The sequence below is a fragment of the Parambassis ranga genome, chromosome 15 (genome assembly GCF_900634625.1).
Source record: "Parambassis ranga chromosome 15, fParRan2.1, whole genome shotgun sequence".
NCBI lineage: Eukaryota > Metazoa > Chordata > Actinopteri > Ambassidae > Parambassis > Parambassis ranga.
Genome location: NC_041035.1, coordinates 16296696 through 16570466, shown reverse-complemented (window position 1 = coordinate 16570466; position 273771 = coordinate 16296696). Strand labels below are relative to the sequence as shown.

Here is a 273771-nt window from a genome sequence, read left to right as displayed (position 1 = left end):
CGTCGATGAAATCATTTTTTTTTAATCTAAATACCTTTTGCAACATCACACATTCAAGTGTTCTCACCCATTTTCAATGGGAAAATACACAAAGTGAACCAAGTGGTGACAATACAAGGTGGTGAAAGGGTGTGGCCATGCCTACAAAAGCACTTGCACCTTATACACCGCCTCTCTGTCTCTCTGTCTCCTTCCATATCTCCAGCACACACCACCATGCATTCAGACACTCAAATAGGTATTGTGTGGTCAGATCCCTGCTGTGTGTCACACAGTTTATGGGCTTGCTTGCCTTTTAGTGGCCTTTTAAGTTGTTCTGCTGAGCCATTAGTAGCACTTCACCATCAAACTACATCGTTTAGGGGGCTGACTCGTTGAGTTGTGCCTGTGCCCTTAAAGACTAATGGTAGGACTTAAACTAGGTCTGTCCTTTCGTAAGTCAGTTTGAACAAAGTTGTTTCTCCAATCATGCATAATGTGCAGTACGTCTATGTTTGTCACTGAGCATGTCTGTGTATCGGAGACAGTGGACTCAATTTTATTTATTTATTTATTTATTTAACGGCAGACAATGTGAACAAAAGGCCTTCCCTGGCCTTTGCCTGAGGTAACTATGGACCTCCATATGTAGCAAGTCCATCTCTTGGCCCTCAGTCCCCGCATCATCTCCACCAGGGGCCCCTGGGGTCCACCTGACCCACCTCCATCCTCCGTCCTCCGTCCCTCCATCTCTGTCCACAGCCACGCTACGCATAGCACACTCCCGCCCGAGGCCACGGCTGACTTTCTCTGCGTTTTGCCATGATGTAGCACGCAGTGTAGACAAGCCCTCTCCTCCGTCCCCTCAGAGAGGGGAGTGTGCTAAGGTTGACCGATTTAACAGCTGCTGGGTAATACACAGAAAGTCATTTGTTAAAATCTAATTGATCGCTCCATTTCCACCTCTACACTTGGTGGATGTTCTATCCGCTGTGTGAGTGTGGTTGAACAACAGATGCTGTCTGTCCTATAGAAGCAGGAAAAAGGAGCAGAGATGCGGAAGAGAAGCTAGTGATGAGACAATGTATGCAGTAATCCTGTGGATCAGCCAGAATGGGGGGGGGAAACGGCATGTTACAATGATGGCACTAATTTCTGCAGCTGCAGTTTTATCTGTGCTATTTCTTAGCTCAGTTAATCCGTAGTCTCAAATCTTTCTTTCATCCTATTCTCTGACATTGAGGATTTCCCTCAGGAATCAAGGCTGTGCCCTTCCTAACCCATGCTAGGGAGACCTATTCTCCCCGTTTCATTTTCACCTCCTTGCCAGGGACTGGTCCTTTCATCTGCAGACATTACCTTGGGGTGCATCCAGCAGCTGGGTTCTCGCCCCCAATGACACGCATACAAACAGCTACATGTGCCCCCAGCCCTTTGGACTCTCTGGGAGCCAGTATGTGATGCAGTATGGGCAAACCTGAGCCTTGCTTGACCATGTGACAATAAAAAACCAGGGCCCTGCCTGTGGTCCAGGCACCTCGGAGCCACTTAAACCGCAATCATTTTACATCAAAGTAATCAGCCACAACCCCCAGGCATGATTCTCACCCGCTGCGCAGCGAGACGGCGAGCACGAATCTACACATGTTCGTCACCCTGCCCGCCTCCCTCTCTCAGCTTGCTCCAGCATGTTACTGTGACCTCAGTCAACATATTCCACCATGCACCCACATATTATCATCAACACTGGCTTGCACATGGTGAGTGCCTGCTTGCCATACAAACTTAGAAGGAGCCTCTTGCTCCCTGTACATTAGTGGCAGAGAGCAAGCAGCTAATTATAAAACCACTCTGGGTGCTTGGTTGTTCCTCGGCATTGCTGCTGTGCTGCTTCATGCAGAGTGGGGAAAATGAGCCTGTCAGCCCAGTCCCATGTTGCTGTGATGAGTGCAAATGAGGTAAGGCCCTGGAATCCTCCTGGGGAGCTCCATGAGGGAAGGTGGCGCTGGAGGGTGTGTAACTACACAAAGACACGGTCGCATTCACACACAGAGAGCGCGTAGACTGATGGCTCTGATTTGTGAGCCGTCAGGCAAAGTGGGTCAATATGTGACAAACAAGAGGGACTTTTAGATCCTCATGCCAGCCAGAACAGTGTGGATCGACCAGCAGGTCTGTGGCACACCAGGGCCAAACACCCAAATGCCTGCAGAACATCAAGCAGTTGTAAGCAGTAATGAGCTATTGTCCGCTCTTTATATAGAATGTGTGATATTAACCTCCCTGCTGAATGCTGCCTTTGTGCCACTGTTGATAAAAAAAGAAAAAAATATCTGAAGGCGCCTGATTAAAACAAAATGAAGCACTTTGTCTGAGCTCCTGTGTGAACAGTGTCAACTAATGACGGTCAGGTGCAGCTTCTGATTACAGAAACGCTGCACTATCCTGAGGAGGCGAACAAGTGACGAGACGGTAACATACCACTGATGACGAGGAGTGTCCTGGCACCCCAGCCCTTTCTGTCATTAATTCCCATCAGTGTCTGAACTAATTTCATACAGACTGCCTGAACGCCTGCCATGATCACAGCCTCACATGTGCACTGGTCCAGCCGGCTTTGATTCTGCGCTGCTTTCATTTATCCTTCTTCCCTGTCTCTCTCTATCATCTACATTCCTCCACTCCTTCCCTCTAGCAAGGTATTATTAGCGGCCATACAGAATTTTTTATTTAATTTTGGTGATTGACAGCCATGGCGATACCTTCCCTTCATTTGCATATTATGCCGTTTACTCTCTATACCTGCCACTAATGGTGGTGATTCCCAGACTGCTGTTCCTGAATTAGTATGCTCCAGCCTGGGAGTTAGGGCTGCTAATCAGAGGCTGTGGTGAGAGGAGAAGGATGGCTTCAAATTACATCCTTCACAGTCAACAGGAGGTGCACATGAAAGTGCGACATCCCGTCGCTTTTCTCCGAGCTGAGGAAGTTTGCAGATCGACAGTGACAGCACCCCGCTTACCTCTGAGACACCCACTAGAGCATCTCCAATTAAAAGCCTCCTATGATTTCCTCTATTAATAATAAATGCTTCTGAGCTTGACAGAGCTGTGATTGGTACGTGTCTGAGGCTTTTAGGTGCACGCATGCATTCATGTGAGCATGTTTGGCCGCTGCTTTGGCTTGAGGTGTGTGTGTGTGTGTGCTTTTTTTTGTTGTGTTTTGTTTTGAGAGTGTCCATGTGCTGTGCCTTTTTCATGTGCATTCGCTGTGGTGTTTCGTTTCATGCGGTCTCCACCTCCTGTCTGTGGTGATGGTTACCTTATAATCACAACTGAAAAGCCATAACGCGCCTCTCTGGAAACTGAAGATGCCACATTGAATTTCAGCAGGAAATCTGAAGAGGTGCCTCTCTCTTCACTGCAGATGTAGATGCCGGGAAGCCAGAGACAGTTTTCCAGGAAAAATGTGTTGCTGCAAACACCGTCTGGCCTTGTGACTTCTGCACAAATATTGATCAGGTTCCAGAACACCTGGAGTCCTAAAGCTCTTTATTAAAGCCATGACTGCTTCATTGTTACCATGATTACAGATTATGGGCTTCATAACCTTAGACTTATATAAAAAGAGCATCGTGCAGTAAGTAGCTTGAAGTGCTCTGGTTTCTGCAGCACACCACTTCTCTTCTTTATATAATTGAAGAGACACTGACATCTACGCAGAGGGCAAGTCATTTTAAGGGTAATTGGCAAAAATGAAGCAAGTCAATGTAGTGGATAAAAACTTCCCCATAAATAAGTCTGGAAAATGTTTTCACAGAGGACAATGAGGCTGTTTGGCTGTTTGGCGAGGGTGAGCCTTCAAAATGACACATGCACCTGGCTGCACTGTTTCTCATTTAACAATCACAGTCCATCACAGTGGTGTATCGTGGCTGCTCAGGCTGAAGCTAATGCATCCAGATTGCTGGTTTATTTACATCTCCTATCACTACAGCACAGCCCTTTTGTATTAAAATGTCTTTAAATGCCTTTCAGTCACTGTTGCAGCAGCATTCACTCCGCCTCTGCTTTCTGCAGATTCAACCGATTTTGCTAATGCCTCCAGGACTTAATCAATATGCATGTCTTAAGGTGTCAGTTATCAACACACACGTGGTTATTCAGGAAACATTAGCCTTCCTTGGTTCCTGATTTGTACCTGAATGATGTCGTCTGGTTCAGTTGGGGGTGGGGGGGCATGTGGTGGGTAATCAACCGACTTTCACTGTGGCTGTCAAGCTAACGAAGAAATTCACACCAGCAGAGCTCAGGGGGCAAGCCTGCTCTTTCATGACCACAGCGTACTATAGAGCATGAGAACAACAGTGACACACACACATGATGAATGGAGGGGGTATGACCTTGGAGGAAGGCATTCCTGTTTTTGCCCTCCTCTTCACATCCTCCATTTGACTAACCCTTTCTTTTTTCTGTCTCTAACCTGTCACTAAATGTAGCTTATCCTGCTGCCATTACCATGCTTTTGCTTGCTGACATTCTTTTGCTTTAAATTAAATGAATACCTTACAAGGTGCATAGTTGGCTGGTTATTCTATAAAGAAATGTGACATCTGAAGCTTAATTAAAGGCAGATGCTTTGAGAGGAGGACATAAGCAGAGAAGTGAATGATATGCAGATTAGGATGCTGGTGCTTGTGTTTATTTCTACTCATTGTTTATACAGAAAGACAAATCTAATCCTGAGTGTCACTGTTGATCTGTGTTAACAGGAAAACACTCTTAGCAGTGTGATGCCACAGTTAGTTGGAGTCTGAGTGCAGGCTGGTCAATCTGTGGTATGTGGACAAAGTGTAGATGAACTGCAGAGGTAACTGAAGCACTGTTATATTGAAGTGAAGCTGTGAGGAACCTAAAATGACAGTGTTGTCTGTTTATTTGATGGATGAAGCCAGAAAAATTACTGATAGGGGTTTCAAACATGATTAGCATTCTGTGAAAGATTTCCTGGGATTCTTATAAATTTCGGATTAAGGTAGCATTATTCATTAATGCCACTGCTTAACAATTCTTTTTCATTTGTGACAAGTGTCCTGCAGCAGTTACTAATCACCCTGTAGAAAAGCTTAGATAGGCAACGAAGGTTTACTCTCTAGTTATGTTATAGCAGTGATTGTGATGCAAATACACACACATCGAACAAGCCCAAGATTTTCTGAGGTCACATGTTGTGTTGGTCCTAGGGATGTCCCGATCCGATCACATGATTGGAAATCGGGACCGATTACGTGATTTCAGACTCGATCGGATCGCCTGATCAGGACTCGGATAGGGCTGTCAAAGTTAACGCCTTCTGTGCAGGGTGGCTCTATGTCTTGTAGTGTAGGGGTATGACAGTTGCCTTTGGTGCGAGCGGTCCTGGGTTCGAGACCTCGATGAGCTGCTGTGTGCGTTGCGGGCAGTTTGGCGAAGGAGCGCACGTGGAAATCCACAGTTGATGCGACAGCGATAAACAGTCAGCGCGAAGCGCTCTGCACACACAGTGACTTGCTATTTGCCTTTGTAGGGAACCCTAAAGGTATTGGATCGGGACTCGGTATCAGCAGATACTCAAAATCAAATGATTTGGACGGATTTGATGGCAAAAAAACTTGATCGGGACATCCCTAGTTGGTACTACTGCTATTTTAATGCTATTTAAATACATTTTTACAAGGGAATAGATTTTTGTGTATTTTCATGATTTTATTGTGCAGTATCATAACACATCCACAGTTGTGGATACTCATACAAACTTTGAAGCTTCATTTCCTAAACTTCTATTTAGCATGAGGTTTCTGGTTTTAGGTGACTATGAATAACAAAACCATTGCAAGGCTTTTTCTGACCTGACAGAATCTCAGCAGACCTGACAGTGCAGCCTCACAGGACATGATCGGGCCACGGCTCTCACTGCTGCTCTTACAATGAGAATTTTTTCTCTTTTCAGCTACAGCAGTCACGCTGAATGCAGCAAGCTCCTACTTCCTTTTCAGGGATTACTGCATTTACTTTGTCCACCAGAGGTGTGAGGAGAAGGAGGACACTCCACTGAAGGAAATTACAACACTTAAAAAAAAAAAAAAAAAAAAAAAAACTCCTGTAGTGCACATATTTAGGACATTTTCTCCCCTAAGCCTAAGCCGTTCCTAAACCTCCATGAGCTTGTTGATTGAACTCTTATTAAAAGGTATCAATCAAAGAGTTACACAGCTTTAACTTTTTCTTCCATAGCAAAATAAAACATAAAAGGTCAGTTGGAAGTGTTAAACCACATAAATACATCACCACACGGCTGTATTTGGTTGACTGAGCTTTCAAAATCATTCGCCAGAAGGCACAACAGTTTAATTATATCCATTTCATTGCTTAATTGGCTTCATTTGTCTCTTTGTTCTGATACAATACAAAGTAAATGTCAAAAATCAAAGGGTTCATATTAATCTGATATTGTTCTACATCATTCACTAAAATGTGTTTCCATTAACGTCATGTCAACTTTTCATTCATACACTCAGCACTGACAGTAAACAACATTATAGCTAATTGATCAACGGTTCACACATGCACAAATATCATGTTGTATGTTGTATGGGATTCACATTTACTAAAGGTAGTTTGTCTATAATACTAACAGGTATTCTGATTTGATGCTAATTAGCCAACCGCTGCACAGCCACTCTTGTTGTACTTTGTTTACATTAGGAGGCAAATTTGAGCCACTGTAGTGTCCAGTGCTTCTCCTGTGGAGGCTCTCTCCATTCTTCTTTGCTTCTCCACATTTGGAGTTGGATTAGTTAGTTGGATTTAAGTTTTGTGCAGATCAGTCAATACCATTCACTTTGCTCTCCTGCAGATAGTGTTTCAGGCTACTGGTTGTTGTAATGTTGGAGAAAAAGAGAAACCAACGACCAAGACCCAGTTTTGCTGCTGAATGCAGCTTTTTTTATCACATATTCAGCCTTGTTTTTTCATGAATCTTTCTACCCAGACAAGATTCTAGACACACTCAAGTATTATATGTGATCTTTCTTTAGGTCCTAGCATGCTTCAGTCTGGCTTGGAGGTGTCACTTCTGCAAAAGAAAGCGTTTATCTCTTTTTGTGACCTCACAGTCATTTCTGTGCAGAACTCTTGTGACTGTCTTCGCTGACTCCTAATTACCAGACTTGGCTCCAACTATATGTTTGCTAAGTTATAAGTAGATACAATGAGCCATGTTTTTTGTTTGTATTGAGGAAAACTTTATTAAAAGATGCTGTCACTCACAGCAGTTACACAATAAGACAAAATAAAATCCAACTTGTAACATGTTGTGCATGGAGTACTTGTTATCTTGCATTTGGCGTATTCGTAGAATCAAAAACGGCATCGTTTATGTTCATTATAGCTGATGTCATTTACTTTATGTTTAAAAACACAGCTGCACATTCTGATCATTTCTGGAGACTTTGATCAGCACATTGCCCTTAGAACAACCCTTTTATATCTGTGGAGGCTTTGTTGAAAGAGCTCGCTGTGCATTTGGTGCGACAGCATGTAGTATAATAGAAGTGCCCGTCCTCATGGTCCTTGTTAGATGAAGAATGGTCCCCTCCACTCGGAGCCCTTTGCCATCTTTTTGTCTGCAGGAGAGTTGTATGATGTGACCTTTAATGGCTGGCAGGCCAGAGGAGAGCACAGGACTTATAAGAAATGGCAGATCTGCAGCTGACCTTTAAAAAAACCTCATATTGCATTAAGACCCTTTGATCACTTGGATTATCCACTGCTGTCTGGGACCTCACTGGATCATTTTGACCAGCCAGTCTGTGTCGAGGTGCTAAGAAAAAGAAAACACCCATCGTAAACAACGTCTGACTAAAATCAAAGGATGTGCTGGATTTTACATGTATGCCTGCTAGGGCCATAGATTACACACCCTTTTAATCATAACAGAATCAGTAGGACAGGCGTTAAGACAGACGTCATCAGCAGTAATTTACAGCCATTTCTAGAAAGGTGGACCATTCTCATGATTAAAGTTGTATATTTCAGGATGCTTTTTGTGTGTCTTTTTGTCCAATGAGTGAGTTGAATTTGTGACAAGCGGCAGATGATCCAGTCTGATCATACTAGAAAAACACCTGTACAAGCCTTGTCAGAGCAGCGGAGAAGATAATAGACTATTATAAAAAACAAAGTTAAAGGTCATTCTCAATGACGTTCATGCCAACCACTCAGCCTTCATGTAACTGAATCGATTAACGTGAAATGTGTCCAGTCTCCTTTCATTAGGAGAAAATATGTCAACCTTGTCAATGGGCTCCATTTGGCATACAGAGAGCACAGACGTATACAAGCTCTTCTTCATTCACAGAAAAATATAATAATCTTAGTACTGTAGAAGGGGGGAAAACATGTAATTACCTTCACAATTCTAGGACTATGTGTTATTAGTGTAGTGATCAAACACAATATGAAGTGTGTGATGTTTTCAACAGCTAAAAAGGAAAAAAATGTCCTCATAGGGCTGGGTGATATGGCTTAAAAAAAAAATCTGTGATTTTTGTTTTTACATGAAATGAATGAATGAAATTGTTTTTTATTTTAATCATTTTTTTCTTCTGTTTTTGGAAATGTGTAGTTAATTAAATGTTCAGCATACCCATAACTAGTTATGGATAACTAGTCGAGTGTGTGTCATGGGGCATGCTGTGGGCATCAAGCGAAGAGAAAAGGGTGGTAAATGGATGATAAAACGCAATAAAAAATAGGAAATTCCTACTTTTACTGTGTATTTTAACTGATAAAACTGACATGCAGTCTAAACTCTCAGTCCGGCTACAGTCCTCTGTCTCTCGGCCTGCAGCATTCAGCTGTCTGTCCAGTTTCTGGACATAGCATAAAACCTTGTATTTGTTCAGACGTGTCTCCTATAATAGTGTCAGTAAGGTTTTTAATTAACCTAGTATGGATGTATTACAAAGCAATGTAGCCAGACATTTGTCGCTGCTCCTTTTGTCCTTTTATGGCTTACAGCATGTTTTGATGGAAGCTTTTGATTATTTAGATGATAATACCTCCACTACAGTCTCGTCAGTTGGTTCTAAACCTGTGAGAACTAACAACACAAAGACAAAACAATGAGCTGGAAGATGCCAAACAGCTGCAGAGATTTGCTAAAACATTCTGTGCCATTGTTTAGTTTTAATCTTCGTAGTTCTGTTAACATACTCTCACATGTTTTTTTTCTATGTTACATTTATTGTCTCATTATGTCTCCAACTTTAAAAGACACTATAATGTAATGTTATAATCACACTGCAGCATATGAAAATAAAAACACTGAGCTGCCAGACACAACTGTGTTTTCTGAGGCGTTAGGATGTGAATCTGACGCTAATTATGGAAATCCCTGAAGAGATGTTAGCAGTTGTTTTTGGACCAGGTGCGTCATCTCCCATCTCATCTCATCTTGTGCCAAAGCTATCACAACCAGCACACCCCTGAATCAGAGTCAGTCAGGTGTTCATAAGTATGGCCTTAAGGGATGCAAGATAGCTGGTGAGTCCCCCCTTTGATACAGCCCCTTCACACCCAACTCCACCCTCCTTTAACACCCAAATCGCTGCTGTCCCATATGGACGAGGTAATTGACTTGGTGGTTTAAAGGCAACCTGACCACCTCCATTCTCCGCGTGCATCTTAGAGATTAAATGTGAAAGATTGTTCTGTTAATCGGTTCACAGACCTCCTCCTTTTCGCTGTAAAAAAATCCAGTGACCCGTCAGCAATTCTAGATTACATTAATGTGAAAATCTTTCCATCTGCCATAATTACCATGTTACAAAGGGCTGTCTTAAATTACACAAGAAAATAATGGCTTTATACAAGTGTGTTCCTCTGTGCCAGAGCCATATAATGACGAGATGAGTGTGTTTGAGAAAGGAATAGCTGTTTTGAGGGTTGTTTATTCAAACAATTCATGGAAGGAATCAAAAAGTAAAAAAGTAATTAACTGACACAATAAGCACACTTATGATGCTGGTGCAAACATGACTGTGTCACAGCTAGTAAAGGCAATTTACTGAAAACGCCACTTTTCTCAGACTTGCCCGAGTCCAGTTAATGGCATCCAGACAAGTCATTGTTTGTGACCGACAGATGGAGAGATGATCAGACGGTGGGCTGATTTACAGTCGTCCATTTCATTACAAGAGGGACAATGAGGAGTTATGATGTGCCTGCAGCATGGGAAATGTTGAAAACACAAAGTTACGAAAACCCTGCCTCATTAATAAGAACGCCTTTTTACTGCAGAGGAATGTCATCTGCCACTCACGTCTGTCTAATTTTAATAAAAATCGATTCTTCTCCAGCTGAATGCCCGCGATTAGAAAGTCACCGTCTGTCGCTCAAGCACCTCCACTGATTTATGTGCTCCCTGTTTAATTGCAGGTTTGGGAAATGCCCACTGCTTGTGGCAGTTAGCATATTCTGACCTGGACAGAAATTACAGCCGTTCAAAAGCAATGAATTTCAATCACCTTTCTTGTCCGTTCTCTAGATTGGCTTCGCGTCAAACTGTCATTAGGCTCACCCAAATATTTCACAAAATGTGGGGTGGTGGCATCATTCATGCGGACTCAATTAATCAATCATCTGATACAAGTTTAAATGGAATAGGAACAAAGATACAAATTCTGACACAATTTACTTGCTAGACAAAGGAACTAATAATAAAGCAAATTGATTTTGGACTGTATGACTCATTTGCAAGTGTGTCAACTAAGGCTATTGTATAAAAAAACTGAAATAAAACAGGAATATGCAGTGAAGGTCTTCAGCCTTAGTCAGTTTGGTCAAATTGGTCAGCACAACAAGCAAGCAAAGCATCTCTGAGGGTAAATGCAGGAGGCTTCACTCCTTCTGGTAGCTGAAAATAAACTCTGTTCCTAGTAAAATCAGTTTGTTTGTATGTTTGTGTTTTAAGATTCTCTTTTCCTAACCCCTTACCCCCCTTTTATGCCTAACCTTAAAAACACTGGTTGAAAACAAAACGGCTTTTGGTGTCAGGGGTCCACCTTCCCTCACCTTCCTCATCACAGAGACTTTTGTATCTGTCCCATGTTTGGATGACATTGGGAAATATGATGTTTAGGGCTGCAACAAATGACTGTTTTGATAATCGAATAGTCGCCGATTATTTTTGCGATTATTCGGGTAATCGGATCACATGTAAATGTCATAATTTTAAAAACTACGGCTGCAGCTAATGACTATTTCAATAGTGGACGCCTACTTTGGACCGCTGCTTTGTGATTGCTCCATCCGCGACTGCCTCCATGCCTGGAGTGGTGTGGGTCCGTGTGGGTGTGTCCGCTCATCCATTCCCACATCTGCCCGAAACACATTGATGACAAATCTACACTTACTCCACACAGACCTACAAACGGCTCACCCGGGTTTTGAACCCAGGGCCTCTTGCACCCAAAACGCCAATCATCCTGTCTGGCAATACTTCCATATGTTCTCTTAGCATAAACATATCCATGTGTCATAACTGGCAGATGTATTATTGACCAAATATGATGGGTTGTTTTGAACAAGCATGATTTCCTAACTTTTCATAATGATTGCTTGGGCTTGATAATACACAATATATCAGGCAATGTGATTTTTGGTGTATGTTGTCTCATTTTAAAGTAATAACTATTTTCAGAAAAGTGGCAGAATATATATTCGACTTCACCTTTTCTTTTTTTTTTCCCTTGTTGTTGTTAGTTTTATGATATGCTTCATCTTGCAGGTAAAATATACACTTTCATTGAGCTGTAGCTTTGCCCCTCTGGTCATCATCTACACAGACATGCAGAACAAGCATCTGGAGCCTGAGCAGAGGTGTCTGTTCATTCAAACTTGTGTCCATTGTTTACCAGCCAGTGGAGCATCTCAAGAGTCCAGCCGTGTTTTGTTTAGGCGTTCTTTAAGATTCTGCAAAACATGAATAAATAAAGAAGATATCTCCCTGCTCTCAGATACCAGCAGTGCACAGTGGATATCTGCATTTTTCTTCATTCTGTCCCTGTCCTACCTTTTCTCCCCCTTTTCTCCCCCCCTCACCCTCATTCTTGGTCTAACTGCAATGCATTCCGACTGAAAATGTACTGTTGACCCACGCTGTCCTTTTCGCTGTTTTCAGTTCCTTACAATTACACCGGCTGTGTCTGCAGACAAATCGAATGGACCAGCTTGTCTCTTTGACTGTGTGCAGTGCTAAACCAATCAATGGACTTCACAGTTAATGCCCTCTCTTGTTTTTGTTGAGTTGTGGAATGTTTGTTGCCGATGGACACCGCCATCAGCTGCGCTCCTTTCCGTCAGATCAAGGCTTTTCCCTGCCTGGGGACAGGTTGTCGATCCCAGGCTGTTCAAAGTCATCAGAGTCACTGACCACACAATCAGTAGCCCCCCCCCCTTTTGTTTTTGCTGTTTACTACTTCCTTACAAGACTGGGCAAAGTTTACAGGTACATCAATAAATTAAATAATCAATGGGCTCATGGGAAGCTTAGTAGAACTCACAGTTTAGGTTCTTTGTTTGGAATGGCTGGCAAATCATTAGAGATGAGAACATTTTTAGTTGTCCTACTGTTGCAAACTACTGAAAAATAAAACGACAACAATCTGGATACACACAATTACACACACAGGTTACATAAGAGGCTCACGTAAGCTGGTGTAAGTTACAATTATGACCAGTTAAACAATTAAAGGAACGACTTGGCAGTACTAAGTTTGTATAAATGTTGAAAAACAATCTTTTCAGTCTTTTAATTCATTTATTGAAAATATGACCCACATACACAAAAACACAGTAAGGTTGTCTGTATCAGACGAAAACACTATAATCTGATTTTTTTTGCTGTTCCTGGGTGTCCGTGATCATCAGTAAAATTACAGCAGTGGCCACATTCAGTAGTGATTAAAATGACCTCTCTTTATATTCTAGGTTGGTAATTAACCTGTTCTGTATTCTGTACATTTGATATATGTGTGTGTGTTGCACAAGCTGCAAACTAGACCCATTCTCTAACAAATCTGATGTGAATAATAAGGTTTTAAATAAATGGTGAGTCTTTAAGTATGGATCTTCTATAAAATGTATTTTTATTGGCTTGCTGTGTCTGTTTAGAAAAGGCAATCAGGCACCTGTGGCCACTGTCACTGTGTCCAAGGATTAACTAGGTGACCTTTCCAGTGTAAGCACCTTTAATAAAGCACTAATAAAGAGGCCCATTAGGAACTGAAAGCTTCCCAATCAATAGGTCCACACATTTAGGTCTTTGGTGGAGCACTCAGTAGTCATCATGGGGGGCCTCGACAGCACAGCAGAGGAGGAGGAAAAGCTATTTTTACTCTGAGGAGAGAAAGTATTGTTTTACAGAGAAACTGCCAACAGACATGTTTGAATGCTGTGGCTTAGACTGCCAAACAGATACCTGGAAAGTGGATCAGACAAGGTCTTATAGACCTGCTAAACAACAGTGGAGCAGGCTGCAGTATAAAAAAATACAAAGTTTGACCTTAAAAGGTTACAAAACATAAGTTAGTGATGAGTTCAGGATGTTTTTGAAGGGGCTGTGTGTATCCATTTGGCTCGATGTCAGAGGAAAGATACAGAAAGAATAATCATTTTGTTTTAATTAACAGTAACAGTAAAGTTCTCTTCAGGCTGCACCAGACAAAAACCCATTGATAATTATAGGAACAGTTGTAAAGCAAATATACAGGATGTCTGCTGAATGGGCCTCATTAAAGTAATCGATATCTCAGCCATTTCCATATGCCATAAAATAGGCGGCCCTAAAAAAAAAAAAAAAAACTTCACTTATTGCGATGGCCTTCTGTCTACAGCCTGCCCCTGCTCTCTGCCTCTGTTATGTAACTGTGAGGGCACCGAAACCTGCTTAAATGAAGTCTGGCAGTTGATAATCAAACAGCAGCAGGTGGTGGAAATGCTGTGAACTTCATTTTCTTGCAGCTTCGCAGAGAACCTTTTTTTTTTCCTCTTTGGATGCAGTCCCATTAGCTCGAGATAGTATGTCTGTTATTTTTTTTTTTTAAAGCACAAAATGTTTTCCTTTAACAAAGATGTTCGACACTCTCACATTTAAACACATTTTGTATGCAAGTGATACACAATAGCTGCCAATAATATTTGAGTTGTGTTGCCGAGAACCTTATTTTTTTTTAAAGTCAGGTTGATTTTTTATCCAGATGGTGGGAGGAGTTAGGACGAGGTGTTGTCACTTACCTTCTGGATTTTTGGAGCCTCAGAGTACTGAATTGTGGATGGATGCTGTGCATCCAACATGGGACACTGTATTCTTTACAGCGCTTGTGGTTCGTGTGGTATTTTGATTGACATCTTCCTGTTACAAATCACATGTGTTCTCATCTTTGACATTGCGTTAATGGTCCTGACAGGGAAACTGATATGTCACCAGATGTATGAGTTAATTATTAATCAGCACGCATGTACCGCAGGGTCTGGTGCAGCCTCATGTGGAGTACACACTATTTATCCTGTTTTTGTTTACTGTTTATTTCAGAGTACATTAAGAGAATTGAGGCCCTGTGATGTAAAGAAGTGGATTTAAAAAGTCTTATAAGTCTGAGAGGGTTGACAACAACACAAGACCTCCGCGTCCTTATTAGAATGAAACAAGGATCACTAATGCATCAGATTAAAGAAGCCAGTGAAGCCTGCAAATGCTCAGGGATTTAGGGCACACACTGAACTTCACTATGCAAAAAAACACATGCAAATTAACATCGTCCACATCCGTCTTCACAGGATTTTCTTTCGTCTCTACAATTGGACTTTTACATCTCAGCAACTTCGCACTGCATTAAAAAGCGAGAGAGAGAGAGAGAGAGAGTGGTGTTTTTCACATGAAAAGCAATATGGCTCATGCTCATCCAGCTTACCTTGCTGCTACCTTTTTCCACAATAAAACATTACTCACGCTAAAAGCAGCTTAGAGAAATTGAATCACCATGTGTCCTGACAGCTCAATAGATTTGCGTCTCCACTTGGATACACAAGAAGACACGATTAATCCTCCGGTGTTGGGGCGCAGCGCAAAACTCTAAATCACAGTAATTACTACGATTCATGCCAATTTACACCACATGATGATAGAAGTTTAAAAAACTAAACAAGTCTAATAATCACACCGCCCCAACAAATATCTTGTATTACTATTTAGTGTGGCAGCAGCTTGTGTTTAGGTTGATGTGTTTGTGTACTTGTCTCTGTTCCTGGTGTGTGCGGTCAGTGGCCCTCCCTTAGTGGCGTTCTCAGTGTCACTGCTGTAGTCATTCTGGCTACAGGCATCCTGTCGCTGCGGTGCATTTACTGGCAACATGCCCCCCTCCCTCCCTCCCTCCCTGGCCAGCTCTTTAATTACCCTGGCCTATTGATCCTCCCAGGGACACGGCACTCTGGAGCTGAAGCTGGGACTGCACCAGTTAATGACTGATTATTCCTCCGTGGGCCCTTGGGAGCACAAGCAGGCAGCATGGGGGACAGAAGGAGCCTGAGAGCAGCGGGCCTGCTCTGTGCTGCTCCCCTTTGGAGCAGCATTCACACTTCACCAGCTCACCTGATTGCAAAAGTGGCTCAAAATAGCCTTTTGTACTTCTTTCTCGGCCAGCTTGCAAATTTAGCCAAAGAGGACAACGACTTCAACAAAGTTTAAATAATCATAGGAATTTATATTTTAGGAGCACCTTCTCCTTGTCCAAATATCCTTGTATCCATTAAACAAGTGCGTATATTTCTGTGGCTGCAACCCTGCAGGGAATCAAGTGAGACACAGTGACATGGAAGCTAATGTTGACTCATCGGCATGTGAAAGGGTGTGGATGCGGATGTATAGAGCCCCTCACTTCTTTTTCCTCTGTAATGATTGCACATTGTGTTCACACCCCCAGCACCCTCAGCCTCATCCTGAGCTGCACTTGAACACATGGAGACAGCATTTGGTGGCAGCCAAAGTACTAATTATTGGTGACTCTAATGCTCAGTCTGTTAAAGCGCTTCACTTCACAAGTTCGCTTACTTGCTCATTTTCTGCTCTTAGCATGTCATATTAGCTTGATTTGTCCAGAAACGGTGAATACAATGAAAGGACCAGAGAGTTTGTGGCTTTTTTTAATAAGAGTTAATGTAGAGTCATTGGCGGGGCTCTGTGTCAATTAAAACCAAAGCAGGGAGTGGTGTCTGTCAGACAGACTGGATGAGCAATTCTCTTCCTTCATCTCTTTTCCCTATCTGGTCAACAGAGATCTGTTTGGCAACCTTCCTTCTGAGAGAACACCTGAGGGGAAAAAGGAGGTGATCATGAGGACTGATCTTTACTTCTTGCTCCTCTGGGACTGACACATGAGTCAGAAAAATGAAGGGGTGAATATTTCAGAGAATATGAAAGAAAAAGTGACATGTCTGAGTTATAAATGGGTGTAAAGCAGCAGGATGTGGCCCTAGGCTCACCACAACAACTATTACAATGTTTTTGCAATTATAAAAAGGACTGATCGTAGTTATACACATTTTAAAAGGACTGTCACATAGATTATGATAAATACACTCATATTATTTCACTGGTATCACTATGCTAGACTCATGTATTGTGCTTTTAGTTGGATTTTCTACAGTCACTGTGTGATACAGAGCTGTGGTGGTATGTACACATACTCACCGTTCTGGTGTTAAATCCATAGATCTTTGACCTGTCTCAGAACCTTTGTATATATTTTTTTCAACAGAGCGGTGATCACACAAAGAAAATGTCTTTAAATGATAAGTATGGTTTGGTTAAAAAAAAGTTTTCCTCCAGCTCTCCTTGTTGTTTTCATTCTGAATAATCACAGATCCATGTTGAAACTACCTCTATGCCACAACCTTAACAATATTAAAGAGCCGGGCCCAGGATTAATAAACCCTTCCTGCAGACACATAAAACATGCTCAGTGTACAGATCACTAAGATTCAGGATTACCTGCTGCTGTGACAGTCATTAGCCATCACAGTGTGCAGGAGCTGGCGAGAAGTCTAAACAAGTCTTGTTTTGACAAAGACTGTCTTCCACTACAACACAAACAACAGCATGATTTTCTAGCTCGTCATGTGAATACAAGCTACACATAGTTATAAACAATATGTTTATAATCTATAAGATGAAAACATCTACACACACTCATTATCTTCAGCCAGTCTTTCCAGTTCACCTGCATGTCCTCAGTCAGAGAGGAAACCAGAGACACCAGCAAGACATCATCAATGTATTGATCATGGGTTCTTCTTGCTGAGAAGCAACCGGACTACTATATGTAAGAGACATCAGTTAGAGACCACAATCATGGTCTCCTGGGGTTTAGAATCCCTGAAGATATTATCCCAGGTCAGCAGGAGCCTGAAGCTGTTCACAGCATGGCGCAGAGCAGAAAAGGAAAACTCGACGAAATCATAACATCTCAGAAAATAGTTAATCTATAATGTTTTTTCAGCGATGTCTTGCTATTGTTAAATCACAGTAGTTTAATATTAGTAAAATATTAAATCTTACTTGTTTATTGAATAGATTTTGTGTTAATTAGCCTAACTAGTTAACTAGGTCAAGATTTATTGATACATCCTTTTTATTGAAGGGGGCACACAGCAGGAGCTGTCATTGTTGTGCTTCATACGGATTGATCGTTCCGTCCATTTCGTGCCATGGAATCATGCAACCGCTGAACGAATGTGAGCGTTAACATGTGAATTTTCATCTGGCTTTGGATTTGTAGTTGCTGACTTCGTGCGACGGTGCCCTTGTTTTGTTGCACCTCTGCTTGTCTGTGACTAAAAAGCAAAAAAGAAAAAGCAAAGCAGGCACAGCAGCCCGGCGGCACAGGAACATTTTGCAAACACATGAATATGATTAATGCTCCCACACACATCATCCATCCCTGCCTCCCACCGCCGTATGCTATATTACCAAAAACACCAAGGCCTCACAAGATGGAGCGTTCTGTAGAGGAAATACATCTTTGAGTCCAATACACTCTGAGGGAATATCATTAGAGCAAAGAATTAATATGCTTTAATAATTACTTAACAAAGATTCACAACTTTTGATATAGTCATAAGCACAAGGCTGTTTTCATCAGGCGGCACAGTTTGTTACCAGAGCGTTGGGTAGCATTGTAAATTATGTGATAAGCAAACAGTTTGCTGTGCTGGTAATTGTTGATTACAAGATATACACTGCTGTGTTAATGCAGTTTGTTTGCGCCCATGTCTATGAATTTGTAATTATTGCTCGCTATTCCTAATTATCATTAGTCACTACAACAATAGAGATTAAATAATTGGCTGTCTAATCTCTCTTTTTTTTGTCTCTATCTCCTGCTTTTAATACGTCTCGTTTATACTCTGACATTCTTTTCCTCTGCTTTGCTTCCTCATTGTATAAAATATTCATCAAAACAATTTATCTATTATCAGTTCAGCCAGCTAATTTAGATGTTTATTCTTACAACTCTGTTAATATGGTAACTGCTTCATTTAGCTGCGAGAGCAATGTGGGGAAAAAAAAAAGTTGCAGAATTAAAGAGCTGTGGATCAACCTGTCATGACATGTTAGGCTAAATGAATCATGAAATCTATCTAAGCACAGAGAGGTGTCATGCAGTTTAATTTCTCTTCTTGTATCCATTTGACACATGCATAATCAAAGAAAATAATACACATATTTTATGTGTGTCATACAACGTTTGGTGTAATTGTCATCAGAATAATTAAATTATGACATATAACCATCCGAAACACACTGGTGCAACTTTAATTACAAGTTTAACCACCCCAGTTACACAAGCATATACTGTATGTTGGCAGTATTTTATTTCTCTGTCCTTCATAGTGAGGAGAGCGATGCACAGTCTGTGCAGAGCGATGGACTTTTAACAGTGCTTGGTTGTCTGAAAGCAGCGATGTACAACTTGACAGTGTGTGCACACAACCTTACTGAGGCTAACTTGACTGCCGTGGGACACATTGAATGTTACTGCTCACTGACAGCTGTCGGCCTGTTGTTGTGAGACCAAAGGTGTAGAATGACAGAAATACAGCAACACCTAATTAGTTTGCTGCAGTTGTTTCCTGTAATTGAGCATTTTCATTTGTCACTTTTCACATCCTCACTTCTTTTTAACACTTCTCCTTCACAGTTTTTTCCCTCTAATTAAAGACAAGAGATTGTCTTTATTTTTTTAATTAAAGAAACTTTCTTCATTTACAGCAGGCTTGCATTAGAGTCACTTTAATCCTCGGATTGTGTGACAAACTTGTCCTCAGTGGAATCACACTTTTTCTGTCCTAACAAACGACCACAGACAACTGGACAAGTGTTAATAATCAAGATTTTGTCCTGTTAAATGGGCAATTTGTACAATAAAAAGTTTGTACAAATAACAAAGCAAAAGTGCCACAAGAAGCTGACTCTATGTTAGGCTGGACTGCTCTTCAACGTCCAACCAGAGACACCAGCAAGACATCATCAATGTATTGATCATAGGTTCTTCTTGCTGAGAGGCAACCGGACTGCTATATGTAAGAGACATCAGTTAGAGACCACAAGCATGGTCTCCTGAGGTTAAGAATCCCTAAAAATATAATCCCAGGTCAGCGCACAGCAGAAAATGGAAAGGGAAGGGAAACAAAATCATAACATCTCGGAAAATACTTAATCTATAATCTATTTTCAGCAGGAACAAGCGATATCTGCCTATTGTTAAACCACAGTAGTTTGATGATATTAAATCTCACTTGTGTATTGAATAGATTTTGTGTTAATTAGCCTAACTAGCGAACTAGGTCAAGATTTATTGATACATCCTTTTTATTGAAGGGGCACACAGCAGGAGCTGTCATTGTGCTTCATACGGATTGATCGTTCCGTCCATTTCATGCCGTGAAATCACGCAACTGGTGAAGGATTGTGAGCGTTGTGAATTTTCATCTGGCTATTTGTAGTTGCTGACTTCGTACGACGGTGCCCTTCTATAACTCTTCCTGCATCTTCTTTGGTTTTATACCGACACTAGAAATAGTGAAAAACATAGCTGCCATTGTCAGTCATGTTTTATTATATAAAACGACATCTATGATTTTCCTGCTGTGACGTAAAACATCTATTCCAGAACCTTTAGTTAGGATCCTTTCAAACAAATGTGAAATTCAATTTCCATATATGGTACGCACAATTTGGTAAGAGTTCACCCTTTATTACTATAATCAGTGAGGAGTACAGAACAGGAAGGATGTAATTTTCTATAACATGAAAGGCACTGAAGAAAATGAGAAAAGAGATTACACAAAAACTGTTAGACATACTTTGATGACTTTCAGTTTTTCTTTAAGAGTGCTACCTTTTATTAAAATGTTTTTGAGTGTTGTGACACACAGTCTCAAAGATTATACTTCAGGAACTGCAGCATTTACATAGCTGGGTCAAACAAATTAACATTAAATAGATAAAATGTGGTTGCAGTAGTGGTGAGTAGATGTCTTAACTTACAGTAAGATCACAGTAGGACCACATTGCATGAATAAATACAAAGATACTGGACAATGGAAATACAGCATGAATAATATAAAATGAAAATTTCGAGGTCAAACTGTAGTTTGTGAATGCCAGTCAGCAGCTTCAAAGCAGCGTCAGTATTAGCATTACTGAGCATACAGTAAAAAGCACTGGTAATAGGATGAATAATCAGTTAATGAGAAGATCTGAAACAGCACAGCAATGGTGTCAAGGAAACATTTGGCCACATTATGCCAAATACAGTTAAACTCTGCATCTTCAGCACTCACTAACAAGATACATACTGTGCCACAAACACTGCTGACACTTGTATTTTTGGCACTAGAGAGACAGACTGTATCTAAGGCCAACAAATAAATGTACATAACCTATTGTAACCTTGGACCCTGACCAGCACTGGGAGACAGCGACATCTAATGAGTCGTCTTTTTTTTTTTTGCTTCTGAAGAAAGCTAAAAGATGCTTTCAACCCACGGTGTCCGCTGCTGACTGTTAAACATGGCAGCCGAGCAGTAATAGGTAGGGGCAGCTATCTACTGGGGATCATTAGGTCTGATGATTGCTCTGCATGATTGCATAACAGCCAAGGAATATGAGGCTATTTTACACAAGCAAGTGCACCCTGTGGCACAAATGCTGCTTCCTTCTGATGTTCTCATATACCAAGATGATTACACCGTGATGTATGCTGCTATTAAGGATTTAGTTTCACGAACAGCAGAAAGACATTCCACATGTTCTGACTTTTGGGAATATTGAAGGGCAGCATGTGCAGTAGAAGTTTGCTCACATTGTACTATTTATTCTTTTTCTACTTCATGTGTAAGAAGCATGTTATGTGTTGGTCTTCTTTAAAGTGATGGTAGCTGATTCCAAAAACAGACTTTTCAGCTACTGTCCCACAGTCTATGTCTGCCTCCAGAGTCTAAATATGAGTAGGTATAGCTGTCTGCTATAGGTGCATGATTTATGATAGCAAAGTCTCATTTGTGCTCTCTATGCAGAACAGGTGCATTTTTGTTTGTAGCGCTCTACTCCCTGAACTTGTCATTTGGCAGTTCTACTCTTTCTCACATTTTCCATTAAGCTGCCAGTCTGCCTTTGGAAAGCTGCTATTCACCGAAGCTTTTCATATTTCTCTTCACATCTCTCTGGGCCAAGACTTTGGCTAACATAAAGCCAAAACTCTTGGTTTCATCTCGAAGTCTTTGACATTTCTCACTCAACCTTGCATCAAGCAATATTTATAGATAAATGTTTTAAAGTGATTAAAATTGCTACGTTTGAAGGGTAAATATGAGTCTCAGTAGCACTTTAGCGCTCCTGCCGTTTCCATTTGAGGGAGTCGTTGTGGGGAGGAGAGTGAAGCTCGAACCAGAATGTGAGCTGCATCATTACTTGTCTCCGAATTTTCAGAAAATTACAAAAAGTGAAATCAAAAATCATGTTATTTTGGATAGCTGTTGCTTAAAGGTAGGGTAGGAGATTTTGAAAACTCAGTGAGAGTCAGCCAGATTTCAAAAGTAAACACACGCCTCTTTCTCTCTGAGCTCACCCTGAAGCCACGCCTCCCAATCACATGGACGCGCATTACCTGTAGACGAGCTGCGGTCTGTGACTTCGGCCATCATACACGTACCTCTCTGGTGCGCACAGAGCAGGAAGAGAGTGACAACCAGCCAATACTCCATGCAGGGTCCACCCGGAGGATTGGCTGATGTTTTTAGCATTTTATAGCTTCCACAGATTATTAATATTCTTCGTTTTAATGTGAAACTGCCGAACTAATTGGTTGCTATTGGATTGTAAAGAGAAGTTACACTAATTTAACAAAAAGTGCATCAGAATGAAATCTCCTACCCTACCTTTAATACATTTAATTAATAAATTAATCAATAAATTTCAATTTAGTATACATCAATACCTATTGCATACAATGCACATGTTGCTATAGCAGAGTGGTGTGTGAGTGTGTTTTTTATAACATTAATTATTAAGAGTAATAAAGTATAGTAATAAAACCCTACCTGTTATTCGAGTTTTGGACTCAGTTTGTGAGGTAGTTTTTCATGATATTTGTGAGATTTTAAGCTCAATCCACCTTGAAGCCAGTAAACAACCATGACACTGGTCCATGGACATGATTTGGCCCAAGGCAGTGATGATTCATCCTATCCTTAGTACAACAATTATGTGTATTTTTATACAAATGTTTGCCCAAACAGCTTCCACAAGGGTTTACTTTGGTAAACCAAGAAAAAAACTTGACTAATTTAATAATTCAACTTTAGATGTCTATGTCCTCTATGCTTGAAAGTATTGAAAGTAGTTCAGTCTGATTGGATATCCTTCCGTGTACCAACCAGTTCCAAGGTAATATATACATTCACCTTTATGGTCACATGTTAAGTGATAACCGTATCTTTTTCAGTCAGCCTTGTGTTAATTGTAACTGAACAGTGAATGCCATCACAGCTATGTAATCCAGACACCTGTGACAGCTCTGAGAAATAGGGCTGTTTTTTTAGAGGTCTTTGCAGCTGTACGTTGCAGGGGGTGTGGGCCTGTGCCATAGCAGCACTGCCTCTTAACAGGAACATATCATGTTCAGACAAAGTGCTGCTGACAAGCAGTTCAAGGTTTAGCAGCAGCCTTGCTGTGCCAGGTCTCCCGTGGGGTATTTCATCAATGCCTCCCATAGAGACACCCAGCGCCATGCATCCAATCCCATACTCTAATGATTCCTCACACGGCTCTCTGATTGGCTGCGAGGAGGCTGAGGTGAGATTGCCAAGGTTCAAGATAGAGCTAGTGTGGGCACGGTATGGGGTTTGGAAGGAAAGGTGGAGGAAGGAAGGTGATGTTGGGGTGGGCATAATTAGACAGTTGGGAGCCATGGTGATAATGGCCACGCTCAGAGCAAGGGAGCTCAGGGAAAGCACTTTAATTGAGATATAAAAGACTTGGTTCCAAGGGCACTTCACAGGAAGAGACACACCAGCTATAAATGCTTGCTCAGTGTAAACACAAAACAATGATGCACACCTCTTTGGTCCGCATTTAGAACACTGTTTAAAGGACACTGTGTAATTAAGTCCTAATTGATGTTAACGCACAAATGCTAGCTTTCTTAATGTTTCAAGGGGCGAAGGCAGCAAACAAACAAGTTTCCTTAGAGGTTGTTTGCCCGTTCGCCTCTTTTCTAAATTTAATAAAACAGCTGCTCTCACTGTGGAGTTGACTCAGAAAAAAAACAGTCAACAAAAATGCTGCTTTGTTTTCTACTCTAGGGGTGGAGGTGGCAGCTGGACTGAGCCGGGGGCGGCAGGAAAGGGGCGGGATGACGTGTGTACTTTCCATTATTCTTTCTTCAGACACACGGCTAAAGTCAGTGACAATGAGCCATGACATGCCAAAGGAGTCTAAAACAACCTTAGGCCGGTTTATCTGCAGGTTCAGTTAATCTGAAATTCAAAATACATTCAAATCAAATTATTTTGCAAATAATAATGACACATATTTGACTGTTTAGTTTGAGATTTTTTGCATTTGTCTTTAGGCTAAGGAAGACGGATCATTATTTTGTCCCTGCTTAGCATTTTCAGCCAGTGCGCTTTTGTTTTTCTGCATTTGCATACAAATGTTGTCTTGTCCTGCCTGGGCACGCTTTTTGTTAATCAAAATCTAATATTACTTAATTCCTGAAATAAATGTGTGTAGTCTAATGTATTCCAGCTGACTTCATTTGGATATCAAAACACAGCAGACAAACACAGCTGAATATAGAGTTAGCCGACATCAATTTACATAGAGCGCACATGTTGCTTAGATACAAACATTGAGGTTTGGTACATTTCCAAGCTGGTATTACAAGATCAAATCCCAAAGGCATTCTCTGTTTCTCTCTGTCTGTACACACTCTGCCCTTTTCTACATATACAATAATGCTTACATTCACACGCTCTCTCTTCTCTCCCTTTTTCCACACACATACGCTTACCCTCACTTTCCTCAGAGTCACTTTGGTTCAGGACTTGGTTATTTCATTGATTGAACAAGGCCATCAATAGCTTTCAAATACAGCCACCTGTCTGAAGAGGAGCTCTGGAGCATGAACAGCGGCACCTCAAAAGATTTCCTGCTAATACTCTCCTTCCCTGGGTACCGAAGGCGCTCTGCTATTATTTCCAGCCTTTTGCCTTCAGCGATTTCTCTCTGTTCTGAGGTGAGAGGGCTTTGTCACCCACACGAACGCAGAACCACCGAGACACCTTGCAAAGTCAAGAAAGAAATGTTTCCATGGCACCCGGCTCAAGGTCATCTGGACAACAATATAAAATTAGCCCTCCTGGGACTGAACCTCCTTTGACACCTGCGCTTACGAGTCCCATTTTGCCACCAGTGCTCTTTCACATCTCTGTCCCACTCCCCCACACATGCACACAAATGGGGTTGACTGGATAGATTTTTTTTTTTCCAGTGTGCTCCGGTGGGATCTGGCTGAGCAGAAGAGCTGGCACCTGCAGGGGTAAGAGAGCAGGGGAGGTGGTGGCTGAGGTAGGCAGAGTAGTCTGAAGCTTGAAGGAGAGTGGAGCAACTTGGCAGTGGTGGCTGCATGGGTCTCCCAGGTTTGGTCTGATGGCCCCAAATGGCCCAACCTACTGCTTGTGGTCAGATGGCCCGCTCTACTAAGAGGCGACGAGGCCAGGGGCACGCTTTCACATTCACTTCAGCCTGTCTTTTTCAAAGACTCTCAATGACTTTCCAAAAATAGGCAAGTGGGAATTGAACAGAGGGGGGCCAAAGTGTGCAATACAGGGAAAAGGGTGAAATAAAAGCCAGTCTTAAGTGCAGAGGTGTAAAGGAGTAGCATATGTTGTTTTAATGTTCTCATTACAAACTCCCTTTTCTCCACTCAGTCTCCTCAGACAGGCCCTTTAGTTTACAACAGCTTCCAAAATGACAAAGAGACAGGCTGGAAAACAGAGCATTTACCAACAGCATCACTGGCCGATGACGCCAAGGATGCAGATTGAAAACAAAAGGAGATAAGCAGCAGGGTATTCTTAAGCCAGTCACATGAAACAAAATAGTCAGTGCTGTGGTTCAAACTGTGCATTTGAGACATCTGATGTTTTGTAATATATTTGCCTGGCAGGCAACTGTTTATCTCAATGTGGCAGACCGGTGTTCAAGATGGAGACATTATCCATGTGTCAACCAATGCCTGGCTGCCCCCCTCCCCTGCCTCAAAGACCCTGAGTCCACCATCAGTCCCACATCCCTGGAGTTTAAAGCTGATAATTGTTAGGACTCCCAGCAGGCAATGGTGGTGGTTTAATCTAGTCTGTGTGTAATCCTCATGCCCTATCTGTTACCGAAAGGCCCTCATGATACCTGCAGCACCCCAGAGCTTTTGCAAAAACCTCAGGAGGAAAAAAAAGTGGAGTGTGATGCACTTTGTAGAATGTGTGTCTTAGTTACAGGAGGAAAAAAAAGTGGTGATAATAACAGAAAAGGAGAAAACAAGACTCTAGTGATATGTGAAATTGCTGGAAATGAGGATGCATGTTTTGGGAGAGGGGATATAACCCGTATTAACTCCATATAGCAGGCGGCTCGGAGCCAAGGCCCCCCCAGGCTCTGCCCTGAGGGGTTGGATAAATGTTGGCTTTTGTGGGCTCAGTGGATAGAATTATCTTGGGTATCACCAGGCTGTGAATGGCTTGTTAGAATAGCTGCACTTTTTTCCTAATCTATACCAAATATTCTGCCCTCTGTGTGTGTGTATGTTGCAGTTCAGGGCCTCTCCACTGTGTGGATAAATTGACTGCGCTGGCATGGAAACCACACATGCTTCACTTGGATCCACATGCATACACAATCACCTCTATCAGCATGTCCGTTTCCGTCTGCAGTCAAATTCAGTTAGTTTTAACAAGCATGAGGGAACACATCTCCACTCCCCTCAGTCTCATTCTACAACAGCTCTACAGTACTCCATCTAAATGGCTGGGTTTTCTCTGGCACCGATTTTCTATCCGTTACAACCTGTTTTTCTTGTTGACCTTCAAATCTCCTGTGGAGACCCAGCACCATCATTGTGACAGTGTGGGCCGGCATTAGTTGGACTCTTTCCTGGATCCTGCTTTTCTAATGAGGGATATCAGCACTTTGGCACAGCTTACTGGCAGTATGCATAAAAATGGATGGGAATGGGGTGCAGCTCGGCAGAACTGTCCCACAGTCTTTAGTCAAAAAAAGAAAAAAAAAAGAAGTAGCCTAGAAGGATTGGGTTGCTTATCAAATTTTAAAATATGCTTATTATTTTTGCAGTTATATTTAATCCAAAAGCACCTTCAGGATTCTGGTTATTTGTAGATAATAAGAGCCACATTGTTTGCAGAGAAGTATTTTCCCAATGTCATGGAATGCTGTAGGTATCATTTTCTCTTCATTTTTCTCCGCCTGTGTTTGGTACAGCATATCCACAAATAGCCTCTCTTGGTTTTGGACATCATCACGTCTAAAATAGAGGTGCCTTTGAATGGACTTCTGGTGACACTGTTCATGGTGAATCTTCTGAAAGAATACAGTAACACTCCTCCACAGAAAAGGATAATACACCCTTGGGGGATATTTTCAGGGGTGCTACAGACTCATTATCTTGTCATGTATTATAAAAAAGACAGCGAAGGCTGACGTCAAGGTGGGGGGGGGGCTTCTCTGAATGTGTGTCCATATACTCCCATGGCTTTTCCTCAGCAGCAGCCTCCCCTGAGGTGCATAACGAGAGAGGGTTGTAGCCGCACACCTTGGTGAGCAGTATTGATTGTCTCCCCAGCACCTTCTGCTGAGAGGTCTCATTCTGTCTGTCACACTCCCACACAGGCAAGGTGCACACGCACACGCACAAACAAACCCATACATATACATAGACACACACGGTCAAACACACACACACATAACTTAGACAACATATGCCACCCTTGAGAGCCCTGCTGTTTGACATCTCGCTCGCTGGGCGCTCAATTAAAGTGCAAAAGTGTGACGTTAATGCGTTAAAGCATTAATAACACAAGATTCTGTCAGTGAAGAATCACTTCACAAATCTCCCACTCTCCGTCCTCCATGACTTTGTGACTTTCTAGCAAGCCTCTCAGGTGCCCAATCTTTGTCAACACTGAGCCGGAAGGCCGTAAAACACCGTGGCTTTACTAGTCTCTGCCACTCAGAGCGAGTGCAAAATATCCCCCTGTTAAATAGAAAAGAATGGAGATGATGGAAAGTTTACCACCCATTTTCTTTCACTCTTATTTCATTGGTCATGGATCTGTGCATATGCATAGGGGTGCTCTCAACTGATGACAACTGAATCACTGGGAATATTTTTTTATTAAATCCTCATTTCACCATTGAGCTTTCTTATAGCTTTCAGTCGGAGACAGTGTAACCTCTCAAATTAAGCTTTTACTGCCTTTGTGGCCTCATAATTCTGAACGGTGTCAGGCTGAATAAGTATGACACACACAGCTCCCTTTTGTCTGATATACTGATATGTCATTTGCATTTCTCTAATGCACACTGACTAAATCATAAGAAGGAACGAAATTAACACCTTTCTGAACGACCGTGCAAAAAGGTACAACATAAACATGTGCAAGCAGATCCAAACACGTGTGGCGGAAAAGTGTTAATTGACCAACCTGCAAGCCAATTATTGTCGGTTGACCTCATAACCAAAATGTGTTCCTGATTATCATGCTTCAGGAGGTCTGTTGTCAAGGAAGCCATGTTTTAAACTGTTTAGACAGCACCTTCCACAGTCCACGGGGGACTGTTCTCAATCAGGCGAAAATGTAATTTAAGCTGCAAACTAATGAAAAATGAATATTTTTTATGTTTTTTTTTTAGTATTTGAATTTGATTACCATATACTAATTACATAAAGCTCAGGAAATGAAAAGATGATTTGCATGTAACCGAATCATCTGCCTCGTGGACCACAGACGTCTTCAGGATGCTGAGATATCATATCCAGATTCTTATGCAGCCCCAACTGTGAAGTGATTATTGAATTTTTCACAGGTCTGTGTAAATGTCTAAATAACTTGGTGGTAAAAGTGAATGAGGTACGACTCAATCAAGAAAAAAATTCGATTTATGTTAAGATTTTCTGAGGTAATTTATTGCCAGTGTAAAAAGGAGGTTTTTTGGAAGGGTGTGGTGGCTCCCCAGCATGAGCAGAAATGTGGACGGCCAGACAGGCAGGGGCTGAGCCTTGTGAGATGAAGATAGCGCCGGCAGGGTGGAGGGGGGTGAGGTTACAGTGTGTTTGTCCAGAAGATTATTATCCACACACACACACACACACACTCCCCAGGGATAAACACAGCGGTGACAGCGTTCTAATAATATTTCACTTTTATCAGGACACACAAATGTGCACTTTGTGTCCGTTTGCTTTCCAAAGCACAAGTCATGCCACAAACGAAGACAAACATCAAGTGGTGCAGTAAATTAGAATTTCTTTTTTTTTCTTCTTCCGTATCTAAATCCTTTGAATTCTCCAGGTCCCCAAAGTAATTAGAGTCTCAGGCGAGTGGGGCTCACAGGGGCACCCACAGTCCCTCTACTCAAATAGAGGGAGTGCCCTATGCCTGGTCATAAGAAAATGATGTCCCAGCCCTCCTCCATCAATTACCCCCTCACAACTCAAATTTACATTAGATGCTACTTACTGCAGGGAAATTCTGCAGTCCTGCACTTGCCTCCAGGCTTTCTATCAACTCAACAAACTGGCATGGCTGTATATTTTAAGATCAACATCAGATATTACCTATAAGCAATTTTATCGTCTCGTGTGTACATACACCAATGATAAGCCTGAAATATACAAGCGGGTGATCTGTCCAAACCAGGATACCTGCAGGATAGGTGTTATCAGCTGGACAGTATAGACGCTGTTTAACAGGACCCCGATAGCCTGGCCTCACCTGGCCTCAGGCATAGTATCACACTTCTTGTCAAAGAAAGATGAAGTTAACACAGGCTGGCCGCCTTGGGTTAATAGCACTAAAAGGAAGGGTCAGGACTCCTATTATGGACTACCGCCTTATCAAACTCATACCAGTCACCTGTCAATCACCTGACTTACCTGCTATCCATGTGACTGTGTCTTCAATTAAGAATGAGACATGTAGGAACACTATATCTGTAAAGTGCAGCTGTGCAGTCATTAAAAAAAACCAGAGCAACGCTGACAGATGTGTAGAAAGCACACACACACAAATCATTTTGTGTCCCTTTTCGACACTATTTTTCTCATTTCGAGCTGCTGTTCCGCACTCAGGCCTCAGCCACTTCACCTCTTTTTTTAGCCTCTCATTTCTCCATAGATCTGTTGGTTAACCATTGTTACTTCCTTTTGGTCTCTTGCACCCTCATGCGTCTTATTATCCCCAGCTGCTCCTCTTTCTATAAGAAAAAAGCTCAATGTACACTCAAGTGCACTATGAGTGTATTTGCTTTTTTCGGTCACCTCTTATCCATCCTCCAATCTCCAAAACCAAGCCCTCACTCCTTTGCCTCTTTGTTCTTGTTTTCAATTCTTTCCTGACCTCATCCCTCTTTTCCCATTTTTTCTGCCAATGGACTGATTTCTTTTTATCCAGGAGCACAGCAGATTAACAGATATTGTATCATGGCCAAGACAGGCAAAGCCCCTCTCTGTCCCTGACATCTAATTAATGGTAATCCTTTAATCTGCTGCTTGTAGTGCAGACCCCTTGGTCGTTGTCCCATTTGCAGCAACAGAAGCGAGTTTGAAGAAGAGAAATAGATAGAGTGGGCAGAGTGCGGGTTTGCTCACTCAGCAGGTCGAACTGGGCTGCTTTGGACAAAGACGCACGAAGCACAATGAGAGATAATGTCTTTTTCATTTCTAGGGATTACACATATTTCATTTGTACTGTATAGCTCTGTCTGAAGCAGCTGCTGTTGTGTAAAGCGAGAAGTCTTAAAGAGACATTTTGCACCATTTTCCAGGGTAAGAATAGGCAAAGTCTTAACACATGCATACAAATATGTGCATGCACACAGATGTGGAGCTTGATCTCTAACAGTGGCTGTGACATCTGTGTTTATATCATCAGCCCTGTTCTGCAGACTAGATGTAATTAACAACAAGGGAGAGGGAAGCAAATCCTGTCATCTTAATTAACTTAATTAATAGATATAAATAATCACCTTCAGACTGTCTTCATTTGTTAAGCAATAAAACCGGGTATTAAAACCTCATCTTGGTTCTGTCATAAACAATATGCAGCCTCTCTCTCTGACGGTGACACCACAGATGGTGTTTGGTTGTCATCTAACGAATTTTGTAGTGCAGCCGTAATGCGGCAGTGCCATCTTGGACTTCCACAAAAGAGAGGAAATGCTGGAGAGTTCCCTGACAGCCAAGTTCGTGTGACAAACTTATGCATCGGCAGACTGCGATGAGTAATCAGCTGCACAAAAAGTCTTACCAAAGCAAATACATCACATTTCTACCATCTGCATTGTATTATACATTTGCTGAGCAGACAGGGGCCAAGATAGAACACAGCTTCTGTTTTTTTTTTGCTCATTAACAGCTTTATTAATCAATGGACACCAAAATTTAATGATCAGTAGGAGAGCAGCTTCTTGTATTTGTGCCAGGTTTGAAAACAGTCTTTTACTGGCAGAGCCACAAAGGTCGCAGAGCGTACTGTGAAGGGCAAACACACAAAGGACACCTCCTCCCTGCCGCCAAGGCTCCTTCTCTGACAAAACAGACACATGTATCCAGATGTAAAAAAAACAACAGTCTGGAGGATTGTCTGTATAAACACACTTCCAGTTTGTGTACAGCGGGCATGTTTGCACACATACACACACAGACACAACAACAGAGAGGGGGTCAGATACCCGCAGACAGAGGCTGTGATTAATGCACCAAGCGTGCGTCCCTGCTGTAGTAGGTGCCTGTGTCTTAATCACTCTCTCAGTGTGTTTCATTAGCTCCCGATGATCTCTGATGAATGGACAGGCCCTGAGTGTCCCAGCATCTCTGGTGGTGCTGTCACCCAACAGGCTCTGCTTCTGAGGTGCTAATCAATCCCGCCTCCTCCCTCCCAACTTCCCCTACAGAGAGCCCCCACCACAGATTGGCAGGTGTGTCTGTCAGGTTGTTAAAGATATGATGCTCATGAGCGCAGTCTGCTCCTGAATTCATTAACCTACATTTGAAGGATAATTCAAGCGCCGGTCGCTGGCCATATGTGCTTTGATTGCTGGATTCTTTCCCACTGTTGGGATTTGGTGCCAGGCAATGGGCAGTTTAATAACACATACAGATGGCCTGTGGTGTTTCTTCATTCTTACTACTAGTCTCTTATCCTCATCTCCTCTGGGAATGCTGAACTCCTGTTGCACTCTTAAGATGCTGCACTTTACTCATAAGATACTGTAAATCCCCAGAAATATGGCACTAGTTATTATAATGAAGCTGCACATCCAATTATACAGCAGCTCTCAGATTCTTCCACAGTTCCTGCCCATTATGTTGTTATGCAATAAGAGTTAAATTGAATTGCTAATCGGCTTGATGTGCATAATGTGCAAAGATAGAAGAAGATAGAACAGTTTTTGAGGGGTGAAACACATTCTTGTCACATGTCATTCCACCTGAGAGGGCTGCACGCTACAGTATAATGTTATTTGCCTAATTGTAACATATGCACCTGAGGCATTTAAACCACACATAGAGAAGCAGAGATTGTTTGGATATAGCTGAGGGCTATTTGGAAATTTGGTGAAACTAATGTTGATCTGTTGCATTCAAATGTGCCTACATTATTGGAATAAATGCAGTGTCAGGGTATGTTGTGGGCTATTACCTCCTGTTCTAAATGCTGTTGCAGAGAGACAGGCATTGCAGTGTCAGGGCTTGGTGTTGGCACATGGGCCACAGAGTTTGCCAACTAGTTCTCTCTTGCCACTCTCTCTCTCTCTCTCAGTGCTTAGTGGAGATGCGGGAGCAGCCAGAGCCGCGAGGCAGCCGCCAGCCGTGGTTCCTGGATGCTGCCTGCACTCAGATGGTTCCAGCATGTGTCAAATTAACCCCACACTGCATCCAACTCTGCCTCCATCCTCTCCAGCCAGTGCAGAACATGCCACCATCCTTAATCACTACAAGCTAAATTTTGACTATTAGTAAACACTCCACTTGTGTGGTGTTTCTATGTCAATACCCCTTTGGAAGTTTATTCATTTATGTATTCATGAAAAATGAGTCTCCGACACAGTTACATTACATCAGACATTTTGCTGTCAGCATTCATACTTTAGCTTGTTTTTCTGCAGTTTTACTCTTTGTTCACTGTTGTTTTGTTTCCAACGGTTGTTTTATGTGAAAGGTTAAATGGCAGACAGATGAAGTTAGCCACTGTTTGAACATAATGGCGCATTTAGCATCAATGGAGCCACATACTTCTCTTTAGGTAAACAGCACGGACATAATTTGAGGGTTTTTGTATCATGTTGCCCTGCTATTTTCCCCTATAGGTCTGTAGTCGTATAGCTTGCCTTCTACAGCAATAACTGGCCATGCTTGTTCTCTGTAATGTTTGTTCTTCTTTCTCTGTCCTATATACTCCCTCTTCTCCTCCTCTACCCAACAGGCCATCAGCAGGAGGGTCCAGGGTCTCTTATGACCTGGTCCTGCTCAAGGTATCTTCCTGTTAAAGGGGAGTTTTGTTTGCCTTCAAGTGCCTAGAGGCAATTTCAATTGCAAAAGACCATATAAATATAATTGAATTGATTGTGGTGCAGCTTTATTGTAGAAGTGATTTTGTTTTTTTTACCCCAAGTATAAAGATTTTTCTTAAACCTAGCCTTGTAGTTTTACTTCCTAGAAGTATAGGATACATTTTAAAAAATGCTCTTTATAGCATTCTAGAGCAGCCACCTTACCAGTGTGTTGTTTGGTGGTCCATTTTGGAGCCACTGATAATCGGTACTGCACATGTTTCTTTATGTATTTCAGCTTTAAAGGTAAGGTAGGAGATTTTGAAAACTCAGGAAGAGTCAACCAGATTTCAAAAGTAAACACACGCCCCTTTCTCTCGGAGCTCACCCCAAAGCCACGCCTCCCAACCAGTCTGTGACTTCTGCCATCATGCACGTACCTCTCTGGTGCGCGCAGAGCAGGAAGAGAGCAGCCAACCAGCCAACTCTACGCGCAGGTGCGCCTCATAGGATTGGCTGATGTTTTTAGCGTTTTATAGCTTCCACAGATGATTAATATTCTTCGTTTTAAAGCAAACTGCCGAACTAACTGCCGAACTTGCTATCGGATTGTGAAGAGAAGTTACACTAATTTAACAAAAAGTGCATCAGAATGAAATCTCCTACCCTACCTTTAAATCTCCAGAGGTCCTCTCACAGACTCAAGGCTTTTTTTTGTGAATGAAAATTTAAATAGAATATCAAATGGCTTTCATTTTAAAATATTTTCTCTTGACCACTGGCCCTGTTCATTTTTTTTATCTTCTGAAATTATGCTAGAAGGCCGCTGAAAGTCCTTGATTTCATTGCCATTTATGTCTAGAAGGATCCATAAATGAAAGAACAAAAGACAAAGTGAGGAAGAGAGAGAACAATTATACCTCAGAGCACAGCAGTGCAGAGGGAGGACAGACTGATTAAACAGAGTTTTGTAAATTCTCTACCATGTGTCTCCTCCATCTTCTTGCTTCCTCTGATGCATTTCATGTTCTCCCTTGCTCTTTCGGCCCATCACTCCTCCTCTGTGCTCATTTACTTCCCCTCCCTCCCCTTCACAGTCTGTGCGCTCTCTGCTTCTTGGAGTCTCACCAATCCCTCGTGTTGTTTCACACCAGACTGTGTAGAAAATACTAAAAATATATGTGTTTGGTCCTGGCAATCCCAGAAGGCAACTTTATTGAGAACAAAGGAGATAGCAGGGCAGCTCAAATAACTCATGGAGAGCATGAGGATGCTGCTCCTGGGGCTCTGTTGCTCCCACTGAAGAACATTATTACTGGATTATTGATTTACAGCGCAAAATGGATGGAACTTAAGTAGGGTTAAGCTCATTAATCCCTCTCTCGTCTCTTTTATGAAAATGGACGTGTTATCAGTGATTATTCTAATGGATTGTTATGATTGAACACTTACTGTACTGTGTGCACCGGCTGCTCCACCCAAAACACAGAGAGTAGGACAGCAGAGGTGAGGTTTTTTTTTTTTTTTTTTTTGGGGGGGGGGATGAAAGAGGCAGGGCCGAGAGGTATCTGCTAAAATGAATGCGCCAAAATAAAAGCTCAAAACACAGATGGTGGTATTGCTGACATTCTAGTGACATTTGGTGCATCAGTGGCATTTCACAAGACATATGAGCAGGTAGCTCAGCTCATATCGTTCCTCGCACGAGATGGGACCTCACAGCTACAGCAGAGGAGTCCTTGATGGATACTATTTCTAAATTAAAATGGTCTTTATCCATTGTTTTGTTAAGGCATTTTCTCTTAATCAGTCTCTTAATAAAAACTATATGTCATTCCAACCACAATCTTCCTGACTCTCCCCCTCTCTTGTCTCTCCTCTCCTAGCTCCATGTACATCCATCAGGGGAGTGCTCCATCGGAGCGCGGCGGGTCTGACGATTGTCCTCATAAATTGTGTGTGTGTCGGGGTGCAGAGGGGCTAAGTGAGCAGTAAATAACAAAGGGTCCTGCCGCCATCCGTTCACCATCACCACGTTTCCGGCCACGCAAGATTACCCAGGATGCCCCTGGTGAGGTGTCTTCTTCCTCTGTGTGATGAATGGACAAGAGGAGGGAGGAACACACCTTCACCACCCACCGTCTGACAGAGAAAAGGTGAGGTCCAGGAACCCCCGCTGATTTAAATTGATGAGTGTCTTTATTTTGCTTTGGAAAAAAAAAAAAAACGAAAGAAGCTGTTTGTCTCCCTCTTTCTGTAATAACAGATCGCTTGGCAGATATCTTTAACTGCCTCCATTCTTCACTGTCAGTCCCTTTTCTCTCTGTCCCACTCACTTTCTCTTGCTCTCTTGTGCCCTTTTTCGATTTTTTTCTCTCCTGCCTATTCTCTGCCTCTATTGACTGTGCATCCATAACCGCCTCTGGTCACTTATTTCTACTCTCTGTCCCTGTCCCTCTCTGCATCCTTTCACACTATTTTCTGTTCCTGGTCCATGTTCTTCTCAACTTGTCCTGCTACAATGGCCCAAAAACTGCCAAAAAACATGCAATTACACCCAAGAATGCAACCTTTGGTTTACTTATTTGTCACTCAAGCATCCATAGATAAAACTAGTCTTTTTCACCTTTGAGTGATTGAATTATTTCTCAGATGTTCTCATCCATTTGTCCTACAATCTGCTGCTTTATTCGGAAACATCTGTAACCAATGACCAGCTGACGTTTTCCTGGCACCTGACTATTTGCTTCACCTTGCGGTTTTCTCTGTGCCTGATGCACTGTTCACCTTGATGCTCACTATCCCTACATCCATCTTTCTTGGTTGTGCTCACCTTTATCATGCACTTGTCAGATTTATACCTGGTAAACTAAAATCCTTAGACAACACAGCTTTGTTTTGTTTTTGGGTGTTTTTTAATATCCCAGGAAAAAAAACAGATTGTGACAGGTTTATTGTGCATCCTGTGGTTTTGTCACAGCTGCTCCATTTAGCTAAAAGACATGCAGCCGGCTTGTGAGAAAGGAGTTAATGTTAGGTTTTGATGTAGTTAGATTTGATGAGAGATGTTCTCTCTCTCTCTCTCTCTCTCTCTCTCTCTCTCGCTCTCTCTGCTAGAGGAGTTTTCTCTTCTAAACGTTGACAACCGTAAGAAAGAAGATGAATGTCTTAAAATGGGATGTTCAGCCTGTTTTCTGAGATATTCTTAACATCACTTATGTAAGAGCTGAGTTATAGGTAGCCCCTGTTAAATGTTGCCTTGCCTCCCTCTGTTTTTGTATGGGAGAGAACATCGTGTCAAGCTGCTTGCCGCAAACATTAAACTGTCATATTCTGGCACTGAGTTTGACAGGATGTTGTCAAAAGGAAGAGCATCATGTGGCGTGTGGCCAACTGAATGAGAATTATTTGCCTCTTTCCTACACCTACTATGCTATGTGACACATAGAAGTCAAAATAATGAAGAGATATTTCTTGCTTCTGTGCCACAGGACACGGATAACTGTATAGATTTCTATATAAGCTCTGCATATTGCATATGGATCGATAAAGTATTTAATAGTTTGACGTGTAACCTTTTTAAGAATATCGATTCGGGCAGTGTTCTGCATGAGGGCTCAATTTGGAGTGTATTGACTGTGTTGTTGTTGTGATATGGTGTGAGAGGGCCTCGGGCTCCGGGCAGGCGCTGTCAACGCCACAGATATTGACCCTTTTGACCTTCTCCCTACAAAGACAATAAATACGTGTCTGCGTGTTCCCACTACATTATATCAACCTTATATTGATATGAAAAGAACCAGTGAGTCTACTCCTATTAGAATCAAGGATGTAGCATTGCATATTGAGCTTTAATACTTTACAACTGCATTGAGTGCTTAATTCTTTCTTTATTGTAAACATATTCTGATTTATGTAAATCACAGTATTGTTGTTTGGACTTCTTCTTGGACAAGAAGGGTAGGATTAAGTGGCCTTTAACATACCCTTTATGTTATGTAAGTGGAAGTATAAAAGCATGGTTATCATGGATTATAGGTATGCATAATAACAATGGCAAGTCATCTGGCAAAAAATCAATCTTAAGTGTGTGTATTATTTCATAATAGGCCAGACAAATATCTTCTGTATTCCTGTAGTAGCTGTGGGACGCAGTGAGGTTAGCTTTTTGGGTGTTTCTGCCACAAGAGTGGTATTGATCTTCTCTTTCTCTGAGCAAGAATATGAGTAGATGTATTTTAATTTGAAATAAAGCCCTGTAATGCTTGACCATACAGCATACTGTAAGTTCATAATAATGATCCCACTAAGAGGCAAATTTCTACATTCATTTATCCAGAATAACCTGTTTAAACTGTTACAGCTGTGAAACCACATAGCAATTACTTTAAAGAGATGACCAGCTGGACAAGCTGGGATGGGTGAGCAATATTATCTCCCCTCAGCTCTCTCATCCTCCTCTTTTTTTTGTGTGCCTGTCCGTCAGCCTTCATCTTCTCTCTCTTCCCTCTCACTGCTGACTTGGGCATCAGTGCAGAAGTAAGCAGCCTCCCTTGGTTGGAGGTGACCCCCCGGACCCTATTAACATCACACACGCTCTGAGTGGCCAAAACACACTCCCTAAATGAACTCTCCTCTCCCCCTCAGCCACCATCATTGCCAGAGCCCACCGCTGGGTGAATTAGATTGCAGGTTTTTAATATGGCTCTTAATGGTTTATAAATTGCACGTAATGATTTCTCCTTTCCTCTCTCTCTTGCAGAGCTTTTTATGGCCCCTCAACTTTCTAAAGGAGTGGGTGGGATTTAATATATGGTGGAGGAGGCAGAATGAGAAGGGGAAACTAGACCTGTGTGGCTTTCTGCCTGCTCTTTAATGCTTCCCCTGGCAGTGGTGAGAGGGAGTGCTGGTCACTGATACTGTCTGACTTTAGCATGTAACTACTGGGACATGACAATATTACTTGATGAAATGGACACCAGAGATGTGCGAATAATCAGCAGTTGTGTTTGGTGGAAGGCAGCAAGTGTGATGAGAGGGGCGATTTGTGGATGACGCCACACCTCGGGGAAAAGACAAAAAATATGCACATCCCAAGCAGGTGCAGGACCAAATATATGAAAAAGGGGAAGAGATACACTAAGCATATCACACCAGTGTAAATGTTTACACACCTTGCCATTGCAGTGTACAGATTGTACATTAAGCCTAAATTAAGTCATGGAATGGCACAAAGTCATCTTTCTCTGTGTACCTTCAAACTTGAACTTGTTCTTGTGCTGACATGGGTCAGCAAACACACCAGCACTCATATTCTCCCCTCAACATTTGCTTTGTGGTTCAGTCTCTTTCTATTACAGCACTGGAAATGTCACTGTGCACTGTGGGCATCGCTGTAACTCCAGAGGAGTGATAGAATATGCATCTAAAACCTCACCAAGAGAAAAGGACTCAAAAAAGCAAAACAGAGTGATCACACTGCACAAATACATTATGATACATTTCAATAAATGAAATAATTGCTGTGTTTATTAAATCAGAGGGCTTCTTCTAATTGTTAAATTCAAGCAGACACTTCTTTTCTTTGCAAGCCAACATGTTCCACCCAAACTGTCTAGAGACTGGTAATTAGAGCGAGAGTGGGAGGTTTTCAATTCCTAATGCAACACAATATGAACAGCGGCCAGCACAAACCCAGCGCCTAACTTGATGGTTCGTTGGCGCTAAGTGTAATTCCAATTAACTGACCCAAATGTCTGCAGGGAGTGTTTGTCTGAGAGTGTGGTGAGAATGCAATTATTTTCCATCTTGTGCTTGGATGTCATCTGTGTAGTGAGCAGCAGCAACATCCACATTTTTTTTTGTAAACCTGGTTTTGTAAAGCTTTAAGTTCTCCTCCTCGCTACTGTGCGAGTGGGAAAATGTGATTCATTATTTGTTCCCAATGGTCCGCTGGACAGCAGAACTGACGGAGCACAAGAGAGAAATCATTTACATTGTGTGCAGTGAAGCCTCTTAAAGTAGCAAAGCTCTGCTAGACTTCCTGTTACAGACCATTGTCATGTAGTGAGGTGTAATGTTCGGAAAAAATGACTTCCACACAACTAAGAGTCTCTTAGAAACGTGGCGCCATGGGTAGTGATGAAAAAAATACCTGCTACCAAACTGCTCCATACAACTGAGAACAGGTGGAGAAGCAGGGCTCTGTAACTGCCCCTGCTGTGCTTTAAAGAACAGTTCAAACAATTTAGTTTGTCAAAGAGGGACTCCTGCCCTACTTTTTCCTGCTTTCTCTGAATCTTTAGCTATTCCCTGTACTGCCTCCAGACCTTTGCTGAGATGAGAGCAGCTCCAGGGACAGAAATTTGTCTATATAAATAAATACCTAGGTGTTTAAATACCCTGTTGGATGACTGAGTAGGTTAAAAAAAAATATAAATTGGATATCAGCCTCACTTCTGGTGCCACGGCAGCGGCAGAAGAGAGAGGAAGCAAGAAAGGATGAAAAAAAAGAGGATGTGGTCTCCTAAGGGCCGACAGAGTTGGGAAAGGTTAAAGAAAATAAGAAATAAGCAAACACACAGGTACACACACACACAGGCACAAAGAGATAAGGAGTAGTGAAAGAAACTGCTGATTCCAGTCCCTGTCTGGGAAGGCAAAAACACAGCATTGATTCTGCAACATCCACAAATGAAAAATCCATGGGTGTAAGGAGCTCTTTGGCCCTGCGGCAGAGACAGGGCACCGGCGGTCAGGCTCTCGTATCGCAAGTGACACAGAACCCAGGCCTCACACTGGGTGGCAGTGGGCAGTGCAGGCTCAGCTGGACAGGGGCCAAAACCAACCTAACCAGCAGGAGCTTCCCGCAGAAGACAGAGAGGAGAACATTTAGTTTTTGACTAGAAAGAAATACAGAGGAAAAGAAAGGACAACTATAAAATGGAGTTTCAATGGAGGAGACAAAATTATACCGATATAAATAGTGTATAAATCACAAAGAAAGTTTCAGCTTGTTATTTTCAGTATCTTTCTTCTTTTTTTTGGTTGGTTGGTTTTTTAATCCTATTAATCACTAACTCTTCATCTGTGCTTTGTGCCTAAAATTGAAGCAAACATGGTCACTCCCTCTACCTGTAAAGAGGAGATAAAGAGCTCCCGCGTCTCTATCTGCAGTTCCATTTGAACTCCCTCTGTTAAACCAGTGGTTGGGATTCAGACTGGGGGAGGGAGGTCCTTTTTTTCTCATTACCACCCTCTGTCAGAACATGTACACACCACAGAGGCACTAATCTGTACCCCTGATATGCTAATCTCTCAAACTACCCCCACCTTCTTTTTTTTTTTGATGACAGCAACACCTAAATGTGCAAAGAGAGGAAATGCAGAGGAAGTCATTAAAGAATGCCCTGCAGGAGCCTGCCTGGGCCCAGCCTGGATGAGATGGGACAGCGGCAGCACTTTGGGTGTGTGCGCATTGTCGGAAAAGGGAAAAGGGGTCCCTGGGGAGAGGCAGATCGGTTTAGTCACTGGCTCTCTACTCTGGTCCCCCCCCCCCATGGTGTAGTCCCAGTCCCCAGTAGACAGGATAGCAATCAGACAGGCAGGGTGTGGAGCAGAAAAAAATATTGTAGTGCACAGTGGTTGTATTTGTTTGTATGCATGCATGCGGTTTTGGGAGATTAAAGGTGACAGTCATCACTTTGCTTAGACCTGCTCACCTGTCACAATCTGTCAGTAACCAAAGCTGCTCAGTGAAGCGTACTGCACCTGTCATCTGTGAGTGTGTATCGCAGCGTGTGTGTGCACACATTGTGTGTGCATGTCATCTCGTCTGCATTTTTATTGATAGATACATACATTCTCAAAAAAAGGTAGTGGCATTGATGGTGTTCCTACGCTGCTTTTGAGCACAATAACCTTCCATCAGATGCGCTGATTGTTCACATTACAGCACAAGAAATTAGGTGCGTGCCTGATTGTCGGCGTTATCATTCAGTTGATGCAGTGTTTTGTGGCACTTCCAAACCTACAGATTAACTTACTTTTTGATCGGGTTTTTGCTGTGTGCTTTTGTGTTTGTGCAGACACAGGAAGTGGAGCACACACATTTGTGTGATAGACAGAACAGCCGATGACACTGTTTGCAGTCATCCTTCCTCCCAACTTTAAACACAGCAGATATAAATATATCAATTTCTTGTGTTACAGTCAGAGATCAAGAAAAGAGAATGAAAAGACAGACAAGCCTCTCTGCCTGAAGCACCTTAACTGATCATATATGTCTCCTATCAAAAGCTATGAGCTGTTTAACAGTTTGAATATAACCTCTTCATTTGTCACAGGCAATAATCACATTGTAACTCAGTTTTAATGGCCATGTGCAAAGCCATAATGTGAAATCATACTGATTACAGTACGTGCATGTGTGCGTGCATGCCTGGATGGGTGGGTGGGTGGATTTCTGTGAGACAAGGAGTGCTCTGCTCATCTCTTATTAACGCTGGATATTATGGCAACTGGCTTTTTTTTGACACATATTACAGGCTGTTTCTCATCTTTAAACGCTCTTCATGTTTTTTTGCTTTTTTTTCTCGGAACAGAGCTACTGTTTCTGACAATCTTGATCTAAGCGAGGATCCTGGGACGTTCAAAATTGCAGTCATGAAGACAAAAAGAAAAAAAATGCTCAGATGAAAGACACGCAATACATTCTAATGAGCTAACAGGAGATGAGCGCTGCATTTATATGCCCCCTGCATTCAGATCTCTACCTCATAACTGCATTTGTTGTAAAGAAATATGGGCAATCAGCTAAGAAGTGCAATAAAGACCTCATAAAGTGCAACAAATAGTGAGACAGGAGGAAATTGCATTTTCTCAAAGACAGACAGACAGACAGTGAAGAAAGCAGATAAAGAAATATAAAAGAGAAGTGCTACCATCCTTTTCTTTGACCTCTGTATCTAAAGACTAGATGGAAGGTCAGGAAAAAATGTAAAGGTCATGGTATTTAGACCATTTCAGCACAAGCCCAGCAACAAAGAGCTAACAACAGCAAGCAGTAGTGGTCCTGGAAACATTGAAAAAGAGAGTCGGAGAGAGGTTAAAAAGAAAGAAGTGTATCCTCAGCTCCCTCAGCCCTGCGGCATGGGGTCACCTCAGAGACAGGAGACTGAATTACCCAGCAGCCCGACCGCTCGCAGGATCAGGCGGACAAGGGGAGAGGACGAGAGGAGTTAATGAAGGGAAGAGACAGTTCAGGTCCCCCAAGGGCCTCCAGGCACCTGCCTGGCAAGGTCCCGCTGCCCAGCCTCCTCTGATTGGCTAATTATCAGCATGGATTTAGCCCAAAGTCAAATCACTGATTGATTGGAGTGTTTTCAATCTGTCTTTGGTCTCTGACTGTTTCTACTTTGTTCCTTTCATGTGGCTCTTTCTCTGTGGAAACTCTCAGTCGCTGGAGTCCCACGGTGGGGACTCATGCAGCACAGTGGCAGCACACTAGCAGCAGGTGACCCGTCCTTTTGCACAATGTTGACACACAGCCTCAACTGTGGTGATTTCATCTCTCAGTGGACATAGTTCTTTTGTTAAGAAGTGATTTGACTGTACAGATAATTACTAATTACAGCACAATAACATTTTTCAAATGAGGGCAAGGGCAGGGAGGCTATGATCTCACTCATATTGGGTCAACATAATCCCAGTAATAAATGTTATTTGCTATTACCATGGAGGCTGTGGAGGTGTGATTAAATAAGTGTGGTTATGTTTGCTTGTATTCATTCATCAGCGATTAAGTAGCTCCGGGTCCAGTAGGAATCTCGCGCCTGGTTCATTAGACTTTACATTAAAAGCCAAAGGGAATTAATGCTGTGCAGCTTATGACTGTTAACATTAGTCACGACTGTTAATGTGACTTTTTTTGTTACTCTGTAAAATCCTATAGGGAACATGTGGGATTCAAATTTCTCTCTAGATAATGTGGCTTTTAAGCATTTTCTCTTTAATGTGAAGTAATTACATCCTGCCACATAAGGCACTCTTGTCAATATCAAAGCAGTCTAAGAAAATCTCAAAAAGTTTAATCTTGTTTTTTGCTGGATTGGATTAGTATTCAAAAACAAAACTATGTAAGAGTGTGTCAGAAGTGCTTCCTTTTTATTTCCCTCTGCCTCCAGTTCAGACCGGGTTTCATGAAACGTCATGTTACTCCTCTGAAAGAGCTAGAGATGAAGAAGCAGCTAAAACAGGCCGAGCACATGTAGTGTGTTCAAGCACGCAAGTAGATGCGATCTCCCTGTTTCCCATTCATCAGATCAGACAGCAGCCTTTCTCTCTGCTCTTGGAGGAAAAGGCAAGGCGTACAGACGCTGGATTTTTCTCGCAGTGGGATGGAAACACTTTGCCTGCACACAACTCCAGCTGAGAGCTTTACAAGGAAAACCAGAACCCTGAGTCCCAACCTACATAAGCAAAAAAAGAAGAACAAAGAGAAGTCTCACAAGAGAACAGAATTAGCTCCGCGGTTAGAGTGCACACAACTGTTTGGGATGTCTCCATCTATTCTGCAGTGAAGCATCCTGGGACAGGACATGTATAGCGGTCCCAGGAAGCCCCAGGGGAGGCTGGAGGATTAGCACTGGCCTATCTCTTTAGAGGTGGGAATTAATTAAGTAATTATGAAAGCCAAGCAAGGGGGGGTGAATTATGTATGAGCTCTGATTGGGACGTTTGTGATTGTGTAATCTAATTTCAACCAGGCAGGTAGAGCTCACAAAACATGCCCAAACACACAAAAGTGATGCTTTCCTGGAAACATAACCAAACAACACTCTCACAGTTGGCAGAATGGATATTGTTAGTGTCTCATTATGTTAATTAAAATTAGGTAATCAGTGTGGATTAATCACCATAGTAATGAGGATTGAACAGCAGATTATGTCTACTTACCTAATCCATATAATTGTATTTGTAGAAGCATGAGATTAATATGCTAGCATCCAATTAATGATAAAATGATTGATTGAGCACGTGCTTCACTTTGGAATTCCTTTACAGTGTAAGAAGTGGATTTTTAACTTTCACCCTCTTTCTTGCTGGAGGTGTGTGTGTGTGTGTGTGGATCCCGCCGGGGTTTTCTGTTGCACTACTGGCCTTCCTTTCCCTTTATTGATGGACATCAAGGTCCGTTTGCAGCCAGGCGCTCTCTCTCTCTCTCTCTCTCTCTCTGTTGTCCTGAAAAATACTTCCTGTAGGAGACTCAAACAGAGTCGATCCATAGAGAACAGGAGATCAGTAGCCCCGAGATGCACTACAAGAAAGACTGTCACTTTCTCAATATACATGTGCAGCTCAACGGTGCAATAAAGGTCTTGAGTGTGACCACGAACGCGCGCACAGTGTAAACACACACGCACAACAGGGCTCCCATTTCCTCTCAGTCACCTGAATGTCTATCGACCTCGGTGCATCCTCCTTCCTTTCATTTGTTTAGTTGTTTTTTTTTCTTTCTATGTATCGATTTGTACATCGGTGTATTTGGAAAGCTGCATCGCATGGTGTTGGAATATCATATTCTAGATTTGACCATTTATGTCCTTTTGCATCCATCTTAAGTTTGGATTTTAATAGCATCATCTTAAGCTTTTTATGTTTCACTATGCTCTGCTTCACTGGAGCACTGCAGTGGGAACCTTCAGTATTTAAACTGGTCCCCAGTGTTTGAACTCTGCTCAGAAAGCAGAACATAAGGCAGAGAGATGAGAGGATAGACACTGAGAGAGGGGGAGCAGAGATGAAAGGCTGCGGTGTGTCCTCCAAAGGGAACGTGAGAGCCCGGGAGCATGCTCACTCACAGCGTTAGTTAGTTGTATGATTCTTCCTTTGTCTCTGAAAAGCCACTTTAAAGCCTAAGCACATGAAATATGACAGGAGAAGGAGTGAAGGTCTGATGTTTCAAGTTAACCCTTGTTGTATCGCTTTCTATATAGGCATCGTTGAACTTTGTGAGAGCGCACTACAGGGAAGGTCAGAATTCAGATGGGCTTTTTGTGCTAACGCACACACCTTCCCTGTGATGAGTGGAGCAGGTGTTTTTCCAGTATCACATGTCCACCTTTTCAACCCCTGTCTATTCCTTCTAAGCAGGTGTGTGCGATACTTGCTCATTAATTCTGTCTCAGGTTATGACCTACCTGTGTAGCGGTGCCCTGTCTGTCATCTATTCTGTCACAAATGACAGAAAAAAGGTTTAGGGTTCATTTTTGTCTCATTTTAGTGAGATGGTACATAATATCTCACCTCTTTGTGCTCTATTTGTGATGTAGCATTAGAAGTGGAAGTTTTATTTTGATACCTCTGCATACATTTTGTTAAAAGATAGCTCTGAATAAAGGGATATGTTGGTCAAACGTCTGGGGAAATAACCTCGACCATGTTTTGTCCTTTGGCTGTTTATAACACGCAGCTCGACCGCACCACAACAACATGACCTCCTTTCCTTCATGCAGCATAAACTCCACTTCCTGATTCTGAGGCATCTGTGGATTCACCCTCAGCCGGCTGCTTTGCATAGATTTGACTGGTAACTACAAAAGGATTTGCATCCATTATAAAGAAAAAGCACCTCAACTGCTGGAAGCGCAAAGGTCAAAGAAAAAAAAAGGGACTTGGAAACAGGATAAACTCACCAATGTCTTTTTTGCCTCCAGTTACTCACAAGTCGCCAATACATTGATTATTCCCATTTACAGATGTCCGATGCAATTTTCAACTGTGCTATTGCGCACTCCTTACGGGGAGCGTCCATTTAAAGCTGGGCAATCTGTATCAAATAACATTTAATAACAAACCTGGCATGTATTATCAGCATCAAGTGCAGTCATACTCATGAGAAATGTTGTTTATTGCTGGAAAACTGCTACTATTTCCCCCTCTGCTTATTTTCCATCCCTCTCACTCCCCCTCCCTGCCAGTGTTGGCTCCCACCTCCAGAAATGAGGGGATATTGGTGTGATGGGAGACCATGTGCAGGCAAACAAAGCGCGCCCACACCTGAGCTTTTTATAGGCTAATAAGATGACCGCTGGATGGCTGTGCTGTGGGGTCAGCCTCTGTTATCCATCCTGTGTCTGCAGAAATCCAACCTGTTATTATAAACTTGATTGGCCGTCTAGTCAGACACCTAATAATAGCGTTCGTTCAGCTTGCATGAGGAATGTGGAAAAATTGTCACCAGGCTCCTCTGACTTTTCTCTTCCTCTGCATGACTGAAAAAGTAAATTGTAATATTAAATCCTTGTGACTGGCTGCTGAGCTGAGAGCCATGAAGCCACCGTGTGCTGTGTTGCATTGTGCAATGCTTGTCCAAACTCGTCATTTCATCAAATCCTATTGTTGTGAGCAGAGGTGATACTTACCACTTATTATGGGTTTTTTTTTCAAAAGTGTGAAGTACGGCTTTTGTTTTATAAACTGCTCAAATGTGTCAGGCCAAACGGCAAAATAAATTAAACTGTAGCTATGGATCTGCACATTATTGAAACTAGACTGGCAGACCTTAATTCAGCTTTATTGAATTTATTGAATACTGTAAGTTAATTTCAGGTTGTGTCAGTATTGTGACATAACCCAATTTCTTTTGCACATTATAGCTTTTCCTCACACATAAGTGACAGAATAGGATGATCTCCATTGACTTGTAACACAACATACATAATGTACAGAGAGCCACATTGGTATCTTTGATTTTGTGTTTTATTTTGCAGCGAATAGTTTTCACTTCCATGTATACAACAGTATTCAGGTTTCTGATCATTTACAGGTTACATAGTTGTGTTTTAATATCTCACATGTCAAGTATGATGTGCTGTCTTGACAGTGCCTGTTCAGAGATCAGGATACTAGTGCATCTATGTCCTTGTCTGAAATTCTCACTAGTTGTTTTGGCACCAAACTACACCAATGGTGTAGCACCAAAGTTCTCCAGAAGACCCATATTTAAAAACTTGGCTTGGTTACACTGGGTGTAGGTGGGTTAAAACATTGCACCAGACCTTCACCTATAGGAGCCTCAAATGGCTGTGTTCAGACTGCAGGCTGAAGTGACCCAAATCTGATTTTTTTGCACGAATGTGACCTGTATCTGATATTGTCATGACAGTCTGAACAGCTCAAATCCGATTTTTTTTTTTTATATCCAACCCAGGCCATTGCATTTTTTGCAATGCGACCTCAGTCTGAACGGCTATGCGGCATATATCCGACTTTTGCATAAGTGAGAGGCGACAGACGTCACAATTATGCGCCACAGGAGCGGGCAGACAAGCGGTATTGTTAGCAACAAGTGCCTGTTGCCAGGAAGTAGAGCCCAACTGCAACGCGCTTGCTCACAGATGAGGGAGATGTCGACTCTCTTGTCGTGAAAGTGATACAGAAAGGCACTCGCAGACATATTCAAAGGTTATCATCATTCTGAAATTATAATTGAAGTCAGTGTCGCTAAAAGCAGTCACGTCACTATCCCACCACTCCGCACCCACATACATCTCTGTACAGACGTTGCATCTACTGCTCTCTTCCTTCTCAGTGTTCTTCTTGGCTCGGACATTAACTTAAACAAAGCCACACAAGCACACATTGTGTGATGTCATCGTCTTCTGCGCATGCGGGTCATTTCAGGGCCGCAGTCCGTTCACACAGGAGAGTGGTAGCAGTCGCATATTTTTTTGTAAACACCAAAAAATCCGAATTGAGCATTAAGACCTGCAGTCTGAACGTAGCCTATGCCACCATCCAAATGAAAGCAGAACATAAAGCCTCTAATTTTGAAGGCCTTCATGTTCCGTTTGTTTTAATTTAGACTAACAAGATGTGGGTTTTGGTGTTGAAACTCCACAGTTAACACATTGCACTGCAGACTCCTGTCTGCAACAAGCTACGACGATTTAATATTCACACTCTGCAGATGTTTCCTGACAAACACAGGCTGCAATATTAAGCAAGTCTTTTGGCATATTTTGTCTCAGTAACAATAATCAGCTTGTGCAATTATGTTAAGACACATACTAAGCCAACATGTTTAGCTTCAGTCACCACCCACTCTCTGTGGCAGAGAGAAGTGCAGTGACGGCAACACTTGAGTATTATTTCCATTCAGAGCTGTCAGTGTTTTCCACCAGATCAAGGCTGTGATTAATAAAAATAGGCCTCCTAGTCTCCCCCAGCTTATTTCTACCTTCTACCTTTCGATGTACTTTTCCAGCACATGCTTGTCTGCACCATTTTCAAGTCCTCTCCCTCTTCTCATTCACTCCTTCTGGATTACATTGTTGCTCCTTTTTTGTGTTCTCAGCTGCATGAATAGAGGATTTCTTCTCTCTTTCTCCCCTTTCTCTCTTTACTGCTCTCTATTTCAGCCTCTCCAGAGCCCTCTGGTAAATGATGCATGGCAGACTCATAGCCGCTGAGCAATCATTAGTGAGGTGGCACAGGTGAACACGAGCGATGGATGATGAAGAGAGAGAGGGATGGAGGGAGTAACAGAGGACAGCAAAAGTCATGTTTCCACCCTGAGGCGTTTCCCTATATCGTCACAAAACTAGAAGTTGTTTGTGTAAAACACTAGTCGGTGGCATTTCTTATGCCAGTGGTCATTAATCTACACAAACACACAGAGACGTACAGAAATGAAGCCATAATGCTGCTCTCACAGATGAAACACTGACTTGCAGTGTCCTAAAGCCCTGTGCTACCATTAAAAACACAAGACTCGGCTAGACGAACACTGTGAAAGTGCTGAGCAGCCAATATTATGAAGTGTACATAATGCTTCCCTTATGAAATATCATCACACAACAATGCCCTGACGCCCCGCATCATAAACAAAATTTGGGTTTATAGTTCATATCAGGGCTAATAAACTGAGACATTACCTGACAACGCTCCAGCGTGTAAGAAACTCTGAGTATTGAGCTTACCGGGGGCAATGTTCCGCACACAGAGAAGATTTTCTCCCTCAGAACAACCAGCGGAACGTATTTTTGCTTGATGGGATATTGTGGTTTCTAATAGCCAACTGATTTGATTGGTGGCTTGATAACTGCCACTGTCTGCTTCCGACAGATGTTAAGTTTAATTAATGTTCGCACCTACTCTTCACTGAGTCTCACCACCTCACACCAGCAGATGTACAGCATATGCACACAGCTTTCCAACAACTCAAAGGGTATAAACACAATATTTCAAATGCAGTTTCCCTCGTGTGTCTCAGTTGACTTTTTTTTGCCATGTAATGGCAGGAAAAGCACAACTGTTCACAGTAAAACTGTTAGGTGATCCGATTATAGGTGTTGATCCTGGTTATGGCTCACTTTGACTTTGCCAAATCTGCATAAAATATCATTTGTTATTAAATACTTTGTCTTAAATTTTGTCTCACCTGATGATTCATGTGAGTTTTAGGTTGTTATCAAGCCTCTCCACTAATCAGCTAGAACAGAAGAAGCCACTTGCATAGGAGAAGAAGTGTCCTTAACTTTGTTTTAGCACTTGGATATTACATGACCTGGATGACTGAGCATCTTCACACTTTTTAGACTTAGGAGTAGTTTAAACAGCTCAAAGCCTGGAATAAAACAATATTGTCTGTGAACCGAAGTAGCTTTTGCACATTTCTCTTTCACCCTCGGCTGATGTTGACCCGGCATCTAACACATCACACAAAAAAGCAGACAGGTGGAATGGTGGTGGGGGTGCATGTTCAAGCCAAGTCAGATCCCTCAGCAGTGAACATTATAGTCATCCTAACAGAGTGGAGATATGAATCAGTCCTCGGGGGCTGTTCTTTCTACACTCTGTACAAACGATCTTGCTGCTCCTCAGTCTGCTGTTTACTAATGATGCCTGTGTATGGCTGAGAGGGGAGCTCAATCTGATCATGGCCATCAGAGAATAAGATGAGCATTACTTCTATCTTTCCTGAATATCAACTATTTTGACACCAAGGTAAATCCAACAGTGCAATCCTTTCAACTGCTGGATATTTGTGGCTAAAGACTTTTCTACTTTGATAGAAAAAATATACAAATTATGGAGTTTAAAGATCCAACAGTTCACCTAACTTTAGATAAACTTGGATAAAAAGTTTGAAATCCATCAGTCAGTTACAGAACTAACCTTTACCTGCATGAAAACTATTTTCATTTGTTTGTCAAGGTGCTACTTCTGTACAGTGCAGTAGACTTATATATTAAAAACAGCTTGCAGACAGATTCTCTCATTTTCCACATTGTTCTGTCACCTTTAATTTTATTAACTTTTTCCCCCCCTAGAACCAAAGGGAAAGCAGAGTTTCTAGGGCAACAATCAGTGTAATTGTCCTAAGTCTGACACATGCAATCTGCTAAAAGCCCCGAAGCCCAACGGCCCAGGTGTACCCAGGGATTACAACGGTGGAGGACAGGTGAAGTCAATGTGCACTGACAGACACACACACACACACACACACAGGCAGGTATGGACATATACAGTATGCACACACAAACACATCAAGAAACTTGGTTCATGCCATCAAGCCAATCTGAATATTCTTTACAAGAGTTAACAAGGTTAAAGTAATTCTATATAAGAGTTAACAGAAATGGCTGTTGCTAAGATATTATTAGCAAGTACATCAAGTAAATAGTGTCATAATGTAGTTAAATGGCCATGTTTAATTGTATTATTCATGATTTGACATGTAAACACTATTTAATCTCACATATGGTAATGCATAATATATATAATCATACATATTTTCATATGTTTTGTTTGAAAATAATGTAAATCATTAAGCAAGCTGTCATATAAAAATATAATGATGTACTTTAGTACAATGGAAAACAGTAAGTAAAGCACAGGTAGATACAAATTAAATACAGCATGTATATATAACTTCCCACCAGTGATCCAGAGAATCTAGGACATCGCTTCCTGAAATGACAGAGGACACCACACACTGGAAACACTGAGATAAATCCACCATCATTCCCCAAGCTAAACTCTAATGATAGGTATTATTCATTTTTCCATAGATACTGTTTTCCTGGTCAGCTTTATTTTCTCTTATTCACTGCTACCAAAATCTATTAAACAAGTTCTCCTCTGGCCTGCTAGAAATAATTAGTCTACTGGATAGGTCAACTTAATCATTCCTGAAAATAATATTCAATTATCTCCTCAGCAACTTCTAGAGCATGTCTCCTATTTTTAGACCCCCCCTCTGTTTTACAGAGATAGGCAGTTTGATCCTTTTTATGTCAAGCCTGCAACACAAAGCAACGGAGAGCCAGCGGTGCTAAACAGTCCTCTGCAGATAACCTATTATGCCTTAATAATAGCCTTAGCTTTGGTATTGTCACTTCTTCTGTACGGTGCGCCGCATATGACTCCCATCCCACTCGATTATGGCTCTTATTTCCCCCAGCTTTTTTTTTTCCCCTTCCCATTTTTAAACTGGGTGCCCTTGACTTACATCTTCAATTAGTCTTAGCAAAGGGCAGAGCAAAATAATAACTTATGGCAAGTCCAACTTTGTCATCATCTTGGTAATTATTAGGGATATGTGCTGGAAAAAAACAGAAGAGAGGGCAAATTGTCTAATTAGAACTGCAAGAGAAACGCAAACATCCTGCATGACCTCACCAAGGTAGGAGAAGTGTCACCAAAATTACTCATATAAACACTCTTATATGAGCTCCTCGCCTCTAAGTGCTAAGTTACTGCTAAGTGATGGGAAAATGAAAGGGGATAATGTCATATAAGTATAGCTCATATAGTACAGAGCCATTATATGAGGAAAAAAACCCGTAAAACTGGTCCAGAAGAACAATCAGAAATGACGACATGCGTGGACATGTATCAGAAAACACATTCACAGCTCAAACACAATCTGAAAACTCCATTTCACACATAACCTCTCCTGCTCTGGCCATCTTGCTCTCCCACTCTCTCACCAGTCGCAGTTTAAAGACTTGGTGAATAAATAAATAATCCAGAGTGTATTCTGTGCTCTAGGTAAAAGCATAATTGTCATCGGAGGAGGGAGGCACTGGGAGTCATCAGTTGTCCAGATGGATTATGACCTTTGAAGTTGGATTTCAGCACAGTACAGCAATGCCGTTCGGATGCCAGCTACTGTCACATCTTAGAGAACGGCCTCGCTTCAGGCTCAGCAGAATGCGTGCACACATTCTGACACCCTGCCTGCCTCGGCCCATGTTATAAAAAAAAAAAAATCTGGGCTTCACTCTGATTCTCTTGTGTATTTTATTTAATCTTGAGCATTTTACATCGTCTAATCTGAGGAAACAAGTCATGCAAGTATAAACCCTCCCCTCAGTGACCATCAGTGTGAGTCAGAACAGAAGGAATGAATATTGGCCATGAGTCAGACTGTGATACTGCCTATTGAGAGTAATGATTGAGGGGGGGGGGGAATAAAATTGCTGTTGTTATTCTCAGAAAATACATACAGGTGACATATTAAATAGAGAGCCCTTATTATGTTTCCATAGCAAGAGGCTGACAAACTCATTATCCAATATCATCGAATAACATTGACCTATAGTAGGTTATACTATCCAGCAGAGTGTGTGGGGGCTTCAATACTTGCAGCACTGTCTCCAGCACATGTAGCAGCTGATATGTTGCCAGGGTATGTATATAGAAAGAAGATTGGCAGATTTATGAGATGTTTTTACTCAATATTCCCTGCAAAGCAAATGGATTCTTGCGAGATTCATGAAATCATACTGCAAATCTTGCCACGCTTCAAGCTTTGTGCTTGTATCTGAAGAAGTCTGTGAAGGACTATGGAGGGCACTCTTTTACATAGATTTGTTGCTCTAAAATCCAATAATATGTAGGAATCTGACAAAAAACTTCCAACAGATCCACATAATCTTGAGACGAAATTAAAAGTTAGCAGAGAAATGACTGTAATGGCGTAACGGACAGAGGAAGAAGAACGGTCACCTTATGAAAACTCAGCATTGCTAATTTCATTTAATGAGTGATGATCTCTGGGCATGTGAAATAATGAAGGACTTTCCCAATATGAGATATGAAATATGAAATACCACCTGACTTGAAATGTTTGTGCTCAGTCACTGCTTTGGGAAAAAAAAATTAAACATGCTAAAACAATGCTCATGCTCACCTCTTCATCCTCCTCCCCCCCTGTGGTGTCCACATCAGACACTGTCGGCGCCATCCAGTCAAACAGGAAACGACTTTCAAATGAAGTGTGCTGCACAAAATCCACTCGTCCTCATTGCAGATGGTCTCATTTATGAAAGGGTGCTCTCTTGTGGTCACAGAGAGTAAAAAAAAAATGTGACCCATGGATGCGGAGAGGTTGGACCGACAGGAAATTCTCATAAATGCATTCTCATAAACCAGGACTACTGCTGCTGCTGCTGCTGGACTTCTTTTATAGACTTATCATATTCATATTAGGTAGAGGGAGAGAGCAGAGGGAGTAAAGGAAGATAAGTTGACATTCACTGGATAAAGGACAATAAAACACATCCCCATAGATAGATAGATAGATAGAACCTCTCTCTGCACTGAAATCCTGGTACCTGCTGAATCCAGAGCGGATCTGCATGCGCGCTCTGGGGTCCGGGTTTTCTATCTCTCCCCTCACATCTATTTCCTCCTCGCTTGCTACTAGTTTACCTTCACTTGTTCAGCCTTCACTCTGAGACGAGGAGGAGGAGGATGACATATGATTGGCCGGGCGGGGACTGGTAGTCCGGAGGCTGGCGTTCATCCCCGTGTTCATGTTTACACCTTGCGGTCGGGGGAACGAGACAAGACACCCAGGGACCCAGAACAAACTAGGGGAGTTCCAGTCTTTTGGTGTTTCGCGGCTATACCTGACCGCATCTTCTCCCAGTGGTGCTTATTTCTATACAGGAGCAAACCAAGTTTCTGTTTCCTGTGGGAATTTGACCATCACGTTTGATTGAATGTCTCCGTCCGGAGCAGCGATGCGTCAAACTTTTTGGTGAGTCTCGTTGAAACACTGCGCTCACGGATCCTCGTCAGGAAGCGTAGAAGACGGGCTGAAAATGAAGTCACCCAGGAATAGCCCACACAGATTGTTTCTTCATAATCACAGAGTGTGATGTATACGGACCTTTTCTAACTTTGATTACGGACGGAAATAACGCCTTTTCGGTCTCTCCCGGACAGTCACAGTCTGCTCGGTGATGGATGTGTTTTAAGCGCTGAACAGTCAAGAATCAACTATTTATCAAAACAACGGCAAAAACTCGGTTCCTCCATCAGTGGACCGCGGGTACAGAGTTTCATAGAGATTTAATTTCGGGTAAAGACTTTGTTGGTGTATTACAAGCTCTGCAGGTAACGCTGTGTGGACAACCCGAGACGTTTCGCAACGGCGTAGCCGGAAAAGATGCGTTCTGCTCGGACGCAGCGTGACCAAGGTCTCGGTCTTCTGGTTCTTCTCCTCCTGTTCCGGGGATATGCCGCGTCTGGCACGGGTAAGTTTAGAAAAAATAAATATCAGTTATCACGCAGCATGAACACAGGGGACAGCAGCTGTTTTTATTTATTATTTGTGTTTAGCACATACATTTTACGCACACAAAGTTTCATCCAAACTTCTTGTTTTGTTTTCCAAAAATGTCCAACAACAGTGCAGGGGTCTGGGGTTGCCTGCTGACCAGCACTTTTTTTTTACCCACCGTTAAGTCTTCAGTCTTACAGTAGACCTGAGCTCAGAGCTCTCTTTTCTACTTGGAGCGGAAAAATCAAACTCCCCTGGTGCGCAGGGAGTAATTAAGGTTTTGCTCCATGCCTTCTTAGCCTCTCCAAAAAGAAAAAGCAAAGCCTTGTGAAAAGTAAGACAGCACACACTTGAAGTGCTGTAGGGGGGAATAGATTTTTCTCTCTCTCTCTCTCTTCCATTGCAAGATACTGCGTCTAAATATAGTGACACTTGATTTAAGGCTGGCTGTACAAGTTGTTTTTGAAATGTTGAACTCGTCTTCATAAACCATTTATACTTTTTTTTAATCATTATTTTATTAGACAAAGTATTTCAGTCTGAAGAGAGCAGGCTTTGATGAGGGCAGAGCAGACTTTTATCAGTGTATTGCCAGTGTTAATGCCATCAAAGACTGCAGCCGGCTCTCATGGAGATGAAATTGCTTGGCACACAGGGGGCAGGTCACTGTTGGTGAGCTGATGGACCAGGATCTGGACGCCAAGGTGACACTTTTCATCTCCAGTGTTAGATTAATGGTTTCTTTGGAGCCTGTGTTGTAGGCGAGTCTGGACATTTCCTCCCCTCCCTATGCCATATCAGATTGAAATACAAGGCAGGAGTCTGAGGGTTTAGTGGATTGTGGCTTAAGCTCGGTTTACAGTATAGGCAAAAAAGAACAGCGTGGACAACAAAGCTTGTGGAATCCACACACGATTTGTTAAAAAGGCCACTCCAAGAAATAAATCTGACCCTCTGGTGGAGAATACAGTTTTTTAACCCAATGACAGCAGTAATCTTTTGCGGGATACACCGACTTTCTGCCAGGAATATGACCATTTCTTTGAATGCCAATAAGAACCCCTGTGGTACCTCCCAAGGTCCTCATGTGTGTGTTATTCCCTGAACAGGCGGAGCAGAAAAGCAGCTTACGTTTATTAAAATCGTGGACCGCTCTGAAATCCTTGCATGAGAAATGAGAAATGTTGATATAAACAGTTGAGGACCGCAATGAGGTCCTGTTAGGGGAGTAGAACTGGGAGGAGGGGGACACCAGGAGACAATAGCACAGTGTGCCCCACTAAAGTTTGAGTCTGCAAGAGAGGAAGCCAAAGATATATTTAGGGAATGCATGATGGGATGGACAGATTGCATTTATCTTCTCTCCCATTGTGTGTAAACCCCCACCACCACCCCAAAGATCCCTCCTGTCTCGCTTTCTGCCTGTATTGTGGATGTGCTGAGCTCACATTTCTGCTGTGGTGCTCCTCTTTCTGTGTTGACATACACATTAATTATCCAGCCTGCTAGGAACACTTGTCTGGAGTAACTACCCCGACTGTCCACTGCCTTGCTGTATGTGTGTCATTATTAATGACTTCATCAGAATTGGACATATGCGAAATGTGTTTGTGACCCAGAGATGACCAAGACAGGAGGCGAGCAAGCGCCAGGGTAGCAAAGGGGCAGTGGAGTGTTTAGAGTTAGGGAGCGTAGCATGTCAGACACTCCCATAGAGGGCTGCATGAATACTGACACTCTTCCAGAAAGTGCTGTCTCATTTGTGTTAAGTGTGGGAGTCCTGTTGCTCCTGAATACCAGTTCAGTGACTTCAAGAAGACTATTAATATTATATGCTTCTGAAATATTTGTTGCCCCACTTCACATTTTGGTCAGCAGAAATGTGCAAATTTCTTACAGCTAGAGTGCCTGAAAAGAAGAATAACTCTAACCTCAAACAAACACCAAAGTAGATTTGGCTTCAAAGACACTCAGCAGATTGAGATGTCAGATTAGATTAAAGTGTCTCTGAAACATGTAGTCATAACAAAAAGTGCTGCCAGACTGTTGCATCCGCAAAGATTTGGACAGGTGGTTGGGCACCGTGATATATAAACAGATCTACTGATGTCTTTGGGCCCAGTCACGGGGCAGACGAGTTCCACAGGCGAGTCCCCTCTTGCGGATCAGACCAGGCCACATTCCGTCCCGAGGCAGTGCATTAGTTTTATGGCCCTCAGGCGGCAGGGGATGGGATCGCTGGCCAGCCGCTGCCCTCGCTGCTGTATTATTCATACGTGCAAAGTGGTCTTTGTTAATATTTAAAATGTGCTTATGATGCTGATATTCTTGACATCAGACAGCAAAGGAGAAAGGAGTGGGAGGGAAAACAGCTGCAACGCTCTCATTGGTGTAACTGACCCAGGTGGCTGCAGGAAGTGTAATGAAAGAATTTAGGGTACCAACAGGAATTTATAGACTTTAAATAAAAGACTGGCAGTTTGAGCAAGTGTGCCAATTGCAGCCATTTCAGATGATGACAGGTTACGCAGGGTAATGCTATCCATCTGAAAGTAAAGTGGAAAAAACAGACAGAAGAGAGAAGAGAAATGAATCCGTGAGAGAGACTTGGAGATAGATTGATCTCAGGGCTCGGCTTTTAAATATCCTCTATGAGAAAAGAGTGAAGAAGAAAACTCCATAGCAGTGGCATTCAAGCATCATTAAACCTCTGGCACAGGCCAGACAATGAGGTGTTGAGTGTAGGCACAAAAAAAATAGGTGGAAAGCAGTGAGAGGAAAACGAGCATGTGATGCTGCAGCAGGATCAGGTTAGAGCTAGCAAAGCCACAGAAGAAACAGTGGTTAAAAAAGAAGGATATTTTCGAGGAGGGAGGTTGGAGGATGGAAAGTGAAAAAAGAGACACACAAATCCACTAGGGGGATGTTTTTATTAAGGCTCTTATCGATGGAGAGAGCTCACAGTATTAAGAGTAGACATGTTTAATGCTTTGCCAATACTGTGCATGTTAGACCGGACCATAAATCTGCAGCTAACAGCGAGGGCTCTGTAGGAGGGCAAAAACAGCGAGGTAAATGGAGGAGGGAGCTGACTATAAAGAATTCAGAGCAGAATTATTAGCAGGAGACAGTTTCGAGCAGAGATTGGCAGTCTTGAGATGAATATAGTTTTAAGCACGGGTCATCATTTCCTTTTGCAAAGACAATATGTCCTCTAAGTATTTGTAGTCTGTGGTAATAATGACTTAATCAATAAACTGCTTCTGAGCCTGAGCTAACTTCTTCGAACTGCATGCTATTTTCAAAATCGTGCAATAGTATAATTATCACAAGCTAAAGTTATTTAAATATTTCATGTAATGCTAGAATCCTAGATTCTGGTTGAAAATGTCTTGTTTATCTCTGAGCAGATGGTCTCCCAACCTGCGTGCCTTCATATAAAACAGATCAAGTACAGGAATGTTTCAGTTTAAGCCAAGCATTTAAAGCCATTGATGTTTGAAATTCAAAAATGTTTTTATCCCAAGGTCAAACTTTTTTTTTCATGCTATTCTGTTTGAGTGTTGCCAGATGAGACAAAGACAACATAATAAAACAAAGATTTTGGTACAACAAGTGGAGTTAAAAATGTGAGAGAGGGGGCTGGATGGATGGATGGATGGATGGATGGATGGATGAACTGGGGGGCGGAGGAGGGATAGTTTCGGTGGCAGATGGGGAGCTGAGTTTCTGCTCTGCCGGCAGGACAGGGTACCCCCTGCCCCTCCATCCTGCCCTGTGGGGGAGAGATGGGTGGAGCAGACAGGGAAACAGGAAGAAAACCTCTGTGGGGTTCCATTGTGCTTTAGATGAATAGGAGACTCCAGAAAGCTTTTTCTGCCCCCTTTGTGTGGGGTAAAGGGGGACAGCAAGAGAACACACACACACACAGTCATTCACAACTTCCACAGGAGCCATACTTGCATGAATGTGTGAATGTCGGCTTTAAAGGTGTCTTTCCTCATATGCAAAGTAAACGCACCTGCTTGTTTTAGCCCGAAACTCACAGATTCTTTCTTCCCTTACAATTCATATGCTAAGAAGGGCTCGGTGACATCTAACAGCATCCACCCACCCGCACACACACACACACACACACACACACACACACACACATGCAGACACCCACTTATGCAAAGCATCAGCTACGTCCTCTGATGAAGAAGCAGCGTTTATGTGCAGAAGACCTGCGGGGTCACTTTAGACTAGTGAGTGAGTTAGTGCAGGAATTTTCATTTAAGATCTCAGCAGCGCTCTGAGAGTCGTGACCAATAGGATCAGGATTCACAGCGGGGGGTCACGCCAGTTCCAGAGCAACCCCCTTACCCTAAGATAGACTCATGCGCACACTTATACACACAGACACACATGGCAATAGTGGTTGCTCTCAGGTCCACAGATCAGACGCAGTGTCTGCATTTGATTTGCTGTGCTGTGGTCCAGCACGCTGCGTGTGTCCCTGTTTAAAAAAAAAAAAAAAAAAAGAAGATTTTTTTCAGACTATGTAGATTCCCTCTCATCTTTTTAGCACAGGCTTTTTGTCTTCAGACAGCAGTTGAGCCAAGTCCACTTAGAGCTCAGGCCACAGCCAATCTGTTAATGCTTGTGTTTGTGTCTGTTTATATCCGTGTGTGTCATGTGGGCTTGGCTAGCTGAAGGAAAATTCTGCTTAAAGTGTGATAATAATGTGCTTTCCATCAGGAGAGCAAATGTGCTGCATTAGAGAAGGCAATGTTGGTTCTTTAATGAATTTGGCATACAAAGCAACATTCCTTCACATCCACATTAATAAATCGCTATCACTTGTCCCCATTCCCCTCTTTCCTTCTCTCACTTTCTTGATAGTCTCATCAGACGTATTTATAGCTTTTATAGTCTCACATATACCAACCTCTGTCAACCATATCTCCCTCACTCCATCATTTTTTTTTCTTTGCCGGCTCTCTGGCAGAGTTTGGGAATTGCTCTTTAGAAGGCAGTGTGAAAAATCCCATTTCTCTGAGTGTAACGCTTATTAGGGTCCCATCTGCCCTGGAGGTACTTATGAATGTGGGGGGTGTTTGGGTTGTCGAGGGTGGGTAAAAGAGGAGGGGAGCTTTGTCATGCTTGTGTGTAAGTGGATGTGGGTGCCACTGGGATCTTGTGCAAGGTGGGAAGGGTCTCTTAACACTGCAGAGCACACATTGAGCAGCTGGTGTGTCTAAAGTAGGGGAATGACACATAGACCTCCCCGGAGAGACGGCCGCATGGAGCATACATGTACGTATCTCTGGCAGAGAATGGGAACGGAAATGATCCTGCGTCCTTCTGTCTGCATGGCAGGCAGCTAGGCAACAGCAGGACTTTCAAACAACTTACATTTTTTTCCCTGATTTGTGTTTTAAATCAAAATGCTTAATGGGTGTGTTCGTGAGTGGGTTTTGTGTGATTGGCTGTGTGTCAGCGCTGTGCTGCTGCTGCGTTATTTAACATAGACACTGTTGTGGGCGTTTAAGCATGGTGTTTGTCTCTTAAGCTCATTGTCCCTGTCCGTAATGAGCCAGTGATTGGACACTTAATCACAGGTCAACAAGCACACATCCAGGCTTTGCTTTGACTTTACCTCATCTCTTCTTTCCCTGTCTTGCGTAGCCTCTGTTAACATTGATCTTTGATTATTCATCATGAGATAGTCTGCTATTCAGAGTCCATACAAGCAGCCATAACAGCTGCAATAATCCCTGTTTTTGCTTAGACACTCTTGGACTGAAACCACAGCAAAGAGAAGAGTGAAAGAATGAGATCTGGCCTCATCCACCCTTTAATTCCTCTGCCCGTCTTCAGCCCCAGGACTTAAATCATACTCTAGAGAGGCTTTGACTGGGAGCCTCCAAACACACAGCACAGATTCTGTTCTCGCCTTGGATGCAGGTCTTAATCAGGGACTGACAGGCACATCTTGGCTCGGCCTGTGTGTTTGGCGTGGGTGTGTGTATGCGCAATGGGTGCACACTGATGGAGAAACCAACAATATTACTTAAGTATTACTCCCTTTTCTGCATGGGTCAAAGGAGGGTCACACTCCCAGTCTCAATCAGTACACAGCTCGCACACAAACCCATCTCTCTTGTTCTGGCAGCCGTTCTGATTGCACCGGAAGAAATCTGGTTTATTCTCCTGGTACACTCACTGTGCCAGGTGTTATGGGATGTACCCTACAAAATAGTACCAGGCAGCAGCCGTTGAAGAGTTAGGAATCGTTTTAAATGAGTGCCATGTGTGAAGTGGAGGGACGAAGTCTGAGCTAATGTGGCAGATGTACCTGCATGTAATTAAGGTTAGATTTAAGTGTATGAGCTCACATACGCATCAAGTGTGTCAGCGGGTGTGTGTTTCAAGCCTCTTACCTGCTGCTGACCAGATGGGCTCAACAGCCGACCTCACGCTCACCTCTTCCCTCCACTCCGCTTAGATTAGCTGGTGAGCTGAGCGAAGGCACATGAGCATTATAATGGACACATGAGCCCCCCACCCCCCACCCCCATTCCAACACTCAATCCTACACACACACACACACACACACACACATAAAGCACATGTACAGTCCTCATTCTTCATGAAGGATATTTGGGATGACGTTATGCTGTTTGTGTGTGTGTGTAGCTGGTTGGGCAGCGTCTGCTGTTTATGGGGATTATGAAAGCAGATGGACAGCCATGCTGACTGGTGAGGGTTCATTAACTCTGGGTGTCTCTGTTCTGACTCTGCTCCTGTTGTTGCCTCCAGTCCTCTCAGCAACAATACTCAGCATGTGTGTCTCAGTTTGAAGCAAAGGAAAGCCATATAGGTGTGTCTTGATCTGGGATTGATGTGATTGGCTCATGAGGAGACTTGTTCTGTGCTCCCAGATGTCATTATGTGAAGCTGCTTGTACACTTAAGTCATTTGTAGTGCAGTACTCCTTTTGTGTTAAATGTGTGTTTCTGCAGCGAAAGAGAAGAGAGGAGGGGAGAAAGCATGTTTCATATAGTGTTGGCTGAGGACTCGTGATGTAGCATGATGCAGTACCTTCGGTAGAGGACTATTTCCATGACATTTGACTGCTCTGGTGGGGGAGATGAATAGGTATAGTTATAGTGCCTCATTAAACACTGAGCAGTGTCTCTCTCTGTGTATAGCTTCAACCTTCACGCTGTAGCCGGCTCCTGCCCTCCTATTCCGCGGCTTAATAAAAGAAGCGTGGATCATGCAGGGACAGACAGACATACCTGTGGAGAGCCAGACAAACAGACGGAAGGACTGGCAGATTCCTGGATGGATGGGTCATTTGGAGACACCCTGTCATCAGACAGTCAGATAGAGATGTGAGAAAGAACCCAGAAGAATATATGGACTGATAATGATTATAGACGGGCTCTCATGTATTTACACTCACATCAAAATTCATTCAGCATAGTTTAGAAATAAAAAGTGTAACATCACCTGTCACACCACATCATACATTTCTTTTTGTTCCTCAGTCAGAGGTGTGACATCGCATCATGTCCAGCAGTACACTGTCCTCCATCCAGTCCCTATACAGTTTACATAGGAATATATACACAATACAATATGAAGCACTTACATGGCATGTATCAACACACCCACCCGCTTACTGTGACATTCCCCTTCTGTATTCACACAATCAGACAGTACACACATGTTGTACAAGGTGACTGGCAGAATAATGATATGATGATGATGTCTGGTAAATTTCAGTGGGCTTGTGATGGAATCTACAGACAACTGAGTTGTTTGCTCTAGTTTAAATTCAATACGTAACATTACACATACAGAAATAAGTAATTATTCTGATATGTCTATTATATTCCTTGATGACTATCTGTCAGAAATGCTGTTGCTTAATTTCCTCTTGCTGAGCTAAATGGTTAATGAGTAACATTCTCTTATAGAGAGTGGTGTGAGTAGTTAAAGTACAGTCCTTTTGTCACATCATCTTTTTCTGATGAGCACTGTGCTGCTTCCAAACAACAGATGCTGACAAATTATTACAAACAACACATTCCCACCTCAGAAGCAGAGAGAGAGATCATTAAGAAGTACCCTTCTTGTGTTAGGCCCTCTGCACCCCTGAGAGTAAATAATCCCTGTAATGGAAAATATTGAAGTTTTACAGTGAAAGAGAATGTACCCCCACTTCTACTCTTAAGCCCTTTGTGATGAGAAGAGAGTCTGTTTGTAAGAATGGCAGAAGGAAATGGAACATTTACGCGTGCATATCAGCGTCCACCCACGCCTCGTATCAATTCCAGGGAGCGTGTGTGTTTGTGCATGCTTACATACTTGCACACGGTGCTGTGTCTGTGTGCACACTGAGAGGTTGTCGCTCATGGCGCCTGACTCCTTGCTTGTGTGAGCGTGAGTTTGTGAGTGACAGTTATACAGCGGTGTGGAGTGTGTAAATCTCCTTCTCTCTAAAGCTCTCAGCAGTGGGCCTTACATTAGCACAACAATTTACACATCTGTCCTGAGGCAAAGCACTGGCAACTCAGAATAATGAAAGCCTCAGTCGGAGAGAGACCACGGATGTGTGAGGGAGGGAACTCAGGAGAGGTAGAAGAGACTCTGTAAACAAGAGACAGAGGAGGTTTATTAAAACCCCACCGCCACTCACCATCCTTTTGTCCTTCTATTCTCTGTGTCCCTCACCTCCTCTCCCCCTCTTTCAGTCAGAGGAGCGATTACATGCCTCTGTCTCTCTTGTCTTTCATCTCTTTCTGTGAAGAAGAGAGGAATGAAGGTCTTCTGTGGCGTGTAATTACACAGAGACATCCTGGATAAGGGCGTCTGTCTCCGCAAACAAAAAAAGCATCCCCCTCTCCCTTTAAATACCTCTTGATAGGGGGGAAGATCTAAAAGAGACATTTAAGGGCCTTTGATCCACCACCGGGCCGTTGTTTTTTTTACCTGCCACTTATGGAGGCCTAATAAGTACTAACACAAGTCTATTTATTTCATTAGAAGCTCTGACACTAACATGCATGGCTCGACTCCAGCATCGTGGGAATGAAATACACAGCTCGTCCATTCATTTTAAGTACAGAGTCATAATCATGACGCATTTACAGGCTGGTGTTCCCGTCTTACCCATGAGTCATATTGTTGAATGATTATGGAAGGGTGGATTTTTATGGGCTTACATTGGTATTGGCTCAACCGCTAATTGGCCCAAAGCACATTTGCATTCTGGGAAGGTAATAATGGTGCTCTTTGGAGGCACTTTAAACGAGAAAGTCACTGCACTCTGACATAATTTTGCTCATAGAAGTGCTGATGCTTCCAGATGGCTCTTTTACTGAGTGTGATGTGGCCATTTTCTGTGCGTGATCATACACTTAGACACTTAAGTTGCTAGCAATGCCACTGGTGTCTTACTATCTATTTTTGCATTTTGATGTTTTTATTGCTGTGTGATAGGTACCTGAAGATATGATGTTTTTACAGAACTTAGCAGAAGTGTTTTTTTTTCTCTCACCGTGTAGCTCCTCTTTTCTATTTGTGTGCAAAGGTATGTTTGAGTATTGTGCTTGCAAGAAGCAAACAGTGGTCATACAGTGTGGTTTGACATTCTAACAAGGTCACTAAGGTCAAGTAGCTCTCTGTTTGGAAGCCAGAGTTGGCCTGAATGTGCTTAACGCGTCTTTTTTACTTGTGTAAATCCGCCCCTATTCATGCAGACTTAACTGCTTCTCAGAACTCACTGGGAGATGAAGTGAGCGTTCTCCCCGCAGCTCAAACAGACTTGCCATCAGACAATAGGCTGATCTCTTCTGTTGCACTTAGCTGAAGCTGCTGAATAGACCTGGAGTGGTGTAGCCATGCAGCTGCTGGACAATAGCCTGCTCAGCAGAATGGCAGCGGCTGACCTCGAGGTGCGCCAGGGCCCTGTCCACTCTGATCCCTGGACCCCTCTGCACACAGAGTCAGCACAGAGAGAGCAGAGACCTGCAGTAAACTGAGCAAAGCAACTGAGATCACAGTTTGGGGCTGTAAACACAGTTATGCAATGTGGCTTGGAGTGGCTGCTGTACAGAAAAGGGGAAAGAAACGCACTTTCTTCAGCTCCTCAGTTGTGAACTGAGCTGAACCTGCTCAGCTTAAACAGGCACCTCTCAGTTTAACAGTTTAACACATTATACTAACAGAGCATTATTAGGTTGCCTACACTGGAGGGGAATACAATCAATTTCTCTGCACTGACCTTGTATCACATGAATGGCCCTGCCCAAAACACTGAAAAACACTTTACAGCTGATGTGAGGAAGGTTGCTCTAACAATGTAAAAAAAAAAAGAGTTTTTATAAGCTGCCAAACTAACTCTTTTAAGATATAAAAGAGAATACAGTCAGTGATGAAGAATGTCAAAACAAGGATCTGGGTGTTGTTGCTTGTTTGTGAAGTTTCTGAATGTCAGTTTGCGGCTGTATTTCTGTAAATTAAGTATTTTGAAAGATACAGTCTGTTAGTGTTTCAGACCTGCATGTTGTGGTGCTTCCTCTCCGGCAGGTGTGTGAGTAAGATTTCTGAGGGATGATTTTTTAATCTCGGTGTAGTTGCTCTGGTTGTCACCATCTTGACGGGTTCCTTGGTGACATCCAGGCAGGCTGGTGGCTAATCTGGGGGGGATCTTGGATGATTGACTTGCTTTGGAGCCAGCCTCCATTGGCCATTTTAGGTACTGCAATTAATTTTGGCACTCTTTCCTGAATGCACCAAGTTGGTTTAATGCATATAGACAAGATATAATGATGAAAATCTGTGAGTCTCCACTGGAAGTGGTACGTCTTGGCCGGATGTAGTAACTGACAGTGATGTTGTTGGGCGCTCTGTGGATAATCTGCATCTTAATACAGGGAGGGGACATCAAATCTGTGTGATACAGTGTGAGACTGGTGTGTTCTGGTAATGCTGTTGTTAATGCTGTGCTGTTCATTCTGAATTCCTGCACTCTAAGGAGAGGGATGTTTTTAAAAAAAATGTATTCCTATTAGGAAATGAATTTACTTATTTGGTTCCTTGGCTAAAAATGTTCAACAATCCAGAACATCCAGGGAATTGGTCTGTGTTTGAGCTTTTCATTGTACTTTAATAATAGTAACTCCCTGAGCCCCAGACACACTCTTGGTTCCCAAAATAAACACCATCATCACTTTTACACCCAAAAGCAAACACATCTTAACACAAATCCCACCATCAGGAATAAAAACATGCACACACAGGAGCTGCTGCTCCCCACCCTGCATTTGATCACAAGCAACCTCCCCTCCTCCCCTCTTATGTTTATTCTGGGGATTATTTTGACCTAATCTCTTTAGAGCATAATTCAGATTAGATTTTTTGTTATTATTATTGCTATGTCCATTCCCCCACTGTCCTGCTGGGATTTCTTGACTGCCGTAGTGCTCCTGTGTTTGGAAAATTGATTAAAACTGCTGACCACTGCCCTAGATAGTGCAGACTCTGGAAAGTGGATGAAAAAAAAATGAAAGCAAACATGATGCATTTTCTAAAACCATGTTGTCTCTAATGGAACTCCTGGAGTACATGCTATGCACAGTGGAAGCTAAAAATGCTCCTTTCATGTGATTATCCTGCATCAAACATACAGTAGAAAAGCAGGAGGGGGCTTATTGATGAATGTTTAACAGTATATTGCTTTGACCAAACAGTTTCAGGGATTTTTTTTAACATCAACAGCTGTAAAGAGAACAAAAAAAGAGATAATTCTCTGCTAATTAACTAAAGTATGGCTGAATCCGTGCTGTTAAATCTGGGACTCCATCTGTAATTGGGCTGCTACACTGGCCTGAAAGTTGCTTAACAATTTGGTTTTCAGATGCAGTGTTTAGTCTGCGTTATAAGGACAGCGTTTAAACACCATCTGCCTGCAATTTTTTTCCCATAAAACCCTTGAATAAATTACAGTTTTTGCGTAAAATCACAGTGAATGCATAAGATTAAAATGTATTCTGTGTCTTTCATTATGTCACATTATCTCAATTCATTGGTAATTCTGCAATTAAGCCACTTGACAGCGAATCATATTGTTTTGTTTTCGTACTTTTGCTGAGACACAAATAAGTTTTTGTAGGAGAGAAGTGAACATTTTGTTTTGCAGTGATAAGCACCTGCATTCGCCTTCTAACATATAAATCACACACACCATAGTTCCCTCAGTCCCAGAAAGACATGGCCTGCTCTTTAAATCCTTCCACTGGCCCTCTTTTGCTTGCTTGTTTTTCTCAATTAAGATGAATTATAGAATTGTATTGCAGAGCGCCGACAAGAAGTGCTTATTGTGATGCTACCCTGAGGCACTCAGTCAATGAGTTGGAGAGAGAAGCAGAGTGCTGTGGATATTTTAGTCTCTGCGCCTCACACCCTTCAGATTCCTAATGGTCCACCAATGTGCAACTTTGTTCATTAGAAAAAGATGAGGAAGAAGAGAGGGAGGGAAGGAGGGTGAAGCTTAGACTTTTGCTTACCAGTGAAGGTGGAGGAGACGACGGAGGGAAGTGAGACAGGGGAGACATTGGGGCTATGTTTGTGCTTGCTGTTGAGAACCTGAAGATAGACCAAGCTGCAGTGTACATTTCATTACTCTGCTCTCCTCCAGAGGCCCAGGTGTGTGTCGCAGCTCCTTTTGTGGGCAGCGGAGCGCCAGATGATTAGATGAGCTGCACCTCGGTAAATGGATGCTATTGATCTCCACACCTTGTTAAATGGAACACCTCTGAACATGATGAGTCTAAGACAAGATGGCATGATGAATCTCATGCCATCCAAAATTGCCTCTTCTGCTCAGCTAACTTTCCCTTTTCCATCTTCACAGTCCTTGAGTACACAGGTAGCTTCGCCTCATCCCATCCGCTCAGCTCCCCCCATGTCTATCTGTCCCTCTCTTTCCTTCATTTTTCTTATTTGCACCACTGATTGCTTTCGGTGTCTCCTCAGCCATTACAATGATTGGAGACTGTATAATGTGTATTAATGCGCTTGTACTGTTAGAGTAGTTTAGCTGTCCGTGCTGTAATATTTTATGAGAAGAATCCGCAGTAGCATCTAACCTCTGCATCGAGTAATTAAACTGAGATTTTATTGTTTTTTTTTTTTACATAGACTCTGTATGCAGAATAGTTGTGCTCTTTCTGGAATCTTCTGTAGGGAACCTATCACAGATGTGATATGGAGGTGAGAGAACACAGAAGGGTGATAGACCTTGATTGCTATGTGAGTTTTATCAGTGTAGGTCTTAGTGAAGCAGAACCATGATGGTATAAAATGTTGAGCAGTAAAGTCTTACAAATGAACACAAGGCTGTGACTTTTGACCAACAGATTTTCACTCTCTGCAGTGTTTGACACATGTATGAAGGCGACAGGGTGAGCCATTATAACAGAACGAGCAAAACATGACTTTTATTTAGTAGCTTCAGTGTCCTGTGACTTTCTAAAGCCATGGTGTCATCCATATGTGCAGAGAAGCTGCACACATGGCACACCGTAGGTGCATTGTATGTTACAGAAGCAACAGAACAGCATATGTTCTGTCTTTAATCTGTTCAGACACCTACACTCTCAGCTACATGTCAGCACATTCTCTATAGAAGCTACACATGGCCACACACACACATACACACACACACACACACAAGAAGCTGCTTCTTTGTTGCTGTGGAAAATGGAACTTGTGAAGTCAGTCATGCTGAATAGATTGTAAATTGTGGGAAAAATATAAACACCTTTATGTTTGCAGACTGCCATTGTGCTTCACAAATGACCTGACTGACCGCAACCATATGAGGGTCAAGCTGTTCTATTCTTACAGTTTTCCAGTACAATGTCGCTATTGAAGAGCGGTGCTGTTGTTGCAAAAGTATGAGGAGAGCTGAACCAACAGACATCTCAGTGAAGAAATGAGAAAGTTTGGAGTAACTCCTGTGTATTTTAAACTACATTACAAACATCAGTCACGCTGCATCTATTTAAAGCTCCCATAATCAGCTGTTTTATATACAATGGATACATTTAACTACATATAATGTCAGAAGTTTGTTATTAGTTCCCCTGCAGCTCCACAGAGCATTTTAGCATGTTGGCTGTGTGTGTTGCAACTGAACTGTTTTGGTTGACACTAATTGCTCTCATCAACACTGCTTCTAGCTGCAGCAGGCTGCAGTTTGCAGCAATAAGTGCCTCTGTTTGCTACCCTGCCAGTGCAAAATGGCCCACGGGCAAAGTTGGCGACTAACTGAGTGGAAGACTCAGAAGCTAAAGAGACAGAAATGTTCCTCCGGCGTCTATGAGAGCTAAAACAAGGTGAGGATTGGACTTATGAACGGTAATAGATACTTCATAAAAGATAGAAAGAGATGAGTTATACAGCTCTTGTTACATGAGCATGCATCAAACTCTTTAAGTGACTATGCAGCTTTAAGTTATTGAACATTGCAAGTCAGCATTGTCCACAGTGGTGATGGCCTCCTGCCAGAAATGTGGATTTTAGCTTGAACCTGATTTGGCACCTTCAGGTTACCCCTAAACCAAGATCAAGAATGAGTCACCTGAACTCCCCAAACTTCAAGTAACTCAAACACTCTTTTGCTTTTAAAACACCACAACCAGGTTGACTGACAGTCACTGTGTCGTCATCACGGCTTTGGACCACTTTCTGGAGGCTGTCTGATTGAAAGTGTCCACCACTTTTCATATACATCCCTGAGGACAGCATACTTTTTGGGGGAGGACTAATCTCTACCTGTTTCATTTCAGAGTTTGAAACTCAATATTCTCAGAGGCGATTATACAGAGTTAATCTATGTGAAGCACAATAATCCAGACTACTAAAGGAGAGATGGGCGTCTCTGTTGTGTTGTTGAGTGTGTGTGTGTGTATATACACACATTGCGTATATGCACACTCCATAGATTGCCCCAGAAAATCTGATCAGATCATGCAGTCTTCCATATGCTGCATGTGTTTCTGTGTGATTCCAGCACACACACACACACACACACACACACACACACACACACACTCACACACACACACACTCACACACACACTCCACACAGTACCTGGCATACTTTATATATCCGTCAGTTTCATCTATCACAACAATGCATTAAGCAGCTGGCTTACTTTTTTTTCCTCTTAAAATTTAAGGAGAAGCAGTTACAATGGTACGTGTGTGTTTGTTACTTTCACCAGTCCTATCTCTGCCTGAGAGCCCATTTATCTAGTCTGTAAGCTGTGTTCTTTCTTTAGCTTTTCATCCTTAAGTAATCAATACTGGTTCTATGAATCCAGGTCATCTTGGCTCCTGTGGCTCGTCTGTCTCCCCTTCGCTCTCCGATGCTCTGTCTTAATCAATCTCTGTCTCTCACTCACTCTTTTCCTCACTCACTTATGGTCTTACCGTTTTCTTCTCTGATCCCGTCTCCATCTTCTCCTCTTTATATCCTTCTATTCTGTCTTCTTCCTCCTCCTCTGCCTCCCCTGAAAAATTACTTTGCCCATCTGGCCGGAGCCCTACACGGCCGTTACACTATTAGTCCTCATGTGGCAGTGATTAAAAATAGATCAGAGCAGCGAGTCAGAATTAGTCAAGACTTTTCTTCCTCTCCGGTCTCTTCTTGTCTCTTCTTCTCATACATAAACTCTGTTGGCTAGAAATGGGTATAAAATTGAAAGTGAAAAGTTAGCAACAAAATGTTCTAGTCTTAGCCTTTTTTCGCCTGCCCAGAGTCTGTGTGTGTTTTTGTGAGCATCAATGAATGTTTGTCAGGGAGTATGTGTACTGCCTGCGGACTTCTACGCTGGGTGCTGTCTCATGTCGAGCGGTGTGTTTGAGAGGCTTGTCGAGGTAAAGCTCCTGTCAACGCCTGGCCGGAGGGAGTGTACTGATGAAAGGCCTCTTCATCATCCTAATGGGATACACAAACCTCTTAACCAGCACTGCTGCCTTGGCCTCGGCTGGGTGAATCCAGGGAGAGATGGAGAGAGACACAGCAGTGAGCCACACGCACACACACACACGCCAAGGAACACACTGAAAATGTACACAAGTGCACAGGTCAGAAAAATGTACAGTGTAAACAAAACAATGCTGCTGGGAGTCAGTTGCAGAGGAGGAGCTGTGACACAGGGCAGGCCCCGGGTTTGTGGGAGGTTCAATGGGCCAAAGCCATTAGGATCTGGGACAGAGTGCTAATGCCCAGCTGTCCACTGCAACTCTGGCCATGTGGCCCCTTTCTCTACTGGCACACCGCCTGGGCAAGAGGTAGAAGACCTTACATATCCCAAATCAGAATTTACATTGAACATGCTAGAAGACAACAAGCATTCTTTGCCTGTATTTGACAGGTGGCTTTATTTAAAAATGTTTTTATGCTTTCATGATATCCTATAAAAACTACTTTGACTGTAGCAATTTGGAGCTCCTTTTTTTGCGGCAATAAGGGCCTTACTGCATGATAAGAGTAAGCCTGCTAGTCCAGGTACAGAAGCACACTTTAATCTTGAGCTACCAATATTACTATTTCTCCAGCTGACAATTTTTCATATGTTTTTGTACACAGTAGTAAACTATTGCCCTAAACCCTGAATTTTTATCTGAGATAATAAATGTATCCAGCGCTCTTGTGAGTTTCAAATGTTATAATACTATCATGCTTAACTACATTTGATATTTTACTTGCTAAACATCAGCATGCCTGTTCTTATTCAGCAGCTGTTCATCCCATATACTTCGCACTAAGTGCAACCTCAAGTCATTTGGATAAGATTGTGTGCCATAATGTCATCAGCGGGTGTTAACAGCCTGCAGCACACTAACTGCACAGAGCAAATCCAGTGTTAGCCTGTGCATATAATGTCATATGTCTGCACATATGTAACCCTAAACCAGTGTTATTAATTCATTGCAGCAATCAGATTAAACCACGTGTTTGCAGACATACCCCATTCCTTACCTATAGGCAATGTAACTGTAAACAACTCTGCAGTCAGCATAGAGGTTTTAGCACCTAGAGACATGGGTCATATTAATTGCTCTGATCCAAAGGATGCACATTGTTGCATCATAAGGTAATCTAATTGTCAAGAAAGCTGCAAACTGCAGTCGTGCACTTGTTCAGAAGAACTACCAGCATATCTGTGGGGTCTTACGCTCATCAAATAAACAGTACTTACACAGAGATATCGCTCCATTTTCTTACCTTTGCTAAACCACAAGCTCCCCACAGCCTGACCCAAATTTCTTCATTTTTCTAAATAATTTCTATTCTTGGCTGTTTGGATGTGTGCGCAATAGGGCAGAAAAGGTGGATTTTTACTGAATTCTCAAGAATTCCACATGAGCAGGGTTTGCTGGATCACAAGACTTTGCTTGCCAATTCATTTTGACCCAGGCGAAGAGGAGGACATGCAGTCAGGGTGTGGATCAAAGCTGCAGCCTGCTGCAGGGGGGCAGCAGCAGAAGAAGGAAGAGGCAGAGAGGACGAGCAGAAGCCAGAGAGATCGGGAAAGAGTCTCTCATCATTATTGTCACAGTGTCACACACTCCGGCCACTCACTGTCACCGTCAGTCTGCGCTGGCCCTGGGCGTCTGGCGGGTGACACTCTCCCTTTCCTTCCATCCACCCATTTCTTCCTCCTTCAGCTTTTACACACATACACACCTACTTTATTTGTATATGCCAAGGGGATTTTTGTTCATCACTGCTCTCCATCACGGCCGTTCTGCCAGTCCAGTCATACTGGTTCTGACTCGAGGCTGTAGGATGTCCTCTTTTCTGCTCCAGCCCAGTCCCCATTCTGTCCTTGGGTCAAGGACACATTCCCACAGCTGCAGTGGGGAACAGTGCAAAACTTTGACATCAAGCAGGAACATAAAGACTCATGAATGATTGATGCACGAATGCTGACTCATCACACCTGGGAAAGAACCAATATTTTGACCTGAAACATAACTAAATTTACTTTTGTAGTGCAGAGCACAGATGCACACAGGCCATCCAGGTTGCAGCACCTCCTTCGTGCAATGTGGACTTATCAGTTCTCACTGTTTCACAATCTGTTAGCAGCAGAGATGACCCGATAGGGAAAAGTTGGTCTGGCCAAAAGTGAGTCTGTGAGATGCTTGTGCTTTAGTTGTTACTTTTTATGCCGTGCTGCTGCTCTGCGCTAAGATTACCTGGCAGCCAAATAGCATGGTCTGTTTTTCCCCTTCCTATCTTGACCAGCACATTTACTTGTAAGTCCTCTGGGTTTACACTTTTTGTGCTTGCTGTTAGTTGAAAAATAAAAATAAAACTACAGTTTGAAAAGAAAACACATCCACACTTTGAGGAGCTTTAGGTAAAAAACCTTTGGAGTGATTTTGAGCATGTGTGACTGAGCTGATGCTGGTAAGGAAATTTATTTTGAGAGAATGATGAAGCGAGGTATAAAGGGAATGAAGAGGAAAAAAAGATCAAAAGGATAAAACGGCCATTAGCTTCTGCGCAGGACTACCTTTGCCTGGAAGACCCTGACAGTCCGCAGAGTGAGGAGATTGAATCTCACCTCTATCTTCTGCCTCTGCATTTGTCCTGTTCTGCTATCACCACATCACCTCTCATCATCTATCTCCTCCAACATGGATTTTCTGCCTATTAGTGTCGTAATCTTTACTGTTCCTTGTCTTACCTTTCGTTCTCTCCTCGGTTTCTATCTCCGTATTTTGCTTTTTAGTTTCAAGTTAAAGTTAGACTCTGATGCAAAGTCTTCCTCTGAGGCCTTTCTTATCCATTTGGGCAAGTTAATGCTATTGTCAATCTCAGAGGTACATTGCACTGTTTTATTGCCACATATACTAAGCTTACAAGCCATATGTGCCTCACACATATCCTACAGCATGCTGCTTGTTGTGTACTGTACATCTAGGGATTTCTCTGATGCAAGGGGACGCAATGAAGGAACAGAGTGACGCCAACCCCGCTGTGTGTGTGCGGTGTGATCATGCCTCTGTGCATGCACATGTTTTTTGTTTCACTTCGCCCATGTGTTGTCACCTCTGTCACACTTACTTGGTGACTTGCTATGTGTGAGAGAAGATGCCTGCATCCATGTGTCATGTGCGGGACACATTTATGACAGTGAGGTTTGTATCTCCGTGTAGAGCGGCCCTGTTTCTCGGCCTGTGTGTGTGTGTGTGTAAGTGTGTGTGAGCAATGTGAGAGGTCAAGCGCGTGGCCCGTCGATTCGCTGTCAATCCGGCTCATCTCCTCATCTGTTCATTAGCATGACAGAAGAGCTCTCCTGCCAAAGCAGTTAGTCACAAGAATCAGTCCCTGTCACAACACATTACAGCAGCAGGCATCTCTAATAGCACTGGCAATCGTGGCAACCTTAGCCAATGCCCACAGTTACACACATACACACACACTCACACCAATCAAGAGTTGCACTCGATCTGCACCCCGGGAGTGTTTCTCTGTCTCTCTCCATCTCTTTCTTCCTTCCTTCCTCTTGCAAGGCTACACACTTACAGCTAAACGTACAGCTTCATCATTAATCTCCCGCTCCCCTACCTCCCTCCACCCCCTCCTCCCCCCTTTCCTTCCATCGTAACCTTACATTATCCAGGTTACCTGTACTCACCCCTCATTTTCAACCATTTTCCTGTCCTTTTCCTGAAGTTATTTCGCTGACTATTCTATTTCCGTCTCTCTTCCTTCTGCTCTCTGTCTTCATAATGCTTCAAGAGAATGAGACTTTTCATTTTTATTCCATTCATCTTCCCTCCTCGCAATGTTTAAGTTCCTTCTCTCCCTGCCTCTCTTTTTCCAGCTCTATAAGTCTCCCCCCTTAACACTCTCGTTTCCCTTCATTATCACCTGCTCAGAGTGTCTGATGTGATTTGTACAGGAAGTTTGATCCAGCCATCTTCCTGTCTCCTGGGAGCTGAGTTGTCATATCAAATAATGAAAAACACATATGTTGTGACACATTTTGCCAGCTTGTCTCACAATTGCTGCTCATGCTTCTTGACTTAACATGTTGGAATGTGACAGTACCTCAAGACGGCATCTCAAACATGAAGTAAATTTGCAGTTTTACACCAAGTAGCATCATTTGAGAACTTTTAATACACACAATGTAAACCAGTTACACGCTGCATGTAGTTTGAGACAAATGAAAGGGTTGGTGCAGCAATTAAGGGTGTTTAGGTGAAAGACATGTAATTTGACTGTCTGTGTGTCTTACTGTAATTCCTGACTGGAGTGGACTTTCTGGTTTTGTTGAGGTTTGTGTATGTGTGAGGTCATATGACCCCACCCTGCCTGGGGAATTACCTGTAATAGGGAGGGAGTTGTCTTGTCTCATGAGTGGCCTTGACATTTGACAGTAACCGTCCTACCACCACAGTTGACCTTAATGGCTTTTGATTGGGAAGTTTATGGCTTTTTTTCATCATTTTTATTTTAAAAGACAAGATGCAAGTACAGCTTAACGTCCAAGAGTTTCGTACAGGAAGAAATGACGGCAGCACACACTGTATTCATAATACCACATCTGCTATTTGTCTTGTGAGTGGTCTCCAAGTGTGTGTGTTCGTGACAAGTAATCAGTTCAAGTAGCTATGTGAGAGGACAGAAGAGTGACCTGGTGAGAGGAAAGGGAGGTGGAGTGTCGCAGAAGTTGGAGGAGAGGTGGCTCAGAGGACAAAAGGAGGAGGAGGAAGAGGAGAAGGGGGCATGGTGTAGCCCTGTTGAGGCAGAGCTGAACCAATGTACAGTGGGATGGAGGGTGCAGCACGGGGTTGAGGAGGGTAGGCAGGATAGGTTGGGTAATTACAGGGGCCCAGAGAGGAGAGGCCTGTAATCAGCCTGCCCTCAGGAAGGAATGCAGCTCATCTTCTCATGTAATTACGGCCATTTAAACGGCCCCAGCTTCCAAACACTCATCCCACTGTACTGCTCACCTATTCACTATACATACTTACAGGCACACACACACACACACACACATACTCGTCAGTGACAGAGAAGGACAGATTTTCAGCAAGACTTCTAAATGGAGGAGGTGAGGTGGCAAAACAAAGAGCAATGCAGAGACAGACTACAGACAGTGTGTGTGTGTGTGTAGCTGCAGTGTATGCACCGTAGTTAATGGCCGTGTAGACGGCAGGCCTCTAGAGGAGACGGCTCCATGTGAATACCCACCATGGCAACCAGCCACTCTGGGTAGATTTGCGCAACTCTCATCAAGCAGTTGCGCAGTGGTGGAGCAGACAAGCAGTGGCGCCTTACACTCAACACACAGAGTTATGTCTGCACAAACACACGAGCAAGGAAGGGAAGCAAAAGAGTCTCATTCTACCATATGAGTTTGACCTCCAAGTAATAGTTGTGACATTGGTCTGTAATTTCGAGTGGATAATAGGAAAACAGCTCTGTCTCACCCACTCTCTCTCTCTCCCCCACCCCACCCACCCCACTTCTGATAGTGATTGATAGTATTGCTTGTATACGCCTGTGTTCCCATGCAGTAGGTGGTCGTCAGGGCATGGACAAACAGCACGGGGCCACTTTTTGATGGGCCATGATTAATGAGCTTCGTGGGGGGTGGCGCCCCCTAGCTGCGACAGAGCACACTTTCAGCCACGGTGAAACCCCCCCACCTCCATCTCTGACTATTCAAATGCACCAGTAGCAGCAGTGGGCTCACTGCTAAAACACAAGCACAAATCCTCTTAGTGCTCCCACTCTCACAGTCACACTCACCCACACATCCAAAAACACAGTCACAAAATCTATCCTTTGCATACATACTTGGTAAATATAATCCAGGGTTTCTTACAAACACACCCGCCCTACCTCTCACACACTCATACATGCACACACACTTTGAATGTAGTGTGGGTCCACGTGAAACAACCACAAAATTCTCATGTGTTCACATAGTTATCAGTGGAACACAGTGCTGACTGGCAGTCTTTCATTGAGCTTTATTTACTGTTTGCAACCCTATAGTTAGGTAACCTGTTTACATGTGTGTGTCTGTACGTTTCCCCCCTGGCATAAACTCCAACTGGATAAGTGTTATTATGACTCCAAAGGATTATGAGAAAAAAAGAGACAGAGGGTGAGTCCTTTGAAAAAGGGCAGGTCACACTTCATTTACAATTAGAGGGTTGTAGGGTAACACACCTTGCAGCAAAGAATGTGAGATAACACTCCATTTACAAGCCGATCTGTAAATGAGATCTTGCAAGCCTCTGCATTTGTTCTGTGTACACATATGTGTGTGTGTGTGTGTGTGTGAGTGTTACCATGTCCTCAGGCTTGCTCTTTCTCCTCCTGCCACCAGGACACACTGGATGGACAAGCGAAGCATTTCTGTCACTATGCATCTCCATCACCCGCTCAGCCTTCCCATTCTGCCAATCTGCTTTCCAGCCTGCTGTCACCTACCTCTGTCTGTCTCTCTGACTCTCTCTCACTCACACACACACACACACATACACATGCACAGGCACACGTCTTTTCCTCTCTCAGCCATTGTCTGGCTATCTTAGCTTCCACTTTATTTACTCTCTTGCACATGCTTGCATGCTTTGCACAGTTAATTACACACTTGCACTCATATCTTGGTTAAATGGGAAGCTTCACACCCCACAGAAATAGCCACTCTACAGGTGTCCTCATTAGCATGTTGGAACCAATCAGAGGTGTGACATTTCCACTGCTGTGATGAACTTCTAACAAGCTGCAACTTACAAGTTCCCACAATAAAAATAAGAGCAGAAAAAGCTGCTCAAGCGTTTAAGACATGTTTGCGTCATTTGTGAATAAAATAGGACCCGCTGGCCTAGCGTAGTCAAACCTTTTTAAAGCATATTTAAAAATATGAAAGTGTAGTATGATTTGTAAGAAGCTATGCAGATGGACTTTTGTTCAGCACCACCAGGTGCACTGGCTGGCTAAGTGTTTGATTAACAAAATAAATGTGGCAGTATGTTAGAGAGCAGACTGCAGAGATTCAAGACACAGATTCAATGTGTACTGGTAATTACACGATTCAAATTGTTTATTTCTCCATTTTTAGACTGTTCCTTAGGTCTTACCAAAGCCTCAATTTAAATACCCAGATTTATCTCTGGGTGTTTAGCAAGATGAGCACATTCTTGAGACAGACTTTAGGAGTTTTCTTACATATTTAGTCATTGCTGCTTTTCCCTGGTGATCTTACACTGCTTGGGATTGAAACGTGATGGTACAGGCTGTGCCCTCCCCCATATTGTGATTATGTTCTTCGTTATCTAGATCAACGTCTCTCATGTTGAGCAATATACATCATATTCCAGTATGACAGGAAAAAGATATGACAGTTTCAAGTGAAGGGAATTTTATTTTCCCACCATTGGAAAAAGAAGGATGATCATTAAGGTGTGTGATGCTGGGAAGCCACCATGTTGAGTACAAAGAAACCAGCTGCAGAGCCATGTGAAGCCACCACAGGTCCACACATTGGTGGTAGCTTTAAAATACCCAAACAAGAACTTTCATAACTGACATGTCAAAGGCTTTCCAAGGGAGCACACAGAGCCGGATCTGTGTCGCTCCTAGCAGGGAAGTCAAATTCTGCTTCCTGCCTCCTGTTGCCTCACAGCGACCATGATGAAATGAAAATAATGGCTTATCTGTTAGTCACTGGTGAATTAATGACATTTCCTATTAAAAGATGACCAATTTTGCCCCCTGTCTGCGCCCAAAAGGGCTGCCTATTTTGTAAGTGTTTGTGCCAGTGTGTGTGTGTGTGTTCTGTCAGATGGGTGAACTGCATGATTCCTCACACTCCGTCTGCCTTTGTTGATGTGAGAAGTGATGCTGTGTCGCTCCAACCTGCACTCATGTCGCCTCATGCCCTGCCTGATGCCAACTCACACACATACACACACACACACAGGCACTGAGACTGTCCCAATCACACATTCAGCGATTTTCCATCAAATCCTTCATCTAAATCTTGACACTTGTTTTTTTTACAGTCCTCACGTCTCTTCACTTCATCCATTCCCTCCTCACTGCTTTCTTTCTCCTCCTCTGGTAGTGAGTTTTTTTCAGGCTGATGAAGATGAGGTCAGTCTGAATATCAATCACTCGGTGTAATTGTCCTTTAAGGAAGGCAAGGAGAGACTGTCTCCCTCCATCCATCTCTGTCTCTTCAACCTGCCTCTGTGTGGGTGTGTGTGTGTGCATCTCCCACCTCGGGGCTTCCTCACAAGAATGATGATAATGAGGTGGATAGGGTGAGGATGATGTATAGGGGGAGCCAGTCAATGTTACATAATATCTGCTGATCAGTATATTAATTGGCCTTGTTTTCTCTGTCACCAGCAGTGTTGTCATATTTTCCTGTCTGTTTCTCACAGCTGTTTGTCCTTAGCGGGCTCAGCCATCCGGTTATGCGTCATAGCTGTGGGCTATAGCTCTATCTCAGTGTGGTTGTGTGTTTGCATTGAAGGCAGTAGGATGCATTTTAAGTCGACTGGGGCTGCACAAAGTGCTTTTTAATACAGCAGGCAGGAGGGGAAGGAGAACTGGGACTGAGTCAGGGGATGGTGAGAAGAAAAGCACTCCTCTGTCATACACCGACACTGGAAACCGAAAGGGAGTTGGTGGGATGCTGGGCTGTTGTTTGTTTTTTCTGACCTCATCGGATGCTCTTGACCCCATGTCTTTTATAGTGTTTCTCTGTTGTTTGGATGCTTCAAAGTGTTGTTCTTCATATGTGTTATCCTCTCCTGCTTGCTTTTCCCCCACTTCTGAGTGCAGTGTTGGGATAGTGAGGGCACTGGAAGGGACTGTAATGACTAACTCTGTAAAGGTAATGATAAAGCACAGACGGTTTAGACTCCACTCTGGCTAGAGGCACTGGGGCTAAGAAAATTACAGTCATCCGTGTGTGTGTGTGTGTGTGTGTGTGTGTGTGTGTGTGTGTGTGTGTGTGTGAATGAGAGGAAAACAAAAAAAGAGGGTGGAGAAAGACAGAGGCCAGAAAGAACAACAGACAGATTCACAGGCTGAGACAAAGACAGACATTACTGTGTGATTCATTTTTTCTGTGTGTGTGTGTGTCTGTGTGTGTAATGCATTGTGTTTCTCCTCTCCACTTGTCTTGAAGTATATCTTGACCTGTCTTCGGTCAGCTCTCTTGTCTTCCCATCTTGTCACCTCTGTCCAGACCTCCCTCCCTTCCTCTCCCACGCAGTCCTGCTTTGTACAGTAGTGTAGCTGGGCTCCACCACTGTCACTCTGATTCTCAGTTCCACTGTACTGATGCTCCACCGCACACTCCCAACACCAAGGACGGGACTCCTTTAGCATGCATGAATAAGAGCGAGTGAGAATGTACTGTATAAGCAAAGGTTGTCATCTATCGTCTGGGTCCACATGTGTGTGTTCACACGATTGTGTGCTGCAGAAAAAAAAAACTACCCAGAAGCCTGTGTTTGCTGTCTAGCTGTCTGCTGTCTGTCATTAGAGTAATAAAAGACTTGCAGTGCTGCACGACGAGGAGTTCTTCTCTTTAAGACTCCTCCATTCCGTGCAAATTGCGGGCTGCTGAGCTGCTGAGCTCTGATGGATGTTTGTGTGCTGGCCCAAAAACACAGGTTCCACTGTAACCCCCCTACTCCCCCACCTCCCCAGCACCATTACTCCAGAGAGAGGCAGGGGTAGAGAAAGAAGCTGTCTGTCTCCTACCTCTGTCATCCAAAAGTGTTTTAATTAAACTGTGCCTCTCTGCAGGCCTCAGTACACACACACATATTGCACCGAGAGGGAGGTTTATCCAAATACACACAGCTCTCCTCCCATTCTGTCTCCGTCTGAACCACTGTCTCTCTCTGTTTGTCTTTCTGCTGCCATTTTTTTTCTTGCCTTCCTTCTTTCTCCGTGCCCCCTCTCATCACGCCTGAAGAGTGACAGGCTGTGTTTTCAGCCGATGTTTGAACACCGACCGATCAATGCCGGACAAAGGGAAAGAGCGGGGGTGAGAGGCAGGGAGGGGCAACACAATTGGTTATTGACAGAGGATTCAAAGTCTGAAAGACTGGAGGCGACAGCTTAGTAGGGAGAGTGGAGAAGAGAGAATTGTGAGAGAGGCGTGATGATAAAGGCGATTCATCCTCATGGTTAAGCATCTCTTTGAGTTGTGTTAACTCTCATTTTTTGATTGTTAACCTGAATGTGTACCTATTTATGGAGCTCTGTGGGTTTAATTGAGTGTATAAGTAACAAAGTGTTCACACTTTATGTAATCGTGTGTATAGTATATTCTGATGTTATCCTGATCTCAGTTAACTAGTCACTTTAAGATTTATATGTCTGAATTCATACTGTATATTTGATGTTTTATATGCTCATCGCTTCAACTTGGTGTGCCATTCTGTTGCACCTTTGGCTGTAATGCAGCATGCAATAAAAAACCAGAATTATTCTCCGCACGCCATAGTTGGGTAGTATGTAGCTTGGACTCTGCTTAGAGACGTTACTTGATTTCAGCAGATCTGGGCAGCAATGAAATTTGCTTTTCTGGCACCGCTGCTGTTGAAACAAACTGATTTCCTCATATGCATCACACAGCCCCCTGTTTGCTTACAGATGTGGGAAGAGTGTAGCCAGATTGATCTAAAAACAGCTGTCTAAAATAGTTTTCACCATCCCATTTTCATTTGGGAATGAAGCTAATCCAAGTTGTGTATAACTGGCTTAAGCACTCTGACTCGTACAATGCAACAAATAAAATGAGATGTCAACTTTATTATTTAATGTTTTTTTTTTTTTTTTGTAACCACAAAGGACTCATTTCCCAAATAAGCACTTCAGCTTTCACTGCCGGTTTAGGAGAACTACAGTAAAACAAGAACCATGTCATAGTGCGAGTTCAGCTTCGGGTCGCAGGTTAGTGAAGTACCGTAGGCATCCATTATAGAAAAAGTGACTGGAGAAGAACAGGGATGTGTGAGGGACGGACAGACTGACGGATTCCTCCTGGATGGCTTTGAAGCCTGCAGCAGCTGTTGCCCTTTCTGTCTGTCCTGTGGCCACAGCAGTGCCAGACTCTGAGCTGTGGGCAGCGGTGCTGCTCTGGCCTCTTTTAGCCCAGCCAGGCCTTTTTATAGAGGAAAAAAGATTTGGGTCAAGAGGTGGTACCTGAAGATAGTACTGCCTGCTAAATTCCTGTTGGCCCTGGTTTGAAATCCTGCCACTCGTGGTTCAATCGTGCACTGTGTTCCTCTAATGTCTCAGACAGACTGTGTCAGGGGGAACAGTGGGATAGGAGTGGGGAAGTGCTCACTAAAATAGGAGATGGTATCTTCCTAAGTAGTTTTTCTTGTTCCCTGGTCGAGGAATAACTGATCAGCTTGATACATTTTGAAAACTTAACACTGCAAATTTGCCTGGCTTAAATCTCTTTGTATAAAAGCAGCTGTATTTGCTCTCTCGCCCCTTTGGATTTAAAGAATGAGATTTAAGAGCTGTGAGACTGCTGTGTAAAAAAAACTGTATCCCTGTGTGTGTGTCGAGGAAAGACAGGGCACAGACCTGGATATGCCCATAGATTTGTGCAATCTCCTGTCTAGAGCCAGCACTGTCAATCCCCCTGCCCCCCCTCCAGTCTTCCACTTAATGCTTATTGAATCCAGATCATTGTCATGAGCAGAGTAAAGTTTTACACATGAAGGTCGGACACCATTAACATTTTATAAGAACCTGGATTATCAAAAAGAATGAGTTTGACATAAGACAGAAGGCAGTGTTATAAGAACATTTCAAGACTTACAGCAGCTTTTGAAACATGTCTGAGCATGACATACAATTTGTTATGTGCTATTTTTGTGCTATCAGGCGTCAGGCAGGCCGTTATAACCACATTGCTGCCCTGCTGCGTGCGAGTGTTATGTCACGAGGTCTTGTCCAGTCTGCCTGTTCTTCACTGTCTTGCTCAAGTACACAGGAATATCATCCAGTTGATGGATACGCACGTTGTAGCAGGGTTTGGGCTTGCATCACAGTCTGTCGTCTCCACTGCTAACAGCTGGAGAAATGTGCTGGAGATTAGTGTTGTGAACTTTTGACTGATTTTATAAAGCAAACATGTCCACCCTTGAAAGAAAGTTCAAACAGTAGTAGCTAATAATATTGCAACATTGATATTCCTCCTGGGATCTGTCCATCACTATTAGAGAAATAAGTCAAACTGATGAGGTCAGAAATGCTGTGTCCTTCCTGCCAGGAGAAGCTCCTGGCTGCATCGCCAGGAGGGTCGTGTCACATCTAAAATGTCAGAGAATAATGTGCAATCAACAAGGCCTGTCTCTGGAAGGTCAGCAGCTCTCCTCTCCAGCTGAGAAGCATGGACTCTTCCAGAGAGACCAGAGCAGGTGGCCTGCATTGACCAGACTGCTGGCAATACAGTGAGGAAAAAAAAACGCCACAGTGCTCCTCTGCTGGCAGCGCAAACTGTCAACGCCTTAAATGCCTTCTTGAAATACACTAACAGGGTTGTGTTAATACCCTGAAGCTGGATTGAGACACACACAAAACAAGCTGTCACACACACACACATTCGCTCCCTCTAGGTGTGTGATAGCTTATTGATCCCCAAGGGACAAATTTGTCATTTTGTTTATTTGTTACCTCCTCAACAGGGAGGTCAAAGTCCTGGGCTGGCCACAGAGCAGCCATCTCGGTACCGATGGAGACTCACTGCCATGATCTTTCACTCATCTTAATCACTTCTGTTCTTTGTGTTAACAGAGAGCAGCGACTACAGCGAGGCCGAGGTTCTCCCTGACTCCTTCCCATCGGCACCGGCAGAACCGCTCCCAGAATTCCTTTTGGAGCCAGAGGACGCTTTCATTGTGAAAAACCGGCCGGTTCAGCTGCGCTGCCGAGCATCACCAGCCACTCAGATCTACTTCAAATGTAACGGAGAGTGGGTGAATCAAAACGACCATGTTACCAGAGAGAGCCTGGACCAGGTCACAGGTGATGAACATGACCACACACACACACAGATGTCACCTTGTATTTTACAGACATAAACATCATACTCAATTACCAACATCATTTTCAACTACATAATCCATTAGCTCCTATAGGATTTTATGACCGTGTTAACTGCTTTTGGCCTGCAGCCAATGCATTATTTATATGCACTGTAAAAAATACGCCTCACTAATCTCTCATTCTGTCTTCTTCTCTCTCTCTCTCTCTCTCTCTCTCTTCACAGGTCTGGTGGTACGGGAGGTGGACATCTCTGTGTCCAGGACTCAGGTGGAGGAACTGTTTGGGCTCGAGGATTACTGGTGCCAGTGTGTGGCCTGGAGCTCGGCTGGCACCACAAAGAGCAATCGTGCCTACGTTCGCATTGCATGTCAGTATTAAGGCGGTGCGTGTGTGTGTGTGTGAGGGAGAGAAAGGCAGCAAAAGAGACAGCAGAAGGGCAAATGTTTCTGACTTTTTGCTTGTCATACGCGTCAGCTTAAGTGCATATGCAAATAAATTTGCTGTAGCATTCCATCTAAGTCCCCCATGGTACTGTGTGTCGTAGTGTGATTGACACTTTGCATGTTTATGAGGGTGTGGAGTGGAAAAAAAGTAGCACAGTGACAGAGGCTTTTTGGGGCTTTGCCTGGTGTGTGTGTGTGTGTGTGCGTGCGTGTGTGTGTGACAGCCAATGTCACTGAGATAAACAGGGTGTCACTCTGCTGTCACAGGACAGCCTCCACTAACTGCTGACTACATGTGTGTCGCCCCCTGTAGACCTGAGAAAGAACTTTGAGCAGGAGCCTCTGGGGCGGGAGGTGCGCCTAGAGCAGGAGGTGCTGCTGCAGTGTCGACCCCCGGAGGGCATGCCCGCTCCTGAGGTACGTGCCTTCTCCTTCATTGGACTGTGCCACACCACATCTTTTGTTTTTTTTTTGTTTTTTTTTATCAGTGTTTGAGTTAAACACAAGAGGCAATAAATAGTTCACATTTATTTGTACTATATAAAAACTAGCGAAATAAAGAAAACAACATTTATTAGAGTCATTTTTATGTATAAAACTGACCTGTTTGTCACCATGATTCCTGGCCCTGTCTGCTCCTGTTTGACTGTTCTGTCCCTGTCACATGATTAACAGTGATCTTGTTCCTATCCTGGTTGATCCACACAGGATTCATAAAAAATTGTAACACAAATTTATTCACGGCAGTCTGCAGCAACATAAAATGTACTGGAAAAAAAAGTAAAGAGCAAGCATCTGACATTTTGACATCATCAATTAAAACTAGCACACAAGACACACGAAAATCCACTTTGTTTTAACACCAGCGAACAAACTGCTCTCTTTTTCACAACAACAAACAATATATGGAAAAAGAAAAAGAATTGTTCATGAATGTAGTTTTTTTTATTACTCAAGTAAATATTCATATTAGTTTTAAGCTGTTTTGTTCCTTCTGTGGCTTAATAACGTGGTTAATATGTGACATAAAAAGCACATAGCATGACAGCATAATAAAATGCTAAATAATAGCATACAGAATATTAGCTGACCACTGGAGTGCATTAAACTGTGATTTTAGAGTGTGTTTAATAATAGATAGCAGTTGTATTGTTTGTGGCTGTTAGCTGCAATAGTAAAGATGTGATGTGATAAAAATAAAAGTGAGGAAAAGAGACAAATTATTATTTTGTCACTGGAATGATGAAATTTTGACAATGTTTGAACAGTGCTGTGTGTAGTGACAGCTTAATACTCAGCAGGTTTATAGTATTTACTGAATGGCTCAGTGCGTGGTGTGGTGACTCATGTTTATGCATACACACCTGCTGATTTGTACACTGATTTATGTGAAGACATTTCTGCCAAAGAACTGAAAGGAAACACTAATGATTTGGAGATTGATCCCTTTTGTAAGGGAGTTCTCTGTTTTTATTCCATCGGTTTGTTTGTTCTTGTCTTCAGGTGGACTGGCTGAAGAATGAGGATGTCATCGATCCATCGCAGGACTCCAATTTTCTGATCACAATAGACCATGATCTGATCATCAAGCAGGCCAGACTGTTGGACACAGCAAACTATACCTGTGTAGCTCGCAACGTGGTGGCCAAAAGACGCAGCAGCACTGCTACTCTCATTGTTTATGGTAAGCTTTTCCTTCCTTTCTTTCACTAGAGATTAAACTATTGACTTACTGACCTGATAATTATATTGTTCTCCCGCTTTTGTCTATGTCAGTGAGCGGCGGTTGGTCTTCTTGGACTGAATGGTCAGAGTGTAATGCTCGGTGCGGTCGGGGGTGGCAGCGTCGGACACGCAGTTGCACTAATCCTGCCCCTCTGAATGGAGGCGCATTCTGTGATGGCCCGCCCGTTCAGAGAGTAACTTGCACCACACTGTGCCCAGGTAACAGTGATTTGTAATATTTATAAAATCTTCAGGTAAAATGGTCATGCACTGTAATTTCAGGAAATTTCCCAAATGGGCCATTTGGCAGAAAGTTGTAGAATTAATTTAAACTTTTTCTAAAACATCTGCCTCATAAACTGATGTCATTCAACCAGGACAGAAGAACATTTGCCTTTTGCAACGGCTCTAACTTTGATGTTGATTAAAAAACTTTTTATAGACCATGCAGGCTATTTTTACTTCCTCTTATGTGTCAGACCAAACTGTCTCTAAATTCACTTAAAACAAACCACAGAATGAATTTTGCAAATTGCAAAATTATGCACTTTAAGCCATTACATATGCATCCACACTGCATTATAATGTCATGACCAATTCACCTCTGTTTGCTGTGTTTTGCTGTAAAATGACTCACATCGCTGTTGTCGCTGCAGTGGATGGAGGCTGGACGGAGTGGGCGAAGTGGTCCGCCTGTGGGACAGAGTGCACCCACTGGCGCAGCCGTGAGTGCCAATCCCCCCCACCCATAAACGGAGGAAAGCACTGCAGCGGCAGCATGATGGAGAGCAAAAATTGCACAGAGGGGCTGTGTGCACGGAGTAAGTCTGATGACGACGATCGGAGTAAATATTTGGATTATGTATCTTGCTTTTTGTAATGTATCTAAATTCTGCCCTTTAGTACAGATTAGCATCTGTTGAATTCATTAAAGAATGTGACGTAGCTGATATACCTGCAGGGGTCACTTGCCTAACAGCGCATTCGGTGCCTCAGGTGGTTGTTGAATTGATAATAGAAAATCTTGCAGGCAGTGTTTTCATTGCTGACAGTTTTATAAGCTGTGTTGCATTTCAAAGTTATTTTGTATGGAACCGTATTCCCAAGGTGTTTAGCCATTGCAGCATGGTGAGAGTATGACTGTGTAGAGACTAGAGATGAAAGTAAAAAGAGCTAAACAGCAGACAGATGTTTCTTGAGGGAATATTTTTTTGGTTCACAAAGAGAGGAGGAAAACTGATCCACGTCTGAATGGCACAGATGGAAAGAGAGAGGGACAGAAAGAAAAGTAGAGCAGGCGCAGGCTAAGGCAGCGCGTGGAGTGGGAAGCGAGCATGACACGGCCAAGTCGAAAAATTAGCACAGAGAAGAGCATATGAGAGTGAATCAGACTCACACTGACACCCAGTGTGCAGCCTGTGATGAGCTGGGAGGAATCCAGCTGACAGCGCATTAGAATCTTAGAGATGCACATCCGCAAAGGCACACTTAAAAAACACACACACATACACGCCCAAGCATGCCCACAAACCTCCTAAACGCATGTGCGGAAAGAGAGAGGGAGGAGGGTGGGGGAGGAGGGTCGTGCTTCAACTCTGTCAGACTTACACGCAAGTCCCTGACACAAACAGGCTTCCGCCGAGCAGCCAGATTACACAAATACACTGTCTGATATGACTGAACAGAGCCAAGCATTCTCAGGAGGCCAAGGGGGGAAAGATGGGGAAGAGAAAATTTGAAAATGTGTCACTTGGCAACCTACAGGATAGGTTACTGATTGACTTATGACCCTGGCTGGTTTCTATGGCGATTCTGTGGTCACAAACTGCCCTGATGATATGAGGACTCTTTGGTTTCCTCACACAAACGACTTCCACTCTAATTTCTCACTTATTGTTGATCCCTGCGAGGAGCAGCTAAATACCCAAGTCATAAATGTAGAATGCTCTGAGACACCACAAACCATCATCTTCATTGCATCTTTGGTAGATTGTAATTGCTGTTGGACGAATGGCGATGTCGGAGGAAGCTATTTGGTGTTTTAGATGATGCTAGGGAGAGACAGTTATTTGATTTGAGATCTATAAGTGACACAATCCTGAAAGATGGCTTTGATATTCCTCAAACCGCTCAGTAATGATTCACGTTGGTGTTATCTTGGAAATGAGTGTTCCCGTCAGGAGCGAAGGAGCTGATAACATTCCCTGCGGAGGTGTATAAAGTCATGGTTTCAATCTACGGCGTCTCCCTCATGTAACACACGACGCCAGCGTTCTTGTTCATCTTCAAAAACAATCTTTAACTTTTCCACTCTCATCTGAATGCTACTAATCTCTTTCACAATCATTTCTATTATGTTGTTAGTTTTCTTTGCACAATGTATAAACAATTAGATCCGAGCTTTACTCCATAGTCTAGTAGAGGTAATTATTATTTAGATGTGAACTGCTGTGTTGCTTTTGGTATACGTTATGTTTTCATTTCAATTTTCATATTGATGAGCTATTGTTTAAGTTCCTGGTTTTGCTTGTATTATGTTATCTCTCATTTGCATAACAACTCCATTTTTATGTTTGTGCTTTTTTCTTTTTTTTTTCTCTTCTCTTGTTTTTTTTTCTCTTGTTTAAACAGATAAAAAGATTTCAATTGAGCATACAAGCCATCGTAAGTTCACCTTCCCATGACTTTGCCCTTCCACTGCTTCATACTGTTTGCACTGTGTGTATGAGTGTGTGTCTGTCTGTGTGCTCATATTGGTCCAGCCTCCTAACATCTGTGGTAACACACGGAGTGGGATGCGTGCGGTATTTTGTGTTGCGCCTGTCCGTCCACGCTTTCATGTCGTCTCACATCGTGCTCAGTGAACACACGTCTCACCTTCACGTCCGGCCTCTTTCCTATGAGTGTTGTTATCCTCTCCTGTCTGCTGCATTGGATTTTAGGGGGCTGACTAATTGTTAGCTCATATTATATAACAGCATAACAGCCTGCTGTAATTGTAGGTTAAGAAAAGGATATAATTGCCACAAACAGATTAATAAATGTTGGTGTAATTCAACAAACTGCCCAGAATGCTTCTGCTGGTACTAACCCATCATGACAACTGTGCAAGCTCTGTTATGGGGTGTGAGCAACATGACATGCCTCTAAGCTGAGAGTCTTTGATCCATAGGCTATGATTTCTGTCTGACTTTCAGTTAATCTGCGATACAGTTTACATTTGAAGTGATCGTAATTCCTCTAGCTCAGTGTGATGTGGTCTCAGGGGAGAGCAGCCACGGTAATGCACCTAATTCGCTATTGTTCCGTTTCTGGTAATAAGTGCGGACGGCTGTCGGATTCGGTTCCATCGCGCCACGTGAGCATGGGAGCTCTCTCTCTCTCTCTCTGCCAGCCCGTCTGCCTCCGGCTTTCCTCCTCTCCTCCGCCCTTTTCTTCTACTCTACTCACTGCTGCTCTGTAGTGCCTGTGGTTTCCGTCTTTCCTCAGCAACAGCTATCCTTATCTCCTTTCCCCTCCTCAACACACTTATAATCCCTGTGTCCTCTCAACAAATCACAACCTTATCTAGCTTCTTCCTGTCCCTTTTGCCAAATTGCCTCTCATCTAGCTCTCTCTACCTTCTGTATATCCAGCCTGTCTAGTACTTTTTCTTTCTTTTTTTGCTCTTCTTTGTATCCCGCCAACTCTTCTCCTTGTCTCTTTTTTTGTCTCCACCTCGGTAAGACTGGCTCGCATGTCCAGATTGGGCCCTGGCTCTGCCAGCTTTAGGGAAGCAGGACAAAACAGGCTGAGAAGGGCCTGCTGACCAGTCACAACCAATCACCCAGTAAAGAAAGGAGGGAGGGAACTCAATGGGGAGCAGGTGAAGTTAAGGCCAAACGCCCCCTCACCTCTCTTCTGTGTAATTTTTGGCATCAGATTTGCCCCCTCCAGACGAGGAGGAGGTGTAATGGAGGATTTCTTTTAAGCAAATAGCTTCAACACTGGGGGCATTCTAGCATGTTATCTGTAGGCTTTGACATTTGTTCGATGTTTATCTCAAGACAGTTTACACAGTGGGTTATCATCACTTTATGTAACAGGTGGACAGAGAAAAACCCCAGACCTTTGAATCTGTAAAAAGTCATGTTAAGTGTCAGCCTGAGCTCAAATGAAAGATGCACACGTCCACCTCTTCTGATATGAATGCTAATACCTCAGCTCTGAGATTCTTCAGATGCTGCTAGACCTTCAGGGCCCCGCTTCTCACTGCTTATTACACAGAACCCAGTCAACAACTTGCTTAAAAGTATTCAGAAACAATTCATTTTTAAGTGACAAAAACAATGTTTTTTGTGAATTGGCTTATACCTGCAACACTGTCAGTGCAAGTGCTGAGTTACTGACTCAGATCTATGGAGTAGCTTTAATGCATAAAGAAGCACTGAATAGAATTAAGGGAGGATCTGTTTGGCAGAAATGAGAGATAGAAAGTGCATAATCACGTTTAACAAAAAAAGACTTTCATATCTAGCTGTGGGAGCAGCCAGCTGGGAGTCAAACTGAGGACTCAGACGCAGAGAAGCATCCTTTAGCAAAAGTGTTGTGCACCCCTCACCATTCAGCCATCTTGTTGCCCTGAAGACTGTGGATTTTATCACCCATCTGTTACATTGTAATCACACTGAAGAGAGAGCTCTTCAAGTCAAGTGTTGACATGAGCAGCAGTGACTGATGTATGACTTCAATGCACATATGGATGCTCCAATGAATAAAAAAAAAGGCTGCAGATTTTAATAAGTTCATCAGATAACATTATGCTCTATGTTGTGACTGGTTAAAAGAAAAGGAAAAATCATTAGGATATTTTTCATAGCTTTAGGTGAAATTATCATTGCTTATTTGATCCAATCAGCAGTCCAATAAAAAACAAAAATCTGATGTTTTAGAAGAAGTTTGTTGTCTGATGATCAATGAAAGAATGATTTACTGTGCACTAACTCACACTAATACTCTGATATGTGGTCAATCAGCTGCTTCCACATACGTTATGTCCCCTCTTGTGTTGTCCTTGCTGTTGTAACTGTGTCATCATATGTGTCTCTTAATGATGTTTTGACTCTCCACCTCTCTGTCCTTCCTTTCAGCAATGGCCCCTGGTATGGGTGTAGCAGTGTACGCTGGTCTGGTAGTGGCCCTGTTGTTGAGTGTGATAATGGTACTGTGCGTGGGAGTGCTCGCATACCGCCGGAGATGCCGCCATCTCCACGGAGACATCACTGATTCCTCATCAGCACTCACCGCCGCCTTCCACCCTGGCAACTACAAGCCTCCCCGACAGGGTGAGTTCACATACACATGCATACACCTCGTCACAGGTCTACATGTTTTTATTCATTTATTTTCACAGTTTTCCTCTGTTGTCCATTTTCAACATCTTTTCACCTTTTTATTATCACACAACTATTTATATCATCCCATATATTTCATTCTCCTAAAACCATTATCTCCTTTCAGTCAGTTCTCCATTCTTTACTGTATTACATTTTTTACATTTTCAGCATTTGTCATGGTGTCCTTTCTCTTGCTCATGCCATCAAATATTAATTAGAGGCATTAATCCATTTCACTCGCATCACTTTTAGCACTCTCAGCCTGGCCCGCGTCATTTCTGGTGATAAGCGAACAGCTCCTCTCGTCTCCTCATTCCACAGATAACCCTCACCCCCTGCATCCCTCAGCTCCTCCGGATCTGACAGCCACAGCTGGAGCTTTCCGTGGGCCACTCTTCTCCCTGCAGCAGGGGGTCAACGACAGCCCACACAAAATCCCCATGACCACCTCACCTTTGCTGGACCCCCTGCCCAGTCTTAAAATCAAGGTGTATAACTCCTCCACGCTTTCTTCTCTGGAGCTTCCCGGTGACATGGGCTCCGGAGACGGAGAGATCCTCAGCCTGAAGTCGGTGGGTACTGTGGGTAGAGAGTACCATAGCCACACGCTGTCCAGAGAGCCAGGGCTAAGTACAAGTGCCACCCTGGGGAATCTGGGAGGACGCCTTACCATCCCCAACACAGGTATATATTATATAAAACAAATATCAGGAATAAATAATCAATCCATGGTAACTAAATTCAAGACAAGACCATTCATGGCACTTTCTCCCTTAGGTGTGAGTTTGCTGGTCCCCCCTGGCACAATCCCTCAGGGGAAGTTCTATGAGATGTACCTCATTATCAACAAGTGGGACAAAACAACGTGAGTTCCTGTCATCTTTACTCCTTCATTTTAATAATGTAATAATCTTTGAATTCGTCACCTCACTGAGCAGAATTTTAGTTGAAAAAAAATAACGATGAACGGTTAGCCATTAACCCCATTGGTTGGACTAATGTCAAGCTGTGGTGAAGTTATGCACCCCGGTTCTTTGGCATTACTTCACATCAATGCCAGCTTATAATAATCTGTTGGACTCTGGGGATTGTTTAGGAAAAAATGAATCCCTGTCCCCACAGTTGGTCAAAGTGGAGTTCTGACTGAGGTCTGAACAATTTGAAAATGCTGTCTGATGTCCGACAAAGCATGCGCCTCAATCTAACCTCTTATCACATAAAAACCCAATTCAGGGCCCTCCTGCTCCAAGGTGGAGTTTATTTTCAACTTCAATCATGTTTTCTGAGGATAAAAATTGAAGTCTTTTATCCTAAAGTTGAAAGTACCAAATAAGTAATGGCCATGATCTTCTTTCATAAATGAAGTGTGACATTTGGTTGTGTGTGGTATTTACAGGTTACCCTCTGAGGGCAGTCAGACTGTCCTGAGTCCTGTTGTGAGCTGTGGTCCCTCCGGTATGCTGTTAAATCGCCCTGTTGTCCTTACTTTGCCCCACTGTGCCCAGCTGGACACGCCTACACCCGACTGGACCCTCACACTCAAGACGCAAACACATCAGGGGGGTTGGGAGGTAAATCAGCCTCTATCAGCGGAGGACTTTTGGTAACCCTTTTGTGGGCTAATGCAGCATCACTGATCCTGCCTCCTATCTGTTTTTCAGGAGGTGCTGACAGTCGGAGAGGAAACGCTGTCATCTCCGTGCTATCTGCAGCTGGAAGAGGAGTGTTGTCATGTTCTTATGGAGCAGTTAGGAACGTATGGCCTTGTGGGGCAGTCCTGCCCTCCACAGCCTGCCTGCAAACGCCTGCAGCTGGCTCTCTTTGCCCCTCGAGCACCATGCCTCTCCCTGGACTACAGCCTCCGGATTTACTGTATCCATGACACCCCACATGCACTCAAGGTGCTTGTTTTTGTCTCTCCACCTACTGTATCTGTTTTGTGTGTGTCTACATAACTACTGTACTCCCATTACTTCTTGTTCTTATCTTTATTCTTTTTTGTTTTTCATTCTTTTTTCTTTTTTCTTTATTGTATGACTCAACAGGTAAAAGTGTTATTTATGCTTGAATATTAAGTGCTAGTCAGAAGCTGGTGCCTAACTGCACTCATAGCACTTCCAAAGACCTGTAATTGTCTAAAACGTCATTCATCATTAGATGTTTATGTGACTATAATAGAGCCTAGTTTTTTTTATTAACTCACGCATAAGCAAAAGCAAAAGATTAAATTCTGCATAAAAGCTGCACATGAAATAAAGAAAATGCATTAAATACAGAATATATATATAGCACAGTGTGCTTTGAGTTATATTAACTCATGTCACAGAATAATTTAATTTAATATAACTTATTTCCATTGTGGTTCTGGGCAATATGAGAGAACCACCTCTGTTCTTCATTACATTTTGGAACAATATATTGATGTCCCAAAAGAAGCCACGACCATAGAGCTTAACAGAAGCTTATAGTTACTCATTCCACTGGACTCTCTGACTTTTAAAAATTCTCTGTCTCTCAGGTCCTTTAGTGTTGAGTGTTCACAGACAAGCCAGGGTAGAAAATACGAGCATGCCGCATGCAGTTTGCTGGCATCACATTACACGAGTTCTGGCTGCTAAAATTCAAACAGCTTTTAGCTCTCACGCATTTCCATTTGGAGACATCAACTCAGAGAACACACAGCACATTTTAATTAAGCATGATTTAAAAAAAATATATATAATAAAACTGATGAAGCAACTGTGTTCTTCTCCCTGCTGCTGCACAGGAGGTGCTGGACTTGGAGAGGAGTCTGGGTGGAGTTTTACTGGAGGATCCCAAGCCGCTGCTCTTCAAAGATAGCTACCACAACCTGCGGCTGTCCATCCACGATATTCCTCACACTCACTGGAGAAGCAAACTTTTGGCCAAGTACCAGGTAACATTATGCAGCAGAGAACAGAGAACACACTGACTAATAGAACTTGACATCAGTGAGTGATGCACACTGTGGTGAGACATCACATCCTCTGGATTTCTGCAGAAAATTCATCATTATCATTTGCATAGACGTTCAAAGTTTAGCTAAAGTCCATCCACACATTGGCATTAACAGTAATAATTAAGCTGGGCTGGGAGAATCATCACTCCACCTCAGCACAAAGGCTTTTTGTCAGAGAATACAACCAGTGTACTTTGTATTATTCGCTGCTGTAAACATTGAGACTCTCTCCTGCATTCTCTAAGATTGCAGCCTGAACCCTTTCTGAATAAACAAACAGAACATCTGATAGTGGTCCTAATTTATGGACAGTGTGCTTTAGAAATAAATTGTGCTCTGAGGAACCCGGTTGGTGGAAACACCCAGTGTCAGAATAAAGCATAGTGTACATTCCTTGAATGGAAACTCTTCCAGATCGTTCAGATTGTGCTACTCAGGACAAAGCCTCTTTAATCACAGGGCAGAGACCATTTTTATTCTCACTTTGCTCTTCACCATTTTTTTTTCTTTGTGTGACAGGAGATACCGTTCTATCACATTTGGAGCGGCAGTCAGAGGCCCCTGCACTGCACCTTCAGCCTGGAGAGAGGCAGCCTGGCTGTGTCGCAGCTCTTCTGTAAGATCTGTGTCCGACAGGTGGAAGGAGAGGGGCAGATATTCCAGCTGCACACAGATATCCAGGAGGTACTGTTGACAGTTCAGATAATGCTTGTGCACACAGATAAAGTTGCAGTAAAGGCCATTACAGAAACATACATATACATATATTGGCCCTCAATATTTCCAATCTTTTCTGTAAATCCAGACTCTACCGCCACACTCACCCCTCCCCTCGGGAAGCACCTGCCTGCCTTCTTCTCAAGTGGGACCCTATGCCTTTCGCTTGCCTGACTCCATCCGCCAGAAGATCTGTGCCAGTCTGGATGCACCCAGCGCTCGGGGGTGTGACTGGAGACTACTGGCTCACAGTCTGGGCTTTGACAGGTCAGATGCAGCTCACATGTTTATGTGTTTAAAGCCTGGTCACGCTTTAAACACATAAACATTAATACACGTTGCAAAGTCATGTATTAATACTCAGGTTACTGGATCAAATCAATAACACAACTTTAGTATAGAGATCAGGAATCATTCAGTCGTGCATGTTTTTCAAATTAATCCAGAGAACAGTTCATGTATTTCAATTAACTAGCTTGCATTATGCTTTGCTTTATGAGGTACTGTATCATTGATATGAATATTGGACTGTCAACAGGCCAGCAGCATTAATCACTGAGTATTTTCTAATCCTTTTCATCTTACAACCTGCCGTGTCTTTCTTCCACTCAGGTATTTGAACTACTTTGCCACAAAGCCCAGCCCCACAGGTGTTCTCCTGGACTTATGGGAAGCTTGTCACCAAGGTGATGCAGACCTGGTCTCTCTGGCGACTGCACTGGAAGAGATGGGCAAAAGTGAGGTGCTAGTTGTCATGACAACAGATGGGGAATGTTGATTGGTCAAGAAACAAGAGAGCAAGAAGACTTTTTTTTCTCCCCCTCACCGCCGTATGGAAAATAAGAATACCTGCCTATGAATATGCACAAACCATAAAGCCACTTCACATGTACTGTATTACCTCTGCCTCATCGCCCTTCTCACTGGCCTAGGATTAGCCACCTTAGCTGCACAGCCACCATTACCCCATTCCCATGCGGGCCATCCGACTGCAGACCTGATTCAGTTTGAATCCTCCAAAGTAATGTTGCATCTGCAAGATGTAAAACCAATTTGAGGGTACCAAGGCGTAAAATGGGTGAGGAGTCATCTGTCAAATGTGGTGTTGAACATGATATGTATATAAATAACAGTGCTTTAGGACAAACAAACAAACAAACAAAAAAAATTCCATGTATTCAACACACTAAAGCACGCACAATAACACAACTGCTGAAGTGGAATTATTTTAAGTAGCAGCATGGAAATGCATGATTCAAAACACCATCTCGCCTCATGGCAGGGGCTTTTGTTTTCTCCATTCTGTGTGTGTGTGCAGTGAATGACAGGCAGCACAGACCTGCCCGAAGCCTCCTCAGGCTACATACACACACACACACACTCTCTGATACTGATACACACCAAACAAAGTGGTCATTAATCGACTCGTCAGACAGGCTAGGAGTTGTTGTCGGACTGACTGCTGACAAATCGTATAAGGATATACGGATTGAACCCTCGTGGGTTGAGTCATAATGCTTTGGGCTGAAAAAAGCTGCTTCTTTTTATGGTAGGAGGGTGAGTTGAGAAGTTTTCTTCAAAATTGGCGGATAACTAGACTGACTCTTTATACTGTACCAACAAATGCCTCAAAGCTTTGGCATATCGTTCAGACTCACAGGGGTGTTTCTTTTTCATCTCTCCTTGCTTTCCCTCTGTCTCTCTGCAACACTCCAATCTGCTGAGAATAAACTGCAGGAGAGCTCTCTGGTCATCCCTTAAAAGTTTCCTTTAGGGAACGCTCTTTATGTTATTATCCATATTTGTGGATTTTTTTTTGTTTCCATTTTCATTTGTGTTATTATTATCCTTTAGAACCTGTTCTATCATTTAGGCTACTAAGCTGCTGTGTATTATTTTTGACCCAAGTAGAGCAGGCCAAATGAGAGAGTTAGGCACACACAGTGGATGTCTCTGTTGTGAATAACAAACAAAAAAACATGTTATTTTGAATATTGTGCATCTATTCAACATGTAAAATATAATCTGTAAGATGTAATTTGCGGTGGTTTCTTGTCCTGGTGAGGAGTTTAGCTTTGCTGTTACTGAAGGCAATTTTCACAGTTCAGAGATGATGATCGAACAGATCAGCCTTCAATCGAATGGGCAGCAAGGGACCATCAAATTTACCTCAACACCAACTGAATGATGTTAAAGCCTGTTCTCTGTCCGACACTTTCTGTGTGCATCACCACGTACGTCTCCCGTCTTTCCATTTGATAACTCTAATCTGCCTGCTTTGTGGTCAGGGCCCTAAAAACTATTTGAATTATCAATAATGTTCTGTCTATAACATTATCATTCTGTGTTATTATTAAGTCTTTCTCTCCCTTAAAGCAAAAAAAAAACAAAAAAAACAAGTGTTTATATCTTTAAAACCACAAAAACCAAAACAGGCAGTATCCCTCCTCTTCAGCAGTGAGTCATGTCACTGTTTTGTGTGAATGAGCTGAGTGTGTGTGTGCGTGAGTGTGTGGGTATGTGTGGGCAGGTGGGTGTGCATATATGTGCACATTCTTAAGATCTGTCATTTCTTTTTGTAAGTGCTATGCAAGTACAAAAGAGAAGTGAAGCATTTCGACTTCTTTTGTTTCCTGGAAGAGTAATTCTATTTTTTCAGATCAGTCCACTGAACAGGGTTTTGATTTTGTATCCCGTGGTTCAGAGCGGTTTAACTTTTGTTTTTTTTTGTTTGGTGATGCTAATCGGTGGGGAATTCTCCATCTGGATTGGAAGAATAGGATCAAAGAAGCTACTACTGAAAAAAAGCACATGTGGGAAAGCAAAACAAAGGAGTAGCGATGGCTACTCTGCCACTTGAGACTAACATTATGAACTGGTGCCCTGCAGGTCTTTGAGGAAACACCTTCACGACCACTTCAGTACGTTGGATCCCTGAACACTGCAGGACACTTTTCTCTCCTCGGTTCTTGTTACAGAGACTGCCTAGCTGTAGACTACAGTGTTTATTCGTCCAGATTTCTTGAGTGTCTGCTGGATCTTTGGCCATATCTCTGGACAATTTAAGCTGGAGCTATATACTGGATTTGAACTTTGAGCTCCCATGAAAGAGAAGAACTCAAATCTTTTGTTCAAGAAGACAAGACGTTTTTACAAAAACAGAAAAACAACTCACAAAATGGAAACAGTGACATTATTTTATCTCTGTAAAGTACCAATTGTAAATAAATGTCTAGCCTTCTTACCTGTAACTAAATATAATTTTTATGCAATAAATTATATTTCTTAGTTTAACAACGACGGCTTTGCTTCTATCTATGCCACAGCAGACCAGCCAGTGTTTGGTATTTGCAAGTATTAAGTACTTTTGGACACAATGACTCCTGGCATCTGTGATTTTGTCAATTACACCAAAAAAAAAGAAAGAAAAGAAAAAGAAACAAGCTACTCAACCTGTCCGTAGATCACACCTCACTGGAAAATTCCCTTTAGGTCCATTTAGCCTTGAAAGCTTTTAACTGCCGGGCTGTCTGGTCGTCACATTAGCAAGGTCTTAGAGACACTAATAGTGGCCTTTAAGGATTGATTTGGGTGTTTAGATCAAGGATTCTTCCAACCTCTGTGTTTTTATTACCGTTGGCGTATGTGTGGGGAATTGTCAGATGAGGCTCTTATATCAAGAACAAATATCCCAGTGAGTCATCTGTTCTGTAGTGAGTGTGCACTGCAGTCTTAATGGCAACACTTGTCACCTATTTCATTAAATGCACTGCTAATTGAGGACTGGAATGCCATCCTTCGGTGCATGCATTAACTTAATGTACTTTTTTAGCATGCATAATAATGCTGCACCTTTAGTGCTCTTCATCATGAAGATGGTTCTAATAAATGACAGTGAGAATAACATTGTTGATAAAATGAGATGTTTTGGATGTTGGGATCATCCATACATATGCAGAACCTATTCCTCTCAATTATGAAAATGTAAATGTGAACACTGAGGATCTAAGGTTTATATCATAATGCTTCGGAGCCATTTATGCTCTTCTTAGATTTATAATCAGCAGAAGCATGGGTGGATGTGATTTAAGGCTTATTCTATATCATATCTCATCTTGTTACCATCAGGGAAGCAGCAGTTTATCAGTCAGGCTTGATTGGATTTACTTCTTCTTCCATTTTAATTATTTGTACAGTGTCTATTACAGTCAAAATGCTCTCTCTGTGTATACATCATATGCTAGAATTACCGTGGACAACAGCATGTTACACTTTATTGTTACTAGACATCAAAAACTCTAAACTCAGTAGTTATTTATACTACTGCTGATATAAAGTTTAGTTAAGTATCATTTTCTAAGAATGGAAGACTGTAGGCAATAAACCCTGGGCAGGTAGCCGGTTGTTTTAATTGTTTTCTGATCAGCTGACTACATAAACCTGTTGATATGACAGAATAAGATATTCATTGTCCTCAAGGCAGGTGCAGCACATAGATAGCATCCTCTTGGGTGTGCTGTCGCACAGTGCCCCCTTCTGGTGAATAAGCTCAACTCAACTCAACTCAATTTTATTTATAGAGCACTTTAAAATCTACCCAGTTGGCCAAAGTGCTGTCCACAAATACAAAAGCATATAAAACACATGAAGATAAAAAAAAACAATAAAAACATAGTTGGGAAGATCGAAGCAAGGCGTCTGGACTTGTAGAGTTTTCTAGAAGACGTTTCGCTGCTCATCCAAGCAGCTTCATCAGTTCTAACTGTTTGGTGGGGAAACATGGTTTATATGTGGTTACAGACCTATGTGGGTGGGTCTGGGTAAAACTTAAAAAACTTAAAAACAATAGCACTAAATGTTTCCATACTTACCTGTGATGTTCTGGCTGACTGGGCCAGGTGTGTCTAACGACTGGCTAACGACTATGAAACTGCCGGAGGGGGACTGGTTGACAGCCCTTTGTTCTTACTGTGTTCTTACTGTGAGTATGTGCAAACTTCCTGGGAATGGATGGAATCACTGCATTGTATGTGGTAGAAAGATGATGTCTGAGGCCACCACCTCTGTTAAGGGAAGGTTTTTCCAGCTTAACATAGATGGCTTCCTTGACTCCTCTTTCAAACCACCTTTCCTCCCTGTCTAAAATGTGAACATTGTTGTCCTCAAAGGAGTGTCCTTTGTCTTTGAGGTGGAGGTGAACAGCTGAGTCTTGTCCTGAGGAGGTGGCTCTCCTGTGCTGAGCCATTCTTCTGTGGAGTGGTTGTTTAGTTTCTCCAATGTACAGATCAGAGCATTCCTCACTGCACTGGACTGCATATATCACATTGCTGTGTTTCTCCCTGGGAATCTTGTCCTTCGGGTGAACCAGTCTCTTCTCTACGTATGATGACCTGGATGACTGAGAATCTTCATCAACATAAAAACATAGTAAAAACATAAAACAGTAAAAGTCAACATCTCAGACTGAGTTAAAAGCCAAGGAGAAAAGGTGTGTTTTCAAAGAGGATTTAAAAGAAAGCGCAATGTATGTGTTGTCTGATTAATAATTGTGTCGTCCGCTTGCTTTCACAGAATGTATCAAATCTATTGCTAGAAAGAAAGTCATTCTAAGGACACACTTCACATTAGCCACTTCAGTCTTTTAGTTCCTTTCTCAATTTTAGCAATCATATTTTATATCACTTTATATTTTATATACGTAATTAGCTGAGCCGTTATTAGCAGAGTACTTTAATGTTAAGATTACGTTATTTAATTTATCAAGTAGTATTTCTTAATGAATGCTTTTATTTTAGAAAAAGCTGTACCGGAAAAAGCTTGGACCTCGTCAGTAACCCTTCCGGTATGTGCGTTTGGCTTTCAGAATAATAGCACTATTATCGGGGGTTTGTTTTTCCATTCGAAATGTTATACAATTTTATACTTTTCAAACTAAAAACATTAGTAGAGCATTTAAAAAATACGTTTTAACAGTGTAATGTATTTTGTCAGAGTGTTTTATTGGCAAAAAACATCCGTCTCTTTTAGGTTCGGATTGTTACGCTTTAAATTTGAAAGACTTATACCGGAAGTTTCCATCTGTTGCCACTATTAGCGGAGTAAAGCACCGCTGACCAGATACAAAGTTTGCAGTGAAATGAATGTTTTGTGGTCGTGAGACACTTTAAGACAAGACAGAGACATCTACGAAGGAGTCTCCTCGCGACGAGGTACGTTCATTATCTGCTTTTAAACGACATTGCCGCGTTTGTGTTGGTGTTTTTTTATTAAGCTAGCCTCCTGTTTGTGTTGTTTTATGTTCAAATTAGATAAATAAGAACGCATGTATTAACATAAAGACACTCATAAGAAGGACAGTTAAAGAGGCAGGTTATGAGACCTGAATAATTTTGCAGTATATTCGGAAAATAGTAGGAAGTGCTGCTAGCAGCATACTTTCGATTACCTCCGTGTTGTGTGAAGTTTAATTGCAAGCATCATGTGAATACAAGTTCCTCATTAGCGAGGCACACTTCATGCTTTAAGTTGCAAAGTCAGCTTTGTGTTGTCATGTTGCTTTTCCTTTAGTGTCCTTAAATAGTCTCGGTGATGTCCGCTCTCATTAGTCAGTGAAAGGCTGTTTTTTTTTCTATTTCGGTCCACATCACGAGCCTTCCTACCCTTCACCACTTACTTTTGACATTTTTCATGTGATGCTGAAGTTTGCAAAACACATGGAGGTGTGAGATAAATGGCTGTTATTAGCTGAATGTGTGTGTAATGAGTCCAACAATCACACGCTCTGTAATAAAACATGTGATGAATGCTGACCATGTAACCAACCATGGCCCCAGTCACTTAAAGACTGGATGTGTAAGAAGCAGTGGGTTCATAACAACACACTGTTGACAGACACTTAGGATGCCAGAGCCACCTTTTTATGTTGTTGTTGTCACTGCAGGAGTGGCACAGTGTGTTCCTGTGAGATTCCACATCTGAATCATAATTCAATGTAGCTTATTTGTGTTGGTGCCCTCCTAAATGTTTACACACACATTATATAGAGATATCTATATAATGTGAGCTGGTATTTATCTAGTCTTTTATAACTGCAGCACCACAGAGTCCAGATCTCTGGGCTGATTTCTCCAAGCACCGACATATATCTAAAATACGGCATGCCAACGCTTTGTGGACAAGCACAATTAAAAGTAAGACTCATACAAAAGCAACTATTATTGTTTCCCAGGCATTTTTTTTAACCCATATTACTTTTCTTCTCCTTCACAGCTTCTTTCACTGTCTCTTCAGCTGTTCCCTTTCTCTCTCATCTTTACTTTGTGTCTGTGAAAATGGACAGAACACAACCTGTGCAGCCCAGTCTCAACTCATCTTATCTTCCATCTGCACTTGGCAACCACTGTATATCTGATGATGAGGAGAGTGAGGACCAGAGTCCCTCTGCATCCCTCATCCCTAAGCATTCCCCAGCACCTCTGGCAGTGCGGTACAGTCCGGATGACTCATTCTGTTTAGTGTACATCATCTTCTTCCTGATGGGCATTGGCTCCCTCCTGCCGTGGAACTTCTTCATAACAGCCAAGCAGTACTGGCTCTACAAACTTAGCAACAATACTCATCGTGGCGGCGATGAGGAGCAACGTTCTGACCTCAGTGTGAGTGAAAATGCTGCATTAGGTTTGTTATGTATGCATGTATGTGGTCACAAGAAGAAGCGCTTTAAGTTGTCCTGCATGCACATCTTAACATGGAACTGTGACGATCCTGTGACAAATGGTGGAATGAAGTGTCCTTTCACATCTCGCAGAAATCCATTACAACACAATAATGCAATTAGGCATGCCAAACATGCATGTTAAGCCTGTCTTCTTTAAAAAAAATATGACAACAAAATCCAATAATAATTATTTGTGTCAAAAAATAGAGTAGCCAAGAGTTATGGAGGCATGTCAACTGAAAGCACCACACATCAGGAAAAAAATAAATGAATGCTTCACTTTGCAAATGCTTGCTTTGATGAGATTTGAAAGCCACATTTTGCCCTCCCCTTTCACTTCCTCATGTTTTGTGTGAGAGACTGCAGCATGTGACTGCATGACCGTTTACTCTTTTACTTGTACAACAACTGTTTTGTCTTTTTTGCTGTTTGCAGGACTACTTTGAGAGTTATCTGGCCATTGCCTCCACGGTGCCGTCTGTACTGTGTCTGATACTCAACTACGTCCTTGTTAACAGGTTAACATACATGCACACACATCTTCTGTGTTTTGTTACTTGATGTTTGGGCAGTACAATGCCTCACTTGTCCTGTCGGCCGCATTTAAGGGCTGAGTTGCTGTAATCCACTTACTGTGGTACCTAAATTACCATGTGCCTCTTTACACTCTCTCTCTAGACTCTCTAGATACTCAAATTCATTATTAGTTTGGATGATTAAAAGCTGACTGTCTTACATTTGTGGACACAGTCACAATTGTATATGCATATGTTGTATCAATCACACAACACAAATTATGTTTTGTTTCGATCAACAGTATACCTGTGTGTGTTTTTATAGGTTGTCTCCCAACACGCGTATCCTCTCGTCTCTTTTTGTGATCCTCTTGGTGTTTGTGGTGACCACAGTGCTGGTGAAGGTGGATGTGTCGGACTGTAGGGTGGAGTTCTTTGTTGGAACAATGATCTGCGTGGCTGTTGTCAGTGGAGCCTCCAATCTCTTCTCTGGTAGCATGTTTGGGATCAGTGGGCATTTTCCCATGAGGATCTCTCAGGCACTTATATCAGGTAAAGTCCTTATTCAGCTCAGGGATGTGTCTAAGGTGCACTGCTGTCTCTATTTTTATTTGATGCTGTCTTGAAGTGCAAAAAATCATAACGTTGTAGCAGTTTTTTTATTGTAAGTAAAGACTTCATACTGTTATTCTTAATGTCATGCCACCACTGTCTGGGATGTATTAATGTCATGAAGTTATATGTCTGCCTGTGACTGGGGACAGCCCGGGAACATAAAAAGGTTTTTTTTGGTAAAATCTAAGGTACCGTGTATAATTATGTCTACACGATGACACAAGCAGCCTACTTTACTATTAAAATGGACAAACTTACAGTCCATTCTGACTAAAGTATAGCCTTTCTGGGGGGACAAGTCTCATTTTTAATTATCTTTCAACTCCCTAAACTCAATCTCTGAACTCACTAAAGATGCATTTATGGATATTCAATGTCTAGAGGTGATGCTACTGTTGTTTGTTTATGAAATGTGCATGTGTGCTAATTTGAGGTCCCCTTTTTTTTCCTCAGGTCAAGCAATGGGTGGCACACTGAGCGCAGTTGCGTCGCTAGTGGATTTAGCGGTTGCTAAGGACGTTACAGACAGTGCCCTGGCATATTTCCTGACGGCTGACTTTTTCATTCTGCTCTGCATTATCGCCTATTTGCTGTTGCCAAAGCTGGCATATTCAAGGTCAGTAGCAACAGACATGATTCTGGTTCAGCAGTAAATACATATTGTAGATTATATTTAGTCAGGCAGTATGTGGTGTCCTTTGTGACTACTGCCACTAGATGGTGCCAAAGTTCAAAGCTCCTAAAGTCAATATTATGAAATCTCTCTAGACACTACATGCTGGCTGCAAAGTGCACCAGTCCGGAGGTGACGAGCGAAGATGAAAGTTCCACAAATTCAATCCCACCACTGCAGCCCATCCTTAGGAAAACATGGGTGCTTGCCCTAAGTGTCTTCTATGTCTTCTTTGTCTCCATCATGGTTTTCCCTGCGGTATCCTCTGGAATCCAGTCGGTCCACAAGGACAGTGGCAGCCCTTGGACAACCACTTACTTTGTCCCTCTTACCAGTTTCCTTCTGTACAATGTAGCAGATTTCTGTGGCAGGCAAGCCACAGCCTGGCTGCAGATCCCTGGCCCCACCAGTCGAGTCCTCCCTGTACTGGTGGTGTGTCGCACCGTTATGGTGCCATTTTTTATGTTCTGTAACTACCAGCCGAGGGACCACCTTGGTACAGTAGTGTTCACCCATGATGTGTACCCTATGGTTTTTAACTGCCTGCTTGGTCTCTCTAATGGCTACTTAGGAACACTGCCAATGATTTATGGCCCAAAGGTGGTACCTCGGGAGCTGGCAGAGCCCACAGGAGTGGTCATGTCCTTCTTTTTAACTCTGGGACTGGCTGTTGGATCTGCATTCTCAGTCCTCATTGTGCACTGTATTTGATCAGGTGGTTAAACAATAACCTAGTCATGTACAGTGGTATATTGGAGCAAGACACTAGTATCAGTGCACCCTGTGCTGGCAATCATCATAACACTGCAACGTGTTGCATAAAGACTGATGCCTTATGAGGAACATGCTAAAAAACTTATTTTCACTAGAGGCTTGATCTCCTTTATACCTCACATTAGTACCCTATGTTTATGTGTATATTTATGTGATGAAGCTACTGGTTTGCTTGGGATCTTTCATTTGGCAAAACAGACATTCCACACAATTTGTGGCACATTAAGTGATTTGCAGGTGTTTGAATATTTGAATCAAATTTAAAAACTACATCCTGACATAGCGTTTGTCTGACAGCTATACAACTTGTAATCAGTTTTGATAAACTGACTGACTAAATAAAAAAAGAATAAAACTTAATCTTCAGATTTTGTATTTCACTTCCAAAACTACAAATAATGAACTTGCATGGGCAAGGGCAGTGCTGCAGTGTTTAGCACTGTCACCTCACAGCAAGAAGGTTCCTGGTTCGATTCTGACTGGGGGCCTTTCAGTGTGGAGTACGCAGCTTCTCCCTGTGTGGGTTTTCACCCATATTCTAAAGACATGCTTGTTTGGTCACTCTAAATTGCCCATATGTGTCTATGGAGGAGTCTGCATGTATGATCTTGCACTGCAGGACAAAGTGGGTTCAGATGATGGATGAAAAAGAATGAAGCAGAGTGGATCGGGATCATTTTAATTGTTAAAAATTGACAGATCATCAGACAATTGACCCAAGGATTGAAGCAGACATTTGGATTTTAGAGGTTTTCTGTGCGTTACAAACATTGATTTACAAACGGTAGGAAGAGTGCAAACAAAAGGGAGGTACACTTTCACACTAAGTACCTCCATATTAGCTCATAAAAACAAGAACATCTGTCTACAAAATGTAAATCTGTTGAAGACCGGACTTGCTGCTAAAACAATTGCCAGTATTTTACAGTGTTCAGTTGCTTCAGAGAAATGAGGATCCATCTGAACAGTCGTCATGCTTTGTCAACATTATCCAAAAAGTGAACTGAAATTTGCATTCTTACTTCCACCACACCCTGCAAACAAAGTAGTCACGTACAATTCAAATGGAGCAATTCTTTCAAAGCCAATAGCTTTCGGACTTTGTTCTGTGAAGCGGTAACACACCAAGTTGCAAGCCATGATGTGAAATCAGTCCTTCCCTCTCCCAGCAGTGAAAAAAAAACAAAATATCCAGTCCCTTTCTAACATGGTATCATTCAAAATATCAACGTTAATCTAAACATGAATTGCAGTTATTTGTGTATTTAAAAGAAAATGGGACAAAAAATTAAAAGTGGGAAGCAGCACTACAGTATTTTTCTTTTAATTCCCTACAAATCAGTTTGTTTGCCTCTCTTTGTCTCTCTATACCCACACATGGCGTTTGCAGTGAGCCACAGCCTGAAAGACAAAAGCAGATCATTAGACAGGCCTCTCACAACAGTTAAAACAATTAATATTTGCATGAGTCACAGAGGTTTGTTATTGTTACCCTAAAGTAAGACTGGGCGATAAATCGATCAATTCTAATTTGCTTTTTAAGACGATTTGTTTTTCATGAAAATCAAAATGCTGCGGGCTGTGTTTTTATAAATGTCCTTCAATCATGATGCCTACATTGGGAGAATAATTTTCACAAATGTGTTGTTTTAGGAAAGCAGAAATATAATCGATTAAAAATCGTAAATTGAGTTTTAGGTGGGGGGAAAAAATGGTTACTTAACCATTATCGACCAGCCCTGCCCTACCCTTCTTTGTATGCGAGTACATGACTTGAAAACTCACATTGCACCGAGTTGCCGTCTCCATGTTCTTGCACCAGAATGCAGGTCCCCAGCTGCACTGCTCTGTTCCCAGCAGTCTGCGGCCAGCTTCTGGGCAGGCTCCCACTTTCTGTTAATCATAGTATAGGTTGAAGAGTGAACAGGGCTGCAAATACCACTTCTATTGTATATTACTAACAGTTTGCTTTTAAAAACAGTCTGAACTAAGTCTTAACATCTTACATGCTGACAAATCAAGTACTTCGTTTCATGTCAATTCATGAAAAAAAAAAATGTCATTACCATGCACACAAAATCTGGGTCAAGCATCTGGAGAAGCAGCTGGACAAGCATTGGCTCATACTGTTCGACCAACTGGTCACACTGTTGACATAAAAAACACACAGAAGGTTATGCATTGTCCAAGAAAAGGTACACGAGGTAAGAAAATCCAACTACTCACCTCTCCCCGGTAAGAGGAAGGCAGGAAGCTGCACACTTTCCTCACAGCCTCCTCGATCTGAGCCTCCGTAGCATTCTGCTCCAGAATGCCATCAATGTAATTTACAGCCATTTTACACACCTCACAGTAGCCACCAGCCTTAAAGCGGGGCTGATCCAGTGCAGCTGTAAAAGGTACTGAGTGTTATTACCCATTTGATTAAATATATGGGGAACTTGACATTTTACTTCTGTGCTTGAGAACTTACCAACATAAACACGGCTGGCATCATTGCAAAGGGCCAGCACTGTGCAGACAGTCTTGGGGTCAGCCTGCTGCACCAGCAGCTCAATGATGGCCTGGCCGTAAGTCTCAATCAGGTCCTTACACTGAGCGGACAGAGTGGAGGGCAGAAGGGTGCACACCTTCTCCACAGCTTGAATAACCTCCTCCTGTCAACAAGACAGACACGTCAGAGCAGACTCCACCACTGTATTAGCAGCAGGTTCTGTGTTTTAATCTTGAGGTCATACTGGATACATCCAGTGGCACACATCCCACCTCTGTTGCTTGATCCTCCAGCATACTCTCCAACTGCTTCATCACAAACTCACAGATGGAGCATGTTGGGGAATCACGGACACGGACCATGGACTGCAATACAAAAAGGTAATATCTGAAGAACATGTACAATACTTTCTATTATTATTATTGATGAGTTGGCACTTAAATCTGTTCTCTATGATTTACCTCAGATTTTTCAGTGGCGTCCACCTTGGTGGCAGGGAAAAGCTTGGCAACAGGTAAGGCTTTGGCAGCAGGCACAGTCATGGCAGGCTGAAGCTTCAGCATGGGAACGGACTTCTTCATAGCAGAGCAGAAGCCTGCAAGAACGCAGATCTCCTTGGGTTGCTGAGGACAGAAAGAGAGAATTACTATAGGAAAACAAGCCATAGGTCTTAAAAAACAAGACACATTGTCACATTGCATGCTGTTAGCATCAAACATGAGTTTGTAACCTACAGACCATTCCTCCAAACATTCCCACCCATGCAATATGAATATGGTCCTATGCTACACAAATACACATAATGCAGCTCTTTACCAGTACCAAACACACAGCAACACAAACCAATAGTGGCGAAATGTTTACTTCTGCAGTGCTTGCTCTGAGGCATCCCACAGGATCAGTGTTAAAGATACAACAGCCACTTTTTTGTAAGACCAGTGCATGTCTTTAGTTGATGTGTTAACCCTGGTTACAAAATCTAAGCATACATCATTAAATCAGAGCATATTATAAACGACTGAATGCTCATCTGATGTGAAGCAACAGGGGAAAATCTTAATGTGGCATTTGTGTGTTAAGTCAGTACAGTGTTCAGATAAAGTCATTAGATGGCCATTCACATGCGGCTCTATAGAGTCAGATATGTAGCGCTAGGAGTGGACAGCACAAGAAGCAGGAGCTAAGGGTTAGAAGGCTACAGGCTGAACACAGAGTGACCTACCTGTTCCTGGGGAGCAGCATACAAAACCCAGAGCAGGAGAAAACAGAGCAGAATGACATGGATGGAGAGGAGAAAATTAAAAAAAAGGAACACAGGCGAAAAAAGACAACAGAAATTAAGAAGAAAATTAAGCGATTTAAAGCTGTGAATACACTGAAGTCAGCAGGCCAGGTGGCGCTGTAAGACTGAATATGGGCTTAGCACCACAAAACATACAAATTCTCAGAGCAATTAGTTTCAAGACCAGACCACTGGACTTTATCTCTGAGTATTAGAACACAGCTGTTCAAGTCAAACTGAGGTTTAAATATGCAAACCAAACTTTTTTTTTTTTTTTTTACACATAAATAAAAAAATCATCATAAGACTCACCATAGACATGAGCTGCTCAACAACAAGAGTACCATACTGGCCAACATACTGCTTGCACTGCAGGGAGGTAGCACGTGATTAGCATATACAGCCATATTTGCTGAGATTTTAAGACAAGTAGAATTCCCCCAGTCATGTGGGATACTTACCATTGCAGATAGGCCTGGTCCCAACAGGTCACACTGGTTCTCAATATTCTCAATAAGAGAATTGATGAATGAGGAGTTGGCCTTGGCTTCTGCCTGAGCATCAGTCAGGAACTTGATGCAATCCTGGCACACAGTATCACTTTTCTACGAGTAAAGAGTGAAGGACAAATTCAAGGCCAAATAAAGACAATTCCCATCAACAGAAAATAGGGATACATAATACCGTTTATGTCTGCAAACAAGTGTGTTGAATGCTGTACCTGTTTTGGGGTCTCTTGTTTGGGTGCCTCCTGCTTGGGGCTCTCCTGAGGATAAAGGAGCTCGGGTACATTGAGGAGGAAGGGAGCCACTTGCTGGGAAAGGTCAACCTGTTGGATTTCATTGGACTTGAGCTGCTCCTGGGCCTCAACCTTTGCCAGAGCTGCCTGCTGAGACTGGCAGAGCCCCATGGCTGCACACACCACACCAGGATCCTCCTAAAACGTAAATACAACTTCAGTAAGATGCAAATTTTAATCACATTTATATTTTATACAAGAACCTTACTTTTACACATGTCAACTATAATCCCGCACCTTTATTTATACAGAATCTCTATGAATTGTTTTTCTTAATAAAAATCGCTGTAGCAGGTGAGAGTTTAGACAAAGACAACTACAGCAAATCCTCCTAGTCACGGGGTTTTAGGGTTACACAATGACTACTCTGTTCCCATTTAGACTTAAATTCACTTCCCCATCAAGAGCCCTTTCTCAGCTGGCTGCACTTTGCTCACATAGCCACTTCTGTTTTTTCCACATTTAAATGCTAAAGGACATATGGGTTATTTGTTTAAGGCTCTGATGAAGCAGAACTATAAACTGACAAACCTAATAACCTAAAATTTACACACACACACACACACACATATATATATATGAGCATCTGATATAGTTCTAAATAAACACTTTGTAAAGACAACTGAAACGCTCATTTGTGGGAACCTGAACCTAATCCCATCTCAACTTAACCTGAAAGCTATTTTTGACTCAAATAAACAGGTTATCAGTGCTCACCAGCTCCCCAGTGATGATTCCCATGAGGATGGGGTAATAGTCATCCACTATCTCCTTGCACTTTGAAGTCAAACCTTCATCAGGGATGAGCTGGCAAGCTTTCTCCAGATACCCGAGAACCTCAGCCTGCAATCACAAACATGTCACAGAATGCTTAGATATGGTTTGAAGGCATCTCACTAGCTTGAAACGGCAGATTTTTACATTACCTCTGTTGCATTGTCCTTCAAAAGTTGCTCCACTACCATGAGCACCTCTTTACACAAGTCACATGGCACAGTTTTCTGAAACCAAACAATTGTTTAAATGGTGAATTTTTACAAAAGTGTATGACTGATATAAATAAGTGTGTCAAATTTGTAAAGGGAATAATGTGCTGGAATTATTTATAAGTGGCAGAAATGGGATATATTTTAGAATAAACAAATATATAAAAAACAACCCTCACCATCTGGGGCTTGTTCCACACATTTTGCTGGCAGTGAGTCACAGCTCCACACAGAGATGCCGTCTTCACATTCTGACACCAGTAGGGGGGGCCACGAGCACACTGCTCAGTGCCTAGCAGGGGGGTTGCTATAGCTGCAAGGAAAGTTGATCTTGAATATCTTTTAGAGACCATAACAGCCATATAGAAAAACAATCATGTGACCATAACCACAACTGAACTGATTGTAAAGCTCATCATCAGCTCCCATTTTTGACTTGGATTTTTTTTTTTTTTTACAGTAATCCTGGATGGAAATGTTGTATAAACACAGACGAAGGTATGAAGTCATCTTGAATTTCTCGTAAGCCTACTTTATGAATATCTCATATGTCTTGTGACACCACAGGACTGACTTTCTAAAACCATTAAGGAAGTTAATTTCTAACTATGACTCAAAAGTTCAAAATAACTCTGCAGAGGAGGAATACAAAAAGGTCACACTGCCACTAGAAGGGTTTTTTAAGAAAAAATGTTCTGATGTTCAACTTGAAACACTGAGGATTTCATATTGATCATTTAGTTACAATGCAGATGTTACATAATAACATTTGAGAAGCCTTGTCCCTGTTGTTGAGCTGTTGTGGTGCGAGTCAAGCTTAAACTAGTTGAATCCATGAGAGGCTAATGTCATTGCCCAACAGTCTTCTAACTGCTATTACAGAAAAAAACACACTAAATCCTATTAAAGCATAGCATATGCCTACTCTAGCATTAATTCTCAACAACAACATGTACATCACCTTTGCATAAGTAAACATTATTGGTTACAATAAAACGTATCATCTACTGGCTCAATACAAAACAAGTTAGGTTATTGTTCAGTTCCTCTTTCACTGCACTGAAAAAAGTGAGGTGGGAAAACACCTAATGATCTATAGCAACACTTCCTCTATTTAATCCTCCTGCAAAAACTTAACATACAACAGTACTGTATATTAACCAATCACCATGGATGCACTCCTAAAGTCCACCGTGTGGATTCTAGTGATAACAGCCAAGAAACAGCAAGACAGGCTGCGCTTCACTGGCGTCACTCACCACAGTACATGCAGAACACTCCCACACCCCACCAGAGTCACATGAGCAGTCAGACAAAATAACAAGCTGCTCTAGTGAACACACACTGTCTTAATGAGGACATCTGTGCACACGGTTTCAGACCTGCAGCAAACAAAGTAATACATAACTGCACAGCAGACATGTCCCACGTTGTAATGTGAAATAAGCTGCAACAAAAAAATACCAGTTTTACAGTGAGTCAGCAAAAAAGTCAGCAGGACTACATCTAACTAACTTCCCATGACATGATTCTAAAACTGGAAACTCAACATACAGTAATGAAAATCACATGACACAGCAAAGCACAAGAGGTGTTGGATTGCATTGTTCAACATTAGGAAGAGACCAACAATGTGAAATGGCTGCAATGTAGAAGCCTACAAATTAGTTTCCCATAACGGCAAAAGATCAGTAGAAAGTATAACCTGACCCTGGTTATTGTCATGTGGTCTATTCTGAGTCAGGGAAATACCTGTATTATTACTGTGCAACCTGTGACCTGCATCTAGGAATGTCCTAAACAAATACATGCAAGAATGTAAAAGTTAATAGAAATAATACAGGAAATATTTGTAAAACCAGAAGTCAAACTGAAGACAGGCACTAAATACACACATGTCAGGACTTGAATGAAACAATATTGCCAGAGGGTTGCATGCAAGGACACCTTTTGCTCTAACAACATGTAAACAAATCACATTCATATTCCAAATGCCAGAGACAACAATATAAATATATAACCAGAAGAAACGATCTGTTGATTCCCTGACCTGTCATAAAACTATCATAAACAGGAATTATTCCCAACATTTAAAGGAACAAAAACCAAAAGCAAAGCAAAGTGAAAAGCTGAAATGAAAACTGCTAGGTAATGCTTAAACTTCGCTGTAAAGACAAACCAGGGGTCAACAGAACCTCTCTGTACTTTTTAAAGGCACAGAGGGCGATCTGCCCTGTCTAATGTAAAAACAATAACCTACGCAGACAAAAACAAAACCACTCAGAAATGTTGCAAATCGAAAATGATTCAATAAATCATATCCACGGTGACGTTATTTCATATGTACAAAGATATTTGGGGGTCTCACATTGCAGTACCTTAACATTTAGATAGCCTAGTTAGCAAGTTGAAGCTAGCTAGCTAGCTAGCGTTGGCTCAGACGACACAAACGGTTTCGGCCAGCGGGCAAACAATAACACATTTAAACCTCAAAGACACACGAAGGCAGATTTACTTAACACTTATAATATATATATCTATTTATATTTATAGAAAATCAATCAAAGAAGAATCGACACTCTGCTTATTTATATAACACAAGCCTGCTTTTGCCATTAAAGTGAACTTGTTTACCAAAGCTAACGCTACATGAAACGCTTCCTTGTCTTGATGTTGAAACGCAACAGACGTTACTCAACTAAGGAGCCGTTACTGCGGAATGACAATGGTCGGAATCGCCTCACATACACTGGGCGAAACATACATGTTGTTTGCATGTTAATATTACCTGTAGAGACGAAAAGCAGAGTTAGGAGCAGCATGACTGCGCTGTTTTCCGGTTCGTCTGTGTCTGTTTCTCGGTGCGGGGACTGTGAGCACTGCAATGCAGGCGGCGAGCTGTGTTGATGCCTTTATGATGGCTCACTGTCAGCTGACTGCTGAAAAACACATGTGACTCAGCCTTTGTGTCCGACGTGATCTTTAGTATCGAAGATCAAGAGACTTTGAATGCGTATTGATTCAAACACAGCTGTTCGTAATGAAGTTTGTTCGATTGCCTAGCAACGGCAATCAAACTAATTATCTGGTAATTTGCGACGTTTTACGTAGCAGCGCGGTAGTTTGTGATATAAAATACACTTAGCTCGCTTTTCTACAGATTGTTTCTCCGCCACCTTTTCATGACTGTTGGTGGCAGTGTAACTTTGTAATTCTGACTTTTGTCTATATATCAAAGAAAGTATTGAATTGTTGTTTCTGAAATAAGTTTCTTGTTCTCCATAAATGCATAGTACCTATACTGAATGGGTTAATCTTGTTCAAGCAAAGGTTGACTTACACAACAGAGATTTATGTTGAGTTGTGTAAGATCCAAGCAACAAATAAAGCACAACAAGCCTAAGAAACTTCATCAAAAACAACATGGTGACCTAGATCTTACTTTATTTTTTGTTTTATACTGCATGCTTCTTTTTATATGTTACTCATTTTATGTGAAACATTTTCAATTATATGGTAATAAACATGATTCTGATCAATCAAACTCAACCTCATGGCTGTTGATTAAAGTGATCGATTATAAACAGCTTTACAAACATGTCGGAACTGCACACCGATCAGCTGAAATTACATCATGACAACAAATGATATTTTGTTAAAATAAAGAAACTTGCAAGTCGGACAGAAAAATAGTTTATTACAATGTAATAAGACGGAAGCACCACTGTACATCTTCTGAGCCGTCAAAGCCTGTAAAAGAAAAGAAAACACAACTTTATTATAGCACAGTCAGCACTGTATAATCTCCATAAACACATTCTAGAACAGAGTTCAATAACATCTCTGCAAGGCTGCGTTTTAAGCCTGTGTGTTTTTGTTTTCTTAAAAAAAAACACACTAATCTTATCAATGATTAAGAGACAGAAATATGTCTCATTCTTATGTAGAATATAGGAATATATGGACATGTGGTCCTTTTGAGTAATGCATTTCTGAAAGAACCATGGGAGGAAATGTACAATTTAAAGGGTTTTTTATTGGAGGTTTTGTTAAACGATTTAATTATTTATAGTAAACCAGCAATACTATAGTGCAGTTTAATACTGAAAGTTGTGCAAAATGTCAAAACACAGTGCAGAGCTTTTGTCTCACTCCTCTGGCAGCAGAGTGTTATTACACTGTACATGCACACTCTCCACTTACATAAAACCTATTGTGGTGACATCACTTCTGATCACACAACATAGAGTAACACTAAGTGTACTAGTAGCTAATGTGTCATCAGTGCACAGCCCTAATCCCAAAACTGGGATTATTGGGATTTTTTTTATTCCAGTTCTACAGTGAATGCTGCTGAGGAGGTCGCTCCTTGCAGGTGAGCACTGAAAGAAAATCTGAGGACAGACACATGTTGATCATTCTGTATTCTGTTTGCAGTAGATGATGTGTTGCATTTCTCTATAGTTACACACTGCATTCGTTTAATGAGGACAAGTACTTGCTTTCCTGTGATTTGATCCATTGTGACCCTGCAGCTCAAGATAAATATACTGCAGATGTGTAACATAAAGCGTGACCTCATCATACATCAGGGAGGATTTAAATTTAATGGATGATTGACTCTTGGTAATATCTACCTTCGCCATTCCTTACGTGCAGTCACTGCTGGGGGCCACAGCAGGTACTGTTGGGGACCTCAGCGTCTTTCGCCAGTATAGTGGGCCTCACCACGTCCACGTCACGGTGCAGATGATTCATAAACGCTGGGAGGATACTGGAAGCAGCGTAGAAATCGACCAAAAAATAAGTCCCTCGTTTGTGCTTCTGGTTGTGTTTGGTTATCTTGTAGGGCAGCTGTCTTTCTCCAAGGTTCTCCAGGTTTCTCACCACAGCGCCCCGCTCCATCAAAGTCTCCACTGTCCGCCGGAGCGTAGCCGCCGTCTCCGGCCGCTGCATCGCCTTCAGGATTAGAGCAAGTTCGTACCGAGGCATGGCTTCGGTCAAATAGTCCTCACACGGTTAATTCAGTTAGTTGTGTGCTAATATCACTGTAGTACTCCAGAATTCAAACACTACCATATTATGACACGAGGGACAGGAAATGTCCTTGTGGTGACGTATAAACCGTGCGCCTCGCTAAACACCAAATATGGAAATCGGATAAAACTCAGCGCCCACTTTAGCCAGTATAACATTTTTAATATGCTAATATTAAATTAATACATTACATACAATACGTGTAAAACATACATTATTACCTAAGGATATCTCACTTAACTCTGAGTTTCCGGTGTTGTGCCAAAAAGTGATCGTCTGCTAAAACTGATTTTCGTCGCGGGAGCGCGCACGGAACCTTAAAGCTCCATAGGGTGTCTCTGCAGCTTTAAGGCTCCGTGCGCGCTCCCGCGACGGAAAACAGTTTTTAGCAGACGATCACTTTTTGGCACAACACCGATATCATGAGATGAAATGTTTATGATTGTGTGATTTTATTTTAGTCTAGGTGTACATGAATGCTTATAAAGTTATTAAAACAATATACCAGCAGTGTATATCAACCTGTGACACCCGCATCGTATTTTATTTACGTCATCATTAAGCGCTTCCGCACATGCCCAGAAGTTACAATTACGGAGACTTTCTTCCCTTCCAGAAAGAGCGTGGTGAAGATGGCGTCCCAAAACTCGGTGCCGAGCGATCTTTATAAATGCGTGTATTCTTTTCTCCTAGAGAACAAGTTCACCAAGGCTGCTCAGCAGTTCCTGAAACAGACTAAAGTGGTGAGTAGTTGGAACTGCGTGTGTGAACCGGTTCCGTTGTCGGTGCTGTCTACTTGTCGGTATAAAGTTATGACTAGCTGCACGAGGGTTAAATACCTTCAGCAATGTACAGAGACTATACAGATAGCACGTGTATGCGCACACGCTGTTTGTCAGCGGGCACTTCTTCCCAAAGTAATCGATGCATTAATGAATATATAGATTTATGATCGTTAGTAATTACAGTAATTTTCACAATTTAGTCTGTCGAATGCGAATGCTTTAATTATTCTGTTTCTATAGAATCCACAAGATCAAAATGAAGAAAGTCTCACCAACATCTACAACTTCTGGCTGAAGTAAGTTGCTCTGTCTTGTAACTCTTTAAATTGCTTAAGCTTATAATGGTAAACACAGATAATGACTTAACTCTTACTATATCAGCTGTTACAAATAAATACTTGATTTATTTAGGTCTCCTGAATCCAAGAAGCGAAAGGCGCCTTCTACCAGTGCTGAAGCTACAAATGGTCCATCAGCCAAAAAAGCAAAAAAAGCTGCAGAGAGCTCCAGCAGTGAAGAGTCCAGCAGTGAGGACGAAGCACCGGCTGCAAAACAAACTAAGGCTGCACCTGCAGGTAAAGCTACCACATTCTTCCAGGCATGTGTTGATCTGACACAGAACTGACTGATAATATTCTGGCAGTAATGTGGAATCCTCTACCCCATCGTCACATTTCATGTTTCCCATAACTAAATGTTGCAGCCAAAGTGGTGCCTGTTAAAGCAGCAGCTACTAAAGCTGCATCCAGCAGCAGCGAAGACTCGAGTGATTCTGAGGAGGAGAAGAAGGCTCCAGCAAAGGTACACCTCAATTAAATATTCATGCTAGATATTGTCAGTGCTGTATGACTTTTGTCCTTAGGCTAATAGTAAAATACTGTCTTGCATGTAGGCTCCTGTAAAGCAGCCTCCTGCTGCAGCACCTGCCACAAGGAAAAAGGACAGCAGCTCCAGCAGTGAAGAGTCTGACTCTGAGGAGGAACAGCCACCCAAAGCTCCTGCAAGTGAGTTAATTTATTATAAAATAACTTATAAATACAGTAAAACATTGGATTACAAGTAACATGGTCTGTGAGTGTTTTATTGTTGATGAGCAAAACATTTGTAATAAATTTCAACTTGATAAATGTGTGATGTTTTGCAATGTGAGTTGTGTGTAAACAGTTTGTTGAGCATCACGGTATTACGGCCGAGTCGGTGGTTTTTCCTTTCTCTCTCTTTTCTCCTGCGGGATTGTGGGTAAACGTGTCCCATGCTCGGTCTCAGTCCGCGTGCCTTACTCATAGTCGATGTCCGTGCGAGTGTATACTGTTTACTATAGCATTGTAACCGTGTATGTGTACATGTGGGCTTTATATACACGTGCTTGGCCAGTTGTGATACATAGTCAGCACAGGTCATTTACATCCTTGATTTTAGCTTAAGTACGGTCAGAGTATTATCTTGTCTCTTCCATGCAGTTGTATTGTCTCGGGTCTGAAAGCGTGTCGGATCACTGTGCCATAGTTTTCTTTGAAACATGACATTGTATATATTGATGAACATAGCGCTATTCACATGTTTATGTGGCTTTTGTTATTTGTATTGAAATCTAATGCCCTCATTTACTTGTCTATAATAGAATCAGGCGCTGGTGCTATCACAGCACCTAAAGCAGCTGTTCCTGCCAAAGGAGTTGCTCAGAAGAAGCAGGAGAGCAGCAGTGAAGAAAGCTCCTCAGATTCTGAAGATGAAAAGACAGCAGCCAAGGTACACCCCCCCCCCTCTCTCTGACTGAAAGGTAATGAAGAGCTAACTCAATCATCTGTGAACTCTAAACGCATCGCTGCCTTCTTCATGTGGCCTTTCAGGCTCCAGTCAAACCTATCCTAAAGAAGCCAGTTGCTGCAGCTGCCAAATCCAGCAGTGAAGACTCTTCATCTGAAGACGAGGCTCCACCCAGCAAAAAACCCAAAGCAGGTGTGGCTTCATATTTATTTAATGTTGATTTCTATTAAATGTTCCATTGAAATAACAATAATAACAGTACAGCAAAGCTTTGGTATATTGTGTTTTACCTGATAAAGTTATACCACAGTAAATGCTTACTTTGCTGGAAACATTGTTTGATTATGATCCCTTTACATGTCCTTAACTGTTTGCCATGTGTGTCCTGGTCCACCCTGGAACAACCTGTTTTTAAAATATTGTGTTGCAGCAGTGCGATCCTGTCGTACTTGTCATGATGCTGATCAGTGGTCACTGTCATTTTAGGAACATACAGCGCTGTTCCACCACCTGCTTCCATTCAGAAAGCTCCAGCTGCCCCAGCACCAGGCAAAGCCAAAGACAGCGATTCTTCAGACAGCAGCGATGACAGCAGTGATGAAGATGATAAAAAGAAAGCTGCTGGTATGAGCCTCCCACCTTCCTCAGTTGAATGTGTAAGTTTTTTTTCCAGTGGCACATCATCTAACAGCATTGTAATCCTCTCAGCAAAACCCGCACCTCCACCTGTGAAGGCCACTGCTGCCAAACCTGCAGCTGCCAAACCTGCGGCCAAGGAGTCCAGCTCTGATAGCTCCGGTAATTATCAGGAGAAATGTCATTTTCACACCTGATTAAGGTGAAGCGGAATGTGTGACAGACGTGCTTCATTCCCATATCATTCTAGATTCAAGCTCAGATGAAGAGGAGGCCAAGAAGCCTGCAGCTAAAGTCACACCAGGGAAAGCAGCTCCAGTCAAAGCTGCCCCTGCGAAGGCTGCACCTGCTAAAGAAGACTCAGATGAAGACTCGTCAAGTTCAGAGGAGGAAGAGACTGCAAAGAAGCCCCCAGCAAAAGCTACACCTGCCAAGACGGCACCGGCTAAGAAAAAGGAGTCTTCAAGCTCAGGTAAGCAATGTTTATTTCTGTAGAAGGGACGTATTTATCGTCATACCTTGAATGTCTTTTCAGTTAGGTGACTAGCGTTGTCTGTCCCCTCAGGCTGTGGTGTGATCATGGCTATTATTCAGCCTCATTAATGACTGCATTCTTAATGCTGTTTTTACTCCTGCCTTTTTAGTAAACAAACACATCTGCCTGCACAACCTTTGATATATTATTTACTTTTATTCCAGATTCAGATAGCAGCTCAGAAGACGAGGCTCCAGCAAAACCCGCTGCTTCTAAACCACCAGTGAAAGCCAAGGAAACAGCAGCTAAACCTGCTACACCTGCAGCCAAGCCCGCTAAGCCTGCCGCTGCAGCAGAGAGCAGCTCCGACTCAGACTCTTCTTCTGAAGATGAAGAGCCAGCTAAGGCTAAACCAGCAGCAGGTAAAGCAGCTGCCCCAGTTTCAAAGCCTGCAGCCAAGCCTGCTACTGCGGCAGCAGAGAGCAGCTCAGACTCTGACTCGTCCTCTGAAGACGAAGAGCCAGCTAAGGCTAAACCTGCTGCTGTTAAAGCAGCTACCCCAGCCTCAAAGCCTGCTACTCCTGCAGCCAAGCCAGTTGCTGCTAAGTCTACTGCAGCAGAAAGCAGCTCAGACTCTGACTCCTCTTCTGAAGATGAAGAGCCAGCTAAGGCTAAACCTGCTGCCGTCAAAGTGGCCACCCCGGCTTCGAAGCCTGCTACTCCTGCAGCTAAGCCAGCTGCTGCTAAACCTGCTGCTGCAGCGGAAAGCAGCTCAGACTCTGATTCATCTTCTGAAGATGAAGAGCCAGCTAAGGCTAAAGCAGGTACGCCAGCGTCGAAGCCTGCTACTCCTGCTGCTAAGCCAGCGGCTGCTAAAGCAGCTGCTGCTAAGCCAGCTGCAGCAGCAGAGGAAAGCAGCTCAGACTCTTCCTCGGAAGATGAAGAGCCAGCTAAGGCTAAAGCAGGTACCCCAGCTTCAAAGCCTGCTACTCCTGCTGCTAAGCCAGCGGCTGCTAAACCTGCTGCTGCAGCGGAAAGCAGCTCTGACTCTTCCTCGGAAGATGAAGAGCCAGCTAAGGCTAAAGCAGGTACCCCAGCTTCAAAGCCTGCTACTCCTGCTGCTAAGCCAGCGGCTGCTAAACCTGCTGCTGCAGAAAGCAGCTCTGACTCTTCCTCTGAAGATGAAGAGCCAGCTAAGGCTAAAGCAGGTACGCCAGCTTCAAAGCCTGCTACTCCTGTAGCTAAGCCAGCGGCTGCTAAAGCAGCTGCTGCTAAGCCAGCTGCAGCAGCAGAGGAAAGCAGCTCAGACTCTGATTCGTCTTCTGAAGATGAAGAGCCAGCTAAGGCTAAAGCAGGTACCCCAGCTTCAAAACCTGCTACACCTGCAGCTAAGCCAGCAGTTGCCAAGCCTGCTGCTGCTAAGGAAAGCAGCTCCGACTCTGACTCCTCTTCTGAAGACGAAAAACCATCTAAGGCTAAACCTGCTTCTGTTAAAGCAGCTACTCCAGCTTCAAAGCCTGCTACTCCTGCAACGAAGACGCCTGCTGCAGCCGCAGAAAGCAGCTCTGACAGTGAAAGCTCAGACTCTGAGGATGAAAAGCCAGTCAAGAAACCTGCTGTTGCAAACACCCCGAAGGCAGCTGCAGCTTCAACAAAGAAGGCAAAGGAGAGCAGCTCTGACTCCTCAGATACTTCTGATTCAGAGACGGAAACTCCTCCTGCTAAACCTGCAGTCGTCAATGGCAAGACGGCAACTCCCAAAACAGCGGCAAAACCCGCAGAGTCCTCATCCAGTGACAGCAGCTCTGAAGAGGAAGAGGAGGCCAGCAAAGCAACTAAAAAGCCGACTACACCAGCTGCAACAGCCAAGAAGACCCCAGCAGCTAAAGCTAAACAGAGCAGCAGCTCTTCAGACAGCTCGTCAGATGAGGAAGAGGCACCACACAAAGCAGTCACTGCACCCACCACCCCCACAGCAAATAGTAAGTCTGAACATGCTGAACATGAAGTGGCCCTTAGAAACTATTCTGTGCACAATAATTAACTGTCTGGTACATTTTGTTTTATGCAGGTACTAATGGAAAAGACGAATCATCAGAAAATGAAGAGGAAGTAACGACGCCAAAAAACAAGAAAGCAACAACCACACCACAGACTTTCCCCAAAGCCAATAAAAAGGTATGAGCCTGCAGTTCACTTCCATTCCTAAATGCAAACACGCTGACCTCAACCCTGTGGATTTGGTAGAAGTAGACAGAACTGGTACTTCCACACTGGGGTCATGCAGTTTGCCCATTTGCCTTGCTCAGAATTGAATACTAATTTCTTTGTTTTAATTCTAGCATATTATGCAGAGGTACGTTTTAAAAAATAATCTTGGGGGGTGATTTCTTTCAGTCCACCAATGTACCTTTCCGAAGAGTAGTAGAGGAACATGTAGATGTGGATCCTCGCCTTGCAGACAACTCCTTTGACGCCAAGGTGAGTACAGTAACCACTTGCCCTCTTTTTTTTGTTATGGTTGTCAGGAAGACAACAGAATCATTCACCACTATGTATTTCCATGCTTTTGCTATTCCAGCTTGGAGCTAATGGGGACTGGGGCCAGAAGGCTAACAGTGTGCTCAAGTTGACAAAAGGCAAATCATTCCGCCATGAAAAGACAAAAAAGAAGAGGGGAAGCTACCGTGGTGGCGCCATATCCACCTCAGTCAACTCAATTAGGTTTGATAGTGATTGAGGCCCTTACTGTTCTGTACCTATGAGAACAGGACATTGTCAGGTTCCCCTCACCCTCCTGCTAACTGTCCCTCTGCTGTTACCACCAAGCAGCAGCAGTAGCACACTCATAGAAGAACATGGCACATTTATTGAGTTGTCAGTGGTCTGTATTGGATACTGTTAGTTTGATCCACTTTATTCAATCTGTGGGGAAAAATGTGCTCCTGCTGTGAGCAGACTGTACTGGTTGACATCCATGCAACGATATTCCTTATAGCCACTGGGTGGCTGCAGGCCACCATCTGATGGTAAAAAGCCAAGGTGCATGATGGGTCCTTCGGTTTGTTTTGTCCCTTTAAAGTTGAATGTTCAATTGCTATTTTTGTAACAATGATTTCTTCTTTTTCCTCATTGATCTCTCTATGAATGACAGCCTTCCATCCTAACAGGTTCATTTATATGTGTTCAGAAAAGAGAATTTTTTAATGAATCACACAAGTGAGAACTCCTGAACTGTGCTTGTCAGTTTTTATTTGGCTACATTAAATGAGGAGAGGGTGTATGTTGGGCTTTTTCTCTTATTTCAAGAAAACATCGAGTAGAACAGAGTTTTATACTGTGTATTTATTAAGTTTTATTCCATTTCAACCTTTAGAACCTCCATAATACTCTTGTGGATTTTTGCTTTGTAGCCTATCGTTGGCTCAGATGTTAGGATGCCCATGTCACCCCCTCCCTCTTCTGTTCAGTGGTATAAAATTATTACTCACAATCAACTAAGAGCCATTTGAATTGTATGTTCTTCTTTGTTATATTACCTTATTTTTTCTTCCGTAGCTGTCATTAAAATAATACGGATTCACTGTTGGTCTGATCAGATTCATAATTTGTACACTGCCACTTTTCATTGAGTTTCCTATGCAGAGAAAACATGAAGCAGTTTTGGTAAACATATACAAAGATCAAGCTCTTGCATATTGCTTTCTTTACTGCCACTAGATGGCAGCGGTGTGTTTCTCTTTGCTGTAGCATTGTTTCAGAGCTTACTGTAGAACATAAGTACAGTATGTACACTCACTTCACTCCTTGATGTCCTGGGGCAGATGTTGAGGCTGGCAGCTGTGTCTAAGCAGCTCATTTAAAAAGAAAAAACCTCTATTGAACATTTGTTTCACTAATGGCTGCCTTTACAATCATGGAGCACCCACGCCTTCATGTCTACATTAAAAAGTTGTGCAGTCAGCTGTAAAACAAACTACAGTAGTACAGTTGTTTTGGCCAAAAATAACATTTAAACCAGCAAATGTTCTAGCTTCTTCATGCTTCTATTCTTTTTAAAGCTTTTGTAGCTACTGATGACTGACTACTGACTCTAATTTCCCCCTTAGACTCTTTTTTAACAACCCTTAGTAACGGCTTAGTTGCACGCTATCAGGGTGTACAGACTGCAGTCCAAAGTAATGATTGTAAGGCTGAGTAATTTGAGTCCAGAGTGATGTAAGCTGTCTGTCAGATGGCACATAACATGAACTAGTGAAGCATATACTCACTACATTCAGTGTAAAGTTAAAGGCCTGTGTGCATACATGGAAAAACAACACACATACTTTCCCACACTGGTGTGTTCTTTGTGATTTCACATGAACTGATTATACATAAAGAGCTGTTGACATAAGTAGGAGGTTTATAGTCACTCCAAATATAGCTCCCCCCCCATGTCTGTTAACTACTCAGCATATAGCTTCCATGTTCACCAAGCAGAGAAATGTCACAGAGAGTGCTTGCTTGAGTTTTACATGGATGAGCTGCTGAGGAGCAGGGGGGGGGCTGCAGTGTGGCTACTGTGGACCGACTGTTACCGGGCAACTTTCATTGCAGAAGCAACTGTTGTTGCAGTTGGAGGTTGGTGTGCTGATGCCACAGGAGGCTTCAGAGTTTACAAAAGCAGGGGAAGCGAGTGGTGTGTGGAACATGTTACGTGATGTAATAAAGGTACATTTACTTTTTAAAGCTTTAAAAATACTGTGACTGATGATTTTTGGGTGTGAATTTTAAGATACCTGTAGTTTCCAGTAGTCGTAGTTTTTTCTGCATTATACTTTGACTAAAAGAAAACATTTTGCTTTCAACTACACAACACATATGACAACTTAAGTTATTAATATAGAAATATAGTACTTTTTTTAAAGCAAAAAATTGGTCTGAATACCCTTTGCACCACTTGCTCTCTGAGAGCAAGAACTCTGGAGAGGAATCTTGATGAGAGGCCCCTCAACCTAATCTCCTGCCTCGCAATCACTCCTGAGCACCACTTCTGTCTGTCAGTCATAATATGTGCAGGAGAACAACCTGGCTGTTTTTCAGGCCAATGCAGTGCGGCGTCTGTACGAAGGGGCTTCTGCAGGACAATCATTTAATGGGCAGCAGAGGCCGGGGACTGCCCATCCTGTCCATTTCAATTAGACAAAACTGCTGACTGCTCTTATACACACACACAACCATAATTTCCTTCCTTTGGCATGCACTCAAAGCCCATGGATATAATCAGTCCTGCTTTTTTCCCCCTTTTTTTGGCCTAAAAATGTTACAACCCATTTCATTACAGGCGACAAATGATTTCCTTGGTGCCCCATAGATTAGTCTTGGTAATCCCCCCACTGTGTTTTTCCTCAGAGTAAATGAGAACATGGCAGGACAACAATCCGACTCACAAGTCAAACCGAACACAGTCATTTAGACATCAAGCTTAATCAAATTTACATTATTAAAACATTTTAATAGAGCATTTCTTCAAACATCCATCTTATATAAAGTGTTTCAGTGAGTAATAATAATTAGAGTGATACACACAGAACAGGAGAGTAAGATGAGCATCGTTGATCTTTTATGGGCTAGAAATGAAGGGGATAAAGATGCAGCTGGAACCAGCAGACTGAGAAGAGGTGCTAACATTACAGGTCTGTTCTCAGTATAGAGAAGACTTACTGCAGTGTTTGAAGGTCAAATATGATTGATTCCTTTTCTTGTCTCGTGTTAAATACAGAATTGGAAAGTGCTGTTTATTGCCAAAAAGTTACAAGCTGATTTCTTCTATAGAATATGAAAAAAAAAAATAAACATATAAACTTTGTATATTTTATAATATACAGTTCCCCCATGATACCTTACCCAGGAAGCCTCAGACTGCACTGCGTCAGGATGCTTCAGTCACTATATTGATAGCTTGAACTACATCAACATGCGTTAATGATTGATCGTGCCCCACAGACCTGCAGTCTTAATGAGGTTGATGCATTAATTGTAATTTAAATGCTGGAAACCTGTCAGGGGGAGAATGCTTTGATGCTACTGGTGATGCTGCCTTATTCACACGCTGTCTTTGATTCTCACCCACAGCTGTCTGTATTATGTCTTTGGTGTGGCAAAGTCCCAGGCGGTGTCCTGGGCACACTTCCACATTGCACGTACTAGCCGAGTGAAGCCCATGTCCTTGGGTTTCTCGAGCCCACGCATCAGCCGCTGCTTCATAATGGCTATGAACTCCTTATTACTGAGCTCTCCGTTCCCTGAGGAAGACAGACAGAGAGGGAGAGGAGAAGGGTGCAAAGAGAGGGGTGATGGACAGGGGAGGGAGATGATGAAATAACAGTGGAAGAGTAGGTAAGAGACAGAGATGACTTCCATTTATTGATGATTTCCACCTCCAGAGGCATTATTGGCTTTCCATAAATATTTACAGCGGAGAGGTATGATGAGGCTGTCACCTACTCACCATCACAGTCGAAGAGAGCGAACACAACATCGCACACATGATCTGAAAGCTCCACCTTGGCTACAGTGCGTGCCACCTGCTTCATGGTAACTGAGAGAGGGAAGAGAAGAGACGGATTCACTGTAACTAAGGTGTGAGTAGACACAGACTCACACACATCAGCTCATAAATGGCCCAATTGGAGAACATTGTGTGTGCATCAAACAGCTTTGGATCAATAGAAGGCAGGGTTCCATTCACCATAGGGACTATCTGATAGACACAAGAGAGAGGAAGAGGGGCTAAGAGGAGCAGACAGCATGAGGACATTAAGCTCAGAATGAGGCCAGCTGAGGAATGGGGGTGTACAATGAAAAGGGATTGTACACATAGAAGCTTTAGAATCATTTTAGAGGAACCAACATGATGACATTTACAAGAATTAGAGACTTGAATAGGTGGAAGAAGAAACGAAAAAAGAATGAACAAAAAATGTCCCTGCAAATGGTGAAATCGCACCACTTCAGAACCTCATTAGTGGCCTTCTTTTCTACCTTTAGGAAAGACAATGTGCTGTTCCAGATTATACACCCACATGTGCAAAACTGTACTAAAAGGGTGTGAAATCATTGAATTGGAGAGAGATGAGCAGATGAAAGAAAGGGGCGAAGAAAAACTTGAGACATGAAAGAGCAGAGAATAATACGAGATCCTTAGTGTGTGGACCACAGTAGGATGCGGATAATTTGCAGATGTATGCCAGGTACCCACAGCAGACTGATGTTTTCAATACCTCTCTACGACACAATCACAAACTATACTGACAACATACATGGCTTGTTTCTGTGTAGACATGCAGCTGAAACCAAATGTTGCCAACAGGCACCTCGGGGTAAACCCTGCCTTAGTGCTGCAGCTGCTTCATCAGTGAATCGTAACAAATAGATATGCAGACATAAAACATATGGGGGCCTATTGAAGAGCTGAATCACTACGATACATGAAGGAAATCCTGATTCATCCAACAAAACCTACAGGTCCTGTCTGCCTTGTGCTGCTCCCACAATAAATTGGCATGCATTGTTAGGATCTGACAAATGAATTCAGTTTGATAATGAATATGTTGAGGCAGATGAAGGAAACATGGTGATTTAATGAATGATTTCACACATAGTAATTAGTCTTCTTGAGTAATCATAGTAAACAAAATGGCACAACCACACTGTGTGGTAATTAAACCATTAGCTGCAGTACTTTGTACTTTTGCATTTCTTGTATTAATAAGGGTTTACTGTAGGATCGTATCATATGACGGCTGATTGATAAGTCCATAGCCTGCGACAGAAATAGAGGCTCTTGTTGCATTAATGTTCAACTCTTTGCATGGATATGCAGAACGTTTGAAACCAATAACATCTGTGGCATTTCTGTTTTGAGCAGAAGAAGACTGCAACTGTTGAGAAAATGGACATCATTAGCCTTTGTGCATTCAACCACTCCCTCGGCCTCACACACATTACATCCAAGAAGATGGTCCTATTCACCTGATTTTGCCTTTCTACAAATAAGGGATCTGGACCATGGCTGGTAAAGTGAGTAAATGTAGGAAGGGAGAAATAAATGTGTTAGGTTTTTTCCAAATTGATTCCTTCCACATTCGGCCTCAATCTCCCTCTTGTTACAATGTAACAAAAAGTGCATAATAAGTCAGCACTGTAATCTTGAAGATTACCGTTTTAATGCATTGCCTTGTGGTACTTTGGAAGGGTGCAACCGTTAAATGATGGGTCAGCCCAGTCCTAAACATCCTGGTATAGTGGTGCTCCTGGAATGTGTCAGTGGGAATCAGTAGCCTGCAGTGTAAGTAGGAAGTGATCTGTTATGTGTGCATAAGCAGTTCTTGAATATAAATATGCACGCTCCTGCAGGCCTAAGGGAAGAGGTGGTAGATAAACGGATGGATGGACAAACAGATGACAAATGGCTGAGCTAGAACTGGGAGCAAAGCCAGGCGAAAAAAAAAAAAAAGATGTGGGAAGCAGATCTGGCTGGCTGAGTGTTAACAGCTTTGAGAGGCAAAGGATGAAAGTGACAACAGTTAAGTCTAAAGGGGAGTAATTAGCAGGATAGAGAGAATGTCAAAGGAAAAGGGCAACTGTGGGTGTACCTTTATCTATAGAGGCTCCAGCCATGTGGTAGAAACTGAGAGCTGTGTCCACGTCGTTAACGTTCTTGAGGAAAGTAAAAAAGTTCTCCACCTCTTCAAATGTGATGCCCTGTAAAATATGAAAGAGGAGCATGAGTGAAAAAACCTTATGACAAACCAGGAGCACACCATTCCTTCAGCTTGACCTGTTTGGCCACCAGAGCATTGGAATTCTGTGAAAAGTCATCCAAATGTCATGACAAGAGCTGCAACAGCACAATGCCATTTTTGGGAGTAGCTCAGCAGTGTGACACAAATGACAAAGAGGAAGTAGGCAGAAGCCTTTGACACACATGGATGCACAGCATGCTGTGGACGACAGGGAAACAGACGGTCTAAAACACACATGCACATACACACATGTGAACAGACACACAGCCACACAGCTGCTGCAGTACTGATGAGCTCATTTGCAAAGTAAAGTGAGCAGCTGGTCTTAGGCAGTAAATAACACTTTTCTCATCTACGTTACAGGTAATGCCAAAGCTGAGAGACAGAGGATGAGGGTGAGGTAAATGGCAGAAACAGGAAGGATAGTGAGAGATGCTTACTGCAGTTAAATTCCTCAGAGAGACACATCTCTGGCAGCACCCAGCTTCATCTTTTCCTCATGACTTGGAGGAACAGCCTGTGTTTCTTTTCTCTGCTAATCGCTGTACATCTGTACTGCTCTATGTATAATAACAAACTACTCTATGATGGCTGCTATCTGTAAAGTTAAAAAACTTACATAGAAGCTGCAAGTCCTCTGGGGATGTAATATACATGGGCCAAACCTTTAGACAGTTGATATATTGGGTTCTATACAGCGATACATAACCGGCAAAGAGTTGCAAATCGGATGCGTATACTAAGCTGAGTTTTATGTTCAATACATCTTGTATATTTTTTACATTTTTCATCTATTTGTTCCCGTTGATAGAAGGGTAGATGAGGAGGAGAAAACACTGTGTGCAGTGTTAGGGAGACAGAGAAAAATCCTGTAGAAAAAGTCAGAAAGGGATGAAGAGCTAACTTCTGCTGAGCGGTGGCAGCACTGTCTTTAGTCATCACAAAACAGAGATAATGTCAGTGGGGGAGAGTGACTGTCGGTCCGGTGGATAACGTCAGGTGCTGAATGTGCTGTCCACTCACAGTGATGTATTACCTCTCATCCCTGTTTTCACTAACACAATGTCCCAGCACACATCTCCTGCTCCCTCAGGCACACACCGTCTGTCATGCATCCTCCAAAGCAGGCCAATTAGTTAAAACATTCACACCACCACAGAGTACCCTATCATTTATCCCAGAGTGTGTAAATAAAAAAAACACAAACCTACCTGTGCATCCTTAAACATTTTCTTCAGGCCCTTTTGCATCACCTTGAGTTTACGAGACTGGACACCACTGTAGGCCAGCAGCATACCCCCAAACTGTCTCTCTGTGATTCTGCCATCCATTGGATCGTTTCTCTCAAACTGGAGGGGAGGAGAAAAAAAGAGAGAGACAGATGGAGATTGAGTGCTATGCAGAGGGACAAACAAATTAATAGGAGGAGAGAGGGGGGCGTGGGGAGATGGGAAACAGTAAATACTGGTGTCAGGCTTCAAGTTGAATCATACTTGCAAATGGCATTGGTGACATTAAATCTGCATGTTCAGATTTTACAGTTTTACATTGGTAGATGCTTAACAACAACAGGCTTGGGCTGTGTCAGGTCAATACAGTAGATTGATGTCTAAGGAGGTTTGGAAGCCACCGAGCTTCCTCCCTTGTTTCATTCTGAATTCGTTGAGCCCTCAAAATGTTAATTTGTTACGCTTCTGTCAGGCAGCATGTGATTAAGACAAAATAAGTGGAATTGTCAGGAGTGACGTGACCATCCATGAAAACATTAAGTGCCTCTTGAGGACAGTAGATCTGGGCAGTAAGTCATGCTTTATCAAATTACAGGTCAAAGAAATTACAGGCCTTTAAATAAATCTATATACTATGCCCTGAAACAAGATTACAAATTCATCGGCGTAGGCATACAAAATAAGTGAGTTATATATCCTGCATAAACTACAATGACAGAGGAAATGCATCCCTGAATGAGCTGCAACCTCAGCTGTGGATGAGACATGAGGAAAAAGAACACAGAAACACATATGTTAATTATGTAAAATATGATGTGTTATGATTCCACTTTTATAGCACTGTGGTATCATTAAGACTTGACAGGATGTGTTTCCTTTCTGGCAGATGCTCAAATTTCAGATTCTTGAAGCTTTATACAACATTGCCTATTATGCTTCAGTGTATCAGTAGTACCAGCGCTAATTAACAACAACACCATATGTTCAACAATGCTAGTCAGTTTTTACTATAGAATCTTGCTGTGAGACATTGACCAGTGCCAACACACAATCCACCAAGCAAATCTGTCATCATCAGCCCTCGTTTTCTGTAGTGTATTGCTCACACCTGTCTGTGGTTCCTTGCATCTCCCCTGACTCAAATGATTTTTGCTTTACTTGTTGGTTGACTCTGACAACAAGTGTACGCTAACTAATACATACTATAATTTAAGATATTTCATCACCTCTAGTTTGAGCACATCATGCTGCAGTTTCCTCTGAAACTCTAGGAAGCTACCAATGGTCAGTTTTCCCTTCAAGTCTTCTCCAAAAAAGTAGGTGGTGAGAGCAGAGCTGCAGCCAGCTGTCTTCAGAGTGTTTCCTGTGGTGGAACGGTCACGGTGTCGCATGCCCATGCTGGTCTGGGAACGGATGATACTCTGAACCTACAAATGTAGGGAGACCATGTCAGTTAGAGTGGCAGTGTAATCTCAAAGCACTTAAAATGAGGCAGTCAATTTGTCTTTTACAATGAGATGTAAGATGAAAACCCTTTTGCTTTAATGATACTGTGCATGTACGACTGTGTGTAATAGATCCAGTGGAAAAGGTACTGATATCATCACAGACTACAGTGCAATGCCCTTATCTGTTTATTGTTGTAGAAAATGTCACATCGGTGGACATTAGTGTGGGAGCATACCTTTATTTCCTGCCATTGTGGATTACTGGACTGCAAATCAGAAGCTACTGTGCATATTTAAACACAGTCCAAGCATTTGAGCTGGTTCTTTGAGCTTTTATCTTCTTTTATATGCTGATTCTGTGCAGGTTTGTGCAGGACATACTGCCGATGACACACTAACCTGTTCAAACTCCTCCAGGTCCACCTCTCCATCACCGTTCAGATCAAACATCTTGAAAGCAATCTCAAAGTTCCTCTGGGGAGCTGGATAGCACAGCACACAAAAAAGAAACATTCTCAGATCTATCCATCACGATATGAAAACAACAGTCACACAGAATCGACCCAACACATAGGGAGATCAATACTGATTCTGTCATTACACATCAACTGTGCAGCATCTTAAAGCCTCCTCCTCACAGAGGGTGAGATAGGGGCCTTGCACAGGGAAGATAATCATCAGACTGCCCAACAAATATAAAACAATAAGCCCCATTCTCAACTAAAAGTGACTGAGCGGACTGCACTCTGTATGAGCTCATCTTAAAAAATACAATATGTTTTTGTAACAGAACATTTACTATTTACAACTACTACTAAACCACATTAAATAAAACACTTAAAGATTTCATGCAACTATTGCCTAGTACATTTGGTTTCTACAAGACCTCAACGTCTTCCTGTTTCAGAGACGCACTGTGATTTCTCCATAATATTCCCTCACCTATACGTTTACTATGCAGAGTACTATCATTTTACACTTAGCATTATTCAGGTTTTCTGTGAAAGATCATAATTCCTACAACCAAACAAAAATATACAGCATATTGTTATATTATTAAGTACGTTTCAATGCTTTAAATTAAAACCAAACTGTACAGTAACTGATCATAGTCATTTTAATTGATATCAGAAGATTTAGATTACAGTAAAAGCAGCATGTGCCACTGTAAAAACCATAAACAAATGTGTGCATCTGGTAAACAAAAAGCGTCCTCCTTTGTACTCTTTTCGTGGCCGTGTTAAATGGATTGAAACCAACCATAAGGCATCCTGTCTTTTCTGCTTAAAAATGAGTTGTCCTTGAAAAATTCCCTTGAGACTTCCTCCATATGAACGGATTATAATAAATGGTCTCGCTAAGCTGGGGATAAAAGTTTACTAGCTGTGGCAAAAGGGAGTTGAGGTTCTTTTTCATTATCATGAACTGTGACACATTCAGAGCAGAGGCATTAATGTGAAATCTACTCCCTGTGTCCAGCTCCAATGTTAGAGCTAGAATCTGCACAACATCTTCAAAGAGGCTAACTTTGTAGACAGACATTACCTCCGACAGATCCTAAGGTTATACCATACAGCCAGCTAGCTCTGTAAGTGCATTACATCACACTGAAGAATTTCACTCCAGAGAGAAACCAGAGAGAAGAAGAGATCTTTCTAGATTTTGATGAATTAATTCGCAAGATTTAAAGGTTGAGGGATTGAATGAATTCAGTCATCTGTGACAATTGATGTCTAAGCAACCTGCACAATTCCACAATGTACTTACTGGACAACACAGTGGTGAGAAAGATGTAGTCAGAGAAGGAGATAAGGCCACATTCTCCCAGTGTGTAAAATATGCTGTCCTCATCGGCAAACTTCTCTCTCTCCTGGGCAATCTTCTGCTCATCCAGGCCAGGACAAAAAAAAGGAAAAAAGTTACATTAAAAACATTTCACATTATTCAGCAAAAGTGTTATAGCTTTTACAGCTGTCCCAGGTGTGGAATTGTGTGTGTGTGTGTGTGTGTGTGGTAGACAGTATATGTGTGTCTTAGAGCAAAGCTCAGTAAGAGAACAGTGGTGCTTAATCACAGAACTCTACACACACTGTTCTAACACACACACATACACATACACACACAAGCTAAAAATAGTCACAGTGCATAAGAACGTCTATGTTATGGTGGGTTATTACAGTCATGCAAGTGCTGCATACACATGAAGCCGAACACAGGGGTGAGGATGGCAGTGATGAACAATTAGTCTGTGGTCAGTACATACACATTATTCCACCAGAGGCTGTACTCACAGTGCGAAATGGACATAAAGAGAGGGAAACGTCACGAGAGACTGTAGCACAAACACACACACCTTTAATTAACCATGTTTGTAACACAACCCTCCGTATTAATCATTAATAACAGTGACTTTCACACACAAACGCACAGTTAACTGGATGTCTTTCTGTTTGCATGTGTATATTCACAGCATTGCATGAGAGTGTGACTAAACCACATGCACACTACACAGTCAGTGAAAGAGGCTTGAAAGACAGTGTCCCATTAGTAGGACGGTCCACCAAACAGAGGGACAGAGCATGCCTAGAGAAGGAAGGGGTAGAGGGAGGCTGGGCCACACTGGGCCTTTGTGGAGTTACCTCCGTCTGTAAAGAGGTCCATTTCAGAAGAGGAGGTAGGAGAGACAACTGTTAGAAAACATCGTGACCTCTGCTTTTTCAAGCAGGGCCTTGAATGACAAAGACACATGTGCATTCATATTGTTTCATACAGCACACAACGCACACAAACCATCTTTTTCAAAACAAGACAAATGAGGAATGCCACTCAAAATCAAGGATTCAATTATGTCTTGCGCTCTCTGCAGTCTGCGATTATGCAACAATGCCTGCTAAAAATTTGAACGAATCAAGTGGACTGTGCAGATTATACAGTGTACATTTCAACTGAAGTGAATTGAAGAGAGACTTCAACAAATCCCATTTTCTAAATTATAAGACAAACATATGAATACAGAATTTGGTGGCAACCCTGTCATACTCTTTTTTTTTTCCAATATTGTCTCCCATGAACCAACTCCCTCCTCATAGTACACTCTGTATAACAACTGGGTTATAAAATGTATCACTACCCCGAATTTGTGTCTATACTGACTCTTAAGTCAGTGCAAAGACAGAAAATAGCAGTTTCTACCATGAGATGCATTATTGATGGTATCTACATTAACAGTATCAAAGGAGAAGGGAGTGGGAAAGAGAGGTCAGGGTGAAAGAAAAAGTTATTTTTAGGACCTGTGCTACTGGTTGAGAGAAAGAAATGTATCAATGTCATAATTGTGATTTAAGAGTTAAAGGAATTTGTGTGATACAAAGGAACCAGTAACTGCAAATAGAAACAGAAAATCATAAGAGAAATTGAGAGTAAAAGAGGTTGGTATTGGCTCCTGGGTTTGAAACAATGACACATAGGCAAAGCCCTCTGGGCCTGAGGTGAGACAGAGTTGTAATGCCAGTCCACCAACGAGAACAAACACACACAACTGCATAAGTGCGTATTTCAGTGGGCACGTATGCACCCACACAAACAGCTCACACACCCAGTGGGCTATAACAATTACCAGAACAGAAGCTTTGAGAACATTAGGCATAATAACTCTTTTTTTAGTGTCCTGCATCAAGGACAAAAACACCCCCGTATAGAAAAGCCAAAACAACCCTGAAGAGGAAAAAAAAATCCAAACATAAAGGCCAAAAAGTGGCCATAAAAACCTTTTAGTGGAATTGCAGTTATATACCTATACCACTCATCCATGTCTGTCCAGCTTCAGATAAGTGAGACATGACACAAATTTTGATTTATGTGCTCACGTTTGGTCAATTAGGCTGATTTTCTGGTACAACACATTGTTGCAGCCATGACAACAGACAATCCATCAAATATAGATGTTGCTACAAAGAAACTAGGAAGTCCAAAACATGAATGCTTCACACACATCTCTCACATTTTATACAATCACACTTTTCACGTGGGCACTCAAAATTAGTCTAATCAATTCAGGGCTCTAGACTAACTTTTTGCACTGGTTGCACCGGTGCGCCTAACCTTTTTTTCTTGGGTGCACCGGCACAAAAGTTAGGTGCACCGCATCACACAGCCGTTTGTTTTTTAATTGCTGTCCATATATTTTATGGATCAGGCCTTAAATTGACACCTATCCTAACGCAGAAGTTCTTTTCCTCTTCTCTCATCATCTGCAGCTACATCCACTGTTTACCTGACGGCCTCGCAGGGCTGTAGCCAAAGTTTTAGAAATACTGAGGTCCAAAAATTGATGTCTAGGAAATATGAACGGGCTTAATAATCACATATCATCCTAAACTGACTTTGGACCTTGTTTAATGAACACAGGTAAATAAAAATAAATAAATACATGTACCGATAGTACTTATTCAAATTATGGACAAACCAGCCAACAAGTCTGCCTGTCAGAAATCCATCATGAAGATTCAAAGTTCATACAGCACTCTTCAGTTCCCTGTTTGCTTTCTCTCTGTATTTTCTGGCTGTCGCTCCTCACTTATCTATCTGGCAATGGGAATTGAAAATTATTTAAATTATATACACCTTTATTTATTTAATAGTTGTGATTGAGATATATATTTGTTTTCTTCAACACGTTTCTAATGCAGCTACAGTATCTCTTCTCTCATCTTCCTCACCTCTCTTCCTCTCTGTCTCCTCTCTTTCTAAAGCTGAGCTCCAGCTGACAGACTCTTCATTCTGTCTGTTACAGTTTTAGCTGTATGCAGATATCATACTGGCAGACAATGCTCCACTGTAGCAGGATAATAACAATACTTTTTAAATGGGCGTTCATCATGTTCTATAACTCCTTAAACCAGCTGACTGCTGTCAGTCAGAGTGACTCGGCCTTCATGGATGAACCTCACAGGTCAGATAACACTGTCCTCAGACCTGCTGTTCAGTCTGTTATGATGCTGCGAGCACGTCACGCCCCCTCCCCGAACATGACCGGCTCGTTATCGTCACTCATTCAGGTCAACAGCAAATTAGCAAAACCCGCATAGTAGCAACAAATCCTGCTCCTCCGCTGTATGTTCACTTAAACTGCGGTTTCAGCAGCGACACGTCTTTAAACCCTGTCTGTCTGTGTGTGCGCTGCAGTCAGAGGGCCGTATGAATTTTGCACACACGTTTTAAAAAGTCCGGGCCGAAACGAACTTTGTTCTCGTCACCTCGGGAACACGAACAGATCTCTCTGTTATCGTGCAGTATGGAACAAGCTTTATCACACAGCATCAGCTCTGCACAGCATATGTCCGCGTTCTTCTTATGAATTTTCGGTCTCGGCTGACCGCAGCAGACACGTTTTCAAAGACACACACACGGAGGTCCCGCCCTTCACCGTCTCTGATTGGTTTAGACCACGATATGGGCCTGATGTGTGTCTGTTGCTGGAGACTTTTGAGAGTCGCGGAGAATGTATCTCCCTCTTACAGCTGGTTGTACCAGTGCGACCTCTGATATTTTTTGGTTGCACCTTTGAGAAATTAGGTCGCATGTGCGCCCAAAATGGTCGCACTCTAGAGCCCTGTCAATGCTCAATGTCATCCTAAGTTTTTGCATTGAATAATGTCCCAAAAAACATGCTGAAGCTGACATTTGACCTTTTGAATATGAAATGCCATCATTTCATCATTTAATCCTATTAGACCCCTAAATCTGTCACAATTAGCATATGAATTTTTGATTTGGCCAAGAAGGTCACAGTGAGCTTTGACCCAGAAAAACCCTTCCAGACATTCTGAAAAATACTGTGTTCACAAGAGCAGAAGGGATGGAACCAGAAAACTAAAACACCTCTGTCATAATACTAACTTCTTAGACAGTGCATTGACATAAAAAAGAAACGCACACAGTGTTTATCTTTCACTGATGCAGCCTGTGCCACTGTCAGAAGAGAACACAATTCTCTTTTGGGATCAGACTGGAGCCACAGACTCCACTGACAGTGAGATGACAGCGAAGCTTTCACTCTCATACAGAATGTGCTATCACAGTATACATCTCTCTGACAAATGTATGATGTAACACACCACACTCTCTTGAGCAGACACAGAGGTACAGAAGTATCAAGCTGTGCTGCATATTTGTTATCGCCTTTCCCCCCTTTTATCCCCAATTTTTTTGTCACAGCCCCGTTTCCGACTCGAGATGTGCAATATCGGTTGCTTTAAAACCTCATTCAACATTGGACAAGCATGATGAATAACAAGATAAATGGTGAGAAGCTTCATCTAGAAGAAATAGTTCTACCCTCCCCACATTCTCTGTGTCTCATCAGTGCATCTTTCATCAGTTTTGATTCATCGACCCCAAGGACATTATGACTATAAAATACGTGGCTGTAATCACTAAAATGATCCTAACCACATTTGAGTCACTATTTAACACTCATCATAGATTTTTCCCAAAGCACTGATTTTCAAATGACGGCAAACCTAATTGCTACAGCAAGTTAATTAACAGCTACTACCTCATTTGTCTGTGTGTACCTGTTGATCAGTGCAACTCGTAGCTGTCTGTGTGTGTGTGTGTGTGTGTCTGTGTGTGTGTGTGCAAACCTAAGTATTTTTTTTAAACCTCTGCTTCAAGTCTGGTCATGTGTTCATACATGTCTTCACGTATCAGCTAAATTATGGCCAAATCCAGGGGCTGTGTCCAGATGACAAACTGAACAACCCAATGAGCCTGTTTGCTGAGGCAGAAACACAGTGATGACAGGGCTGCAGGCTGGACGGCGCTGTCGGCACAACAGTGAAATGTACTGCTGTCATATACGCACGCACACACAGATGGGGTGAAAGGTTTAATCAGGGCTAATCTCTCTAATGCGCTAGGCTAAAGAGCATCACAATAAATGCAAGAGGGGTTTCTAGCCTAGCTCCAAGAAACCAACAAACGTGATGTGTGCCAGTTCAGCACAGCCAGCAGCACGAATACGCAGGGCTAAAACTCTTTCTGTCTTTCTGTACATTTCACATGAATGGTTAAGATGCATTTTGTAAGCTGTCATACTTGAAAGCTACCACTGTTTTTCTGGCTCAGCAAGTTGTAATAAAATTGTTAGCTTTCCTGCTGCTTCCAAAAGAACATACTGTTTGTTTTGAAAAAAATAACTTTTTTATGTTCTATTTGTTCTATGTTCTGTTTTTTGTTCTAAATGGATTCTTCCATCAAAGCTGTGCTGATTAGAAGGCTCACGTTTCTGACATCATGTCATTATGAAGGAAACAGGCAGCTGCTAAAGAGATATAATTCAATTATTTTTATTTTTATTAACAATTATTGTTGCATAATAAAAATATGTAATATGACACTTGTTTATTTTCTGCTAGTTACACTACTGAAACTAGCACTTTGTGTTCAGGCACCTGGCTTAGGAACCGATGGCAGCTTAGTCTTGGCCCTCTTTAATAACATGTACCGGCTGCAGCGCTTTGTTATTGATAATATCAGTGACCCCTGTCCAACACTGCAGCTGCACACACTCCGATAACAGGGTAACAGAGGGAAGTGAATGATGAAAGAATGAGACATAAGCCACAGAGTCCGTGTCGAAATTTTTAAATATTAATTAATGTACGAAAGATGCAGTGACTTTTCTAAGATATAGTCTGCTCATTTTATTCAGTGCTACAACAAAGAGATGAAATTAGGGCTCTTGCTCTGCCTCTGAAGATGAAAAGCTCAGAGTGCAAAGGAAGGGAAATTGCTCCCATGCTATTTGTCAACATGTCAAGTGTGTGGGAAGGGTGACGTGCGTGTGCGTGTCCTCATCTTTTGCACAGGTGAGTCTCAATAGAACCTGGTCCACTGGAGCATGAGACGTGTACAGTGTAACAGACATGCTGCGCAAAGTGACAGAAAGAGAGGGGGAGGGTGGGTGGAAAAGGCATTAAAAATCAATCAGCACCTTTATGTTCTTTGTGCTGCTTTGTGTGATGTGGTAGCTCTAGGGTGACTATCACTTTGGCAGGTACAATAACAGACACGAGTTCCAGGGAAAGGGGCATTCACATAGACTGGCTTGAGGGTAAAAAGTCAACCCGGACTTGAACCTGACATTTCTGAATGGTAGCTGAAAGCGCTGACAGTGTGTACGTGTACATGCCCTGTGTTGCAACACTACATTTAGGTCATGGAACACATTCAAGTGCCAAAAAACATCACAGATGCTATGTGATATAGCACACATTTGCCCACAAACACACATTGATGACCTTCAGAGTGGTCAAGAGCAAATATTTTCTCCTTATGAGATCAAATCACCACATTATGTAGGTGGGCAGGCAGGTGTGTGGGTGGAACAAGCGTCAACATGTTCCACCTCTAGTCCCAGGGGTAAATGCAAAGCAGGTGTCCAGTTAATAACTTAATTAGTAATTATGCTGGTCGCACATTTAGAATAATGGCTCCTTATGTGCAACACTCAATAAACAAGTGTCATTCACTGTGAAATGGCAGCTGTCTCATCAGGGCAACCAAATTAGCTCATCACATGTATAGACATCCCAACCTCTAATACTTTAAAGAAGAGTGGTAGAGAGTTCAGTGCATTTGAATGAGAAGTAAAGACAATGCAAAAAATGAAAAAAAGAGGTCAGTGACAGTCCAAACAGCAGCCCCTGGGAGCTTCCTGTGAAAAAAGAAAAGGTGAACATGACAGTTTTCATTGGAGCAGCCCCCTCTCCACACTCTGTGAGTGTCCACTCTCAGTCGTAGCAGGTCACACAGAAGACAGTGTTTACAAACAGAGCGGTCCATAGCATGTAGGAACATTGGAAACATTTTAGATATACAGACCAAGTCCTCTCTTCAGTAACTCTAGACTCATGCTCTACAGAAGTCATGCAGCACTGACATCTGGACAGTCCAGAGGATGGATTTGTGAAGGCTATCAAGCACATCAATACAGCCTTGACAGTAGCTAACAGAGCCATATCCCTTGGTCCAAAACCACCCTGTGATGCCACCATGCGCAGAGAAGGGGCGCCACCATCAGCTACTTTCTCTTTGAGAGACAGGCAATAAGAGCAGTGCATGCTGGGAAAACTGCTAGAGCAACAAAGCATGTAGAAAGCTACAGCTGATACTTCTTGGAGAAATGAAAGCATGAGGAGAAAATGTGTTTATAAAGCAAGATAGAGGGAGTGCAGGGGAACAGCACTGCTAATGATTTGGCATTGACCAATACTTCTATCTGCTCTTTGCATCTCAGCTTTGCAAGACTTAACATTTTTTTTATAAAAGTATACATATGTAAAGTTTACTTTGTGGGTCTGACCAGGGTGCAGTAAATTATGTAGCAGTGCTGAAGCGTTCAATAATCCCTGTTGAGGCAAAGTATGGTCTGCACTTTCAATAATTCAGCAGGGCAGGTATGGCATGCAGCTGCCTCCAACAAGCCACACAAAGGGCATCGGGAAGGTCTCCAATACAACGTCCGACAGCAATTCATTATATGAATTTGCATATTTCATAAGTGTGCACACAATGGGGTTTGTGTGTACTTTACAAAATGACACTCCCCTTTATTGTATGGCAAACAGGGCGTAACCTGCCCTACTGCAGTGCTTAGCTTATCTTCATATTATCCTGAATGACAGCAGCATTGCTTAATGCTTAAAGGTCAAATCATTTTGTAGATAAAAATTCATGGCTCATTTATCTACACTTACAAACATAAATGTGTGTATCAGAAAATTTGAATCACAAATCTCCAATGCATTTTGATGATACGTTTTGGAAGCTAGAGATGCAGTTAAATGGAGAAATCCAAACACATTTATGCAAATGATGTAAGCAATTTCAGTGTCCTATATGAAATTAACAGATGAGGCAGAGGTGGTAAAGAACCTGACAACAAGTAGTGCCACATTCCACCGCATTTGTTATTTACCATATTAAGGCATCTCAGTATGTGTTATTGTACTTATACCACGGCCATGCACTAAAGTTTAAAGTACAGCTGCACTGTAGTTAAAGTATTTAAATGACTAGTCATGGCCATGGTATACTCTGCTTATTATCTATAAAGATAATGGTGGTGCTTTTTTCTACTTCCAATGGATCGACTTCACCCTTCTGGCATGTAAAACACCTACAAAAACTTATGGTGTAAGAGAAAAGATAGATAGATTGATGTAAATTCAGCATTTTGTTAGCAGTCCACTTATATCTTATTAGAAAATATATACATTAAATGCACAATTTGGCTGCTGTCCTAGTCCTAGTGGTCGTAAACCTAACTGAGGCTATGACTCTGACTCTTGCTGAAGCTGAGATGTGGTAAAAACACGAAAACTTCTTAGTCAGCCGTTCCCCTGTACTAACAACAGTGAATAGCTATTCCCTCCATATCACTACAGAGGAGTAAGAGAGAGAACCAGTAAGCAGAAAAAAATAGAAAAGAAGAGGAAGAAGAGAAAAGGGTATAAAGGAGAAGGAGGGAGTAGACTACAAAGTGCAGTTTTTCATTCAGGTGCATACATGCTGCTCGGCACACACCCCATACCTGCCAGAAGTCCTGCAGAGAGGGAGGAGCAGAACAGGAAAGAGATGAGGAAAGAGGGAGACAGAAGAGGAGGGGGAGTAGGAGGGACGGGGGATTGTGGGTGGAGAATGGGGGTCAAAAGACGGAATGATTGGGGCAGAGAAAAAGTGGGGATGTTTAGAGACAGGGAATTGAGGATGATTATTCAGGGGAGAGAGAGAAAATGGGGGAATTACTTGTTATATGAATGAGAGAGGATGAGAGCATGAGAGAATAATCAACAGTTAACAATGGCAACATCAGATCACATCAACATACGATTACGGCAGCAGAAAGCATGCCCACACAGTTAGGGTAGGAGGAGAAATCACAGAGGCAACGAATTAACAGCAGATAAAAGGCACAATTTAACAATTATTATTATGAAATATGTTTTGTTCACAAGTAATTCCATTTGAAGTTTTTACACGTGTCCATCGACAGAAACAAATGAGTCAATATGAACAACAGTTGTCAAACAACCATATAAGGCATTGTTTGCCTTACATACAGACTGAACCTGGAACAAATTAGTGTCAGCAGAAAAGGGCGGAGAGAGGCAGTGAGAGGTTCAAAATACCTACACTTGTATATGTTATTCCACTCAACTGTGGCCAAAGCGTATCTACGTGACAAATCTGTGGGTTTGCTTGGCTATTTTTAAGTTTAACCATGGGGAGTGAGACACAGAGGTCTTTTATGAGAGCTCTCATGTTAATCTCACCCAACACTGTACTCCTCTTTACCATCGACTTTAGCTCAAACACTCCCTTTGTACTTCACCACACCCTCTGTGATTTACACACCTCAGATACTGCACCGCTCACTGTGGCCATTTCATTTAGGTCTAATTCATTGCAGTTTTTAGTTTCATGTGAACTAGATTTCATGGCTTCTTGGCAGGAAACAGTAATGGTTTATTTCTCCTCCAACTATCCAACTAGCTAGAGGCGCCCATTAAACCAATGAGATGGAGGCATGTGTCTCTGGGCAAAGACAGAGAGGGAGGGAAGCTCTTGGGCCACTCTGGTCATGGAAGAAAAATCTCTGGGGACAACCAATGCTAAATACAGTATGAGAAAGAAATGTGTGTCCAGAGATTTGCCTGGCAAATGAAAGAAACACGAGGGCTAGAGATAGAGATGACATTTACATAAGCAGACAAGAGCCATAAAAAAAAAGTGTTCCATTTTGATTTTGGGCCATCACTGAATCTTAAATTTATTTTTCAATAGTCATAACCAAAGCTGCTCTGTTGATACACTTTTGAAATATTGGTAAGTAAAAGTACATTACTGCAGAAGGAGGTGTGAAGGGAGTAAAATGGACTGTAGTCTTTTTTTGGCCTTACTGAGTGGTTTCAGTTTTTCTAAATATAATATGGAAATGAGGTACAGACTCAAACCAACCTGGGGGCTGATTCATTTTGTAATGATGCTGGAAAGTACAATCATCACACTGATTATGATCTAATAAAACAAAGAGGATGGCTGGACACTGGGTGTGAGAGATGCCCCCAGGAATGTTTAAGAGGCCAGTAATGGTCACAAATCAATACCATGGACAGCACTAATGAAAACGATGATGCTGGAGATTTATATTTATGGTGTCTATTTTCCTGACTGCGACCAGAAAAATATTATCATTTAGAGCACAGAGGCTGTGGCCATGGGGGACTACTGTGTCTGAGCTTCACCTGCTGTCATTGTCTTTAAATAGGTCATTATACACTGGGAGGTTCACTTTGTACATGTCCCGTTGCAGTGTGCTGTTGCTTGTGAAATGGCCAGATTTTTTCTGGCATTAACTGAATGTTTTGATGCTGAAGGCATTTTTACCATCACAGTAGCTTGTGCAAATTTTGTGTATGAGTTTACTTGTTAATTGCTTTTCTTCATTTATATATTGTACAATTTTACAGATAAAATACACATTTTGGGCATGAATAAATGTTCAGATTACTTGGAATGGCCTACTCATGAAATATATTCCTATGTTTAATGTAGAAAAGGAATGTTTGTGGATTATCCAGAGCATAATCTGCATGGCCAGACTCTGCCATGGGGAACTGATACTTAAATCCATTTTTCACATTGGCCGTTCAGGGGAATAAACTGCTCTGATAGGTTGGCAAGTTGTGTAGAGAGAAAAATAAATATTTTAAATATTTTTAGAATATAGCTTCCAAGAAAAAGGCTCTAGTCATTTAGCTTATATACACACAAAATCCAGAAACATCAGTTGCAGCTTCCCTAAAACAAGATTACGATTAAGACATATTTATTAAACTCTATGCTGCTAAACTGCCCCTCCACCAGTTTAATCACAAAGAAATCCCATTCTTACCTTCCCATCATAGCGCTTCACAATGAACTGATCCAGGCCTAGATCTGAAAAAGACAGAGAAAGAGAGGCAATTTCTAACAAAGCTGATGTGAGGCAGACTAGTTACACACAAGGGCACCAAGATTTATGCCCAGCAAGGAGCAGAGCAATTATGTTTACCGTACTTGTTGTTACAAAACCTCTAGTAATCAATGACATGTGCTTGGGAATAATAATAGTCATTAACAGCCCTGTTTACCCTCTTCTTTAAAATAAACAATCATTAGCATTCAGCATTGAGTGTCCTGATCATCAGTTATGGCACATTTCTCAAATAAAGATTTATTTTATAGATCCAGTTTAGCAGCACAAACTAAAATCAACAGTATTTTTTGTATTTCTACACACTGCATGAAGCAGCGTATTTGTATTTGAACCTTAGTGAAATCAATGTTGTGATATCATGCTAATACAGAGAATAAGCAGTTCAGTGAAAGGACTAGACATAAAGATAAATCTGGTAAATAAATACAAGTTCATTGATGTATTTTTTTCTGTGCAAGCTAATCAATTCATCTTGTTGCTGAATACAATTCTGCTCTCTGAAAGTGTGAAATGAAAAGTGATTTTCCCCTCATTATATAAAATTGAAATGAAATACACTTGAAAAATGAAGTGTTCTGTTTGAAAAAGACAATCCTGCCTACCTATCTCAAATAAATAATCTAGGTTGAGATTATTAGGTGAAGCAGTAGTTCTCATCTTTTATATGATGAAAGATGAAGTACTTCCAAGAGTCACACAGGGGTCTTCATTCACATAGAAAAACTAAATTATTCTCAAATCAGATTAGCTTTATGGAGGGTGGGCTGGAATTATAATTGCATTCGTAACTAATATAGTGAATAACATAGTTTTCTTATTTGAAATTGGTCTCAGTATCACACAAACCCTAACCCCACTGAGACCTCTGCAAACAGCCTAGACAAAAGCCTCATGGCTTTCCATTTTGTCTGTGGTAAAATTCATTTTTCTTCCGTTTAAATACATTTTGTTGGCATATTGCCTTAATCTAGATAGAGAGACAGAAGATGAAGGTAAAGGGAGCAAAGGGATGACATATCAGGACTCAGCTGCTAAAGTGATTTTAGCCCACACACTGTATGACTAGGGAATCATCTAGAATTGCTTCATAAAATTCACATTTTTAACCTAACAGAATTGAGACCTGACAACGCTATTAGTTTTGGCCGTTCGTTATCACACTTGACTTGGATTGCTTTTCATCATTACCCGTTGCAGGGTCTAGTCTTTCTTCTGGGACATAGTTACTCCATCTACTCTGTGTGTGCACCTCCAGACCACATCCACATTGGGCTATTCAAAATAAAAAATCTCTAAAACTATCATGTAAATTATTTATCAAGTCTGTGGGTAATTCACCATCTATGGGCTTGAAAATCTGCTGAGCGTTACTAAAGCATGGGTTTGACATCGGCAACTGAGCTTAACCCTAATTAATCTGGGAGTCAGTTGGTTCAGCTCACTTGGGTGTGAGTAAAAATGGCTGTCTATGATGTCAACTGCGTTTTTTTTTTTTTTTTTTTCAACAGAGCTCAGTTCATCATTATTTTAATGAAACTTTAGAAGGGCAAACCACAGAGCTGGGAAATCATATCATGGTAAAGGTATAGGATCTTAGAATAGGATGGGGGTTGAGGTTGGGGAAGACTTGAACATGGTGATCCTGCTGAGGTGAGCAGGAAAGGCAGCATTTATGTGGCAGGCTCAGATAAGTCCTTATTAAATGTTAACTGCAGGCTTGACTCCTTTATGTATGAACGCTTGTGAAATAAGAAGAGTGATGAGTCTGTGATGGAAATAATTCTATCCAAAAAAACCTCACCCAAATCTAACTGAATTTTGGTGTGGAATGGCAAGAGAAGGTCGGTGCTACAACATGTCTATACCAAGGGAACCTCCTGGCCTTTACAGTGTTCCTGTGGCTGAAGATCAAATATCTCTTGCAGGCTCCATGTGTGACACCTGAGATCTGCTCTGGTTTAAAGCCGTTAATTGATACACCAACTGCTGTGTTGTGACTCCCTAAACTCAGCATGATTGAACAGTCCTGCCCACCCCTGCCCCCACCCCCTCGATAATAGTTCTCAGTTGGTGGTGTCATTATACCATGTACTGTCACTGCCAAGTGTTAAAGGTGTCCCTGTAGATGGATGGCGCACATGAGAGGGGGAGGGAGGTGGAGTAATATGATCTCGATGTTTCTAATTGGAAACATCTCACCCTGAATAGCACTGACAATAAACAACTTTCACATACAGAACCTGCTGTGACATATGCAGGATCTCTGGTGTTTATCTTAGAATACTAGATGAGGGGCAGACAATGCAAGACTACAAAAAAATGACTAAAATGGAGATAAAATGAATGGTAGTATAAAATACTGAGCAAAGGTGGTGAAGGGAAAATGAGGAAACTCACTCTCAGGCTGCTTCTCATTAGGTGTGATAGAGCGTATGAAGTCCTGGGGCGTCATGTAAACCTCAGCATCGCCATGCTCGTTGATGACCTTCAGTGTGGCAAAGTAGCGGAAAATCTTGTCTGGAGTTGAGTAGGCCCTTATCCTGTTCTCATACTCCATCACCTGACAGCCAGGCAGAAAGGATAATTAATGACACAAGCTTTACATGAGCACAAGCACCAATTTAACATAAACAGGATCAAAGACCCAGCAATATTTCAGCCATTTGTAATGGTCCCTCCGAGTTCAGTAGGAGTGAAAGAGATATTAAAGGTGGCAGCAGGAAAGTAAGTTGTCAAGCCTGATGGGAAGGTATATTAACCTTTTGCCTCAACTATCACATAATCAAAACAGGAAATAAAGTGTTTTCATGGTCAGTCTGCCTGACAGATTGATGTGAAAGGAAAGTGCAGAGTTATCACAGTCAGACCAAGCTGTGGAGCAGACTATTACCAGAGCATCACTGACATGTCACACTGTTAGGAAATACAAAACTAATTTCTTCAGCTGTGCTGCACACATTTACCATGTCAATGTTAGTTTTGACAATGCAAATGACTTTCCAGCAAAATATTTCTAAACGACAGAGAAGTAGCTAGAAAACTGACACTTTGTTTACAGTCTGTTTAGAAGCTGTGTGCAGCTGTAACCCACACAGGTGCTTGTTTTATATGACAGTGAGTGATTGTGTACAGAAGCTCCCTGTGGAAAAAAAGGCCAGACATTTTACGACTTTTCAAGGCTGTTATCAAGTAGAATATATGAAAGTGCGTGAGAGGGCTACACAAACTTGGATCAAATTACACACTCTTCTCAAGTTTTTTAACTATCCTCACACGCTTCAGTGTTTGTTCCTACTCTTCAGCAAAGCTTCATGGTCTTTGGGGAAATCACCAGGGGCACGTCCTCAGCACAGGCAACCGTCCATGTGAGAATGAGAGATTATGGCACAGATGCCAGAGAGACTGACTGATGGAAAGGCTGGAATGTCATTCCTCGCTTTTATCTCCTCAGATTGACAGCCTACTGATCTCAGCATTACCCACACTGACATCTGTTTATTTGACTTAAAGCTACTGTTGAGCTCTTTCCATGACAAAAAAAATATACACACATCCAAATTTAACACACACACACACACACTTCTCCCTCAGAAGTTCAAACATTTTTGTGCTACATCTGAGACAGAAGTGAAAATCCATTTTTAAGAGTGGAGGTGAATGTCCTGAATTTCAAACACACCATTAGAGTAAAAATTTTATCCTGCTGCATAATTCTGTATTTGAGTTGGTATTATTCTGAAGGTCCCCATTACACAGGACAGAGAAACTCAAAATCAGAGTTCTAAAGACAAATTATGTTTAACGCTAAAGTAAGTCCCAGCATACATTGTGTAAAACCTCATCAACACGCTTTACTATGGCTGCTGCTCAGACAGTGACTGTGCAACTGTTACATCTACACTCATAATTCAGATTTACCTGTCCCATTGTATCACATTTCCTTTAATTTTTAAACTGACTTCAATTGTTCAAAGCTCTTTCTGTCTTTCCCCCAGCTCCAACTATCACACACTCAATATCAAATCAAACTCATCAGACTCTTTGTTCTTCTTCTGTTTGCCCTCTGTCATCTGTTGCCTAATTAACAGCAGTAAAATTATATAGGCGATATATTTTGATTATTTATGACCACAGACTGCTGATTACCTGTGTGTGTCTCCATAAATATTCTGTCAGAATATACTAGTGTTAGCATATTGGCTATTTATTCGGGGGGAGCCTTTCAAAACACCATTCTGGAGATGATTTAAAAAGGAGACTTGACTGAATGGGTGAACGTTTATTGTTTATTGATTACCTTGCGGTCACGGAATCCAGAGCGTGGCTTCTTTTTTTTCCCATCTCCATCATCTTTTCCTTCCTCATCTCCATTGCTGGGCTCCACTGATTTCTCCGACTCTGCCTCCGAGTCTGTATCGTTCACAAAGTCTGGTTCCTCTCCAGCTGATTGCTCAGAATGTCGAACATAAGGTCCTGCATCTGCATATGCTCTAGTTTTCAATAAAGAAGCAAATAAGAAACAGATCAACACCTGAAGCAGAGCTCAGTTATCTTATAAGACAGTGAAGTATGGTATTCTCTATGGTATGTACATAACATACCAGACAGTGTTTTGCAGCTACGTTGTGTTAAATAGCAGTAGAAAAAATGCTGCACTGTGTATTGCTCAATTACTCAGTACAGAGGTTTACCACAGTAAACTCCCACCTGACCATTTTCTGACTAAACTAAAAATCATAATAATAATAATAAATAGCTGGGTCTGGGGCAGGCTGAATAATTCAGTTTAATGAGACACAAGGAGAATGAAGCCTGGGGTGAAGGCCTGGAACAGTCTCGTCCCATCAGTCTCAAATACCCTGAAGCCCCATCCATCACTCTGCCTTCTGCAACCCAGTCATTTTGTCCCCACAGGGCCCTCATGTTAACACCCTTGCTACCGCTTTGACTAAACACCAGCCTCCTAAGAAATTGATCGGGATAAAAACATTGTGAATTGGGGAATCGAATTTGGCATGTGTTCAAAACTGCTGCTGAATGCCGCACTGTGAGCAAAATCAAGTTCACTCAATGTACGTCATTTGAAGGTAACCGTATCTCATAGGGTAGCCTGCAATCCATGGTGTAAATTCTAAAAGAAAAGACCTGGAGCTTAGACTCCAAGTAACACTGCAATCAGCTGCAGTTACAGTCAATCACAGGGCTGCTTATCACAATCACAACAGCTTGATTCAAATTCCACCTTGAGGGAAAAATATGGTGTTTTTGAAAATCATTATTTTCTCAGAAGTATAGAAGACGCCCATTTGTGTATCCAGTCCTACCTTTTCCACAGCAGTCCAGCACTAGCAGACACACCAGTTACTCCTGCCAGGGCTGCCAGCATCAGCTTCCTGCGGCCTGGCCCTCGCACTGCCCCAGTGTGATAACGCCGGGACAACTGTGCCAGCCCCACCGAAACTGCGGACAATGCCCGCAAGCGGAACATCCTACGGGAGAAAAGGTGTGGTAAAAAAGAGATGGTTCACACTATAGTATGGTATGAATAGTACCTGTAAAAAGCAATGACACACCTTAGCTGAAGGATTGTTTTTTCACATTTTTTACAATACGTTTAACAAACTGCAGTATAATAACAAAGAATACCTGTGTGTAGCAAAAGGCGTTTGATTTTAAGTTTTGCACACTTTTTCATCAGAGTCCACAGACTGAGAACTAGCCAGGTTAGAGCCCACATCAAAGCTTCCCTGAATTCAAGTAGCAGGCACAGCACAACATTCTCTTCAGAGAAAACAACCTGAACTAAATTGCCTGGGCCAAGAAACACCGTTAATAGACATGACAATCTGAAATGTCAAATGCATGTGTGCAACTACTCTGAAGCATGGATGAGGAGGTGTGATCATGTCGCAGTGCTTTGCTGATGACACAGCAGGCGATTCGGTCAGGATTTGACACTCTCTTTTTAATCAGCATGGCTACCACAACAGTCCAAAGGACCACACCACTTAATTGTGTAGTAATTTGTGCTAACAACCCAACGGCTATATATAAAACCTAGACCTACTTGGTCATGAGGCTAAATGAAAGAGCGCTGCATTAAAATGGAAATAAATCTAATTTACATTGATTTAGGTGAGGTGTCATACTGAGTAAAGGATAGAGCACAGGTGCAAATACCTTGCTCAACAATTTTACCTAGGGATGGTTTCTGCAGCATATGGTATTATAGAAAACAAATACAGAATATATATGGATAAATCCAGGTATTGATTTTGTTACAAGACATACAAGACTAAAACCTACAAACTAAAAATTGTATTATCAGAAAATTATGAACCCAGCATTCTGCTACCACTGCACTAGGAGCACTCTTCCTTCTCCAACCTTCGACCATGCAAATCTTCTCCAAAAAACTAATTAACACTCCTCTCAGGAGGAAAAGCTTAGAACAATGACAGTGGGCTCTTGGGATCTCTCTTCATACTGCACTACAGGCACAACTCAAACCTTAAACAGTCAATGCATAAAAGTATTGGAATCCTTGCACTCCTCAATTAATAAACAACAGAAAGTAGGGATAAAACTAATTGCCACCAGCACAGCTAAGCCCCAGAACTTCATTTTCAACCATACTGTCGCTTAATTCATCCTTGTCACGGAAAGATGATTAACAATTAAGCAAGGCCTACTGGTGTGTATCAGAAGCCCCACTGTGGGCAGTTTTCAAAATACAGGAAAGTGGAGTTCACCCTGTCAAGGCCTACAGTGACGACCTGTCAATATCCTATTAACAATTCAGGCACAGACTGTCAAACCAACTCAGCAGAAAGAAAGAAGCAGGCATGGCATATGCTAATTAAGAGTTCATGACAATGGGAACTGAGGGGTTACAGTGAGCATACATGCACACAATTTATTTGGAACTGGAGACAGGAGCCAGATGCCAAATGGCTGGATCAAAGAATACATACACAACATTACAAAACCTACTTAATAAATTAAGACCTCCCCAACTCCGGTAAGTAAATGTTTATGAAAGTCACTGGCAGACATGTATGGTACAGTGACAGCCAAAAGTCTTATGCTAGTCTTTGACAACTGCTGGATGAGAACCTTTCAGTTACAATCATTTGTTGTCCAGAGAAGACAGCAAACTGTTTCTGGGTCAGGAAGGGGACGATGATGTAAATGTGCAAAATTTGATTTTCCATTCATATCTTTTTTTATTCTATTTCTATTGTATTTGGAATATTGACGTTTTTTGCATCAATCTGACTGAAGTTTACCTGTAACCCAACCCATGCCATTTCCTGCCTCCTGCCCTTTTTTGCAAAACTGCACAATGCATGTAAGACTTTTACCAGGCAGAGTCTCATCTGACCACACCAAAACAACAAGTAAGCCTTTTGGCAACTTCTTGGAAAAAAAATAATTCTTGGTCATTTAACTGACAAAAAAAGGAAGGAAAGGGCAGTGCCACCTAAACAGCCCTGGGCACTAAAACTGATGTTTATCCTCTCAGTTCAGACTAGTGTTGCATTCTTCTGCAACAGCAGCAAATTTGGCAGGTCTTATGTTGCTCTGGGATGTTTTTTTGCCTTCAAGCACTAAGTATAAACAGAGAGATGGGATTATTGTCAGGAGTACCAGGAGGAGACAGACAAACACAACAACAAGGAAACTTTCAAAAGTTGCAAGGTTCAGAACTTTCTTAAAAGTTGGCTCATTAATTAAATTAAAGCACCATTTGTTTACACATTGTCTGTGGTTCTATCTACTTTTGACAAGTGACCTTCACAGCCCAACAGAAAAATCAATGTTATAAACCCAAGTGATGAAACTATGTACAACAGGCAGTTTAAAATAAGGGGTTTATCTTCTAGTTTTAGCAGACACACATTAATAATCCAACAGTATTACAGTGTAAAAACCAGACCCTCTGTCTTTAAGCTTCCCCTGGTGTGGCTTAAATGTTTATATGGCCCTAGTATTATTATCATTATTAATATTTAGGTATAAAACATTTAGCATGGCACGTTTAACAATAACTACATTAGCTAGTTATAACCGTTAATGGCAGAATCCTTAAGCATAAAGTGTTTGAATGTTGTATAGTATGTAACAGAGACAACGTTTACATTATGTAGTGGTAGCCCCACGGTTGTTTTTAGCCGCAAGTTAACTTCGTAACGGCCTGTAAGGACAAAATATTAGCTTTATCAAGTCTATTAACGAGTTATAACCCATCGTTTCTGACCTCAGTCTTCATTTTACACACTTGTTAGTGTTACTGCTCAGCTATCCAGTCCTGCATTCGGAAAATTGTTTCGTTGGGATGCTAATGTTAGCTAGTTGTCAGCGTAAGCTACAATGTCAACTGTTAGCGTAGTGCTGCTATTTCTATAGTGTTTAACATCATTTTTGCTATACATGATTTTATATAGTAGCAACACTGGTACTCACATTAGCGAAGATTAAAACACCCAGTCAGTCCAGAATAATAACGTCTTCAGCGCTTCACAGTACGTCTGCGGCTCCTCTGTCTGCAGAGATGGAGCTGCGCAAACAGCAGTTCCGTGTTCACCAGCAGCCACCGTGGAGACCCCGCCCCACGCAGCTCAGGACGGGCTCCCTTCTTTTTGTGCCTATGGATGCAATGACAGCACACAACTCACTTCTATTTGGATATTTAATGTCATTTATTTAAATAGTTATATTGGAAATTCAGCGAGTATACGATTTAAATCGTTTAATCGTTTAAATTGAATAGTTCATAGTCACTATTTGACACAGACTCACATACAAAACATTAAGCATCTCAAAACAAACAACAAGAAACAAGAAACAAGAAAACAAACAACATGAAATATTATTTTTAGGTGTATTTTAGAATTACATAAAACGTCTTCATTTTTCTGTTAAAATAAGAACCAAAACAATCAGAGATACACAGCTTAAATATCTAAATGGCTGTCTTCCTCACAGAGTGCCACTTACAATTGTTAAACACACTCCTGCTCCTGAACTGAATGCATAATGTGAAATGAAGAACTCGGGAGTTGCTGAGCTGCCTGCTAGGTTACAGGGCCCAGGGTCTCATCCACTGACAACACTGGCCAAATTTCTCCTTGATGTGACCCTCCATCAAGATTTATGATGTGAACTGGAGTTGGAATACAAAGCTACACACCTTGGCTTATTTATAGCTATGTTATGGATGTCATAAGTGTGTTTAAAAACTTGATAAAATTTGAAGTGAAATAAGAGGAAACACAAAGCAACTTCAGTCAAAAACTTTACACATATTAGACAATTACGCACCTTCTCTGCTCACAGAGTGCCTGGGTCGGGTTGTGTATATCATACTGAAAACTGTTTAGCATGCAGCTTATAACAACATCCTTTTTAATGTCGCTTTGGTAGATTAACTTCTCTAAAGCTACAGAATGTGAACACTCCACTCATGCATTACTTTATTGTATCAGATCATCAAATTACTGTGACACTTTGTAAGGTTCAAGCGTGGAGGCTTAATGGCTTTAGATTGATTTGCAAGCCACAATGTACTGAACATTGAGCCCAATGTCTCCCCATTTGAGGATTCTTAAAGGAAATATGATTTAATACATTTGTAAATGGACTGCTGTCTGCACACAAGTCAGAATCTGATCTATTTATTCAATAAATAATCAATAAAGCAATTACAAAAACAAATGGACCTCTTCTGCTTGCTGTTTCTCGTCTCTGTCCCTCCCTTTTTAATAAGAGAGGCTGCTAAACTGCGCCTGCAGCACTCCAATACAGAGTTCATTAATGCAACCAATTTATCACAAGAACCCACACTATGTAATTGTCAACTATCTATATTGAATGTTATTAGCTTCACAACAACAATAATTTCAACATGGCCTGACAGACCACAATGGCACTCTCATCAATTTCATTCACAGACAGATTTTATGATAATCATATGAACATGCATAATATAATGCATTTCTTTTTTTCATTCCTCCATAATTTATTAAAAAAAAGAAACAGCGTACATACTGTATATATGTTGTCTGGTTAACTAACTTATTTAGATCCATCTCTGTTAAAGACAGCTGGTTGGTTAGTTTTGGGTTAAGAATCCAGGCCCATTAGCAGAAGCAAACGCTGTCTCCCTTCTATTGAACATTTAAAGGTATCCTTTACAACACAAGCATCCCATTAGTTGAAGGTTAAACACGTCAGGTAGGGTAAAGCATTTTCTTTGCAGCCTTTGTGTTCTGGTGTCACACAGAGAAAAAAGCAGCACAAAGGTGTAGCAGTAGATAAGACACGCCTGCAAGAGCCCAACTGTAGTAACTGATTTTAATAAAACAGTCTTGCTACTTCTTTGTGGTGTGTTTGTTGTAAGAGGGTGTCTATCTCCTAAAAGATACATTAAGAACACACTGTAAAGTCACTGGGGAGTGTTGGCTTACTACAACTTCAGCAGGTTTTGTGCACACATGACAGTTGTCCAGTTCAACTAAAGTGAAACTTGATCCACAAATTGTGTCTCTGTACAATAGTGAAAGATGACTCAGATGGTAAAGAGACCAGCTGGCTCCAGTTACAACTGTCTGTCATATAACAGTGTAGCGTCTGTAAGCATGTGTAAGCACTGGAAACAGACGTACACCCTGCTTAGTTATGGCTGTGTTTATGGAATGTAGTGGCTGATTGGTGGCGTGAGGTAATAGACGTACACACCCATGCATGCTTGCGTTGGGCATTACCTTTTGTGTGGAGCCATGGGTTGGGCTCTTCCATGCTGCTGCTAGGTAACAATTCAATAGAGTGCACACACAGACGTGTACATGCATGACATTTTGTCAGTTGAATGCAGAGTGCAGAGCATTGCTTTCTCTCTAAAGCAACTTTTTACTATGGTGAAATGATTAGTGTTAGCAGTTCTTGTATTTGACTGCTATCAATTTATATGGAGTATAAATAACAATGTCATGTGAATTCATGTGTTGTGCTTGTACTGCTCCTTTCTATCTGTTTCTATGCTCCTAATACCTTGGTTACTAACCTACCGTTGACAGAAGTGAAGTATTGTGCTTTCCCCTTTGTTATTCAGTAAAAGCACTTGATACTGTTGATTGTGTTATGCTGTAAGGCTTTTAGACTGACAGTAACTCTCATAGACAGCAATGTATAATCCTTAGAAATGTCTTTCTGTATTTTTATCACCCTCTAAGTCAAAATGTGCTGTTCTACACGGGGATTGATGTTGTGGAAAAAGGTTCCATTTGTATTCCTCTTTCACATTTATGAGAAGGTGTAGAATACATTCAAAGCTTCCATTCTAGTGTCATGTTGACAAACTTGTCTGCAAGCTTCAGTAAAGTCTTGGCCATTTACACAAAAACATGTTCCTATGCAAAACAGGAAGTAGATAATTGCTGTCTTCTTGTGGAACGTGGATTCTAGTGATGTTATCTACAGACATGGCTCCATCCCCATTTATAAAGCATATATTCAGTTTATTACTCACTCTGAGATTCATTACTGTTCACAGGTACCTGTAAAAGTGGTTTGGGTGGACATTTCTGATGCATTGGTTGGTTTTGTTTGTATTTGTAAAGCCCCAAAGAGCAACAAGGCAAAACTGGTCTTGCAGATATGTCATTGACTCTAATGCTTTTGGTCTTGCGTGTAAACACACACCATTTTCTAGTGTTTATGCTGCACAGTCTTGGAACTGTTTGCAAAATATATACATGTTTTGACCACTTTTATGGCTTGCTTAAGAGTGAGAACCCAATTTGAAGAGAAAGCTAAATCGTGGACAATCTCATATGATTTTAAAGACTCAGAGATTTTTAATACCTGCAGGTGCTTTCACATAAATGCATCTTTTTTTGTTGACAATGCTGACACACCATGCACAGTTACAGCATCAGTATAAAGGTTAAAATGAACCGATGTCTGCTAGTATTTGGTGCCACACAAAGATTCGCTTTGTGAATCAATGCAGCCTTGAGCTCTTGAGCAGGTCTATGTCCATGGCTGGGAATTTGCATTTAAATTACATCGCCCACACAAACACAGCCTGATGCACTGCACCTGAGGAAGTACGGAAGAAATTGGGATGAGTTCAGGTGCAATGACGTATTACTACTGTATTTCACAAACAAACAGAAGACAGGCACAATCAACAACAAAAACAACCACATCTCTGCTTTCAATTTTTGTTCCTGTTGGTCTAAATCCTTATTCTCTAAAGTCAAACTATGATATGAAGCCATGTGTATCATATGAATCAGTGCTCAGCTACAAAGTGTGTTTGTTCTTGGACAATAACAGTGGCACAGTTACAGCATATTATCTGGTTTCTCCCTTTACGAGGTGTGGCGGTTGTTATTCTCAGTCAAAGGTTAAGGAGAAAAAGTTACATTCCACTGCAGAGAACCTGTTTGACACTCAATGACCAAGTGAAGCCATTACCACTCCCATTACCTGAATTTGCAGTGGCTGAGTGAATCTAAAGAGAACTAAACATGCCTTTATGCTCAGCCATTTGGAGCAGAAGCTCGGTGAGCACTATACATTAGGAAGTAGCCAATAAAAGTCACTGAATATCAGTTGAATTAGATTTGATCCCATGGGGATCTCTGTTGGGACATAGGCACAAGGTGTGACTGAAGGACACGCTATTATTAGACAGAGGAATAGGTTGGTGTGCGGCCAGTGACTGCAAGACATTCATACGAGTTGTCTTTGTCGCTTTGGACATAGCTGCAGATCTTTGAATAGAAAGAGCACTACACTACAGGTCAAACTATGATGTAATGGTACAACTGTACAGAGAAGTGTGGATGCATTAAACTACAATGTCAGCCCATGATAAGTTGATTTAATTATGCAATTACACAATAAACAAGGTAGAAATAAGACCAGGAATCCAGAATGCAAGAAATTAATTCAGATAATGCATTTCCAGGTAAATACCAGCAGCAGGTCTGCATACCTGTACAGTTCAGCATGTCAGTCTGTGTTTACTGAGGTATTGTGGGTGAGGCGGTGTGGTGTAGGGAGGTCATTCATTGTGCATTTATTGTCATTTATTGTGTGACTTTCAATAAAGGTGTTGATGCATGTTTTGTAGGTGACAAGTGAAATGCAGTTTGTGCAGATTTTGTTCTGAATTAGTCCGAAAACAAAAAAAAGTATCCCGTCTTTGCGTGCTGCTGGTGCAATACTGGGCATGTGTGTGAAGCCGTAGTCCAGCCCCGCTACCCGCCCACCACCCCTCCCTCTTCCCTTCGGTGCGTCTCGGTCCGCCCGCAGCAGTCTCCTTCCCAGCGAGGATTCACTACAGAGATGGCTGCGAAAGTGTGCAGATCAGTACTCCTGTTGTCCCGGAGCAGCGGAGCGGTGGCCGGCAGCCTCCCTGCACTTGTTGTGTCTTCACAGCGACACCAGCAGCACATAAGACCGGTAAGTCCCAGGACGTCTGAGCACGCAGGCTGATGTGTAGGACCGGGCAGGCAGGCAGGCAGGCTGGACCGGAGAACAGGCAGCGGTGGTGGCGGCGGCGGTGGTGGTGGTGGTGGGGCTGGCTAAGGAAGTAAAGCTAACTAGCCTCAAGATATTCTGTTCACATCCTCTCTTGAGATTCAGGTGAGGCACAAGATGAGTCATGAAAAAAATATCACAACCTGGTGTCGTCCGGTTGTTTTAACCCACGGTGGGACGTGGAGCCTTCACAAGAGGCAATGCAGTTTTTTGGAGCACTTGGTGAAGCCCATGTACCCCCCAGCGGCGCTGCCCCGCCGTTTACTGTAACTAGCCTTCAGACACTCCGCGGCCACATAAAGACACATACCTCCTGATTTCTCCCGCGTCCTTCAACTTTGCAGGCATATTTTTTTCAGGTCAGTGCTGCTTCTTGTTACTGTGTGTGATTGTGACTTGAGATCCCGCTGCTGGGTTTTGGATTATTTTGGAGTGTCTGCAGTACGTGGTGCTGTTGGTTGAATCACGGACGGCCACGGATGGAATGGATGTATCTTTATTTTTTCTGCTGTTGCACTGAGGATATTTGGTGCCAGCAGATGTTTGGTTGGTGGTTCGGTTGATAGTGATGACAGGGGGCATGGCTCTGCTGCTTCTACATGGTGTGTGAACTGCAGCGTCTGTGTGGTGGTGCAGCAGCAGCAGAAACTCAGAATAATGAATATCTGTCCAGAGGTAGAGGGGGAAACTACAGTTGTGCCTGTGTGTGTGAGGGAGAGAGAGTGAGACACACACACACACACACACACACACACTTGTTTGTTCATGCACACATATGAGACTTCACAGAAACATGGAAGCCCACACTTAGATGATGTCAGACTCTCCAGCCAGCCCTGCTGTTTCCTCCCCTCCCTGCGGGTGTTTCCCCATTCAGCTGGGAGATCCTGGGTTTTCCTGCAAGCTAGCTGATGCAGGTCTTTTTTACATGGCCTTTACACTATAGCTATGGATTTGCAGCTCACAATAACAGGAGGGAAATTGTGTTTTTACAAACCTGACAGTGCTGCCTGTGTGACCCTCTCGCTGGGGTAAAGCGGTGAGCCTTTTTACAGCTCAGCTGCCTGAAGAGGCAGATGAGGCACGGAGCAGACTTGAATACAAAAGAATGAGGAAGTCAGAGCAACCTAGGACAGGCCCGCCCCCTTTATACAAGCTCTGAATGTTGCTGCATGCCTGATGTTTTGAATCTTCTTTTGTTGCACCCTCTAGTCTGTCTTCATCTTGTGATTGTCTTTCTGTCTTTTTGATGTGTGTTTTTTTTTTCCACTTTTTACTCCTCCCTTGTACAAACACTTGCCACGGGCCTTGTGAAATTAAATGAGGCTTTCCTTCCTGTGAAACAGGCCAGCCTGGAGGTTAAGTAGCTGTCCGAGCAGACACGCTCTGACTGTATCTTCAGGCTCTTATCATCAGACTGTGTTACTGTCACCCACTGTGAATTTTTACAACGGTCAAATTTAAAGTCTGTAGAGAAAGTAACATTCTCAAATAAGCAGGCCTATTTAAACCTAAAGTGATTTAACGCTGAGATGCAGCTTACTGTGTGTCTCAGCAGAGTCTGCCCTAATAAGTTTTCATTTTATTTTAGGTCTCCTCAGGTTGTAGTTTTGTTTGTCTGTCATATTGTGTCTTCGTCCGTTGGAGCGTTGCCGCCGCAGCTCCTAATGCGGCCCTGTCACTTTGTGACAGCCAACCCTCTGTATTCATTTGTGAGTGTTACACTGCAGTGTGTGTGGAAACTGCTTTTTTTATATAAAGGAGCAGCAGGATACATGCTGTTGCCATGTAGTCTGAGTAAAGGACAGGCATCATCCAAACATGCAATGGAACCCGATTTCAATTGGTGAACAGACTAATGGCTCTGAATATTGCTTCTATAATGTGGTGCACTCATGATGGGTCAACTCCACAGGGATGCCCAGCAGACAGTGGGCTCCAGAGGCTCACATTTAACCTGCACTAGATTACTATTGAGTCAGCTGTCATATAAAATGCTGCTGTTTTAACATGTGGCAGGGGAGTTGAGTCATTGCAACAACAGTGCCTGTAAAAGGATTATAAATCATGGAGGGGTTTTCTTTAGTGTGAGCTAATTGAGTCAATATTTCCATATATTGCGTTTAAAATATAGGATTTCATGGAAAACCTAGGAGTAAAACAGATCAAACTCAAGTTTTTTTTCAGTTAATTTTTTTTCCATTTAAGCATGTTCATTAAAGCTGAGCAGCTGGTGGCTGTAGCAGCAGGGGCCACAGGGTCGAGGTCTACTCCTAGCTTTTAATCCAATCAGTGTAGGAGTAAACTAATTTATCCCAGCCTGCCTTCACAGACTCAGTGCCGAAGTTATCCGGATTAGTGCGATAAGAGAGTGACTCTAAGCTTGTGGCTGCGTTAAAGGTGATACGATAGTCTAATGATTGATAACCTTCATGCAGGCAGTTTCATTAATGTAATCCTGATGTCTATGGGTTTCACTCCCATTTATAATGTCACATTTACATGTATGACTGTAAAAGGGAAATAGGTGCATTTTATGGAAGAGGAAACATGACAGGATGATGGAATGTCACATTTGCTGTCATTTCTTGAGCTAATTAACTATTTAATTTGTCGCATTGATGTGTGATGATTGACCTCTTTAAGGCCCTCTGTTGTATCGGAGATAATTGATGTGCTGAAGCTGAATTGTCTGTTTATGACATTTGAGGTTTATGATGATGGCCTGCATGCCTGTTCGTAGATACTATCGTACCGATCCATGTCATGTCTGGTACCACTACTGAAAGTACGATCTTTCGTTAGCTGATATTGAATTACTATCCGTACACAGGGGCAGTTTTAATGGACATGGAGAGCAATTTAGAGGGTTTTCTTTAGTGAGTGAGAAAACTGAGCTGCATGGATGCATGAAGCAAAGTGATACGATAGAATTTCAGTCAGAGGTTAGTTATAGTTACAAAATTATTGATTTGTTAAATGGATATTCCATCCAGTTTGTGTGGCATGCTGTGTCCTTGCTGTTGATAGTTGCATGTTTACAGTTTCCACATTAGCATATAGTATCAACTGGCTTGCGTAAAGTGGAGTCTAACTAGCTATACTGCAATAAATGGCTCACATAGTCTGTAGAATATTGCGCTTAAAATGCTCAGATCAACCATCAATACACATATTCTATATAAAAGATGAGTGTATAACCTGCCTTTTTAGCCAGTCACATCTGTACCCAGTAAACTATTACTCAGTCCACTACTGACTGCCCACTCTTCAGTGATTTGAATTAGCTTTAGAGTGGGCTGCAGAGCAATGAACAGGAAATACAAGAGAGGCAACCAATCTTGTATTGCCAGGCAGACATGTTAGTTCACTCTGCTTCAGTGGCAACTTTTCTTAGTTAGGCCAGTGTCTTACGGCAAAATGACTGCATTTGCCCTTGTAGAGGACTTTAGTACCCAGTAAAATTTGTCACAAGCCGACCTCCCATGTTTTATCCAGATTGTGTAGGGTGTTGTCTCCCAATACCCTACAGACTATTTTGGTGTAAAATACAGCAAACATGTGACAATTAATCATTTTAATGCCAAACTGAGCACTAATAGCTCAAAAGATGAAACACAGGAAGATTGTTTATTGTGCTGAATAATACCATAGCATTCCACCATAGATAGATAGCTTATTCAACTACAGAAATGTAAGTGGCTGGAGTTATATTTGTACAATATATGGCAATAAAAGGAGCTGTTAAGCTTCAGATTTCTGATCAAAGTTGATAATGGTCATACATATTGTGTTGCACTGGTTCGCAACAAATAAACAAGCTTTAAATGCTACAACATGTAATAATCAAAGACATCGTTATAAAATCATACAAGTTATCAGTGATGTGAAGGGGATCTGTTCTTGGACTGCATACCAATCAAAAGGATACAGGAACATGCAGTGCAGTGATGTTTTTGTGTTCACCCTCTGTACCTTCATAAAAACAAATCTAGTCATTTCTTTTTCTTCGAACCACAATTTTGCAGTGCAATGTCTATCACTTTGATGTCATCACATCAAAAAACTGCATGTGCACGATGTCACAATACATTTAGTACACCATTTTTTCACCTCTCATCCAAACAAATACACATTTGTCCATTTTCAGACTTATCTAGGGTTGAATATTGAGCTTTCATTACAACCTGCTGTTAAAATGATACATCCTTTGAAACTTGTTTTTCAAAGTGACAGAAACTTGATTGACTGGTTACTTGGCCTTGTAAACCTTGTCAGTATGGATACGTTTCACTCATTCCCTAACTCTAAAGGCAGAAAAGACCTATTTGTCTCATTTTTATCCATATGACACATGTTGTGTTGTCTTTGTTGGCATTTCATTGCCATGTAGTGAAATGTCTGACCATCAAACAAAAAAAACAAGTGTGTTGTCATCTTATTACAGTGATGAAATGCTGATTTAGCGGCTGTGCTCCTGTCAGAGATTCTGTCAGCTTAGGGCCACGATCACTCAGGTGAGGTAGCCAGAGTAATTTCCACTGTCTGCTGCCATTCTGGAGTTGTATGGCTGACCAGGCAGGCGCACTGCACTGAAACTGAAAGTGGTGCATTTGTTCAGCTGCACCCCTTTTTTGACACTTTTCTGCAGACTTTCGCACTGTATCCATTACAATTAGGTTGACAGGTTTGTGAAACGAACTGACATGGGCTTTGTCAGAGTTCAGTGTGGTGAAATAAGCTGTACAATTTAAAGCTGTGGAATCCAAAGAGATAACTTTCTTTCAGCATTTATTCACCTCATTGACTTAAATTGGGTTGTTATCCTGCATTTGTTGAAGTGTATAATGACAATTACACTGTCTCATGGCACATGATGTTTTGTTAATTGCTTCAATTGCATCACAGGTATGGCTACATATTGCCCCTGAGCGGCTGTGGAAGTTATTGCTATATTATAGCATATTTATTCTAAACAAGATCTTCTCAGCCAGACCATTTTTATAGAGATAAACACTCACTTCCTTCTTCCTCTAGCTTTGTTCCCTCACTGCTTTTTCAGTCCATCACATTACAGCACCTGCTTAACATGGTAACCTTTCTCACGCTCGCCAGCTGTTGCCCCGCGGTCAAAAGAAATTGTCCTGGTAGGTGAAACAGCTTGGTATTAGACAATTACTGAAGCAAATGTGGATGCTGCTCAACTTCTCCATCTGTCGCCTTGTTTTATACAGCACAGTTATTGTTTTAATGCTTCAACTCCTTGTTAGACTGAGGAGCTGCATTCTTCTGTTATCTGCTCATTATGGCCATGCAGCGGCATTGTAATGGATGAGACAATTGTGATGGACAAAGTCCTCATTAGCACTCTGGAAGGGATTTCACCCTTGAAGTGGAAAATGACTGGTGAACCTCTGCTATTGGCATAGACTAATTAGCTGCTTCCCATGTTTCTGTGTGGCCCAGCGTGTCTCCAGTCAAGTCTGAAAAGGACATTAAACTAGGCCAACATGTGTAATGTGATGATGGATGGATGGAAGCAACGCTTGGTTACCCCCTTCTCATCTGAGATGTGGGGCTGGTGGCATCCTCTGCCAGCAGGGCAGGTGAAGTGACTGCTCGGACCTGAAGGTCATTGGCAGCCCAGCCTTTCACACCGTTAGATATGAGATTAGGCTCATTATTGTGACAAATCTGTGTGGGAATGCCAGGTCCAAATGACCAGTGTAGGGGCAGATTTAGTTCGTCTGAAGGTCAGCTATGCCCATATCTGTCACAAAATTTCGACAGTTATACGAAAGCATTTCTGTGTGCTGTCAGTTTGTTAATATACACACTTGGACTTGTACTATGGAAGTATTGTGTTGAGCCTTAAAGATATAAATGCCTGTCTGTCAACATGGTATGTGGCAATCTACCCCGCATCTTATGGATTTGCATCATGTGACAAATTAATTCCAGGCTGCGTTACTCAGAGTTTAGTAGAACATTGACCTGCAAAACACTAGGACTTTCCAGTGTGTAGGTAATTAGCCAGAAAGAGGAGGGGTTGACCTCTCCTTCAGGACCTATTGATCGTTTATACCCTTGTTTATACAAGTTCATGTTCATGAAATAATGCAAGCAGCAGAGCAGGATGGATGTCGGCTGAGTGTGGAGATGTTCGCTCCTTTCACACATTATGTTCAAGGTTTCTGAAATTGGAAAGGGTACAGCTATCCAAATTGACGGCCATGTTAAATGCTAATTTTCTCCTCCTTTCTGGCACATTAAATTGTTTCCGTCAATCTCCCACATGGCACTCACACATTTCTAGAATACTGACTGAAAAAAAGCTATAACCACAGTGGCTACATACTGTAACCCTAGTTTTTTTGTTTAAAGGCTTTCCAGCAGTCTATTTATGAGGTAGGAAGTTATATACCACAAAAACACTGTTGTCAGAGTAATTTCAGAGTATAATTTCAACATCTGAGAGTTTTCAAGTCATCGTTAAGCCTCTTTCCTTTGCTCAGGGGTAAGCCGCTCCCTCTCAGTAGTAACACTCCCTTATTTGCATGTAACCCTGAAGTTTAAACATCTCTGAGCTGCAATAAGGAAATCAAGCACATTGAGTCAAGATTAGATATCCTAATAGATATTGTGCATGAAGCTTCTCATATCAGTCCCACGATAGAGCTTTATTCTTTGAGTGCACTCTGCCCGGCTCTCTCACTTATCTACCATGCTTTGTTGAATTGAATACATTTACAATTGTTTGGTGAAAAGTTAAAAACAACCATGTCAGAGATAGGCGGCAAGAAGAGATTCATCTTTGTTAGACAGGAAGAAACTGGCTTGACTGTCTATGGCAGCTCTTAATTGGAATTGGACAACATTATGTATGAATGAGTCCTGTTTCACTGATAATAATGGCTGGAAAGTTGTTCACAGGAACATCGGGATTCTGTGACGTGAGGATTCCCTCGGCCTCAGGCTCACCTCTTTCATTGACAAGTAAACTGTCTGCCTCTCATTTCAGCTTTCCCATTTCACAGAACTAAAAGGATTATTCTAAAGTCGAAGTACAAACAAATTTTTGCTTACATTTTGGCTGCTTTATTCAGAAGACCATCATGCTGTTTCCAGCACGTCCAAAACTAGGTGCACTCACTAGCACACTCCATGATCTAATTAGAACAGTTTCTAAATTGCATTTGTCTGTGATCCATGAGAACAGATTTGAGTAATTGCTTGTCAAATTAGCTAGCTGTGCATCCAAGTCTTTTCGAAGAAAAGGTAAAGTCATCAGCTAGAAAAATAGAATACAACATTTTATTTCAAATGAAGTGTAAATAAAGTGATTTAACACTTTCGGTGTGGGATCCCTACAAATTTAAACAAGGCTAATAGCCCTCTAATCGCTCAGGATGCCCACCACACACACAAGCTCATAAGTAGTCCTTTTGTTCCTTCTGGATCGATTCACTGGGTTAATGGCAAGAGGGCTTGACATTTTCAAGTTCATTACACCTTTTTTGTCCCGGTGATTTGAGCGAATGGGCCGATGTCTCCTGTGATAAAGCTGGTTGATCTCTGAGGTGGGGTGGACAGATGAGGCAGCACTAGTCGAAGGAAATCTGCATTTCACAGTTATATCTGCTGTATGTGTTGAGACGTACTGCGATACCAGGGAAGTGAGGGCTTTGCTTGTCATGCTTAAACAGGATGTATGGAGTGCTTTGACATCATCCTTGTGTGGAGGTCATTGTGGCTTGTGGGAGTGTGTGTGTCGACTTGAGAGGAATTATCTCTCCACGGCGGCTTAGTGAGGCATGGTGCCAAGCAGGCCGCTGTTTGTTGTTTCCTTTTTTATAGCATTGGCTCACTTTGCTTCTTTTTACCCTGGGTGGTCACTGGTCAGCCTGAATTAGCCACAGCCATCTGAAAAGAGGCTTTTTAAACATGCGTATATACTGTAAATTGCTACTTCATGGTTCAGCTAAAAAGCCAATTTCAAGAAGCGTAGTAGCTGGGTGAAGAAGGGTGTCCCTGTAAATAATATTTTAGCAAGAAAATTGAACTCCACAAGTTCGATTTTTTTTTCCACTTTTCTAAAAACAACACATTTTGAAAATGATTCTCGGCTGTAGACTGTTTTTTAGTGTCTGTGTCATGGTGCAGGCTGTGGACATCAAGTGAAGAGAGAGGCTGGCTCTGATGCCGCAAAACCGAATTACTTCCAAACTGCCTTTTTTAGGGCCAAGCTCTTCTCTTTTGGCTGCCATGTTGTTTAAGTGCATCTCTGTCGGATACAGGTGGAGGAGGGCTGAGCCCACTTTGAAGCACAATGGGGTACAACGGCGGTGAGAGTTAAAATTTTCATGAAAAACAATCAGAATCAGAAATACTGTATTAACCCCTGGGGGAAATTGCTTACCTCCCAGGTCCTCTATGCATGATCAGAAATAATAACAGGTTAGAAATAAATAAAATGTCCTAAAGAGCAAATTGGAATTTATTGATAAAGTCGATTTATCGCCAAGCCCTAAATTTAATTTGTTTATGACAGGACCTTGATTTTTACACATGCTTGAACACAGGTTTGTTTAAAAGACTACAAGTTATGTAATCTATCACTTTATGATGCTATAAATAAATCCTGTTTCATTCCAGAACCATTTTTGCCTTTTTGTGTAAAAGACCTTCATGAGACATTTATGCTGAATCACAAAACTCTTTGCCGGAGATGAGCTGTCTGCTTTTTTGTGAATGATGTCTGTGACAACCTCATTACACAACCAGAAGTCAAGAAGTGAGCCTTAACTGAGATTGATCAGACTCTGAGCACATCTAGGGAGTCAATGAGCCCCAGAAAGCAAGACTCTCTGTTCGGCCTGGCGCCCAGTTTGTTTGCACTGTAATTACCCAGATTGTAGCGGTGCCATGGTAGACACAAGCACACACACAGGGTATTCGCCATGGAGAAAACAAACAATGATGCACACTCCTGACAAACAATGAACTCCAAGCACTCAAGTTCAATTGTTTTATTTGTAACGATTAGCTGAACCACGGAACCCAAGCCAAACATGTTTTGCACAGGTCATTGCAAGTAACCTTATCTTTTGTTGTGTGATTTCTGGTATAAGGTGCTTCACAGGACCTGATTCCTGTTACTACTTTATTGCCAGGTTTAAACAAATTGGGGATCTGAGCTTTGAGCATTGTCTCTATTAATCAACTCTTGTATCAGCATGTGGATCAATGACAAGAGACACATGTAGAATAAGCATGGATGATGCAGAAGGCTAGGCTGTGGTTGTATAAGCATGGGAAGAGGTGGGGAGGGGTTAAATATGCGGTAGAGCGGTGGTGGGGGTTAAGATCGTCTTTGGCTGACTTAGCACTTTGGCACCTTTTTCAAACCAACCAGTCATTTTAATGGTATTCTGTATTTCTCTGTGAAAGCCCGGAAGGTGTTTAACAGATAATCCAATATTTAGATCATATTGTAAAAGTGTAAGGTCTGGGAAATACAGTCACAGTTTTGGCTCTATAGGAGACTTAGTGCGGAGTTAATGTAGTGCCATTGTTGACTGGCTGTTCTGCAGTGTATTTGATTTAAACGTTCCATGCACATACACTGTCTGACTTAATCTTAAGCCTCTTGCACACCCGCACTCCTTTCTATCCTTTGGATGACATCTGAATGTGTAATGACACCAGTCATCCTCGGTCAGACATAGTAACATAGGACATGGATCATGTTAGACTCAGGATGCAAGCCAGAATGGGTAGATAATATACACATGATTACAACTCAGCAAGAAGTCTAAGCATCAGCGGACTTCTGAGGACATGCACTGGCTTTTGGCCGACCTAGACTTCAATGAAAGAGAGGCTGCACTCGTCCAGCTGCAGAGGGAATATGAGGACAGGCAATGAGGGAGTATGAGAGGTGGTGACAAGCAGAACAGCGCAGAAGAACTTCCAGCCTTGTAAATAATGTCTGATGCCAGAATGTTCTCACTTTAACAGATTAATGAAGCCAGTGTTAACATATTTTCTCTATGTTTTAAAGCATCTGGTTCAAGCTTACATTAAGATACTTAAGATGTTGGCAAACCTTCTGTAAATTTAGTAGCAGCATTCATCTGTAACATTGACCACAAAGACCTACAACAACCAGAAGTATCCTGCAAATAGCAAATTGCTAGTGTGCCGTGGTCAGATGTCTTCATGTAGTCGTTTGACCCTGCTGAACATGCCAGTCCATCATGGTGTATTCTAAAACACTGTGCCCTGCTTTATAAATTGGTGTTCTGTTCTGAGCACAGACTTAGAGGGGACGATGTGTGAGAGATACAATCTTGTCTGTGCTCAAAGGCACCTCCGGGAAGCAGGGCAGTGAGTAAATTGCTTATGTAAATAGCTCTGCTGCTATAATCCAATGCTGATGAGGTCTCTGATGCCAATGCTCGATTTTGAAATTCTTTTGTTCTTTGGATGAAAAAAGCACTCAATAGTCAGTCAGGTCATCAGTTTAGGAAGGTAGATTTAATAATACTAATGCCAGCTCTGCGGATGTGGCTAAATACAACAACGGTAGCTTTTGGTGTGTCGTTAGCAGTCACAGTGAGCCCGTGTGTTTTTTTTATTTTTAATGGAAGCCGACAGCTGTAATTGTTATTCTCGGTCACAGTGTTAACACTGTGTTTGTAGGAGCTCGTCTTTATGGTGCAGCGGTGTTGTGGTAACAGTAAACATGACATTCGTGTAGACTAATGCTAATTAGTGCAATCACCATGATTAGGCAGGACTTTTCCTTTGAGCTCTAACAGTACATTCCGGCTGTGACTGTTAAAAACACTGTGATAGAGGTATGTTGCTCACCCTGTTATGTGTGCTGTATTAGCCCAGACATTGTATTTAGACAGACAGGAGATTAAAAAAAATGTATTAGTATTTTGTATCTATTCACATGTCTTGATTCAAATTGATGAAGGCACACCTTTGGTTTTCTCATCTTCATTTCACACACGGAAGTCAAAATGCAAAAATGCAACAGACTGCGAGTCGCATGACCTTCTGTCAGAGAAGGTTAGCGATGACCCCACTGCCTGCTGTTTGTGCATTGCTGTCTGGCATGTGTATCTGTCTACTCTGCTTTTTTTTACAACAGCCAGAAACACAAGCTTCTCACCACTTTACACATATAAAACCTGCAGTATCCTGTGAAACTGGGGGTGGTTAGTCAGCTGTTTGTGTGCACGCTCGTTTCAAAGCCTTATTTGAAAGACAGAAGAGTCTGAAATCTGAAAAGACAGGCAGTGTTGAGCTACTAGACATTTCCATCCTCAATGTACTGTTACTCATCCCGTGCCAACTAGCTAGTGGTCTCCCATTCTATAAATAGGAGTGAAGAGCTGTTGTAGCGTTTGTTGGAAATGCATTTCCATGGAGACCGTCTTCATTGTTGTTAGTGCGCCATTGTGGGGGATAGGATTCCGAGCTAGTTCCTGTAAATATTTAGTAAGTATTTATTGACGTTCCATATCTAGTTGTTAAGACAGTGTTGTCATAGCAGCCAGGGAAAGCCAAATTCAAACAAGTGTGTTCCCTCTGATGCACAAGTTGGTTCTAAATACAGCTGCAGTTTGGGAAACCATATGTGACAGCCTCTTGGTATACAGACTGCATGCAAAGCAAATATGGCTCTGGTCCTTCCACTCATGCATGCAAACTATCTTGTGTGGATAGACGCACAAACAAATTAAAATCTTATTTTCATAGAGCAGTCTCTGAGAGGGGGAGTATTTTGTATAACACAGGAGTGTCTTGACCCAGTATAGGACACGTGGAGGTGTCAGACTTACTATTATTGTACCATTATGTTGGTAGTAAGTTATTTAATACTGGCCACATGACCAGCATGTGGCAGCTATATTAAATTATGAGTGTTACTGCTTCAGCTGTTTCCGTGTTCTGTTATTGTGCCTGACTGTGACTGTGACTGTTTTCTCCTGGGCATTGATCAAAGTGTGGGTGGGGCTCTTACTAGTATGGAAAACTCAGCTCATACACTTTTCTCTGACCCTGCAATTTGCATGTCTTGTGTGCTGTTTTGCCTGCTGTGTAGCCCATCTGCAACACAACCCTGTAACGTCCCTGTTATATGCAGGGAGAAGGCAATTATCTTCTTGTCAGATAGAGGTTACAGAGTTATTCCTCTGCATAGCATAGAGAGCACATGCATGTCTTTTATCCAGACAGTTACCAGGTATCTGCATTGCTGTTGTTTTTTTTCCCTGGGAAAATGCAGTGCAGAGGTTAGCGTCAGAGCGGATTAGTGATGTACAGTACCTCCAGCAGAGCTTTTAACTCTCATTGCTGGAGCCTTTACTGACCCAGGTCCTGAGGGGAACCCTGGGGAAATCCCTGCCTGGACAAGAACTGGATAAAGGAAAGACAAGAAAGATTGAGAGACAGTGAGAGTGGTTGGGAAGGTTTCCTTTTTCGATATGAAACAGAAGCACAGTTTCAGTGATTTTATTTAGCCTTGGGCAGGGTTTCTAAAGTTACAATGTATTGAACTGTTGAGTAAATCCAGGTATTTTTGACACCAGCATTAGGAGTATGTGAGAAATCCATCTTGCCAAAACTGGAGTTCACAAAGTTCACGTGCATGTGGCCAACAGGGGCTGAATTGCGAGGTGAGCAGAGAAGTAAATATACAGGTTCCTGGAGCTATTCAAAACTCCTGGTGCTGCTGTTGCCTGGGTAACACTTTGTGCCATGAAAATGTCCCTTTTCCAACAGAGAATTGAAGGTTATCCATCTCACAGTCCTGTGTACACTACCCTAAGAAACAGGGCTGCTCTCTTCCTAATATTGTCTTGTCTTTCAATATTAGGCTGCGCTACAGCACAGCCTACACTCTTCATTATATTCACTGAAAATTAATGTAAAACTATGTTGGATTCTAGTGTTGGATTATTGAATTACAAATGAGGCATTTGTGCACATTTGTTATTTTGTCAAATATATGAGAAATATAAAATATGAGAACTGTTGTTTACCCTTCAATTATTTTTAAATTTATCACAAAATGCCAGAGGGAAAATGAATAAACTCTTGTTTACTTATTGCCATTTGTTGTAACCCTGTGTTTAACTGACTACACACTAAAACACACTTGGTATGACTAAGCCAGTGGGAGTGTCAGAGCAGGTCAGGCTGCTCCCTGAGAAATACTTATTCAAATAGACTTGAGTTCATTGAATAAAATATTTGCTACTGGTGCAGCACAAACTTTGTGGCTGCTGCAATGAAAAACAGAACGAGAACAGACATAAGTATGTCAAAATTTTCCACTTTGGTCATTATATGTTAGCATGGTGGTGGTAAAATTGCATTAGAAAGGAAGTGTATATATAAGCTGTAGCTTGCCTCTTTGTCTCACCAGAACTGCAATGAGCACCTGTCGGCTACATCTGTTTATCTCTTTATTACCATCATCTTTTCTACATCATGACATTTAGAACTGAATCTATACATGTCTGCACACCACAGGGGGAGAAAAGTCATAACTTTCAGACAACAGCAGCGTTACAATTAAAGCTTTATGGTGTAATGCTGATGGAAGAGCTTTGATGTGAAGGAGCAGCACAAAGTGTTGAGCTTGCATGAACATACAGGAGCTACTAAGCAGGCTCTGGATATTAATGCTGTATATGAAGGACAGTGGAAGGGATTTACAAGCACAGCTCATAATGCTGCAGATCAAGGCTACTGTAATGACTCATAAGGAGTATTGAAGGTGAGAGGACAACTCTTTCAGTCAGGTGGATACATGTGTGGGTGGTCCTGTAACTTGTCAATCCTCAAAATCACTTCGTTATACATGTGTAGTCCAGATATTTAAAGCAGAAAGAGTGTTGTATAAAAACTGGCCTGTGGGGGGACAGTTAAATCTATCCCATCTAAGGCATGTGTATCAGTTTCACCTTCCAAAAAATTCAAGGCCCATATAAAGCTGGTTGATGGGGCTGACTGGAATTATACACCACAGGGTTAACTTGTAGTTAAAGCTGAGCTGCAGTGTTGTGATGCCAATCTCCAAACTCATCCCAAAGAGGTTAAATCAAGTAGCTGTGTAGCTTGAGTAGCATTCATACAAAGTCCAAAACAAGTGCTTCCTGTCCTCATACCCTCAAATGCAAAAACCTAAAAAGGATTCTCGTGGTTGTGTTAAATTCGTGCCACATGATGCTTTCACACAGGCGGCATTCAGTTCATTTGAATTTGTCAACTAAACTGCTTAGGCGTGTCTAAATAGAGTTATTTATTTTAAAGGGCAGTCCACAACAATGCAACCACAAAAAACCATTTAGAGAAGGTCACCTTGCGGCATGGTCCTAAACAAATTATGCAGCCTGTTCAATTTGATGCTAATTCAAAGTGTAAAGCATTGTAAAGTATTTTAAAGACACTTCCTTGGGGCACATTTAACAGTCTGCTACTGTAGCTTATTTCTTTAATATTGTGTGTTTGTGTTTTAATGCTAGTCTTATAATGCATACTTTTAAGTGTCCTTGGAGGAAGAACCCTGAACCTCAGGTTAGTCCTAATGGCTCCCATCATCCCTTTGACTGATATGTTTGCTGAAATGGCTGAATGAGAAACATTTATAAAGAATGGCTAAAAAAAAGGCTTACACGGTTGGGGACCTACTTTAGTCCAGTTTCACTTCATATTGACAGACGCATTTAAATTTAAAGCTCGGCCCTTTTTCTGTTCTAAACTTATAATTTAACAGAGAGAGTAGGTGGTTCTTGCTATTTGTGGATTTCACTGATGTTAAGAATGAGAGCCTTATAATAATTCTACACACACACACTCACACAGATCAACAGACATGCAGAAACACACACTCAGACAGAATTCTCTCCTCCTTCCTCTCCTCTCTGATGTTTGTACGCCTCGTCTCTCTCTCTCACTTGTGCCTGTGCTTCCTCCCCCTCACACCCACGCTTCTACTCTCTACTGCTGATCATCAGCTTTATCTCCGTGGCTAGGGGGATGTGTATTTGTCTGTTATATGACATAAAACAAACAACATTTTTGGCTGCACTCTAGTTACTGTTTACAGGACCTTAATTCATCCTTTAAAAGCCTGATGGAACAGCAGTGGCTTTAAAAGTGCGTTCAAGTCAGCAATGTTCGTTGACTGACATTTCCAGGCCATTTAGGCTCTCCAACAATACAAGCAATGTTACGGTATTGCTCTCTCTGCCCTTCTGAGCTTTATTTGGGTAACACCTGGAGCAATAAATCAAAAAATTACTTTATGTGAGATATTTTGTCCCACAGTCTCTCTTGCCTTCCTACCTTTGTCTGCTGCTATAGTCTCAGACACATGGGGATGAAGCTGCTTTGTTGCCGTATTCCATTATGAATGAAGGCAGTTTCCAGCCCACCCATTCATCTCTGCTACAGTGGGAGACGCTAAGCTGTCAACCTCACTCTCCTGCACGCTCCCCTGCACGCTCCGCCTTCATGACCCTTTTTGTGTATATGTGTATGTCGCACATGAACTGTGAATAAATGGCAGAAGGGGGGTGTTTTTTTTTGCATCACATACGTACGCAGGTGAGTGTCCATGTTTCTGGGGTGATAAATGGTGAAAACAGAAACTGACCATGCAGGTTTCTCCCCTCCTGTCTGCTTTATATTGGTTTGTAAGAACCCTGCGGCGTTGCTCTGGTAATTTCTTTGTCCAGCCCTGCAGTGAAGCTTGCAACTACACACAAACACATATACACACCCAGGCGTCAACGTGTCCTTGAAAGAAGAGGCCAAGAGTCAGGCTCTGTGGGGATGTGACAGTTCATGAGCAGTCCTTCACTTTCCCCACTGTGTACCTGGACACGTTATTTCCTGTGTATCCTTAAGTCTTTCTAAATCTGCCTATCACGAGGAAACATCCAGGAAACCCCTGTAACTCAGATCAATTCTCCTTAGCTACAAAAGACATTCATTGGCCAGCGGTCACTCAGCAGCCACCAGCCTCCTATACCCTGCACGTGCAGGCACTGGGTACCAGGGAGTGCTTAATGTGTTGGAAATTTCATTTAACTCTCCTCTTCTCCTCTCCTATCTTACTTTCTTCATCTTTCCTTGCTGTGGACAGTGATTGCTTGCAGCCTCCCCCTTCTCCCTCCTCCTTCATCCCTAGGGCTGTCTCCTTGTAGCACTGGAGATATAGAGAGGGTGAATGAACCAGGCAAGAAGAAGAACTGAGAGATGAAGATAAGGGAATGGGGCGAGATGCCCACATCAGAATGTGAATCACTTAGATTGCACAATAAATGTTGGTTACTTGGTGCAGAGTCGATGAAAAGTTGCAGGACAGCACAGTTTTCACTTAAAGCATACAGATCTGGATGTCATTCTTTTTATGTACATGACATGCAATATTAAGCATCTGTGTGTGCTGAGGATATGATGCATAATAAGTAATGCTGGCTGTCATGCATGTGTAGCAGCTCTTTTCTAGGACCATCTGCCATAGAGGTTAACTTCACTGGGAACAAATGATGTTCCACTTTATTTGGCTGCAGTCATACCATGCAGCAGCTTCCCTATTCACTGATGTGATCCGAGTGTGTCAGTGCACTATTGTTTATTATTTCCCCATATAATGATTAGTTATCACGTATTGGATAATTTGTTATATGTAAGTGGAAAAAAAATGCCATTTGAAAAAGATCATTGTGTAGGCATAAGTTATCATCAGCAGATTTTTGGATATTATTTATCAACATATTTTAAGACCCGAGGCTGTGGTATGCAGGTGCTTATCTTGAAAATCTGTCTGTTGAGGCTAATTGAGTCTTGCTTACACATAGTAAGAGGCTGCCAACCACAAACGTAATGACCTGCGTAATCTTACACAGAGGCCAGCTTAAATTAGCATCTGTGACATCTAAGATTAACCATTAGCCAGTCTGAACTGTGAGACATCTGACTCTCCTGGATGCCTGGTGATGGGGCCTTTCCAGTAACGAAAGCTGTTTGGGCAATGCACAGAGGTGACAGTATGCTGGAGTCTTGCCCTGACTTGGAATTCACGTTTGCACTCCAGTTGGAGTTACTGTGGATCAGACAGCTTTCAGGTGACAAATCAGCAGAATGATAACATGTGAAGAAGTCAATTCTAGTCACATAGCTGCAGGAACTCTGAGCTGAACTACACAGACCTTAAGCATAGACACAATCTGTGATCAGTATCATAAGTCTGATGCTCCCTGTTACCTACCTTTAAGCATCTACTTTATCAATAGTAACAATGAAGTGATGTATTGCCTCACCAGTGCTTCGTAGAGCAACAACAATCCTACCTGACCCACAACATTTAACAAAGCTACATTTAGTTTGAAGGTGAGTGTTAAGAGCTGTTTATGTATGTTTTTTTTAAATCGCATTAGCCAGTGTTGCTTTCTAATTAGACAGTACACTTATTTATTTCTAGGTTTGTAAAACCATGAGGTAGGATATAAAAAAAGGCCCTCTCAGTAGTTTGCATGCATACTTGATATCCACTCTTTTTTTCCTTCTAGTTGCTGCTTTGTAGGCAGAAAATCTGTCTGTCTGTCATCTTGCTTGTTTGTTGCTTATTGTGTTTCATCCAGGGGAGAAGGTGTCGTCTGTGGGGATTTAACCAGCAGGAGAATGCAGTGATGTGTTTTGAGCGTGTATGTATTCTGTAAGATTCAACTCAGTTTGTTGTAGGAATAGTATCTAGAGAGAGCAGCTGTCGTCCTCAGTGGCAATCTAATCAACAGAAATAGACGACTCTCCCTCCCCTCCTGGGGCCGCCAGCCTGGTGGAGCAGAGAGGTCACAGCAACTGCTTTCAGAAACATCTCACATAGGCTAATACGCATGGTGCAATTATTAATAATTTGCTGGAAAAGCAGCATTTTAGTGTTTGCATCAAATGTACCCATTTGTTAGTGTGAGAAGAACTGGAAGGCTTGCTTGCCTGGGCCCATAGAAACAGAAGGGTCTTAGTTGTTCAGAGCAATGGCTCTTAGTCTCCGTGATTCTTGTTATTTTTGGTAGTGGTCTATTATTAAGCTGTAGTCATATTAAATTGCATTAAATCTCTCAAACACTCTTCAAACATTTGAAGCTTATTTAAATATATATATACAATTTGATTTTGCAAATGAAAAAAAGTCACGATGGGGTTAGAGTTATTATTATTATGCTATATTATTCAATGTGGCAGCTTGAAATGACTGCCAGAATAAAAATGAGTCAGTTTAGTTGCTTGGCAGAGACCTAGCTCTAGTGAATATCCTACATCACAGCGCCAACCATTCAACAAACAGTGTGCCTCCTCCACAGTAGCAGGCCTGAGGAGACTCTCTTGGCAGTTCAGGGACACTTTTTATTGTCACTAGGGGCTTGAATATAGGCCCCTCCTATGAGTTTATGCTGTATGCCTGACTTGTCATAGATAAGGGAGAGGCAATAATCCTGCTGCAACATGCTATCTTGGTACCAAGGTCCATTGCCTATCTTAATGTTGAAGACATTGTGTTTGAAAGTCTGACTGTGATATTGCCCTTTGCTAAAGCTTTAGTGCTGTGTGTGGTCAGTTGTTGAAATTGGCCTCCTCAGGGGGCTAATAGTCCGCTTCAGTTCGTGTTAAAAAGACTATGTCAAACACAATCTGGGACAATGGAAAGTGTGTTTCATTAACTGTCTCCAATCTTTTCAAGATTTAATTCCACTTGTTTGCAGTTGTAAAGACAAGAGAGCTGGAGGGAAAAAAATGTCATTATAATGCTGGTTATCACAGCACCTCTCCAGGGTAGCTGATGTTTGAGCCTGACTGGGTCTGAATCTGCAGGTCTGCACACCAAGAAGTAAAGATTTCCTATTAATTGATCTCTTACTACTTGTTTTGAATAAATGAAATTAATGAATAAATAAAATCGGAAACTGCAGACCTAATTCACTCAAACTCAATTGAGCAACAAACCAGGGCCTGTCTTTGCTTGTCAAAAGTTTACCAATGTGTAGAGTTGTTAAAGGAAACCTAATGTGTGCAAACACATGTAGCACGCTGTGCTGCTGTGTCATTAGAAAGTTACTGCCATGTCAGGCTCGTCCTACCACCCTTCTTATTACAGGCTAGTATATTACTGTTGATAATTTCATGTTAAAGCATGCATTTAGTGGCTGTTGGTTGGCTATGTGGGTAGCTATTTCACAGCTGCAGTCCATCAGCCACATGGGGCATCTCCATATGGAGTTGGCATGTTGTCCCTTGTCTTTCTGTTTCTCCTTGTAATGTCCAGAAACATGCAAGTTAGATCACATTTTCAGTCTCTGAGTTTGAATTTTTGTAGTTAAAAAAAAAACGCTTAAACAAGCCCATCCTAGGCAGAACATTGACAGCAGTGCTTGAATTTTAGGCCTGTTGAGGCTATGTTTATCTGGCTGTGTGTCCTCCTGGAACTGTGCATGGAAAAACGGTCTGCTTGGTACTGGTCACCATGGTAGCTGAGAAAATGGCAGAGGAGCTGTTTCATCAGATCTTGCTCTGTTATCATCAGAATTGCCTCTTAAATGTATTGGTGAAGGTGGATAGTTTTAAAAATTGAATCCTCACGCCTGACCTTTCTGATTGTTCTTGCTTAGAGTAGAATACTGAGAAGTTAGTTGAAGTGTTTAATAGCTGTGCAGCTTTCGTAAAGAGCCCCTAGAGACTTAACAGATCCACATACATGGCTCCAAAATGAGGAGGAAATAGGGTGCACTTGTTTTCTGCACCGCCAAGGTGCTCCCTGTGTTTATACCCCTTTATCTCCATCTAATCTTTCCTCAGTCCTCAGAGGCCCAGAACGTCTGAGTTCATACTTTGAAGGTGAAGGTATTTTAGTCATTCCAGTGTACCGTGACTCTGTGTCTGACACACACACACACAGAGTGGCATTTCTCCTTCTATTTATGTCAAGACTTTCATTGACATAATACATTTTGTGGCAAGACTAAACTCTTAAAATCAAGTTTTGACCCTCAAACCAATTGAAGGTCTGTCCTACTGTGACGAGAGGCCAAAACTTCCCCCACTCTCCAAAAATGTCCGCACTCCCAAGGTCTTAAACTTAAATTAGGTCTGACAAATATAGACATGGCACACACAGGTGCAGACACACAAAGCTGAAAGTCTCTCATTCTCCCCAAACACAAAGCTTACACCTATATACAAAAACATGTTTTTCTCTGGTCTTCAGTTAAGATAATAGCCAGCTTGTAAGGAACTGAAGAGATGGTAGAAAAATATCACACATCCAATCTTGATTTAGGTGTGGAGCAGCTGCTCTCTCATCTGTGGGTGTCAGTTGCAGCCTCACGCACTAACCAAAGCATGCACAGGAAGTTCCACGTGACATTTATATACACAACTCTGACCAGTCTGTTTGAATTACTGCAACAAGACAGCATGTGATGGGAATAGAATATAAAACACAACTACCACTTTCACGCCTCATTATTTTAAGCCTCTTTTTAGCTTGTAGTGGGGTACTTTAGATCCCAATGGTGGCTGTTTTGAAAATAGCATGTTTTTTTTTTCATTTTTAATGTGATTATCCTATTCGAGTTTGTGCTACGAATGAGAACTTGACATTTGTGTCTGTTTTCTTCAGCAGGAGATACTGTCTGCTCCATTCACCCGCCAGACTGTCAGGAGAGCACATGGCCTACGGTCGGCAGCCCACCCTACACTCTTCACCCAGCCTACCACTGCCCTGTCTCCACAGGTTAGTGTGTCTGCATGCATGCATGTTTTGTATTAAGGATAAGGAACTGAAAACTAACAGATTGTCTCGTTTTTTTTTACATTATTGATTTGTATGCCAAGATTGAATCCATTATAGTTGAGTTAATGTGTGTCTTTGTGTGTGTGTTTGTCTCATTGATGTCAGCACTTGACAGCAGCTAGCACTGTCAGCACATTCTGACACCTCTAACACCAACTTGCAGTTGTAAAAGTCGTTTGAAAAGGTCAATCAGGAATACTTGTATCTTTATGAATTTAAGATTTCAGATTGTTGTGGATGTCGGATCAATACTGGCCTACTGGATATTGGCTTGCATTGTAAACTGCGTCATTCTGTCTTGAGAAGCTGCCAACTCTCCTAGAATTATAAAGTCTTCCCTGCTGAACTTGCACAAAATGCTCGGTGTGAAGTTTTTAGTTAATGTTGTCTTATAATTACTATTATTTAATACAAAATTGCTTGTTGCTGTTTTGACCAGAAACGATCTGTTGCTTGTCTTATTCTCAGTTCAGCAACAAGGTCATTAGCGATGAGGGCTACATCGTGAAGAAGCAATTGGCGGATAATGAGCTCAGGGGACAGCGTCCTTTTGATATGGCTGAAAACAAACATCTATTCAAATATATTCAAACATCTCTCTGTTCAAAGGAAACTGTGCACAGTGATGTCATTGCCTTGATTCAGTGGAGCTGACATGAAGCAGCAGCAGAGGTGTTTGCTGCTGGGTTAAAGCAAGTTTCCCCATCAATGCATGTTAGAGCCTGCAGATCACCACTTTGATAAGTATGTGTTTAGATCATAAACATCAGCAGCATTTGCAGGTTGTATTGCAGTGTATCATGTCAGTGACAACAACAAGCTGTTTTTGTGACATTTAAGTTCAGTGGGACAGAAAATTGAACCTTTCATCGTTGAAATGTGTTGCATTCTGGAAAATACTGCAAACAGTATTACATGTTTTTTCACATCTACACAATCACATTAGGCTCCCTAATAATTAAAATGGCTTCCAGGTATTTGCTAAACTTCCTGAATTGTCTGGTTCTCACAGGGCTTTAAGATTTAATGGTTCAATCTGTGTTGTACTTTTCTTTTTTCTGTTTTTGAAACACACTGTGATGCAGAATCTGTCACATTTCTGCAGTGTTGTATTGCATTAACAATCAGAGATCTCTCCTGGAAGCTAGAACATTTGTGACTATGACTGAGTTCACCTGAATAATGCAATAGATTTACAATACAATGTCCTTTTTTAACACTTCATTGTGCTGAAGAGGACTATGTAACAATTAATTGATCTTTTCTGTCACATATTAAGAACTTCAGCTGTTGTTGTTTGTTATGTTTCAATTATTGATTACCTGTTGGACAAGAGATTGCAACTATAGACTGAAAAAATAGCTCTCAAGGCAGCACTACTTCTTTTCCCTCTTTGGACTGAGGGGAGAATTAACGCTACATTGACTCACTGTCACTGACTTGGGGCTAACTGATTTGCTTGCTAATTTCAGTTTTAGACATCTCTGCAATACAATACATGGACATCTGTGCCATAACATCATAGTTTGTTTTTAACAAGTGTGTGAATACATATGTCTGTTCATAAATCCGAAATAATTTCCTGCTTCCCACATAATAACTGAGAAGGCATCAGGTCATAGTCCTTTCACTAGAAGATGTTGGACAGTCATGAGATCCTGCAAAGGAACTTCTCAGTGTTGCCACGATGTCCATCATCACATCTCCAGCTGCTTGGTCCAAACACACGTCTTTACATTTAGTAAAGGCCAACCAGAATCCAATAAAGCAGATGCATTAGGTTAAAAAGATCAGCTCAAGGTTAAGTGTATATTTTTCTCCAGGAAATGAGTTTGGCCCACCAGCAAGCTTGCATGGGATGAAAATTTTATGACGAGAACAGGATATTTGTTCCTTGAGTGCTTGCAATCCGCGTGCTGTGGATAACGGTGCATTAGCTCCTCTCCTTTCTGTGCCTGAGTGTGTGTGTGTGTCTGTGAGGTTCCTCAGATGGGAGTGAGTGTACTCTATGCTCAGCATGCTTTGTTTGTGTTAGAGCCTGATATTTATGTGTCATTGGGCTATATGAAATGGAGAAGGCAGACATGGGTTTGCACAGGGTGGGGGCTGGCTGGACAATGAAAAATGAGGAGAGGCTTCCCTTGGACTGCGTTGACATTTTATGCAGCGTGCCGCTAAGAAAAGCTTTGGATGAATGGGAACAGAGGAAGTGTATACATAACCGACACTGCTGGAAAGTAAAAACATTAGCCAAGGGTTGCCCTAGCAAGGCCTTGTTCACAACAGAGATGACAGAGGGGTTGTCGATAGTCCCAAGTGTCCCTTTTCCTGCCATGTGTCCCTCCAGAGAGAGAACTGTTTGTTCAGAGGGCAGGAGAGGGAGGAGACACAGGAGCCTCAGCAGGGAGTGTTTGCCTTGCCAGCCAGGTTTGTTGTCTCTGCTAGGTTAGAGCAAGGATGATACTATCATAACTGCAGTCAAATGAGGAAACATCAGCAAAACAGTGATGCTGAACAGAAAACCAGGCTGCAAAACCTTGTCAGCCTTGCAAACACTGGCACTAAATGTGTCTGCAGTGTTGCTATCACTCAATACCTTTTCTTTTCTTTTTTTTTTTTTACTTCACTGACATCCCTATCCCTCGTTCCTGCATTGCTGCAGTACAGGCACTTGTCTCCTCCTTGGCAAAGCCAGCACTCGCTCCCGCCCTCCTCCTTTCTGTCGTTCTTTGGCATCCCTCAGTTTAACTGCAGCTTCCCACGAGGCCTGATGGGTCACGGCTGTGCACACACACTCTCACACCCAGAGCCATTCTCAGCAGCACTATTCACGCATGGACCTCTCAATCCATCTGCGACTCTGCGCTTACAGAAGGGAGCCGTGACAGTTTGGCAAAGTTGTCAAAGCTCAAACTGAAACATGAAGTGAGATGGATTGAAATCGAAATGAGGAAGAAGCAAATTGTTAGTTCCATCAGTGCAGCGTAAGTTGCTCTGTGTGTAAAGGTTTAAATTTGCAGGGTGATTGGATTGAAGATTAGATGGAGCATAGTATAAAAAGCTGTTGTTGAGATGGCAGCTGATAAAGATGCAGTACACTGTAAAAGTTGCATTGTTGCTGCAGTCTGTAAACCTGTTGAGGAAGTTACATTTTTCAGGGACTTCTCCATCCGTTGATGGTTCATGGATTTTAAAAGGACTTTTCCCTCTCTTACCCTAATTCGTAATGTTCCCTCCCATAAAGCAGCAGGGATATAGATCAGTTAAAAAAACACGATTAAGGGTTAATTGCTCCTCCCTCCTTGTAGTCCACCATTGTTATGAATCTACTCCAGTTTGTGCAAGCTGGACACCAACCTATGGTAGATGGGAGTAGCTCAACAGCATAATAAGCTTTTAAAGCTCAATGTAAAAACTGACTTTCATCAGTGTGGGACGTTGGGAAATTACCAGCCATTGAAAACAGTGTTTGTTGCTGTTTGTTTCCCAGAAGGCACATACCCTAGCAGAAGTAACAAAACACAGCTTCCCCCATTTCATTTCATCTTGAAGTTTAACCGTCTGTAGTTCTGTGTGTTCATTTTACATCACTTCCCCTCCTTTTACAGCATCAATACAGCAACATTTTGTGCAATCCCATCTGTTTTCATCACAAACTCTGATGTAAGTAGCCCTGTAGGCCTTTACTCGTTTAGGGTCTGATTTTTGTGGTGGCTAAAATTCTGGAGAAACTCTTTATAAAATAAACTCTTAAGAGATTTACCTTCAACTCTACCTTTGACGTGTTTCTCACAGACAGTAAAGTGTAGAGGGTCTGTGTTTACCTTATTGCTCCAAGGGACTAATATCTAGAGCAAATAAACTGAGAAGATTGATAGGTTTGCCTGGTGCAAAAGGTCTCTGCAGCTCTGTGCTCTAGACAGTTCTGAGTTTAAAGGGTCAGAGGAAGAATGAGTAAAGTTTTTTTTTATTTTCTTATTTTCTTTATCAGTTTTTTTACACTTTAACTCATGGGATTTTTTTGCAGTTTTGGTCTTAATTTGATCCATTAAATTATCCTCCACTCCTCCTGAACATCATGGAAGTGACACTTGCTCAGCAGCTTTAATTATCTCAGCAGTTAATGAGGACATTGGGAAGTCCCTTCTTGTATAATCTGGTTATTTTGAGTGGCAGCACACAGTGAGAGGAGTCATCAAAGCTGTTAGCAGATTTCAAGTATCTTCTGTCAGAGAAAAGCCAAAACATTTTTTGTTAAATATTTTTAAAATGCTCAGTGTCGGCGAGCTGATGCTGAGTTGAAATTCTTCATTTGTTTCCCTGCAAATCAAATGGATAATTCCATCCTGACACACAGATACTGATCAGCTTAGCAAGGCTTAAAACTACCTGTAAGCCTCAGATACTGTCACTGTGTCTAATTACATTATTGATCTGTTTGTGCTGGTGATTTAGTTCCTTTTTACAGATATTGCACAAGTGAAATTGCGGCAAAATGAGATGAGATGTATCACAGCAATCATTACATTATAAACACAAACATGAGTCCTAAAACAAGAGAAAATATTTTTTAGCACCAATTTTCTGGTGAATCTTCATGGTATTTCATTAGGTAATCATAAGCTGACTGAGGTGTGCTGTTTAAACACACAGTCATGATGGATATGCGTTGCAGTCATGTGACCGCCATGTGGTTGAATCTTGAATTGGACCATGTAGTGTTGACGCAACCTGGTGCTTAAGCCAAAAACTGATGATGGAAGTGTGCCTGTAAATACTGTGCTGATGCTCAGAAATCTACAGCTTTTCATGTGTAAAGCCTCATAAATCCAATTAAACACGTTATGAAGAGCATTACGGCGTCACTCGTCAAATATTTTTTTCTGATGCTGAATATTGTACACATAATTATACCGAGGCTCTTTTTTGTTTAGCTTTATTTGCACAGTTGATCACAGTATTATTGTTTGCATAATAATAAATAAAAGCTTAATTGTATGTCTTTGTGTGGGCGTAGCTTCTATTTTACTTTACTTTAACTTCTCTAAGCACCAATATCTGCTTTATTAATCGGCTTCTTTGTAATCTGATTAGCCTTCTTTCTTTTGCTGTCATTCCTTGGGATTAAAAGCTCAGTTGCTTTGTTAAAGGTTAAAGCCTCTTTTCTTATAATGTTATTGTAAGTGGAAAAACGTAATTTCTGTGATGAAACCCTACCATACACACTGATGTTAGCAGCTGTATAGCAGAAAGCAACTTCCTTTTGAAGTGATGTCAGTTGAAAACGTACATGATCATGCATTCCTTAGAAGGTATTTCCAGCTTGCTGTATGACTGCCATAATGGCATTATGACTATGACAGAGTGTGTATAGATGTAAACATGCCAGTTCGTAGATTGATTGATAAGTAGATTGATAACTTAGTATACACATCTATTTTTCAACAATGTCAAAGTGATGATGACTGAGCTCCCTCTTCATCTAAGGAGAAAGAGGTAATTTGAGGGTGTTAAATAAGGGGATGAGCTCAAGTCCGCATTCCCTGGATGGCGGCCATCACTCTTAGACAGTGCTGACTTGCAATTACCTGAAACAGAAATGCCTCATGAGTTATTTTCTGCATAATCACTCAGAAGGCACCGACTTATCAACCATTCTTTGTAAAATATTATAAAAATACAACAAATGAATCACCTCCAAATGTATTGGATATCACTAAATGGCTGTTTGAAATGTATTCAGAGGTAGATTCAGTGATCAGGCTGTGGTCATACTGTGTCTGGCAGCTTGCCAGTGGTGACAGCAGCAGACACTGTTCAGTGATTGCTCTGAAGCTGTTAAATCTCTAATTTGTGGTCGCGCTTGAAGATTATCGATAAATCCACATTGTTTTCATATCTTGCAGTAAAAGAAAGATGTTTCCAAGTCTATTGAATGATCTCCGAAGCATCCATGAGAAGCAAACAGATCTGCATCAGCTAATCCCCTGTGGGCATCAGCACGATGGGGAGACTTGGGTGCCCTTGCCCAAGCTTGTTTGCTAACACCCGAGTGGGACTGGATCCTGCAAAGAGGGAAAAAGAAAAATAGGCAGGGAAAATAGCAGTGGGAGGTTGAGCAGTAAAGGAGGCCCTTGAGAAAGATGGAGAATCAAATCACAGTCAAACAGGAGTGAATCGAGGAGGAAAGGCAGCACAATGAGCAGCATACTGATGATGAGGATTAAGATTGTGAATGGGAGCATGGGGGCAGAGAGATATGGAGACTGTTTTAGTCAGGATGTTAGGAGGTTGTCTTGCTTAATTCGATTTTAGGTCATCATGTCATTTGAGAAAATGACAGGGCAGGCATGAGAGGAGGAGCTGGAGGTGAGGTGACAAAAAGGGAACAACCTTTGAGCAGTGCGGTCTGATCTGCAATTAAATACTGCTGTCTTTATTAAACAGTGCCCAGTAGTATTAGTGCTGTGTGCTAAGAGCAGGCACATCTCATGCAGACAGGAGGGCATGAGGTGCAGACCTTTGAGATGTAAAAAGTCAGGCTGTCTGCTTATTTGACTGCTGTGACTTCCATTCCCCAAGCCCTGCAGGTGGGCAGAATAACAGACGGTTCATAGAAACTACCCCATTTCCTGCAAACTGTCCGAAGTCTGCCTGAGAGTGAGCTGTTCCTCACACGGCCCCACGGCACAGGGCCTGTGAATTTTTGATGCTTGTTGTGAATGGCTGGGAGTAAAGCTCTTGTTGTTATTAACCATCTGACAAATAGGACCCAGCTGAAAAATCCCAGACTTACAGCCTTTCTAAGAAAACAGTTTCACAAATTGTCATCATCGTTTAGTGTTAATACAGACAGGTATTCATATTAACTGGTGCATAACACTGTGATGTCAATTATTTTGTAATGAATGGAAGCCGTAGAGATTGCTTACTGTATGTAGCATGGAGGTCCTAAGTCAACTAAGCTCCTATAAATATAGTTTTTACTACTGCTAGGTGACACAGATCAGTAAACTCTGATTTAAAGCTGCTGTGAAGTAACGTTTATACTGCTCTACACTTGACTTTAACATTTATCCTCTTTTCAGTACTATTTCAAAATTGCAGGCACCAGTTCAACTACATTTATTACATTTACTACGAGAAGAAACATTATTTTTTTCCTCATATATCACAGAAAAGCTGGTATATGGTTGTTTATGGAGACGTTTGTGTCACCTTTTAAAAGTCAACTATTAGCAAGGCCCACACATACAAAGCCCACTTTAAAGAAGAAGCAAAGGCCAAATCTTCTTCCTGTGTGTGATTCCTGCAAAGACTGCAGCTTAGAAGGAAACTCCTGACCTCCTTTCATATTAGTGACATACTGTTATATTACTGTCCTGTCTTACTCTGATCACATGACAAATTGGGACCCATTGTGACTGCTGTACGCTATTAAAATTCCAACAAAATTGTCAAGTCTGCTCTTACACTCCTTGCTGTGATCTACAGTGCAGCTGGTGGCTGAGTAGAGGTGGCATATGCAGGTCTGGGTCCTCTAGGACTAGCAGGACACTGCGTGTTAAAAGTGGAGACTGGCAATAATGACGCTGGTGAGAAAACTAGTCATGCATACACCCTGCAGAAATAATCCATCTTGATTATTCTTGGAGCTGAACAACATCAGCGTGATCAGAAAATGGGTTGTAAATTAAAGCACTTGCAAATACACATGAGTGAGCTGTGTGTTACAGTGCTTTGTGTGAGTCAGTTGTTGTGCTGCAGCTCCCCCTCAGCGGTGTCTGGTCCACTCTGTGTTTTGAGTGGCATTCATTAGCCCAGTTCTCTGGCATGTGTGCATGCCATATGTCCGTGTGGACCGAAGCAGAGTAGAGCTCCGACCGGCATTGCTGACACAGCCAGCAGAGCGTGAGTCTTTGAATTCAGTTTTCCAGACTTTCTAGTTCTCATAATGGAATACCCACTGATGACGGTAGACAGCTAATCCTGCTGAGAGATGAACAGCAAGCCAGCTGGGATGAAGCACTGATATTCTGGGCAGTTTTTGCAGGTTTGTCATGGACTTTTTTTGGTAGTCAAAGTCATGTTCAAAGCACGGTGGGCCTGAGATTAGATGCTCATAAAGCGAGAGTCTGTCAAAGTTCCTTTAAAAGGAGCATTCCCATATTCTACTCCATAAATACCAGATGCTGCATCTGGAGGAATTTGTGAGATACTATACAACTGCCAGAATGTCATCTCACTTTCTCTCAGAGCAGAGACACAAGCTTGCAGGGTCAGCTCAGCATCAAGGGGATATTATTTTTTTACCATATAAGGCAGCATCTGTCATATTAGCTAACAGTGTGCAGGGCAGGTTATAACAACTATCTCAGATCCTTTTACAGTTCTCATTATACAGCAAGAGACATATTAATCAACTTTCTGTGTACATTGTACCCTTCTTGTCCATCTGCCTTGTTACCTGGTGGAGTTCCAGCTTCAGTGTCTGCAGGTTAAACACGCTGGCTGCCCTATTAGTCAAACAAATCTGCAAAATGTAGAAGTGCCAAAAAAAGCTCAGCACCCTCAGTCGAGATTAAAAGCCACCTGGCCTTGAAATTTGAATTTGACATTTTCATTGTTGAGTTTTTTTGCATGTTTGGTCTCAGCTGACATTTAATTAGTCAAGTGCAAAAGTGAAAGCTTCCTGCCTCTTTTTGGCCTTTTAAACACAACTTTAGTTGAAGGTGAACATGGTTGACTGGCACTGCTTTTATAAAGAATTATTGAAGGGTGCAAAAGTTTTGGCTCTTATCTACAAGTCCAACAAATACTTTTGTACTTCTACTGGTTTTCAGACTGATGTTTCCCATTTGGAATGTAGAGAAGAGAAGACATGACACAAGAGGTGCTTTTCCACTGCAGGAACTAACAGGCTATTTTAGGAACTGTTATGTGTGTGTGTTCGAACCTCAGGAAAATTTCTTGTAGGGTTCTTGGTTCATTGAAATAAGTAGGTACTAGCATACAAGACTAAAAAGCAGGACTTGACCATCATAGTTTAAACCTATCAACATGGCTCCCTTCTACTTACTAGTGACATGATACACATGGTGATAGTTGTTCTCCCAGCAGTTGGAAGATCTGTAACTTAAGTAAAAGCTGGGTACAACATTACACCAGGGATATAAGTGTCAGTTATCTATTGTGAATAAACATTTTGAAATCCCCCTTGAGTTCACGGAGGGAAGATGTTTCTAAGTTTGTGTATCTGGCTAGGATAACCTGAGGGTCAGATTATGAAAGCGAGAAGAGAGATGAAAAAGTGGAGCATCTTGTGCCCCGAAGCATCACTGATGAGTGATAAAATTGGTGTTGACCCAGTACTAATGTATGCTCTGAACATGCTATTTTATTCAAAGTGGGTTTTGATAAAAGTGATCATGAACTCACTCCTCCAATCCTGGAGGGAATTTTTAATGGACCAATTTGGATAAGCAGACGTTTGACCTGCTTTGACACAGAAAGATCAAGGCGTAGGATACCGCAGACCACAGGCTTATTCAGGACTTTATTCAACAACAGGATTAGTGTGTAACGGCCTTCTGCGAAACAGGTAACTATATGTTTTTCACAGTATTTATTACATGTTAAATTCTATCTGTAAGGCTTTCTTGCACAAACTGCATGTTTTAACCCAGCAAAACATTCTAATGGGCAGTTTTTCCTCTCCTGACGGATTACCTTAAAGGTAGGGTAGGAGATTTTGAAAACTCAGTGAGAGTCAGCCAGATTTCAAAAGTAAACACACGCCTCTTTCTCTCGGAGCTCACCCCGAAGCCACGCCTCCCAATCACATGGACGTGCATTACCTGAAGAAGTCTGTGACTTCAGCCATCATGCACGTACCTCTCTGGTGCACGTAGAGCAGGAAGAGAGTGACAACCAGCCAATACTCTGCACAGGGTCGTCCCGAAGGATTGGCTGATGTTTTTAGCGTTTTATAGCTTCCACAGATGATTCATATTCTTCGTTTTATTGTGAAAATGCCAAACTAATTGGTTGCTATTGGATTGTAAAGAGAAGTTACACTAATTTAACAAAAAGTGCATCAGAATGAAATCTCCTACCCTACATTTAAGCATCCACTTCCAGTGCAAATTCCATTTTCAGACAGATGGCATCACTGTCTGTGAATCTGCTGGAGAACTTACTTTGTTAGGGTGGACAGTTTGGCAGTCTTTGAACTCTGCACCACTTCCAATTATTAATTGTAAAAAAATGTGAGATTTTGTTTAATATGTCCAGTTAAACCCACAGACATCCACAACATTCTTTCTTTATTTTTGCTAAAGGACTTTGCACAACACATTTCAGTAGCTCGAACACAAAGACCCTTGATGTCAGAGGTTTGAAAAAGAAAGATTTCACTTTTTGAAAGTGTGATTTTTCACACCATCATCACACATACAGCAAAATCCTTATTTTAATCTGTCAGTTCTTTGTTCTATTAATCACCACTGTTGCTGTTGCTTGAAGAAGTTTCCACTCGATGTATTCATTCTTTTGACGTCCTCTCATGTAGGAATCTGTTCTGACAGATGTGGCCAAACTCTGTAGAATATACTTGTTCCTCCATTGCCCAGAGCAGCATCAGCAGATACAGGCAGCATAATGGTCACAAAGGAGCAGTGTGCTGTCTCAGAGAGAACAAATGGGAGGGACTTTACTCCTTTAATTCAAAACAAGTGTTTTATCTTTGTGGATAATTAATGCATCCAGAAACAATGGGTAATTCTGGCACAAAAATGTAGTCCGTCTCTCAGAGGTGTTCTCTTAAAGAGGATAACTACAATGTTATCATTGTATCATCATAGCAAAAAAAGAATAGTCTTAGCAGTGCTGGTGAAGTGAGGGGATAATAAGAAGTCAGTAATGCTTATTCAGCAGCATTGATTGGTGTGTGATCCATGTGATGTGAAGAAGCTGACAGACCTCCACCTTTTCACACCTATGAGGCTTAATTGGAATGTTAAGATCACCATTAAGATCATGGTCAGGCTGTAAATGGGCATCGAAGGTGCACTTTCCTTTGATTGCATGTCTATGAAATTTCCAAATGTCAAGAGAATAATCTTAATAAAGTGGAAGAATAATAAAGAAAAAGAAAAAAGAGCAAGTAGTTCCTTATCAGCTACAGTATGAGGAGCCTAGTATTATGTTACTGAAATGACAGGGGCACAAGCAGCTAGTGCCATCTGGTGTATGAGCAATTAAAGAAGAAGGTCTTACTATGCCTGCACACTGACCACACACACACACACTTATTATATGTGTATATATTTATATACACATTATGTATGCAAACCCTGTTTTCAATTTCCGCACAGCTCTCAGAAGTGACCCGTGGACTGCACATGCTGCTCCTCGGCTGGACTAAATCCTTCTCTGAGCAGTTCTGTGAGGCACAATGGCCACGCGCTGCCTGTCTGAGCACAGGCGTGAAAGCCTGCACTGCTGTTTAATAATGCATCAGGTTCCAGTGTTGTTGGTTTGCAGGAGGAGGAGGAGGAGGAGGAGGAGGAGGAGGAGAAGGAGAAGGAGCAGGAGCAGGAGCGGTAGTGTGGCCAAACTGGCCCACGTGTCAAAAGATTAATTTACTGCTAAGATCTCATTCAAACTCACACTAAATATCTGCCATGGATCTGCCAAAGCACAGCCAGGTCCTGAAAGGCAAGGTGTTGAATAGGAATATATTATATTGCTCATGCTGTGAGTGGTTTGGCTGTTTAAGTGGCCTAATCATAGTTTTCACTCTGGACTCTGCATTGCAGTGAAAGCATCAGATTGTCTGTTGGACACAGTACTCTGACACGGCCTCCCTCACAATTTGTGAATGGTGATTACTTAATTCTGTTGCATCCAAGAATGTGGCTGCAGATTTCATATCTCTTAATGGCTTTTACCAGGCGAGGAACACAACTCAGGAAAAAAAAAGGAGTGTTTTCTTTTGTTACGTAAGCTCATCTGCGCTGAGGCAGAAAAAATGGCAGTGATTACTGTCACACTGTTCTCAAATATACTTTCTTCTGTAACATTTGCTGAGTGGCTGCCTTATCTTAGGTGTATGCATTCTTTTGTTTGTTATTTCGGAGAATGTGGGTGTGTGCGTACAGGAGAGTGTGTGAGTGCCTTGTAATGGGCGCAGCTGTGCTTTTCTACTTGTTAACCCCCACAGCGGGGAGATGTAAGCTGCAAGGAGCTGAGTGGACAGGACCTCTCCCCCAGAGTAGCAGAAGAGAGACAGTGGAGGTGACACACAGCACGGCAGTGAGATAGAAACTCCACACATCAGCTATATACTGCACCCACAGTTTGACCTTTACATACCCGCTGGACTATGTAATATATAAAATCTAAGACATCAGGTTTAATACTTTTTGCCACAGTCTTCATTAGGATTTCTGAGAAAAAAAATGTTTTGAGCTTAAACTCATTGAGAAGTTTAAAACATAAATGCAGCTGGGAGTTAATGACTTTCAGCTAAAATTACAAAAATTCTCCTCATGACGAAAACACTTGATGCTTGAAAGAGTGTCTGATTGTGTCAATTTTTAAGCTGTGCTCTTTGGGAATTCCTACGTAGACTTAATTTAATCATTTCTCAGATAAAATTACAAAAATTCCGAGACAGAAGCAAAGGGGCTTTTGAACAGTAAGCGTCAGCAGTCTCTGAATGAGCTATAAAGAAGTAATAAAAGCAGAAACACAAGGATACAGGAAAACAAGGACATCTCAGCGGATTAATGAATGAGATTTACTCCTTGCAGAAAGTGACAAGGTAGTAGTACACATGGTGTGAATTCAATTTAATACCTCATAAACCTCATTCGCCTTCTTTAACGAACACATAGGTCCTCTATGTTGAGTCAGCAGGATGTCACAGCTGATTTTTGGTGATGACTCTGTACGTATATCCTCAGTAAGCTTGTATCAGCTTATTTTTTGTCTGGGATGGTTTACACTTGTAGTTTGGTTCTCTTGGTTCCGACTAAAGCAGGATTTGCTTGTAAATTTGATATGCTTGTTAAACCAAATACCTTTCACCCCCAAAGATTTTTTTTTAATGTGTGATTTTTTTTTTCTCCATTCATTCTCTTGTATTTGGTGAGGCACATTGATCATTGTGAGATTTGTGCGGTCACTCATTCCAACCAAAACTTGCTCTTACCAAGCTTCAACCTCTTTTGTGCTCGTGGCTGAAGAATCGGGTGGTCCTCGTAGGACATTTGCAAGATTTATTAGCCTCCGCCACAGTCACAGATTCATAAACTGTAAGCAGAGCGGCTTTGTGGGGGGTTTTGAAACGATTGTCAACCAAATAAAAAAAAAAAGAAATAAGCAAACAGCTGGGTTATTTTTGAGCAAAGTGACAAAACAGATGACGGCTGCACGAACACCTACTAGTAGATCATAAATAATTGGTGGGTGCTGGAAGTAGTCATGTATTGTTTCATGTACCTTTTACCTCTTAAATAAAAGGTTCCCTTGACTGGCTTCATATTGATCTGCCCCACAGTATATTCTCAGTCTGCATGCAATGACCTCTCACTGACCCCTTCTAAACCATGATCCTCCACCAGCCCTGTCTGTTAGGTTAGCATGAATGTGCCCTGCCCCACCTCCCCCTGACCCTTTTACTCACTACTCCCAGTAAACAATAAAGAAAAAACCTTAAGCATGTCTGATAAGCATGCATAATACTCAACGATAACTTTGATGCATGTGTGCAGTAATAGCCAGACTCACTGTATCCTGTGCCCTGTTGTTGATATGGGTGAGGTGAGGATGAACTTTAGTATCCACGAATGACGAGTGTGTGGCTCTACCCAGTTATCTGGTCTGTAGAAGCGACCCAGGACAGCACATTACCACATGGATGGATGCCGTCATTGTGTAGATAAATGATAGCCGCTTCCACTCCCCCAGAAGGGCCCAATGAAATGGGAATTATGTCAGCAACATTATTCCTCAAAGCCGGGGTCTGTAACACATTTACACACAGCCACACAGACACACTTTAAGCCTTGGCTGGTACCCATAATTTCCCTGCGGTGTGTCTGCAGTTGAAAGGATGTGTTGTGGGGAAGAACTGGGGTATAAAGTGCTGTGTCATATTGGGTTCACATGCGGCCATAACAGCAATGCTGCATGAAACAGCAGTCCGTGCATGTACAGCTGTCACACCCAACCAGAGCGCACCCATACATCCAAAAGATTCTTCTGCAGGTGTATCTAAAAAACACATTTAGCATAGTTGGCACTACAAGTGAGGAATAAATGAATGAAGTAGTAGGAGAATGGATGAATGGTTGAATCCTGACAGTGTTGTGGGTGTATGTGTGACAAAGTGTGTTCCGCTGATCTACTAGTAGGTGTTCGTGTATTCAGATATAAAATTTAACATAAGACGTCTACTACGTACTTTGCTCAAAAATAACCCATTTCTTGTTTTCTTCCTTTTTTTTTCTTTTGGCTGGCAATCATTTCAAAACCACCCTCAAAGCCGCTCTGCTAACAGAATCTGTGACTTTGTGCTGGAGGAGGCGGAGGCTAATAAATCTTGCAAATTTCACCACACACTAATGCAATCTGAAATGAGAAGAATAATAATGTTATGCTGCTGGAAATTAATAGAATAAATGGAAATTGTAGCACATGGGAGGAGATCTCGACAATAGGCAGCCTTCACGCCACAGGATGCACCCCCCTCCCCCCCCCCCCCCCCCCCCGAAAACTGGCACAGACTCTATGAAGATGATTAAAAAAGAAGTAATCTCGTTAAGTAGCAGTTACTTAAGTTACTGTTGTAAACTACACTTAACTGTATAAAGTAGATCATATGTAAAAACAATTTTATTAAAACCTACTTAACAGAGTTACGTGGAACCACTTGACATAACATTTTTAAGTAAATCCAACTGATTTTTTCTTTGAGTGTGCTCTTTATTCATCAAACAGCCAAAAATACTTTAAAAATATTAAAATACTTTGAACATCTTGAAAAGTACAATAAAACTCTTGTTTTAACATGAGTTTAAAATCTGGTATTCCCCAGTAGTGTTCTGAAGAGTTTTGTGTAAGAGGACCTGGATAGCAGTTATTCTATCATGGTGTCAAACCAGGTGTTGGGGTCTCCATCTAATAAGTCTTCGAAGTCAAACAGCTGTTCCAGGTTGACAGTGGAGCTACAAAGAAAATCACCGCTGCCTTGCTCTTCTTCACGCCAGGGATTTTCCTGGAAGTCCGTGGCAAGGAAGGTCTCCTCACCAAAGTCAGACACGCTGTGTCTCCCCTGGGTCTCCAGCATGTGGCCCTCCTCTTTTATGATGGGGTTCAGAAGCTCTCCTCCCTTCGAACTAAACTTCCCACTGAGGGCAGAGTCAAACAGGGTATCCCAATCAAAGTCCCATTTTAGAGGTCCAGTCTCCTTCTGTTCGTTCACAGAGAGCGGAGGGGAACTTGAATGTCGGGGGACTTCGGTGACATCATTTTTAGAGCTCGGTTTCCTCCTTTTCCCACCTCTTTTCCTGACTACCGGCCATGACCCTAGCATGGTACCCTCAGCTAGATGGGGGTCCGAGCACCTGTCAGCTCCAGTTGCCTCTTCAAACTTCTGGAGAAGTTGCTGGAATTCATGGTTGATGCACGGGCCTTCCTGAACCCCTGTTGTGCTGCAAGGATATGTGGACTGGGGCTGGAGCCTGAGCCTGAGCCTGTTTTGGAGGGCGGGATTGATCTGGACAGGTGGCATTCGTCTTTTTTTGTAGGCACCGCTAAGGAGGCGTTCGGCATACTGCGGGTCAATCTTCCAGAAACCACCCTTTCCTGGCTCGTCTTTCTGCCGCGGCACTTTGATGAAGCACTTGTTGAGGGAGAGGTTGTGTCGAATTGAGTTCTGAAAACAAAAATGTAAAAATTGAAAGCCCACAAAGTTACTTCACTTTGTGACTTACACCTGATTTGAAATGAATATATCCGAGAAATAATTCACTCCTGGGTTGAAAATGAGATAAGACTGAAATGTGGTCTATATATATATATATATATATATGAATCTTTAACTGAAAAATCAGTCCTAAATATAGCAGGATGAAAACAGGATGTTGTGTCAATAGGGCCCGAGCACCGAATGGTGCAAGAGCCCTATTTAAACCCTAGAGATTATTATTTTTTTATTTTTCTTTTTTTTTTTTTTTCCGACTCGATGATCACATTTTTGGAGGCCTTAACATGCCCCAAAACTCACCAAACTTGGTAGAAAAAAATAATTTGCCCGAAAAATTTAGAAATTTGCTGACTTTTGAAACGCACATGGGAAAATGGCTCTATAGCGCCCCCTAATGCATAGCCCCTCTGGCCGGTTTGACACAGGATCATGAAAATTGGCACACATCTGTATCACCCCAAGACGCACAAAAAAGTCTCCTGGACCACCCCTCCAAACCCAACAGGAAGTCCGCCATTTTGAATTTTTTGATAATTTTAATTTTTTTGCGATTTGTGACCCTGCTACAAAACTTTTCACGCCTTGCATACTTCATCCAATTAAGCTGAAATTCACTGTGTCCACTCAGGACACAATAGGGAATAGATGCATTCCAAAACTCTTTCAAAAGTGTTACGGTGTGGTGGGGGCGTGGCCTTAAAGTTGACCATTTGCCATTACAAAGAAACACTGTATTTTCTGCAGTACCACCAACATACTTTATGCAATGTGGACAAAATCTTACAGTACTGCATAATTCATGTTTTCTGTTAAGGTTTTGTACATTTAGGTGACGTGTTCCTGGCCTCACAGTTATTAATTGTACCCACAAAGCCAAGTCCTCAGAGTGTGGCAGCAGGCCCAGACCTATTGTGTTTTTCTGAAATGTATTCACTGTGCTTAAAATAGAAACTCTCAGCTGTGATTTCACTACAGCGCAGGAAAAAGTGAGAAACTTATTTTAAATAGTGGACAGAGTGTCAGAAACCGCACGTCCAGTGTGTGTAACTGTGTGTGCTCCTTTACCTGCCAGTTGGGGTCAGCATGGCGGTAGTAGCAGAAGTTGTCAGTGATCCACTTGTAGATGCAGGACAGGGTGATCTTGCTCTCCTTGCTGGCCTGCATGGCCATACAGATGAGGGTGGCGTAGGAGTAGGGTGGCTTGATGTATGCATTGGTCTTGTAGTCCACCTCGTCTGGGCAGTGACCGTGCGCCACGATTCCGGGGAGGGTCAGGGGCATCCCGATGGAGGCAGGGACCCCGGCCAGAGGGGAAGAGTCGAATCCTACTTGCTGGTGGATGAACAGGTGTGGCTGATGGTGGGCGTGCTGCAGCAGGTTGGCACCGAGAATGGAGAAGTCCTGCAGCCACTGCAGGTTGGTCAGACTGTCGTCCATGGTGACAGAGCTGCTTCTGATGTCCATGACGACACTGTCCCCGTCCTCCACCTGGGCAGCAGTGGCCACCACCTCCTCCTCCAGCCCCACAGAGCCTTCGGCACAGCTCAGAAACAGCTTGGCTTTCTCCAACATCTCTTTGTCCTCCTTCTCCTACTCCTAATTACGCATAAATGATTCAAAATAGACCAATTTAATTAACTGTTGTTAATTGTTTTTATATTAAAAAAAATGAATGTCAATATCTATAATATAAATTGATTATTAGACTTTGTGAGGCCTACTGAATATATTTAAATCAATATGTATATGGGTGTATACCATTGACAGTAAAAACTATGGACAGAGCCTCCGTGACGTCACCCGTTTGTTTCTGAAGAGCCGTTTTGAGTCTCAGTGGGAGGTTCCGGGACGTGATGACCGCCGCCATGTTGGCAGCGTCACGTCAACTAAAACTCCGAATATGGACAAAGAGGGGGGGCACGAGCGGGGTTTAGGGGGGCGGGCGATCGTGGAAGCAGGAAACTCACGCTGTGATACGTCAACTGTCTGTCACTCAAGCGGCAACGCCCATAATTAGGCGTAATTTTAAGTCTGAATACAATTGAAACGAGTGAGTTGTAAAAAAATTCACCCCCCCTACAATTGACACTAGAAGAGAACCTATCATCTGAGACCACAGCGATTTTTTGTACCAGGCTGTAAACATGTTCTTTTCTGCTGTGAAATCGGCCATTTTAACATGGGAGTCTATGGGAAATTACTCGCTTTTGGAGCCAACCCCCAGCTGTTGCAGCGTGAATTACAAGTTTTGACACTTCCGCATGGGCTTCCACTTTGAGCCCCGAAGGTTGCCGCTTGGTGTATACATATTGACACACACACATATATATATATATATATATGTGTGTGTGTGTCAAACTCAAATTGATCAGGGGCCACTTGTGGTTCTATGAAGGGGCAATAGGGGCAATAAAAATGTGAGTTAAGCGGCATCTAATTACTATTATAATTATGATTTGGAGATGTGAGGGTCTGGGGGTCCTCCCCCAGAAAATGTTTCATTTACTATAGGCCATTTCCTGCGTTCTGGTGGATTTTAACAGGTTGTTAAATACCTATTTTACGTACAGAAGTACGTAGTATTTTCTGATTCTGGAATCAGATCTACTAATTCCAGCCTGTAACCCTTCTCCTCATGTCCATCGCAGATATGGCAAACAACAGATCATCAGCCAAATAATACCATCTACTGGAACTTTAGACAATAGCTTTCTCCCAGCGTTTTCTTTAAGTTGAGTCTAACATCAATTTAACGTCACCAAGAGCTCTACCGTCTCTACAGTCCCTGGGTTTACACTTCTCTGGTTTTTCTATCACGCAGAATGAAGTTCACCCCAATACGCGCAGACACGCACACACGCACACGGCATGTGACGTTATTTTTGCGTTATTTTTGCTGCACAAAATAAATCATTTTTGTTCATATTACTGTGGTGTTATTCAGCCGAATGTTGTGGGTAGTTTAAATTTATATGAAAATTGTAATTTTAATTTTTTGCATTTACAAAAAAGATTTGGGCCGGATCATATGTGTTTTGGACAGAAAGTGGTGAGGGCCGGATTTAGCCCGCTGGCCTTGAGTTTGACACATGTGATTTAAATAATACTTTCAGAGCATAACTAATCAAGTCTTTTACAATGAATATCCAAACTCACCTTGTGACAGCTGCAATAGTGAGCCAGCGGCACGTATTGAACGCTCAGCCTCAGCCTGCTTGCTGAGCACCTGTTATCAGCTTGTGAGCGAAAGAAGAAAAATTCCTGCGGACTGAGTTTGACGTTGCTCTTAGCGCTTCTTCTCCCTTGCAGAGGTCTTTATAACGGTTGTCAGCGGGCTGCGGTAGTTTAATACCGGGTGCAGAAAGTTTGTCCAGTAACCATAGAAACGGAAACCTTTGATGTTTACTTGGGGCACCAATAACGTAACCCCCCCCCCCCTTCCCCGGTTGAGATTGCGCTCGATCGTAACATAACCAAATGCATAGTAATTAATAAATAATTACAGTAACATCATAATTTTTGTACCTATAAATACAAAAAAACTGTTGAAATACTCAAATAACTGGAAAAGAAGTAATGTAATAAGAAGTAATTTTATTAGCAGCCAGGCATTGGAGATGCATAGGTCAAGGGAGTATCCAAACAGGGGGAAGTACCATCGTTGTGACTTGGTTGGTGTCTTGTGCAGGTGAACCAAAGACATTGCTTAGAAGTGTGACACATTTGTTGTCATACGATTTTACAGCAAGAACCCTTTCTGCAGACTTGTAATCAGAACCTCCACGTCCTCTCTTCATCGGTTGTTTGTCTTCCACCAAGGTAGTTCCACCAATGCAGTTTGATCGGACTGTGCCAATGGACTTGATTATTAACTCAGGATGAGGTCGAAACTAGTAAATATACTTGGCATGATGTCATGCTATCCATATCTGGGAAGTTGAAAACACCCATCAAGAGTAGCATTGCTAGGAAATCTTCAATTTCGCAAGGGCTGGTCTTGATCGGATCCCCCAGCCCCTGGGCAGAGTACAGATTGGTGTGGTGAGCAATATGTTGTATCATCTCGTCAGTGAAGAGCATTTTGAAGTACTGAAAAGGTGTCTTTACAACATCAGGGTTTATAAAACTTGCATCAGGAACTTGGAATTCTGCAACATCTTCATGCTTCCAGATTCTTCTTGTGCCTTTCTTTGAGCCTGGTGGTGACCTTGGCTCAGGTGTGTCATGTGGCCCCATATTGACTGATTTTAGGGTGTTCCTTTTTTCTTCTGCTTATGGGGGTGGTGTAGTCGTGCTTGTTGAGGACATCTCATCTTCATCCATTGCATCAAAGGAAAGATCCACCTCTGCTTGTGTGTGGAGATAATCAGGATCTGCTATGATGTCATCGTCATCACTTAGATCAGCCTCAGAGTCTTGAGGATCTTCTGGCCAGGTAATTCCGTGGCCTTGAATCATAAAAGAATTTAGCGTCCATCTATAATTTACGAAACAGAAACGAAAAAAAATAAACAGAATTCGGAATCATGCGTGATTCTAATGCTAATAATATCATAGTACACAAAGATCAACATGCTTGAAAAATAATCATATTTATGAAAATCTGTCAGCATAAGAGTACTAGCTTAAATGTTGCCAAGCGCAAAGTTTACGATGAAGTGCTAACTCAACCGTTTGGTCGAGCACGTTTTTAAAAAATGATTTGACCCTTTTAAGACATTTCTTTATGGCACCTTGTTACATAACTTTGTTTATTAACATGTTAAAATATATATTGTGGCAAGAAAACCAAGCTTACCTTTGAAATTCATCCAAAAATAGTCCACATCTCAGTAGTGCTCTTCTTCACTTTCAACTTCCTGCTGGCTGACCGAATAGAAAGGCCTATTGTGATCTGTAGAGCGACATCTAGTGGATTTTTTTGATCATAGCATTTGTCAACCGAGTGGTAGAGATGGCTCAATGCAGTAGAATTAAGTTCCCCCACTTTTTTCAATAAGATATAGTGACTCAAAATGTGCTCTACCAAATGCTTGAGCAGACTATTAAAGGGTTAATCTTCACTGCAGATCAATACCATGCCTCTCTTATCTGTGGCTGTGTACTGTGAGAGCAGGGATGGACTCTAAAATGAAGCCATACGCATTCAGTGGTCTCTCAGTTTTTTCATCTTCCACTGTGTATATATGTGTGTATATATATATATATATATATATATATATATATATATATATATATATATATATATATATATACCTGCAGAGTCTGTGTGAGTTAGGTGGTGAGGGAGGGAGGGCGAATTCGAAGGGGCAACCCCCCTTTCTAGACGAGGGATTCCTTTACTGCAGTGATCAGCAGTCCTCCCCTCTTCTCCTCCCCCTCCCCGCTTTCTCTCTCACCTCATAGCTTTCTCTTTTTATCTCCCCTCCCTCTCTCTCTCTCTCTTTTCTCCTTAATGCCTCAGTTTCCCTTCATCCCTTCCTTCTCTCTCTCTCTTGCCACCATCTCTGCTGCACACACGCTACAGTCACGTTTCAGTGGGAAGGGATCGTCTGCTGCAGGGTACAGTATATGCAGCACATGGTTACGAACGCAAGCGCACTCGTGACTCACTCCGTTTTACTCCAGCCTTCATTTATCTCTATCGCTCCCTTGCTGCTCCTCCATTTATCCTCACATTCTTTATCCTCCACACCTCCTCCCTCCTCCACCTCATCTGTCCATCTTCACAGCCATCCTCAGTGCCTGTGTCTTTGTCCCTTTCCCTCTCTTTGCCGTGTGACATTGATTCCAAGGTTGCTTTGCTATTGACTGCTGCTACGCTGTTAAATATTTCAGGCAGCATTTCAGTGGCGGTGTGCCGAGGGAAAGGAGGAGCGGGGGGCTCTGCTCAGTCGCTCTGCAACTACCGCTGACAAACAGGCTGGTGAACAGACGGGTGGAAACACACATAATGCACACACATGCCACCTGCACTTGCACAGAGGTACATTCACAAGTACATGTCACTCCACAGATGGACGTGCACACATGCCAGGGCCATATTTGCATATGTTTGTGATGCCACCTTGTGTCAGACTGTGTGGGTAGGTGACTGAGATGTTGTGAGTATCTTGATAAAAAAATCTTTCTTCCTGGCTTCAAACAGCTGAAGTTAATGAATGGGCAAAGCAGTGCTGGACAGCTCTCTGCAGACTGTGCAGTTATTCCAGACCAGCCAAAACCCCTTTCTCAGCATGTCATCTGATCAGCAGCCTAATCACTGTTTGGGCTCGACTTGGTACCGTGGGAGAGCAATTGGTATTCTCATTTAGCATGCACACACACACACAGTAGAGGGCCTGCATCAATGCTGCAGTGAGGCATTTACTTTCACAAATGTTTTTTAGACTTATTAAACTTGTGCATTTGCCAATTTTGGGAAAGTTGAAAAAGAAACTGAGCCTCCATGTGGACTTCTGCTGAGCCTCTACAAGGTGTGCACAGTGTTATATTGCATTGCAGATGCAGACAGAAATCAGAAGCAGCTTATTCTGTTTGGTCAGATTTCAAAGTTGGAAGTTGAGGTTTATTGAACAGTTTAGTTGTCAGTTGTATTTGAGGTGTTGTGGATGTTTACACTGTCTGACTGAACACGCTGCCTGTCTGGATCAGACAGCTGTGAAGGCTGATTGGCTGTCACATCCCCTTACCAACAGCAGGACATTCAATTAGCAGCAGCTGAGTGGCAGCTCAGTGTGAACCTCTTTAGATGTTTTTTGCTTTGTAGGAACCTTACACAAGTGTTAGGTGCAGGAGTGTCCCACTTATTTGGCCTTTTAAATGTTTCAATTGTGGTGTAAGCTCCACCGGGCTCAGAGAATGACAGAATGAAATGATATCTCTCATTCATCTGCTGCGTAATAAGCCGTACCTCCTGATCAATGTATTTCTCTCAATTTCTTTTTGACACACCTGCAGAGTTTACTTGTAGATCTCAAAGCATTTTGCTGTCAAGCACAAAAACACTGTGACTGATAGATTGATATCCACAAAGCTCATGTTAAGCTTCCACAGCTTGTCTGTTTGCAGTGACGCATACACACAAACACCCTCCTCTGAGGTATCCTTTCACTCCATAACCGACTGCCTGTGTAGAGTCATAAATGAGAAGCTGTGAGAGCTCTGCATCTCTGCTGTTGTGGTTTTCGTCAGTAAGGGTCAGAGCGGCTCTATCGTAAATCTGATATTACAACCGTTGTACACACAATGAGTGCATCAGACTAAAGCCTGCTGGAAGCTGAGTGCCATGCAGCCGCATCTGTTTAAAAGCCCTGACTGCTTGGGGGATGTCATAGAGAAATCGAAAGTTTAATGAATGCGTGTGGTTCAGTTGTGATGTATTTTATAGTGTATACATTCATATACAGCACTGCAGTGTCACAGATCCAGGCATCACTGATTAAATCTAAGGACTGGCAGAAAACAGAGCCTCTTCAGTAGTACAGGCACAACTGGTTTGTGTGGGTTCACAAAGCTAAAAAAAAAGCATTTTTTGTGCTTGATTTCTGATGTATCATCTACACTCTTATTCGCTGTTTTAAGAGTGAGAAGATCTGACAGGCCCTCTTCTGCCCTATGGGCTGTATCGTGGCTCACTAGATAGCGTGACACTCTCTGTAATTTGAATCATGTGCAGTGTGTATGAACACTCCTTCTCTGCTGTGCGCAGCAGCAACACAACATGTCAAGGAGGGTTTCCCCACACTCTATTCCTGTGTTCATGTCACTCACTTCAGTGAGTGACTGTAGAATTCAAAGTAAACCACATGTTTTTATTCTGGCTGCCTTATTCCTGTGTCTCCCACTGTGGAGTTTTGTGTTTTCTCTAAGTGGTGGTTTCTGTGTCTGGATGCTTGTTTATTCAGATGGGATGTGAGTGTATTTTTCTGTGACATCCCTTGACTGCACTCAAATCTTCTTGGGTGTGGCTGCAAATATGAACATTTCTCGAAACTGGAACAGAGGAAGCCATTTTGTAACATAATCTGCGGTCAGCCCCGGAAATAAACAATCAGAGGAGTAAATGGTGTAGTTTAGGGTATCTGCGTGTTGCTGAGTGTCACACACCGGCTAGCTGTACTTGTGTGCGCTTGACAGAACAAGAAAGCAGAGTAATCATCAGCGTGTTTGTACCCTCTCTCTTCCTGCCTGCAGGTCTGGAGTGGCGCCCCCTCATGGCATGGCCAGAGACTGTTGTGTTCCTCCACTGCTCCAGAGGGTAAGTCTTTAACTCCTCTAACTTCATTCCCTTTACATGTTACCCAGAGAATCCAGGCATTAGTCTCATGAGCCATTTCAAGGGTTTCCCTTTTCAAAGAAACCCACAAACCCGGCCTCTGCTTTCTGTCTGAGACAAATGAGTTTTCCACTAGAGAGAAATTCTGCATTGATCAGACAGCAGAGTCTGATTTGGAGTTAACAGCCAGTAGTCATTAATATGGAATCTGTCTCGGGGTAGCATCTGTTCGCCTGTGTGAGAGGCGGGAGAGATGGAGAGCGTGAACAGAGGGAGGATGAGGAAGGTAGGGGAGCTGAGAGGAAGAGGAGGAGGAGGAGGTGGAGGCGGCAACAGCATTGCAGAACTAACTGATTTGATTTTAAAATGAGCTTTAATAACTGTAGGATTGTACCAGAGATATGGGCAGGACACTCACACTTGACAGGACAAGGGGAGCCGGTCCAAGAGAAGAGCATCTTACATACCGGAGGCAAGGTTTCAGAGGAGGAAAGGGCTGTAAATGAAATGCTGTGTCTTTAAACATGTTCAAGGCACTCTTCAAAACAAGCCCAGTCGGTGCAGCTTGTGCTAGCTGATGATCCTTCACTTCATTGTGTGAGCCCAAGATGATATCTGCTGATTCACTGCAGCAGCCCGGAGGTTCTTTGGTTGCAGTTTGGATTATCTCTGTGGGCTCTGTGTTGATGCATGTGTCATTTGAGGCCAGTTAACGATAATGGCATAAGTTGTGCACACTCATTACACCCACAGTTTGGTTATGGACCAATACAGCTACATTACATTCAGAATATTATTATTAGTTTGCTACAAAAAAGTGCCGCTGAGCAGAACAAAGACTCAGCTGTTGGGCAAAAAAAAAGACTGTTCTTATGGAAGTGCTAAAAACAACCCAGCATGTACAGATGACACACAAAATCCAAAATAGTGCTGTGAGTGTGTTACTCCCAGGTGCACTGATTCATTCCACCTCTTTTTTTTTGCTGAAAAACCAAACATTTCTCAGAGTGAATAATTTCTGATGTGTACCCCGAGGTCTTTCTCATTTTTCAGTCTTACCACACAAGCATCATTTAGAAGTCTTTTAAGCCTTTCTGTGGGAATAACAAACATCAATAGCTGACACCAAAGAGTCAATGACAGGAAGAGGTTAGCAATATTAATGCTGTATTGATTCTAAGGATGGTTTAAAGAGGGCTTATTTGGCAAAACAGCAGTCAGCTGCGTGTTTGTCCATGTCTGCAAATGTCCTCACACATATATGTATGATTATACTGATGTTAATTATAACCAGTCTCATCGCAGATGCTGCATATAGTGCTCATAGTGAAATCCTTTCAGATAATGTCAGTCTGTAACTCCTCACAGACCTCTTCCGTACACCCTGTGATGACAAAATTCAGGTTTCATAGACTCTAGTGGACAAGTGCTTATAAAATTATCATCTTCACTTTGACAGAATTAGTATGAGAGGTGGTGCTATTACTGTGCTGACCCCTGCTGAGAATGAAATGAAGCTACACTTACTGAAGAAAAAGTTATCTAGCATAATCAAAACCAACAGAATGTCAGACTAGAGTGATTGGTCTCACTCCTGCTCTCTCGCCATTTCAGAGGTGACAGTGGTGTATCAGAACGGGCTGCCGGTGATCTCAGTCAGTTTGCCTTCCAGGCGAGAGCGCTGTCAGTTCACCCTCAAGCCTCTCAGTGACTGTGTGGGAGTTTTCCTGCAACAGCTCCAGGCAGAGGACAGAGGCATCGACCGGGTAGCCATCTACTCCCTGGGTAAGCACACAAACACAAGAATACAGAGCGTCTCCATTTACCCCAGGGGGTTGCACAGACACACGTCCTTAACATGCTTTCAAGTGTTCTTGTATTTTGAGACTGTTAAGTGTTGCAGCTGAGGCTTAGATTAGAAGTTAATACCACTGTATACATCATGAAATGATTTTTCAGCCTTTACTCTGCTTAGGGGTTCATTATACTAGAATAAGTGGTGCTTGAAGACTTACTCTTAGAGTGCAAGTGCATCTGCTTTTACATCTCTTGATAATCACACAGCAACGAGCCTGATTATCAGGAGAGGTGAGCAGTGTTTGAAGTGGATGCCATCAGCGTTCCATCTCTCTCACCGCCTCCCTTCCCATTTGTCTCTCTCTCTCTCTCTCTCTCTCCAGATGGAGCGAGGATTGCCTCCTCCACAGGTATAGACATCCTGCTGCTGGATGATTTCAAGCTTGTCATTAATGACACCACACACCTTGTGCGGCCACCAAGGAGAGGTGAGGACTGACAAAGAAAATGCCCACTCTGTGCTGTTTGCTTTGAGCTATTCCCTCACAATCAGGGTCATCCTGTCTATGAAGAAGTCATGTTTTTATTATGAGTGGATCATATTGAAGCCCTTGCGTGTCTGTGTACGTGTCTCAGAGTTGTTGCCCCACGAGGAGGCAGAGAGGTTGAATGACGTCAAATTTCTGGTGCAGCAGCTCTACACTACACTGCGCATTGAGGACCACCAACTTAGCAAAGAACGTGAGCTGATTGGACGACTGGAAGACCTCAACTCTCAACTCCGCCCACTAGAGAAGGTTTAACACATTAGACTGTATTGACTTATTATTATTATTATAGTAATAGATAATATAACAGAGCAACCTTGCAAATAAATGTTATGCATCCTCCTGCAAATGTTTCACTGACGACAAGAATGCTGTAATTACTCAGATTTGTTATTGTGTCATTAGTTGGGCATTGTTTCCATTCAAAAAAACGATTATGCTGTTGAGCCATCGTGTATATAGCTAAGAGGATATTGAGCCTTTGTTATTCCTGCAATGAGATAATTGATTTGTGTGACCCAACAAAACAGTTAATCTCATGATAATTAAGCTTTAATCTAAAAGAGAGAGTGAAAACAGCATATATGTTTGTGCTTTGTGTACATTTGGCAGCAATTGTTGTTCATTAGATTGCAAATAAATCTGACTGCTTAAGCCTTCTGTGTAGGTGAAGGAGGAGTTAAGTAAGAAGGCGGAGCGGCGCACCACCTGGGTGCTCTGGGGCGGCATGGCTTACATGGCCACCCAGTTTGGCATCCTGGCCAGGCTGACCTGGTGGGAGTACTCTTGGGATATCATGGAGCCGGTCACCTACTTCATCACTTATGGCACTGCAATGGCCATGTATGCCTACTTTGTTCTTACACGTCAGGTAAGACATCAACACACATGTAGATGTGTGCAAGTTACATTGTCTGTTGATCAGTTAAAAGGGAAGAAGTTGCAGCTTTGTATGCAATAAATCCCTAATGGTATTTTTAGCATTTCTAAAAGCTGATCTGGTGACATTGTTGTCCTTCAAGACTGAATTTAGCATTCAGAAATTACCATTTGATGTTGAATTTCTTCCAACTGTGAGGACTAGAAAGCAGAACATGGAAAATATCTGATAAAGTGGCTCCTCTTACAAAGTGCTCCATCTGTGTCTCTCTCTCTCTGACCTGCAGGAGTATGTGTATCCCGACGCTAGAGACAGACAATATCTGCTGTTCCTCCACAAGGGGGTGAAAAGGACACGCTTTGACATTGAGAAGTACAACAAGCTGAAGGATGATATTGCTGAGGTACAGTTGCTTGTTGAAAGCTGGATATTTTGTAACATGAGCGCTGCAGTTACACGGGGGATTTACGCATTTTATTCTGTTCGGTACTTGAATCCTGTTTTATTCCCTACACATCCCTCCTCTTTCCCTCTGTCTCCCCTGTCTCTCTCTACAGGTGGAGTTGGATCTGAAGCGTCTACGGGACCCTCTCCAGCTCCAGCTCCCAGTTCAGCAGCTCACCACCAGTAACAATTGATGGGAAGAGTGACTCCCTCCTCTCTCACCTCCTATAAACCCCTGTTCTCTCTTCCCTTCTGCCGTCCAACAGCCTTTTATTCCTTCTTTTACCCCATCTGTTTCCTCTGATTCCTCCTTCTCCTCTATCTCTCTCCCACATCCAATAATTTCCCGCCCCAGTCTTGACTATGGGAGTTAGTTTTTTCTTCTCTTTTTGTTATGTTTTTTTTTTCTTTTTACTTTCCTGACTGAGATCTCCAGTTGGAATTGCAAGTTAAAACGGCTAAAAGATGAAAAAAAAAAGGATGGTGAGAATACTGGGAACTGAAAACCTCTCACAGCTGACGAATGGTGAGGATGATTAAAAAAAAAGGAAGATGATGATGATGATGATGGTAGAGTTAAATTGGGCGCTATGGATTTGCCTCAACTCTCAGATGGGACACCCTGCAGGTAACTCCAGGGGTGTAACACACCTGTAAAGACACTCCAGGACAGGGAACATGCAGAGGGGCAGCCATTTGTAGAGTGTGTGTGTGTGCGCGCAGGACATTTTTGGCTACATTTGGACACCAACCCTGGCCACTCTGCGGGTCAACACAGCTAGTGTAGCCCTGCTTTCTCTAGCAGTCGAACTGTCAACACACACACCTACTCCTGGTCAGTGCAGGCTCAAGGGACACGTTTACAAGGAAGTTCTGACTGCAGTCACACCATCGGGGAGACCTTGGTTTTCCTTGGTGGCTAAATTCTGCTGCCTCCTCTCCCTCTCTGGGCCACGCCTCGTCCAGCTAATGGACAGCTGTCCTCCTCAGTGCGACCTCTGTCAGGAGCCTGTCTCCACTCGCAGGATGCTAGAAATGACTACGCCTCATTTCCTTACTTCCTGTTGATGTCCTGTAGCGACCCAGCTTGCGCAAGTATGAGAGAGTACTACCGACAACAACATCACTGTGTGTTCTTTTATTCCAAAAAAAAAATATTTTGGCACTTTTTATTTTGAAAGCCATAGTATATTTGTTATGAAAAATATAAATATATATGTATACAATCAAATAAACAGATGACCAGAGGCTAGTTTTTTTCCAGTGGGGGGAGGAGCTCTCTTACTCATTTCATTTGCATCCTCTGAAGTTCTCCTGCCATGAGGGAACTCTGCTAACGCACACGTTGTCACACTCACACACAGCACATCACTACGTTGAACGAACTGTTTCAGACTACATTCAGGCTGGGTGTAAGGCTTCTGTGCATGGCCAGCAAACGGGGGACAGAAACTACGATGAAGCCAAATCAGGGTGAAGGTGGCTTTGGATTGAATTGGATTGTGTTTGAGTATCACAGAATTATCAGTGTGGATAATGTCAGGCTTGGCCTCTATAATCATCTTGTAAATGCAAACGATTGCTGCAGCAATGCTTTACATAATGACAGGGTTCAAACCTTTAGTACTGTGACACAGACATGTAATATAACTGATGAACAGAATGACTTTTTTAAAAAATAAAAAAGGAACAGAGTTTTAGTAATTTGCCTGCAACTCTGTTTACCTGACATAAGATATCATTTACCAAGTGAAAATAACACATTTGAAGACTACATGAAAAGTGTCATGGCATTAAGGTCAGAGAGGTGTTTTCATCCTGAAATGAAACCAGAGTTTTCTCCTCCCACTGCTGCTGTAACGCCCCCCCCCCCCCCTGCTCCCTCGATGGCAAGGCAGGGTAGACTGCATGCTGTGGTATGCCCTCGGTAGAAATTTGTGAATGTGTAGGAGCATTATTGCAATTTTGTACTTAATTGGACTCTTTTGTTTGCCACATCTGGCTGACGTCTCATCCCACATCTAAGCTGAAGTCTTCTCCCCTCCTTAAATCAAAGAAGCCATATTTATGTTCTCCTATATCTATTTTTCTTTTTACTGTTATCATTTTTTTTCTGTTCAGGGTGAGGATTGGTGGCCTCTCTCTCCAGCCCCATTTATTTCTCAAAGACAGTAGTAGATCACCTCTGCAGAGGGGAAGCACAATGACATCCCTGCAAATAGACTCTAGTTCAAGATCATCCGATGCCCACGGTGTGAACAGCTGGCCGAATCCTGCCGAGGAGACCATTGTGTGCAGATTTTATATTAAAATGCATGATTTTTAGGTCGAATTTAAAATGTTAGCCATGCAGATCTCAAGGCAAGATTTGGTCTAACCTGTCACTGAGTGTGGAAATGTGTGTGGTTTTGTGTGTGTGTGTGTGTGTTAACGCCAGGGAAATGGTGCCTTTTTATGGGTAATTCATGATTCAATGTGTATAGACAGTGTAGCAAACAACAATAATAAGAAAGTTAATCTGTTGAGATGAGATCATCTGAGAAAAAGAAGTGGAAAATGTTAGCCGTGTGGAAAGTGAATCTAAATGTGAATCCATGTGAGTGTCATGAGGAGCAAAGTGCAGGTCAGCGGCCGTTCATGAGTCCTTTTGCTCCTAATCATTGCATGTCGATAGCTTTAAAAATCAGTCCCGCCTTCATCTAACTTTCCTGAATAGACCAGCACACACAAATACACAAAGAGAAAATAGTGTTTCCTTGGAGATGTGGAAGGTGAGAGAGAGTCCAGGCCTCCCCTCTGCTGTTTCTACATTTCTCTCCCATTCATCACCTCCTCCTCCTCCCTTTTCTCATGCCATCCACCGTTTATCGCCTTGGTTTTTTTTCTTGTTTATTTTTATTTTATTTTTTAACAAAATATATCAAATATAGGGAAACTTTATTCTAAAGAGGGTGTTGCATGAATGTATGTTTACATGGGAAATTATGTAAAAAAAAAAAGATGATTTATCAAAATAACTGCAAAGATAATTTAAGAACGTTGTTTGTAGAGATTCCTAGTTATAAAAAGGGCTTCGTCTCTAGAATCCGCCCTGCCAAATCTGAATCCCAGCCAACCAGACCAGTCAATTCCACCTTATTTTCTCCTATTATCCCTTTCTTTACTGTTTTCAGTCATACTCCCCAGTAAATGGACAAACACACTCCATGCTCGGTGCACTTATAAAACAGGCTTAATGGCCTCCTATCCTGGGTTTGAGTCCATAGGAAAAGTGCCCTCTTTTAGCTTAATTGGGGAACACCTCCAACCCCCCCTCTCTGCTGACTTTTTCATCAACTTTATTTCTCTTCAAAGACACGTTATTGTTTTGTTCTGAATGTGTGTTTTCAATATCTTACATTTGTGTGCACTTACATTAAGACATGTTTAAAATGCCTAAAGAGTGAAGCAGAATATAGGATTGAATTGATCTTCATTCTGACCTCATTATTTTCTTGTCTTTTCTTTATTTTTCTTCTTCTGTTGACATATGATGCTGTAATGTTGGCAAAAAAAGAAAATGTAAAATCCTGTATCATTTATGAAATATGTATAAAAGAGAAATGTAATTCAATTATCAATAAAATCCTTATCCAGTTTTGGAGCCATTGGTTCAGTTGGGGAGTTTTTGTTGTTGTTGACAGCGATGTGATTGATGTGTCACACTACAGATGTTTACGTGGGCCAGCTTTCCAAGGTCTTGGTCACCTCCTCTGACCTGTCCTCGGCCTCCTGCTCGTCCTGTACAGGACATCCTTTGAGATAAAGAGACTTGAATAAACCCAGTCAAAATATACATAGATTAAAAAAAAATGTGAAATGCTCTAGTTTTGTTCTTTTAAGTAAAAAAAAAATAAATCGCTGGTCTTGAGGATCTTGCCTGTATATATTGTCTATATATAGACAATATATACAGGCAAGATCCTCAAGACCAGCGATTTAATTTTATATATATATATAGACAATATAGTATATACAATACACACAGTATTGTAGTTTATTTATTATTTTGTTCTTCACCAATTAAAATATTTCTACTTCCCAAGAAGTGAAAAGTTCAGGTCAGAGTTTTTACAGTGGCTCCGGAGAGAAAAAGAATGTGTTGTACATTTCACAACACCTCCAGTCAGGTGGTTGTTGACTTTTTAATTATCTGAAAGGTCAGCCTCAGTCAGGGGATCAGAAATGTGATTAGGCTTCAGTGTCAGAGGACCAAATATACGTCATTACATAATCCATGCAGTTGCTGAGATATTTCAGTCAGCGAGCCACCCATGCATCAACATCATGCCATCAACTTAAAGGGGAGGTCGTTTCACCTTAAACAGAGACTACAACCTTAAACACTAAACTAAGAAAAAGTGAAGATAAAAGAGCATCATGGTTTCATGTGTATGCAGTAAAGTGCTGATTCAGTCTGTGCCTCTGAGACATGACACACCAGCTGTGACTTATTTCCAGCAGTAATCACAACTGTTCTGATTCATTTCTTCTAACTATCCTCTGGATTAATGTCTTCATTCATTTAATCAGAGAAACTGCAAAGCTCAGACTAGCTTTTAAGAACCAAGCTACACCTGTACGTGCTGATCCGCACTGGTGACCCATACCAGTAATGAGCTAGGTGAGAACACATTCACTGTGGGGGCACAGTGTGTCCTCACCGAGGGTCTCGGTCTATACTCCACAGTAAATCCTGAATCCTCGTGCTGCAAACCCTGCCGTCACCTTAAAGTGAAAGATGCTTCAGCACACTAAGCAGATTAATCAGATTGGTTTAAGGGTGCTAGAGATTAGATTAGATCATTGCTCGTATTTCCACACCTTTTAAATCAGGATGGATGACAGAGAAAAGATAAAATAAACCACAGTCAGACGTCTGCATGTTAGAGAGGAAAGTAAGGGTACCTCGCTGTTTGGGACAATGGGAGGATGGCTCTGTCGGTAGATTTGGGGAGTTGAAGGTGAAAGGTTCAGGGTAAGAGAGGGACATGACACAGATAAGAACAGCCTATTTAAGACAGGCGAAGAGCTACACACACTTAGACCTGAGCTTGGATTATCCAAATACATCATGATTTTTATGGTAATTACCATCCTGCTGAAGGAGGTTCTTACAGTTGCAGGTGTAGGTGAGTGTATAGTCTTTTATGTGTATGTGTGTAGATTAACTGTAAAAGAATCCTGTGAAAAGACCATTGTCAACACAATGTTAGTCCATCTCTTAGCATGTAAGACTTCCACAAACTGCGTAGCCTCGGGCCTATTTATTACACTGAAGATGTAAATATTGGGCCACAAATATTTTCCAGACTCATAACTTCATCTTCTGCTGAATCTGTCAGCAGCCGTTACTCAAACCAGGTTCTTGTCAATTTGTACATATTTGTTACTCTAATGAGAATTTCAGCAGTGTGTGGGGGACAGTACTGGATTTGTGTTACTGGATAATACTACAGCTGATAATGGATAAATCAAATATTGTTTTGATAAGAAAAACTCATAAAAATCCATCCCATCCTTTTTGTCCTGATGCAGGAGTCTCACTCAGATCAGGCATGGCTGCACAACCCCCCCGAATCAGGTTATTCAAGTCCCATCTGGAAGATTTAATGCCTCCATTAGCATACACCCACATGAGTCAGCTATGTCCTCTGCCCCTTCTGTGCTGCAGGAGCAGGAGCACAGTTGGTCAGTTGTACATCTGATAAAGTGGATATTAATTCTGTTAGAGGGGGCCAGGCTATTTATTGATTTCTCTGCCTCTATTGGACCAGCACAGTGACACGATGGCCCATCATCCATCGGTGGGTGAAGGGAGAAAACATTGCTTGTGTGTAGTCTCAAAATAAATTAAATTATACACAAATGTTTGTTCATCCCATCCAGGAATGATAACAGTTCCATATTTCTCATCATATTTGAGAGTTTCGTGTTCATTTGGTAAGCAGACTAGAGAAAAGGGTGCAGTTATTGTTGCTGTAAATCTGCAGCTCAGCCTATAACACTGAGACTGCTTTTTTTTTTCAATCCATGAAAAAGCGTGGATTTTTTTATGATGTGCATTTCTGCTAAATGGAAAGCCTAGAGCTGTGGCTACAGCTGTGGTTGCCGCTCCAGTAAAGTGTTACATGGCTGTTGTCAGCTGTCATGTTTCCTGACACTAGCCTGTCATTGACGGTGCTTTACTGCTTAGCTGATCAGCCTCCTGCTGCTCCTTCATCCTTGCTGATGCTATGTTAGTCTCACTCTTGCCAACCTGTCTCATGTTTTCTCCTTTTGTTTTACGGCTGCCTCTTAATTACACTGTTGAGAGGGTATGAGGTGTGTGTGTGTGTGGACTATTGATTGGCTTGCTGCACTTTGTTTACTCTGCCCGTTCAGTTGTTCTCCTGATTCTGCACAACTGGCTGTAGTGAAAAGAGTCACGACTGACAGATCTCACTGGATAAAGAGCTCTTTGTGGACAGCTGGTTGACTTTTAATTCAATTAGACCTGACTGTGTGTTACAGTTTATCTTGACCCAAAGCTTGCCTTCTTGGTAATAAGTCAGCTTAAATGACCGACACTGATATACTGTACGAACTGTAGAGCAGTGTAAACAATGAACTGCTTGTCTATAGAAGAGTCAGATGGTTGAACCTGTTCCAAAGTAATGTAAATTAACTTCAGTGTTGAAGGTTGAGCCTTCTTGTCCGATCACAGTGATCCAATGGAGGTGAAAGGAAATTAAATGTACTTTTGAGTACATTCGAAAGCAGGTACAGATCGAACTGTGAACAGTTTTTTTTATTTAAGCTACCTCAGAATTGGAAAACATTGGTGGTGAGGTCTGTGGATTATTCAGATCCTGATTTTGCTGCTTTAGAAGAAACAGTATCACTTTATAATAAGGCTACAGTTCATATTCTTAATCAATGCCCCCTTATGTCTTTAGCCCTGGATCCCTGCTCTGCTTACATCAGCCTGAATGAACCCTGGAGGAACACGGACTACCACATCAACCGTTTATCCAGCGCCCCCCTGTGCGACAGCCACGTGTCTGGTGAATGGTACCGCTTCACTGGCATGGCTGGTGATGCCATGCCCACCTTCTGCGTCTCTGAGAATCACTGTGGCACTCACGCCCCCATTTGGCTCAACGGCAGCCACCCCCAGCTCCACGAGGGCATTGTCACCCTCCCCGTATGTGCCAGCTTCGGTGACAACTGCTGCCATTGGAACGCCACAGTGGATGTGAAGGCCTGCCCTGGAGGATACTTTGTGTACCGCCTGCCCAGGCCCTCAGTCTGCTTCCATGTCTACTGTGGTCGTGAGTGATCATGCAAAAAAAAAAAATATGTTGCATTCCCTATATGAATATCTTTTGTGTGATGGTGTTGTTTATGTGTATGTGTTATACAGATTTTTATGATATCTGTGATGAGGTTGACTGCACCGGTCCCACATGTCCGGCGTCTGACTGTCGCTGTGCACCTGGAACTGTCTTGGGACCAGACAAACAAACATGCCTGGGTGAGACAGAAAAATAGGAAGAGAAGACACTGATAAGTTGTGCAACAGACACAGATAAGTCATGGAACAGGGAAGACAGATAGGCTGGAAATGGTTTCTAAAAAACAATAACAAGGGAAAAATCAATCAGACTTTGCTGCATGTCCCTTCAACCTATGTAATTCTTATGCAAATATCTATGGTTACTCGACTGAATAGGATATTCAGGAGGGTGGCAGTACCAGCATATCAAGTTGGGTTTTTTTCACCATGATTGGTGGAAAATGGTTATAGTGGTGTGTTTTTTGATTCAAACACACTGAGAGATGTATGCTTACGTTTGTGTAGCTATGGTTTAATGTAGCTTTTAACTCCCCTTTACTGGTGCTGTTCAGATTTGGAATAAATTAGGTGTAAATCAATTTACTGAGAACACATTGAGCACTCTCCTTCTAAACAGAATTCATTTACTTTGCTCTGTAGTTTTACTTCCATTACAGATTAATATGTTCATAAAAACACAATGATTGTGTTCAAGCTCTTTAGATATATTTTGGGACATTTTTGCCTTGAAGGGATAATTAACAGTGGAGAGGGACAGAGAGCATTAGGCAGTGATACAAACAGCTACAGGCTGGAACTGAACACAAGCCTCTGCAATGAGGACTTCTGGTCTAAGGTCATGGGGCGACCACTCTTCCAGGTGAGGTATCTAGGTACTCATAATACATATGAACTTTTGTTTACATTACTTTTACCTGCCTATGTATGTATGTAATTCCAATTCCAAACTAAAAAGAGTATAATACAATATATATAAACAATAAAAATATAATAAAAATAAAATAAATATAATAAAATAAAACAATAATAATAAAACAATAAATATAATATAAACAAAAAAAAGTCTACAGATCATCAACTATGGATGAATTCAAATCTTAATGAGTGAAGCAGCAATAGAGACAAAGATTGAAAATTTGTGTTATGTTTATGATGACTTCACATAAGGTAGGGGTGTGTGTGTGTGTGTGTGTTACAGTAGCACGTAATGGTGGGTGACAGCCATGCAGGGGGGATCCAGTCAGCCTAAAAACTGCCATTATCTCATTATTCACTCCTGGACCAAATCTGCCTTTCCCTGTCTCAGAAATTACTTCTTCACTCCTCTATATCTCTTTCTTCACTCTCTTGCGTTCTCCCTTTTGTCCCCCCACCACTGGATTTTTGTTTCATCCATCATCATTTCCTCCTCTCAGTGTTATAAACTCAGTTTTAAAGTCTTTTAAAGTCCATTTATCATTCTCCACCCTGAAGCACTATGTGAATTGCCTTGAGGTGATAGACTCCACCCATATCGTATACTCAGTCGATAAAAATGAGACTCATCTGATAATTATGTGTGTGTGTGTGTGTGTGTGTATTCTGCGTTTAGATGTGAACGAGTGTGAAAAGGGTAACGGTGGCTGTGCAGAGCAGTGTGTGAACACCAAGGGCTCTTGGCGTTGTGCGTGTGGCCGGGGCCGTGTGCTGGATAAGGATGGACGCAACTGTAGAGGTACATCCATACAGCTACTTGTATTCATCTGACACGTCTGTTGTTGCTTTACAAAGATAAATAAACCCACACAGTGTTGTGAAGTCTTTTCTTTGTGCTGACTCTTGCAGGGATAGCAGGCTGCCACGTTAACAATGGAGGCTGCAGCCATGCCTGCTCCCTTCTGCTGGACTCCTATCAGTGCATCTGTCCCAGAGGGCTGGAGCTGGGGGCAGACAAACACACATGTCAGGGTGTGTACTATATGTGTGTGAGAAGAAGGTAGATGTTGCAGTTAGACCAGCAGACAGTGAGCTAAATGATGTATACTTGTATTAATCACAATAGATGTTCTGGAAGGGAATTCAACACAAATGGATTTCCTCAGGCCATGACTAATATGTTTAACATTTCAGTGTGTGGTTATTTTTCTGCCAGGCTGGAAATGTAATCATATTTTTTTTTTTATAGATTTTTTTTCTTTCAAAAACAATGCGGTACGTCTAGAAATTGGCCAAATGTTTTGTGTAGGATGTAGTGATATAGTGTAAATATTTCACATTGCAACCAACCAACTTTACTCCTCTCTTGTTATTCAATAATATCATTAAGTTTCTGACTACCCTCCCCTGCAGTGCCAGTGCAGTGTGACTCCAGCTCTATTACTGTGTCAGTTCCTAAGGACCTCGTTGGAGGACTGGAGCTCTTTCTGTCCAACGCGTCTTGTCGAGGTGTCTCCAATGGCACACACATCAACCTCAGCTTCAGCCTCAGGACGTGCGGCACAGTGGTGGAGGTCAGAAGAAACAGGGGTTGAAATTTTTTTGTGAGATGTTTGTGATATATTAAAAAGAACTGTTCTCAGTAAGTGAAAAAGCTATTAAACTGAGGTAAATAACCATTCTCAGGTGACAGATAACAAGATTGTGGGGACCAACCTGGTGACAGGCGTGCCCAGGAGCAGCCCAGGCAGCAACAGGGACGTAATAGTCCGCACGAGCAAGTTAGTGCTCCCGGTCACTTGCGAGTTCCCCAGGGAATACCACGTGTCTGACGAATACCAGGCCAGTCCACACAGCTCAGCCCTGCAGCTGGCGGGCCACAGTGAAGGGGTCTTCCGGTTCTCCCTGGAGCTCTTCAAGAATGCTGAGTTCGCTGAACCATACCTCACCCCGCCCCAGCTGCACCTGCAAGACTCCCTGTTCTTTGGAGTGGAGCCAAAGGAGAGAGTGGAAGGTCTCGCTGCACTGGTGGAAAGCTGCTTTGCTACACCAGGGCCCAGGGCTGACCAGGCCCTCAAGTACTTCCTCATCAAAGACGGGTAAAACATTTGGACATCTTGTAACATGATATTCCCAAATTCTTTTTCTTTTTGAAATTCTTAAGTTGACTATATAAGGTTTTTGTTTATTTTCCTTTATTGTTAATTTAAGTAAGCCAGTGAATGCATTTCGTCCCATGACTGTGATTCTTTTTATAGTAAATGTCAATGGTATCGGGCCTGGTAGCTGACAAGAGCCTGGCTGCTTGACAGATATAGGACAGGAAATCTCAGCTCCTTCAAAGAAATGTCAAATGAAAAATGCCCCTAGCTTTACACTCTCATTAATGTGGAAAAGAGGAACAAAAAATGCTTTGGGTAGAAAAATAGAAACAGCCTTATTATGTGTGGATCGCTCACTGTTGGCCAAGCATTCCTTTGCTGAGTCCAGTTTTCTAGGTACCTTGGGGCAGCTAACATGATGATAGAAAAATATGTGCACCGCTTTGTTGTGTTAACATATCAGCTGCATGTATGACTGTTTTTTCTTTTTTTTCTCTCTCCTACGCAGATGTATCTCTGATGAAACTGTGACACAGTACTCTTCCAAGGACCAGCTCTCTAAGCACTACCAGGTCCCTGTCTTCAAGTTCATTGGCAAGGACAACCGAGTGAGTTAAAAAAAAAACAAAAGAAAAAACATGCTGGGAGCCAGATGGCTGTGTGGTTCTTTACTGTAAGAACAGTATTCAGTGACTGTTATCTCAAGATAAACTTGCCTCTTCTGTTTGCAGCAAGTGTTCCTCCACTGCCTGGTGTTAGTTTGCGGGGCAGGAGACTCCCGCTGTGCTCAACGTTGTCGCGGCCGTGTTCGACGGGAGGCTCGTACTGGTGAACCTCAGGAGCAGCACGCACTGAGCGCAGGCCCCATTGTCATCCTGCCATGATACTTTAAAAAAAAAACTACAAAAACACATCAGCAGTACAAGCCAAGGTCATGCAAATGACATTTTTATTTGGTATTCAAAACACCAAGTAAACGTAGGCATACACACAGGGAAGTACATTCACTGTCACTTTGCAGGTGTAGAATCTTTTCTGTTTCTATTGCATGTTGTATAACTTAAACTCTGTTTAATACATCTAAGGTTGTGCCTATGCCTTGCAACACAATTTACTGACATTAAAGTGAATGACATGTCTATTAAAAACCCTCAGAGAGGACCACTAACAGCTACAACTTAAGGAGGTTTTTCTAGGTCAAACTCGCAGGCATTCCTCAGGCTTGATTGCAGCTTAGAGATTTAATGGATTTACAAAAATGGTTTATATTTCACACCATCACTGACTTGAAAAATACATGTATACACACACAGATTCATTCCGGCTCATTTGCTCGGTGTAATCGATGGCTGAGGGAGCATGTCACACATTGAAAAGTGGGGCTGGATGAGAGATATCAGCGTGCCGAGCCGGGAAATGATGCACACGCTTCTTCGCTCAGTCAATTAATCCGGAGTTAATCATGTCAGTGAAACTGTAATTAGTCATGCATTTAGTCATAAAAAATAATAACAAATAACTGGCAAATAACTTACATAAAACATTAACACAGCAGCCATTATAGGCGTTACATTTACATGACACTGACTTAAGGGTGGAGCACACAAATTTAAGATAGCAACACATAATGAGGCAACACTGTAATTATCCTTCTGTCTGGAGGAAATTAATCTGACTACAATATCCTTCCTATCAGGCACTTTGTTTGGAGTCATCAAGTAATTTATGATAATGGAGTCATAGAGGCCTAAAATAGGCCTAAAAGGAAGAATGTGTCGAGTTCAATATGCATGAGCACTTAATTAAGATTCTGAAAGTCATATTCAGACATGTAATATCGTTAGTGACTACATCTGTTCACTTGATTTTCGCCCTGTCCCAGGTTCTGGATTATGAGGGGGCTGTTACCACTTGCATGACAAAAGCCTTCAAATATATTGAAATAGTCATGACCATTCTTACTGGTCTGTGAAAGTGTACAGGAGTCCTCCTCCTCAGTGTCACAGTTCATCCCTCTCCTCTCCCTCACAGATACATGCTGCCCTCTGGCTGTTCATATAAGGTCTACAACCCAGAGTCCACACTGTATTGTAGAGAGCGTCTGCCATTGATTCACAAGCTAAGAGGAAGATAAGACACAAAAACAAGTGAGAAGAGGGAGGCAGACATTATTTTTTGTAAGCATGTAAGATGTACTCATCTGCAAATGTCTCACCTTGCACCTTCGTCACAAAGCCCAAGCTCTTCTTCAGATCAGAGCAGATGCTGTGCAGACACAGCTGAAACTTGGTGTCGCAGTCAGACTTGTGTGTGCCGCATGTGTCATAACAGACGTCCAGCTGGTTACAGCACTTTGTCATAGCAGGGATCCCCATGTCGAGCTGTCACACAAGTCACACAGTACAGTTTACTCAAACAGATCCCAGCATTTCCGGCCATTATTGCTGTCATTAGCTATAGTGTGATTGTTAACAGGGCTGCAGGCTGAGGGTGCTACTGTATGAACAGGCCACCTACAGCAGCATTCACCTCGAATCCCACCAGAGAGGAGCTGCAGCCGTTGGGCTCTTGCTGTTGGTATCCAGGACGAGGCTGAGGAAGTTCCCCTGAGAAAAACAAAACAGAGAAGCTTAGTTCAAATCCTGAACTGAAGTACAAACTCAATGACATCATGTACTCCCGGTGTATCTCACCATCTGCATTTCATAGATAAGATGTGACTTCTGTTTGAGAACATCTGTATCGATTGTGTAACTGTAGTCATCAACCACCTATGTGGTGATAAAGAAATGCATTCACGTTCTACGTAGCATGTCAGCAGGCTCTGACATGCTATCTCACATCAGGAATAAGAAGCTGTTAAACTGACAGCAGAGGAATTGATTAGTTTTCATTCAGTGTGCTGCTGAGCAAACAATACTGGATGTAAACAACAAGATGATTTCAAAACCTGCTCTGGTCCTCCAAGAACTATTAGGCTTAGCAATCTAAAACACCCCTGCTCAGGACACTAATAACTTCTTACCATATCTGCAGCGGTACTGACACACACCGTCACGTCCCCCGACCAGCTCCACCAGGGAGTCAAAGTATCCATGCACAGTCTGAAAACTATTTCTAATTGAGTTGAGGCTCCAACTGTTATCTTCATGTGCCAGGGGTCTGTTCAAGGACTCATTTTTCTGGACTGGTCTGATCTCATTCGTCTCCTCCTCGGATGATGGTTGCTCCTTTGTGACGGCTTCTTCACTGAGAGTTTCTGATTCACCAGCAGGTCTGTCACTGTCTGTCGCTGTCTGTTTAGTTGCTGCACCATCTGCCTTGTTACTCCTTGCAAGTATCTTGGCTAGTGGACTATCCCCAAAAAGGGAATTAGCTGCATCTACTTGGGCATCTGGAGCAGCTACATCTTCAGAAGCTGCCGCAGCAACACCATCGGTAGCTGAGTCCACAGCAGGGGCCGTGTCATCTTTTGCCTCAGTCTGGAAGAAGCCTAAAGTGGCACATGTGCCCAAAGACATGCAGAGCAGGAGCAGGAACGTGGTCCGAATCAGCATGGTTCACTAAAGCAAAGGTAGTTCTCCACAAAGCAGGGTGCTGTTAACCAAGACAGACGAACAGTGAGGGACACAAACACACTCTGCTCCTACTGACTGTCAGCCAGAGAGCAGACTTTGACCTTTGATTAGATTTTAGCAGACAGCAAGGCGCTCTGTCGTGTCAGGGCAAAGGTCACTTCCAATCAATCCAAAGAAGAGATTCTATAAGGCCGCTGATCACCTTACTCTGCTATTCTTGCATGCAGCAGATTAGCATTTTCAGTTTTTTTTTTTTTGGTTAAAAATTAAATTGTTATAACTTAAGTCACATGGAGCATGAGCATAAACTAAAGCAATTTGTATTCCCCTTAATATTCAGCTCACTATTGCTGCAATTTCTTTACTGAGCTTTCTTAAAACAACACAAACCTCAAACTATCTTCTACAAATTTTAGATCCAGCTCACTTTATCATAATACAGCTCTGAACAAATATAACAGAGAAACAGAATCTTATTCATACATGAAGTGAGGAGTAACAGCAAAAAAACTTTTTTTCTAGGATTTAAATGTGCTGCTTATAAATGAGAAGAAAAGAATGTAAACAGCATTAGACAAATCTAAATTATAGTCAAATTAGCAAAAGGAATCTTCTTTTTAGTGCATTTTTCTCATGGGTCTCTGCTGCCCTCTTGTGTTGGAAGAGTGATTTGCTCTTAATTGTCTAGAAGCTGAATCCTTTATGTCCAATAACTACAAATTTGATAGACAACTTTCAGATGTTTTCTTGCTTTAATCATTCTGTACAAACTGTCTCCTGTTCATGCAGTTAGCACTTCTGCTTCTGAGCAGCCTCAGGCTGTAGATACCACAATTTGAAAGATTTTTTCACCTTAAAGTGGAGGCTTGTCAAATTAACAACAGCTTAAATGGATAATCTCAGACCACTGAAACAACATATGTGACATGCTCATCGGAAACTGAAGTTCTTTATGTGCATGTAATGAATGAAAATGTAATAGCAGTTGGTGTAGATAACAGGTGCACATACAAAAGGATGGATCACGTAATTTACAAGGGGTCTTCTGGTTGTCGAAGATGTGAATTTATTTAATACGTCTTTCCTATTTTTATTGTAAATTACATTATCCAACACACACACTGTCCATCTCAAGAAATGATTATCTTGGTTTCTTCTTGTTGAAGCTGTTTGCTCTCCGTTTGCAGATCACAATGTATTTTTTCCCACAACATCCTGTGGTAAAACACAGGAAAGCACATGTAAGAAAGAAACAGGCCAACTGTCACATCATAATGCTGCATAGTTGTTATATGTGATACGCCACATACCGTCTTAAGGTCTTGCTTGCCTTCTCTCTGTTCAGCACCGCATTGATTTTGTTTTCCAGATCCTTGAAATAACATTTTTTTAAAGTCATTCATAGCAAGGTGCGTGTTTGAAAATGATACATAAAATATCAGACTGTCTTGCCTTGCTGATGTTTCTTAGACGTTCATTCGAGGCGATCAGCTTCATTATCTCAGTCTGCAAGCAAAAGGAAAAAAAAGCTAAATAAATAGAAAGAGCATTCACATCTGTTCAAAGCAAACACTCAGCACACTTCCTGCTTTTATTTCTGAAACAGAGCCAATGATGTTGATGCTCAGTGGGAAGTCGTAAGCTTGACTACAAAAAAAAAACAAAAAAACAGTCTAAGCACCTTCTGCTGTTTGATGCGTCTTTCAGTGTCAGTTGAAACCAGCTTCTCTTTAATCTCCTCCTCCAGCTGCTGGATGTCCTTCCACACCTTCAACACCTGAAGCCTCCTGAAGTGGATGCTGTCACAGCAGCTGCCCTGCAGCACCGATGGAGGTACTATATTTGAGCAAAACGCAGAAGAGCCAGGCATGAAGGCAGCATAGTGAATAATGATGAATCTGTACACACGCCTGTAGGCGTTACAAAGTCTGACTCACTGCCACTACAAAACTCTCTTTATGTCTGTCCGTGTGTATTTGTTCAGTCTGTCCATGTTAGCATGTGCAGGGTGATATACAGCAAGTGATTAGATTTACTAATGATTAGACATACAAATGCAGTCTTAAGACTTACTCTTCATGTCACTGTCCTCGGGGCCTGTAATAACTGGAACGTTCTGTAATTCGTTTTGGACTCTGACGTTAAAAACAACAAGAACAGTCATGCTCAAACTAATCTGAATGCACAGACATACAGTGTATACTTTGTTTCTGGTAGAGCCTTGGAGTACCGTTTCTTTTCCTCCAAAGCTCGCCTGGCCTCCTGCTCCAGACTGCACACCTCCTCTGCTGCTTCAGCCAGCTCCAGTTCTCTTAATTTGCCACAATCTTTGATAGAACCATCCAGTGACTGTAACACAAAAACAATTTTACATGAAATACTCCAGAGAAAATGTTCAAAACTAGTGACTTCATCTTTCCAAGGAGGCACAAGATGCTGGATTTTACACTGACATACAGACCGCTACCAATACACTTTAAAACAATGAATATTATTATAGCTAAATGAAGGAAATCAGCTTACCGTGTTTTGTAATGATGCTTGAGAAGCCATCAAGTGATTAACATACAAGTCATAATCTGTCTGAAAGAAGGAAAAACGCATTAATACACCACATGTATAATGTTGATGTAAATTTGCAGGTTATTTTAATCCAAAATGTTTATAGATCCCTTAAAAAAAAACCCTTAGATAATAAGGCCTTCCCAAGTTCTCATAATGACGTTGGCCCCAGTATGTAAACATGCCGTGTTTGTGTTCTCATAGAACAAAAATGGTAGATATAGTAAATAATAATAAATACATCTGTGCAAAAATAAAAATGTGCACTTTCACTGCCAATGTAAGCAAACCTATTCTGAAGAAACCTGCGAGACCCTGAGACGCTACTTATGAATGAACGTCAGTGACCTCTGATGACCTGCTCCTCGGCGGCCTCACGACCAGGTCTTGGTCGTTGCTCTACTTGTACTTGCCACATCAGGGACTAACTCTCTCTTTGGCTCTAATACATCTGACGGCACATGCTAAAAATGTGCTAGTGGGTACAGAGGAAATGGAAAAACCTTGATTTCCCTCAGGATGCGTCCAAATACTGGCGAGCCTTCGCATACATCATCAAAGACGTCACTGAACACCGCAAGGCGGTCTCTGCTGGGCCAGCTCTGCGCTGACAACTTCTTCAGCTCCTGAGTATGACAGGAACACACACACACACACACTACATTAGCAGTGCAAATGTGTGTTAGACTCTTTAATCATTAAGTGTTGAGAGGGCATTTCATGAAAAATGGACATTAGACATGTCATGTCATGGTTTGTGTGAGGTTTCTCACCTTTTGCAGTTTCCTCTCATGCATTTCAGCAACATTTATTCCAGCCCAAAGGTTCTGCTTGGTTACAGCTTTCTGGCCAAACTGTTGTCTCATCTCTGGTTGGGCTTCATTATTCAGGCCTCCCAGGTCAGACTGGCCTGAACAACATGGCTGATTCCCCTCAGGATCAGATGAAGATTTGAAGTGTTTCTTAGAGCCAGCTTTCAAAGAGGAACAGTTAACTTTCTTAAGTGGATTATCTTTTCCACTGTCTGCATGTGATGAATGATCAGCACCTGGGTCTACTCTTGACCCCGAGACCCCTGAGTCTTTAAAGGCAGCACGGGACATGAACTCAGACGGTGACTCTTTCAGTTCTTTTCTCTTTATACAAGGCAGCGCCTTTATCTGTCTCTTCTGGATCATCAGGGGTTTTGCAGCTTTCTCTTGGCTCTGAGACGTGCTCCAGAAAAACGGCTTTGTCTCGTTGAATGGCTGACTGTAGTTCAGACCGCGAGGCCCCAGATGACCTGAAGAGTAGGTCAGGATATCAGCCTTCTGACCGGCCTCAGCGGCCTGCAGCAGTCTGTGGATGTCGCTCCCAAAGCTCCCAGGCTTGGGCTTACAGCTGTTGGACATGTCTATGAAGGAAAGCATGTTATAATACTTCACCTGATTTAACAACATTTAAATTGAAACAGTTTAACATTGTACAAACAAATAAATTGTACACAATCCAAAGACATATTTTATTTTATTTTATTTTATTTTATTTTATTTTATTTTATTTTATTTTATTTTATTTTATTTTATTTTATTTTATTTTATTTCTGTAGAATGCTAATGACATGGCACATGAGCAGAACAAACACAGCCTAAACTAACACTAAATAATAATCTCACCTCTTAGTTATTTGCAGTTTAACCGGAATCACGATGAAAACACACACACACACAAACTTCTTTCGGCCACAGCCGTCTGTGTTCTTTGGTTGCCATGGAGACTGACTTGCGTAATGCGTCCGTTGCGTTCAGTGTTTCGATAATTATCGTGCCTGCGAGTTTTCAGGTGTTAAACCTCATATGTCCTCGACGAAGCACACAGGGGAAGTGAACAGTGTACAGTGAAGACACAACTACGTTACGACCGCTGGTTGTCAGCTTGTTAGATAAAAAATGCAAAGAAGTTCCGTGTATTGTTCCACGATGTTTTCTCGTGTTGTGACCCAGGAGCGTTTCCTGCAATCTGTGACGAATCCCAGACAGATGAACAGGTTAAATGCTTTAAACCAACTGTGACTTGCAATAATTAGGTTAATGTGTGTGTGTGTGGTAACAACACAGAGGGCAAAACTGAAAATCAGTGCAGTTATTTGCTTTCTAGTTTTGTCCACTACCAGGATATAAAGATGGATGGATCACATCCAAAGATAAAGGTTGTGACTGAAAAATAGTAGTAAAAATGCAAACTTAAAATAATAATGACACTCACTTTGTGGATACAATATAGCTACATTAAACAAACGTTTTTATTTAACCCAAAATATCATTGCACAGTGCAAAAACTGGCACAAAAAAGGTGTCATTATTTTACTAGACTAGACTAGAGTTCACATTTATCTGTAGAGGCGTGTGTATAATAATTCACATTGCCAAAATAAAACAGTATTTTCATTTTTATTTAAAATATTTGTGTGGCTAGAATGCAAGTAAAATTGGCTTTTACCATAAAGTGTGTGTGGAAGTCAGAAAACTGATCAAAACCTTTTAGAAGAAATTGTAACCACAATGCTAATAAATTCTAGATGAGTATTTTTTTTATATTATATTGTCTAAAAATTGTTGTTTAATTCACCGTATGAAAAGGAAATGGTTCAGACTAAAGTCTCATAATTGGCATTTGAGTTTAAATAAATAAACATAGATAGATAGGTGCTATGCTAAAACAGTCAGACAGTTAATAAAATAAAATAAAACAGAGAATGATTAGGCACAGGCATGTTTTTTTGTCAGGTATTTAATAAAAGTCATTTGGGCTACTGCTCTTACATTTACAGTTCAGACATTCCTCAGTTATTCTGGGTAACAGTAACATGTCTAGACCATTTAATTTATCTTAATGTTTACTTTGTACAAAACAAAAAGGCCAACATTATGTTTCTTTGTATAAAAAATATAAGTTAATTTAAATTTAACTCTAATTAAGAAAATAACAATAGTAATAATAGCAATAATAGTAATAATGATAAAGATCATCAGCTAAACATAGTGCAGACAATGGGATATAACTGGTGCTGAAAATAGAGGGGACAGTGCAGTGACTTTACCATGTTGTCAGGTGGGGTTGGGGGGGTTGGGGGTTGGAGACAAAGCTTTCTCTTACACACACACACACACACACACACACACACACACACACAGCCAGTCAGAAAGTGCACGACTGCCATTCAGTTTAGCACCATCAGAGCATACATCTCAGTCTGTACAAACTAATTCCTAGATTGTACACAGTATACACCTATTACCGTATATTATGCAAAATCATATAGAAACTTCAGATTAGGTGCATGCTAATTGTTGCTCTTGGTTGAAGCTTACTGGAAGCGATTCTGAAAAACAAGACAGAGCACATTGTGGAAAGTGATGGCGCACTAACCCACATGCCAACACCGAGATCCTGCAACCAACAAAAAAACATTCATCAAATTGTACATTCACAACACTGGGGGGGGGGGCACAGTACCAGTTGTACAACAAATTATTTGAGTGGTAATGTCAGTCTTGGAGGGACATTGTCCACTGGAATGACAGTTTCAGACAAAACAATTTGTATTTTGGAAGATCCTGAAAACTCATTTGAAAGAGTTCATATGTACCCCCCAGCATGACGTTGGAGAAAATAATGTAAAGGAGGACGATTTATGTCCTTCCACAGGACGTGGATATGAGGGAAACTTCAGTCACACGCCAGCCAAACAAAAAACAAAACAACAACAAAAAAAAAGTAAAAGAAAGTCTTATTGAGTCGCTGTCCCAGACATAGACACATTTTACTTCAGCTTAACAGGTCTGCAGAAAATAAGAAGCTGTATCTGTTGTTGACTTCCGTGCCTTTAAACCCGTAAAGACATGTTTCAAAAGGAGAACCACTTCTTCCTAACATCATCTTTTATTATTTTATTTGTAGCATCAAATTATTAATGATGTGATAGTGGCGTGAAAAAAAAGAGAAGAGTGGAAATGAAGTAGGATGCAGCCTTGGCTTAATATAAATGATTGAATTGATGTTATGAAGGGTGATTGAGAAGTCGTGGCTTAAGATAGGAGGAGATGAGTTACACAGCTCTTGTACAGATAAATTAGTAATTGTTTATGTTTGTGGTATTCATATTTTGGGTACATCCTTCTGATTTGGCACCTCGAATTTCTTTCTAGCTGGAGGTCAATAGTTGCCATTTTGATAGGCATGTGGGCCACTTCGTGAAGGTCCATAATGGAAGCTACTATAAAAACAGAATATAAATGTCTAAAATCGAGTTCTTTGTATCTTTAGGCCACAAACTTATCAATCACACCATGTATCTTTGCTTTTTAGTCCTTCAAAACTCTCAACATTTTGACAGGACGTTCAGATTGTGTTTAATGAGAAGGATGTTGATGCACTATCCAGCTGGTTTCTAAATGTTTGGGGTGGGGGTTGTGGGGGTCCACTTCAGGCAGAAACATTGTGACTCTCTTGTGACTGTACTCACAAGTGTCGACGTTATCTAACTCCTCTCATCACAGTTCATCCACGTTTGTAAAATATGCTGCGGGGGATTTCTGCACTCTCTGCGCAGAATAGGCTGTATGTCTGTATTCAAGTACTGCAAAGGATTTTTGCTCAAAAAAGTAATAAAAAAAACATTCTAACGTCCACCTTCTCAATAAGGCGGCAGTGCACCCCACACACACACACACATACACACACACACATCTACACATCTGCTCTACACATTCCTTATGTCTCTGGGAATACCTTGCTGAAGTAGTGTGCGTACGATAAACCTACCACAGAAGGCAAACAGTACCATTTCAAAACATAAAACGAAGTAAAAGCCTGAACTGACAACAATGTTTCACATATCCTAGCCTGTGAAAGGTTCAGAGTAAGGCCTCTGCAAAAATACAAGACCATAATGGAATCAGCTCAAATAAAGAAAAATCTTAAAATAACACAAAACAGCTGAAATTAAACAACCAAAAGTCCATTCTACCAAATGAATTCCCAAGCTGAGTGGGCACAGGGCGATGGGTTTGAAGCCCCCCCCAAACCCCCCACCCCCCCAGCTCCCCCAAACGGCAGTCTGTCAGTCTGTGGGATCGGTGAAACCGTCAGTGTTGACACCTCCGTCACCCAATGAGGTAACTGTGTGTTTTCAAAGTCAAGTCGCCTTCAGCTAATCCGTCTCCTGCTAACACAGGATGTGTGTTCTTCCCCGTTGCAAAAGTTCCAGGTCCGTGGCAGGATTCAGGTTGTATTCCTTTGGTGGGCCAGCAAACCCCTTTGGTAGTCAGTTGTCCACCTTGACAGGGCCTGAATCACAAGGCCGGCTGGGAACAATGTCCTCCATCTCTCCCCGCGCTATCTTCTCCCACTGGCCCAGGTTCTCCCTGCAAAACACAGAGCACATGACGAGGTTCAAACTCATTAGTGCAAAAGTGAGGCCTAAAAATAGGAGGAAAAAATCAGATTATTTCAACAAAATACTTTTTTCTTTTAATAAAAAGAAATACATGATTTATTATTACATTATAGCACTTTGCTGCCACCAGGGTGTGCATCTGATGTGAGACAAAACTGAAATTATACAGTAGTGTCAGAATACCCGATTATCAAAGTAGAATTTTAATGGATTGATGACACCAACTGTTTGTAAGGAATCAACAAAACCAATAAAATGAACACTGACCAGACACACGTGCCCACAGCAGTGGCAGCACCTGTGTAATTCATTAGTCATATGTCCCATCAGCTCTCATGTAAGTTAACTTCCCTCTCTGCTGTGATCCAGCCTGACATACGAGCGCACAAAGTGCTGCCCTCTGCTGCCACTCTATTCAATTAGCCTCCCTGATGCAGTTTACACGTCTTTGGCAGATCCCACAACAAGCAGCAGGGCTCCACAGGGTCTAGGCCCGCTGCCCACCCAGAGCCCGGTGCTGACGTACAGTCGGGGCTTAAATATTACACTGCACACTTTGTTTGCATTCCCTGCAGATCAAGGACACATTTTATAAAGCAGCACAAGGGCAGGCAAAAAAAAAAAAAACAGAAATAACAACCGTAAATACATCCTCCTATCGGACGTGAACGCAGACACACCAGACGCACAGTGTCACACCGCGCAGATGCAGCGAGTTTGGAGGAACGACCGTTTTCTGTCACTACTGTATGTATACTTTCATAAAGTTATAGCACATGTTGCTTTAGTCTACTATAAATACAGCAGCATGTGTGTTTTGTTTGTGTTTTCAGTGGAATGCTTGGAATGTGCACCTATATACACACACACACACACACACACACACACACACTCCTTATCATGTCTAATCTTTTTCCGCTGACCAGTTGCTACTTGTGAGGCTTGACACACACACACACACACATCTGGATTGATCCCATCAGAAAATATCTCACTTTTTCTACATTCTCTTTTACAAAGACAAATCTGCAGCTTTGAATTACTTACCTGCAGGCTCTTAAAAGAGGACTGGATGGAGGGAAAAGCTCTGATAGTGTGGTGTAACATGGAATCGCAACAGCATTATAGAACCCCACCTAGATAAAGACAGAAATTTAAATAGTTTTAGGGACAGTTTGATACATGAAGGGAAAAATAATACACACATATCTTTGTAGTTTGTGTATTTACATTGTGAGTTGGCTGTGCTCTGGATTGTTTTGTTTTATTGATATTTTATGTATTAATTCAGTTTCTAAATAGTCCTGCTAGTTTTATCTACAGTGCAGATTAGCTATCCTATTAAAAGAGAGGGTTTATTGTGACATCATGAGGGGCAACAAGGTTTTCTCAAACTTCTCATCATCTCAAAACTTTTCGTAAGAATTCAGACGTGTGTGTGTCTGAGGGAGAAGTTACAGAAACATGAATAAATGTGCTGGTCTTACTTGGCCTTGAGGGACCTCGTCCTTCTTGTCTCTGTCCATCATAGGTATCGGCTGCATGCCGATCTTCTTCATCTCATCTCCCTTTGGAGAAACAAAATATACACCAAAAGTGTGTTTTCACGTACTGTGGAAAACATCCTTACCAGTATGTTGAGTGTTACAAGTTGTAGGACATGCAGCAGCTTTTTTAAGCAATAACAGCCTGTGATACTGGGGGCATGATCATGGCACTAAAACTGTTAACGCTCTAACAGTATCCCACTGTACCTCAGCCCAGAACTCGGCATAGATGTCGTTGGCTGTGAGTCGTGTGATTTGCCATTGCTTGGTAACAGAACACAGGTCACATGCTGTCATCATCAGACCAATCACACGGTCCCTGGAGGGGAGCAAAGCCTCGTTATATCCTTGTAGAGAAACTCAATGCTCTTTTTATAAGTGCCAGATCCATATTTCACTGTGTGAGGCTGTGAAGACCCGGTGCAGTCCAGACATGACCCTGTGAGTGCCGGAGTGAGTCGTGCTCTGACCTGTGCGAGTGGTTGTTAAAGTCCAACGAACCGGCGGTGAGAAGCTCCGACAGCTGCTGGTGGTTGTTGAAGTACAGGGCAAGGTCCGTGGCAATGATGGCCTTACGGATGATCTCCAGCACCTGCTCATACTCGCTGGAATTCAGGTTGGAGAAAATATTGTGCCCTTCCAGCTATGAGAAACAAAGAGATCAATAAAAAAGCAAAAGCTCCACTTATGAGGCGTTCAGCTCAGCTAGACTACAACAGGTTGCAAGATCATCTGAGGCCGTCAGATCCTGGAAAAAGAGAGATCACAACTTTGATCCTTTTAATGGGGCCTGTAATAATGGTGTTGGTGTGTTCTGTTTTGTTAGTGGCTAAAAATCTTTGGACAGCTTAGAGATGTGCTGCATAAAAAGTAAAAACATTTGAATAACATGTAGACACTGTACAGTAAGTTCTGCATAGTGGAGCTCTACCTGCAGGATGGAGACGGTCTGGGAGAAGTGATGCTGCTCCATTGTGGAGGTGGAGTACAGAGCAGCTAGTGGATGATCAAACTTCTGTAGATACGTGTTACTGTACCCCCGATGATCCAGGTCATGGCACAGACACGCTATCAACAGACCTTTCTTCTGTAAAACAGATAAACACAAATCTTAATGTCAAACAGTGCAACCTGAAATGTTGTCTCTGTTTTCACTGTTTTCCCCTAGAAGGCCCAACAAGAAGCAAACCTCGAGGTCTGTGAAGATCCCAGTGGTTTTCTGTAGGATTGCATACATACAGTGTGCCACCGTTACTGCGTGCTTCCAGTTGTGGTATGGCACACGGCGGTAGTTTTTCCGTACAGACATGGTGAACCGACACAGCTTCTCCAGCTCAAAGCTACACACAGACAGAAAACATTACAACCTCTGCGATGACGACGTGACACCGAAGTAGTCTCTGTCCTGTGAAGCTACCTGGTTTTTCCACAGGAGTTATGAACCATGTAGATAAAGACAGCAGGCCAGATCTCCTCAAAGGGACTGATGTCAAAGTGGAACCTGGAGGAGGGAGGCAGAGATGGGAGGAAAGTCTTAAATTAGCATGTACAGCACACCTGGGAGACGGAGAGGAGACGCAGATGTGGGGACTTCTGAGGTCAGAGAGTGTTGAGCTGACAGCTTAACATTCAGAAGTCCAGCTCCCTTCTTGCACAGCATATTCTAACCACCACCCTCCACCCCCACCGCCCTCCTTGTGCAGAGCTTCCTGAACCAGGTCTGGACTCTGTCATATCTGTCATGCGGCTGTAGACAAATACTGTCATGGTCGCAGGTTTATCGGCAGAGGTAGTGAAGAAACAGCAGGAAGAAAGTGGCAGCGAGGAGGGAGAACTCACGTTTCAATCTCTTTATAAATGGGTGTAGGGAGGTTTAGCTGGGTAAGGGTCTTCCATTCTTCTGATGTGCAGATGCTGTGATAAGACAGCTTTTCCATCGTCACTCTGTATATGCATTCAGAGTGCCGGATCCTGTGATACATCTGCAAGATGAGACAAACACGCAGGAAAATCACAGATCAGGAATCAGTCTTCAAAATGTCAAGAGAGAAGCTGAACACTCCCATGCTATAAATACCACAGAAGTATCATATATGATATCTTTGGTAAATTCTTTCAGCACCACTTCAGGAATTTTCAAAAGGGTCAGACAAAGTTAAGTCTCCAGAAAGTGTCTCCACATCTGGTTTGTATCCCTGTCCCCTTTCCCAGACAAGCAGGAGTAACACGGTCAGGTACAGGCGCCAGGGCCTCACACCTTTCACCGTAAATCACCAGGAATCAGGAGCTGGCCCATGTGAGTTTCCTTGAGACACCAAGCATAAATTACAGCTAAACATAAATCCTGTCACTGGACGGATGCAGACTGCCTGTCTTAAAATATTAACATCCCTGCATTAATTTTGAAACCCGACTTTGTGACGCTGCTCCTGCGTAAGTTTGTCGCAAGAGCTGACGGTGAGTCAGGCCCCACAGTGAGGAGACGCTTTGACAGACAGACCACACAACGCAAGCTTTCAGAGTTGGCATGATTCATGAAATGACTGCGTTCCATGTAATCATCAGTGTTTGTTCATATTGTGTGGTAATGGACACTTTAAATAGAAACTCTTTATCTTGGCGAAAAAAATTATTACTAAGCAGCAAGTAGGGAAACCTGCTAAAAAAGCAGTGAGCACCTACAGAGAATCAGGTGCTTTCAATATTTGAAGAGTAAAAGTAAAAGAATACTCACATTTGCACAGTGTAAGGCCAGAGCACAAAAGACAGCAAACATCTTAAAGTTGTTCTCATCAGTTTTAGTGAAGGCACTTCCGCTTAACTTGTTCACCATCTGCACCACACCTATAACGGTCCCCCTGCTCACGATGGGCATGCACAGGATGTTCCGCGTGGTGTAGCCAGTTTTAAGGTCCACCTCTCTGCCAAAGAGAAACATCACAGAGGAGGATAAGTCATGCATAATGTATAATAGAAAGGTAAGCTTATGACAGAGCCTGTTTACCGATTGAACCGTGGATCTGCATAGGCATCTGGGATATTTAAGACTTCTCCTGTCTGAGCCACTTGGCCAGCTATTCCCTTGTCTATAGAAAACCTACAGACAGAGAGGAGCAGGGTTAGGCTTGAGAGAACCTTATGGCACACACAACTGAAACTATGACAATTAATAAAATAGCTGAAAAAGTTAAAAATTACCTAATTTCTTTGGTTTTCCTAAAGACTGGTTTGCCTTCTTTCTCCTCCCCAATGTCGAACAGGTCAGAGTATAGTTCTTTGTTGTTGTGATCTACCTGGAAGAGTGCGCACCTGTCTGCATTCACCAGGTTTTTTGCATATATCTGTAAAAACACCACCAGAGACAGAACTTTATTAGAAATACTGGAGTTTTTAAAAAGAACATACAGAAAACATTCAGTAGAACTCTTTTAGAATGAATAAAATCTAATATATCACTGCTGTTTTAAATGTTTAGTTGTACAGAATAGTTAGATTTAGAATACTACAGACATACAAGTATATCATCACTTATTATTTTAGTGTTTTAACCAGATGACTTGACACAAGTGAACCCAAAACATACAAACAGAGAGGTGGGGTTTAGTAAAAAACAAAAAAAAAACAAAAAAGGTGAAACTCATGTTTTACACTCATCCAGATATTATATTTTTATGTTGTATTTTATGCAATTGATGCCAAACAGGAAGCACTATGAGTGTTTTACAGCAGCACTGCTACTCACACACACACACACACACACCAACTCCCAGGATGTGTAGCCTTTGAGGACAATGTTAATGAACACGTACTTGCAGGAATCACACTCACCATAATATGTTCAAGTAGAGAATCTATTGCCACAATGTTATCAAAGTATGTTCTGTGCGAAAAGAAGAAATGGACGCATTGAGATGTTTGACAAATGGGAAGCTCTGATGACGTTCACATTCAAGACATGACAACTAAGTTGCCTAAAATCCTGTCAGAGCACAAAGTTTGATTTTTTTTTTTGCTGTAAGATCATTTTATAGCTCGTCAGTTTTGTTAGACTAAAACTAAAAATAGTGTACATTACAGTGTTTTATAGCAACATTTATTTGGTGTTAGGAAAACTGTCCCAGGAGCAGCTCTTACTTTGACACATCTAGTAGGAAGTCATTGAGCTCAGTCTGTTTGGCGAGGCCTCTGCACACCTACCAACAAAGAAGAACAGGCCACGATCAGGCACACAGATGCACACAGAAATTCTCCCACAGAACACGCTTAGCATCCTGCATGTCCTGCAAACAAACTGACTTTCCATGTTGGCTGTGAGCCATATTTGAGAGTTCCAGTAACAACAGAGTGTCTTAGCAGTGAGCAGGAAGCCCTGGAGTGCAGTGTGCTGCAGTGCTGTACCGCTCATTGAGACTCAGAGGTCCACTGTGGCCAGTGCCGCTGTGGGATGCTGCTTCTCTGAGGTGTTATGCTATCTGTTCATATGAAAACAGCACTGGGGCATAATGATGTCCTTGGGGAGCTGTTTGTTGAATCTGTGGCTTAGTTGATTGGACTGGGCCCAGTGACAACCCAGTTCCTGTACACAGTGGATTTCCCCATGAAAAACACCAGTGCAGAACCAGAACAAACAAAGTCATCCAAGAGCAAAATAAGTGGGATAAGCAGACTTCCCCTTATTCCCAGAGAAGCCTTTAGTAAAACATGACACTAATGCACATCCACTACAATACTGCTACAGTTTTAAAGTTCATTTTTAAGTTCTGTTGGAAGTTTACTCACTTGTACTTGATGAATGGCAACTGATGCCCAGGCTAAATTAGCTGTTGCAACCTGGAGAAAGAGAGTGGGAAAAAAAACACATATATCACAATTAACAGACTTTTTTCCAGGACTTATCACATTTCCACATTAACATATTTCAACAGAACGTTCTGCATGTGAAGTATGTCAAAGTCACAGAGGAGCTAGTTAGCCCACATATTCAGCACCGCTCTGGGGACACAGACTCACACCTGTAAAAACGGTTCCGCCTGCATTCAGACGGATGAAGCGAGGCAACTGGACTTGCCTTGCATCAACCTTCTGAATGAAAACGAGCCGAATGACTGAGAATCTTCATCGACATTCCGACTGAATGTGTATAAACATTTGATTGATGCAAAATCAAAGCTGCACTAATAGATAATTCTACATAATATACACGTTAGTGTTTAATATGAAAGAAACCACTCTTAGAAACGAACCCAGAGAGACAATACAACACATTATAATGTTGTTTGTGGTCACAGACATTATCCCTAAACTCCTTTCTCCCAACTCATGCTGCTGCATGGATTGTAAACAATGCCTTGGCCTGGAAACCTGTTACCGGATGTCCACGAGCTATACCAGTATTATTTATTGCTGCACTTGATCATCAGACATGATGACAGATAGGCGGTGTGTCCCCAGATTGTTGTGGATCATGCAAAGATAAAGATTTTGGTTTGATTTGTTTGATTGTTCAAAAATCAGAAAAAATATTTTTAAATTAAGATTTCTCTGTGTTTCCTATAGGTGTAAATAAACAACATGTGTTAACCTAACAGTAAAGCTGTTAATTTTACGCTGCCTTGAAGTTGCTTAAAAACAAATTGATGCAGGTTAACTAACTTAATTTGGCAAACTTAAGAGATGTTTTGCAAAAAATATACAAAAGCTCTGCACTACAGTCGATCAACCTATAGCTTAAGTCATTTTTTTTAGCTCACTGCTCCAGCAGTTTACAGAACATATTGTGTTAGTGAACTAGCAAAAGTCATCGGAGACAGAAACACACTGTTGTTAAGTATTTTCCACATAAAACGGAACCCCACAAAGCTAACAGAGATCTTAAACAGATCTAGATTAAGGGTAATACCAGGCTAACTGTAGTTCTGTGAGCCTTGCTCCAGCCTCCCACTCTTGGTGTGTTTTGTCTGGGTCAGACTGACCTCCTGGTGGCTGAGGTTGAAGGGCTCCTTGCCCCAGTGCCGATGCAGCTCCAGGATGGCAATGAGGTCCCCGATGGCAGTGAGGATGGGGAGGCACAGGACAGAGTGAACATGGATCCCTGAGTCCTGCCCTGTGCCGTCGGGGAATCGCTCGTCCTGTAACACAGAGACCAGCGATAGTTAGTGTCCAACGGACTGCAGATCAGTATGAAAAGAATGTCTCTGATCCTCTTTATCTGTCCTGCGACTTAACAACAATTTTCCCTTAAGATCAAAGTGGAATTCAAAGGTTTTTATCATTGTTGTTTTTAGATTGATGCCACTGAGATTAGTAACCCTAGAAATAATGACAAAGGCTAATTTATCATAACATATAGATATAAAGGCATACATGGCTCTGTAAGCTGTGACATCTGTGAGATTAAAGGGTGAATCTATTCTGGTTGCAAGAAAACAGCCGTACCCCCATGATGTCCTCTACTAGCAGTGTTTTGCGAGTCTTGGCAACATGAGCGGCAATGGTTGTCCCAGATGCGATGGGGCCAGAGGGGATGAGGCTTGGAGGACCATCTTTGGCCGCCGTTGGAGTGAATAAACATAAACTCTGTTGAGAAGCACAGAAAGTGAAACAAAAAAGTGTCATGAATACACAAAAGTGTATAAAAACTAAATTCTTTGCACTCACATTGTTGCATTCTCCCAAGAAGTAAAGTGCAAATCCATCAGCTTTTGTTGCTGCAGGGAGAAGAAGAGAAAGGCGGTTAGAATTACAGTGAAAGAAGCACCCTCATACACGTCTGTTCAACAACAAACATTGAAGATGGTGAAAGTGTGACAAGGAGACATTTACAATCCATTAACTATGTCCTACATAACAACAAGGGTACTCTGACCGAGGGCTTTGACTGCCATCCAGTTCATCTCATTCCCAGTCCTCCTTCCCAGTCCCATTTCTCACAGATATATAGGTCATGTTATCATACAATGTGACAACAGAGGGGCCAGTGGAGCAGTCAATGATGATTAACAAATAATTAAGAAGTTAATGAGGAGTGTGGTTTGAGTGAACTGATCCTTCAATATGCTCAGGTTCATGAAAATATTTTACATTTAATAAGGACAGCATAATAATCATGTGTAAACACTACTATCTATGATACTACTACTAGACTAATGTACAGCACTTGGATTAATAAATCAATAAAACACATTTAAAAAATGATTCTTAATGTGGGCTGCTGCCCCACAGCAAGAAGGTTCCTGGTTCGATTCTGACTGGGCCCTTTCTGTGTGGAGTTTGCACGTTCTCCCTGTGCCTGTGTGGCCTTTTTCCAGCTTCCTCCCAGCTTCGTTCTAAAGACGTGCTTGTTAGGTCAATTGCTGACTCTGAATTGCCCGTAGGTGTGAGTGTGTATGGTTGTTTGTCTGTGTATGTTGCCCTGCGATGGATTGGTGAGCTGTCCAGGGTGTACCCTGCTTCTCACCCGTAGATAGTTAGGATAGGCTCCAGCCCCCCAGAGTGATGTGAACTGTAACTGAGAGGATCAATAACCTGAATGACTTCTACCTGTTTTGATGATGTTGCACAACTCATAGAGCAGGAGTTTGTTGTCTCCTCCAGTGTCCAGACGCTGCTCCATGTAGCTGTTGAGTTCGTACACCACACCCTGCATATTTGTGTCCTGGTACTGCTGGACACAAGACACAATGAATTACAACTCCACAGTCTCACATAAACACTCAGATCAAAACTCAGCAACCTGACAACAACCTGCATTCTGTGCTGCATCCAGTCTACAGCTACTGCAGCAGACTTTTCTTTGAATGGGGATTATCTTCTTGCCATTCACAAAGACAAAGCCATTCATCATAACATTACTCCCCCCACCCATCCGTCCACCCGTACACCCCCCTTCACTGCTGCATTCAAGCTCAGGGATCCCCCTGCAGTCCCGAGAGGCAGCAACCGGAGCCCGCTGTTCTGATTAGAGGCCTGGCAAGCCTGGCTGCTCAGCCTCAGCTTAAAAGTGTGGTTATGTAAGAGGCAGACCTCCTGCCTTGTAGAGGGCCAGAGAGCCGTCTATTTCTGCGCCTGCAGAGAGGGTGAGGACAGGACGGCAGGGACAGTGGCGCACTAGAAAGCTTCCCCCACGGGACGCCTTCCATCCTCCCACATCCTGTTTGCACAGACGTATGGATGACGCACTGAGGGGCTGAGTGGACCTCGTTTTTTTTTAAATTTTCCCTGTGTGTGTGAGTGTAAGCAGCTTCTCCCCAGACTCAGGACCATGCTGTGGGCGCTGGCACCTGGTCCACTAATGGTGTGAATGACAAAGGTGTGAACACAGGTGTTGCTTTGGGGCTCTACTATTTCCTACCAAGTGTGTCACACATGATGAGTCCAGAGTACATTAATAAATTCATGTTGCTTTTATTATTTTCATCGAAGTCATTTCTTTTGATGTTGACCTGCGTGCTGACAGAATCAAGCTTTTATTTTTGTATTAATATACACAAGATATTCTTCTCAGGCAGGTGTGAATATGTTTTGTGTATCTTTCAAATCAATATAGCAAAGTCACACAAAGTAAACACAAAGGCAAACAATACATTGTGTAGTCAGCTTGTAGTCACCCGGGCATTTGTTGAGTTACAGAAGCATCCAGAATGAATTTTACTTAAAATTATCAAGTAATAAGACAAATTATCTAACCCTTTGTGTGCTGTGTCACACTAAGGTGTACAAAATTAAGCAAAAACATACCCTGCTGACTTCTTTAGCTGATGTGTCATCTGTAAAGAGAGAAATCACAATGTTAAAAAAAACTCTGCTTCAATCAAATTTTGTTCCAGGATCTGATTTTCTTAACAGTAATATGAGACATGAAGAAAGAGGCAGGCTAAGCATCATATCAGCTCTGCAGGGAAACTGAAACAAGTCGATGATTTTGTTTTAAATTATAATAACAAAAAGTATTTATATATTTTTTTTTACAACTAATGGCAAGTGTTGGACAGAAATGAAACATATTTAGAAAAAAAAAATGTTGATTAGACACTGTAGATGATTAAATAGGCAGAAACAGGCTGAGCAGCATCCTGGCTGTTTGAACACTAGGTGGATCCTCTGCAGTGAATTCACACACTGATGGATCATGACACCACAAGCAGCAAATAAGCAAAACCACATGTTGTCCTCACAACAGTAGTCAGGTGGTCAATGAACAAATGCAAGAAACATGCACGAATATGCATCATTTGTAAATTATGGATGGATATATTTCATCTACTTGATGCTGGGAGACGTTTGCTTAAATTATGTTGCTTTTTAAAACAGAATTAGGAGTTATTCATTTAACCTGACAAGTGCAAAATTTCTGTGGCCTCGAGTGCAAATTCCTGGGGTGATTTCAGACTGTTGGAGAGACAGCAGACATATGACTATTGTCTTTGGATGTAGACACTGAAGTATGTGATAATAATGAAAGATTTCAGCCAATCATAACACTTTCTGGAGACTGGGAGTGCTACTCGGGCTCAAAATAAAACCATTCACACGGCTCAAGCGGCTCTTCATTACACGTGGGTCAACAGCACGCAAGAACAGTGACTGCTCTGATCTCTTTGATAATTTTTCATGTGATCAAACCATGCATAAAGCTGGGCAGATTTTAGAAACATCCACCAAAGTGCTGACTCGAGCTGCTCCCTTTTGAAAGTGACCTCTTTGAACATGTGAAGAAAGAAATTACAGCCAGCTTCATTGTTTGTTGTTTTAAACATTCCTCCAGTATGCTATGAGTTTCCTAACTTAGCCATGAGACCTATTTTAGAGTGAACCCCTGGCCGGGCATGACGTCAATCAGAGGACACAGAGCTGCACTTGAAAAACACTTCAAACCCCTCTGAAAAAAAAGAAAAGATACAACAATTTGAACATTTTTTTTCGTTGTTTTTGTGATGGCTTGTTGAGGCATACAGTGTTCCAACACTGGAAAATTTCAAAGACAAATGTCTTTGAAATTTGACATTACTGGTTAGAAAATGTCAGCATCTTCTTAGAGCTGTTATGCACCAAACATTAGTGATATATATCCACTCTTGTAAAAACAATCTAATTCAACATAAAGACAACATAAAGGATACATTTATGGTGAGTTTAATTCACTTTAACTGCATGACTGTTTTTATTTGCTTATCTGTGATGTATCAACATGATATGTTTGTAGTATGATGTCATATGATGTGAATGGACTGTAGAGTGTATATATGTTAGAAAATGATATGTGCCAGAGAGGGCTTTGTAAATAAACCTAATTTTAAGATGCAAAAACATACCAGGAAATATAATGCCCTGCTTATTTTGATTGTTATATGTTTATATGTTTATATATGCTGAGTGCCTCAGTGTACAAAAACAAGTTTGGTCTCTATTGATAAGTTTCCTTTATATGACCACAAGGGGTAGATTTTTATATAGAACTCATTCACATCAGGACCTATGTTCCCCATTATTATGGAAATGACTGCTATCAGAAATCCTAGCCTGCATTTGGATTAATCAGGAGTTTAAATGGACTTATGGCCTTTCTACACTGCAATTTTTAGCAATCTTATAAGACCATTGCATGACACACTACACGACTTGAATCTAATAAACTTTTGTATGACGTCAAGTTTGATCACCAGTTACGTCGTACTTCAACATGCATGGAGGAGGAAGACATGCGGAGTGACAGGTCGTAGCAGCTGTCACACTGTGAGACAGTCAGCCTAAATTTCTGTCACTGCTAGAATTTTATCTCAGCTTGTCTTTGGTCGCAAGATGCTAACAACGCCCGTCGTGGAACCTGTCTCATAGTGCAACGTAAGACCACTGATTTAGAGCCACGACCAAAGATATCTCCACAATTCTCCTACGATGGTCGTCTTTCGTCTTTCGACAGCCCAAAATCGCACAGTGTAAACCAAGCCTTAGACATGGTGATGGTCAGAGCCTCTGACAGGGGTGTGCATAGTTGTATACAGTCTATGGTGAGACTTAACACAACCTGTGAAGAAGTCTGAGCCACTTTAAACTGACATTTAAACCAAATTCAAGCACACAAAACATAAAGACTCAGGTCAAAAGGTTTAAAAAGTTATATATTGTTCCTTTAATTAAATAACAGATGTCCATGCCTAGATGATTTCATATCCCTTGACTGTGTTCTCTTTAACACAGCCACTGATCACCGTAAACTGTTGCAGCAACAATGACCCCTCCAATTCTTACACATAAGGCTCTCACATCACATGCAACAGTGATGACGTCTTATTAGAGAGAATGATCTCTAAAAAGAGAAATCTGTAGGTTACATTCTTCTACATCAGAACAGAAGGTATTCCCTCTGCCAAGTCTGGAGGGTCCCCCAATACACAATGTCCCTTGTTGCAGGTCAAATTACAGTCTGGTATACAATCTCTGCCAGCATCTCACGTGCAGCAGTCTCAGTGGAGCCACAGAGCGAGCACTGTATCTACACACTGAAAAACAAAAAACACACAAAACAGAAGCAGCCGTACTGGCGAGCAACACTTTAATGTAACATGCAGAACTTTCCTGTGGACTCTGCAAACTTCTCTACAGAGATACAAATGTAAGTGCCCTTTAAAACTCATCTGTTGTGCTGAGCGAGCTGCCTGGTTGGACCAGTTCCAGTAGCTTCTTTACAGCATGCATGCAGGGTCATGCACACTTTCAGCAGGTGCAGGCCCAGCATGATTCTCCACTCTCTATTTTTCCTGGAAACCGGAGAGTTCCTTGACTAATGCTTGTTTTATTATTGTGCTTAAATGCACGGACTGCTTTCTTTTGTGATCTGTAAGGCATCCTAATATTAAACAAAATGGACAATTCATCCAGTTTTGCAATAATAACATTGTTGTTTCATCAGTTGTGTGCCATGGGATTAACCTTAATGATACAACCGCCCCTCAGGGCTGAGTGGGAATTTATGCTTCAGGTGTGTGTATGTGTGTGTGTAAAGGTCTGTGTGTGTGTGTTTCATCTCCATAGGATGTGGTCAGCCATCAGTGGAGAGACAGAGACCAGTAGTCTGTTAATACTAGCCCATATATTCGGGGGACCTGCTGTGCTTTTAGTAAACACAGGAGGAGAGTGCTGGCATGTTCTTAGAAAATCAACCAGCAGCTTTAAACACTAAACACCACTCTCTAGTAGAGACTTCTGGTAACTTTATCACACCGCACAGCTTTGATTGTGCAGTATTATATACACAGAAACAACCACAATCTACTCTATATAAAATGAGAATTCTGTAAACTCATTTTAACAATTTGATGCTTTCTGCATGCTTCTCTTTTTAAAATTATTAAGTCGTTTAGTATATTTTTAGTTTGACAGGTCAGGCTGGCTGTAATGCATTTGTTTGAGAAACAGACTTAATATTATTGGATTCTTATGAGGTCAGACAGGAGAAACTCTCTCCTGAGCCTTTATCTAACATTTTATTCTTGTTCTAATGCAGCCATAAGAGCAAGATGGTAAAAATTCTCTCTGCACAACAAGGTGAGATCATATTGATTTCATGCCCGGCAATGAAAGCTTCAGTTGTTGCAGATTTGTGTATTAATCTCTCTGCTGACGTCAACAAAGTTCTTTCTGTTCACTGAGCAGATGACTAAAGTTCTAAGAAAAGCAGCACAGACACAGATTATAGGTCTATATAGTATCTGCTGAGTACTATCTGCTATTTCCCGACTCAATCTAAAGCCAGACAGACAGACATAGATATGACATATGGTGATGATAATCTGAAGGAGCTTCAGGAGGATATCAGCGGCCTTTCACAGGAAAAAATCTCTCAGTCAGCTGCGTCTACTGTGTACGATACTTGATGGGTGCTTTATTGATCTGCCGCCACAGATACACAGTCTCCCACAGGACGGTCAACTAGCAGTGACTCAGCGGTCAATATGTGTTGACCTCGTGGTTGTCCTGCATCGACCTGCTGCATCCAGGACGTGCAGCTGCCAAAAGAAACTTCTTCTTCTTCAGTGCTGCACACCCTGTTTACCTAGCTTAGACCTTCACTTTGTTTTTGTAGTGTTGTAAATTTAGAACAAGTTCTAAGCAGATTATTGTGAGCTAAAATTAGAATTTTTAAAAAACAAAAAATTGGTTTTAGCATTTCATTAAAGTTGTTTTTCAGGCTACACAAAGGCACATCATTTTAGCATTTTAAGCTGGTGGGGGTGGGGTGGGCTCCTCTTCCCTCCTGATGGAAAGCCCTGCAGGTGAGGCAGCTCTCTTATCACAGTGGTGGGGTATGAGGTTCTGCTACACAAGCACATCTTTGTCTGCTTGTGACTGGCCCTTTAAACACATCTGAGAAACAGTATCAGCTGCTTAACAGCTCGGGCCGACTCTTGCCCTCTGGAGTCCGAGCCAGTAAAGGCCAGAGACTCTGTCTTTCACAAAGTTCTCTGTTACTAATCAGGCAGACAGTCTGACTTATAGGGGTTATTTCACTCTTTCTAAAATGATAGACTGAGTAGTTACTACATTTTAAGTTTTGTTTCTTTCACGTGTTTGGTGTTTTTCAGTTTTTAATGCATATTACAAAACTATTTTTTCCTGAAAATGATGTTTATTTTGATCAAATTATTAATTTAAGCAAACTGCTGGCTGACATCCACTCTTACTTGAACAGAAATACAAATATTCTGACTAACTGACACTCCTGTCTGTGTGTGTAAACTGCAGAAGGCACAGATGAATGATGAGAGACCTCTGGTGCAGCAAAGGGTTTGGGATTTATTAATTACTGTGTGACAGAGTGTGGTGTGAAGTAAACACTGAGGTGTGATGGTCAAATTACATCAGCAGCATTCTGGGAAACTGTGTTCTGTTTCAGTAGGACCGATCTGCTCTGCAACACACAGTGCAGGCTTGAAAGCTTAAGTCTGGATACACACACACACACTACCAGAGTGTGAAGCAATAACTAAAATTCTAGTTTGGTTGCCACACATTCACACATTTGTAATGCAAGCAAACCCCAGACTCAACTCAATAGAAGTGTGCAAATGTAAAGTCTTTTGTGCAAAAACAGGCTGTAACACAAGCGTTGCTAGAACACACACACACACACACTGATTTATGTAATCCAATGTTGTCCATCACATGATAAGTGAGAACGAGACTGGCTGCGGGGACTGCTTCCAGGAAGCACTGGTTATCTCAGTGATGGTCACATGATGACAGGTCCCGCTGCTGCACTCGTAAAAACATATCTATCTGATCTCTACAAAAGTGTCACTGCAAAGACAAACAAAAAAAACCTCTTTAGATTAAACAACTTCACTTTTAGCAGCTACAATAACACAAGGAAGGGGAATGTATCAAACAAATCATAAGTCACTAACTGCAGCCAGAGACCATCCAGGCTGTGTGATGAAGCAGAAATTAGACAGCACTTGTCATGTGAGTGGATACAGCCACTAAGAGAACGCTTCAGAGTGGTGCCAAAGTGTCTGCTCACAGCCGTGTCATAGAGGAAGTGGACTTGGTGACATTTCTGATGTGATGTACGGAACAATGCAGAGCGATTTGTAATCATGACACATGTCATAATTATTTATGATTTATCATGATTACGACTTACTGATGTTTCTCAGTTGCACTGATGCTGATTATTGCTCAATATCAAAAGTACATCATCAGAAGGTATTTTAAAAATAGTCTAATAACTTAGTCAATCAGACAGTATTTCAGAAAGATAATTCAATCTGTCGTACAATGCACTAAATTCATATATATTCCGAGTCCAGACCATGTTAGACACTTTGATCTGTGTGCAATTTAGACCTTTCCTTTTTTTATTTTATGTTCATTTCCAGTTGCATTTTGCCTAAGTTTTAGCCCCAAAAATGCTTTTTAGCTCAAGAAAAAGATCATTTTGTCAACAACAGACAACAAACTCCTGTCATCTGTAACAACCACCCTTGTCATTTTCCTGGCCACCAGGATAACACCCAGGATATGTGTACTATGTATGTACTTTTTAATAAGTCTGGGTCAGGGCACATAAACATCTTCATGAAATATGCCAAAAAATTAATGCATACAATCATAAAAAAATTATGACATCTGAACAAAAACCTACTGTACATATGACCTAAACATATGAGTAAATAAGCATGTAACAGATGGTGTTTAGCTGTTTAATTTCAAAACAATACCTGTGTCTTCTATACACATTATCACTTCTTGCTCATCCACTGTGCTTCTCTACCCAGCAAACGTTTTACACCTATTAGAGGCCCATTACTATAGTTTGCATTACTGTTGACCTCTTTCCAAAGCATGGTGTAATAGCACTTTAAACAGCAGTTAGCATTGATTTCCGGACAACATGAGAATTACATTTGAAATGTGAAACTTCCTTGAAACATGGGTGATCCGTCATAATGAACATCAAGTCTGCCTTCTTTTTGTCAGATTTATGTAATGGCCATGTGCAGCCTGTACAAATCAATTAGCTTTGAGCTTCTGCACCATGATGACTTGGTTCACTGTGATGGATACCTGAATCAAGCCTGTTTCAAGTCTTTGCAAATTGATTTTCCTACTGTACTGAAACTAATGGTAACCAGTGAGGATGCTGAAACATGCTTTGAAAAAACAGTGAGCAGTCATGCGAATAAAGTGTAATTTGTGGTAAAAGAAAAAATAAAAGAGGGAGGGAGGGGGGGCTGGAGCTGTCAAAAAACATGACCTTTGCAATGTAGGAATTTAGTTTCATGACTGATGCGACAATTTAAAACTGATTAAACATAAGCACGAAAACAGAGCTCAGACAAAAAAACCCTTCTGCTCTGCCATCAAGTTTTACAGGCTTCATCTGCTCGGACCTGATCTATATGGGTAAAATTAGTTGTTTCTACTTGGTACCAGCCTTTTGATGTGTGTCAACCTAAACACACAAACACACACACACATATACTGTATACACTGCTTCAATCACAGGCTCAGACTTGAGAAACATCTCTACACAGCAGCCACAAACACTACTGTCTGCATACCTCACAGGGAAAGCAGCTCCAAAATGTGACAAATCCATCCTCTGCCAGTTTCCTCCTTCAACACACCCACCACCCTGAGCCAGCACAGTCCCACCCCCACTACCACCATCATCCCCACCCCTCCCCTGGGCCTCCTTCAGCCGGCTGCATGTCTCTGGAGGTCGCCTCTGACGTCAGCAGCTCAACTGGGCAGAGTGCCAGCCCTGTGGGCCCTTGATGGATGCGGTTGGTCTGAGAAACAGTCCGCTGTGTGTGGAGCACACACACGGCACAAACTCAGCTCAGCCCGCTCAAACACATCTAATGACCCGTAAAGGCCCAACAGACCCGCTCCCTCTCCCTTTTCTTCTGTCTATCACACACACACACCAACGATTAAAGGAGACATATGTGAAGATGAGTGATTTGTACTGCAAATGGCCGGGATAATAAACAGAACCCGCAGAGGCACGCTCCGCTTCGTCTCTGGTTATCCCATGGTCTTTAAGAAAATAGGTTTCAGTTTTTCAGTGCAATAAAAGCAAATGACTGAGGCGGCTGCAGATACGCAGGACAGCTTGTGGTTGACAAATCAGGAACCTCAATGGGCCTGTTTTTAACCAAAGCAAATTTTTACAGAAAATTACGTCGATATAGTAAAATCTGCTGATCTAATCATTCTGTCACAGTGGTACTCAGTGGAGCAGTGTCTGTGTATTTGTTGGTCTGTGTGTGTGTTTGTGTGCGGGGGTGTGTACCTGCAGGCCTGCTGCTGGTCTTCCTCTTTAGCCATCTGTCCAATGTCTCAGCGCTAACACTCTCCAACACGAAGTCGTCCAGCATCTGCGGGTGTAGCGAGAGGTAGGCCTTCACTTTCTCATCTGTCAAGCCTGAAGCGCACAGAAACAGAAACATCTTTGAGTTGTTGAATTGCACAACTCTACTCATGACAATGCAAACTAGGAAAGCTTACTTGGGTCCACGGTGATCCCAAAGGTCACCCAAACAAATGCACAGGCTACAACAGGTCATCTTTTTTTTTTTTTGCTTTGACTGTGAAATGCAGCTATGTTCCAGCGAAAGCTCTCAACTGGGCAGCTCACTTATGTTTACTGTAAAACTATATCTCCAGGGATTGGAGCCCCCAACAGAGGCAGTAGGATAAAGGAGGACTCGATTGTGCTTAATAGGCAATTAGGTTCTTGAGAGCTCGCTAAGTGCTGCTGTTTACTGTCTTTGTTGTCAGGGAAAAAAGCCATTTGCCAGACCATCGTTGAGGGAAAGTTGTTTTTAATACACCCGCTGGCGTCTGAGAGGCAGTCGTGATGCACTAGGAAACCATCATGTTTAGGCCGCTCACGCAAATGGAGTGTGTGTGTCTTAAACAAAGGCTTGTCTCCATTCAGGCATGAGACGTCATCTCTTTGTGACTGAACTCAACAATAAATCCCGGAAAAGAAAAACAAATCTGCTAGTGTTGATTTAAAAAAAATATACAGTGATCATACGTGATATCAGATGATAGTGAACGAGCGCTCTTGTATTCACACAGCCGTGATCATTTCTGTACTGCTTTTCTCACGAAACGTCTAGTTATCAGCAGCATCTGTGCAGAGTGCAGACTCCCTTCAAGTATGAATCATAGGAGGACATGCAGCTGGAAGGCATGTGTGCTGCCATCACACACACACAGTTTGAAAATATTGCTAAGGGTGTGTCAGAAATCCTGTATGAGTATTAGTGTAGTGAATGGATACAGACACTTGTGCACAATAGTAAGCAGAGGGGTAGCACAGAATTGACTGTTGAGCCAGATGACAAAATAAAACCAGATGCAGGAGGCAGCAGCATCTAATTTCTTCAGCTGCAGATAACCTGTTTTAGTGTGTCCATATAAAACTTGGAGCTGAAGAATGACTTTCAGTTTTAATTTAATTTTAGCGTAACATCACTCCTGATTGTGGTAAACACTCTGAGCAGCTACTTGCAACCTTTCATCTATTCCCACAGAACAAATCATTTGATCTTCAGTTAGCATGGATCATCTGCTCAGACACTGTGTGTGTGTGTGTGTGTGTATAGGTCGAGCAAGCTTGTGGTTGCAGGCAAATAAGGCAAACAGAGGTGGGGGTAAGTTAAGGGGGGAGGGAGGGAGCGAGGGGCTGCTGCGGTCTGACGCTGTCCAGACACGAGACACAGCTCTTCAGGAGCGGAACGCCTCACGAGACTCCTGGCCAGCTCTGACGCACATCGGCAGAATACAGCTTAATAAATCAGAAGAAGTTAAGGGGGCAGTGTGAGTGGGGTGAAGAGAGCTGCAGGGGACAGAAAGACACACGGAGAGGAGTAAAATGGGAGCTGTGCAAAAAAGACCCTTACAACTTTGTCCTATTTGAAACACAAAGGAGGCACTGTGTAACACTACAAAAATTTATAAAAAAAAAACAAGGACGCTGTATAAATTTATGAATACAACTTTTGTGTCAAAGGGCTCTGAAAATTATTTAGCAATCATATGTGTGAACAAAAATAGTCAAATGTCCTATTTCCATGGGGCAAGAACAAACAGGAGTGATAAAAAATTTAGCAACGGGTGTATAACACTTGATAAAAATGGTGTTTCGGAGAGTTTGTCAAGCATGTCTGACCAAGAAAGATCAAATGATGGTTTTATCAATCAGCCACTGTTTTTTCTGACCTCTGACTCGACTATTAATCTTCTTCTTGGGCTGATGGAGGGGCACAAAAAATGTAAAACGATGCATCATAAAGAGCAGGGAGCTCAGATCAGTACAGTATATCTATCAGTAAACTGATATTAGGCCAATATTTGCTTAAAGGACAATACTGACTATATTCTTCTTCATTTTTTCTATAATGAAATTACCTGTCTGTTTTTCTGACTGCAAACTTAAACCCATTCTGATGATGATGAAAGAAAAAAGAAGGAAAGTGTAGAGCCAGTGAATTAATACCCATAATGAGAATTTAAGGACAAGAAAGTGCCAAAAAATACAGTTCCTAGAATGACTTGAAGCTATAGCACTAAATCCCCTGACCTCCATGTTAAAACACCAAACTTTAGCAGATTTATTAAGCCACATGTTTAAATTATATCAGGGCTTAAAGTTATGCATGTAATGCAATGACTGCTTTGAGTGACAGCTGTTATCATCACATGTCACAAGCCCACAGCCTTGGCTCAACCTTCACACCTCAGCTCTATTCATACTCCAGTTTTTTGGACTAAGCAGGAGTTAGATGGACACAAACTCCAGGTTCCACGCTCACCAGACAACATGGAGTTACTGTGTAATGGTACACTTCAAAACAGGGACTTGGACAATAAAAAACAAGACTTATACTTCCAAACTATGTACATCGTTAGTGGCAGCAATAGACATAGCGGTTAATATTTAGTGAAGAGGGAAAATATGAGCCTGACTACAGACTGCGCAATCAAAAGTTAAAAATGTTATATTAATGTAGTGGAGTAAGAGGAATGTTTCGTGCAGTTTGAGTTTAAAGAACAAAATGGTCGATAGTAGTGCTTCACACTACTCATGTACCACAAAGTAATTGAGTAAATCACTAGTTTAATGTACTTATTGTCAGTCTATACAAAAGCGATATGTCAAATGAAGCCAGAACAATGACTGGTTTGACCCAGCAGCCGCTAATATTGCAGTTTGATGGTGATTGATGGTGCTTTTTTCCTGAACATTCCGGCTACTTTCTGCGGGGCCTTACAACCTCTGATTCCTTCTGAAGTCTTCAGAGCCACAGCTCAACCTAATGTGACCGCAGTGACACTCAGAGCTGCGGGATATGCGTCAGTGTCCTGGGCCTGCAACTATGGCGGCCTAATCAAAGGTGCAGCCAGATCTGTCCCACATGCTGTGGTCCAGAACGGTTAACCCCACTGGGAACCACATGTGCTCACTCAATCAGGAGGGTGGGAGGGGAAAAGAGAGAGAGAAAGAAAAGGGGGGAGAGAGAGCCTGCAGTGGTGAGACCAATGGCCTGGTCACTGGTTCCTTTATTTTGTCAAACCTCAGTGAAATTTTCCTTCAGACTGAGGCCAGTGCTGCCGAAGACAGTGGCGACATCATGATAAGTTAAATGGTTTTGATCTCATTCTATTACACATAATGAGAGAAAAACATGGCTGACACGTGGAAACGTGGTAATGAATCCAAATCCTCATCACATAAAATATTTTTTCAGTATTTTGTCATATTTCAAATGTTGTAATCAATCTAGGGTCAGTCCAGTTCTGCGAGGTCTTTTCATGTTTACATTAACAAACTGTCTGTATACTGCATGCTGTACAGGCTGCAGCAGGGGATGGTCTTGCATGGTTGGCTGTTGCCTGACCAGTCAATGATACTAGCCAACATTGAGTACTACAGGAAGAACAGTAGATTTTAAGACAATAAAACTGAAAGGAAAATGAGTGAATAAATGACAATACCTTCAATAAGTATTTTACTGCAGCCACAAAGTCCTCCACAATGAGGAGTGCTAACACAAACAAACAACTTTGTTTTTTACTTGCTGTCTATCTGTGTGTATGCTCAGCATAACAGCCAATGCAAAAAGATAAAAAAAAATAAAGTTATATTTCTATGATATATTTATGATATATTGCTTTTACAAGAAAAAAAAGAATACACTGTAAATAATGTGTGCAACATTTTTGTTGCAGACCAGTTGAAACTTGCCGTCTTCTTGTCATGTGACTGTTGCATGTTAGGCAATTGGTCCTTTCTAGTTGCGCTGATGACTGCATATGTTTTTTTTTTTGTTTTTTCAGTGAGTTTTTATAGACACAAACAATAGTTGGTGTAAATGTATTAAATTATGAAATCCTCTCTTACAGACAAACATAAAACAGTTTGTTGTGCAGCATGTTTGCATGTGGCTTCAGCCCAGTTGGCAGATTTTGGGGACTGACTCAGACTTGAGCTTCCTGTGTTAAATCTGAAGCCTGAGTTCATGCAGTGAGGTATTGTTGCATAATACTTACCATATCTTGACACCACACCCTGGGACTGGGAAGGAAAAGCCAAACCAGTCACAGTCTGTCTGGGTCTTTGCACCCACACACACACACACACATCCAAGTTTCACCAGAAACATGCTCCAGTTTGACAGGAAATGCGTTTACAAATAGTGTGGGCTGGATATTTTATATAGTGTCAGCAGCAATCTGGGGTATTAATATGGAATTTAAGGCATCAAAACACCCCGACAAAGCTTCAAAGCAGTAAATTCTTGGGAGTTACAATTCCAGTTTACGAGTATTTTATTTAAGGAAATCAATTTGGCATGCTCTGCCTTTATATGGAAAAGTTAATGGCTTGTAGAGATGCTGTAAACTGCACTTCACTCCGTCTTATAATAAAGTTTGCTTTCAGTAAATATTTTTGGTCATGTTTTACATTTTTTATTCACAACACACTTTGCAGGTCAACATTTATCAATGGAAAGCCCAAGAGAATTTCTGATGCTACACCTCGCTCGTAAAGAAACTCTCATGTGGAAAGGTTGCATGTGGACACTTTCTGTGTCCACATGCATGTTTTCATTTTAATCTTTACATTGTTTGAATTTAATTCCAGCATAAACTCTCATTGTTACTGTTTGACAGCAGAACATCGCTTCATATTATAACCTCTGTTTTCATCTGGGAGGATCTAAACATTTAAAAATTTGAATTCTGAAAATGTTTAAATGAGTAAAATTGTAATACACATAATGTTTTGCTGAAACTGCACAAATTAAAAGAAATGACCATGATAAGATTGGTTGATATTTTAAAATCTTACCATGGAAGGCTGCAGATTCCTGGAAGGACTGCCAGAGAAAAGTACTGGGACAATAAACATGCAGATAAAAGGTCATTTGCTTAGCTGCTAAAAACAACAACCAGCTCCACCCTATCTCCATCTCTTTTTCCCATGATGAAGCAGTTAGCTATCAGTGTGACAGCGCCTGCGCGCAAAATAAACGTGTGTCTTCAGCACTCCTGTCAGACAATGTCGAGGAGCAGCAATGTCAACCTGCAGAGGCCGACCCCGGCAGTGCTGATGTTTAGCGAGCAAAGATGTTCCTCCTCTGCAACACATAGATGAAAAATGCACATGAGAGAGAAAGGGAAAAGACCACTTCTCTTCAAGCGCACTCCTTCTGGCAGAGAGTCAAGGGCAGGCTGCCAAGGTACTACTTTTCACTTTCCTGACATGAGGCTGAGGCAGGAAAGAGGAGGGAGGGAGGGGGCTGCTGGGTGCGTGCGTCAGCAGGTCCGCCTGGGACTCCCTTGCCAGGAGGTGGGAAGAGCATGTGGTTCTTATCTTATCTATTGGATAGCTGAAGCACGGTGTCCAACACTGTTATTTGGTGAGCAGCAATGAGCAGCAACTGGAAATAAAAAAACAAAAACTCTGCTCTGCTCACCTCATTTATTCAACGAGTCTGTACTGATGAACCTGAGCACGTGCAGGTGAACACGCATACACATTCCACCGCAGCCGAGGATGATGTGATCAATAGAAGGGTGAGAAATTTAGAAAGTACTGTTTCACCATGTACTTCAGCTGCAGTCCTGTCACTTTCAGAGACACACCTCCACATGGTGAAAACCCCATGGCACAAACATGCGAGCTCACACCTCACACTTAAGAGAGAGAGAGACAGAGAAGGAGATTTCCATGGAAATGTAATTTGCATTATTTCCACTTCCATGGTCCAGGTCCTTAGACGTAAAGGGTAAGGGCTATAAATGGCAAACTGTGATGTAGATAAGGCATGTCCCTTGATCCACGGCCTAATAGTGTGGCCACAGGCAAGCACAGTCTAGCTGCAGTTACTTAGCTGCTCGGCCTTCTGCTTCAACTCAGAACTTTCTTGTGCATTTCTTCCAGTGAGAGGAAACTGAACAGCAGCCAGAGGTGGTAGATCACACATCCTATAACGTCAATGACAATGAGCCTGAACAGAGTTGCTGCCTTGGAGTCAGCATCTTGCCTGAACCGGTGGTTTGATGTAACGCTGCGGCCTCCCCCCCCCTGCACCCCCAGAGCCACATCAGTAATCAAGGGTCATGTTCCCCACTCCACATCTGTTCTGATGCTGAACTCTGTAGAGGGGCCAGTGGGGACCCAATAATGAGAACCACAGATCCTTGCATCTTCTCCAGTGCCGTGTTCTTTTATGAGCCTTGACACAAGGACAAGTTGTAAAGAAATCTACAAGCATGTGGCCTTTTCCCATCCTCTCAGATACCACCCCATGACAAGCCGGCGAGGGGGTCAATGGACACACTGAGGAGAATGTCATCTGTTTCACCGCTTTAGATTGTGCACTGTGCCCTGGCGCTGATCCAGTCCTGCACAGATCATGATTTAAAAACAGGGTTCAAACCGCATAACAAACTAATTTTCCTTGGCCTGAATTCCCTCAGAGTTTAAATCAATAAGTGAAGACAAATCACACAAAGAGAAACTATTTGGCATGTGCTTATAGCCAGCCCGGAATAATTTAGTCATTCAAATGTCACATTAATTTTCATATTCAGATTTCATGGAGCTCTACACGTATTTATATATATTTTCATGCTGCGAGAAGTTCACAGTGTGAGAGAGAAGGCATGCAGTGGAGCAGGAAATGTCCAGCATGAGCACTTCCTGCCTGACAATGCAGCCTTCTTCACTGAGTTAAGCAATTCGTCGACAACCAATTGGATTTGAAAATGCCTGAGAGATCACATTAGGACTGACCCAGACTAACCTCCCACACTGACCACAACAAAACACAAACACATATGCATTTTCCCACAAAAAAAAAAGTCATGATATATTCCAGAACTGTTTTCAAATATACAGCACGGTGTGAGCAGTTAAATCTGCTTCTCTGGGCTGGCCTGCAGGTTTACTGCTGGACACATTTGAAGGGATCGATCACACGTCTAACGTGTCAAAGTTTCAACAGTGTTATTAAAAAAATACACAGCGTATGATGAGTGGTAATCTAGTTGAGAAATTGTGAGTGTTGAAAACATCCCCTGATCCCAAACCAATCAAAGGGGAAGCATGCTGTGAGAAGGCAAACAGTGTGTCAAGTTAATCCCACATTTAACCCAGATTAATTGACAGCTGTACTGCATTTGAAAAAAAAAAAGAGCAGCATAAATATGAGCTATGATACTCACACAAACGGAGCTAGAAAATCAATGATAAACATTCGCCAACTTTATTTTGTGATTGACTCATTTTTTAAAAAGTCTACACTTGTGTATTACAGCACGTCCTACAGCAGATATTAGCTCAGAGAGCCTTCACTCTGCAGCCACCCACATCCACTGTTGTTTTCTAAATTCAAAAAAGAGTGGAAGCTTTGTGAAATCGGACATTCTTGTCCTTTTTTGGTCAGCACGAGGCCAGGTTACCTACACACTGTACCTCAATAATACATTCCATGACTGCAGTTTACTGCTATGTGTGTATTTTGGCATCATTCAGTATATCTCAGGGCCTAAACTTGCTAACTTGTTATTACGGGGTTGCCACTAAAGGTCACTTGAGGTGCCACTGAAAGAACTGCAGCCACTGACAATATTTATATGTCATACAGTCTAGTGCAATACATAAATTACAGTCATTCCTAAAAGTTCCCACAATGTATTAAAAGAGATTTAGAAATAGGTAAAATATCTTTGAAATACTGAGCAGCATGAACATGTTATAATTTCATATATTTAAACAAAGAGACACATCTGTAGTCATGGAGGAAAAATGAAAAATACATTCACTTAACTTTTTGCTTTCTTTTACTGGCTCTTATTCCCAAATATTTAAAACTAAAATTTACCAAAAGTGGTGGAAAGCTTTAGCAGTATTTTTCTGGGGAACATTTAAATAATCAATTGATATGAATATCATTGTATATAATTACCAATAATCAATATGTATCTGAGTGTTAACCATGAGCTCACATGAATAATTTTGTGCCTCTTTACTCTTTCTCTCCTCTCTCTCCCGGCTCCTGCTGCAGACTTCGCTTCGCTTTTTGATGCCATGTCTTATTGCAGAACTGCAGATCTCAAATCCGAGACGAGACTCGCTCCACGCTCTATGTTTTATTTAAAAAGTCTGTAGAGACACCATATTTTCACAGAATTCAACCCTGCCTGGCCATCCAACGGAGTCCCCACCCATCGAGTTCAGCTATCAAACTGTCATTCATAAAGTTGTGTAGACAAATGTGCAAATAATGTTGGTGCGCACAGGACCAGATAATTCATCCCCGAAATAAGCTCATGTTTGCACTGAAAGACGACGCGGTTTCAGCTATATGTTGTTAATATTAGTGAAAAATACCTACTTGCACCCAGGAAACAGTCCGTTAACCTTCTGAAACAGCTTGTTGAAGACGGACCATCTTCCATGTCGGATTGTGAGCGCAAAAGGAGAGAGGAGCCACGGAGAAAAGTGCGCCTCTGCAGCTGCAACTTGGTGCGTCTGGATAAAAACCAAAACTATTCCAGGACGCGTTAAGGTGATGGTGCCCTCAATGCTTGAGGCTGTGCACGGTTTAGGAAGGGCAAGGAGAGCGGTGTGCAGCCACCCCCCTCCTCCTCCTCCACCAGCGCTATGACCCAGCACAGCTGGCCGAGGTGTAGCTACAATCGGTCCGCCTCCTCGGCGTGGTGGCTCTGCTGTGGATGTGCAGCAGCAGACTGAGTGGAGCAGAGACGTCGACGGATAGACACCGAGAATGGGAGTAAACACACACACACACACGGTAGGAGACGGGGGCGCGCCTCTGTCAATTCATGCACAGTGATCCTTTCTAGTCTTCAAAATAAAAGTCCAAATGTTGAGTGACGCGGTAGAATAAATGAAGACAGCATTTATTGGCATATTAAAACAGGCACATTAAACAATATTTTCCGTAATGTCCTGCAGAACAGTGCAGAAGAGTTTAACTGAATTGTTCTTGGTGCAGAGAAAAAATATTTTACCGCCATAAATATATTTTCTACCGACTAATAATTTGAAGGGTCACACGTTCTTGTTTCCGGTCATTTCGGCGCTTTTGACACGTCTGGGAAGCCCAACGCTGCTGAACTGCTGTTCCTGTTCCTGATTTTTGGCTGCGTAAAAGGGGCCGAGCCATATTCCCCTGCGCTCTCCAGGGACGCGCGTCTGTTTCCTGATACACGATTCAGTGGTCAAGGAGGGGACAGTGACAACCTCCGAATTTACAGCATGACAGGACAAAGCAATGGAGCGTTTACTTTCACTTTACGGTGAATGGAACGGCACGGCACTGTGTCTAAAAGGACTCAGATTTACGCATCATGCGTAAACATTGTGCGGACGTTTGAGTCTTGAGGGCTCTGGCCTCTGATCTCTCGTGTGTAGCTTCTACAACAATCACCCAGCAGATTTTTAATGGGCAGATTTTGTGAATGAATTGTGTCCAGAAAGACTCTTCATTCACACAAAAGAAGAGAGCTTCTCAATCTGTTCAACCATGTACAAACACACAGACGGTTTCATGTTGGTGCAGCGGACAAAAAGCTTATTTAATGTAGTGAAATAACTGAGTGAGAGTGTGAGTGGATAGACGATCTAAACACTGTTCACACAAAGGTCTCATTATCTAGCTTATGATGTTATATGTTGGAGTAAATACATTTTTCTTTCTCTCTGTGTGTGTGTGTGTGTGTGTTGATATTTTATCTTCTGACTTCAAATATCTGCAGAGACTTGCTTTAACTAAAAGAATGTGTTCAATTGATTTATTTTACTGGGCTAAACCAGTCGTACATTTACATAAATTATAATTGTAAATATTGCTTGGAATTGGCACAGTCAAGTAAATCAATGTACTACATTCCTTTAGCAAAGGCCAGACTGCAATCCCTGCACAAAGACTGCACATCTGCAGAGCCACTGGAATATTTAGACACATGTCTTGAAGTCAAGATATAGTTCTATGATAATAATAATAATATATTAATAATAATATCAATTTTTATTGCAATAGTGACGTTAATAAAAATGTCAAATTAATCTCAGATTCTGGTCACATCACATGAATGACTGCAGGTGACAATCTGAATTTTATTTTTTATTTTTAAGAGTCTTAACTATCTTTTCATGTCACTTTTCCTTTGTGTTCACTGTATGTTTTTTGATTTACATTGAGCCAAAGAATGCATCACTGCTGATGTTTATACATCCACTATCAATGTCCATGTATAATAGAGACACATAATTCATTTACAAAAAACACGGGTAGACAAAACAACCAAGCCAAAAAGTTGGCATAAAACAACAAACTCCGATCTAAAATTCAGCTTAAACTGCACAAATCACACATGAAAATGATTAATTCTTAATTTCGTCTTTTCGTGTGAATTGTTGAAGTGAGGCTCTCAGGTCCCAAATGAAGTGAGCTTCCTATCTCTAAAACCTTTGCAGATGTGTGCTCGTGCTATCAGCGCTCAGAGCACCTAAACAGCTTTGACTCTGCAACATGATACAGCATAAAGTGTGCCAGACTCCCTCACGGCTGCAGCATTACATACTGATCATATCGAGAGAGAGAGAGAGAGAGAGAGAGAGAGAGGTGTGGGAGCGGTGGCAGGTTACGTCAGCATGTGCTCTATCAATCACTGGCATTCCTACAGTCTCGAGCAGCTGGTCCATTCAGAGGTCATGTATAACATAATGGATTTGCTCTGACACACTCTGTCGCTTTTTCTTCCATTTTATGCTGAGAAAAGCCCTTAAATCTAGAAACAACAAATCACTTCTCATCAATGATGCTGTCTTTGGATTTGGAACATCTTTTTCAAGTGAAAGTCTTTTTTTCTGATGCTCAGGACTTTTGGAAGATTGAGGGCAGGTAGTGCTTTATAAACACTCATTTCAATTATTTGATCTAGACTAAAAAAGATTTCTCCCAGAGGTCTTTTTAGGTCCTTTAGGGCTGACCTCTGCGCATCCTTCCTGCACTTCAAGTAGCTTATGCACGGAAATTTAGAAAATAAATGCTTGAGAACACGCCTTGCACATTTTGTGATGAGAAGTTTATAAGCTTATGTGAGACGGTTATGGATGAAGAACATATAGAGAGTGCAGCAGATCATCTGTGACCTGCCAGTGAACTCTTCTCATCCTCAGCTCGCCAAAGTGGCGAGCAAACCATTTTTACTCTTAATGAGTTATAGCAGAAGAGGAAGTCGGTGTCCAGCTCAACCTATCACAGCAAGCGGCTATTTCAGCTCTGTTTAGATTAGTCCACTTGTTATGAAATATGCATACTCCTAGTAAAACTACAGAAGGACACAGAGCCACAGAAAGCTGTATTCTACCAGGATTAAAACACATGTATGTGTTCTGTGGGACCTGAAATGTCTTACTTTAGATTCACAGTTAGAAAAAAGACACAACAGAATGATACCAGCAAATCTAAGCAGTCAGTTATTTCCTGTATTACACAGTGCACAGAGCAATCTGCATTTTGTTAGTGACACACTGTTTTTGGCTCGGCTGAAATCTCAGGTGGGAAAGTAAAGAAGTTGTTTATCAAATCCCTACTGTGACCCTGACATTTTAACTTTCATTTACTTTTTCTGTCTGGGGGGAAGATGTTGCAAGATGTGATCATTAAAGCTGATAATATAATTGAAAGTTGGAATGCCATACTGTAAAAATAACATACAAGTATGTATATAGTATTGGAGAAAAATGTTTATTTGTGTATGCAATAAAGGCCAAGATGCTTGTTTTGTTGTTGTTGTTTTACTGCTGTTAGACACTTTTATAGCTGAACATAATAACATCTTTTCTCTAACCAGTCTGACAGGGAAAATCATCCTCAAATTTTAATCTAAAAGTGATCATATTTGCTATATTGTCTTTGTTGTTGTATGTAGAAGCACTTCCAAAGCCCAGTCTATTACTTACACAGCCAGGACTACTGAAGCACATTTCCCCATAAAAAAGTCAAATAAGAAACTATTGTGAAGACAAAAAGTGGAGTCAAATCTACACTTTGCTTCATTCTGTCACTTTATAAAAATGTTTCTGGCTGAACCACCAACACACAGAACAAGATGGGGTCAAAAGATGGATTTTTGTTACAAAATCTGCATCACATTATCTTTGTATTTATTTAGACTGGAATTGGAGCAAGCACCGCACACCCAAAAACATCTTCAAATGACTGATTTATGGGCCTGCTCCTGCTTGATGTGTATCAGTTTGGACAGGGTGCACACACTCCTTTTTCACTGTCAACATTACCCATCCACCAAATCTCATATCCATCTGTGATAGCATGTGCGCTACAGAAAAAAATTATGGAAATCAAAAAGGTGGTGATGAAAGAAGCTGAAATCTCATCTGCTATAATATGAGAGGTGTGTGTCACATGGAGAAGGTTCCTATATGGCTGCTGGTGAAAGGACGGCTTTACTATTGTCCGCGGAGGGATCAACAGCTGACTGAAGAGTGAGTGGTCGGCAGCCATGCTTAACTGTTCTCTCCTCCTGGCTGTTTTTAGCAAACATCCTCCTGATGACTACGGCCTGTTTCCCAACATCAGAGCTACACATCTTTAGATGTGTGTGTTCTTGTTCACACACACAGCCTGAGCCCCCATCCTTGCTGCCTACCCCCACATTACAGACCTCATCCACTTAAGCACATTTCTGATTCAAGGCACTGTACAAGCTTTTTGCACGCTGCACACACTGCTCTCTCTCTCTCTCTCTCTCTCTCACACACACACACACACACACATGTCCCAGATGTAAGTGAAACATTTACAGATCACATGCAAACACACACACACAAGCATAAGCACATATATACACACACACACACACACACAGGAGCTACGTAGGCACACGCACACACACATCGCATGCAGCAGACACACACCACAGAGACTTCCAGTCCCCTCCCCCCAACTGAATAGTCTGTTCTGACAATCCACAGGACAGCCGGAGCATTGACGTCAGAGGCAGGCCCATGAAAATACAGGGTCCCTGGGGGGCTGAGGGAGTTATGCACATCTTCACAGCTTGGCTCACAACTAGTTCAACAACCAAAGAGCATATTACTGCCTCTGTTTACTCTTATTTGTCAGAAAATCCAATAATAATAATAATAAAAAGAAAAAGAGGTCCACATTTACACAAAGCCTGGCATGCCCAAATTTGCATGCGACTGCAATGCGGCTCGTCTCAAACGTGACGTCAATGGACGTCATTGCACTGTGTGATCCATTAGGACAAATGTGAGATAGGTGCATAATTTAGGTTAATGGAAACACAAATCACAGCACACTATTACCTGCCCTCTGTCGTCTTAATCATTGCCATTTTGAATAACTGCTGTCAGATTGCAGTATATTAGATGTACCCAGAGGAAAGGTTTGTTGCTCGCACAGCCATCCTCACAGTCCCGGGAGAAAAGATGACATCTTTGTTTATCGCTTAATGTTCTCAAACTCATTCTGTGTGTGTGTGTGTGTGTGTGTGTGTGTGTGTGTGTGTGTGTGTGTGTGTGTGTGTGTGTGTAAGTTGTTGTTTTTTTCATCTAAGACATCATTAGGACATCAGAGCCATTAATCTCATTGTTCTCTCTCTTTCTCCTCCTCTCACCTTTTCTCAGACTGTCACAGACACAGTTGCGGTTTCCCTCTCTGCTTCCAAATACAGTGTGCACTGCTGGCTGCTGTAGTCTGACTGTACCCTTGTTAAAAAAGCATCCAACACACACACACACTCATGCACACATAATGCATATGTGCATCTAATTGTCTAATTTGATCTTGGCCTGTATTGTTTGAAAGCTCTCTGGCTTATTTTCGGAAATCATACAGTAGGAGAGTCATTACAGCGATGAACTGTCCTCATGTGTGTGTGTATACAGCTGGGAACAGATACAATTTAAACATATTTAAATTAAAATAAAAGTACAAAAACCCATATATGATTTTATATGACACATTTGGATTTTTTTGTTCTGTGGTGAAAAACTTTTCCACATGACACAGTGAAAAAATGTAACTGAATTTCTCATCACGGCGCCACAATGAGAAAAACACAATCGGGCCAAAAATGTTTGCCAGTATTACATCAGTATGGTCATTAAATCACAGAACAATTCCAGGAAAGGTTAAATAAACTGTGTGATCTACACTCATTCACACTTCTCAGACTTACAGGATCTCCTCAGTTTTTGTGCTGCAACAGCTCTAAAGTATTTCTGTTATTTGATTGTAGCTCAGTCTCAATTCACACAAAATGGCAACCAGACTAAAAGCGGAAGCGGTACAGACTGGTTTAAGACGCCAATCTTCTGTTTGAAGAGGTGAAAATGTTACTTAAAGGACAAATATTAAAAACCTTATGTCAGAAAAGCTGCAAACCTGAATGACACGTTCGGTTGTGGAGAAAGAAAACTGTCTATTCTCATATTCATGTGTTATCTTTACTTAAAACACATATTTGGAACATAGCCACTGTAAACACCATTTCTTCTTCTAATTTAAAGTGTGGCATGTTGTGTTAAACACCTTAAATATTCAGGCATTTATGACTGATGCTCCACCTTCTTCCAGTGCTGCAGATGCTCTTCAACAAGAGCCATCGGCTTCTTCTGAGGTCACAGTCTGACCTGCACAGCTGCCACATGTAGGGAATGCTCAGCAGCCATTGAGTGTGTGCAATGGAACCATTAAAAGAGGCACAGCATAGGACAGCAAGAGACGTACACATTATGTCTGAAAGGAGAGCGTCCTTTAACAAAACTTCCGCTGCATATCCCTCTAGGCAGAGCAGCAGAAGACTTTCAGCTTTGTCAACAGGAACCAGGCTGTGCTGGTGAAAGTTAAGATTTTGCTATCTGTTCTGCTTCTTCTGCACAGACCTGCATCCTTTTACAGCATGACAAGGCTGGAGTTTTGTGTCCATAAAAGCACTGTCTACATGAGAAGAGTGTCTGTCAGGGTCCCCAAAATGTCAGATCATTCTCATCATCTTCACTACGCTATCTTAACTTGACATGCCAGATGGTTTGTAACACCGAACCACCAAAGATGTTGCCCAATGAAAGTGACTTTGGCCAACAACATCAACAAATCAAAGGACAGAGGAGAAACAAGCAGCTGACAGGCTGCTTACAGGAGTAGTTAGGGCTAGGGTTAGGGGTTTTTGCAATTTTTGTAAGGAAAAATATAGCCATAAAAGGCTCATTTTATAGCAGTTGAATGCAAAACACTGAAACACTTGTGTTCAGTTACTACAACACACTTTGAAACACTGAGTTCCAAAGCACACAACACAAGTCATTTCCATCTCTAACATCGTCTGCCACTGCACCACTCTTTTTTGTGTCATTAAAAACCAGTTTTTCAACTCCTTATTTAAATGATAGCAGCCATTCCTATGATGCAATAATTAGTACACTGTGCTGCACCACAACAACTCTGCAGGGAAAGCCTCATATCACTCCCCGATTCATCTACACAGAGGTCAAAGGTCAGGCACTACTGGGGCAGCTGATGGGTATTCTTGTGCATCACACAACCTGAAGGCAGGACCCTCTTAGACAGTATAACAACATCCAGACATTACACAGTTTGTAAGGCAGCACTGCAAGCTGCAGAGCCAGACTGACTGCAAAATGAAACATTTGTTAATTCAGATGGCTGCTGCCAAAATTGCTCACACACACACACAGAGACAATGCAGACCTGTACAACTGTGGCCAAATTATACATCATTAGAAATACATTTTCTTCATATTTACATATTGATTAGAGACTTGTAGTTTTCCCCTTTTACAACATAATATGTACCTTTGAGATTTTTATTTTAGTTTAAATGCATTATATGGTCTTGTGTTTTTCCAGCCTATAGGTAATTTGTAAACAGATAAAAAGTGTAGATTGGTTTTAACTTAAATTGGAAGCCAAATATTTCCAAGCCACACGGTGTAGCAAATGTGATCCATGATAAACATATTTTACTTTGTGTTTAAACAGTTTAAATGCAGCAGTTGACTGAAACAGTGGAAGCCATCTTCAGCTTGTGCCACATGCTGACAAATTAAATGTGACCATATGTGATTAAAAGTGACCATATAATGCTCTCAGCAGTGTACTGTGATTCAGAACACACACTGTACAGGTAAATTCAAAAAAGGAATTAATGTGGATAATACAGGAGAAACAAAATAAATGAAATCAGCATCTATCAGTGCGTGAGAGAACACAGAGGAAGCATGTTGTGAGAGCTCAAAATGGACAGGTGGTGCAGATATGTGATGTGGAGCTGTGCAGAGCACTGCAGTGGAGAGAACTGCACAAGGCACATGAATCAAAAAAATTTTAAACGGGCAAAAAAAAACGTGATGAAAGGAGTGTGCAGGGGTGGTGGTGGTGGTGTAGACGGTGGGTAGGGGGTGGGGAGAGTGGAAGGGGAGGGGGGGTGTATTTGCGTCAGAGCTGGAGCCAATGAAGTCAGAGATAGGGCAGGCTCGAGCAGGAGATGCTGTTACTGCCACTCACAGTACCCGCTTGGGCCTCATGTCCTCTACGTCACAAAGCTGGCACAAATTATGGCTGCTTGAATGTTTGTCTCACACACACACACACACACTAATACCATTCCAATTAGCTCACTGGCACATATGCATTTTATTAAGTGAAAGAGATGATAAAAATGGAAGATTTTTACTTTTTTTATATATAACAACAATATTTTCTACATTATTGATTAAGCGGATATTGACATATTTAAATAAAGGCAGCATATAGTGTGATAACTGCTGCAGAAACAAGTGGATTTCAAGAAGTTTGATTATTTATTTTATATTTTTATATGCATATTATTATATTTTATTTTTTTAAATGATCATTTTCATTAAATATATAATTTGAATGAATAATTATACATTTTATTCAGTACTTTTTTAATACATTAAGTATATTTTTATTTTTACTGAGACTATTACGACTCTACGCCTGAGTAGATTTACACCTAACCCTAGCTCAGGATTAGGATTAGGGTTAGGGTTACAGTCAAAACTAGGGTTAGGGTTAGAGTTAGGAAGGTCACAGAGTTATGGTTCAATGTTTCTTGCATTCGGCTCACTGAGACCATTACGGAAATGTTTCACTTGAGGCTCTACACCTCACACCAGCCGAGAACCTAACCCTAGCTCTGGATTAGGATTAGGGTTAGGGTTAGGTTCAAAACTAGGTATATAGTTAATGTTAGAAAGGTTGCAGAGTTATGGTTCAATGTTTCTTGCATTCAGCTCACTGAGACCATTACGGAAATGTCTTACTTGAGGCTCTACACCTTAAAAACATATAGCTCATTTTGTAAGCTTCTTCACAACGTATTGTTATTGAGATGGAAGCACCATCATTGTTAACAGTGGAGAGGAGTAGTTGTAATAAAACACAAAGATGAAACAATTATATCACAGACTTCATTTAAAAAATGTTTCCTTAAACCTACAGCCAAGAACCTAACCCTAGTTTAGGATTAGGGTTATAGTCAAACATAGTGTGTTGTTAATTATATATGTTTTTTATATAAAATGAATTGGTATTTTAAGTCATTAATGACATTCAGTAACATGTTATTTATTTAATTCCAATTTGTAGTCATTCATGACACATTTAATGAGGTATTTATTGTTGAAATTATTCATTTTATTGTCACTTTCAGTTCTCCATACTTTTCATTTCATCCCACAGTCCAGACATTAATACAAAATGTCATGGAACAGAAATAATAATAAGTTATAAATAATAAAGATATTTGTGTAATTTCATTGTAATTTCATTGAATAATTTCAATTATTACATAAATTACATAATTTCATTGTAATTTCATTGAAGCCTTAACACGGCATACCGTGTTAAGGCTTCATATACGGCATACCGTGTTAAGGCTTCACCACCGGGGGGTGCAGCACTGTACTTCCAGCACTACTCTGGGGTGGGGGAATAAAACAAACAGAGCTCATTCGCTTTGCTGACGTCACTCAGCCGTGTAAAATGCTTCACTGAGCAATCTTATAAAATTGCAGGCAAAACAGGAGCTCAAATGTGCATCTTCAAGCGTAGGCCGCACACACAACCATATGTTGAATGCACATTTTTTTTAAAAAACACAATAAAAATGTAAAAATCTAAATTGAATTGTCTTTGCTTCTGGTCTTTGTTGAAATGGCTGTTTTTTATTTATAGCTGGCCTTTTTTGTATTTTCTTACTGTGCCGCCAACAGACAGGAGCAGCAGCTGCAGCTCTGCTGGCAGGACTCACATCCTATATGTGATGACGCAAGCAGGAGACATGAGCCATGACCTCATCAGGCTCACCAGCAAACCATCTCCATGCTCTCTACCTCACACACACACACACACACACATTGATAACCCGGCAAACACCCTCCATCCTTAGTGCTACACGTTGCTATCCCTCTGCTTATTGAACACATATGCTGACATGCTAACAAATAAGAAGCCTTTTACAAACACACACACTCATTGTTGGATCATTACTGACAGCTGAGAGATGTCACACAGCCTGTCAGTGTGTGTTCTTGAGAGTGTATGGTGTGTGTATAGTGAGGTGCTGCCGACTGCTCGACTCCACTCTTTGTACAAACATAACATGTAGAGAAACCCAGAAAATATTGTGTTTAGGACAGTAATTCAATGTATATGATATTTAATAAATACATCGTAAATCATTTTATAATTTTTATTCTACAGTTGATTTGACCTTAAACCTGCTTTTATGTAGGAATTTTTTAGATTTTATTTTTGTTCTCAAAAGCAAAAAATAAAAAATAAAAAATACAAAAATAAAAAATAAAAAATAAAAAATATAAAATAAAATAAAATAAAATAAAATAAAAAAGAAAGTAAGAAAGACTTGGGTCAGTGACTGGTGGGGATAAGTGGTGGCTGCCCGCCTGCAGCTCTCATCAGAAACCAAACAAAGTCAGTATGAATCATAGGTGAGAAATATGGGTGCTGACGTAGAGGCCTGTCAATCTCTCTGCACAGCAGACATCAGTACAGGCCAAGACGGCCAGGCAGCCAGACGTCAGGTCTGCACGTTTACTGATAACACATGGACACAGTCCATTCGCCAACTGAACACTGTTACACACACACACCGGCCTTGTCTTTTCCTTGAACTTTCACTGAGTACCAATTTCCCACTCTACAATTCAAAGCCTATTTTATTGATTATTTATTTGCATTTTATAATACAATTGTTTCTCTAAATTAATGTATCAGTCAAATGAAAAACTAACAACCTTCAGATTCTTCCAAAAGCTGTAAAAACATTGAAATCAGAGGTTATATTAGACTTTATGGGGATTATCAAGTCTGCAGATAATAACAGTAAAATGAAAATATTTTTCCTGGTCGTCTGCTCGGTCTAATGCTGCTCCATTTATTTCATCTTAATACTTTAGCCCCACCTAGTGTCTAAGGACGCCAATGAGCTGTTAACAACAAATTAATGAGGGCAAAAGGTCATATTTGTAAAAAGCTAACAAATATTAAATTACTGCACAGACATACTAATTATCACAGAAAGAGGAAGTTGTGGATTCTTTCCTTGTGTAAATCTTTGTGTTCCTATCGTGACCTGCAATGCACACTAAGACCACTAAGTGGTGTACTTGCACTAGTTGTCCTTGTTCCAAATGGTCTGCAGCCCTCAAAGATTTTAAGCTACAGTGAAATTTTGTCTATAAAGAAAACAGACATGTGTGTGTGTGTGTGTGTGTGTGTGTGTGTGTGTGTGGCTGACTCTGGTTTACACACTACATGCTCTGTGGCGTCACAGGGGTGGCACACAGCCCTGCAAAGCCTCTGCTGCACCTCGACACTCTTCCAGCATTGTAGGCACTAAGCCAAGCTAAAGAGACACACATGGTGTGCTGCTGGAAAGCTGCGCCGGTGTGTGACGCTGAGGAGCAACCTCAGTTTAATCTATGAGGACAATTCATAAGATCTGGAACTATTCAGTCTGAATTCAAAATGAAAGAGAAACTCTAACTGGCCTTGAATGCACTGATCTACTTTCTCATGGGAGCACAGCTTTTCTCTTTCCCATGAGCAGGGGCCATTTTGTAAGCTTCATCTTCACAACGTATTGTTAATGAGATGGAAGCACCATCATTGTTAACAGTGGAGAGGATGCCAGCCATTAGCTCTAGCAGTTGTAATAAAACACAAAGATGAAACAATTATATCACAGACTTCATTTAAAAAATCTTAATGTTTCCTTAAAGCAGGATATCCAGTCCCTACTCTACATAGTTTTTATTTTACTTCATCAAGACCAGATACTTTAACAACAGGCTCAGGCTCAGGTTTTTAACTATATCTGACTGTAAGAACTGTTAGTCAGCTGTGATGTTGGTTGGTCCTGGTCCTGTAATAGACAGAGCTGCACCCCAAAAAGAAACACAAAAAAGAAATATGAATCTCAATGTCCCTGTTTCTTTCACAGCCTTGCCGGAGAAAAAGAAACAGTCAAAGAGAAATATCCATGATAAAACAAGTGTGTGGCGACAGTGAATGGAGAACCAACAGGAACAGCACCACGGTTTTTGGGTTGCACAAATAAATCCAGGCTTTAGAAAATAAGAGCTATATTTTATATTAAAATAGGTGTCAAAATGTAAATTTGCATCATTAGTGTCCCTGCATTAGTCAACCAATCTGCATCAAAGCATTCAGGGAGACAAAATCTTGAGTGGGATGGGTTCAGTGTGGGCATGTACCCCCTAAGTAGCCACAGATGCCAGGCACAGTTGGGGAAGGAAGCGCCCGGCTCTCCTTCCGTGTTAGCCAAGGGAAACTCGCATTTGGGCGTGGGCCCAAAAAGATACAGAGCCAAAGACTGCAAAGCAAGGAGGTCACATCTTCATTGCAAACAAACAAATCTGCAGCCATGAAGAACCATAACGTCACTGCTGTCCCGCACTGTCCCCGTGATTTTATACTGATGCCACAAAAGGTCCAGAAAGTGCCTATGCTTAATTAGAGAACATCTACACATGAACATTAAGGAAACTAGCCTAGTCCTTGTGCAAGCAATTTCCATTGCCACAGCAGTATTCATGCAGCAGGCACGACTCTCCGCTTGAAGGTGATGCTGTTCTTGGCCTTGAAGTTACAACTCCTGTCATGTGTTTGCCAGCATATTAACAGCCACACTGCCAATCCAGCCATTTCAAAAGCTGCCTCCTGAAATGGAGGAATGCTTGAGTTTCAAACGGAATGAAAAGTGGAACTATACATGCAGCAGAAACCAAATCCAGCTGTAAATCATTAATATGCAAAGTGCGGGTTTACATCAGAGTGAGTGATATCAGACTGAAGCGGGTTACATGAGTTCACAGACTGTTTGGGGAAAGGAAAGTGTAGTAGTCATAAAAACATAGCTGCTTTTGTTTACTATCCAGTGATCACAGAACACATTCACACTAAGTCTATGTGATCATCCCTATGGCGGGATTAATACTTCCACATGTCACATGCTGTTTAATCTCACAGAGACCGGACCGGAAACAACACATTACACCACAGTTAGCGTGTGTAGTGAGTTTAATTTTGCATGTGTTGTTGAGTTTAACTAAATGTAGAGAAAGAAGAAGAAGACAAGCAAACAGCCCACTTACACCATGTGACCTAATGCATGTGAATCAATTCAATTAACTAAGCTACTTGTGTGTTAATTCACGCTGTTTCTGGACAACACAGAACAATGGTTATATATTGGCTGATGTCACCCAATCATGGAATGATATATCAACAACAAGTTAGTATAAGGACATCAACCAGGGATGGTGGTGGCCGTATAACGCTGTGGACCCAGGATTCCCTTCTTCTTCTGGGCTATTGTTGGATCAAGACTTCAAGACCCAGGCAACTACAAAAACTGAGCTTTCATGGATTAACCCATAGCATGAATTTAGAGTTAAAATAAGGGTGCAGTGTGAGATTTAACTCAAACTCTCTATGTAAAAGTGACGGGAAACTCCACCATCCCCTCCACGCTCCAAATGTTGACCTCTGCTGTGTTATTTTGCTAACGCACAGACTAATAGGAACTAATAGGTAAGATTAATGTCTTGTCATAATTTTAGAGCCCACTTGTCAAACTTGAATGTTAGCTCAGCTGACTGGACCATTCTAACCACCTGATTGTTGAGCCAAAAAGTTCAGACGTCATCATGCTACTATCTCCCAATATTTTGTCCAGATGTTGTGAAGCAAAGCAGTTTACTGGAAGGTGCTTTCACCAGTTTGATCTGTTTTACAACAACCAGACCTTGGGAGAGCTCTTTAATTTTACCTGTCATACGGTGTTACTTGAGTGACATTTTGGTAACATAAAGACTAGTGAAATGTTCAGGTGAATAACATCATTGGAGATATATTTACTGAAAGGAATTTTGGAAAGGTATTTGCTTGCATATTGACAGCCATACTAACACCTTCAGGCCAGTTCATCCAGTCTGTGCACTTCACTTTACTTGCCTGAAAATCAAAGTGAGCCCTGCAACCAAACCTGATGTCACACAAATCTGTCTCCACTGGGGACTGATAGGAGATTATACAAAAGTAATCTGCTGCCACAGAAATTGTTTTCTAGGGATGATATTATTTGGCATTGGATGGCAACTGCACCAGTCATGGTGGCTGACTTTGCAACTAGACACACACACACACACAAGTAGGAATTCATCAGGAGTCCCTGGGGACATGGCATGCCTACACTCTAGCACCAGTTTAACTTTCAGACTGTCATTTCTGACCGTGACTCCTACCTTGGTCGCTGCTTCCTGCAGATTCCTCAAAGCCCTGATCGTCAGGACTTTTCCGTTTCTTCGACATTTGCTGCTCCCTGTTCGAGTGATTGATCTGTCCACCCCTGAATCGATATCTGCTGATAACGTGAGACACCTTCAACCGGCAGGGTATAAAACACATACAACAGTCTGAGGGAGGCGAGAAGAGAAAGGCGAATAAATCTCAGTCCCATTCATTCAGATCCCTTCTCTATGTGTGCCCCTTTCCAGCGTGCGCGCAAAGTTACCATGTGGTGGCCAGCCGAGCATCTGGAGAGGCAGCGAGGCATGGAGCCGGTCAGCTCTTGATTCCCGTCGTATACTCGGAAAAGATGTGTCTCCACGGACAATCAGGGGGCTTATTTCTCCTGACAAATGAGAAATACTTGCAGTTGAAGTGATTTGTCGATCACGTGCGTCGCGGATTATGCTTGGACCCCGCTCAGATGGAAATTACGCACTGGACGCAACTTGTTGATCCACGTCTTTGTGAAAAAAACGATTTTCGTCACTCCGGGTGTGTTTTAAAAAAAATCATTTTAGATTTTCAACAATGTATCAGGTGTTTTCTTGAATGGTGCTCGGCGACGTCAGACTACAAGTCTAATCAGCGATGGATGACGCACAGCCGACACCACGGGGACTCTTGGGTATCTTCAAGAGTAAAGGCCAATGTAAACGGAGAATATCTGGACGTAGTCTACCAGCTAAAGAACACCAACGCATGTGTCCCTTTGGTAACATTTGAGCTGCACACTAACTAAGTTGCGGGTAGAAAATGCTCTCCAGCAACATCTGTTAAAGAAGAGAGGATTCCTCCCCGGCGTAAAATTGGAGACAGTGTACTCCAAAAGTATTGCAGGGGGAGTGTGCGGTACAGTACCTTCTCTTTTACAACACCATCAGTCCAGCGGCGAGTAGAAAACACTCTATTTGTCTCTGACACCTCTTGCGCAAAACCTCCTAATAAAAGAGTAACATAAATCGAACCAAGACGCATTGTGTTATGAGGACCAGTCTTGGATGAACAGGTTTGCCTTAACTTGCTGGAGCCACAGAGCAACTTAAGAATAAGCTGTGGATAAATGCAGCAGGAGGAGAATGGAGGTTGTGCGCGCACTATAGAGGAGGCAATGACGCCACTGGTCTGGCTTTTACAAATTGCTTGATGGTAGTTTTCCCCTCCGGTCGACTCTGCTCTGAATGCCAAAGAATGAAAAAAAAATCCCCCCCCCCCCTTCCTCTTTCACTACAGCAACAAAGGACTGTGCGTGCTTGAAGATTTTTTGCAGCCACTTGGCTTAAATTTACAGACCCTCTCAGATTATCTGTGACTTTCACACATTTTTCTTCATCCAGAGATGAGTGCCTGACACCAGTTGAACAAAAAGCTCCCCTTTCCCCACCTCAGCCTCTCATCATTCTCTCATATGCTGATTTATTTATGAACACCCCTGGGTCAGGGGATCATATTCCATTTACTACATCTGGTTTAGATTTCCAGCGCAGCACCTATATACCGTTTCCTCCTCCAAACTGTGCACAATGTGGATGTCAGGGCGAAATGCTTGGGAAATTAAAAAGCTATAACCTCCTTTGCAAAGAGCTACACTTACATTCATGTCACTGACGCTTGTGGTTCGTGGTATTTTCTGAAGGTAAACACGCCTTCTCTTTCTCTCTCTCTCTCCTCTTCCTCTGCCCCCCCTCCCCATCTCTCATTCACTGCAGCTACTGACGTCAAGACATGCTTGCGTCAATGCTCCCTGCTTCGACAGAGAGCTTTTTTTTCAATGGGATCATAATGGGATTATTAGGCTTAGAGAAATACTCTGCCTTCATGGCTTTTTAGATATTTTTTTGATAAATGCCCTATTATCTTTTCCTGCTTTAATATTATTCCTTATAATAAGAAAGGGATGAGACATGCAGAATAATTGCCTCCAACAGAACAGACTGAATGATTGTATCTCTCTCAACAATCTCATGATGTTTTTTTTTTCCTTGGGATTTTTAAAGGAACATGTCAGTTGTTATACATCAATAAGATACAAATATGTGTTTGCACATGAATCTGCATAGAAATGATAGTAGTAGCCCCCCTTTTGTGGGTATTTTCCTCCGTTCAATGATTTAACACCGACATCATGTATTAATATTCATGATTCCTCCATGCACACATGGTGACGCATTAACTGCATACATGGGGCCGGTTCAGATGCTGAGATGTGTTGACAGAGAGATGCTCAGAAATTTGACTGAATCAGTCAGTTGTATTTGACTGATTGTATTTAGCAGATTCCACGTCTGTTCCTTCCTGTCAGTCTGTGGAGGGCATGTCATGATGTCCTTATACACTAACCTTGATCCTTTGGGCTGAAGAGGCTCTTGTGCCTCTCGGCTGACTTTATTTGGTGCATCTGGAAAGTAACAGTAACAGTTTTAATGGTATTCAGAGCTATGTTTTGAAAATTGATTGATTGAAACTATGATTATAATGGAGAATACATCCCGAACTGAGCGTCCTACCTGTGGCCAGTTCATACACAGTAAAGAGGGGCAAAGTCATGTCATGTCTGCAGGGAGAAGGAAAAAAACTTTGATTATTTTTTTTTGTTATTCAGATAAAAATAACAGTTCACAGACAGACATCACACTGTCCTGAGGTCATTTTCATGTCATGCCTGCACTGACATGACTTCATACATTTCTCTAGCTTAATTAACAAATCACATGTCTGAGCTTGCACTATGACACTGAGGTGTGAAAATTGTACAGTGAATAGGAGCAGAACAGAGTGCAGTTCTGTACATGAAACATGGAAAAAGAAAAATGCTGTTTATCCTTGAGCTTTAATTGAAATATTTTATAGTCCAAATGTTTCAAACATGTATGTAATGGGTGAATAAATGGATGGATGGACAGATTATATGGGACTCTGTGTCGAATACTCTGGAAAATGTTAAAGAGTAAAAGTCACTCTATGAATGACAGCTTTTATAATTGAATCCAGACACAGCATTGTGTGTGACCATCAAGACTGTCCTGCTAAGGGATTGGAATGGAAACATGGTGTCAGGGCCAAAGTTGAGTTTTGTTCTCTGGGGTTTCACACCCTGACGTCCACACTCAAAAAAAACCCCAGGCTGCTCAGAGCCCTCTCCTTCATATGCACATGGATGTAGTTTCTCACCCATGTGCAAAACACTCCTTCTCTATCGCTTTGCATCAACATGAGCTTGCACTTCTTCTTTTTTAATTAATATAAACAATACGCAAATTTAAGTGACAACCTGAATAACCTTGATGATCTTTCAATGACAAACTAAGGTCTGACTTTCTGCTCTAATCAACAACTGCTTGAAAACTGCTAAACATGATGTGCAAGGAAAAACATGAGACGTGAAATCTGATTGGAGCTAATTTCACATGTATATCACTGACTTAAATT

The 273771-nt window shown here is 41.9% G+C and overlaps 11 protein-coding genes across 22 annotated transcripts; 5 read left to right on the top strand and 6 right to left on the bottom strand.

Annotated features, from left to right (window-relative positions):
• Window positions 1–54184: 54184 nt before the first annotated feature.
• On the top strand, window positions 54185–97132 carry unc5b (unc-5 netrin receptor B). Its single transcript, XM_028423971.1, has 17 exons — window positions 54185–54980; window positions 83898–84128; window positions 84373–84516; window positions 84906–85009; window positions 86096–86276; window positions 86369–86536; window positions 86974–87138; window positions 88949–88981; window positions 91447–91641; window positions 92014–92376; window positions 92470–92557; window positions 93089–93263; window positions 93354–93593; window positions 94460–94609; window positions 95192–95356; window positions 95478–95656; window positions 96002–97132. The coding sequence occupies exons 1-17, from the start codon at window positions 54893–54895 to the stop codon at window positions 96165–96167; spliced, it is 2835 nt and encodes a 944-aa protein (XP_028279772.1). The 5' UTR covers window positions 54185–54892; the 3' UTR covers window positions 96168–97132.
• A 4333-nt stretch (window positions 97133–101465) lies between these two features.
• Window positions 101466–106043, top strand: slc29a3 (solute carrier family 29 member 3). The gene is made up of 7 exons (XM_028423340.1): window positions 101466–101598; window positions 102484–102579; window positions 102659–103044; window positions 103542–103624; window positions 103947–104173; window positions 104690–104852; window positions 105005–106043. Exons 3-7 carry the CDS (start codon window positions 102721–102723, stop codon window positions 105618–105620), a joined length of 1413 nt encoding a protein of 470 aa, XP_028279141.1. The 5' UTR covers window positions 101466–101598; window positions 102484–102579; window positions 102659–102720; the 3' UTR covers window positions 105621–106043.
• A 303-nt stretch (window positions 106044–106346) lies between these two features.
• On the bottom strand, window positions 106347–114227 carry psap (prosaposin). 2 transcript variants are annotated; one of them, XM_028423104.1, is made up of 15 exons: window positions 114033–114227; window positions 111424–111557; window positions 111185–111259; window positions 110976–111101; window positions 110181–110396; window positions 109921–110064; window positions 109772–109828; window positions 109400–109405; window positions 108639–108800; window positions 108450–108542; window positions 108157–108340; window positions 107910–108073; window positions 107750–107830; window positions 107469–107576; window positions 106347–107084 (listed from the first exon to the last, which is right to left on the bottom strand). In XM_028423104.1, exons 1-15 carry the CDS (start codon window positions 114064–114066, stop codon window positions 107049–107051), a joined length of 1620 nt encoding a protein of 539 aa, XP_028278905.1. In that variant the 5' UTR covers window positions 114067–114227; the 3' UTR covers window positions 106347–107048. The 2 variants fall into 2 exon arrangements, with proteins under 2 accessions (XP_028278905.1, XP_028278906.1); XM_028423105.1 differs by lacking the exon at window positions 109400–109405.
• Window positions 114228–114921: 694 nt separating this feature from the next.
• Window positions 114922–116384, bottom strand: mrps6 (mitochondrial ribosomal protein S6). Its single transcript, XM_028423106.1, has 2 exons — window positions 115882–116384; window positions 114922–114994 (listed from the first exon to the last, which is right to left on the bottom strand). The coding sequence occupies exon 1, from the start codon at window positions 116234–116236 to the stop codon at window positions 115904–115906; it is 333 nt and encodes a 110-aa protein (XP_028278907.1). The 5' UTR covers window positions 116237–116384; the 3' UTR covers window positions 114922–114994; window positions 115882–115903.
• A 503-nt stretch (window positions 116385–116887) lies between these two features.
• nolc1 (nucleolar and coiled-body phosphoprotein 1) lies at window positions 116888–123528 on the top strand. 2 transcript variants are annotated; one of them, XM_028423764.1, is made up of 15 exons: window positions 116888–117024; window positions 117307–117362; window positions 117478–117641; window positions 117770–117867; window positions 117959–118070; window positions 118688–118815; window positions 118917–119025; window positions 119320–119457; window positions 119542–119631; window positions 119720–119941; window positions 120169–121032; window positions 121153–121926; window positions 122016–122122; window positions 122342–122425; window positions 122526–123528. In XM_028423764.1, the coding sequence occupies exons 1-15, from the start codon at window positions 116914–116916 to the stop codon at window positions 122682–122684; spliced, it is 3216 nt and encodes a 1071-aa protein (XP_028279565.1). In that variant the 5' UTR covers window positions 116888–116913; the 3' UTR covers window positions 122685–123528. The 2 variants fall into 2 exon arrangements, with proteins under 2 accessions (XP_028279565.1, XP_028279564.1); XM_028423763.1 differs by having other exon boundaries at window positions 120169–121926.
• A 1892-nt stretch (window positions 123529–125420) lies between these two features.
• Window positions 125421–153059, bottom strand: micu1 (mitochondrial calcium uptake 1). 4 transcript variants are annotated; one of them, XM_028422673.1, is made up of 14 exons: window positions 152922–153059; window positions 149780–149944; window positions 148753–148945; window positions 146853–147015; window positions 144372–144415; window positions 142008–142019; window positions 134050–134055; window positions 133178–133292; window positions 131810–131892; window positions 131189–131389; window positions 129945–130082; window positions 128584–128692; window positions 126438–126527; window positions 125421–126231 (listed from the first exon to the last, which is right to left on the bottom strand). In XM_028422673.1, coding segments are annotated over exons 1-14 (1482 nt in total). In that variant the 5' UTR covers window positions 152924–153059; the 3' UTR covers window positions 125421–126070. The 4 variants fall into 4 exon arrangements, with proteins under 4 accessions (XP_028278474.1, XP_028278475.1, XP_028278476.1 ...); XM_028422674.1 differs by lacking the exon at window positions 134050–134055; XM_028422675.1 differs by lacking the exon at window positions 142008–142019.
• Window positions 153060–157769: 4710 nt separating this feature from the next.
• mcu (mitochondrial calcium uniporter) lies at window positions 157770–209840 on the top strand. Of its 3 annotated transcripts, XR_003671834.1 has the most exons (10): window positions 157770–157931; window positions 178717–178830; window positions 203081–203144; window positions 204777–204947; window positions 205343–205447; window positions 205596–205756; window positions 206175–206378; window positions 206674–206790; window positions 206945–207926; window positions 208953–209840. XR_003671834.1 is itself a non-coding variant. In XM_028423572.1 (9 exons), the coding sequence occupies exons 1-9, from the start codon at window positions 157815–157817 to the stop codon at window positions 207023–207025; spliced, it is 1131 nt and encodes a 376-aa protein (XP_028279373.1). In that variant the 5' UTR covers window positions 157770–157814; the 3' UTR covers window positions 207026–209840. The 3 variants fall into 3 exon arrangements, 2 of the variants coding, with proteins under 2 accessions (XP_028279373.1, XP_028279372.1); XM_028423572.1 differs by having other exon boundaries at window positions 178720–178830; window positions 206945–209840; XM_028423571.1 differs by having other exon boundaries at window positions 206945–209840.
• A 2036-nt stretch (window positions 209841–211876) lies between these two features.
• On the top strand, window positions 211877–218403 carry oit3 (oncoprotein induced transcript 3). Its single transcript, XM_028424214.1, has 9 exons — window positions 211877–212002; window positions 213809–214183; window positions 214276–214386; window positions 215801–215923; window positions 216034–216156; window positions 216538–216698; window positions 216811–217223; window positions 217735–217834; window positions 217958–218403. Exons 1-9 carry the CDS (start codon window positions 211945–211947, stop codon window positions 218108–218110), a joined length of 1617 nt encoding a protein of 538 aa, XP_028280015.1. The 5' UTR covers window positions 211877–211944; the 3' UTR covers window positions 218111–218403.
• Window positions 218154–220886, bottom strand: pla2g12b (phospholipase A2, group XIIB). Of its 3 annotated transcripts, XM_028424216.1 has the most exons (5): window positions 220252–220886; window positions 219744–219832; window positions 219442–219607; window positions 219189–219345; window positions 218154–218700 (listed from the first exon to the last, which is right to left on the bottom strand). In XM_028424216.1, exons 1-4 carry the CDS (start codon window positions 220781–220783, stop codon window positions 219227–219229), a joined length of 906 nt encoding a protein of 301 aa, XP_028280017.1. In that variant the 5' UTR covers window positions 220784–220886; the 3' UTR covers window positions 218154–218700; window positions 219189–219226. The 3 variants fall into 3 exon arrangements, with proteins under 3 accessions (XP_028280017.1, XP_028280016.1, XP_028280018.1); XM_028424215.1 differs by having other exon boundaries at window positions 218154–219345; XM_028424217.1 differs by having other exon boundaries at window positions 218154–219345; window positions 219756–219832.
• Window positions 220887–222199: 1313 nt separating this feature from the next.
• LOC114447657 (uncharacterized protein C6orf118-like) lies at window positions 222200–225089 on the bottom strand. The gene is made up of 8 exons (XM_028424046.1): window positions 225022–225089; window positions 224140–224759; window positions 223870–223992; window positions 223328–223387; window positions 223035–223153; window positions 222878–222939; window positions 222486–222640; window positions 222200–222310 (listed from the first exon to the last, which is right to left on the bottom strand). Exons 2-8 carry the CDS (start codon window positions 224755–224757, stop codon window positions 222200–222202), a joined length of 1248 nt encoding a protein of 415 aa, XP_028279847.1. The 5' UTR covers window positions 224758–224759; window positions 225022–225089.
• A 1030-nt stretch (window positions 225090–226119) lies between these two features.
• Window positions 226120–270417, bottom strand: pde10a (phosphodiesterase 10A). Of its 3 annotated transcripts, none has more exons than XM_028423909.1 (22): window positions 270300–270417; window positions 247149–247280; window positions 239087–239115; window positions 237890–238010; window positions 237008–237057; window positions 236786–236926; window positions 236323–236478; window positions 235130–235180; window positions 234485–234543; window positions 234179–234230; window positions 233549–233691; window positions 233355–233447; window positions 233085–233271; window positions 232190–232332; window positions 231768–231851; window positions 231540–231690; window positions 231282–231437; window positions 230821–230993; window positions 230558–230669; window positions 230291–230371; window positions 229851–229939; window positions 226120–228771 (listed from the first exon to the last, which is right to left on the bottom strand). In XM_028423909.1, exons 1-22 carry the CDS (start codon window positions 270364–270366, stop codon window positions 228672–228674), a joined length of 2370 nt encoding a protein of 789 aa, XP_028279710.1. In that variant the 5' UTR covers window positions 270367–270417; the 3' UTR covers window positions 226120–228671. The 3 variants fall into 3 exon arrangements, with proteins under 3 accessions (XP_028279710.1, XP_028279712.1, XP_028279711.1); XM_028423911.1 differs by having other exon boundaries at window positions 230821–230990; XM_028423910.1 differs by lacking the exon at window positions 270300–270417 and adding an exon at window positions 255775–256146 and having other exon boundaries at window positions 228672–228771.
• Between the last annotated feature and the right edge of the window lie 3354 nt (window positions 270418–273771).

What these genes read in the sequence shown, in the direction of transcription:
- unc5b (XM_028423971.1), top strand. Translation starts at nt 54,893, where the DNA reads ATGCGTTCTGCTCGGACGCAGCGTGACCAAGGTCTCGGTCTTCTGGTT. An exon ending in TGCCTACGTTCGCATTGCAT is followed by an intron (nt 84,517 to 84,905) that starts GTCAGTATTAAG and finishes CGCCCCCTGTAG; the next exon opens with ACCTGAGAAAGAACTTTGAG. An exon ending in AACAAGTGGGACAAAACAAC is followed by an intron (nt 92,558 to 93,088) that starts GTGAGTTCCTGT and finishes TGGTATTTACAG; the next exon opens with GTTACCCTCTGAGGGCAGTC.
- slc29a3 (XM_028423340.1), top strand. Translation starts at nt 102,721, where the DNA reads ATGGACAGAACACAACCTGTGCAGCCCAGTCTCAACTCATCTTATCTT. An exon ending in AACTACGTCCTTGTTAACAG is followed by an intron (nt 103,625 to 103,946) that starts GTTAACATACAT and finishes GTGTTTTTATAG; the next exon opens with GTTGTCTCCCAACACGCGTA. An exon ending in CTCTCAGGCACTTATATCAG is followed by an intron (nt 104,174 to 104,689) that starts GTAAAGTCCTTA and finishes TTTTTTCCTCAG; the next exon opens with GTCAAGCAATGGGTGGCACA.
- psap (XM_028423104.1), bottom strand. Translation starts at nt 114,066, where the DNA reads ATGCTGCTCCTAACTCTGCTTTTCGTCTCTACAG. An exon ending in AACAAGAGACCCCAAAACAG is followed by an intron (nt 110,065 to 110,180) that starts GTACAGCATTCA and finishes CTTTACTCGTAG; the next exon opens with AAAAGTGATACTGTGTGCCA. An exon ending in AGACGGCAACTCGGTGCAAT is followed by an intron (nt 107,085 to 107,468) that starts GTGAGTTTTCAA and finishes TTTGTCTTTCAG; the next exon opens with GCTGTGGCTCACTGCAAACG.
- mrps6 (XM_028423106.1), bottom strand. Translation starts at nt 116,236, where the DNA reads ATGCCTCGGTACGAACTTGCTCTAATCCTGAAGGCGATGCAGCGGCCG.
- nolc1 (XM_028423763.1), top strand. Translation starts at nt 116,914, where the DNA reads ATGGCGTCCCAAAACTCGGTGCCGAGCGATCTTTATAAATGCGTGTAT. An exon ending in GCCACCCAAAGCTCCTGCAA is followed by an intron (nt 118,071 to 118,687) that starts GTGAGTTAATTT and finishes TGTCTATAATAG; the next exon opens with AATCAGGCGCTGGTGCTATC. An exon ending in TGATAAAAAGAAAGCTGCTG is followed by an intron (nt 119,458 to 119,541) that starts GTATGAGCCTCC and finishes TAATCCTCTCAG; the next exon opens with CAAAACCCGCACCTCCACCT.
- micu1 (XM_028422673.1), bottom strand. An exon ending in AAATGTTTAAGGATGCACAG is followed by an intron (nt 128,693 to 129,944) that starts GTAGGTTTGTGT and finishes CATATTTTACAG; the next exon opens with GGCATCACATTTGAAGAGGT. An exon ending in CGCTCTCTTCGACTGTGATG is followed by an intron (nt 126,232 to 126,437) that starts GTGAGTAGGTGA and finishes TGTCTTCCTCAG; the next exon opens with GGAACGGAGAGCTCAGTAAT.
- mcu (XM_028423571.1), top strand. Translation starts at nt 157,815, where the DNA reads ATGGCTGCGAAAGTGTGCAGATCAGTACTCCTGTTGTCCCGGAGCAGC. An exon ending in ACCAGCAGCACATAAGACCG is followed by an intron (nt 157,932 to 178,716) that starts GTAAGTCCCAGG and finishes TGTTTTCTTCAG; the next exon opens with CAGGAGATACTGTCTGCTCC. An exon ending in ACTTTGTTCTTACACGTCAG is followed by an intron (nt 206,379 to 206,673) that starts GTAAGACATCAA and finishes TCTGACCTGCAG; the next exon opens with GAGTATGTGTATCCCGACGC.
- oit3 (XM_028424214.1), top strand. Translation starts at nt 211,945, where the DNA reads ATGATTTTTATGGTAATTACCATCCTGCTGAAGGAGGTTCTTACAGTT. An exon ending in AGACAAACACACATGTCAGG is followed by an intron (nt 216,157 to 216,537) that starts GTGTGTACTATA and finishes CCTCCCCTGCAG; the next exon opens with TGCCAGTGCAGTGTGACTCC. An exon ending in CGTGCGGCACAGTGGTGGAG is followed by an intron (nt 216,699 to 216,810) that starts GTCAGAAGAAAC and finishes AACCATTCTCAG; the next exon opens with GTGACAGATAACAAGATTGT.
- pla2g12b (XM_028424215.1), bottom strand. Translation starts at nt 220,783, where the DNA reads ATGCTGATTCGGACCACGTTCCTGCTCCTGCTCTGCATGTCTTTGGGC. An exon ending in GATTCGAGGTGAATGCTGCT is followed by an intron (nt 219,608 to 219,743) that starts GTAGGTGGCCTG and finishes CTTGTGTGACAG; the next exon opens with CTCGACATGGGGATCCCTGC. An exon ending in CTTTGTGACGAAGGTGCAAG is followed by an intron (nt 219,346 to 219,441) that starts GTGAGACATTTG and finishes TCTTCCTCTTAG; the next exon opens with CTTGTGAATCAATGGCAGAC.
- LOC114447657 (XM_028424046.1), bottom strand. Translation starts at nt 224,757, where the DNA reads ATGTCCAACAGCTGTAAGCCCAAGCCTGGGAGCTTTGGGAGCGACATC. An exon ending in ATGAGAGGAAACTGCAAAAG is followed by an intron (nt 223,993 to 224,139) that starts GTGAGAAACCTC and finishes TGTCATACTCAG; the next exon opens with GAGCTGAAGAAGTTGTCAGC. An exon ending in GACGCATCAAACAGCAGAAG is followed by an intron (nt 222,311 to 222,485) that starts GTGCTTAGACTG and finishes TTTTGCTTGCAG; the next exon opens with ACTGAGATAATGAAGCTGAT.
- pde10a (XM_028423909.1), bottom strand. Translation starts at nt 270,366, where the DNA reads ATGTCGAAGAAACGGAAAAGTCCTGACGATCAGGGCTTTGAGGAATCT. An exon ending in TGGCCTTACACTGTGCAAAT is followed by an intron (nt 232,333 to 233,084) that starts GTGAGTATTCTT and finishes CTCATCTTGCAG; the next exon opens with ATGTATCACAGGATCCGGCA. An exon ending in GGATCTTCACAGACCTCGAG is followed by an intron (nt 231,438 to 231,539) that starts GTTTGCTTCTTG and finishes TCTGTTTTACAG; the next exon opens with AAGAAAGGTCTGTTGATAGC.